The 283,809-nt window shown below is 38.4% G+C and overlaps 1 protein-coding gene across 9 annotated transcripts; it reads right to left on the bottom strand.

Moving 5' to 3' along the window:
* Nucleotides 1–172,038: 172,038 nt before the first annotated feature.
* LOC149231300 (signal recognition particle 19 kDa protein, putative / SRP19) lies at nt 172,039–275,371 on the bottom strand. 9 transcript variants are annotated; one of them, XM_089379168.1, is made up of 5 exons: nt 275,188–275,354; nt 274,166–274,244; nt 273,584–273,778; nt 252,689–252,791; nt 172,039–172,489 (listed from the first exon to the last, which is right to left on the bottom strand). In XM_089379168.1, the coding sequence occupies exons 3-5, from the start codon at nt 273,758–273,760 to the stop codon at nt 172,350–172,352; spliced, it is 420 nt and encodes a 139-aa protein (XP_089235294.1). In that variant the 5' UTR covers nt 273,761–273,778; nt 274,166–274,244; nt 275,188–275,354; the 3' UTR covers nt 172,039–172,349. The 9 variants fall into 9 exon arrangements, with proteins under 9 accessions (XP_089235294.1, XP_089235295.1, XP_089235287.1 ...); XM_089379169.1 differs by having other exon boundaries at nt 252,689–252,788; nt 275,188–275,346; XM_089379161.1 differs by lacking the exon at nt 172,039–172,489 and adding an exon at nt 172,692–172,879 and having other exon boundaries at nt 275,188–275,371.
* Between the last annotated feature and the right edge of the window lie 8,438 nt (nt 275,372–283,809).

Here is a 283,809-nt window from a genome sequence, read left to right as displayed (position 1 = left end):
TTATAAAAATATATGTTTTCTTTTACTTGAAATTATTATAATTAATTTTGTTTTTTTATAAAAATTATGTCTTCTTTTAATTGAAATTATTATAATTAATTTTGATATGTAATTTGTATATTGTTAATATTTGTTTATCATTTGATTTATCAAAATTTAATAAATATTTTTATAATTTTTTATTTTAAATAGAATTTTATATATTTCAATGATGTTTAGCAATTTTGTCTCACCTTAATATGTATAAAATGTATTAATTAATCAAAATCTTACATCTTAGACTTGTTTTATTTCTTTTTCTATCTTTTAATAATTTCCATTTAATAAATAAAGCTAAAATTAACCCATATCCATTGATGCTTAACATTTTGCTTCATTTAATTTAAGAGAGATAATGTTTCATTTTCCACATTCCAATGATTTGATGCATGTAACCTCTTCATGTTATGACCTTACCCACTTAAGTATGACCATGAAGCATGGCTCACCTTTAGTATCTCTTTGGGATTTGCTTGTACTCATACTATTTATGTTATGACCTTTTACGAGTATATTTGGGTTGAATGCATATATAATTAGGTTTAATGTATAGAGATAACTTTGACCTAAGAGAGCATACATTTGCATCTCCTATTAGGCCAATCACATTAGCATATATTTAGCCCTCATTGTATATACATTTAACCTCATATACCCTCCATAGGGTCATAATTCCCACTCCACTAGAGTTGTGTTGGATCATAGAAATTTTCATGGAAGGGGATGGTGCTAAGGCTATGACCATATCACTAGATTTTGGGGGAAGGTTGTATGTTTGGGCCATTGTTGTTGGGCTCAACCCATTCTTAACCATTCTACACATTGTCTTGAATTTTATTGTAGATATTTCTTCTCTATTAATTACCAACATAATGAATTATTATATTTAAATTTATTTCCATATATGCCAAGGCTATTAGAATCATAAAATACTTTTATGCTCGCATGTCCTATATTAAAAAAAATGTTTTCATAGTTCAAGTCTTAAATCCATAGAAAATTATCTTCTTCTAGAACTATCTTGTATGGTAAATTGAGACCAAGGTCCATAATAACACAAATTTAGGCACAAGAATAAATATCATTTTAAGTCAGACATAAGTATTATAACTTAAGAAATCTGCCCAGTGTGTTTCCACTTCTTTCCTATATGGATAAAATCCACATGTGTATGGATAGATTAAAGGAGCATGTCCATATTAGAATGGTTAGTGAGATAGTTACAATAGGAGGATTAAAACCTTGAAGTCATAATTTTATGAATAAGCTAACTTTTTCCAAAACTATATTACTCTTACAAAATAATTTTATGATCCTTAAGTTTTATAAATAAAACAAAAAAGAAATATTTTTTAAAAAGGCACTAAATAATCTAAAATCCATATGATGTTCACTCATTTAAGAAGATTAATTAGTAAAGGATAGAGTCTATTTTTTATTTGACAAATTAGGATTATATTGTATAACTAATGGTAAGAATATGGAGAATATATGGTATCTACATATGTAGTACTTAAATATATATCATGTGTCCATGATGAAATTGCAAGGTTGAGATAAATTTAGATCCAAATGGGAGATGTAGATTTATTTGAGCAACAACCTTAAAGGAACAAGGAAGCAAAACTTTTCCCTTTTCACCCTACTCAAGTAGTTAATTTGAAGAAGAAATTGTTATATGTAATAAAACCTCCTCACAAAAACAAAGTGCTAAGTATAGGGATAATGCTTACTCAATAGATAATCTTCCAAGGCATGATTATCTTCCAACTATTTGCTTAAGATAATCAACTTTTGTTAAGAAGGAAAAATCCCTTCCTTCTATTGGATTGAAAAGCAATTCCCTTGTGAACATGAATAGCAATGAAGAAATGCCACTTCACACTTAATATCATGTTATGTTAGACTAATATCCCTATCATGGGATGTTTAACAAAAATTTTAATATGAACCAATTATCTAATATCCATTTAAAATATTGATGTGATGGTTCTCTTAAGGCTATCAACAATGCTTTAGCATTTTTATCACCATGCCTCCAAAAAAATTCCTCTTTGGTTTCCAACGTCTACATCCAAATGTTTCCACATTATTTACATATTGGCATTTCCTTTTTATGATGTGAATTTTATTTACACCCAAAATATTAAATAGTTATATTATAAATTTAAAGACATTATCTAATTGTAGATATATCATTTAACATAATAGCATTGTATAGGTGTTAAGTTTGGGAGGTAAAACATATCACTCTACTTTTGTTTTCTCTTCTAATAAGTTTCTTTTTTATTTATATTAAAATGATGTAGTGAGAGATTGCAAATAAGGGTGATATAAAGCCATAATGTGTTTACATTACTATTGACAAGACTTCATGTATATTATTAATTGAGACAATTAATTTCATGGATTTAAGACTAGCCGAAAATTTTTCTTTTTGTCATCTCTAGTCATGTGGTCATATTGGTTTGACCAAACTAAGTGTAGAAATTAATGTGTAGATTCAATATTGCTCATGGAATTTACTAAATCACAAGACTTGAAGCTACTCTACTCTTTTATGGAAGTTAATTCACCATCTAAAACAAGAATCATAGACATGCAAAAGAAAATATCACACATGTATAGAGATTTATCTAAGCAATTGCTCAAAACCCCATACTATTTGTATTGAATTAATCAGAGAATAGACATGAAATACATATGCTTGCTCAAGCTTGAGCACACCTTGCAAGTGTATAGTCTATCCCTCTACCTGACTGACTGAACTTGGCCAATAGTTAGCCAATTTCAACCCTTCCCAAGCTGTTAATTCCTTGCATTGTTACCTTGGGAATTAGTCCCCTATTAATTAGGAAATTCCCTCATCTAGATTGCACAATTCCTTTAAGTAAATTCTTTGAAGGCATGCACCACCTGTACAACTTGGAATAGTTTACAATTGATAGTACATTGCCCTTGAACTCCAATCTCAACTGGATAAATCGAATTCTATGCATGCATGAGTTAATTTAGGATGATTTATTAGTTATATGGATGATCACTTAGTGTGGTTGAAGTTCCACTTCCACAACTTGACCTTCCACTAGTTCCTCCAACATTTAGAACTAGTTTAACTGACCATAACTCAATTTAACTGAATTAAATTTCTACAACTAAAATTAACTCAACTTAGGCTCCTATAATTTAGGAACCCACTACACAACTGAATTTCATGCCCCTAACTCAAATTAACTGAGCTAGAATCCTATTTTTTTAAGAATCAACTCAAGTAAAATAAACCTAAACTCATTAACTTGAATTGAGTGTTCTTAATTGAGTGACAAGTGCCTTCCTCGCTTTCCTTCCTATGTGGACACTTCATGGCATAGTTCCTAAATTCTTGATAGTGAAAAGCACTTGATTTTGGACAAGTCTTTCTGCTTGCCCTCTTGGATGGAATGAGCCTCACCTTGGGACTTCTTCCCCTTGGCCTTCTTTCCCTTGCTAACTAATGAAAATTCATCTTCCTCTTCTTTGGAATAGGTCACATCTCTGATATTCTGCTTTATTTCTTCCTGCACTGGATCAAACCATAACCACTCCCAACCCGGTATTTTATCTCTACCATTTACTAAATCTTGTTAGCTATGCCATGTCTTTGGAAGGCCAAAAAGGGCTAGAGCTACCAAGTCTTCTTCAAGGACATTAACACTGACCCCTCCAAGCTCATCACGACACTGTGTAAACCTTCTCAAGTACTGCAAAATTGTGTCATTCTTTTGCATCTTGATACTTCGAAGCTTGTCCTTGAGTGTCAACTTCCTATGGTCACTATTGTTTTTGGACAATTATGTCAGTGCTTTCCACATTGCAAACAAAGTATGTTTTCCATGGAGATTTGATACAATATGATCCCAAACTCCTTCCAATATGATTCTCCTCGCTTTGGCCACATCCTTCTTCCACTTAGCAATATTTTGGGCATTAGATGCTTGGTTTTTTTCTACATCTATCTTGATGTATTCTCACAGCCTATTATCATCCAATAATGCCTCCATGCAGATATTCCATGCAACAAAGTTTGAGGTGCCTTCCAAGGCATACTCAAGCTTGAGTCTATTGAAAGCCATATTCTCAGTCCTAAAGAAAACATGCAGCATTGATATTCAAATTTGAATCTCTTATAATGAAAACTTCGAAATCTTTTCTCTACATTGAGTCCAGCTTTGATACCATGTATAAATTAATGTGTAGATTAAATATTTCTCATGCAATTTACTAAATCACAAGACTTGAAGCTACATTACTCATCTGCAAAAGTTAATTCACCATCTAAAATAAGAATTATACACATGCAAAGGGAAATATCACACATGCACAAGGATTTATCTAGGGGAAAGAAACTTCTCAAAACCCCTTACTGTATGTATTGCATTAATCAAAGAATAGATATGAAATACATATGCTTGCTCAAGCCTGAGCACACCCTGCAAGTGTATAGCTTATCTCTCTGCCTGATTGACTGAACCTGGCCAATACTTAGCCAATTTCAAGCCTCCCTAAGCTCCTAATTCCTTTCATTTTTCCCTTGGGAATTAGGCCCATATTAATATGGAAATTCCCTCATCTGGATTGTGCAATTCCTTTAGGTCAATTCTCTTACTACATGCACCACCTATACAACTTGGAATAGTTTACAACTGATAGTACACTACCCTTGAACTCCAATCTCAACTGGGTAACTCAAATTATTTGCATGCATGAGTTAATTTAGGCTAATTTATTAGTTATCTGGATGATCACTCAGTGTGGTTGAAGTTCCACTTCCACAACTTGACCTTCCACTAGTTCCTCCAACAGTTAGAACTAGTTTAACTGACCATAACTCAATTTAACTAAATTAAATTTCTACAACTGAAATTAAATCAACCTAGGCTCCTAAAATTTAGGAACCCACTGCACACAACTGAACTTCATGCCCCTAACTCGAATTAACTGAGCTAGACTCCTATTTTTTAGGAATCAACACAAGTAAATTGAACCTCAACTCATTAACTCGAATTGAGTGTTCTTAACTGAGTGACAAGTGCCATGTCACCTTGGTTAACTCCTCCAAGTTGTCTGTTGATATGGAATTTCGAATTTCCTCAATTTAATTAAGGCAAAAATCAAATTGAAACTTTTCTTGTTTCATTTTCAACATTAAGCCTAATACAACTAGACTATTCCACTTCACTTAAATTCCACCTATAAATATGCTTTACGCTACAACAAGTTAGATGCACAACCAAGACTAACACAACATAGTTCATCTAACAAGAGGCATATATATCTAACCACAACTTTAAAACATCCCAATAGTACTTAGACAATTTTATAACGTATTCAACACATGAAATACAAGGAAGGATAATATTCAATAGTCATAAAGCATCCATAATACATAAATGTAGGTGACACCCAAGGTATTTCAACTTTATTATATGAAGTATGTTCCAATGTACAATATAGGAGCACAACCAGCTACCTATGGCTCATTTACAAACTACAATTACATAATGTAAAAAACCTACAAGAACTATAAATCCAACCCCTCAAGCAACTACAAGCATACTTCCTATAGGTCCTGCCTCCTTATATTTGTGACATTGCCATTACAATTTGTTCCACTATGCACAACCCTAAACTTGGCACAATTACAAAACTCCTTGAATGAATTCTTTCCTTTTTCTACTTATATCTTACCATGTTGAGGTGCCCTCTTTTTATATGATTCTTTTCATGCACTTGCAAGTCCTTCATTGTAATTTGGACCCATGTGCCATCCATCATTTGGATTCACTTTAGTAACTTGTCTACCAACCTTTTTTGGGTCATTCTAAGCCATGCTAGGTCTACATGGGTCATTCCAAGGTTTCCCAAGTCACTTAATTTGTTTGATCCATAAGTATAACTATGCCCATGTGATCCGCACTCTACCTATGTGTGACCCAACATGTTATGTGCATCTAATTGCTTCTCAACTTGTCTAAAGGAAACCCAATAAGTTATGGGATGATTCATCCCTTGGGTCCACACATCTGGCTCATGTACCCAATGTATCCCAATCCATAAAAATAAAACATGGAATGGTTCACCACTCCAACCATTTGATTCAAAAATAAATTCCTAGCATTACAACCTTTGACAACCCTCCATGCCCATCTCAACAATGTTGTTACTACTATCCATAGGTGGAGGTATCAAATTCTCCCCTTTTAATCTTATTGTCATATTGGAAACATATAACCAACACATATTTAAGTGATCTGAGCTTCTATTTATTGAATTATTAGATATTTTCTTCATATTGCAATGCCTCTTTCTTTTTCAAACTATTATCATCTTCAACTCTCACTTTCTAGATGACAAAGTACTTATGCCTTTAGTTTTTTGCCAAAGTAGTAGGTCTTGTGTATAATTATTTCCTCCACTTCCATCTCTATCCTATCTAATCAACATGGTTCCTCTAAATGGTGCAATCTTGTTAAGATCATCTTCATCAATCCTACAAGGCTTCAATTAATCGATGTGAAAAATCGAATGGTGAGCTCTCATATGGTTTAGTAACTCGAATCTATAAGTTTCATTGACAATGTTCTCAAGTACCTTGAATGACCTCCAAGCTACTATAAGAAAGATCTATACATGCCACTTAATGAATTGAAATACTCACTACCTAACTCAAGTAAGGATAAATCACGAACTTGGAATTTTTTCCCCTCCTATCATGGTCCACCCAATGCTACATCCTTTCTACCGCATTTGTTAATTGAATGTAAACCATATCCAATCTACCTTGCCATCCTTTCATGAACCCTAATGTTAATGGGTTGTCCCCATAGTAACCTTACAAAATTATGTGTGGTGTTAGTGTTTGTTTCCAATTTGCAAACCTAAATGGAATGTAGCCCATCATGGAAATCCTTTTCATGTTCTAATGGAATTGGGAAGAATCCAACAACTTTAGCTACTTTAATTGGTTTGCATTTACAAATTACCTTAGATAATCCTCCAAAAGGAAATTGATATTTTTTTATCTACCCTTAGGTATATGGATGCTAGCTTGAACTAATAGACAAATTGATATTAGCAAGCCTAAAAAAATCTTTTAAAACTACCCCGTGAACTTATTGATGACAAGAAAAATTCTTCCACCAATAATAGGGAAAATTGTCTAATGGAAAATCGCAATGAGAATTGTCCTCATTTGGTATGGAAATTTCCACTAGTATGTGGGCCTAGTTTCGACTTAAGGAATGAAATTGACTTAATGTTAGTCAAATCCATCTTATCTGTATTAAAATGTCTAAAGATATAACTAACTATATTCCTATACTCTTTATACTCTTATTAATAAATGCTAAATTTAATCAACCTAGCTATGGGTGAGTATGTTGAAATTAGACACAAGACTAAATAAATAAATATTTAACTTATTTAATTATATATTAGCCACATATACATATATTATTATATTAAGAATAAATAGCTATTCAAAAAATTCAACAAATGTACTCCTCTATCTAATAGATGGCCAATTTGAAGAATTTGAATGAAGTGTGAATATAGTTTCACATAAAACCATGAATGATAAACCTATCTAATTCACAAAAATGTAAAAAAAATAAAATCTTACATTCACTTGAATGGATTTCTCCAAAAGGATATAGGCTTCCACTATAGTACTAAAGTTGATAACAATATATGGGTTCAAAACAAATTTTTCCAACTCTCAAGTCTTCATTCTTTCATTTCACTAGATAAGACTATACAAGTAAAAGTATTGCATTTTATAAGTTCCATCTCTAAGCATGAATCTCGTTTTATAATAAACCCACATGGTTCCTTCATTCCTCTTTTTGTTACATGGTTACAACCAATTCTTTTCTTCAACTTAGGCATTCAATGCTTCTTCACCAAAATAGCTAGAGTAACCACCAAAACAAATAAAATATAATTTTAAACACTTTCTCAATCACATGTTTATTTATTTCTAACTTAAGGTCGTCTGCTTCATAACAAATTTCAAGTGTCATTGTCTGATTGATTGAAGATATAGACATAATCTTCTTTGCCTTTATTTAGTCTTGTATGTACACACTTCCCATAGTTTAGGATTAATTAATTTCCCAAAAAAACACACACACATATCAATGTTTTGTATTACTTGAATTAGTAAATATTTCTAATAAAATTATTCAACATAATAAAAAAATCCATTAAATTAGGATGCACCAAGTCAATCAACTAATCAGATTAATCCCCACATACTAATATTTTGAACAATATTTTCCCTACTTGATTTGGCTATTGCAGGATCAATATATATCTTATAATAATTAGTGCTACAATAATTGTTGATTTCATCTCAGGGTAGATTCTAGCTATTGATTCAAAAGTAATTTTATTCATCCCACATGCATTACAAGAATGCAATATGATGCCATTATATATTTTCTTTTTCCTTCAATTTTGTTGGTGTGTGAAGCTACAAGTGGTGTAAACTTTATGCATATAATAACTTTTAGGTACTTCCACCCCCCGTCAAAAATAATGGGATTCAATTTTGTGCCAAGAAAATGGCATTAAGTAGAAATGAAAACCCAAATTGAAATGCTACATAGGTTACGATACATCACCACCACATATTTTCCACATAGGACAACCTTATGTACCACATAGGATAATTCCATGCAAAAGAGCATGTAAGTTTGATGCAAAGGATTGCTATAATGTAAGTCAGTAGGGTCTCACATTCGAAAATTCAAAGAAAGGTAAATGAAGCCAAAACCTAGATCAAGATATCTAGATGCTACATAATGTCAAATTCGAAATAGGATGACAGAAGAGTTAATTGATAGGTGGTGCAAAGCTGGTTGGTGAGTGAGCGCAGGTCATGGACATTTGGGATCCAGAGTTTTAGAAAAAAGTGTAGTCAAAGAAAAACTAGATTAGCTAGATTTGAATGCTATGTGGGATGGGCACATAACCACCACATGGATGACATGTAGGAAAAACCCTAGACACCATGTAGGATCAATAGGTGATGCCACGTAACCTGATAGATTAGATATTGTGATAAATTGGATGGCATAGATGGCATATCATAGGCCATGTGTGATCCCATGTGTGAGAGGAAAAGTAAATGAGCTAGAGTTGAATGGGATTATCTATATATCTATAAAGTGGAAGAAAAAAATTGTAACAAGGAAAACTTGAATCTTGGATATTTGAATATCTAGTTTCCAAAGAAATATCTAGATTTTGGATATGCAGATGATAACACAAGTAAGACAACAAAGGATATTTGGATTCAGCTATAGGGATTAATGAACGGGTGTTTGGTGATGTAGAAAACCCTCAAGGATCTTCCCGGGATCCTCAACAGATAGTCAGATTAGCTACAATTGTCACAAAGATACATGCATATCTATGTTTAACAAACAAATATCAAAGCGAGAAGGAATTATTACCTCGATTCTTAGTGTGGTGTTGCTGGAGAGCACAATGCAACTAAGCATTTGACCCCTGAGTTGGCTCCAAATCAAAACCTACACATAGAAAAGACAAGCATAATATCACAACTTAAAACCTTGATAAACAAATGCATGAACATATAAAAGATATCTAGTTGCATATAACTAAGCCACTCATGCTAGAAGATATTAGATCAACATATAAACAAGTTATACTACCAACATCACGGAGTGGACAACACAACTGCAGTTCTATATTGATGTAGAAAGAGTGATTACAACCATCAGTTGCATCAGCCTTCCCTTACCCCTCCAGCTCCTCTCTCTCTCCCCCTTCTTAACCTCTTCTGATGCCTTAGTCTAAGACTCTGCTTGATAGTCAAATAGGAAATCCTTTCAAATGTTTTGACCTCTTTCACAATGGCCCAAGCCTTGCATATATAGCATGTAGGGTTAGGGTTTCCAAGTCCTTCATGAGTTCCATTAGGCAAAAGCAGTGATGTTTCCATGCTTTAGTTCTCTTTCCCGTTTGCATACTCCATTAGGAATTAGTAATTCCCCCAAACAAGTCGAGTTCTAATGTTTCCCTACTTTTATGAGCTGACATAGGAGAGAATCTAGGGATATTTTCTTAGTCAATTCAATCCTTTGACCCATAGAAACTGTTGTAGGGTCACTAACGTTGTTCCCGAGGTAGAATGTAGAGTTACCCTAGGCACTAACGCACCCTTAAGCTTGCTGAGAAGATTTATAAAGCAGGATGATAGTGTCTAGATAGCGTTAGCTTGACAACTGGGCCTGTAAACTTGGTCAGTCCTTCAATCATCATGTCTTTGTCCTCTGAGTTGATGAGGAGGTCATTTTCCTGTATAACAGATTCCCCCTAAATTGTGAGATCAAAGGTTGCGACGATGGACGAAATACTTTATATTTAACTATCCTTTTCTTTGGAAAAAAGAGAGAGTGGATAGGAGCTTCGGGCAGTATGGGAAACCTGATACAACACATATATATAAAACAACTAAAATCATGTCCTGGTTCGAGCATTCCCACGCTCAGTAGCTATGTCAGAGTGATTTTCTCATAAAAGGGATATGACGATGCTAGACGTTGATAAGCACAATGTGGAACCTGTGTTATAATAGGATCATTCTGATGAGCTGTCTCCAAAAAACAATAATTGTAACTTGGGAGAGGAAACAAGGCTGAGTGATACAAGACTTTACCCAAGGTCTTGATTTCCGCTTCACCGAACAGCATAGATCGATACATGTGAATATAGGCATTGATGTTGAACATGCATGAAATCGTCTAATTACCAGTCAATAATGAAGACCATTAACAGACGCAAGGATGGCCACCGATAATGGTGATGGTCTCCAAGATGCACAGTACAATCTAACGAGTGCGAAAAATGTTTTTGTCGTCGAACACTCGTAGAATCGTTTAACCAGGAGTCAATAATGAAAACCCCTGATCAAACACAAGGTGACTTGCCACTGATGTCTGCAAGTACCAAGACACTAATGTGTTTCTAGTTATTCTTCCTAGATAGAGTGTTGAACTCGATAAGAAGAGACCTATCGAAAGGTAGGCAATAAGGTGTCCTACATCAGTCGACATGAAACGGGACAAGAATGATTGTTTTTTGAGGAATCTTTTGAGCATTGGGTCAAAGCGACAGAGGGAATGATGGTAGGATATGCTTGATGGGTTGATGGAGGAAACAGAAGATAAAGGTTTTCCCTTAAACAATAGAAGGCACAAAAATGGTTTTAACCATGCAACACTAGACTCATGAAAACCAAAGAGTGTTAGGATACAGAGATGCAATAACATCGGGGTATATAGGCTAAACTCATAGGATGGTAAGATTCATATTGAGAGGCCGTCACAAGGAAGGTTTATCTGAGGGAGTGCCATGTTCAAGGGAGTGACTATTGCCAAAAAACTCTTTCAAAATACGGAACATAACGCAGTTGTATTGTCCACTTTCCCCATCTGATTAGTTTAGTGAGTCCAGATGGGTAAACTCATCGATCTTTTCATGTTTTAAGAGTCTGAAAAGGACCATAAAAAGAGCGACTCTATGCCCTATTTGATTAGTTTAATGAGTCCAAACAGGCAAACTCGTCGATCTTTTCATGTTTTAAGAGTCTAAAAAGGATCGTAAAAAGAGTGACTCTATACTTCATCTATGTAATTTAATGAGTCTAGATGAGATAACTTAGTGGTCTTTTCATATTTAGAGAGTCTGAAAAGATCGTAAAGAACGACTCTAGGGTGGTCCCTTTGTCATAGTTTTTAACCGGGTGCGACAAAAGTTTAATAGTATACCCAGAATAGTTCCTTTTCTGTGAGTTAATCTACTGAGTCTAGATAAAGAGAAACCTATTCTCAATAGATGTTTGCCTCATTTTGTTATGAGTATGAGGAGATGGAGTAAACTCGATATTCGTCGTGAAATTTTAATGAGTCACGCGATGACAAACTCAATACCTTCATTGAATTTTAACGAGTCAAATGAAGAAAACTCAGGGTATCTTTTTCAGTTTAGTGAGCGAGGAAAAAGAGGTAAAAGAACTTCTCATTCCTTCTTCATAGATTTAACGAGCCCGAAAAAGGGAAAAACTCAAGGATTTTTCGATTTAAGAGCAAGAAATAGTCCCAAAAAAGAAAGCGCTCATATCGTCGTCGTAAATGTTTAATGAGCCCAATGACAAAAACTTGGGGCTTTTTCGATTTAATGAGCAATAAAAGTTCCTAAAAAGAATGCTTGGAGCTTCTTCATAATTTTTTAATGAGCCTGAAGAAGGAACTCAAGGTTTTTTCAATTTTATGAGCGAGAAAAAGTCCCAAAGAAGAATGCTCAATTGATCTTTTTCAGTTTAATGAGCTAGAAAAAGAGTTGCTCGGACCATTGTTGTAAGTGTTTAACGAGTCTGACAATGAAAAACTCGAGGTTTTTTTATTTTAGAGTGAGAAAACATCCCATAAAAGAAAGCACTCATAGAGAATTGTACATGGTCATTTCTGTCGTTCAATCCTGAAAATTCTTTCATCAAAACATGAGCAATTTCTGTCGATATGGGGTCATGGCGCATGATAATTATCATTGGAAATGGACTACTTCTACTTTAATGACTTCAATTAAGATAATTCATGTCTCCAAAGTGACTATAAGGAAGTTTTTGAGCCTCCACTTTCACCATTTGCATCATTTGAGAGCTGTGAGAGTGTTTTGGAGCTAAATAGGATCAGATTTTCCACGGACAATTGTAGGAGATCCAAGAGACCATTTGACGCACCGTCAGTCCCAAGTAGGTGCCAAAACCTTGATATTACATTATTCAACCTTTTTTATCAGCTTTTGGGGTGATTTTTTGGAGAACTAGGGAGCCCTATTTTTTTAACTGCGCCTAACGCCCCCTAGCAGGCTTGTAGGGGACGTTAAACGCCCTTTACGACCTGTTGGAGGGCATTAATCCTCCTTGTATGTCACTAGGGGGGGCATTAGTGCATGAGGGCACACCCCAAAACCCTAGGCAGTGATTTTATAAGCAATTTTGTCCCGTTTGCATTGATTTTTGGGTTGATTTGTGTAGATTTTGAGCCATTATGACTAGTCTATGGAGAGAACGGACCCATGACCGACAAGAATTGCTAATGCGAAATGATCCTGCTTGCATACTTGCATTACGCCGCTATGGGTTGATGAAGTATGCTAAGTTGGACTTGATGAAAGGTCAAGAGGACCTTTTGAGCTGGATTATTCAGCGTTGGGATGAACACGAGTAGGTGTTCAGGATTGGAGATCATCAGTTGGCCATTGACCGAGATGATATATACTTTTTGATCGGTTTGTCGTGCAGAGGAGCATGAGCAAACCTAACCAGGGGTAGGCCTGATCCTCGATCCACCCTAGAGTTGGTTCAAGCTTACTGTATCCCTGAGAGTGGACTCGTCAACAACAGAGTCCCTATAGATGATCAGGTCCATATCTATGAGGGCCATTTTATGGTTGATTGTGCATTTGGTGAGGTAAAAGAGCCCCCACATTGCAACAAAGGCCTAATTGTTTCTTGCAGTTGACTGTGCCCATCCTCAAATGTTCAACTGGTGCGAAGCAGTGCTTCGCCAGTTGAAGGCAGAATTGACTGCATGCAAGACTCAAACCCAACAGAGTTTTGGGTATGGCACTCTCATTGTCTCATTCATACTTGAGAGGGTACTTGTTATGCGCCCACAGATGAGCTTAGGTCCCCTTGATCCGAGGGAGCCGAGACAGGGATGATGGGCATCACTTGATCCTCGCACAGGAGGAGGACCTATTCGACACTTTTTCGAAGAAGATTTCTTCAAATGGTTTAGTGGCTAGATTGTGATGATTGACAACTATGCCTATGAGGGCATGGACTTCACCGGTGACCCTGACTTGATTCTTCCTCCTCAGACCAACTAGGGGCCTCAAGGTAAGAATGATTTTGAGAGTACATAAAGTATTTTTAATCTTTTTAATATTTATGTTATGTTTTTGTTGATTTTATGGGTGAACAAGCACTGACATGAAGCTTTTTGCTTAACACAGATGTGGCACCGGTATGACCTGTAGGTAAACCTTGCCAAGTGAGGTGGGGAGGCCAACTACCTAATGGGAGGGGTGATTCTGATAGTCTTCGCAAGGTTCTGAGGAACTTGGAGGGCTTGAGCATGGGTGTGCCCCCCCTTACTATCAGGGAGATCCCCGCTCATATGTAGCGACACACAGCCGGTGTGCGTGAGTAGTTTCTGGTTCCTCTTTGGAGGATAGCTAGAGCAGTGTTATCATTTCATGGGCAGTAGGCTTTATTAGCAGGCACTTTGGTATAGCCAACAGGTGTTTATAGCTAGGCTTAGTAGCGATTTTGTACTTAAAACACCCAATTTTTGGAATATTTTGATGTAAAAGACTGGATTCGATATATATATATATATATATATATATATATATATATCTACAGATATTTTGGTATTTTATGATGTAAATGTTTTTTAAGTGTTTTTGTAAATTTTTAACTGTGTAAATATTTACTTTCATACATGTATCTATAGTGAATGAGACATATGCCAATCTAACACATAGTTTTCCAATGAATCAGCAATTGTATTGAATTCTCTAGGAATGTGTTCATATGTGATAACTTCAAATTGACATTCCAAGAGTCGTACCCTTAAATAATGACGTAACAAGATTATATTACGAATGTGATAATGACTTATCAATTGCATAACAACAAGCTGAGAGTCTAACCTGACCACCATATTGGAGATGTCCCTTGATGATGCTTCAATGAGAAGTGAAATTACGAACATGTACTCAGCAATATTGTCGGTGGCATTACCAAGAAATACTCCCCCGGAACAAAACGGTTCCGACTCAGGTGTGTAAATGACCCAAGAAACTGATGTAATGTGTCGCGTGTGACGACTGGCATCATCCGCATATCCTATGTATGTTAAGGGTAATGAAGGCATCTGCATTACGAGAAATATGTATGAGACAAATACTTCAATAAATACCAAAAAATCCGGTCACAGCAAAAAAGAAGCAAAACTTATAAATACATAAAATTACAAAGCACATGCCAAGTGCAATACTAGGCATAATACTTTTTTAGATAGAGCCCATTCCAGGGCTCAGTGAGCAGGACCCCTTCCCAGTCCTGAAGTTCATATGCCCCTTTTGAGAGGGCTTTCTTAATGACATATGGACTGAGCCATAAGGGTTGAAGTGTTCCTGCCCCCAAGAGGTCATGTTTTTTTATCATAGAGTAAAACAAGATCTCCCTCTTGCTAAGAACGAGGCTTGACCTTTTTGTCATATTGGGCTTTGACCCGATGCTTGTGGGCTTCGAGTGCCAATTCAGCATCTCGACGGTTTTCATCTAATTGATTTAGGTATAATAGGTGCTCTTCTTCGGTAGTAGTGTCCAACAAGAGTTCAATAGCGATTTGTAAGGAAGGAATTTGACACTCAATTGGTAAAACTACTTCCAGGCCATAAGCCAGTTGAAAAGGTGTGAAGCCTGTAGCAGTCTTAACTGAAGTTTGGTATGCCCATAGAGCAGGATATAACATTCTATGCCAGTGGGTTTTATGATTCCCTAATAACCTATGGATCATGGTTTTTAAGACGCCATTGACGGCCTCTACTTGACCATTATCTTGGGGGTAGTAGGAGGATGATTGATCCTAGCGAAAACCTAGCAGCGATGTTAAGTCAGACATCATATGATTCTGAAAATGAGACCCATGGTCTATAATGATCATGTGGGGCACACTGAAGAAACAGATGACCTGATTAAATAGGAATAGCGTCGCGATTTCTCCATCAGCTCGGAAGGTGGGAAGGGCTTCGGCCCATTTCATGAAATAGTCCACAGCTACAATAATATAGTTGTGTCCAGCAGAGGAAACAGGGTTGAAAGTTATGAAGTTTATCCCCCATTTGGCAAAGGGGCCGATGAAGATAATCGGGTGCAATAGGTCTGGAGGAGTGCGCATTTTCTTTGTAAATACTTGACAAGGATGGAATTTACGGATAGCCTTGATACAATCTTCGAACAAGGTTGGCCAGTAGTAGCTTGCGCGCAAAATTTTTTGAGCAGTAGATATGCCAAAAAGATGATCGCCACATGCCCCAGCATGGCATTCATTTAAAATGTGTTCCACCTCTTCATGAGTGAGGCAACGTCGAAGAACTATATCTGCACCACAACGATATAATGTATCATTAAGCACTAAATAGTGTCGCACTTGGTGGCGGATGCGACGACGGTCACTTGATGATAGCTCAGGGCGGAAACGTTGCGCTTGGAGGTAGACAAGAATGTCACCATACCAAGGGTCAGTAGTGTCGATAAGATAGACAACTTCATCCAGAAGAGGATCATGGGCTATCTCGTTAGGATCGACAATGGGAAGATCTGACAAAAGTTCGATGAAGACTAAGGAATTTTTCGCCTTGGTAGTAGTGAAAACCAAATCAAATTATTGGAGGATCACGATCCATTTTGAATATTTCCCTCCAATTACTTGATGAGACAAAATGTGTCTCATGGGATTCTCCAAGGCGATGATAGTAGTCTGTCGCAGCAGTATGTAATGTCGAAAGCGGTTGACAGCAAAGAAAACTGCCAAGGATAGCTTTTCCACATGTGAGTATCTGAGTTCGGGCCCAGCCCAACATTTTGACAGATAATATATCACATGTTCACTCCGGTCATCATGAGTTTGAACCAAGACCATTCCTAGAGAGGATGGTGAGGCTACCAGGTATAGAAGAAAGTCGCGCCCATAGTTGGGAGCCCTAATGAGTGGGGTTGATATAAGCGCCTTTATCAAGGCATCAAATGATCATTGACTTTGATCATCCCACGGATACAGCACTCCCTTATTAAGTAGGTGCATAAATCCTTTCGTCAACTCAGCATAGTTTATGATGAACTGTCATAAAAAGTTTGCTTTCCCTTGCAAACGTTGGAGCTACAGAATGGATTGTGGTTCAGGCAATTGAGTCATTGCCTTTACCTTATCAGGATCAACCCTAATCCTGTACTTGGAGACAATGAATCCAAGTAAGCGCCGAGATTCAACAAAGAAAACGCATTTATGTGGATTCAGACGTATGTTATAAAACCGGCACCTAAGAATGATAGCTCTTAAATGATCTAGGTGTTTCGCTCACTTATTGGAATGGGCTGGAAGGTCATCTAAGTAAGCTTGAGCGATATGTCTGATATCATGAAACGCGTAGTCCATGGCCCTTTGAAATGTTGCTCCAACGTTCTTTAAACCGAATGGGAGTTTTCAATAGGCAAATATTCCCCATGGGAAAATGAAGGCGGTTTTGTGCTAGTATTTAGGTTTTATAGCAATCTAGTTGTAACCTAAGAATCCATCCATGAATGAGAATGATTCACAACTGGTGCAATTGTCGATGATTTGGTCAATGAACAGTGTCAGATAATTATCCTTCAAACACACGGTGTTTAAGTCTCGATAGTTGACACATACGCAGATGGTTCTGTGTTTCTTATCGACAGGAACCAGATTGGAAACCCATTCTGTTAATGAAACGAGGTAGACAAAACTAGCACATAACAACATTTCCACCTCAATCTTGATGGCTACCATTTTGTGGGGGTAGACTGGTCAAAGCCTTTAGCAGACAAGTTTAGCATTGTCGTATATCTTAATCTCATGCTCGACAAGAGAAGGATCTATGCCGGGAATTTCCTCGTAAGACCAAGCAAATACATCGCAGAATTCCTTAAAAAGGCAGGTGAAGCTTGCAATTTCCTCAGGATTGCAATCTGCTCCAACTTGGATGTTTTCTACGATGCCTATCGTGACAGAAATATCGATGAGCAATGTCTTTGAAATATTGCCCATGTTTCCTTCCAAGTCCAAAGTTTGGATAGTCATATATGGTGAGAAAACAATTTCAGGTGCGTCAGATGACAGGATTTGAAGAGGCATCATGTCCGAATCAAATATCGAAACACGATGGTGCAAGTCCTCCCAAGGTCTCTCTTCTAAACTCATGATCTCTCTAATAGCTTCGTCCATAGGTAGGACTTGATTGAGGGGATCGAAAGAAGAAGCATTTATGGGAGGGGAAATGGTACCATTGGCCATGACCAAAGTGACCAGAGACTTGGATGCAGATTGAATGGCCTGGTAGGCCAATTCATCTCGTGACTGCGGCATTTGTTCTCCATAAGTGTCAATGTATGAAGAGGCCAGTAGGACCCAAGGATCGATCGGTTTGTGAGGAATGGATGAAACCATATTGAATTTCTGTGGAACTATTGGCGGCAGAAGAAGAAAACAACCCATCAAGGAAGAGCCCTTCAGTAGACCGGTACTGATACTAACGTAAGAGTCAAGCACACCACCCATTAAGGGTATACAGCCACTAGGTAATGGGGAATAATCAGGGGTGAAAAAGGACAGCTAGTCCACTGTGACTATCTTTCCATACAATGGAAATAGGATGATGTGAAAGACAGTAGACACAATGGCAGTCATGGCATAATTCCAACTACGACCCAACAAGAGATTATAGTCGAGCTTTCTATCTACAACTTCGATGTCCACCGTTATGGTTTTCCCATACAAGGTGATGGGTAGCTAGCTAGGTAACCTTTTGGGATGAAAGTGTGGCCATCGAAAGCTTTAAGGGAATTCGACGGTGGGGATAGGGTTGGAGAACCCAAAGCGAGCCAACATGAAGCCAACATTACACAGGTTGAAGCACCTTCATCAATGACAGTTCTATGTATTCCTTTTCCTTTCGAAAAAATTTGCACCTGAAATGCAAGCTGGTGTGAAAGGGGAGGTTTACATTTTTCCATGTCGAAAATTGCAAGCATGGAATCGTGAAATTTGATACCACCAATAACCAAAAGCAAAGCTTTCCTTTGTGTTGAATAGGTTTGTAATACTTCGAGCACCGACATAGCCGATGGCGCTTGCGCCAAATCTTCTACAATACTGTAGTTTTTGGCGGCACGTGTAGATGTATTGTGCATTGTGTGACGAAGTGCCCCTTTAGGGGGGTGAATCACAAGGTCAGCAACCGGCCTTTCGATATGAAGATCATTAGGTGGCGGTGGGTTTTGACTTGAGGAGGGTTCCTCTGCATGAGCAACTGGAGCTCCATAAGATTTGGCTCTGGTTTGTAGATATACCATTTCAAAGGTGTAAATGGTAAATGGTCCTTCACCAGCTGAACGATGTTGTGAACTGTCACTGCCCCCTTGCGGGGTTTGGGGTTGGTTTGCAATAAGGTGTTGCTACTTCTGAGCAGGGAAAGTATTATTCAGGACAGCAGGGGTCCTGCTAGTGTCCTTTTTAGCAATGAAATCTATGCATTCCTAAAGACGCAGACAGTGATAGGTCATGTGGTCTTTGGCACAGATTTTGCAAGGGAATCTAGCGGGTTTATCCTTTCCATCATCAGAGGGCACAGCAGCCTTCTGCTTTGGGTTTTGCTACTTTGTTGACTACTCTTCAGAAGGAGTGGTCTTTTTCTTATTCTTCTTATTCTTACCACTGGGTATTGTGTAGACTGCACAGAGTTTATCACGGTGGTAGGAAGAGCAGCCGATTTGGTAGAGGGGTCCACTGACATCTAGGCAATGTGACTACTGAGTTGTTTTACAATAGCCCCAGAGGTTGCACCGATAATCCCATCAGTGTGCGCTCCAGGTTGCTGAGTAGAGGGAGCATTGGAGTTGTGAGGGGTATTGGGAATTACATCGTATAGAGTGCCAGACTGCGAATATATCAGATCTAAGTGTTGGTTATGATGAATGGATTGGTCTTCTGTGACTGCACCACCTAAGGTGACATCCTTAGTGATTTTGGGGAGTAGAGACTTGCAAAACCAATCCGCTAATAGATAGTCTGGGAGGGGAGCTTTGACTAACCTTCGCCTATGTCTCCATTCATGTATATGATCAGAGATGTGGGTGGTGGTATCCTAACGTAATGAAGTGAGGAGTTCCGTCCCAGTTTCATAGTAGATGGGTAGCTGGAAGTGCTTTAAGAATTCCATCGCTAAAGCGCCAAAGGTATTGACTGACACACGTGGTAACTCGATGTACCACTTGGTTGCATTGCTAGTAAGGGTGCAAGTAAAGAGATGTAGCCAGATACTATCATCCACCATGGAGTTAGAAACACACCATAGATGATAGGTGGTGATGTCTGTACCTGGATCCTCCCTTTATTTCCCTTCGAATTTCGGGATGTCTGTCGGTATTTTATGCGGGATTGGTGGCCAAAGTAAGTTATGGTAGATGGGGTCATTTGTAAGTTTGTACAAGTCAGGGATATCAAAAGTTTCCAAGAAAGGAAAAGTTTTTGATGCCCCCAAATCGGACCAAGGCGATGACATATGACTTGAGGATCCTTGCGGTCCTCCCATTGTGTTGTTTCCAATATTATACATAGGTTGTGTGGTATAGTAAGTGCCTTGGGGTATGGTATTGTATTGTGGGTTTCCATAGGGATTGTTAGGTTGGGGGATAGAAGTGCCCCCAAGATAAGAAGTGCCCCCTTGACTCATTTGAGGTTGTGAGTAGGGTTCCCCTATGGATTGATTGGGACCTTGTTGAGGGTTCCCGCTCGCCACATAACTACATTTTAGGTACCTATACTACTAGTGTAACAACTTATCGCTGTTAGTACAACTCCCTTATTATATTGTTGTGCCCATGTAGTCCCAATATTGCTATTATTGTGCCCCATAGAAGCCCACTATTGTTATTATTGTTCCCTTACATTATTATTGTTATGTCGGCTCTGATTATATTATAGCCCCTTAGACTCCTATATATAGAAAGGAGGTCTTGTCATTTGTATCATCAAAGAATTGTTCATTTGTGTAACGTAAAGGACGTTTCCCCCTTGAAGAGGCTGAATTATAAGGTGGTTATCTTTCTTTTCTATCTTTTTGTGAGCTGGTTTCATAACATTTGGTACCAGAGCTTTGGATTCTAGGGTTTCGCTGCTCCAAATAGGTCATCGTGGCATTTTCACTATAAATTTTTTATTAAGAAGTTTCAGAAGAAAAAAAAACCATTGGAGAAGAAATCGCACTAAACCTCGGGTTTGAATTTCATATCTTTTCTCGCTATAGTTTTGGAGATATGATCTGAGGAAGTTAGGGTTTTTGTAAGCTCCAAAATTTCATCTAAAACAAGGCATCATGGAATTTTCACTATAACATTTTCACTACGAAGTTTTAGAAGATAAAACAAAAACCCATTTGAGAAGAAATCAGTCTGAACCTCAAGTCCAAATTTAAGATCTTGGCTCACTATAATTTTGTATATATGATCTGATGAAGTTAGGGTTTTTTCAGACTCCTGAATTACATCCTAAACAAGTGACCTTGGGAAAATCATCATAACTTTCTCTCTGAGTATCAGATTGCAATTTCATAAGAATTTATAGAAAGAGGACAGACTATATTTTGTTTGGGTATAATTTTCAGAACCTAAGGTTGAAACAGTGACATGTGGCATGTCGTACAAGTTCACTCTACTGAACTAGTCTATAATTAGGTCATCACGGGAGATTGGGAATAAATATTTCTTCGGGAATCCAATTGTGATCAGACTTGCAGAGTTAGAAAGAGGACTTAGAGAGCTATTACAGGCTAAAATTTCAAAACTTAAAGATTCGAAATTCCAGAGTTAAAGTTGTTTCAAGATCGAGCTTCTAAAATCAAGAAAAAGCAAGATGAGGAATTTTGATGGCAAGGATCCGGTAAATTGGATACTACATATGGAGAAATATTTTGATCTATATGGTGTACCACTTGTTAGAGTCGGTCTGGTCATCCCTCCATTAGAGATCATTTCTCTTATTGCATTTCATTTTTAGGTGTCTCATTCAGCTCTTCCATTTGTATTCCGCTAGGGGCATGCCATAATCTGACGGAAGGGTCTTGTCATTCATTACCCCTCATGCCTTATCCATGCTGGCTCAGGTCTATTCATCAAAATCAAGTTTTAAAGTCACTTACAGTCCTGTTTTAGTCTCTTGATCAGCAAGAGTCATTTCAGTCACTAGGTCTAGGGTTAGTTGATTTGGTCTTCAACAATGTCCAACAATGCCAGCAAACCCATGAGGGAGGTTCTTAATAAGTTTTCATTTCCAATATTTTCATCATCATATGCTCGACTATGACTTTTCTTCAAAACTCTGTTTTGAAGAAAATTCGTCATTTCGTTTTGTAATAAATTGCCATGTAATTGTCAAAAGTTTTTCAGTTGTTGAATTCTCTAGGCGTAGCCCTGGTCTTCCTTTGTCAAGACATGCCACTATCCCTGCAAAAATAGCCAAAAGATTCATCATTCAAGTCAGATAATCAAAGAGGAAACAAAAGAACAAGGTTTGTATTAAAGTGAAGAAATGCCAATTTTAAAACATTACAAAAGTGGGTATTTACAAAGACAAAATCAAAGCCATGTCTTTATAAAGATATCTCTATGTGTATCAATGTCATTTGCATTCAAGAGATCAAAGAAGGTCAAAGTTTAGTGGTGAGAGGGCGAAACTGTAATTTTCCAAGTCAAAACTGTGTTTAGAGTGAGCGCGGCGCACTGGGAGCAAACGCGCAGTGTATTTTTGCATGGGCACGGCACACTGGGAAGGCGCGGTGCATTGGGCGAGCTGCGCAGCGCACACATCAAAAGGCTCGAAACTACTCACAATTCCTCCAAATTGCCAAGAACTCGCACGGATTTTCCAGTTAGAGCCTCCATCTTGATGTTTCATCCAATTTTCTGATATGCTATGGTGGTTTATGGATGGTGATGGTCTAAACATGTAATCAAACCCTACCTTGTCAAAGCCCTCACATAGAAATGGCTGCCTAGGGTTTCAAAAACTGTTTTCCACCAAGTCTTTTCTCTTCCCATCATTTTCTTTTCTCCCTTATTCCATTTTTCCCCTGATTTCATTGTTCCCTACCCCCTATAACCACTAAACCCCTATCCCAAATTCCCTTTCCCAAATTTCTAAATGTAAAACCCTAAACCCTAATCCCATACATAAAATCCCAAACCCTCTCTCATATTTCCCTAACAAAATCTGTCCCAATAGTCCCTAATCCCTCACTATTTTCCTCACTCCTAACAATCCCCTGTTTCACTGTTTTCCCCTTGGTGGCAGAGGTTAAGCACATCACTAACAGCAATCCAATACAGTTTTCATACATCAGCAATCAGTTTTCTCCAAGGCATTTTGTACAGCAGTCATGTCATTTGGTCATTCATTTGATTATGGAATGGAAACCCAAAGTGACTCAACCATGGAGGAACATGCACCCAGGAGGCCTCATAGAGGTGGCAGACATATCAGAGAAGAACCAATCACCCTCACTGAATTACAGGCCTGCCCTCTAGCCATCTCCTATTTTCAGAATCAGTCATGTTATGATTTTTGTGAGAAGGTGGCTAATGTTCAATTTCATCATGAGTTGGCTCATCTATTTGTGTTGCATTTACATGGAGATCAGGCTACCTTAGCTGGTGTCACTTTCACACTAACACCAGAAACCATTTCATTGGCAACCGGCATACCCAACATTGGAGAACCATGGAACAAGAGGAAGAAGATTGACCGGCAGCATTATGAGCCATATATTAAAACTGGTTTCTTGAGGCAGCTCAAGAGAGTGTTTCCATTCAGATATCTTAAAGATGAATATGCTCCACTAATGAAATTAATCATGAAGTATTTCAGCTGTGAGGGACGGTTCTCTCGTTTATATGCTTATCACATAAGGTTGCTCATGCATTTCACCTGGGTACAGATGATGAACATTCCTTATTTCATATGCCGAAACATAGAGAGAATGACCACCCTTGTGCAGCACAAAACCCCTCAGCAGCAACTTAACAGTGTTTATCATTTTGCTCTCATCAAGATTTTGGTGGTTCATCAGCTTGGATTACAGGGCATCACTTGGGATGATTTCATCTCCCGAGATTTATTCAGAGCTTCACAGGGGCCTTCAGATGTTGGGCATGAGACAGGTGGACCTTCTCATCGGCATGAAGGCCATGATCCACACACTGCTACTATACCGGTTTTCATTACTTATCAGAAGGGTACCAGGCAATTGTTTGCGGCAGCTAAGCGAGTGTTATCTCCACCTGGTGTGGAAGGGGCCTCACTTCCGACATCAGCACCACAGGTACAGGACAAAGGCAAGAGGCCAATGCAGGGTGAGGGGACTTCTGGTGAACGAGAGATCGACTTCATTCTCATTCAGGATGACGATACAGACATGGGCTCACAAAGTTCCAACCTTAGAGATATCATCCAAGAGCAGCAGACAGAGATCAAAACCTTGTCCCTCAACTTGGAGAGGGCTAAGTGGAATATAAAATACTTGGAGCAAAGGAATAAACAGCTTAAAGATCAGCAGGCGATTATGGAATTACAAAACATCAGGGACAATTGTCAAGTTACCCAAAGGAGGAGGATTGAATTCACTTCGTTGGAGCAAGAGACTCATGATGATCGAGAGTCTTGGCTCGAGAGAGTCAACATCCACTTAGAGAGACTTCTGGACAAAGCCGATAGGGACAAAGAATTAGTGAGACATATGGCTTTCCACTACATGGCACTGAACAAGGGTTGCAAGGCACGAATAAGGAATCTAAAGGCAAAATTAAAGAAGGAAATAAGGAAGAAAAAGAGGCAAAAGGAGCTTGATCATATTCAGATATTGGCCGAAGCCTCTTTAGCCCAGCATGACACTTGATAGAGAAGGTCCAACCCAAATTTCAAGAAATTTGGAGCAATTTTTGACATTTTGAAATTTTTTGCACTAAAAAACAGGTTTTGTCTCCCTATGCGCTGCACCACGTGGAGCTCGCTTTTGCTAGAGGGCTCCAAGTCCAAAAAACTTTGCATTTTTGGATTTTTCATAATAAATTATGGTTGCTTGTGCATGGCCAAGAAATTTGAGCAAGTTTTGAGCCCTCAATAGGTCAAAAACACTCAAAAATGACCTCACTGCCCCTATTTTGACACACAGGAAGCAGTCTTGGGAGATTGAGGTTTTGAAAGGGAAAATGACATCCAAATTCAGAAATTCCACTTGGGTTGGAAAGTAGATAGGTAGGTATTTCCAACGAGCTATCTTGGGCTCAATTTGGACTTCAAGAAGTGCCTCAAAATCAACTCCAAAGTGGCGTGGCGCATAGAGAATCAAGCGGGGCGCATAGAGGATTTTTGCCTATTTTTCACTGTACAGCTCAGAAATTCGCCCAGTTTTGACCAGTTTTGCATTTTGATGTTACTCTTGATCTTTAATGATGTAATTTGATAACCATTATGTAATATTGGCACATTTTTACTTGTTCTAGAGGATTCATTCACTAAAAAGTGAAAATTAAATGAATGAATCAGTTTCCTAGAATATAGGGGTAAGTTGTTTGACTACCTAGATTTCAGTTCCTAGTTTAGAATTGGTTCAAAGAGCTCCTAGAATGATGAGCTCGACCCCTAGAGGCATGGGAAGGAGTTAGGCTTGTCTATATCATGTAATTTCTCAGTCATTTTCAGGGTTTGATACTTGGGATTGCTTGGCACTTCATTGTACATTTCATTTCTGCAATTTTGGCAAAGGAAAGACCAGGGTTTTGCAGCACTAGTTGGGATCCTTGTGGCTCTATGTTTTGATGGGGTTTTTCTTCATGTAATTGTAAGTTCATTGATGTTTTATGTATGCCATTTCCCTTCTCTTTGCTTCTGAATTAAACAAATTGAGTGACAAAGGTAGAATCCATGAGTTTGTTGTGCTCTGCCTTAAACTTTGTTTAGTTTTACATGTTTTCATATGTTTGGAGAGGATTCTTGCAGCCACTTTCCCTATTCAGCTCCTCAGCGGTCTTTTCCATCCATTCATTTAATCTAAAGCATCAAAACTACTACCTACCTCGCCCCAACCGGAACTCTGCAAAAAATTTGGCCTCATCCCTGGACCCAAATTTACCTTTCCCTTTTTTCCAACAAAACTCCCAAAAACTCAAATCAAATCCTTGCACTTCATACCTAGCCTAAAATTAGTTTGTTTTTTCAGTCATCTCCAGCCCCATTGATTATCTTTCGCTGAGATTTACCCGGAGAGAGCCCTCTCCTATCCTCGTAGGGCTAGCTACGAGGCTGAGTGTGGTTTGATGTGGACCTAGAACCTTGCCTTTTTAGCCTGAGGCAAATCTAGGCTCTAACATAGTGGCGACCATACTTGGGAAGAAAATGGTTTGCTTGTTGATGTCATTTGTTTTATAAGCTATAGACGGAGCCTGAAGTTATGCCAGGTAGCCTTCGAAACTCTTTTGCTTTGCATTAGCGCAAGTATAGAAACGTTGCTTCAGTCAATCTTCGGTCTAGCTTGTAATCATGACACTTGATTTGCAAATTACCCTAGTACATCTGAGAATTCTAAGCTTTTGGATGATAAGTTTAGAATTTGACAGGCTGAACAAGTTGTTTATGTCCCTTTGATTCTATAAATAATAACACACTGGCTTCCAGAAGACATACCAGAGAAAATATGGATCCTGATCCCCCTCCTATCTACGAAAATCCCAATCTGATTCCAAGAATCGTTCACCAAGGAAGTTCCATCATTCCCGTGTTCAAAGCTCAGTCCTGTCCTGTCAATTTTGAGTATCTTAAGGATCAAGAATTTGATGAGCAGTTTGAGTTGTCTCTATTTGAAACCAAATCTGAAAGTGCTATCGCTTCCACTGCCTTAAATCCTAAGTTTGTTCGAAATCTTGAAACTGAAAGGGCTAATAAATCCATTAATGATTACATTTTGAAACAGCTCCAGACTTCAATTACGGCTTCTAATATTGCTGATTTCTTAGAGACTGCTTCTGCAACCCTTGGGTCATCCACAATTGCGTCTAGTTCAAGAATTCCCACCGAACCTCCCTTCATTCCTACCCTTCCCCCGCAGCCTACTATTTCTGATCAAAAATCTGCAGTCGTATCGCCTCCATCTACTCCTTCTACTCCTAAAATACCCAAAATTGCTTCACCTCCGCATACTCCTCCTCACACACCTTACACATCAGCTGCACCCACTCCCCCAACTTCACCAAGATCGATTTCAAATCCACCAAGAGCAATGGCTGCTCATTTTGCACCTCTCGCGCTGCCTCAAGTTTTGAATGACATGCCCGCAGATTATCAGAGTAAAATTCCTTTGTTTGATGGCACTCCTCATGGTACCACAGCTCAGGAACATGTGGACAAAATGATGGATTTCTTTGAGCTTCATGAGATTGATGCAAAAAACGTGACCATGAGATTATTCGTGCAGACTTTCGGCGATGAGGTAAGAAAATGGTTCAAAGCTTTGGCGGCTAGAAGTATTCCCACATTAGAAGATCTTCAAAGACAGTTCTTGGATCGCTGGGAAGTAAAGAAAGATCCTCTTCAAATCACTTCTGAATATACCAAGATCAAGCGGAATGCTGGTGAGTCTGTGCAAGACTATTGTATTAGATTCAATGCGGTTTATAATGCAATTCCTGATGATTTAAGGCCATCTAGAAAGTCAGATTTGCTTAAGTTCCCAGATGGTTTTGATCCGGACATGGCTTATCAATTAAGAGAGAGAGATCCAGCTACCTTAGAAGAAATGCAGAAAATTGCCATTAGTGTTGAGGCAAATTTGAATGACAAGAGAGCTAGATTGAAAGCTGAGAAGAGAGTCTCAATAAAGGAAGAAGCTTCTACCTCAGATCAAGTGCTCCACAAGGTAGAGAAGATGATTGAAAGGTTAGCACTTAATAAGCCTGAACTGCAGATTCAGAATCCTAATTTCCATGGCCAGCAGCAACCTCAATTTAGGATCAAACAGCGTGAGCAGCGAGCACAAGAACCGGAATCACAACAGTAGCAAGTAAAGACACCTATTCAGCAGAATTTTGTTGGTCCCGAATCTGATGATGAATACAATGTAGTAGGAGAAGAGAATCACTTTTTTACTCCTTATGATATGCCCACCTTTATCACTGAAGATGATGAGTATGCAGAAAATTCAGCTGTATGGGAGGATGCAGATTTTATCTTGGCAAATGACATAGCTCTTGAAGAGGAGTCGGATGAGTATCAGAGAGGTTATATGCATACTTTGTCCGCCCAGCAATGTCAGTATTCACTAAGAAATAGAAATGTCCCCATCAATCCAATCCAGAAGAGAAAATAAGTTCCATCATCTAAGAATGAGCCACCTGTTGTACCAAATAAAGGAAAAGAAATTGCTGATCCTACTCCTAGTAAGTCTCCACCAGCAAATGAAAGAGTTAATCAGCCAATTGTATCAAAAGATAAAGCTGAAAGGAAAGATGTTCCAGCCAAAGAGGTAGAAAAGACTTCTACTTTTAGTTTAGAAAATGAAATCTCTAAATTGAAGGTATCCATTCGCTTGACTGAACTGATGAGGAACAGCAATTATAGAGGTCAAGTCTCTAAAATTTTGAATTTGGATCCAATGTCTCATATGGTGAGTGTCGAAGATGATCAACCTGAACTGATTTTTGGACCAGCATTAAATGGTGAGTCTCTAGACAGTGATGTGCCTCCTTTTTATATCAGTCTGAGAGTGCATGAGTTTGTGTTGCATAATGCTATGTTTGATTCCGGCGCTTCCCACAATCTTATGCCGAAGGCTATCATGGAGAAGTTGGGTTTGGACATCACTAGGAAATACCATGATCTTTATTCATTTGATTCTAGCAGGGTGAGATGTATTGGGCTCATTAAAGACTTGGTGGTCAGTTTGGATCAGATTCTGGCTAAAAATGTGTTGATGGATGTGGTGGTGGCAGATATACCTCCTAGATTTGGCATGCTTCTTTCCAGATCTTGGGGAGCAAAGATTAAAGGAACAATGCAACTTGATTTCTCCTATGCAACGATTCCTGTGTTTGGCCAAATGAGAAAACTTTATCGGGAACAAAAAATGAAATACATGATTACAAGCAAGGAGAAACCAATTAATCATCTGATTAATTATGTACATACAGATTTAGAGTCTTTTGTTTTGTATTCAGATAGTTTCAATGATATTGATAGTCAGTTAGTTGCAGCAGATGATATTCCAGAAATAGCAGAGAATTTCAGAGAAGTTTTGAAGAAAGAAATTCAAGAACAGGACAATACCATTCAGCGATCAGGAAAAGATAATGGACAGCAAGCAGAAAAAATACAGCAAATAGAGTTTTAGCACTTAGAAGAAGAGGAAGATGGTCTGTGGACCATGGATTTCGATGGAGCAGTGGGAAATGATGGTGCTAGAATTGGTATTTGGGTACGCAGTCCTCTTTCTGCTCTAAACAAAGTGCCTAGTAATGTGCGGGTATGTTCTTACAAGCTTGCTTTTGATTGCTCAAACAATGAGGCTGAGTACGAAGCTTTGATTGCTGGCCTAAAGATTCTAAGAAAGTTGAATGCTAAGAGGATTATTGTATATGGCGACTCCGAATTGGTGATTAAGCAAGTTAAAGGTGAATATCAAGCAAAGAATCCTCAGATGTGGGCATAATAGAATGTTGTTCTAGACATCTTGAAGCTGTTTTCAGATTATACCTTGACGTGTGTGCCTCGTATTCAAAATAGTATTGCAGATGCACTAGCTAAGGTAGCGAGTAATTTGAAGATTCCTATGAACTCAAGTAATAAATTTGAAATCCATGTGAAACATCGTCCGACTGTCTCGGACAATCAGAGATATTGGCAAGTTTTCCAAGATGATGAGGAAATTGATGATTTTCTGCAAAACAAAGGTAAGTTCAAAGATACCTCAATTGATGTAGAACATGATGATGGTAAAGATGATGTGCAGATCAATCAAATGGAAGTGTTGCAGATCAAGGATAATTTTATTCCTAAAGGCTTGATACCTTTAGAAGAACTCTTTGATCATGATGACGTAGCCCGCAAACCAACATTGCATCCAACAGAGAAGGGAGTTGAAGAGGTGAATATTGGAACAGTTGAACATCTGAAGATGGTAAAGCTGTCCAAAGCATTGCCACAAAAGGTAAAGGCCAAATATATCAGTTTTTTGTCATCCTTTGCTGATGTGTTTGCTTGGGACTATTCCGACTTGAAGACATATGATACCAATATAATTCAGCACACAATTCCTATTAAGCCTAATTAGAAACCTTTCAGACAGAAGTTAAGAAGGCTTAATCCAAAATTGCTACCATCAATTGAGAAGGAGGTAAATAGGTTGTAAAAATTAGGAATCATCGTTCACATCCGAGTTTCTAATTGGATATCTAATTTGGTGTCCGTACGAAAGAAGACAGGTGAGATTCGTTTGTGCATTGATTTTAGGAATCTCAATAAATTTTCATTGAAGAATAATTATCCACTGCCAAAAATGGATCACATACTTTAGCGAGTAGTTGGAGAAACTCGTATGTCACTACTCGATGGTTATTCTGGATATAACCAAATTTTAGTCCATGAAGATGACCGAGACAAAATAGCATTCACCATTCTGTGGGGGACTTTTCATTACGCTAAAATGCCTTTCGATTTGAAGAACGCAAGTGCCACATTTCAGCGGGCAATGGATATGGCTTTCGCAAATGAGAAGGATGTCTTCTTGGTTGTGTACCTTGATGATTTGACGGTGTTTTCCAATTCAGATGAAGAACACATGTATCATTTGAAAATTGTCTTTCAAAAGTGCAGAAAATATGGTGTGTCGCTAAATCCAAAAAAGAGCTTGTTCGCCATGGATGAAGGCAAACTACTTGGACACATCATATCAAAAGATGGCATTCATATTGATCCAGCACGTGTTGAGGCGATTCAGCAAATTGACCTTCCCCGGAACAAGAAAGAGATTCAATCTTTTAATGGTAAGATGAATTTTTTACGCCGCTTTGTGCCTAATCTTTTTGAACACCTAAGAGAGATTACAAACATGCTTAAGAAAGACAGCGAAGTGAAGTGGACCGAAGAGGCTATAAAATCTTTCAATTTATAAAATTGGCTCTCTCTTCAGCTCCGGTTCTAATCAGCCCAGATTACACTCAGGATTTTATATTGTTTTCATTTGCTTCGGAGCATACTATGTGTTGTGGGGAAAAATGCCTATGCAGGACGATCCTATCCACCTAAGGTGTGACAGTGCCTTAGCAACAAACAAAGCCAGCTATTCTGGTATTCTTCCTTTATGAAATGAGAATGAAGAGAGATAGATGGACTTACCGATGTCTTCCGTTTGTCCCTCGATCCAGTCTCTCTTCTCTTTGGGAGTTCACAGCTACTTGCCTTCTCGCTCGCCCAGCTTCAACAGGTTCCTGCAAGATCACAAGAGAAGAACACTACACAAAGACAGATATTCACATTCATAACTAGTTCAGGATTAGAAATAAACCAAATACACTAATGCAATCATACATCAAAGACACATCATTATATAGGAGAAACCAAGATAGCTTTATTGATGAATAACAAGGTTCAGGAGGAGATACAACCCAGAGAGGTCCAATCCAGCATCTCCTTCCCAGCAAATGAAATTCCTATCTTCACCTCCCTTCAAAGCATTAAACACCCAATGATTCCAGTCTCAAACCAACAGCAATTCTTTGAAATAACAAAATTCCAGCCTCTAGATCCCATGGAGAAGAGATCTATATATAGATGTTTGGAGTGAAGATGAGTCAGCTTGTGATCTGACTAGTGTCCTCTCTCTCTGTCAGTTCTTACTTCCACTTGGAGGCTAAGAGCCTCTTACTCATCACTTAGTCGAACTCATCAAGGCATGTGTCATGGAGGAAGATTCTGGAAGCTTCCACAGTCTTGACACCTTTCACAAGAACCCTGACATTTGTCATTTCCCGCTCAGCGCACCCTGGTAGTGCTTCTACCTGCGTTGCAATGCAACTGGCCAGTGTAACCTCTGCATTTCAACGCAGGCAGCTAGTGGAGCTTCTGAATTGATCCTGAATTGACTTGTTTTTTAGCAGTTTCTGGTGGAGAACTTCTGTGAATTGCTGTGGTTTGTTGGCCTTGTTCCTCTAGGGGTAGGAACAACATGTTTAGGGACTTTGGATCCCTTGGATTATGGAAATTTCATGCTTATTGCTGTAAGGCACAAAAATGTCTATAACAGTTGCCCCCTAAAGTATGAGGTTGTTTATTGGGTGAAATGCTTTATTAGGAGGATCCGAAGTTCATTCAATGCTGGGAGGAGACCTGTAATACAATACAATACAATACATTATTTTCATACTTTTTTCATGATCTAGCTGAAGTGGGCATTCCCATGCTTAGCTTTATAAATTCATTTTCATGTACATATAACAGACAATCGTCTGATGATAGACTGATGATTCTGAAAGAGCCATCATCCTTTTGGCAGGATGATTATCTCTACTGCCAAGTTGTACACTTCCATGTCTTTATTTTCTGAATATATATCGCATCCCGGATGGATGAAACTAGATCCGGGGTCTTCAATCTCGTCCGATCTTCACTCTAAGTACAAGTCGATCCATGTGAGAATTTTTCTGAAGTCGAACATGGAAAGACATCGCTTGATTACCAGTCAATGATGTAAACTGTTAACAAGCACGAGAGGAATCACCGATAATGATGATGACCCTCAAGGTACTGCAGTAAAATTCAAGTGGTGTGAATAAAGGACTTGGCGTCGAACACCACGCAAAATCTTTCGGTCGAAGGTCATTGATGTATACCTGTCGCCGGAAGTGAGAAACTTGCCATTGAGGCATGCAAGCTTCAAAGTACTGAGGGGGGTGTTCCTAGATCAACTTCTTGGATAATGAGCTGATGTCGACAAGAAGTGATCCGTCAAAGGAGGGCCTTAATGAATCCCACATCAATGACACGGAACGGAGCTAATGATTTTGATGGAGGTGAAAATGATCTGGTGATATATGATTCAGGGTGGCGGTCATGAAAGAGTATAATGTATGGCAGTGGATGGGACACAGGTGACTTCTCTGAACGACTTCTCTTGAACATATGGCGACACTGATGCGATGGATCGGTAGCATTACCCCAAATATGGATGGTATGGCGAGACCATGGTGATGTGACCGGTGAATGACACAACCCAACCCGATTGTGGTACAGAGGAAAAGTGTCATGTTCAAGAGTGACTTGCTACCATCAAAGTTTTCTTGAGTTTCTCCCAATTTTTCCCCAGTCATTGCTGACCAGTACCTCTTTAATTTTGTCAAGCTTGAGGAGGATAACATATGCTTGTTATATAACCTGCCCTTCGGGCAAGCCCATCGCTATGTTTTAACGAGCCTAGCGATAGGGAAACTCGTTCTCGTCTAAAGACAAGTTTGTCGCTATTTAATGCATTTAACGAGTCTAACGACAAGGATAACTCGGTCCTTTTCATTTTTAGAGAGTCTGAAAAGGTACATAAAGTTAACTCCAAAGGTCCTTTTTTGTCATCTAATCCCTTAAGTCCGAAAAAGTATAAAACAATACAGAAGGGATGAATTTTCGATCTTTTTAACGAGCCGAATAAAACAATCGCTCGATCTTTTTGTGTAATAATCCCTCAGGTCCAAAAAGATTAAAATCTCGAGGAGGGATAGCTCTTCCGGTCACTTTAACGAGCTGGAAGGCCAAAACTCGGCAATCTTTTCATATTTTACGAGTCAGATGAAAAGAGCTTAAAGAAGACTCGTCTTTTGAGGAACGAGTGATAAAAGGGGTAGCAGTTGATTCCAGGGAAGGATTGGAATTTCCAAATCACGGCAGTGTCACAAGGATGGCTAGTGAAATCACTCTTCGCAGTTGTTCCTCAAAATGGGTAAACAATCATATGGAGGTGAATGATCGGCCAATGGAAAAGTGGAGGTGTTGGGCAAACACAACCAAGGCTTTAATGGCTGATGTCGTTACATTCACAGTGGTTATTTACCGGAATAGTTCATTTTTTAACGAGCTTAAACGCGGGTGGAAACATTTGCTCGATCTTATGTTTATTTTTTAACGAGCATGAACTATGCGCTAAAACTGCTCGGTGATAAGTTTGCATGCCCCCGGCATAATAACGCAAATCGAGGTGCATGCCCCCCAAGCTTCATTACATTCAACTCGGTGGTTGGAATGAAGGTTTACCTTTGAGCTTTGAAAAGGGGATTTGTTTCATTTTTTAATGAGGTTGACACAGTAAAAGAACTATCCTCATGACTCCTTGTTTCATTTTTTAATGAGGTTGACACGAGATAAGAACCGTCCTCGGTGTCCAAATCCATTAGATATAGAAGGTTTCATATTCCACTGTGGCCACTTCCGCCGGATTACTCGGAGGCGGTAGGGCAAAAGTACCCATTAAGGCAGGGTCTTTTAGGAGACCTACTCCGATATTTTGGAGTGAATGATTGCTTCCATGGATCATTGGAATGCTTCCAGTAACTTGAGAACCATTGGGGAGGAAGTTTTGCTGATCGACGATTGTAATCCCTCCTTGAAAGGGAAATGAAATCTTCCTGAAGTAGGTCGACACAACTACGGCCATGGCATATATCCAGGGTCTTCCCAATAGGATGTTGTAATCAAGGTTTCCGTCGATTACTTCAACATCAATTTCTACTGTTTTCCCTCCTAGTTCAACTTTCAAGTTACTTAGGATACCATATGGTGTATATATCCTTCCGTCGAATGCTTTTAATGTCGTCGAAGATCGTGACAAGGTTGGAGATCCTAAAGTTTTCCAGCAACTCATTGACATAATGCATGTAGATGCCCCTTCATCAATAATTGTTCGATGAACAGTTTTGTTGAGGGCTTTCACTTGAATAAGGAAAGCTAGTTGAGTTGGTAACTGAGGGTCATATCCTTTATGATCAAAGGCCACAAGATTGGAATCCATTTGGTCAATCCCACCTATTGCTGATAATAAAGCTTGCTCTTGGGAGAGGCAATTTTGCGGTGCCTCAAGTGTCGACATAGCGGACGGTGATTGGGCCAGGTCCTCTATTATATTATAATTTTGTGCTATTTTCGCACGAGGATTAAATGTCGATTTGTGCACTACTCCCTTTGGCGACTTTATCATTTGTTCAGGAATGATGGGTGGCACAACTTTGGTCAAAGTTGTTGTCGAACTACTAGGTTGTTCATTAGCTTTGTTATTCGATACCTGTGGATTCCCGTAATCTTTATTCCTTGCCAAAGCATCATTTTGCTTCTTTGAGATAGACAACATAAGCACTTGGGATCGGGAAGCATTTTGACTAGCAACCAGTTTGGTTCCCGGGCTTGGAAACGGATCAGTCAATACTGCTGAGGTTTTTGAACTCTTAAAGAGTTTCTTAACTTCAGTTATATGTGGACAATCTCTCGTCCAATGATCCTCATCGCATATATGACACCCCGCAGGGGGTTTCCTTTTTCTCCCTTTCTTTTTCTTCTTGCCCCCTGGTTGCTTCAGTTGTTTTCCCTTGTCGTCCGACACGGCACTTACTTACGAGGCAAGAAGTTCCTCATTTGCATTTTGACCGGAAATCTTACGGGCCTTTTTAGATATAGCCTTTGTTGATTTCATGTCTGTTGCGCCAATCATGCCATCGCCGGCATGAGAGTCATTGTTTCATTTAGGAGGAGGAGGAATTGAGAATTCCGGTCTAGGGGCATCAGGTATTTTGTCGTAGAGCGTGCCGGACTGAGTGTAAACCAAGTCCAGATATTCCGCATGAGCGATGACTTGCTCTTCCGTTACGACTCCCCCCTTTGCCACATCTTCCGTGATGGCAGGAAGTAATGACTTGATAAACCATTCAGCTAATAGTTGATCGGAAACGTACGTTTTTACCATCCTACGACGACGTCGCCACTCATGTATATGATCAGATATGTGAGTGGCCGTTGTCTGTTTGAAGTTGGTTAAGATTTCCGTTCCCGTTTCATACCTTATTGGTAATTGAAAATGGGTTAAGAAAGTCGTGGCTAAGGTACTGAAGTTGTCGAACGAAGCTCTAGGCAATTCAATGTACCATTTTGCCGCTAGACCCATTAACGTCCTCTGAAAGAGGCGAAGTCTTATCGAATCATCATTCAGGGTGTTTGATGAACACCATAGATGGAATGTCATCACATGATTCGACGGATCTTCACCCGGATTTCCATTAAATTTAGGAATATCTGACGGAAGTTTATGCGGAATCGCTGGCCACCAAGGGGCATAAGCAATTGGATCATTCGTCAGCCAGTTTAGATCTGGTAATTCTAGAGTTGCTACAAAGGGCAACTGTTGATTCAGGTTAGGCGAAGCATACCCAGGATAAGATGGGATCGCCTGAGCAATGGGTCTTTGCAAACCAACATAATGCTGACAAGGTTGATGGGCATAACCATTATAGCATGGTTGCCCATTACTTACAAAGACTTGTTGCTCAGGTCCTTGATATGATTGCTGGAATGGCGGTTGTTGAGATTGAACTAGCTCTGGTTGTTGGACCATTTGCTGTTGTCCAATACTGGATGATTGACCAAGATGAGGAGTCATAGTACTTGTTTGAGCCTGAGTCGCTCCAAATAAGGAGGCACTAACCTGAGGTTGTGATTGAGTCGTTGAGACAATAGGCTGTTGTATTGCAACCTGAGGCTGTTGGGGTACAACAGGTAGCGCTTGTACTTGCGACGCAGTCACCATAGCAGGTATAGTGGGAATATTCAACACAGGTTGGACTGGTTGCATTGAATATACAACCCTTGGTCGCTGAGGCAGTATTGGTACCCAACCGTTGGATGTAATTCCAGATTGACCTGAACTTTGTTGTAAACTCCCATATGGTTGTTCTCCGGGAGGGAACAATGAAAAGGCATACTGCCCTCCATATGGTGGGAATCCAGTACTTAAAGGGTAGATTGGCCTTTGAAGACACATTGGATCAATTTGTTGAGTTCCAACATAAGAAATACCAGATGATAATCCGGATGAAGAAATAGGAACTAACCATGTCGTCGTCCCTGATTGGACTCCGGCTTGTTGTTGATAACTTGCCAGGACAGATGGTATACCAGCGTACATTGTTGGAGTAGCAGGCAGCAAGAGGTTCTGCTGCTGCTATGTCGGATGACGCAGTCCTAGATGTCGACGGTTGTTCAGACATATCTAGTCTATCCAAAAGATTTCTTAGCGATTCCACAAGAACTTGTGATGAAGGGAGACTAACTTCGAAGATCAACGAGGGAAAGGTGATGATTATTCCATTTAAAATAAATTTTACGACGCTTTAGACACAACTTGTTTTTTCATTTTTAAAGAGTCGAGAAAAAACAAAAGATGACTCTAGTCGCCTTCGATGTTTTAACGAGCCCGAAGTGACAAATGCTCGGATGGACTTTTTCTGTTATAGAGTCTGAAAAAGGCCAAAAGGAACTGCTCTGGAGATCTAGGTAGAGGGTGTGCCAAACCAATCACAAAACTGCAGAATACATTTTACGGTACGACAGTCAATCTTCCCGAATGCTGTGTTCGGTGCATTGCGATCAGTAGGGCGGTCGACACGGCTTCCTAAGGATAAAGGTTTTAAGCCTATAGGGGTCTCCCAATATATACGTGACGGTACGTGGGAGCACAATCCGTACTGGCACTTTTGGTCCCTCAGGAGGAATCACCCAACCATCAGCGAGGCCAACAGATACCAGGTTTTACGACACCAGAACACGTCTCTAGCCTAGACCTCTATGTTGTGCGTTATGTTACAAAGCATTATTAAGTTCATTCAGTTTATTTTATGTTGATCTTTCTTAGAAGTTTGCCTTTTGAGGTTCACCACCTGATGTAGATACAACTTCCTAAATGCAATCTAAAAGATGATAAGCAGATTTTATCTATTTTTTTAATCAATGAAAATCCTAGCTACAAAGGGAAAAGAAAGGCACCATCTTTTCTCAGAGAGCAATCAACACACTCTAAATGCACTTTTCCTAAATCAAGCATGCAAACTATCAAGATGCAAATGCACAATGCAAGTGTTTGTTTTCCGCTTTCTTAATATTGATGCCTAAAAAGAAAGCTTTTTGTACAACTTTGAATTTGCTTTTAAATGACTAACATAAACAAGTTTACTTTTTCGAAATCAGAAAGGGTAGAAGAGATTACAACACTTTACAACTTTCGAAATGAACACCTGTTTCGACACTTAAAAGAGACAAACTCAAACCAAAAGCAAAAATGAATGTATAATCAATCTGTAAACAGCCAATGAACTCTCTCCTAAGATCACAATCAACAGATCTGAATCAAGGGCTACAGGTCGACTATTTCACTCTTGCAGAGGGAGACTGTAAATGACGCCACAAACACATAAAAACACTCACAGTATTTTGTGCAAAAGGAGGCGGAATCAGAGCAGAGAAAAGGGGTTATCAGACAGGTACCTATGCTAGTTACAGGCTGCAAAAAACAGAGATCAAAACAAGGCAAAACAGAGCAGAGAACCCCAACTGCACAAGGCAAAACTGGATCAACGCACCTGTATAGAAGGGAAACTGAATTTCAGCGCATGTAGCCTTCACAGGAACTGCGTTGAAATGCAGAGTCTCTTCACAAATCCTGCGCTGAAGAAACGAGAGTTGTTTCTCTGGGTTCTGGGTCACGGTTTGCTGATTAATCTACGGTTTCAGGCCAAATCAAAGCAACAAACAAGGTACAATCAAAGGGATGCTTTGAGGAAGGGCTAAGATCTATCACAAAGGATCATCAAATCATTTGTGAGTCCATCATTCAGATCATAGACAAATCCAGTGATTGGATCAAAGCAGCAGCTGTCTACTTTGCATCTGAGACTAGCAGATGCAGTTCGATTGCTGCTCTTGAGTCTATGAAACAAACAATGATAGAAGCACAAATAAAATGACTAAACAGATCTCCCCAGTGGAGTCGCCAATTTGTTGTGGGGAAAAATGCCTATGCAGGACGATCCTATCCACCTAAGGTGTGACAGTGCCTTAGCAACAAACAAAGCCAGCTATTCTGGTATTCTTCCTTTATGAAATGAGAATGAAGAGAGATAGATGGACTTACCAGTGTCTTCCGTTTGTCCCTTGATCCAGTCTCTCTTCTCTTTGGGAGTTCACAGCTACTTGCCTTCTCGCTCGCCCAGCTTCAACAGGTTCCTGCAAGATCACAAGAGAAGAACACTACACAAAGACAGATATTCACATTCATAACTAGTTCAGGATTAGAAATAAACCAAATACACTAATGCAATCATACATCAAAGACACATCAGTATATAGGAGAAACCAAGATAGCTTTATTGATGAATAACAAGGTTCAAGAGGAGATACAACCCATAGAGGTCCAATCCAGCATCTCCTTCCCAGCAAATGAAATTCCTATCTTCACCTCCCTTCAAAGCATTAAACACCCAATGATTCCAGTCTCAAACCAACAGCAATTCTTTGCAATAACAAAATTCCAGCCTCTAGATCCCATGGAGAAGAGATCTATATATAGATGTTTGGAGTGAAGATGAGTCAGCTTGTGATCTAACTAGTGTCCTCTCTCTCTGTTAGTTCTTACTTCCACTTGGAGGCTAAGAGCCTCTTACTCATCACTTAGTCGAACTCATCAAGGCATGTGTCATGGAGGAAGATTCTGGAAGCTTCCACAGTCTTGACACCTTTCACAAGAACCCTGACATTTGTCATTTTCTGCTCAGCGCACCCTGGTAGTGCTTCTACCTGCGTTGCAATGCAACTGGCCAGTGTAACCTCTGCATTTCAACGTAGGCAGCTAGTGGAGCTTCTGAATTGATCCTGAATTGACTTGTTTTTTAGCAGTTTCTGGTGGAGAACTTCTGTGAATTGCTGTGGTTTGTTGGCCTTGTTCCTCTAGGGGTAGGAACAACATGTTTAGGGACTTTGGATCCCTTGGATTATGGACATTTCATGCTTATTGCTGTAAGGCACAAAAATGTCTATAACACTATGGCAGCTGTATTAATGCAGAAAAAAGATGAGCACGAAAGACCAATTGCTTTCTTCAGCCGAACTATAAGAGATGCAGCCTTGAAGTACAACATCATTGAAAAGCAAGCCCTTGCACTTGTAAAAGCATTGAAAGATTTTCGGGTATATATTCTGCATTCCCATATTTTGGCTTATGTTCCTAACGCTGCTGTCAAAGATATTTTGGTACAAACAGATCCAGAAGGAAGACGAGGCAAGTGGATTGCAGCTTTGCTGGAGTATGATGTGGAGATAAAGCCCACAAAGCTTGTTAAAGGACAGGGATTGGCAAAGTTAATGGCTGAATCAAATCTGCACGTCTTAGACATAAATCTGATTGTTGCTATGTCCGATGAAAATGAGGAAGGTCCGTCAATTCAGGTAGCTGAAATATTTGTTCTTTCTCCGTGGTATTCAGATATTATATATGTGCTTCAGAATTTGTCCTCACCACCTGGTATGGCTAGAAACAAAGCTAGAAATCTTAAGTTAAAGGCTACTAAGTTTTGTATTTTGAATTCTACACTTTATTGGAAAGATCTCGATGGTGTTTTGTTAAATTGTTTGGTGGAAGAAGAAGCAAAGCAGGTCAAGGAAGATTTCCATAAAGGAGATTGTGGCAGTCACCTTTTTTGGAACACAATGGCAAATAAAATTCTGCGAGCCGGATACTATTGGCCAACATTGTTTGTTGATGTGTTCAAGACTGTCAAGAGCTGTCATCACTGTCAGATTTTTGAAGGAAGGCAGAAATTACAGCCTTTGCCGCTTAAGCCCATCGAGGTGAGTGCCCCTTTTCAGCAGTGGGGGTTGGATTTCATTTGTGAAATTCATCCTGCTTATTCAGGTCAGCATAGATGGATCCTCACAGCAACAGATTATTTCACGAAGTGGATCGAAGAAATTCCCACCAGACAAGCTACGGATGCGGTAATAATTTCATTCCTTGAGAATAATATTTTGTCTTGTTTTGGTTGCCCGAATAATTTAATCATTGATAACGTTGCAGCTTTCAAATCAAAAAGGATGGTTGAGTTTGGTAATAAATATCACATTACTTTGGGGCACTCAACCGCTTATCATCCACAAGGAAATGGATTGGCGGAGTCTTCTAAAAAATCTTTGGTTAACATCATTAAAAAGTTGCTGGAAATAAACAAGAAGAGTTGGCATAAGAAGTTGGTCCATGCACTTTGGGCAGATCGAGTGAGTCAGAAGAAATCCATTGGTATGTCCCCCTTTGAGCTAGTTTATGGAGTTGATACAGTGTTTCCTACCTCTCTTGCAGCTCTAGTAGTCAAACTTCTTCAGGAGGCTGGTAGTGAAGATGATCCAATGCAGAGAAGACTAAATCAAATGATCCATTTGCAGCAGACACGAGAAGAAGTTTTTCAAAACACATTCAAGTTGCAGGAGAGAATTAAGAAAATTTATGACAGAAAAGCAAAGGCGGACAAATTTCAGTTGGATGATGTGGTGCTGAAGTGGGATGCAAGGAATGAGGAAAAGGGCAAGCACGGTAAGTTTGAAAATCTTTGGAAAGGTCCCTTTAAGATTGCAGCATATCGAGGTCAGAATGCCTTTCTTCTGAAGGAGATGAACGGGGAAGATTGTCCAGGAGGGCCGGTCAATGGTCGGCTGCTCAAGCGGTATCATTTCTGAGTTGTTTCTGTTGTTTACATTGTCACTGTAAATACCATTTTATTTCAGTTTCATTGCAAGTGTGTGTTGTGATATTTTCTTCAGTTTGGGGCCTGAAGTGAAGGCTATAATTCTGAAGAAAGATTTCAGTTTTGAGTTCAGTTTGTCGAGTCAGTTTTTTCAATCATGTTGGTTTCATAATTGAGTCGATTTGAGTCAAGTTTCAGTCAATAAATGAGTCAAAGTCTTGTGTTGTTTTTCGAAATAATGACTTCATAGCCCAATGGACGAAGGCACTATCTAGCTCTTCTAGAGATCTGTCGTTCTTGGCACCTCCTTGGAGCTACCATCCCCATTGGAGCCAATGTTAGAGTCGGTCTGGTCATCCCTCCGTCAGAGATCATTTCTCTTATTGCATTTCATTTTTAGGTGTCTCATTCAGCTCTTCCATTTGCATTCCGCTAGGGGCATGCCATAATCTGACGGAAGGGTCTTGTCATTCATTACCCCTCATGCCTTATCCATGCTGGCTCAGGTCTGTTCATCAAAATCAAGTTTTAAAGTCACTTACAGTCCTGTTTTAGTCTCTTGATCAGCAAGATTCATTTCAATCACTAGGTCTAGGGTTAGTTGATTTGGTCTTCAAAAATGTCCAACCATGCCAGCAGACCCATGAGGGAGGTTCTTAGTAAGTTTCATTTCCAATATTTTCATCATCATATGCTCGACTATGACTTTTCTTCAAAACTCTGTTTTGAAGAAAATTCGTCATTTCATTTTGTAATAAATTTCCATGCAATTGTCAAAAGTTTTTCAGTTGTTGAATTCTCCAGGCGCAACCCTAGTCTTCCTTTGTCAAGACATGCCACTATCCCTGCAAAAATAGCCAAAAGATTCATCATTCAAGTTATATAATCAAAGAGGAAACAAAAGAACAGGGTTTGTATTAAAGTGAAGAAATGCCAATTTTAAAACATTACAAAAGTGGGTCTTTACAAAGACAAAATCAAAGCCATGTCTTTATAAAGATATCTCTATGTGTATCAATGTCATTTGCATCCAAGAGATCAAAGAAGGTCGAAGTTTAGTGGTGAGAGGGTGAAACTGTAATTTTCCAAGCCAAAACTGTGTTTAGAGTGCACGTGGCGCACTGGGCAGAAGGCGCGGCGCACTGGGAGCAAACGCGCAGTGTATTTTTGCATGGGCACGGTGCACTGGGAAGGCACGGTGCATTGGGCGAGCTGCGCGGCGCACACAGCAAAAGGCTCGAAACTGCTCACAATTCCTCCAAATTGCCAAGAACTCGCACGGATTTGCCAGGTAGAGCCTCCATCTTGATGTTTCATCCAATTTTGTGATATGCTATGGTGGTTTATGGATGGTGATGGTCTAAACATATAATCAAACCCTACCTTGTCAAATCCCTCACATAGAAATGGCTGCCTAGGGTTTCAAAAACTGTTTGCCGCCAAATATTTTCTCTTCCCATCATTTTCTTTTCTCCCTTATTCCATTTTCCCCTGATTTCATTGTTCCCTACCCCCTAAAACCACTAAACCCCTATCCCAAATTCCCTTTCCCAAATTTCTAAATGTAAAACCCTAAACCCTAATCCCATACATAAAATCCCAAACCCTCTCTCATATTTCCCTAACAAAATCTGTCCCAATAGTCCCTAATCCCTCACTATTTTCCTAACTCCTAACAGTCCCCTGTTTCACTATTTTCCCCTTGGTGGCAGAGGTTAAGCACATCACTAAGAGCAGTCCAACACAGTTTTCATACATCAGCAATCAGTTTTCTCCAAGGCATTTTGTACAGCAGTCATGTCATCTGGTCATTCATCTGATTATGGAATGGAAACCCAAAGTGACTCACCCATGGAGGAACATGCACCCCGGAGGCCTCATAGAGGTGGCAGACATATCAGAGAAGAACCAATCACCCTCACTGAATTACAAGCCTGCCCTCTAGCCATCTCCTGTTTTCAGCATCAGTCATGTTATGAGTTTTGTGAGAAGGTGGCTAATGTTCAATTTCATCATGAGTTGGCTCGTCTATTTGTGCTGCATTTACATGGAGATCAGGCTACCTTAGCTGGTGTCACTTTCACACTAACACCAGAAACCATTTCATTGGCAACCGACATACCCAACATTGGAGAACCATGGAACAAGAGGAAGAAGATTGACCGGCAGCATTATGAGCCATATATTAATCCTGGTTTCTTGAGGTAGCTCAAAAGAGTGTTTCCTTTCAGATATCTTAAATATGAATATGCTCCACTAATGAAATTAATCATGAAGTATTTCAGCTGTGAGGGACGGTTCTCTCGTTTATATGCTTATCACATAAGGTTGCTCATGCATTTCACCCGGGTACGGATGATGAACATTCCTTATTTCATATGTCGGAACATCGAGAGAATGACCACCCTTGTGCCGCACAAAACCCCTCGGCAGCAACTTTAACAGTGTTTATCATTTTGCTCTCATCAAGATTTTGGTGGTTCATCAGCTTGGATTACAGGGCATCACTTGGGATGATTTCATCTCTCGAGATTTCTTCAGAGCTTCACAGGGGCCTTCAGAGGGTGGGCATGAGACAGGTGGACCTTCTCATCAGCATGAAGGCCATGATCCACACACTACTACTATACCGGTTTTCATTACTTATCAGAAGGGTACCAGGCAGTTGTTTGTGGCAGCTAAGCGAGTGTTATCTCCACCCGGTGTGGAAGGGGCCTCGCTTCCGACATCAGCACCACAGGTATAGGACAAAGGCAAGAGGCCAATGCAAGGTGAGGGGCCTTCAGGTGAATGAGAGATCAACTTCATTCTCATTCAGGATGACGATACAGACATGGGCTCGCAAAGTGCCAACCTTAGAGATATCATCCAGGAGTAGCAGACAGAGATCAAAGCCTTGTCCCTCGACTTGGAGAGGGCTAAGTGGAATATAAAATACTTGGAGCAAAGGAATAAGCAGCTTGAAGATTAGCAGGCAATTATGGAATTACAAAACATCAAGGAGAATCGTCAAGCTGCCCAAAGGAGGAGGATTGAATTCACTTCATTGGAGCAAGAGATTCATGATGATCGGGAGTCTTGGCTCGAGAGAGTCAACATCCACTTAGAGGGACTACTGGAAAAATATGATAGGGACAAAGCATTACTGAGACATATGGCTTTCCACTACATGGCACGGAACAAGGTTTGCAAGGCACAAATAAGGAATCTAAAGGCAAAATTAAAGAAGGCAATAAGGAAGCAAAAGAGGCAAAAGGAGCTTGATCGTCTTCAGATATTGGCTAAAGCCTCTTTAGCCCAGCATGACACTTGATAGAGAAGGTCCAGCCCAAATTTCAAGAAATTTGGAGCAATTTTTGACATTTTGAAATTTTTTGCACTAAAAAACAGGTTTTGTCTCCCTATGCGCCGCGCCACGTGGCGCTCGCTTTTGCTAGAGGGCTCCAAATCCAAAAAAAAATTCATTTTTGGATTTTGCATGATAAATTATGATTTCTTGTGCATGGCCAAGAAATTTGAGCAGGTTTTGAGCGCTCAAGAGGTCAAAAACACTCAAAAAATGACCTCACTACCCCTATTTTGACACACAGGAAGCAGTCTTGGGAGATTGAGGTTTTGGAAGGGCAAATAACATCCAAATTTAGAAATTCCACTTGGGTTGGAAATTAGATAGGAAGATATTTCCAACAAGCTATCTTGGGCTCAATTTGGACTTCAAGAAGTGCCTCAAAATCAGCTCCAAAGTGGCACGATGCATAGAAAATCAAGCGCGACGCATAGAGGATTTTTGCCTATTTTTCACTGTACAGCTCAGAAATTCGCCCAGTTTTGACCAGTTTTGCTTTTTGATGTTACTCTTGATCTTTAATGAAGTAATTTGATAAACATGATGTAATATTGGCACATTTTTACTTGTTCTAGAGGATTCATTCACTAAAAAGTGAAAATTAAATGAATGAATCAGTTTCCTAGCATATAGGGGTAAGTTGTTTGACTACCTAGATTTCAGTTCCTTCTTTAGAATTGGTTCAAACAGCTCCTAGAATGATGAGCTCGACCCCTAGAGGCATGGGAAGGAGTTAGGCTTGTCTATAGCATGTAATTTCTCAGTCATTTTCAGGGTTGAATACTTGGGATTTCTTGGCACTTCATTTTACATTTCATTTCTGCAATTTTGGCAAAGGAAAGACCAGGGTTTTGCAGCACTAGTTGGGATCCTTGTGGCTCTGTGTTTTGATGGGGCTTTTCTTCATGTAATTGTAAGTTCATTGATGTTTTATGTATGCCATTTCCCTTCTCTTTGCTTCTGAATTAAAAAAATTGAGTGACAAAGGTAGAATCCATGAGTTTGTTGTGCTCTACCTTAAACTTTGTTTAGTTTTACATGTTTTCATCTGTTTAGAGAGGATTCTTGCAGCCACTTGCCCTCTTCAGCTCCTCAACGGTCTTTTCCATCCATTCATTTAATCTAAAGCATCAAAACTACTGCCTACCTCGCCCCAACCAGAACTCTGCAAAAAATTTGGCCTCATCGCCGAACCCAAATTTGCCTTTCCATTTTTTCCAACAAAACTCCCAAAAACTCAAATCAAATCCTTGCACTTCATACCTAGCCTAAAATTAGTTTGTTTTTTCAGTCATCTCCAGCCCCATTGATTATCTTTCGCTGAGATTGACCTAGAGAGAGCCCTCTCCTGTCCTCGTAGGGCTAGCTACGAGGCTGAGTGTGGTTTGATATGGACCTTGAACCTTGCCTTTTCAGCCTGAGGAAAATCTAGGCTCTAACACCACTGTTACAAAAGGTACATATTGCGTCTAATTATTTAGAGCCGAATCAATTTTTATGGTACAAAGGGCTTTGTTCTCGTAAACCACTTGTCACGTGGTCAATTTTCATGGAGGAAATGATAGCACATTATGAGGATACCAAGAGCAACACCTTCTTTAGCCAATTGATAAATCTAAAACAAAAGGTTCAATGGCAAAGCACATTGAGTACTTTCAAAAATTTAATATAAGGGTAAATGATATTCTAGAGAAGCAAAAGATAAATAGTTTTATCTATGCCATGGAAGCCGATATCAATGGTATGAAAGCGCATTGGAAGAAAGGCATGGAAGATTTGAAGAAAGACATGGAAGGTTTGAAGGAAGGTGGGACAAAGCTGCTACAAGAAAGGCCTCCTAATGATGAAAAGGATCAAGAAACATCAAAATAAGAGGATATACACCAGGAACCAAACCTAGAGAAAGAACAAATGAATCTGACCATATCTTGTATTGCAATGGAAGGAATTACCACTCCTCAAATTCTCAAGATAGAAGGACATATCAAGAATAAGAAGGTTCAAGCAATAAAATATCAGGAAGAAAAGTATCAAGAAACATCAAAGGAAAAGGATACTCACCATGAACCAACCCCAGGGAAAGAATAAATGAATCCGAACATATCTTGTAATGCATTGGTCGGAATTACCACTCCTCAAATTATAAAGACAAAAGGACATATCAAGAAGAAAAAGGTAATAGTGTTGATTGATTCGAGTAGTACCCATAATTTTGTTCATTGTAAGATAGCCAAGGAATTGAATTGCTTCCTACATCCAGCACCAACATGTCAAGTGATGATTGTAAGTTGAGGAACCATAAATTGCTCTGGAAAGTGTCATAATATCAAGCTATCCATGGGAGAATATGTATTGAATAGCCCAATGCTTTCTGTTCCAATGGGTGGTATTGATGTTGTACTAGGAGTCCAATGGCTACAATCCTTGGGTACAATAGATTTTAATTTTCAAGAACTTTTCATGAAATTTTCTTCGGAAGGAAAGGAAGTTGAATTAAGGGGTATCACAGGGAAACTAGGAAAGATAATCAGCTCTAACGAAATGACAAAGCTTCTAAAGAAAGAACAATGAGGCGTAATTGCACAATTATGTTCGCTAATGGTTCCCACATCAAAATCATCTATTTCTCCATATCTCCAAAAATTCTTAGACAATCATTCCAAGGTATTTGAGACTCCCAAAGGTCTCCCACGTATTCATGATCATGATCATGTTATTCATTTGATTCCAGGAAGTGTTCCTCCAAACATCAGGCCTTATAGATATCCATATGCCCAAAAGAGTGAAATTGAACATTTGGTTGCAGAAATGGTAGAGGTTGGTATAATTATCCAACCAAATTTAATAAACAAAGTAAGGGATGAATGGAAGAATGGTGAAGCAGGGTGGGAACTCATTCAAAATTTTTCAAAGATCCCAGTTCCAACAATATTTCCATAACTTGACAAGGAAGGAAAAATCATATTGGAATCTAAAGCATTCACAAAGCCGAGAAGTCAACTGCTATGAAATCGATCAATTTCATAGTATCTCATCAAGTGGAAGAACTTACCCGTTGAAGATTCCACATGGAAGGATGAGAATTTTATACAAAAGCATCAAGAACTACTCAAGCGTTGAGGAAAACACTTTTTGAAGGAGAGGGGAATGTTAGGTTCCTATACTACTAGTGTAACCCTTTATTGTTATTAGTACAACCCCCTTATTATATTGTTGTACCCATGTAGTCCCCATATTGTTATTATTGTGCCCCATAGAAGCCCACTATTTGTAGGTTTTAACCCCATACAGAAATTACCTGCATACGAATTCTAAAACACAGAAAATAAATAATGCTAGAGCATAACACATAAAACAAATATACAAGAGATTTTCCCCTGGATTCCAAAACCGGGACTACCAGCTTGATTTTTCATTATTCCTTTCATTGTTACAATACATATTTATACATGCCGAAGCATCCAATACCATGGACCGAAAAACCATTGTGTCCAAAACCATGGACCGAAAACCATCACGTCCAAAACCATGTGTGAAAATCATGCACAAAACCATAGGTAGGTCCGCCCAACATAACATAGGGTCCAAAACCAAAATTTTCCGGGGCTCTGCCCCAAACCCCATAGAGTGGGGTTACCTACACCCCTCAAACCCCCGGTGACTCCCCCCGCTACGCAATCGGCACAACGAAGGGGGGGCTCCGCCGCCATTCTAACGCCACAGTTAACTACGTGGGCTAGTCATGGAAAGAATATAACACAACCCAACACTCTCCCACTTGTTGTTTTCTTTCCACAAGGGGCCACAAGAGAGCCTAGTCATTTATCCAACCCTGCAATGCCCATTGTTTCTCTACACCAAGAGAAATTCTCAGAGCTCACAGATTCTGTCAATGCATCTACAGTATTCTTCAAAGTGTCCACCTTTACCAGCAACACATTTGTCTTCTATCATATCCCTCACAAAGTGATAGTAAACGTCAATGTTCTTTGTCTTTGAATGATATGCAGGGTTCTTTGCCAAGAATATTTCACTTTGGCTGTCACAGTCTATCCTTATAGCTCCCTGTACTTACCCCATACTTGAACACAATCTCTGCAACCAAACTGCTTCCTTGCTTGCATGAGTGGCTGCCATGTATTCTGCCTCTCTAGTTGATAGTGCCACTACAGATTGTTTCTTACTCATCCAATTGACTGCAACTCCAAATAGGTTAAACACATACCCACTTGTATATCTTCTCTGATCCAGATCTTTAGCCCAGACTGCATCAACAAAGACATGAACATCCAACACTCTGTCCAATCCTGGTCTTCCTTGGTAGCACAAACCATAATCACTAGTGCCACGCAAATACCTGAAAACCTGCTTCACTGTTGTCCAGTGCTCCTTCCCTGGTTTTGACATAAACCTACTCAATACTCCCACTGCATGTGCAATGTCTAGTTTAGTACAGACCATCACATACATCAGGCTACCAACTGCACTTGCATATGGAACATGGGACATGTCCTCTTCCTCTTCTTGTGTCTTGGGACACTGATCAGCAGATAACTTTACACCTACAGGAATAGGTACCTTCACCGGTTTACTATCCTGCATATTAAACCTCTGCAATATTGTCTTGACATACTTCCTCTGGTTTAACCATAGCTTCCTCTTTGTCCAATCTCTTTTAATTTCCATGCCCAAAATAGAGTTTGCAGCACCAAGATCTTTCATGTCGAATTTGGAGGACAAATGGGTCTTCAAATCCTAGATAATTTCTTTGTCATTTCCAACCAGCAACATATCATCCGCATACAGGACTAGATAAATAACACGGTCACCAATTAATTTAAAATAAACACAATGATCTACTTTTCTTTTGGTGAAGCCAAGTCCCTGTATAAATGTATCAAATTTCTGATACCACATCCTTGGTGACTGTTTTAACCCATATAGAGACTTCTTTAACTTGCATACCACTTCTTTCTTACCCTCCATCGCAAAGCCTTCAGGTTGCTTCCTATATACCTCCTCTTCCAGATCCTCATGAAGAAATGGTGTCTTCACATCCATCTGTTCTACCTCAAAATCAAAAGAAGCAGTAACAAATAAAAGTAATCTAATAGAAGTTACCTTGGCAACAGGAGAAAAAATATCACCAAAATCAATTCCCGGCACCTGGGAATAACCTTTTGCTACCAACCAAGATTTGTATTTCTCCACCTTTCCTTCTGCATTTATCTTCTTCTTGAACACCCATTTGCTACCAATGGGTTTCCTTCCAGCCGGCAACTCCACCAAATCCCAAGCCTCATTTTTGTGCAAAGATGCCATTTCATCAACCATGGCCTCTTTCCAGAGTTTTCCATCCTCTAAATATCTTGCTTCCTTCACAGTTCTGGGATCATCATCAGTAATAGACAAAGAAAAATTTGAACAGAAAGTAGATGGACTATACCTTTCTGTCTGCCTTCTTTCTCGAACTGATCTTCTCACACCTGGAGTTTGTGGCTCTTCATCTTCTGATTCCTCCTCTTCTATAGAGTCATATTCTTCCTCCTTTAGCTCAAACTCTATCTTCTCAGGTTCCTTTGGTTGGACTTCATGTTTAATAACATCTTTCACCTCTCTAAACACCACATCTCGGCTATACACAACCTTCCTTGTTACTGGGTTCCAAAGCTTATAACCCTTTAAACCATCCTTATACCCAATAAATATGCACTTTTCAGATTTACTATCTAACTTTGTTCGTTTCTCCTTTGGAACATGTACATATGCATCACATCCAAATACCCTCAGATGTGAAAGAGAGCGTTTCTTACCAGTCCATACCTCTTGTGGAGTCTTATCCTCCAACACTGATGAAGGTGATCTATTGACCAGGTAACATGCTGTCTCCACTGCCTCTGCCTAGAATTCTTGTCCTAACCCGGCACCACTGAGCATTATTCTTGCCCTTTCCATCAACGTCTTGTTCATTCTTTCTGCAACTCCATTTTGCTGAGGTGTATATGGAGTAGTCTTCTTTCGTGCTATACCACACTTCTTACAGAATTCTTCAAATTCCTTATTGCAAAACTCTCCACCGTTATCTGTGCTCAGCACCTTTATCTTCTTCTCTGTCTGGTTTTCCACCAGAGCCTTAAATTCTTTAAACTTGTAAAAGACTTTAGATTTCTTCTTAAGGAAATATATCCATGTATTACTTGAGAAGTCATCTATAAATGATACATAGTACATAGACCTACCCAGTGATGGAACTTTCATAGGTCCAAACACATCATTGTGCACAAGCTCTAATATCTGTTTCGCCCTCTTACCACCAAAGGGGAAACTCACCTGATTCTGCTTCCCATATACACAATTTTCACTGAAATCAAAATCCAGAGAGCTATCACTCATACCTTCTACCATACCTTTAACATGAAGTATTAGAAGGCCCTTCTCTCCAATATGTCCAAGCCTTTGATGCCACAGCATGGTCTTCTCTCCAGAGACCGCTAGATTTTCTGCTCCACTTTCGGGAACCATGGAACTATTGCACCCATCAACAACAGTGCTACCTTGCAGCTTGTACAAATTTCCAATTCGAACTCCCTGCATCAATACCAGTGCCCCTCAAACCATCTTGCAGGTATCCTTCTCAAACACTGTTTTTACACCTGTATCATCCAGCTTGCTTACAGAAATTAGATTTCTGGCTAATGCAGGAATATGCAGAACACCCGGAAGTGTTCTAACCTTTCCACCTTGCAACTTCAAATTTACTTTTCCGTGAACAACGATTCTAGCCTTCCTGTCATCCTCCAAGAAGACATCACCACCATCATATTTCTCATACTCGCAGAACCACTCTTTATGGGGGGTAAAGTGAAAGGATGCACCTAAGTCAATCAACCATGCCTCATGATCTACATGTGTACTTGAAGAAGCCAAGTACACATCCCCACCTTCATCGAAGGTTGTTTTCACCTCTACAGAAGGAGCATCGTCAGATCCCTTTCCTTTGTCAGGAGTTTTAGATTTACAGTCCCTTTTGTAGTGCCCTTCTTTTCCGCATTTCCAGCACACCACCTTTACAGGTTTTCCTGGAGATTTAGATCTCCCTCTAGATTTATATGTTCCACTCGATGACTTATTTTTGTTTCTGTTCTAGGACCGTCCTTGTACAGACAAGGCATCACCGTTCTCGATCTCCATATTTTTCCGTCTCATTTCCTCCATCAACAAGGATGAGACTATTTCGTCAAACTGCAAGGCAGTTGCATTGCTACCTATTGCAATAACCAGACTATCCCACGAATCTAGTAGAGAACACAACAAACTGATGCACTTATCTTCATCTAAAATTTTAATATCAATAGATAATAATTGACTTACCACAATATTAAATGTGTTCAGATGCTCTATCACTGAGTCTCCATCTTTCATCCTCAAGTTATACAGCTTTTTTCACAAGAATAGTTTATTCACGAGAATCTTAGATTGGTGTCAAGTCCCTAACTTATCCCACAAAGCCTTAGCCGTAGCTTCCCTTGGTACATTCAGCAATATTGAACCTGAGACACACAATCATATTGTGCTCTTTGCCTTCCGATCTAACTTCTTGCATTCTTCATTGGACACTCTCGTTGGTTTAGTACCCGGATCTATCGCAATCCATTGATATTTATCCACCAATATATCCTCCATCTTGAGTTTCCACAACTCAAAACTCTGACCATTAAATTTTTCGATCTCTATCTTTCCACTGCTCACCATCTTCTTTCACCACCAGAATCGATCCCACAGATCTCCCACTGAACAGGGTCTACCACAGGCCCGAGCGAAACCCCTCAGCAACAAGGGCATCCCCTTGAAGCCAAAACAACTCTAATACCAAATGTAGGTTTTAACCCCATACAAAAATTACCTGCATACAAATTCTAAAACACAGAAAATAAGCAATGCAAGAACATAACACATAAAACACATATACACAAAGATTTTCCCCTGGATCCCAAAACCGGGACTACCAACCTGATTTTTCATTATATTCCTTTCAATGTTACAATACATATTTATACATGCTGAAGCATCCAATACCATGGACCGAAAAACCATCGCGTCCAAAACCATGGACCGAAAACCATCGCGTCCAAAACCATGTGTGAAAATCATGCACAAAACCATAGGTAGGTTCACCCAACCTAACATAGGGTCCAAAACCAAAATTTTCCGGGGCACTGCCCCGGACCCCATAGAGTGGGATTACCTGCACCCCTCAAACCCCCTGTGACCCCCCCCACTACACAATCAGCGCAACAAAGGGGGGGCTCCGCCCCCATTCTAACCCCCCGGTTAACTATGTGGGCTAGTCGTGGAAAGAATATGACACAACCCAACACTATTGTTATTATTGTGCCCTTACATTATTATTGTTATTTCGGCTCTAATTATATTATGACCCTTGGACTCCTATATATAGAAAGGAGGTCTTGTCATTTGTATCATCAAAGAATTGTTCATTTGTATAATTTAAAGGAGGTTTCCCCCTCAAAGAGGCTGAATTCTAAGGCGTTTATATTTCTTTTCTATCTTTTTTTGAGTTGGTTTCATAACAAGGGTTTCATAGGTCCTTGACTGACATAAGGAGGGTTCATTTCAATCAATGATTGACCATTCATACCTGAAAACGAAGGGGGAACTGTTACGCTCCCAGCTGATATATGCATATTGGGAACAGTGCCCCAGATACTTGAATCTGGGGGTTAGAACTATACAATGGATGCCAACCATATTGTTGGTTGAAGGGGCTCGTGCTAACTGTGCTATATTGAGCATTATAAGGAGCACTATATGTAGCACTTGTCGAAGGTCCAGGGGCTGACACAAAAGGGGTAGAACCTAGAAAGTATTGGTTTCCACTCGTGGAGGGTGTCACGATAGGGTTTGAACCTCAAACAAATTGGATAGCGGGGTTCGCCATTAGAGATGTGGTACTGACTGTCGACTAGGGAAGTGGTGGTGGACCAAAAGTATCCAAAAAATCCCATGACCCGTTAATCGTCGACAGGATGGGTGGAAATGTTCCAACTGAAGACAAAGGTGGTACAAATGCAACGGAAACCAAGAGTGGGCCCAAAAGATTCGTGATCGGAGGATTGTATGGAGGAAGAAATCCTTCAATAAATAAATCCTCTGGTAAGCTTGAATCATGGGATGTCCAAACTAATTCTGTGTGAGAACTCGGAAACTAGTTTCTCGAAGACGGGGAATCCGGTTCACTAGAGCTCGGTGGATCCTCCACAACGAGTGGGGGAAGTCCTGACAACCGTATAGGTTGATGACGAGGGCCGGATGTAGCCACGGTGGCTGATAATTTTTATCAGTAAATTTTGCAGTGATGTTTATTAAAGTCTCAGTGATAACACTCTAGCACCTAAAAAATAAAAAATACACTAAGGAAATCAATCAACAAGCATAGGTAAATGACCATGTCTGATAAGCACCGATCCCTGGAGATGAAACCCAGTATCACAATGAATAACAGAGAGAGCTGACCAAATGTATAGTTACGATTACTCTTGAGCTTCGCCCGAACCTCAAATTAAGGGGCCAAGTACTCTCGTGAAGACGAGCACCCTCCCAAAAACCGAAGACAAAGTAGGTTCATCTGTGTTAGGTACTAGGGTAGCCTGCCCCAGTCACCTTGTGTTCATCCCTAAAAGTATGGCCACTAAGGATACCTCAAATCACAGAAACTACTTGGGGGACATAGTCGCAGACAGTATGCTATGTGGATAGGATACCTGAGTCCCTGACTTAGCTCCGATATCCCCGAAGGGATCCCCGATACACAGAATACCCAAAGGAGATGTAAGCAAATTCGGGCTACCTTCACTTACAGTCCGATGGTGTCTCGTATTTAGCTTCGCTTTTACTGGAGTGGTCCCAGATAGTATGAGTGCAAAAGGATTTCTCTCTTTAATGACACTAGTTTCGATGTATGATCTTGGGTAGTTAACTCACACTGCTTATCCGAAGATCCTAACCTAAACTAAAGTGTTTTTTACTCTAAAAAGAGTTGTTGATTGATTTTATTAGGTATATTCTAAATGTACTTCATTAGAATCTTCAGTAGGGGTGTTGACGTATGAAATTATACGGGACTTTGACTTAAATCATGCAAAAACAATGCTTGTAAATTTTCACTTTCGATGAATAAGTTGCTTCTACAAAGGGTGAGTCATTCATATATCAATATTTATTCCATGCATCATATTCAGTACAACACTAGCATAACCGACAAAACTTCAATGCTCACTAACAACTATTGAAACCAAATAATGCAGAACTTAACCAGCTAAGCAGAAAACAGTAAAAAAAATTGTATTTTTTCTTTAATGAAAACAAAAAATTTAAGAAGTAAAGTTATTTTCTTAAAAAAAAAATTGTTCAGGACATAGATAAGTCAAACAAGTGCAGCTGCAGATCCTTGATCAGTTTACAAGCAGATTTCCCAACCCATGAGTTCACATGGTAAGTTGTTTATCAAGAAATCCCTGACTAATGCTCTGTACTAGAGGCTACAGAGAGTTAGTTTTATCACTAACATTCTGTTTGTGAGGGCACAGTGCTTTGTAACGCACTGTTTTCAATGGTACCCTGCATTAGTGAGGAAAAACACTCAAAAAAATAGGTTGTGGGGATCAGATCTAGGGCTGAGCACTGAGAGAAGGGTGTTGTATGGTCCTGAGTGGTCGGAAAGGGAATGAAGAAGTACAGGAAGGCTTGGAAGAAAGAGAGATCTAGGAACTTTCTGGGAAAAACCGGGAACTAAGTGTAGTCCCCAGTGGAGTCGCCAATTCTACTATAGGGATTAATGCATGGGTGTTTGGTGATGTAGAAAACCCTCAAGGATCTTCCCGGGATCCTTGGAAAACAGTCAGATTAGCTACAGTTGTCACAAAGATACATGCATATCTATTTTTAACAAACGAATATCAAAGCAAGAAGGAATTATTACCTCGAGTCTTAGTGTGGTGTTGTTGGAGAGCGCAATGTAGCTAGGCAGAAGACCCCTGAGCCGGCTCCAGATCAAAACCTGCACATAGCAAAGACAAGTATAATATCACAGCATAAAACCTTGATAAACAAATGCATGAACATATAAAAGATATCTAGTTGCATATAACTAAGCCACTCATGCTAGAAGATATTAGATCAACATATAAACAAGTTATACTACCAACATCACGGAGTGGACAACACAACTGTAGTTCTATATTGATGTAGAAAGAGTGATTACAACCATCAGTTGCATCAGCCTTCCCTTACCCCTCCATCTCCTCTCTCTCTCCCTTCTTAACCTCTTTTGATGCCTTAAACTAAGACTCTGCTTGATAGTCAAATAGGCAATCCTTTCAAATGTTTCGACCTCTTTCACAATGGCCCAAGCCTTGCATATATAGCATGTAGGGTTAGGGTTGCCAAGTCCTTCATGAGTTCCATTAGGCAAAAGCAGTGATGTTTCCATGCTTTAGTGCTCTTTCCCATTTGCATACTCCATTAGGAATTAGTAATTCTCCCAAACAGGTCAAGTTCTGATGTTTCCATGCTTTTATGAGCTGACATAGGAGAGAATCTGGGGATATTTTCTTAGTTAGTTTGCTCCTTTGACCCATAGAAACTGATGTAGGGTCACGAACATTGTTCCCGATGTAGAAAGTAGAGTTACCCTAGGCACTAATGCACCCTTAAGCTTACTAAGAAGCTTTATAAAGCGGGTTGATAGTGTCTAGACAATGTTAGCTTGACAGCTGGGCCTGTGAACTTGGTCAGTCCTTCAGTCATCATGTCTTTGTCCTCTGAGTTGATGAGGAGGTCATTTTCCTATATAACAGATTCCATGTAAGGTAATATAGGTCAAATTCCAAGTTAGCTACCACATTAGGAGGAGTGTAAGAGAGTTAACATATTGGTGCTAAGAGGAAATCCTCAAATATGGATGTTAAGTGGTAGGATATGGTTGGGCTAGGTAAAACAAGGGCATTAGCTTCAAGGTGGCAAGTGGAAAACTATGATTGAATTGTGCCATGTTGAAATTCCCACTACATAGCTCAAAGTTCCAAATTCATATACTAAATATTGGAGAAACATGAAGACTATTAAGGCTTCAAATTTAGATGCCACATTATCTAGGTATGTTAGCTTGAAAACAAAGGGGATATTGAAACCCAAGATAAAAAGTGGCACTCTATAATTGGAAAAAGTAAAATAAAGGTTCCAGTGATGAAGGTTGATGTTCCACATTTGACATCCAGGTGATTGGTTCAAATATAATAAAGTGAGACTTTTGAATGTCCAAATTTTAGATAGGTATAGTAAATGTTAATAGTAAGTAATCTGAATCTAGATGAGTAAGTTTACATAAAAGTTAAATGAAAATTTGTATCCAAATATCCAAAATTCATATATCTATTATTTTTAAAAACAGCATTTAAAATATTTTCTCTGATTTGGATTAGCATAATCCAAGTATATTCAGTGTTTTCCTCAAACAACTATCCATCATTCAAAATCTAGAATTTTGGAAAAATGATAAGTTAAATATTTTTCTAGATTCTGAATTTCCAAACATCGAGACTTCTAAAAAAAGGTTCCATCCATATTTTTAAGTTTCCTAGGTACCTCAACATCAGATTTTCATGGTTAAGGTTCCACTACACATTCAATGGATGAAAGGGTGATATTTAGATCCAGGTTTTAGTTAAAATCCTATAAAAGGAAAATTCTATATTTATGACCTCTGGATTGTCACTAAGTGATGGAATGGTCATTTATTTGTATATCCATTAAGTAAAAAAAAAATCATGAATTTTATATTGTGTGGTTACACTACAAGACACTACACGACAAGATTTTTTTGATGACCCAAAGTCAGAAATCTAATGTATAGGTGCAAAATCCAATGGGTTCTATCCAACAATGTGGCTTTAAATATTTGACGAATATGTACAAAATATGATGAGAGACATATAACCATTATGTGTTGGACATCTAACGGAGGGAAACCATATCCAACAATGTCGTTGTTTTTCTGGCGAGAGACGAGAGACGACTTACCATTATGCATTGAAAATATAACGAAGGGAAACCATATCAGCTAGTGTTGTTTACATCCGATGGATATGGAATTGGAAATCTGATGACCTTTGGAATATTAAAAAAAAAATCCACCAGCAAGCCTCAACATGTTTCCTCTCTTATCATCCTAGAAAAGTACCATAGTTTCACAATTGTTTGAAAATAGTACAGTTAATATTTCATACATAGCTACTGAAATCACACCCATTCACCTATACAGAAAGAATAATAGTGTTTAAAGGAAAAGAGGAAATATGATTCCAACAATGTCAAGACAAATTCTATGTTCTCAAGAGGAATTTGCTTCAGTGACTTCAACAAAGGATCTTCCCCTCAAATCAGATAACAAATTATATGGTGAAAGCTACAAAGCTTAATTTACTTAAACCAAGTTTCACCCTATCCCTCCTTAGAATTAAAAGGTAAGGAAAATATTGTGTCTCCATTTGGTCATTATAGTTGTCAACATATCAGAAGTCCAATGTTGGATAGCTCTCAATCTCATGAGCATAATGGATAACAAAGTTAATTTAAGAAGAAAAGTGTTCACCAAGGAATCTCTTCCAAGTCAGTGTCTATTCACATGAATGAAAACACAGATAAACAATGAACAGAAGGGAATGTGAAAAAAATTCCAAAACATCAACTTTGAGAAGCTAGAGGAATTATTGGGGGATTGGTTAGTAAATTTACACTTATAAATAAATTTGTAAGCGAGTATAAGAAAAGTAGAAAGGTCATTTTCGATAACATGTCAATATCATATCCTAACTCTAAAGCAGCTCCTTGCCACACAAGAGGGAAAATGTAGTTACAAAATTACCTTTACAACACTAAATTTGTAATTATGATAATAAATATTGTAGTATTTGAGTGTATGCATACCTGGATAACAAGATATTTTACTTTCCAAAATTATATATTGAAAAGACAAGAAAATAGTACAATATGGAAAGAGAATAGAAACATGATAGCATCCAGAGAATGGTGGCTCTTTATATGGTGCATGTGTGATAGATTCCACTAGAATAGTGTGAACACGAAAATAATACTTCAACAATGACTCCAAATAAGGTAGCATTCACATTAGAGACAAAGGTATCAAGCTTCCTTGTAAAGGGCATCTCCTCGGCAATGTCAATGTCCATACCAAGCCATTTTGGAAAGCTTAGAGCTATAATTTCACCACCAATTTCAAGACAAGCACTAATTAGTGCTTCCATGGAATCTACAACATTCTTAGTTGTCATCGTTCTATATTCCTTTATATGCATGTTTTCTAATATAAGGAATTTGTTTTGGAGATCCCTAGAGTACATAACTATGTAGGTTTTAACCCTGAACATAAATTACCTGCATATGAATTCTAAAACACAGAAAACAAATAATGCGAGAGCAGAACACATAAAACACATATACAGAGATATTTACCCCTGGATCCCAAAACCGGGACTACCAGCTTGATTTTTCATTATGTTCCTTTCAATGTTATAATACATATTTATACATGCTGAAGCATCCAATACCATGGATCGAAAACCATCGCATCCAATACCATGGACCGAAAACCATCGCGTCCAAAAAACGTGTGCGAAAATCATGCACAAAACCATAGGTGGGTCCGCCCAACCTAACATAGTGTCCAAAACCAAAATTTTCCAGGGTGCTGCCCCAGACCCCATAAAGTGGGGTTACGGGTACACCTCAAACCCCCTATGACCTTCCCCCCTCTAACCCCCGGTTAACTATGTGGGCTAGTCGTGGAAAGAATATAACACAACCCAACATTCTCCCACTTGTTGTTTTCTTTCCACAAGGGACCACAAGAGAGCTTAGTCATTTTTCTAGCCCTGAAATGCCCATTATCTCTCTACACCAAGAGAACTTCTCAAAGATCACAGATTTTGTCAATGCGTCTATAGAATTCTTCAAAGTGTCCACCTTTACCAGCAACACCTTTTTGTCTTCTATCATATCCCTCCCAAAATGATACTGAACATTAATGTGCTTTGTCTTTGAATGATATGCAGGGTTCTTTGCCAAGAAAATTGCACTTTGGCTGTCACAGTATATCCTTATAGCTTCCTGTACTAACCCCATACTTGAACACAATCTCTGCAACCAAACTGCTTCCTTACTTGCATGAGTGGCTACCATGTATTCTACCTCTGTAGTTGACAGTGCTACTACAAATTGTTTCTTACTCGTCCAACTGACTGCACCTCCAAATAGGTTAAACACATACCCACTTGTAGATCTTCTTTGATCCAGATCTCCAGCCCAATCTGCATCAACAAAGCCATGAATATCCAACACTCTGTCCAATCTTGGTCTTCCTTGGTAGCACAAACCATAATCACTAGTGCCATGCAAATACCTGAAAACCTGCTTCACTGTTGTCCAGTGCTCCTTCCCTGGTTTTGACATAAACCTGCTCAATACTCCCAATGCATGTGCAATGTCTGGTCTATTACAGACCATTGCATACATCAGGCTACTGACTACACTTGCATATGGAACACAGGACATGTCCTCTTCCTCTTCTTATGTCTTGGGACACTGTTCAGCAGATAACCTCACACCTACAAGAATAGGAACCTTCACCGGTTTATTGTCCTGCATATTAAACCTCTGCAATATTGTCTCGACATACTTACTCTAGTTTAACCAAAGCTTCCTCTTTTCCCAATCTCTTTTAATTTCCATGCCCAAAATATAGTTTGCGGCACTAATATCTTTCATGTCGAATTTGGAGGACAATTGGATCTTCAAATCCTGGATAGCTTCTTTGTCATTTCCAACCAACAACATATCATCCACATACAAGACCAGATAAATAACATGGTCACCAATTAATTTAAAATACACACAATGATCTACTTTGCTTCTGGTGAAGCCAAGTCCCCGTATAAATGTATCAAATTTCTAATACCACATCCTTGGTGACTGTTTTAACCCATATAGAGACTTCTTTAACTTGCATACTAGTTCTTTCTTACCCTTCACCGCAAAACCTTCAGGTTGCTTCATGTAGATCTCCTCTTCCAGATCCCCGTGAAGAAATTATGTCTTCACATCCATCTGTTCTATCTCAAAATCAAAAGTAGCAGCAATAGATAAAATTAATCTAATAGAAGTTACCTTGGCAACAGGAGAAAAAATATCACCAAAATCAATTCCCGGCACCTGGGAATAACCTTTTGCTACCAACCGAGCTTTGTATTTCTCCACTTTTCCTTCTGCATTTGTCTTCTTTTTGAATACCCATTTGCTGCCAATGGGTTTCCTTCCAGCCGGCAACTCCACCAGATCCCAAGCCTCATTTTTGTGCAAAGATTCCATTTCATCAACCATGGCCTCTTTCCAGAGTTTTCCATCATCTGAATCCACTACTTCCTTCACAGTTCTAGGATCATCATCAGTAATAGACAAAGCAAAATTTGAATAGAAAGTAGATGGACTATACCTTTCTGGCTGCCTTCTTTCTTCAACTGATCTTCTCACAGCCGTAGTTTGTGGCTCTTCATCTTCTGATTCCTCCTCTGCTGTAGAGTTTGATGCTTCCTTCTTTAGCTCAAACTCTATCTTCTCAGGTTCCTTTGGTTGGACTTCATGTTTAATAACATCTTTCACCTCTCTAAACACCATATCTCAGCTATACACAACCTTCCTTGTTACTGGGTTCCAAAGCTTATAACCCTTTAAACCATCCTTATACCCAATAAAGATGCACTTTTCAAATTTACTATCCAACTTTGTTCTTTTCTCCTTTGGAACATGTACATATGCATCACATCCAAATACCCTCAGATGTGAAAGAGACGGTTTCTTACCAGTCCATACCTCTTGTGGAGTCTTATCCTCCAACGCTGATGAAGGTGACCTGTTGACCAGGTAACATGCAGTATCCATCGCCTCTGCCCAGAATTCTTGTCCTAACCCGGCACCACTGAGCATGCTTCTTGCCCTTTCCATCAACGTCTTGTTCATTCTTTCTGCAACTCCATTTTGCTGAGGTGTATATGGAGTAGTCTTCTGCCATGCTATACCACACTTCTTGTAGAATTCTTCAAATTCCTTTCTGCAAAACTCTCCACCATTATCTGTCCTCAGCACCTTTATCTTCTTCTCTGTCTGGTTTTCCGCTAGAGCCTTAAATTCTTTAACCTATCAAAGACTTCAGATTTCTTCTTAAGGAAATATATCCATGTATTCCTTGAGAAGTCATCTATAAATGATACGTATTACACAGACTTACCCAGTGATGGAACCTTCATAGGTCCAAACACATCACTGTGCACAAGTTCTAATATCTGTTTCACCCTCTTACTACCAAAGGGGAAACTCACTCGATTCTACTTTCCATATACACAATTTTCACAGAAATCAAAATCCAGAGAGCTATTACTCATACCTTCTACCATACCTTTACCATGAAGTATTCGAAGGCCCTTCTCTCCAATATTTCCAAGCCTTTGATGCCACAACATGGTCTTCTCTGCAAAGACCACAAGATTTTCAACTCCACTTTCAGGAACCACAGAGCTGTTGCACCCATCAACAACAGTGCTACCTTGCAGCTTGTACAGAGTTCCAATCCGAACTCCTCGCATCAATCCCAGTGCTCCCCGGACCATCTTGCAGGTAGCCTTCTCGAACACTTTTTTTACACCTGCATCATCCAGCTTGCTTACAGAAATTAGATTTCTGGCTAATGCAAGAATATGTAGAACACCTGGAAGTGTTCTAACCCTTCCACCTTGCAACTTCAACTTTACCAAGAAGACATCACCACCATCATATTTCTCATACTCACAGAACCATTCTCTATGGGGAGTGAAGTGAAAGGATGCACCTGAGTTAATCAACCATGCCTCATGATCTACATGTGTACTTGAAGAAGCCAAGTACACATCCCCACCTTCATCTGAGGTGCTTTTCACCTCTGCAGAAGAAGCGTCATCAAATCCCTTTCCTTTTTCAGGAGTTTTAGATTTACAATCCCTTTTAAAGTGGCCTTCATTTCCGCATTTCCAGCACACCACCTTTACAGGTTTTCCTAGAGATTTAGATCTCCCTCTAGATTTATATCTCCCACTCGATGACTTATTTTTGTTTCTGTTCTGGGACCGTCCTCGGACAGACAAGGCATCACCATTTTGGCTCTCCATATTTTTCCGTCTCATCTCCTCCGTTAGCAAGGCTGAGACTATTTCATCAAACCGCAAGGCAGTTGCATTGCTACCTATTGCAATAACCAGACTATCCCACGAATCTGGTAGAGAACACAACAAACTGATGCACTTATATTCATCTAAAATTTTAATATCAACAGATGCTAACTAACATACCAGAGTATTAAATGCATTCAGATGCTCTGTCACTGAATCTCCATTTTTCATCCTCAAGTTATACAACTTTTTCCTGAGGAACAGTTTATTCACTAGAGACTTAGATTGGTACAAAGTCCCTAACTTGTCCCAGAAAGCCTTTGCTGTAGCTTCCCTTAATTCATTCAGTAATATTGAATCTGAGACACACAATCGTATTTTTCTCTTTGCCTTCCAATTCAACTTCTTCCATTCTTCATCGGACACTCCCGTTGGTTTAGTACCTAGATATACCGCAATCCACTAATCTTTATCCACCAATAGATCCTCCATATTGAGTTTCCACAACTCAAAACTCTGACCATTAAATTTCTCGATCTCTATCTTTCCATTGCTCGCCATCTTCTTTCACCACCAGAATCGATCTCGCAGATCTCCCACTGAACAGGGTCTACCACATGCCCAAACGAAACCCCTCAGCAACAAAGGCGTCCCCTTGAAGCCAAAAATTCTCTGATACCAAATGTAGGTTTTAACCCTGAACAGAAATTACCTGCATATGAATTCTAAAACACAGAAAATAAATAATGTGAGAGTAGAACACATAAAACACATATACACAGATATTTTCCCTTGGATCCCAAAACCGGGACTACCAGCTTGATTTTTCATTATGTTCCTTTCAATGTTATAATACATATTTATACATGCCGAAGCATCCAATAACATGGATCGAAAACCATCGCGTCCAATACCATGGACCGAAAACAATCATGTCCAAAAAACATGTGCGAAAATCATGCACAAAACCATAGGTGGGTCCACCCAACCTAACATAGTGTCCAAAACCAAAATTTTCCGGGGCGCTGCCCCAAACCTAATAAAGTGGGGTTACAGGTACACCTCAAACCCCCTGTGACCTCCCCCCCTCTAACCCCTGGTTAACTACGTGGGCTAGTCATGGAAAGAATATAACACAACCCAACAAACTAGGTGTTGAAAAGGTATGATCCGTTGTTGAACATCAAAACATTCATTATGGATATATTGTTGGCATTATGGCTAATGTGTTGTCCTTGATGTAGAATTTTTCTACAAATCAGCTAGCTCTGATACCATGTAGGAATTCCCACTTGTAGATCACCTAATAATGCAATATACTAAAGCAAAATACCTAATCTACTTCTACAACCAATTTAGCGGAAGCTTAATCGATCATGAGCAACATCAATAAGAACACATATAACTGAAATGTAGAATCAAACACACATAACACAGAAGATATAACTAGGGGAAAGCACCAGCCTAAAACTCCATCTTTGTATTATCATACAAGTGGAAATATAACCAGTATTACAAAAAGAAGCAGCTCAAAAGCTATCCTGCTCTCTCTGCAATACCTCTGCTGCTCATAGATAGTCAAAGGCCTCTATCCAACCTCTGGTCTGCCCTCCAAGCCTCCTATTTCTCTACGCAAATCTGATTGGGGTCCAGTGCAGCCTCTTGTGTGAATTAGCCTCTTCACACACTCACTAACCTCTGATCCAACTACGCAATCCTAAAGGAGATAAATCCTTCTCCATGGATGAGCTTCCTTTAAAAAAAAAAAAATCATCCAACTGATAGTACACTGTCCCTTCTTTGATCTAAATTGGGTCTCTGTCTGAACTGACATGCATGAGTTATTCATGATAGAATCTTCAGTTATCTGAAGTGCAGCAGTTATATGCAAGCATGCATTAACTAACTAAACTTACTTAATTTAAACAAACTTTTTAAATCAAATATAACTGGACTTAACTCAGTTAACTGAGCCAAATAATTACTACTCAATATAGAACTCATCCTTATCTCTTTAACTAATGGATAAATTCCTCAATTAATAGATAAACTGTTGCATGTCCTCACATAGACTTCATGTTTGAATTTTCTCAACTAATTAACTCATGGAGAATTAATTAATTTATTTTCAAACAACTGTTAAGTTCAAATTCGAATTTTACTTCCTATTTTAGTCCAGGGACTAACTAAAAATAGGAATCCATCCTGAACTGCTAAAAATAGAATGTTATTTTTAGCACTTCCATTTTTCATTCCCTGTTGCTCAATCCAGCACTGGTACCCAAACTGCTATTTATAGCAGTGCTATTTTTAGCACTTCTATTTTTAGCATTTCTTGTTGCTATTTTCAACACTCCCTCTCAACAAGAAAGGCTTCAACTCAAACCCGATCCTGTACCTTTGGAATGTTCTGCATGCAACACTTCTACCAAGTGTGGTTGCTCCAGCAACTCTAGAAACAAAAAAACTCCCCACTGACCTCTCTGTTGGGCTAGAAACATACTCTGATGTTGAAGCTCTACCTATTGCTGACAAGTGCTCCCTCTCTGACCTCTGAGCTGCTACAACACTCCATGCATCTCGCACCGTTGCACACCTCTCTGTGCCATCCTACACTAGTGCAACACTCCTGTGCCTCTTGCATTACTGCAGCCTGCTAGCTCTACACAGTCCTGGGACTCCTGCACTGTAGCTCTCTCTACCGCTCCATCTGCATCTATCTCTACCCACTCAGTCAGTCCTGCTACTCCTCATCGGGGCTCCCGTAGCAAAGTTGAATCAAAGAGGTTGGATACCTCAAGGATCCTGCCCCCATATCAGCCTCCATGGGACAATCACTCCACATCGCCCCACCTCCTACTTGGAGGTATGGCTACATGTGATCCCTCTACCCACCTGGCTGAAAGCTTCCCCCTACTGGAGGTCTCTGCATGAGTAGATGTCTCTACTCGATCTCCACTCAGCTTCCCCTCTTGTGGCTGCTCCAAAACCTCCTGAAGCTGCTGCACCAATCATGGCTCCTCCACAATCGTCTGAGACTTCTCTTGTGGTTGCATGTTGAGAGGTAATTTACTTTCCCTCTCAACCACCAAGTATCTAACCTTTGCCTTGCTCCTCAAGGCTTTTCATGCATCTTGTACCTCAAGTGCATACAGGATCTTGGCTAGCACACCAATCTATTTCATATTTCCCGCCGTCACGAAATTTTCTAGAAAAAGAGTTGATTTTAAATCAGTGATATCTCCCTCATCCGAACTCCGATTCAGCTGATTTTTTATTTTGATTCTGGGCATTTTTCCGCAAGGAATCCAAATCTGCTATTTGTTTCTGAAAATTTTATACAAAAATTTTCATATCTTCTCTGCAAACTCTCAGCCCAAAACTCAAAACTTTGAAATATCCTCTCAGTATATTGTTCTCTCCTTTGATCACCTTTGCTTTGATACCATGTAGAATTTTTCTACAAATCAGCTAGCTATGCTACCATGTAGAAATTCCCACTTGTAGATCACCTGATAATGCAATATACTAAAGAAAAATACTTGATCTACTTCTACAACCAATTTAGCGGAAGCTTAATCGAACATGAGCAACATCAATAAGAACACATATAATTGATATGTAGAAATCAAACACACATAACACAGAAGATATAACTAGGGGAAAGCACTAGCCTAAAACCCCATCTTTGTATTATCATACAAGAGGAAATATAACCAGTATTACAAAAAGAATCAGCTCAAAAGCTGTCATGCTCTCTCTGCAATACCTCTGATGCTCATAGACAGTCAAAGGACTCTATCCAACCTTTGGTCTGCCCTCCAAGCCTCCTATTTCTTTACGCAATTCTGATTGGGTTCTAGTGCATCCACTTGTGTGAATTAGCCTCTTCACACACTCACTAACCTCTGATCCAACTACGCAATCCTGAAGGAGATAAATCCTTCTCCATGGATGAGCTTCCTTTATAGAAAAAAAAAACATCCAACTAATAGTACATTGTCCCTTCTTTGATCTCAACTGGGTCTCTGTCTGAACTGACATGCATGAGTTATTCATGATAGAATCTTCAGTTATCTGAAGTGCAGCAGTTATATGCAAGTATGCATTAACTAACTGAACTTACTTAATTTAAACAAACTGTTTAAATCAAATATAACTGGACTTGACTCAGTTAACTGAGCCAACTAATTACTACTCAATATAGAACTCATCCTTATCTCTTTAACTGATGGATAAATTCCTCAATTAATAGATAAATTGTTGCATGTCCTCACATAGACTTCATGTTTGAATTTTCTCAACTAATTAACTCATGGAGAATTAATTAATTTATTTTCAAATAGCTATTAAGTTCAAATTCGAATTTTACTTCCTATTTTAGTCCAGGGACTGACTAAAAATAGGAATCCATCCTGAACTGCTAAAAATAGAATGCTATTTTTAGCACTTCCATTTTTCATTCCATGTTGCTCAATCCAGCACTGGTACCCAAACTGCTATTTATAGCAGTGCTATTTTTAGCACTTCTATTTTTAGCATTTCTTGTTGCTATTTTCAACACTTAATGGAAACCTGCTTGATAAATATGTACTTGATGTCAATAATGTGATAATATGATTTTGGAACTAAAGAAGATAACATGTACAAATGTTACAACTGATGTGGGAAGAGAAATGGTAGTTCAAGTACAAATGGAAGACAAATGCGAAGTTTGAGAAAGTATACATGGTTCCTATGAAAAATGGTAGCATACATATGCAGGTCTTGTGAGTAAAAGTCGCGTAAAGAATCTGAACCATGGAAATTTGGATACCAGGGGTCATTACCATGGTATTGGCCCATAGTAATTAGAGCGACAACAGTCATTTGATCCCGTCAGCAAATACTAACGACATTACCAAAGTATTTACCTAAGGTATTGGCTAAGGAAAAAACTATATAAGGAGATGGAGATCAAGGTGTTATGGGTGCAAGTAAATGGTTTATTCATGTGTAATCTAATCTGAAACAAGTGTGCATTGGGGAGCATGGAGGAGGCTCAGATTTGAGAGATCGAAAAGTGTTTTGAGTACTAATCGTTATATTTGACCAACTTATCCATGTTTAAGTATCTAATGACGCAACATCTGTTTGAATGAGTCTGAAGTGATCTATGATTTGACTGTAAGATATGCATAGTATGTGTTGTGTTTGCAGTGAAGGATTGATTCAGTGATTTAATATCTCTATGCGAGTTTTATTCAGTAATGTCGTGTACATATGTAGATCTTGTTCAACAATGTCATGTATAAATAGTGTGATGATTTAATCAGTATGTTGAAATATATATACATGAGTGTTATGCATGATAGTTGCGTACATACATTGATCTATTTTTTGGATATAGCATTAGACTTGGTATGCAGTGTTGCTTGATGATAATTGTTGATGATGTATGTTTTCTATATTCTGTCAATGATTTCTTGATAAGCATGATCTATATCTGGCAATGTTATTTGGGTTGATTGAGTTATGGATTTCTATATTAATTAGTTATGATGATTGGGTATGGTTCAATGATCTGTGATTAGTTCAGTACTTGATTCAGTGAGTGATTCAGTGTTACAATGATTTAGTTAGCCAAATGATTCAGTGTTCAATGATTTGAGATCTCTATGCGGGTTTTATGGAGAGGAAGTGCATATATATGATGTTTCTATTAAGAACAGTCACATACATATTCTGAAGTTCATTGGTTCTAGTCAGGCTCTGTATTTAGTATCTTGATGCCTCAGAGATTCAGTTGATTTACATAGATTCAGTGATTCAGATTTTTGTTTCTATACTTCAATTTGGATATTGGTTTGGGTTTATTTTTGTTATACGTCCAGTATGAAAATTTGATGAAAGGTGGCCTATAATTTTTTTGATGATTTTTTGACATGGATCTAGTGCAAAACATTTTGAAAATAGGTCCACAAGGAGCTGATGGTTGCAACCTTTAGAAAGGGGGTGTTAGGGTCCTATGATAATAGGATTCATAATTTTGAATTGGCTATGATTAGCCTTGTAATATTGTACATACTTTTGTTTTCTGCAAAATGTTTTCCATATGAAAAAAATAAAAAATATAAAGAGGGTATGTCCTAAAAGAATAATCAAAGGACAAAAAGAAAGAAAAAGTGAAAAATATGAACCCCAAAAAGAAATAAAAATAGATCATGAAAGTGTGAAAATTCAAATGCCACTACTTTTTACTTTATTATGCAAAATAAGGTTGTGTGCAGCCTGTCAAAAATGCCACAATCCATGATGGTCAAATAGTTTAATCTTGACTCATTCATGCTTTAAATTTCATGTTGATAGATAGAGAATAAATATCTAGCCAAACTGTTAGTCTTGGCAAATCATTAGTTAGGTAGAGAATAATAATGAGATCATCAATTTAATTTAAGCCATTGGAAGTTATAAGGTTAGAATTAGATAGTTTGCTTATCAAAAGAAAAGGAAATAAAGGGTCAGCAAGCTCAAATGCACCCATTGAAATGAAGAAAAAATGTTATGGTAAATAAAGGGTAGGTAGAAGAAGTTTTGCAAAGTGCACAAGGTTGCTAAGTCAAAAGCACATTTATCATGCTTAATCCTATGTTTCATGTGCAGGAGGAATTGAGAAAAAGAAAGGATATTCACCAAAGTTTGTTTACTAAATTTCCCCTCATTTCACTACACCCCCACATACTTGTTTTCTAATTTCCCCCATTATCCCTTTATTACTTATAAATACATTTCCCCCTCATTTTGACCTTTTACCCCTTGGTTTCACACATTTCCCTAGAAATTACCCTTCAAAAATCATCCTCCCTTCCCAAAACCCCTTTCCCTAGTGTGAAACCCATTCCCCATTACCAATATCACTTTTCCCCCTTATTAATTTCCCTTTTCCCCTTAAAAACCCACAAAACCCCTTTATCCTAAGTTTTTCCTATGCCCCCGCATTATGTAATTAACGTCTCCCACTTTATATTTCCCCGATACCCTTTTTAACCCACCAACCCTGGTGCAATTAAAAAAAAACCCGCCCACATAATGTTAGGTCCCTATAATACTATTGATTACCCCATTACTGTTGTAGTTGTATCCCTTATTGACATTGTTGTGAACCCATTGTCCCCATATTGTTATTATTGTACCCCATAAAATCCCTTTATTGTTATTTTTGTGCCTTTATATTATTATTGTTAGGTCGGCTAGGTTATATTGTGACTCCTTAGACTCCTATATATAGAAAGGAGGTTTTGTCATTTGAATCATCAAAGAATCATTCATTTGTGTAATGTAAAGGAGGTTTCCCCCTCGCAAAGGCTGAATTCTAAGGTGTTGATCTATCTTTTCTATCTTTTTGTGAGCTGGTTTCATAACATTTGGTATCAGAGCTTTGGATTCTAGGGTTTCGCTGCTCCAAATAGGTCATCATGGCATTTTCGCTATAACTTTTTTCTGTGACGTTTTAGATGCAAAAAAAAAAACCCATTTGAGATGAAATCACACTGAACCTTGGGTCCGAATTTCAGAGCTTTTCGCACTACATTTGCAGAGATATGATTTGAGGAAGTTTGTCTTTTTGCAGACTCCTGAATTACATTCCAAACAGGTGACCTGGGGAAAATCGTCATAACTTTCTCTCTGAGCATCGGATTGAAATTTCGTAAGAAGGTACAGAAAGAATACGGACTGTAGTTTCCTATATATATTTTTCAGAGCCAAAGGTCAAAATAGGGACACATGGTACGTCGTACAAGTTCGCCCTTCTGAACTAGTCTATAATCAGGGAACTGTGGGGGATTTGTCATAACTCTTCCTTGGAGAATCCAATTGGGATCAGACTGGTGGCATTGGAAAGAGGACATAGAGGGCTACTACAGGTTGCAATTTTCAAACTGGATGATCCGAAATTACAGAGATACACCAGAGGCAATATCGAGCTCCTACAAAGTGAAAAAAGGTGTGTAGATTTTTTTAAATTTTTGCTTAAGCTTGGTTTGAAAAATTATTTTGAAGGAATTCAAAGGGCATAGTAGAGCATTATTATTGGTAACCGATGCCCCCAAGAATGAAAATGCAAATACTTAGTAAGCAACCTGAAAGCTCTAGCATGACTCATGAAGAAGAGGAAGAAATGCTACATGATATATCAAAATTACAAGACCAAGTGCAACAAATTTCACTCTCAAAAAAGCTAACAGAAGCTAAGATAAATGGCATGGAATCTAAGATAAAGGGCATGGAAGCTAAGATTGACGATTTGAAGATAGATTTGAAGATAGATTTGACAAGTTTTCTACAATAAATACTTAATAATGGTGAAAGGGTAGTAAAGGAAACTCATGATGTGAACAAAAGAAATGTTATGATTTCATAGACTCTAATGTTGGATCGAAGACCCACCATATTCCAAAAATCGATATGAGGAAGTTTGATGGCAAGGATCCCGCAACATGGATATTACAGATGGAGCAATTTTTCGATCTCAATAATGTGCAAAACACACAAAAGGTACGTATTGCAACTTTATATTTGGAACCAAATCAGTTTGTATGGTATCAATGGCTTTGATCTCATAAACAAATTATCACTTGGGCAATTTTTATGGAAGAATTGACAGCACATTATGAGGATACAAAAAGAAACATTTTTTTTAGCCAATTGATAAGTCTCAAACAAAAGGGTTCAATAATGGAACACATTGAGGAGTTCCAAAAATTGAACATAACGGTAAAAAATATTCCAGAGGAGCATAGGATTGATGTGTTCATAGGCACTTTAAAGGATAATATCCAACATGATGTTCGCCTTTGGGAACCTGATTCATTAGAGAAGGCATTCAGGTTAGAAAGAAAAATGGAAAGCAAAATAATGGCAACCAGGAAGCATACCACTCACAACTATAAAGATGGAAGTGTTGTTGCCCCTAGTCTTCCACAACCTATAAGGTTGACACCACAACAATTGGAAGAAAAAAGAGCAAAAGGGCTTTGTTACAGTTGTGATAGAAAAGACACTAAAGGTCATAAGTGTGCTAAGAAGAAATTATTCTACATAGATTGTGAAGAGGAAGAAGAAAAGGAGCAAGAAAGGTCAAAAGAAGAGGATATACTCTAGGAACAAAGCCTAGATAAATAAGAAATGAATCCGGCCATACCTTGTAATGCATTGGCTGGAATTAACACTCCTCAAACCATCAAGATAGAAGAACAAATCAAGAAGAAAAAGGTAATAGTGTTGATTGATTCAGGAAGTACCCACAATTTTATTCATTGTAAGGTAGCAAAAGAATTGAATTGCTTCCTATATCCAGCACCAGAGTGTCAAGTGATGGTTGCAAATGGAGGAACAATAAATTGCTCTTGAAAGTGCCATAATATCAAGCTATCCATGGGAGAATATGTATTGACTAGCCCAATGCTTTCCATTCCAATGGGAGGTGCTGATGTTGTACTAGGAGTCCAATGGCTACAATCCTTGGGTACAATAGCTTTTAATTTTCAAGAACTTTTCATGAAATTTTTTGCGGAAGGAAAAGAAGTTGAATTAAGGGGTATTGTAGGGAATCCGAGAAAGATAATCAGCTCCAACAGTATGACAAAGCTTCTAAAAAAGGAACAAAGAGGTTTAATTGCACAATTATGTTTGCTAGATGTTTCCACATCAAAATCATCTATTTCTCCATATCTCCAAAAAGTCTTGGACAATCATTCCAAGGTATTTGAGACTCCCAAAGGTCTCCCACCTATTCTTGATCATGATCATGATATTCATCTGATTCCAGGAAGTGTTCCTCCAAACATCAAGCCGTACAGATATCCCTATGCCTAAAAGAGTGAAATTGAACGTATGGTTGCAGAAATGCTAGAGGCTGGTATAATTCAACCTAGTCAAAGTTCTTTTTCTGCTCCAGTAGTATTGGTGCACAAGAAGGATGGATCATGGCACATGTGTCCAGATTATAGGGAGCTCAACAAGCTCACTATTAAAGATAAGTTTCCCATTCCTGTCATTGATGAATTACTGGATGAATTGCATGGATCAATTTACTTCACCAAGTTGGATCTTCATTCAGGATATCATCAAATTAGAATGAAGACTAAAGGCATTCCGAAAACAGCATTTAGAACTCATGAGGGTCATTATGAATTTTTGGTCATGCCTTTTGGCCTTACCAATGCACCTTCTACATTTCAAGGTTTGATGAATTCCATTTTCAAACCCTTCCTAAGAAATTTTTTGTTAGTATTTTTTGATGATATACTAATCTACATCAAGTCTTGAAAGGATCATGTTGAACATGTTGATAGGGTGCTAGAACTATTGGAGGAGAAACAATTATATGCAAAAAGATCCAAATGTTTCTTTGGAGTACAAGAGGTGGAATATCTGGGTCATATCGTATCTCATGAAGGAGTTAAGGTAGACCCTAGCAAAATTAAAGCCATTAAGGAATGGAAAATCCCCACATCCATAAAGCATCTGCGAAGATTTCTCGGGTTGACAAGGTATTATCGCAAGTTTGTTAAGAATTATGGGAGAATAGCAGCACCTCTAACAACATTATTGAAGAAAGATGCATTTTCATGGACTCGAGAAGCAACAAAGGCCTTTGAACATCTTAAAAAGGAAATGTGCCAAGAACTGATCTTAGCTACACTGGATTTCACAAAAACCTTTATTGTGGAATGTGATGCTTCAGGAAATGGAATTGGTGTTGTTTTAATGCAAGATGAAATACCCATTTCTTTTGAAAGTCGTCCAATCAAGGGAATTTTTTTACACAAAGCTATTTATGAGAAGGAAATGTTGGCAATACTACATGCACTTAAGAAATGGAGACCCTACCTAATGGGAAGACACTTCAAGGTAAAAATGGATCATGATAGCCTTAAATACTTTTTAGAACAAAGATTATCCTCTAAAGAGCAAAAAAACTGGGTCACAAAGATGTTAGGTTATGACTTTGAAATCATCTACAAAAAAGGGAAGCAAAATGTGGTGGTAGATGCACTCTCAAGAAAGGATGAGGATGTGGAAGCATTGTTGTGTGCTATTTCTATTATCCAACCAGATTGGATAAACGAAGCAAGGAAGGAATGGAAGAATGATGAAGAAGTGTGGGCACTTATTTGAAAGTTACAACAAGATTCCAATACATTTGATACATTTAGCTGGAAAAATTATTCGTTATGGTACAAAGATCGCTTATACCTCTGTAAGAATTCCCAACTCAAACAAAATATTCTTATGGAATTGCACACTTCTCCCTTAGGAGGGCACTCGGGATTTTTAAAAACTTACCACAGGGTTAAGAAGGAATTTTTTTTTGATGGACTTAAATCGGATATTCAAAAGTTTGTGGCGGAATGTTTGGTTTGCCAACAAAATAAAGTTGAAACAATTAAGACCTCGGGTCTATACAACCTTTATCCATTCCAAGCCAACATTGGGAGGAGGTTTCAATGGATTTTATCACAGGTTTACTTGAGTCTGAGGGAAAGAGTGTCATCATGGTGGTAGTTGATATACTTACCAAGTATGCACACTTTTGTGCATTATCACATCCATTTAAATCCAGTACAGTTTCTACTGCATTTATGGAAACAATTCAAAAGCTACATGGAAACCCAAAGATTATTGTAAGTGATAGAGATCCCATTTTCACGGGAAATTTTTGGACAGAATTATTTTCTTGTCACAGTACTCAGTTAGCTCATAGTTCATCTTATCATCCTCAATCTGATGGGAAAACTGAGATAGTAAACAAATGTTTGGAAGGATATCTTCGTTGCTTTGTATCTGATAAACAGACACAATGGGTCAAATGGTTGCCTCTAGCTGAATGGTGGTATAACACTTCCTTCCATACAGCAAAAAAAATGACCCCATTTATGGCACTTTATGGATATCAACCACCATCCATCACATCATATTTAAGAGAAAATTCTAAGGTTCAAGCAGTGGAACATCACATCGAACATCAACAACAAATCCTCCAACTCTTAAAGGATAACCTCGTGTTGGCACAGAATAGAATGAGACAACAGGCAGATCAACATCACAGCAAAAGAAGTTTTGATGTAGGTGATTGGGTATTCCTACGGCTACAACCATATAAACAAATGTCCCTCAAGCAAGCTAAGAAGGATAATAAATTATCACCAAAGTATTATGGTCCGTACAAGGTGTTGCAAAAGATTGGTACTATGGCATACAAATTGGAGCTTCCTGCAGCTTCTCGAGTGCACCCAGTTTTCCATGTTTCATGTTTAAAGAAGGCTATAGGCGACAAGCTCCCAGTTCAAACAATATTGCCAGAACTTGACGAGGAAGGAAAAAATATATTGGAACCGGAAGCAGTCACAGAAACAGAACTCGACAATTATGAAATCGATCAATTTCGGAGTATCTCATCAAGTGGAAGAACTTATCCGCTGAATATTCCACATGGGAGGATGAGAATTTTATACAGAAGCATCCAAAACTACTCAAGCGTTGAGGACAACACTTTTTTGCAGGAGAGGGGCATGTTAGGTCCCTATAATACTAGTAATTACCCCATTACTATTGTAGTTGTATCCCTTATTAACATTGTTGTGCCCCTATTGTCCCCATATTGTTATTACTGTGCCCCATAGAATCCCTCTATTGTTATTTTTGTGCCTTTATATTATTATTGTTAGGTCAGCTGGGTTATATTGTGACTCCTTAGACTCCTATATATAGAAAGGAGGTTTTGTCATTTGAATCATCAAAGAATCATTCATTTGTGTAATGTAAAGGAGGTTGCCCCCTCAAAGAGGCTGAATTCTAAGGCGTTGATTGATGAGCCCCAAAAATGGATAATTATTTGGGCTCATTCAACCTCCTAATTCGAATTAATCCACCATTCTCATTAGTTTATTGCATGTTTTTTATTATATTTATGCTAATAGAGTGAATTGGGTTAGTCATTATGCCAACAAGTCTAATGTGTGCTTTGTGTAGTCTTTTTGGTCAATTTGGAGACAAGATTGAAGGTTTTAATGAGCACTTGGCAGCCAAATTCGTGGGAGAACAATGGAGAGGATTTGTAGGAAGGTGTCCCCTTCATTTATGGGCCCTTGTCTCGAATTCTCCACCATTAGCTTGGAGTTCAAGGGCCACCAAATCAATTAGCACAAGGGCGGCCAAGTAAGTCAAGTAGGACTGTTGTTAACTACAAGTTTTGGGCAACCGAGTCCCTAAAGTTTAGGAGGACTGTTGGGGTCCTCAATTTATATAAATAAGAGGGCTTAGGGACTCATTTCAGTTAGCCATTTTGTTTAGCCAGTAGTTAGTCATTTTGTATTCATTTTGTAGTCATTTTGTAGTTCGATTTTTAGGTAGTAGATTAGCTTTGCTTTCAGGACATTTTCAAGTTCTCCTTGTGGACAGTTTTTGGAATGTAACATTTCTTTTGATCAATAAAGATGAATCCAGCTTTGCACCAGCTCTAAATCTCTCTTAGGAGGCTGTAGCTCTTGGGGTTGGGCCCATCTCAAGCGCCCAGTACCTCCTTTGTTTACGTTCATGTGTCTTTGCTGCATTCTTAGTATAAAATCTGCTATTTAGATTTAAATATTGTGTTGTTATTTAGGTTGCTTTTGATGATTAAAAAGGTTATTCATGTTCATATTTACTTGATAGGTTAATCAAAGGGAATATATTCAGAAAAAAGGCTACCAACTACTTTGGATCTCACCTCCCCTTCAGTGGAATCATGAGCTGGGACCAATGTGACTTTGCTGCCAACAAAAATGTTGTTTTGCTTTGCCATGCAATTCTTAGTGTTGGAATCCTCTTTTGTAGATGTTGATATTAGTAGTGTTTAAATGCTTCAGTTGATGATTTCTTAGTGGCATAAGTTAGTTCATGCATTTCATTTCGAATAAATTGATGTTTGTTTCCTTTTGTTGTTACTTAGGTCAGAATAGAGTAAAGTAACTAGGTCATAGGTTTTATAAGTGTTTGTTTGTTCAGTTTGAAAAACCACTTGCAGAGTACCTATTACCCGTCCTTACCTGCACATACTCCATCCAACCTACCTGTTTCATCCTTCACTTAGAACCCTTACCTTACATTTGCCTCATTCGCTTACTTTGCCATGATTCTCATCTTCTTGTGCAACATCGTTTCATCCCTCCTTGAACAAATCTCACCATCTACGCCACTCCTCGACTCCATCCTCCAAGTCTTGAACTCCCCTACACCCCTATTTCACCTCCATACTCGTTCCTCCACCTTTTTCCCTCCATCCATTCTCCAAAATCCTCTTTTCAGAACATCCTGTAGAAAATTACAGAACATCCTGTAGGAATCTCTAAACATCCTGTAGAACCCCTGCAAACTTCCTGTAGAAGCTCACAAATGAGGTTTCTTGATAGCCAAACTTTGTGAAACTCTCCAGAAGGGTGTTAGGGACTCCTTAGACCCTCTCTGAACCTTCTAAACCTTTTCCAAGCATTTCTCCTCCTTGATCCACCTCTGCACAGTAAAAAAATAGTTAAAAGCACATGCATGATAATTCCAACAACTTAAACAAAAATACAGAAAGATGTTTCCTTTAGAAAAAGGTAGTCTAGACACATGTATTTCACCTTCATAGAAGTAATGGCATCTCTCTCAGTAGTTTGCATGCTCCCCTTTGCATCAGTAGGACTAGCTGGTAGAATTAGGGTTTGCGTTTCTTTTTGGCTTTCAGTTTCTTTCCGCAAGTAGATTAGCTTCCTTTGAGTTAGATTTCATCCATCAGTTAAAAAGCTTCTCCTAAGAGCTCATAGAATTTGGCTTAAGCCCCTAGCGGACTTGTGCCAGCTGACCAAGTGACAGTTGTGGCAAGAGCTAGTACTTGTGCATACAGCACCGTCGCTTCCAAGTTTGTTACGAACTACTGGGTTGATAAAATTAAAGAAGGGAGTTCCAGGAGTTGTAGCATTATTGCTGCAATACTGGAGCCCACCATCTTTTTGGCGCCGTTGCCGGGGAAGCGTCAGAGTATTGGTGACTGCTGCTTTTCTTCTATTTTCTACTACAACCTTCTGCTAAGTAGTTTATTTCATTTCCATTCTGCAATTTCATTTCCGCCAAAGTAGATTAGACATTTCCCACTTTAATAGATTAGCCTTTCAATTCTGCAAGCGTAAACTAGAATTTCAATTTTGCAAGCATAGCTTAGCATTTCATTCCTGCAATTTCATTTGAGCAAAATAGATTAGTCCTTTCCTACTTTTATTTCAATTCCGCATTTTCCTTTCAGCGAGATAGTTAGTTGCAGTTCAATCTATTTTAGTTTTGCAGGTACAAGAAGAAAAATACAAAAATCAACCAAAAAGATTTCCTTTCATGCCTGGTAGGAGTAGAGATAAGTTAGAAAAATGATTGCACAACACCCCCACTGCTTCACATAGCCAACCTTCTCTCTTCTTTGATGGTTGTGATTAAAGAACCCTTAGGTGGACAACCAGACATATTTGAAGAACCTCAAGGGAAGAAGAAGAAGAAAACATTCCTCTGGAGCAAATGGCTGCAAACAGAAATGTTGGGAGCAATACCTTGTCCAAGAACGAATTTGCAAATCAGATGGAAGATTTCAAGAGTGATATAAGGCAGTTTCTTTCCATGCAACTGGATACCTTGCCGATCCAAAGGAGGAAAGAGGAAGCCAAGAGGGCTTTGGTCATCTTTTGTCCTAGGTGCACTAGAAAGCATCCTAGGGACGAATGTCCAATGCACTCCCTAGAAGTGTGTTTCATCTGTGAAGAATACCATCCTACGAATCAGTGCCCTTCCTTACCCAGAATCAAAGTTGCATATTAGAGAGCCAAAGGAGCCACTGAATCACTCTATTATATGAGCCAAAGGAGGCCACATGGACCTAGATCTTACCAGCAGGAACTGCAAGGGACATCCGATACCTATTATGACCCCTATCAAGCCACTTTCATGCCTTCTTGGGGTCCCCCTGCTCATCCTTCTTGGTTCACACCTCCTCCTTGTTCCTTCACAGATCCATATTATGCCCAACCAGTTGCTCATTCGTTTCACTCTTATGCTCAGCCACAGCCTCAGTGGAATGCACCTCATCAGGGGTGGAGGCCCCAGTACAACTCTCCTCCCACTCATTTGCCTCCACCACCTGCCCAACCACAAACCCATCCACCTCCATCTCAAATATACACCCCCACTCACCTACCCATACCACCATTTCCAAACCCCCACATTGGAATAGCTCAACCCAATTGCAAAGTTGAGGCAAAACATGTGCAAATGACTCCTCTTGAGCTCAATGATCTTCACCAAAGCTCAGGAAGAGTGTTGCAAAGCAGAGATTATATTGACAACATTGAAGGACCAAAGGCAAAAGAAGATTCCAAACAGGAGATCAAAGCACCATGGGCTGCACTTGACGAAGAGAAGAGATCAGAGTCAGAGATCGAGAAAGCTTCCTCATGGTTACCATCAAACCCTCCATGTAGTCAAGAGAAAGATCAGCAAAAAGAGGAAGATGAGAAAGTCATGTTAGAAGGTGACATGAAACATGATCTAGATCAGCAAAAGGACCAAGGATATCAAAGCTATATTGAGATATGGTTCCAGACAGTCACTAAGTTGCAGCAGTACTCTCTTCCTCAGCTATGTTTGATCCCTTCAAAGTCATATCATTTGGTCTCTGAAATCCAGATACCTATCAGAGCATGCATTTCGAGCCTTCACATCATCTTGTCTCTAATCTCGATGTGCACATGGCTCCATTGGAAGTATTCTTACACTTGAAAATTATTTTGTTTTTCAAGTAGGGTAGGGTAGAAAAAAAACAAAAAAAAATGAAAATAAGAAGAAAATAAAAATCTAAGGTGAAAACCTCCTTGGAGGCGCCTTAGATTGGCTCATTGATTGAAAACCTCCATGAGGCAGTCAATGGGTTGGAAATAAGAGAAAATAAAAAGGGAATAAGATCCCTAGGTGAAAACCTCCCTTGGAGGCACCCAGGGCAGGCAATTAGGGTGAAAACCTCCATGAGGCGCCCTAGTTGTTTTTCAAAAAAAAGGAGAAAAAGAAAAAGAAAAATAAACCTAATTTCCATTGGATAATTGCAGGTTGTAAGAAGGACATTGCAGGTCAGGAGGATCACTCAAAGCAAAGACAAAGGAATTTTTGTGCCTTCTACAGGAAGTTCTGTATTTCTACAGGAAACATCCTGTAGAACCTTTGGACGAACCAAATTCAATGTTAAAAGGGAATTTGATGGTGGGAATCTATTGGTTAGGCCTGAAAGCACCCCTGTTTCCATCCCTTGCCTTTCTCCATCATTTTTTCCACTTCATTGTGCTTCTTTTATGAAAACTGTGTTTTCTACAGGAACTTCCTGTAGAAATTACAAGAAGTTAAAAATGGATTGCAAAAAAGTAGTTTGGCAAACATGGTAGCTTCCTCAAGGGTTCAAAAGTCCTCCTACAATTTTCAAACTCCTCCTCCATCATCTCCGTGCCTGCATCACAGCTCAAGCTCATTCTTTTTCACCATGCAAAAACTTGCAGAATGCTTTGAAGAAAAAATACATAGAACAGAATTTGTTTTTTCCCTAACTTGAAAACCATGCATCCATTTGAAAATCCGTTTTACAGGGAATCAAACAGGGATGATGGAAACATGCCCGAGTAGTTTCAGCCAATTATGGTGCACGGTTTCCAAGAAAATAACCTCCATCACCTTCAGCCATTTTTGCATTTTCTCCATATCCGTGCATCTGTTTCAAAACATGTTTCATGGGGAGATGCATATGGGTGATAGTAACCTACCCAAGTAGTTTCAGCCAATTCCGATTCACGGTTTCCGATAAATTGATCTTTGAAATCTTCAGCCATTTTCCATTTTTCTCGAAATCTGTGCATCCATTGATCGTGATTTTTCTATGGGAGGTGCATAATGATGATAGGAACATGCTCAGCAAGTTTTAGATCGATCCGGTTTACCGTTTGGGAGCAATGGCGAAAAAAAGTTTTGGTCCTATGGAAAATTCAACAGCAGCAGCCTGAGGGTGCAGATCTGAACGTGAAGCCAGCTCCTACAGCATGAATTCAGCCAGAGGGTACCTGCACAAGGAAAAAATAGCCATGAATTAGCAGCCAAGCCATCATGCAACCACCGAAACAAATGCATGCAGCAATGACAGGTCACAGCACCTCACGGCAGCCATTCAACTTCGAGGTATGTGACTGAAACTCGTTCCTCTATTGCATAAATCTAATTTAAAAACTGCATGAATGAATGGAATGGTGGGATTAAGCCACGAATATAGCAAGGTTAACCTGACATCCAGTTCTCTAGCGCTCAGGGAAAAATCACGCAGCATACGTGTATGGTCATTCACGTGAAATTTGAAAAACACAGGTAGTGGTAGATGTGTTGAACTCCAGTGCACAGGACGTCAAATAATTAACAGATAGAGGAGAACATACAGTTTATAACATCACTGTAGTTCGAATAAAGACAGCACACGTTTTTGCCACCTCACCACAAATCACGCAGTAATTAAAGAAATGCTCGGCTGAAGACTCACGTTAACTGTTGTTCATTTACACTTGCAAACCTCTTCGGCTGAATCCTCTGCCTATGAATTCTGTTAAACCGACGTCCTTCGCCAAGATTTTCGGCTTGTTCAAAATTCTCCCACATACCAAGATTGTTCAAAGGCACAGAGACATCCTACAAAAGCCGGCCAATGTTCTACAGGAAAGTATAGCAAAGCCTTCCAGAGCAGAAAAGCCTGAGTTTCTTCATCAAATTTGGAGCCTGAAGAGAGATATGTAGCACAAGGGAAGAAATTTTTGCAACCTCATCATTTATGAGGTGGACTAACAAAGGTACTGGGAGAGAATGATGAAATTCAAACGCTCAAAGATGGGCTATTTGAAGATGTGATAAAGTCCACACAGGAGGCCATCATTCTTCCACCATGGATTGTTCTTGCAGTACGGCCAAGGCCTGGTATGTGGGATTATGTCCGTGTCAATGTTGATGAACTTGCTATTGAACAGCTTTCTGTGGCTGAATATTTGGAATTTAAGGAGCACCTTGTGGATGAAAGTGTCAAGGATAAATATGACTTGGAGCTAGACCTTGAGCCCTTCAATGAATCTTTTCCTCGCCCAACACGACCATCTTCCATTGGTAGTGGAGTTCAATTTCTCAATCGGCATTTGTCCTCAAGATTATTCCATGATAGAGAAAGCATGCAGCCCTTGCTGGATTTCCTTGGAGCACACAGCTACAGAGGCCTGAAGCTGATGTTGAATGAGAGAATACAAAGGTTGTCGCAGCTACGCTCAGTCTTGGTAAAGGCAGAGGAACATCTTAAAAAGTTCCCCAATAATACACCATATACAGAGTTTGAATACAAATTACAAGAAATGGGATTGGAAAAAGGATGGGGAGACAATGCAGAACATTTCTTGGATATGATTCATTTGCTCTTGAGGACTCTGCAGGCCCCTGATCCATCAACTTTAGAAACGTTTCTAGGAAGGATTCCTATGGTCTGTAATGTTGTGATTCTTTCACCTCAGGGTTATTTTGGCCAAGAAAATGTTTTAGGAATGCCAGATACTGGTGGACAGGTTGTGTATATACTTGATCAAGTTCGTGCATTGGAGAATGAAATGTTGCTGAGAATAAAACATCAGGGATTGGACATCAAACCTGAAATTATTGTGGTGACTTGGTTGATTCTTGAGGCCTATGGTACAACATGCAATCAACGAATTGAAAAAGCCACAGGAAAAGCAAGAGGAAAAGCAAGAAAGAAAAAGAAGGAAGAAATAGAGAGGAAAAAAACAAGTTTAATCCCTGGAAATTGTTGCAGGTTGCAGGAACACAATGCAGAAAGGGGGCCTCCCAACACAAGCAGAAAGGTCCCTACTAGGTTCCCAGGCACCCTCACATCCATCCCCTCCATGAACACTCATTTTTTCAGGGTTCGGACACAATCTAGTCATGGTTCAACCTTCTACAGGAAGCTACAGGACTTTCTACAGGAAGTTCTGTATATCTACCAGAAACATCTTGTAAAGCCTTTGGGCAGGCCAGAATCGATTACAGAGAGGGATTTGAAACTTGAAATCCGTTGAGGAGGCATGCAACCACTCTTTTCTTCCATCCTCCACTTGTTCCATCTCCTCTCACCACCATTGCTACCATCTGGTTGAATATACCTGCACCGTCATACCAGAGCCCTATTTTCTCAGATAGGAATTTGTTTTTTTAAGTGAAAAATAAAGCATGCAGAGGCCCACACACCTTACCTGTCAAAGCACCCTCAGGACCCTTCATCTGTGAACGCAACTTTGTTTGTTTCAGCATGCACCCCAGAAAGAGAAACGACTACAGGATGTCCTACAGGAATCCTGTAGCAGCTGATCCGGCTGGAGCACATACCATGGAGACACCAGCAGCTCACATCAAACGAAGCCAGTGCATGCAGCATTCACCACTAGAGAGTCGGGTCTCAAGGTCTTGGAACCAGCATCAGCCAATGGAAGAAGAATACATCCCCAGCCATGCAAGCCAAATTAGGGAAAACTGTTTCTACAGGAAGACAGAAAACTGCTTCTACAGGAAGCAAGAAAACGACCACTACAGGACTTTCTACAGGAAGTCTGGGGAAAGGGCAGCAGAAGGAGAAATTGGCCGAGATTTTAGCTAGGGAGGCAACAGCTGTGCTGGCCACCCTAAGTACATCCCCCAAGCAGCAAGAGAAGTGAAATAGGGAGCCCTCCATGTATTTTAAGGCAAGAAGGAGCACACAGATCAAAGTGGGTAGACCCAAACCACAGACAAAGGAGAAAATTGTCATTAAGGACACAAAAGCTAAACAAAAGGAGGAGCCTCCTTCGAGGATGTCCATCACCTATGAATGAGGAAGCCAAAAACCTTTACTTGGAGAGAGAGAATTCAGATAATGGACTCAAAGACAGTTCTACAGGATGCTGAGACAGTTCTACAGGAAGTTGAGAATTCTCTAGGAAAAGAAGCACAGGAAGTGGGAAGGAGCAGAGAGAAAAGCATGGTTTCATGACCGAGAAGAGGACATCACTTCAGAAGCTTGGCATGATAGGGAGGCCACCAGGGCCATCAAAGATGAGGAGATAGATTGGTTGCTCAGAGGATGAGCAACACTTTCAGTAGGGGGTGATGATGAGCCCCAAAAATGGATAATTATTTGGGCTCATTCAACCTCCTAATTCGACTTAATCCACCATTCTCATTATTTTATTGCATGTTTTTGATTATATTTATGCTAATAGAGTGAATTGGGTTAGTCATTATGCCAACAAGTCTAATGTGTGCTTTGTGTAGTCTTTTTGGTCAATTTGGAGACAAGATTGAAGGTTTTAATGAGCACTTGGCAGCCAAATTCGTGGGAGAACAAGGGAGAGGATTTGTAGGAAGGTGTCCCCTTCATTTATGGGCCCTTGCCTCGAATTCTCCACCATCAGCTCAGAGTTCAAGGGCCACCAAATCAATTAGCACAAGGGCAACCAAGCAAGTTAAGTAGGACTGCTGTTAACTACAAGTTTTGGGCAACCGAGTCCTTAAACTTTAGGAGGACTGTCGGGGTCCTCAATTTGTATAAATAAGAGGGCTTAGGGCCTCATTTCAGTTAGTCATTTTGGTTAGCCAGTAGTTAGTCATTTTGTATTCATTTTGTAGTTTGATTTTTAGGCAGTAGATTAGCTTTGCTTTCAGCACATTTTCAAGTTCTTCTTGTGGACATTTTTTGGAATGTAACATTTCTTTTGATCAATAAAGATGAATCCAGCTTTGCACCAGCTCTAAATCTCTCTTAGGGGTTGGGCCCATCTCAAGCGCCCAGTACCTCCTTTTTTTACTTTCATGTGTCTTTGCTGCATTCTTAGAATAAAATCTACTATTTAGATTTAAATATTGTGTTGTTATTTAGGTTGTTTTTGATGATTAAAAAGGTTCTTCATGTTCAGATTTACTTGATAGGTTAATCAAAGGGAATATATTCAGAAAAAGGCTACCAACTACTTTGGATCTCACCTCCCCTTCAGTGGAATCATGAGCTGGGACCAATGTGACTTTGCTGCCAACAAAAACGTTGTTTTGCTTTGCCATGCAATTCTTAGTGTTGGAATCCTCTTTTGTAGATGCTGATATTAGTAGTGTTTAAATGCTTCAGTTGATGATTTCTTAGTGGCATAAGTTATTTCACGCATTTCATTTCGAATAAACTGTTGTTCATTTCCTTTTGTTGTTACTTAGGTCAGAATAGAGTAAAGTAACTAGGTCATAGGTTTTATAAGTGTTTGTTTGTTCAATTTGAAAAACCACTTGCAGAGTACCTATTACCCGTCCTTACCTGCACATACTCCATCCAACCTACCTGTTTCATCCTTCACTTAGAACCCTTACCTTACATTTGCCTCATTCGCTTACTTTGCCATGATTCTCATCTTCTTGTGCAACATCGTTTCATCCCTCCTTGAACAAATCTCACCATCTGTGCCACTCCTCGACTCCATCCTCCAAGTCTTGAACTCCCCTACACCCCTATTTCACCTCCATACTCGTTCCTCCACCTTTTTCCCTCCATCCATTCTCCAAAATCTTCTTTTCAGAACATCCTGTAGAAAATTACAAGAACATCCTGTAGGAATCTCTGAACATCCTGTAGAACCCCTGCAGACTTCCTGTAGAAGCTCACAAATGAGGTTTCTTGATAGCCAAACTTTGTGAAACTCTCTGGAAGGGTGTTAGGGACTCCTTAGACCCTCTCTGAACCTTCTCAACATTTTCCAAGCATTTCTCCTCCTTGATCCACCTCTGCACAGTAAAAAAATAGTTAAAAGCACATGCATGATAATTCCAACAACTTAAACAAAAATACAGAAAGATGTTTCCTTTAGAAAAAGGTAGTCTAGACACATGTATTTCACCTTCATAGAAGTAATGGCATCTCTCTCAGTAGTTTGCATGCTCCCCTTTGCATCAGTAGGACTAGCTGGTAGAATTAGGGTTTGCTAGGGTTTGCGTTTCTTTTTTGCTTTCAGTTTCTTTCCGCAAGTAGATTAGCTTCCTTTGAGTTAGCTTTCATCCATCAGTTAAAAATCTTCTTCTAAGAGCTCATAGAAGTTGGCTTAAGCCCCTAGCGGACTTGTGCCAGCTGACCAAGTGACAGCTGCGGCAAGAGCTAGTACTTGTGAATACAGCACCGTCGCTTCCAAGTTTGTTACAAACTACCGGGTTGATAAAATTAAAGAAGGGAGTTCCAGGAGTTGTAGCATTATTGCTGCAATACTGGAGCCCATCATTGATCTATATTTTCTATCTTTTTGTGAGCTGGTTTCATAACACATAACCCATGGTCCCACCTTTATTAGCCCGTTGATTATATTAAATCCTGACATTATTCATTAATTAATTACAATTCTTTGTAATTAAATCTCGGGCCCCGCCAACCACTTTCCCGACTTCATCCGTGCAACCCAACTGTGCGATATCCCTCCAATCTCCCACCCTCAGATCCAACGGTGTAAAGCCATATCACGCAGATTCATTGTCCGGAAGTTAACGGCCTGAGAGCACGTGAGATTCGTGGTTTTGGTCGAGCGTTGTTTAGCTACGTGGTAGCACCACATTATATCACGTGCTCATGAAAAATACCACCCGCCATCCAAAAGCAGTGAGATGTCACACAAAACCACCTCCCCGCCTAAAGGAAAAACTGCCCACTGTTCATTTAATAATATTCACGCCAAAATGTGACCGTTATCGGTTAAAAGGCTGAAAAATCCCCAATTTGCTCTTTTCGCTCGTTTTTCACTACAAACTGTTGTAAACCAATTGTGACACCCAGAACCTCTGAGCGACCAATTTAGCCACCAATTGCCACCTGAAGACGTTGCAGACACCAAATTGAAGCAGCAAATATCCAGTTCAAGCCTCAGTACCCTCTGTAGCTACCACAGAACCCCGTTTGCACACCAAATCGCCAATTTCTAAGTATTCTTGGAAAAACCAGAATGGCCCTGTGAATTTGAAAAATGCACAATAATTATTGAATGGTTAATTAATTAAATTAACTAAAAAACCTTCTTGAAGTTGAAGAGAAGCCTACTGTCCACCCAAAACCCTTTTTCACAAACTGTAATTACCCTCCCACTGTTCCAGAGCTTCTAAACCTCACTCCTAAAGTCACAAAAAGCATAATTTAGTTGAATTAACCCAATTATGGCTTCCCAAACTTCTCTGGATGTAAGACCTCTGCAAACCCCTCACCTGGATATTGACCACCTTACATTAGCCAATAGATACTTTCAAATTAAAGATACAGCTTCCCCTACCTACCTACTGAAACTCCACTGTTGGAGTAAAGACAAGTTTTTAAACTAGAATGATGACATTCACCTTTGGGAGTCAAATTTTCCCAAGTATTGTTTCCCACAGGTACACCCTTTCCCATAAATCATCCACTTCTACCAAGCTTGCTACATTCCCAGTCAAAGAGCCATAGTCACCCCTGTCCAGCAAGTTTTATTCACCATTATTGCAGAATCCATTAATCAAATGCTACAAATTCAGCCAAGCCAAAATGAGACCCCACTTTCAATTGAAAGCTTTCTTGATCTCTACACCAATCTAGACATACCCAAGAAAGCTCATATTATTCAATCTTTCATCATTAAAGAGTCTCACACTCCAACAGATAGTCCTCCTTATGCTACCACCATTTTTCTGAGAGAGGCAGACAAATTATTACCATGCTCTCTTGCATTTTAGGGTACACCACAGATGAACATGTGGATGAGGTTGCCTTGGCTTTCCTTTCTATCTTTTTCCCAAGGAAGCCTCCTGCTATAATGTATAACTATGCTCATTTCATAGCAAGACAGAATGCATGAATAATTCATCAAACTACCAAATGAGAGAGTTTTCAAGTACTCTTCAGTTTTGTTTCACATGTTCCTCTACTATTAGTCAGACAAGTTTCCAATCAACATTCAGAAGTTGGACACCAAAGGCAATCCAAGATCAGTCATCTATTGGACACCATTGATCCAAGAATACTCCACTGTTTTTTCCTACAAAGACTTCATTGATTCATTTGTGCATCCCGTTGTAAGCATGCTAACCAGTAGCTATTAGCCCAGGAATAGTCAGGAAATTAAAAGGGTTTAACAGTTGGCAAAGAACAGTAAAGTGGGCGACTGGTATTTATACTAGCACCATGCATAGATAAGGATATATGGATGCCAACTAGCTCCCTACAAACTGCCCAAATACCTCCCCATGAGATTATTTTCATTAGAGTACTTTAGCCAGATTATTAGCTTTGATGAAGTTAACTTCCTGGCAGCCAAGAAGAAGACTCAATTCAAAATGAAAAACTAATTGGTCCCCTTTATTTGTAATACTAGGGAAGTTTGAGCAGAGGCGGATACGATTCTATAGCAGATGAAATTCAAGAACAGTTTTATGTGGCAATATGAACCTCATGGAGTCATAAATAAACTAAGGCTCAAAGTCAAATTGGGTCCTTTCATACATCATCCCAGGTCAAACATTGAGATATTTGCCAACCAGTCTGAATGGTTGGAAAACACTTTGATAGACATGGACAGTACTGTAGTAGATGTGGAAAATAAATTGATAAATGTGGAAAATCAGATTGATACTAGTTCCTTTCTGCAGGTTCCAGACCTAGGAGAGCAGATGAATATTCCTCCTCTTTTACAGACTCTAGCAAATGAAGATAGGAATGTAAAAATAACCAGGGAAGAAGGTTCTAGTTCAGCAATGGACACTACAGAGGAACAATTTGAGATCAGTTACAGGAAGAGGCCCAAGCTTAATCCTGTAACTGAATAGGAAGACACCATTGACTCAGTGGAAATCACTGACACTGACACAATGGTGGGAAGGAGCAAAGGCCCAGTAGTTTCAGAAGAAACACATCAGCCTTCTACCTCAAACACCCAACTTATTGAGAGACAACTCAACATTGAGTTCTCTTCATTCACCAGGCCTGTGGATAAAGAGAAAGATATTAAGGAGAAGTATAAGAAAATTAAGTTGAGGAATGAGACATTGAAGGCTAAGACTTATGCCCAGTACTTCAAGTAGACACCTGCAAATCAAGATAGGTTCATGTCAGCCTCTGACATTAAGACTAGGAAGATGAAAATGATATTCATGCAACCTACAGTCCAGCAGCCAAGGTCATCAGCAGACTATAAGAAAATATATTTTGAATTTTTGGCCAGGGATGTTCACGCCATTGACCAAATTGAGTTCCATAAGCAGGCAGGTGAGATGATCTATTCCACCATGACAAATAAAGCTATGACTGTGCACAAACTTCAAGGTTCATTGGATAATATCACTACACAGTACAAGCTAGAAAAGGCCTCCTCACAGGCCAAGGACAACATAATCAAGTCACTAGAAGACTTGGTGATTGAGCTTGGACATGATCCCAATGATGTCAAGGTTGCTGAGAAATTGATAAAGAAAAAGAATGAGGATATTGTTGCTTTGAAGAAGCAACTGAAATTGCCTCATTCAGAGCATCCATAGACAAAATAGGTCTTAGAAATCCAAACATAGTAGGAGGAGATGATGGACCTGGTTCTACAACTTAATGACCAATTGAAAGAAATGGAGAAGGAGTTGGACAGTTTAATACAGCTGAAACATGCCAGCCTTGAGACTGCCACTGCCATTGTTATTCCAACAGTCACTACAACAGTACCATCCACCTTGGCAACTTCATTGGTTCCTACAGCTCCACTGGCTACAGCACTTCCAGCTGCAACAGCGTCTACATTAGCAACAGGTTCGACAACAACAGCAGCTCATCCAAGTGATGAGGCAAGCAAATTGGTCAAAGCAATAGAAGACATTTCCATTCAAACCACAGAAATAAATAAGCTTAAAGAAAAGATAACAAGTTTACAAAACGACAATAAGCTTGCATAGATTATGCACAAGGAGGAAGTTCAAAAGTGAACCAAGTTGACTGAAAGAATGAAGAGCTTAGAGAAAGAACTAACATTGAAGGAGCCACTTGGCCAAGCTAAAGAACGATTATGGCCCAATATCATTGACTTTGTCAATGATATTTGGCCATCTATACAAGTCATCTCTGATCAAAATGACTTAGTCAAAGAGGCTACAAAAGCAATACAAAGAGTTAAAGGTTAACCTTGGAGACATGCCAGAAGAAGCCACCAAAATAATCCATTTCCTTAACTCCAAAAACAAATATAAATTGCAGGGGTTGGACATAGCTGACAGGACAGGCATAATACTAGAAGTGAAAAAGGTCCTCACCAAGAGGAATTTAATGATGAACCTTGAGGACAAATGCCAAACCATGCAGCTATCTATAGACAGGTTCATGGTAAAGTTTGATGTTTTGAGGCAAAAATGTTTATCAAATCCCTTGCTGATAAATGACAAGTTGATGCCATAGGAAGACTACAACATAAGAATCAGAGAGGTGGCAAAGGATCAGGTAAGTAATTCTTCTATGAAGGGAATGCCTACTGGAAAGGTTGTATATCAGACATTTGAGAATCTATTTTACCTCCAGCATGAGGTAAAACACCTTTTTGTGAACAGACCCACTTTTTCCAAGTACACAGAAGCAGATGAAATTTATAGGAAAATGGTAAATATCAAATTACCAAATGTAGATATTTGGGAGAAGTTAAATGACTTACTGTAAAAATGCACAGAAAGAGTGAAAAATCACAGTAAAAGAAAAGAAACAGACCAGCCAGATGAAAGAGTATCAGGGTAAAGAGTATCAGTTGAAAGGGAAAAGTAAAAAGAACAGCTAGCGTGAAGACCAACAGCAAGGCAGAGAATAAACAGCAAAAGATCAAAAGCATAAAGACAACACAACCAAATAAACAAGGACAGCATACAGCAGTTGAACATCTGTCTCTATCTTCTTGCATGAAGATATTTCTTTTTCCTAGATTAATTCCCAAGACAGTTTGGGATATTTTGTAAACTATTTTTGTATAAATACTTCATAATTTGAAGTATTGAGTGTGGATTACTAGACATTTGTAGAGTTGTATTGATCTGAAACCTAAGGGTTCACTATATCATTTTTTCAAGTCAGTAGACTGGACTGAGTAATAAAGAGATTGCATTACAGGATTCATGTGTTGAGCTACTTCAGTGAAGTATTTTCTTTGTCAAATTGTTATTTTCTTATGTGTTTCACAAACTTGCATGTTATCTAAATTGAATGAATTAACTGGAAATTTATTTTAGAATTTGTTTAAGTACACTGTCTTGAACAGTTAATCATTTTAATGTTTTCTTCTGATATCCGAATTTGAGAATCCTTAATTTCTCTCCCATCCCGGTTGACCTCTTTCACTTCCTTCATAATCTGGTTTAAGGAATCCTTAATTTCTCCTTTGATCTGATTGAAACCACTTCACCATCCATACTTACGACTTGAAATTACTCAGCAACCTTGCCCTGTAAACACTATCTTTATAACTTGATCCAGTCCTATTTGCTTAACATTTGACTCCATAGCCCAATGGTAAAAGACATCCCTCTATCCATCTAAGTAAGTGATCCCACCACCAAATCAAAACCAAAACCCAAGTACAATCATAACTAGCCTAAAATCAATTAACAAAACAAAGTTAAATCATAAAGAGAGAGCCCTCTCTGAGCATTAGGAAGGCTAGATCCTAATCTCCAAAGTATGCTTGTGGTTACCTCTATCATTTCTTTCCTAACAACTCTAGGAGAAATTTTGGAGTGATAATGGGGGGTAGGAACTCCCTTCCAGTATGAATCGGTAAATGAGTTCATGGGGTTGTAGCTCCCTTCGAGTGGGTGCTGGAGAAAGGTTGCAGGTTGTAGCCTCCTACAGGTGGGTTCTTGTGTACTAGTAAGAGTCTACACTAGTACAAAATGTAACATAATAAGAAATAAGACAGATACAACATCAGCGGTGGTTTTCTCCCACATTGGGTTTCTACCTAAAATCCTAGTGTTTTATGTGTGTTGCTTATGTGTTGTTATTTATCTATTCTTTATTGCATTATGGACAGTGAATAAATCAATAATTCATTGGTTAAGTTAACTTTCTGATGAAAGATATGTCAAATTAATTTAACTAGATATATGTTGTTTTCGTTCACAAGACTTGCATACATACGTTGGTTGCATGAAGAACAATAGCGTACAGAATTCAGAATATGAAATTAAAGTTAAAAATATTGATTCACCCCTTCCCCTCGGTATTTTTCCTAACATATACCCTTGTAAAAAAAATAGACATCGGGAATCCAACAAGTTACAAATGGAATCAAATTCATTTTATAATAAGATAAAAGTTACAGAAGGGTTATTCAATGTGTTTTACTTTGAAACTTATGACATTATTTTGTTTTTTAGAGATAAAATAAATATTTAGTTTAGGCTTTGCCTTGGGAATGTGAAAAAGTCTCCCTTTTATGTTGAGGACAATGCTCCAAGGGTGTAATTCATAGAATCCATGCCTTCCCCACAAATATGTTTGTCCCAACAACACATTTCAAATCTCCAAAGGTGCAACATAAAAAATGACTTTTTCTTCCATGGATAGATGGTGTATTTAAATGTGCATTGGTATGTGATGTGTGGATCTTTCCCTAAATCGATCCATCCAATGTTGTAGATAATATACTATAATTTTCTTAATGTACAACAAATGACCAAAAGTAGGTCAATGGGACTTCTTAGTACGTAAGTGGAAATACATAGTGGAAGTGTGATGGCCACTCCTATAAAATTAAAAATTAAATCTAATATATAAGATACAAGCTCAACTATCTCAATGCCAACAAGGAATATAATGCTTTATAACGAAATAAAAGGAAAAGAACCTTGAGGCTCCAAGTGTCTACCATCAAATTAAGCATAGGGGGCCATTTCCTCCTCTAAAGTTGAATCTATAAATCTCCTTCCATTAAAGGCTGAAGGAATAATAACTTTATAGAAGTCTAGATGGAATAAATAAATCTAGTCCAAGTGGATCCTATTGTGGGGACTAATTTATTAGCTACAGAAAATGAACTGAACCAACAAGTACTTTGGTGCTTGTTTGCGGTACAATTTTTGGGAGGAATCATGGAATCAAATTGCCAAATTGAAGAATCTAGACAATATATAAGAAATACAAAACCATATGTTCAAGTAAGGGAATCTTAAAGTAGGCCACCACTAGATCCTCCAATGGAGCAATCAAAATAGAGAACATGGTTGTCAAAGGAGCAATGGAATCAAGTTGCTGGCAACATAACATGGGAATATTTTTTGAAATAACTTATAAATAGGATAATTAAAAATCAACAAGGGTCAAATAAGCTCATATGGGGATATAAACAATCTAGAAAATACAATATAAAAGAAGCTTACATCATAGAAACAAATGTTGCATCAATGATATATGATAACATATGGAGAAAGATTTGGAAATTGAATGTATGGCCAAAAGTTTATATTTTTGTCTAGCTTCTAGAACGCAATAATTTATAACTTGGTACAACATGCAATACAAAGGTTTTTAAGGAGCCCTTTTCCATATTTTCTCCTCAAATTATGAAATATGCAAAATATTTTCTTAATGTTCAATGTCCCTTCTTCTCCTTTCTTTGGGATAAAGGTGCCCTCATTTTGTGTTAGTCAAATAGATCAAGAAACAATGTCAAATCCTCCCTATCAGAGTAAATAGGTTTAGCATTTTCACACCCCATTATTAATAGGGTCGGGTAGATTCTTCCTATATTCATATCATGGGAAACTTAGAAGGAATAAAAAAGCCATATCTTCAAAAATATTTCATCCTTTGAAGAAATGGTATGGGAAAGAATTTCTAAGAGAATAAAAGAAACAATAATATCCTCAAACTTGTCTCCTCCATATTTGGTCTTCAACTCTCGAGAAGCTATTATTCTAAACTCTTTGGGAATCCCCCCTTTTCCTTTAATGTCCTTAGTCATAACTTGTAAACCTAAGTGTAACATTCCAAGAAAATGGATTCCTCCTCCCCTTAGTTTCATTAAACTCAACTTTTATGGAGCCTCAGAGGGGAATCCGAGACCTGCTAGTTATGGAGGAGCATTTAGAGATGACAAAGGAATTGACCTCAATATTTTTGCAAGCTCAATTGGAATAGATAGAAACAACTTGATGAAACTCTTTGTTTGGAGCATGGACTACAAGTAGCAATAAAAAATAGTTATATAAGCCTTTTTATATAAATGGATTCACAACTAAGCATATAAATAGTCAAAAAATGGCAACAAGGATCATCTACTTCTAAAGTTTAAAAATGTTAGAGATTGGAAGGGGGACTAGAGAGAATCCAATCGTTATTTTTGGAAATTCTAGAATCCACTCTATTACATGTGAGAAAAACAAGAAACAATATTGTCAATAGGTTAGAAAACAAAGGAATAATATATTATAGTACTTCTCTGGATTCAATATGGAATGATACAATTCTGGAGCCACTAGGAATGTAATTCCTGAATATTGCTTTGAATGATTATCCTCCCCTATTGTGGCTGCTTGATTATGAAAACATAAGCTATATTTAAGGGATGTGACTTCTAGGGGAAGTGGGGAATACATGATCCACCCACATGGCAGTCGTATAAAAGGTAGTCTCACGCACATGGAAGAATGGTGTTAATTGCATTGGTTTTAATTTGGAAGAAGAATTTGACAACCTGCACCATCAGAAATCATCATCATGCACATGAAAGATATGAAAATAGAGCTCTCATGGAAAGGAAAGGGGTGAGCATATGGACAGAGAACATAATTCAAAGTTTTTTGGTAAGTGATGTGTCCTGGTATTGCAACAAGAATTCTACAACTCCTAGGGCTACCAACTTTAATTTATGAATCTGAGGTTCGTAAAAACTTAAGAGGTCACAATGATATATGCACAGTAAGAAATATTTCTACCTAGGTTTCCTTAAGGCAATGAATCAAACCAAGATGTGCAGAGAATATTTTGCAAGCTTAAAGAAGGTAATCTACACCATTAGAAATCATCATCATGAACATGAGAGATATGACAACATAGTTCTCATGGAAAATAAATTGGTGAGCATATGGATAGAAAATGTAATTAAAATTTTTTTGGTAAGTGATCAATCCTAGTATTGTAACATGAATGTTGAAACTCCCAGGACTACCAACTTTAATTTATCAATTCAAGGTTCATATAAACTTAAGAGGTGACAGTGTTATATGCATAGTAAGCAAGATTTCTACCTAAGCTACTTTGAGGCAATGAATCAAACCGAGATGATACCATTCAACAAGCTTCAAGAAGGAAATCTATTGAATCTAACTTTGCAAGAAAGGAAATAATTGGAAAAATGTGTGTCCTGTTGCATAAAAGAAATCCTAGTCTATTTGCAAGGAAAGGAATGCTTGGAAAAGAAACCCTAATTTGTTGCAGAAAATAAATGACGGGAAAATAAACCTAATCTCGTTGCATGAAGTAAATACCATGAAATCAAATCTAAACTACTTAATTCAAAGAAAGGATTCTTCTAATTACATAATCTAACAAATTCTCAAGAAATATCAAAGTAAACTACTACTATGTTATTGAATTCATGATCAAACAACTAACCCTAATTGTAGAAATAAATTAACCCTAATTGCATAAATAAAACCACAGTGATGAAAACGAGGTTTCCAAAAGGTATTTGATCTCCCCAAACTTGTGTCCAAGGCCTAGAAGATGTAAATTGGGTTTAAGAAGCAATTTTGGACAAGTTCTGATGGATTATGTGAGGTGTTATAGGATGCTACAGGACTACTACAAGATGCTAGAGGATGCCTTGTATTACTACAAGATTACATCCGAGAGTGGTTTGAGGGTTCTATAAGTGACCTAAAGGTGGAAGAAGGTAGTAGGAGTGTGGGGAAGAGTGTGAAGGGTCTTTCCAAGCTTAAATCTCCTCATGAACCCATCTTGCACAAGGGGAAAAAGGAAAATTAACAGTCTCTAGCAAATCTGTAAAGAAATTTCCTATGTGCAGACAATTTAGAGAAACGAATCGGAATGGAAGGAGGTTATTAAGGAATATGGTGGGCATGCAATGGAAATGATGATTCTTTTCCCTGCAAGCCAATATATTTCACATGCACACAAAGGAGTTATTCAACTAGTTAAACATCATGATCTAAAGATTGCTAAAAAGACTAATTGTAGAAAATCAGGATGCAAAGGATAGGATGAGTTGAATTTAAACTAACATCTAACTATTGCTCAAAAAAAGACTACATTTTTGTGCTTGTCCATATAGAACCTACAAACAAAATTTTCCAGGGGAATGACTGAAAAATCTACAAAGGAAAAGCTTTTTCATGTAAACAGACTTTGCCAAAAGAGACACAACTAAGCTAAGTACATAAAAGGAAATTCATAACTGAAATATACAAGGAAGAGAGAGAGGCTTGAGTTCTTGGGTTGGGCCCTAACCCAAGGGAACTCAACTCTCTTAAAACACATTCAGATTGAAGGAAACAATATGCTTTTCATTCATCTCAGAAATTATTGAAGTACATAACATGGAAATGGAAATAAAAAGTAGCAAGATCTAGCTCTCACAATCACTATATTTCTCTAAAAAGTTGAATCCTACTAAGCTCTTAGGCTTCTTTATTTAAACAAAAATCGGTGATGGGACAGCCTCCTTGAAGGGAGGGTTTCTTCCCTCCAAAACCCCTATAAAATTCGATCTAGTCTCCTAAGTTTCTCTAGTCACTAAGTGCAGTAATTGCCCAATAGCCAGCCAAGTTGTAGGTGATTTAATGTAGGGAACGAGCCTCCTACATTTCCTCCAATTGGTCTCAAATGTACTCCTCCAAAATAAAATCTCCTTGCCTTACACATTCAATATGTTAGGCTATAGGATATGACAAATATTCCTTAAACTTCATAATGAACACATCATAGTTCAAAAAGATGCCATAAAATGCAAAGAGAGAGGTAAAAATATGTTGAAGGATGGCCAGATGGGCCTTGATTTGTACCCATTTTGGAGGCCCATCAGTAAGAAAGCATTTTCATTAGTAGTATTGCTCTTTAAGTACTTAGTTTTCCTATCTTTTTTATTTATGTTTTTTTCAAATGCTTAGAAGATAAGTCTCTTCTTGGTTAGTGGAGAGTTGATGCCTTGGTTCATAGAAGTGTTTTATTTCATGGGAAATATCTTGTGGTTTATGTCCCTGTGTGGGTTTTATTCTGAGTTTTGAATTTTTTTTGGATGGTGCAAGCTCCATTCTAGGTTCCTAGTAAATATTTATTTACCTTTCCCCTCCAATTTCTCTCTATGGGGTGGTCCTAGGTTTCTCTCTATGGTGTGTTCTTGGATTTCTCTTTTATGGCTTTGTTTCCTCTTTGTATCATTGTTTTGGTTTTTTATTCCTATAAGAGTTGGTTTGGCACCCTCTCGAAAAAAAATTGCTCCTTTCTTTTTTTTGTGGTTTTATTTTCAAGGGTGTCTTGGAGTTTGGTATCTTACAGTGGCTTTTGGCTTGTTTTTTATTCTCCGTGTGCATTTAGTGTTTTCTTATAATAGACTCTAAAATTCCATGACATGTTTTAAAGTTGATTTCATGTTTCATTTTCAACTTTCCCCATCATCACCTTTCAATATTCCTTAGTTTTCCACCCTTAATGGCGCAATATTACAAGTTGTTGGGTCTAGAGTTTGTCGAGAAAATAATGGAACTTGACATCCTTTGGGTTAAAGATCCCAATAAATAGAAGAAATATTAGCATCCACTTATATGCAAATGAAAGGAGAATAATTGTATAGGAAATCATCACATAGATCATGAGGATATTAGAAATCATTGTAGTGACAATCAATGAATGGAATTCAAAAGGTTAAAATGTTGTTAATATTTCGGAAAACTAGGGCACATTGAGAAGAATTTCCACAAGAACATCAAAGATTGTGAGAAGGTTAAATAGCTTGAAGGTAATCATAAACAACATCATCAAGAAGGAAATGGTACTTGTTCTTATTTTGTTAGCACTTCCTAAGAATTGTAATGATTAGAAATGAATCGTGGATAGCTAAGGATTCTTCTCTATTGTCTCTTTGAATAAGGCTAAGGAGATGGGCTAAGACTATTTGGATATGTCATACTCTACCACTTTATGGAGGGGTGAGGTGGTCAAGGATTTATACTAGATTGAAGGAAGTATGTCACTTTCAAAGCAAAAAATGACCTTTCTTCTGCTATGGATACTACGAGAATTTATGTTCATGTCAAACCCACCGAGCAGGATATAGGATTTCAATAAATAATAATTGTATGAGTCTTTGAGGGATACTGGGTTTTGGGGGAAAATGGTGGTAAAGGAAATAAAATCATGTAGAGTGTTGGGTAATTTAATTGATGGTTGAAATACTTCATTAATTGTCGACCATGGTTCATGTACTTATGAAGTGCATGTGCACAATATATTCTAGGAGTTCTATTTTTTATTTTAAATATGAAATTGAGATAAAATGTAAATATAACTAGATTAACTCATATCATTCCTATGCACATGTTCTTACCATCAAAAAATTTATTTCGAAAGAAAAACTAATATTTAGGGAAAAATCAATTGAGAGTTATAAACTATCATACTGAATTGAAACTTAATCTATCTTGGCAAGAATTAAAATTTACTCTATTTGAATTGAATTGAAAAGAATTATTCTAGTGAGTAGAATTGAAATCTTATTCTATTTGTATAAAATTGAAATGCTATTCTAAATACTTGGAAATCAAAATCTCTACTCTATTCAGTAGAAGAGAAAATTTTAATCTAAGTCCTTCAGAAACAGAACTTGAAAATCACAATCCATAATATAACTCTGAGGAACTACTAATGTGCATAGTTGTTATTAGAATCAATCTTTCCATTAACTCATGAATCTACAAAAAAACAATTGAAAGAAGTAGACTAAGAAAGGTAAATGTGAAAACTACTTAATGTTAGATCACAACAAGTATGAGATCAATTAAAAAAGTACCAATCGAAAACATCTAATTAGTTGTAGTGAAAAAGAAACTATTCATGAAATAAGTCAACAACTAACACAACCAATAAGTAAACTAACTTACAACTCTTTAGGGGGGCATCCTGTTGAATGTAACCATTAAATCAATCAACAAACTATTCACCCACACATTAATCACAGAAGGAACAGAGTAACTTATATTAAAAGAAAAAGTCTTCAATATCAAATGAATACAGACTTGAAGAGATTAAAGATGTCCATTTCTTCGCTCTAGAGATTTTTATCTTCCTCTGTTGAATAACAGTCTTAAGATTTATAAGCCTAGAAGCTAGTTTTTACTTGACAGCTAAGAGATTAAATTGAAATAGGAGTAATTTTTCTCATGATTTGCTATGGGGAGAGAAAATTATGAGAATATTTTGATTTGACATATCATAGCTTTTAATTCTAAACTCTTCTCGTAAAATTCCATGCTCGCTTGATGATGCCACGATCCTCCTTCAAATTTTTCACATGGTTGGAGTATTATAACCAGAGATTACTTCTATTTTGACCATTAGATCTCTTGAACCAAGTGAGTTGCCAGAATATTGTGATAGGTGTATGTCCATATGTCAAACATTTTCCATCTACCTATATCCCTTATTCCTCCTCAAACGCTTTGGAACCTATCTAACCATGGATGTAGCTGCAAAATCTTTGGTTAGCTACAGAATAAGTGAAATTCAGTAGCTATAGGAATGATTTGGTTAAATTTCATAAAGAAACAATAGACTATAAACCACAAATGAGTGATACATTTTATGATGTTTGAGCATACCTAAGGTGACCCTTCAACTTGAAAATGTAGCAAACTTATCATGAAAATGATGGAAAGGGAAGTAAAAAGGTTATAAAAAAGAAGACAATTCAAGACTTCAACATAGAGGTTCTTCAGATCCACCAATGAGAGCATTAGAAAACTATTTATGTCTAGTATTGATGACACAATGTAAGGAAGACATACTGGTGGTCTAAAGCCAAACTTAACAACACCCAAATCAGTGTATAGGTATCCTTATTTCTTAGCCCAATAATTGATATCTTTATCCAAGCCTGACTAATATGGACCTTGTCATCTTAGCTAGTGAAGGGAATGTAAACATAATGGACTTTGATAAACATATGTGAGAAGTGTCTCCACTACTTGAGTTTGTATTAATCCTTAGCGTAACTAGGTGGTAGATCCTAGTTTTCTATATTATCTAGTGCAGGCTGGAGATTAGACTTTTTTCAAAGGTAGAGGCTACCACAGAAGAATTTATATTGGACCTGGCATTAATTACAAAGGAATCAATATAAATATATGAGAGAATGGTAGTATCCATAGATGGATTTGAAATCCTTTATCCCAAAATTTCCACTTATTATGAATTGGTTGATTTGGAGAGTTGGAAAAGGAGATAAGGTCCAAATCAACCTAGACCAATGTACCTAGACCAAGTATACAACATTAAGTGGTGATTTGAGCACAAGGGGTTAGCTTAACTAATTGTTACCAATGTTGTTGGGAATTTGGTTAGTTCCATGCTAACAGGTGCCCGGTTTGAATGTCCTTGGGTTCAATACACTAGCCTATGTCGATAGGTTTACTAGGGATGCCATCCACAAATATGGGGAAACATTTATTGCATTTACCCATAAATTTTTCAATGGAAAAAAATAGTAAGCAGAAATTCAAAAACAATATACTAATTAAGTTGATTTGAAGATCATAATTGATATATGCAGAGTGATTCTAGACAAGTTAGATGACAAAATAGTAAAATTCTAACTTTATTTCTATAAAATACCTTAAATGCACTAGTAAAACTCCATCTCAATTGATTTGATATCAAACATGGGATGACAATAGATAAATTGAGAATAAAAATACCTGCAATTCACATAAATTGACTTAAAGGTAGATAATGAATCATCAAAAATAATAAAATAAACTAAGATTTTTTTTATTAATAAATATTAATTTAAAATACTCGAGTGTATGAATACCTGAGTGAGCTACTCTTTCTTTCGAGAATAATTTATCATAGTATTCTAATCTTGGGGCAAACGTTCGTCGATTTGATGAAAAAACAACGAAGTTAGCATTAACTTTGTTATTGCTTTGTTGAATCGTGGGAGATTTGCTCCAAGATTATCCAAATCCTAGTTTATTATATTCTGAACAAGGCCAACCACGTGAATCTGGAAGCACTTATGGCCCCTCCTGCCACCACCCCCCCCCACATCACTCTCAATTCCCCAGTACTCAATCTATCTACTATAAAATATTTGAAATCAACACATTAGGATTCATGCATAGACACTAACAAAATAAAAATCATAAAGAAACATATGTGGTTTTGTACATAAAGAAACATGTAGCAATGATTCATTAACATATAACATTCATTCATTCATTCATTTATCATAAACACAAAATACTTCACCTCAATAAATTTTATCATAAAAATATGTTTTCATGATATGGTACGTGATGTTTCTAATGATATAACTAGTGCAATCATTTCTTTTTCTTTTTATTTTTTTGAAAAGAATTCATAAATGACTTCATCAGTGGCTTCTTCCCCTTCGGTCCTTATGGCCTCTGTATCCCTCATTTATGTCTTAATCATGTACTCACAATGTCGTCAACACTACCATAAGAGGGGAATATCATCAGCTGCAACAAGAAAAGGTGAGGCTACCCATTGATTCAAATAACTCATTCAAAGGCAATATCATTGACTCTAGTTCATTAATACTAAAAATACCCTCGCAATGTAATTTTTACCTTGTGCACTAGTCGACACCAATGGAATGGTTGCCACCTGCTCCTCTTCCGGTAGAGGATCCTCATATACGACATGCTCTTCCATTTTGAAACCTAGCTCATGTTGTCCAGATGTTGTGGTGTCTCTACCAAATAATTCTATATATAAAAAACATGTTTTTTTTATTAGATAAAGTAAAAGTTGAAAACCAAACTTTCATAATTGAACTTATGACATAAAAAAATCCCTTTAAAATGTGGTTGTTTCTTGATATATCTGAATATCTTAGTTGAATATGTTGATCCTATCTTTAATCACATGAGTTTTATCTCTAATGTGAATCAAATGAACAATTTTTTGTTTGTTTTAACACAAGCTTATTGATTGTTATGATTGGGCTAGGATGAAAAACTCATCCTCATCAAACCAATCAGGATCACGATAGTCTACTCCTGCAGACTAATATTTCAACAAAAGAAATTTTATTTTGATTATTTAAATAAATATTCAGTTTCACGTTAAGTTATTTGAATTATTTAAAGAAATAATCTCCTACCTTATTTTCAACCCTTTCTAATGTTTCCAAAGTATATCTTTAACGAAAGAAAACATTTTGTTTTCTTGCCATAAACATTCTTGGAAGTAGTGAAATAAGGAAAACATTTTCTTTTCATGTCATAAACATTCCTAGAAGTAGTGAAATAAAATAAAATAAAATTGGTAAAACTGTAAAATTAATCAAATAATCAAGCCAAAGTATTTTTTATTTGAAATTAGGTAGGGTTATCTTTCCCTTAGGATGATCTTGAGTGGGAATACTTGGATTGATGAAATCTTTCCCATCTTCAAACCATACTTACCACTTTCTACTCATTATAAAGCTCCTCACACCCCAAAATTTGTGTCTAGTGCCCCCTTGGATTGGTTAGACCTTGAAGTCTTGATTGACCCTTGATCCATTTGGGCAAGGATCCATTGAAGAGGTTGATGCAAGAAATAAAGAAATGTCAAAATCCATTGTTTCCCCAAACTAAAAATAAAATCATCAAAAGGAAAAAGAGGGTGAGTACAACATGTATATGAATCCTTGTACCTTAGCATATAGGTTTCATTTTTCCCAAGCAAATTATCCCTAAATTCGGCCTTCCCTAGCTAATAATTTCACTTGAAAAGGGTTGATATTTATTGGCTAGTTTGAGATATTTGGCTAGCCCTAGGTTTGAAACCATAGTTTTAGCCCTAGGACTTTTAACAAGTCTCTTTCATTTTAGGGTTTGAAGAGAGTGATTTAAATAGGGTTCTTTTTAAGTTCATCCAAGAATTATCATTCATTGATTCCCTTCATCCTCTTTGACTTAGTGGTCCCCCTTGCATTGGGATTGTTTTGAGTCAATTTCCATAGTCTCCTTGCTTAGGGTTCACTAGGTCTTTATCAAGAATTCTTAATTTTCTTGACCTTGAGGATTTGTTTCTTGGCCTTGCATAAAATTTAGGGAAACCTCCCTAAAATTTCAACCAGAAAATTTAATCCTTATGATCATAATAAGCTAGCAATGTGGTCATGCCTATAATAAAGAGGAAATTAATCTTTTGAATGATAAATAAAATGGTCACTAATTTAGAATAAACGGTAAAATTTAAAAGATAGAAGAGCAAGTTGGGAGAAATATGCTAGAAATAGACAAATTCAAGGTGGAAATCAACCAAAGTCAGGGTGAATTAAATAAAAACATAAAACAAGAAATCAACCATATTCCAAATACATATATTGCTTGTCAATGCGAGCATAGGACCCAACCTAAATGTTATTTTTCCCAATTCACCCACAATTTCCATCTCAACCCTCTCACCACTATCATAGGCCATAATAACACACCAAGGTACATTAAATTATTAATCATGAAGGTATAATTGTTGATACTCAATGAAAATTAAAAATAGAGAGTGGAAAAGATAAATAAGGGAGAAGAATTTTATCATATATAACATTCAAAATGAAGAAGAAAAAATAAAATATCATCCATTCCCTTTAATAGCCTAACATAAAAATGGCACATGTGTTGGAAATCCTTAATGCCATATCTCATTAAATCTGAATATTTTTAGATATAATTTGTTTGAAAGATTCTATAGTATATAAGAAAAACATTTTTTTTCGAAAAATCTTACTATATTACAACCAAAATGAGACGTTGACTAATACATTCATGATCGAGAAACACTTATGACAATTAGAGTGCTTGAGCTATTATGAGATCAATTATAGATTGATTTCTTTGTGTTAAATCCCCACACTAGAGATGTGTGTTATTAAAACCATAAAAAAATATTTACATAAGGTGAAAAATGAAGGAAGTGAAATTAAGTCATACCAAAAATATCACAATGTTTGTTAAAGTCAAACATCCTCCCAAACCACACACCAAAATACCAAGATATCTTTCATACATCAATGAGAGGGGAGTAAACAAAGTTTGGAAGCTTAAAGACAAAAGTAGTAATTGCATGAAATATATAAATAAATGGGATCCAAGACATAGATTCAAGAAAGAAGATAGTAAAAAATATATATATATAAGGGTAGAAAAGAGGATGGGTTAAAAATTGAATTTGAAGAAAAAGGTTAGGAAGAAGACAAATCACTACATCATTGCCAAGTTTTAAATGGAAAGGAAACAGAAATATTATACTTAGAAAATAAAATCACCTGTGGATTGAAATTAGAATGTGATAGTGATAAATCCATTTCAAAAATATCATCAACCTCAACCTCCTAGCCCCAACAGAATATTAATGAAGAGTGATGCAAGAAAATCTATTACTCGAAAAGAAAAAACACAACCTAAATCATGTGAATTTCATTCCACGTCAATTGTTGAATATTCATAATGTTTAAGACAAAAGAAAAGGATGATGCAACCCTAGAGTTTCACTCGTAATTATGATTAAAAAAAACTAAAACCATAACCCTAAAACTTAGAGGAATTATAGGAAATAAGAGATAATGATACTATTTGGTTTTTGGAAGCAGTAATAACTATGTAGAAATCACCTTCATTAAGAATTTAAATAATTTTTGTGTGCCCAACCAAGGATGTAAAGGTTATTGTAACTAATGGAGAGGAGGTCAAGGAGACAAATATATGTGATCTAAGTTATATACAAATACAAAATTTGGAATTAAAGAAAGGGTTTTATGATTTACCATTATACATAATATATATTGAATGAATAATTGAATGGTTGTTTCATCTAAGTGGTATCACCACCAATATAAGTGAACATTTAATGGAATTTTATTGTCAAGTTGTAAAAAAATTAATTATATGGCCTTGGTAACCTACTATATAAGTATAGGCTTCATAATTAAAAGGAGAAGGTCAAGGATATAGACAATAGGGAAAGAAAAGAACATTGGAAAATCAACTCAATGATTCTAACCTTAAGGTAGTAAGAGTGTATTACATGAATGAACATCAAGCCCATACTACATTACTAGGTCAAAGAACTTCAAAGTATGGTGGACACATTATAAAGGAACCTTATTCGTTTTCAATATTTGATTAACAATAGGGTCAAACCCATGCAACATGATAAATATGATTCCTCAATAAGGCATGCTCAAATATAGAAAGTCACATTAACTATGTTTTGAGGATAAAACATCTTGAAAGGAGAGCCAATTTTTTGAATATAAAATAATATTTATAGACATAAAAACATAAAAATCAATTGTACTTAGATGATAAGAGTGATGTTATCATTCTGATGTGTCCAAGTAGAATCAAAGACAAAGACTAGTATAAATGAATAAGTTCTCTAGAACTATGGTCTATTCTAACTTACCCTTGGGTATTATATATATATATATATATATATATATATATATATATATATATATATATATATATATATATGGAAGTACATTAAGAAAATATTGTTTTAGGGAAAGTAAATATTAAAATTGAAACCATTACGTAATACCCATAATACAATCTCAGAAGAATGGTACACACGAAAATGATGTAGTAAGGACTTAAGGTACATAATTTTAATTTTATAGTAGTATCACATATGGTCTTTGTATAGTGAGACAGAGGCTAATACAACAACAATAATTATCAACAAAGCTTTTGTTTGCATATATGCCATGCAAAACCAAGCAAGGTTAATATAAATATATAGTCGGAGCAAACTGAGAAAAAAGTCTGAGACAAAAAATCAGGGGGTGGCCCCAATCAAATATTTGACTCAACTAATTCATTGTATTAACCATAAATCAATATACTGGAAATGAGGCTGAATTATCCATTTTGAGAAAAAGCAAATTAATGGCTTGAGTTGTGGCCTCGGTAACTATTTCCTCATGGCTACATTCTAACCAAGAAGCTATGAAAATAGAGATTTTTTTCAAGAAACTAGGGTTTTTACCATGCACATAATTTTTTCCCTCAATCTGTTGGTCTTGTTACTTCTTTTATACCATAAGGTGTGTGAGATATCCCCTACCTTAGTTTTATTTGTAAAATTTTATATGTCAAGTGTGATGACGTTGTGACTCTAAGACTTAAATGAAACTAATTTATCAGTAACATAAAGTATTTTCTTGTTGATAGATTACTTTATGTAAATATGTTTTATTAAGTTATTAATACAAAACTGGAAAATAATATTGAGGTTGCAAATGGATAAAGAGAAGCTATGGACTAGAAGCTAGTGGTTAGATTTATTTTCTCTTGGATGATGTAAGACCTCGGAATCTGATTTTAGGATTAGGTTATTAAATTACAGAAAATTTATTGATAAATAACTCTCCCAGAAGACAAGATGTTGTCTTAGGAAGTTGGGGAGAGTGGAGACCATTAATAAGAAAATTAATTACCTACAACCTAATGGATATGGGAGGAGGTATTTATTAACTGCCAACAAAATCTTGAAAAAGGGACTTTTTGTCCTATACTATAATTAGACTCACGAAGTGTAGAGATGAAGTAAGGAGTTATAGTAGTCAAAGGAAACAAAACAGATTTGGCTAGCTTTTGGTCCATTAATGAAGCTCGAGGGGACTCATACAGGTGGAAGAGTCAAGGATCGAAGGAGCATTGCAGCTCCAACATTATTTCCAGAAAGAATTTGGCAAGTTGGTACATTGAATAACAAGAATTTTTAGCTGCCATATGCTAGGTGTTTATCGTTGAAAATTGGTGCAACAGAACTGTTGTTATAGTTTACAAGTTTTCTAAATATGCATGTAAATGAAAATGAAAAATAGAATTTATATTCTTCAATTATTTTAAATGGTTCAATTATTTTGTATATACACAGAACAATAAAAGTTATGATACAAAAGTCTAAATATAACAGGTATTTTACTTTACTATATAATGATTTTCTGGAGTATCATGTGAGAAATATTTATCTTTGAATGTATAGACAATAATTTAATTTAAATTTTAATGTACATGTAAATATGTTAGAATAGAGAATGATATATCTTAGTAAGAATATGAGATAGCCTACATAGGGTATTCCAAAAGCATCCATTTCTTGTATATAATTTTAGTGAAGACAAGATATTAACTATAAAATAAAATGAAGAGCAGAGGTATGGTTGAACTGGCCTAATATATCAAAAAAGAATGAAATTTGACCCACGGCCTTAGGAAAAACATAATATTAACCATAATATATATATATATATATACAGTAAATGCATCTGACAAAAAAAACAACAAAACAAAAACAAAAAAACAAAACAAAAAAACCTTTAGAAAATGATAGAGTGCTCTACAGTTAATCTATGGAAAGTATAGTACAATAAAGCCAATGAGTAAATGAGGGGTTGTAGCCAACAAAGAAAGGAACCCATTAGTGGGTAAAAATTATTATATAACATTTATCTTATAATTTCACTAAAGCATGCAAATATTGAAAGTTAATAGGAGAATATACTGGTAAATTTTGAAACTACGGATGTAAAAAAAGAAACTATGGACTATGTAATAATCCATTTCGAATGATCAAACATAGACTCAACATCCAATATGGGTTTTAAGATAAATCATTTGTTAACAAGAATGGTTGAAAAGACCTATGTGACAAATGTAACAAAAATAGTACCCATTGACTGAAGGCTTTCAACCATGGTTATTTTAAAAAAATACAAACAAGGCACATTTTCTTTTAAATTTCCCCTCAGGGTAATGTTCTGTATAGCTTCCATGGTAATTAATTTAAAATAGAACCTTAGTGTATCTATCATCGAAAAGAGAATAAACCACACACATAAGAAGCGACTAGGGAGGTCAAGAGCATTCAACCTGTAACGGAGGAATTCGAACTCATTAAGGGACTGCAAGGGTTTTGCAATGAGTATAAAGAAAAACATTTGAAAAATGCCAAATAATGAATGTACTTGAGAATTTTTGATAGAAAAAGAATGTCAGATGTGAGTCAATAAATGAGAATATTGTTAAAGAGGAAACCAGAGGAAATTGTGGGAAAAATGAAATAAACTCTATTAAAATGGTTATAAAGGAATAAAAGGTTAACATATTCAAGTAGGGTCAAAACCCTAAAAATTAAATATAATTTTGTAAAATTTTCCCATGGCATGACCTGTCCATAAGTGGCCATGGCTAAACAATTGAAGTAAGATTCAACTGAAGTCAAACAGAACCATATCATTATGTCTAGGGTCTCAAAATTTAAACCATAACTCGTAAATCGACCAAGAAATAACAAAGAGTGAAAGAAAACACATTGAGGGTTTAACCCTTTTTCAAATATATATATATATATATATATATATATAGAGAGAGAGAGAGAGAGAGAGAGAGAGAGAGTTTATGTAGAGTGAACCTTTGCCAAGAGTCTACCTCTGTCGAGAGCAAACATCTGCCAAGAGAAGGTCGAGAGTAACAGTATAGCTCCTTTTGACGGTTTTGGATCCCGCCAACATATAGGGGGTCTCCCTGATATGAAGTCCCAATTAGACCTCACATCGTTTGGTATACGATCCCCATCTGGAAATGTGGCCTAGCTTCCATATACTTAAATATTTTCCTTGGCTACAGTTGTTAGCATGAAAGAGAAACTCACATGTGCTTTTGAATGAGCAAGTAAGTATGCCTTGTGAAATGTTCAATGACAAATGTATCAAGGTTATTTCACTGGAAGGGAACAAAAGTGAGTCTTTAGGAGAAAATTAGTGGTACTATTCTAATAAATACAGACATGCATACATATCAAAGAATCATTAATCAACTATCGAATTAGTTCACATAGAAGTAACGATCATTAAAACCATAACAACACACATTCAATTAGATGAGCAGCAAAGCCAATGAAATAGTTCAATTTATTTAGTACATAAGAATGCCAACATATACCACAAACATCCAAAGAATAGCCTTAAAAAATTCATGATATAAGCGTGAAAGTGTTTTGCCTCAATGAGATTTGTATACTAAGTGAAAGTTCCAAGATACGTTGATACAAAGAAACACCACCAGCTCCAATAGTGGAGCATTAAGCCACTACTCGCTCTCCAAAATAATTGTCTTCCTCTCTAATCCTTAGTTGGAGAAGCCAAGGTAAAATTCCTTTCTTTGCATAATGAGTCTCCATTTATAATAAGAGGAATTACTTTTAATATCCCCATGACTCTTGAACTCCCCTCATGACTCTTAGACTTCTAATGTGACCTTTGGACTTCTAGATGACTTTTGTACTTCAAAATGACTTTTGAAATTCTCCATGTGACTATTTTGTCCATATATGACTCTTGGACTTCCACATATTTACATTTACAATATTTCCAAAATTACATCATCATGTGACGACAACATGACAAGTCATAGACATGACTTAGACTCATAGTGAATTGTACATAGATCTCTTTGAGAAGTGATGACACTTCCACTATGTCTTTAACATAGTGACAGATCTTGCATTGTTTTTTCTTTCTACCCTCCAAAGGCTCTTGAGAAATCATGGATTCTTCATGGGTCACTTTGGTCATTCAAATCGAGTGTTCTTCGAACTGTCGCAACATGGTACCTTTGTACATTTTTATCTCCACCATGCTTCCTTGGGAAGCCCATTTCGACAGATATCCTCACACACCGTTTCCATGCTTTCTTGAAAACCTGCAAGTATATATTACTCATGACAAGTAAACATTAGCCCAAAAATCTCCTATCCTATCATGCTTCATGCAAATTCTCTTTTTGTGGGTCAATAGTGCACTAGGGGAAAATAGATAGGTCTTCTAGGAATAAGATAAAATTTCAAGAGATAAGAGGGTCTTCACTAATAACTGAGAGTGTTCATTGTGCTCTCTAGACAAGGATGAGGCTTGATGGAGGGTGTAGGGTACAGAAACAAGGCACAAGGCAGCATGATTTATTCACTGAGGATGCATTCTACACTTGGAAGGGGAACCAGGGCCACAAGGAGGGTGCAGGGCATAGGAACAAGGCACAAGGGAACTCATTACTACCCATTGAGTATGTGAAATGCACTCAATTTGGAGATAGAGAATAGGGTTAGTGCAGGGAATAGGAACAAGCAATAAGTAGGAGGGATTGTTGACTCGGAGTGTGTTATGCGATGGAGGGAGAGATAGGGTTTATCTTGGCATAGGGAATGGAAAAAAATGACAAGGAGGGTCTCCTACAAGCCTTAGGATTTCACAATACACTCTTCCTGCCCTAAAGGGTGGGCTTGCAAATTCAGAAAATTGTCTAAGTCTAGAAGGGTGGAACCTTGAAAAACACAATGAGTTAGGGGTAAAATCAAGCGTGACACATCTAAAATCAATAGTAAAACTTATACAGAACCCAAGAATAAAAAATATGCATCAAAAACCCAGTTCACAAACACTCACCAAGTACAACAGACCAAGTATGTGCAGTTGCGACCAAAAAGTGTTGTTTTGTGACTAGAAAGTGTACTATGACTTCAAAGTACATTATTGATTTTGTTAATGATCCAACGACACTTAGGAAGGAACGTAGAAACTTGAAACATGTGTAAGAACATAAAATGAAACTTGATGAAAAAATGAAACACTTCACATGACATAAGGTAGGCTCCAAAATTTGAAAATAGCAAAATTTTGGAGGGTGTTGTAGCAGCTGCAACACTTGGCAACACACTAGAAGCATTTCAGCTTCTTTGTCTAGGAATAGCTTTCATCAAAGGATTATCTCTTCTATAAGTATTGATTCATCAATGGGATTACTTTGGCTTTTCCACTTAACCCGATTATAGACATAATACCCATCATTCCCTTCCTTGGTTAAACTAATCAAAAGATTTTTCCATTTCACAATTGTTTTGATCTAGGAAAGGGTAATATGCAAATGAGAGTTAAAGATATTCAGAGTATTATTATTCATCTTTGGTGTTTCTCCACCCCCAACAGACCTGGATAATACTATAACAGAGTCAGTACAAGAACACAAGCATTTCTTTGTTGCCAATAAGCCTAAACAGTACCCCGACAAAGTTACTTGCTTCACCTCCCTGCGCATGAAGCCTTTCTCTTATTGCACCTTTTATTTATTTTATTTATAGAATTGTTCTTAGGAACTTATTATTTCATAGGGGCGGAAATGGGATCCTGACTTATTGAGAGAAAAATATGTTTCTCCTTCAGAGAAGTTTATATATACCTCTAATATTGATTTGCTAGCTATTGATTTTCCCCTTCCCCATCTCTACTTGATTGTATCAACATGTAAAACACCAAGTAAATTCAACACCAATTTAAGGAATTAGGATGCTAGAATAGATACAAGTATCATGGTTCCACTCAAAGGTTTCCTCTTGAATATATCGCATTTTCCTTCTAGACATTACTTGACTTAAGGCATTTCCCATACAAGGAAGGAGAACTAAGAGATAGCCAAGTATTGTGGTTTTCACAATCCCTATTCATTTTGCCACATAATCTTTCAAGCTATACATATACTTTCACATAAGGTCTTATTTATGTACATTGACCAAGACAAAGGGAAAAACAATAAGACTCGACAAGATAAAAAACATAAAATCAAGAAAGAAACTATATACAAGAAGGAATGCAGCCCAGGGCTGCTATTGAAAGTAATTTTTAAGATCTCAGCCATTCAAAGGAAGAGGATCAGTCATCCCATCTAAGGAAAGTAATGTTTAAGATCTTGGACATTTACGGTAAGAGGATTAGTTGTCCCATCTAAGTATTTCAACTTGTAAGAGGGGTGGCAAAGCTTCTCAATGATGGTATAAGGTCCAATCCATAGGGCTTAAAAATTGGTGTTCTTTTCTTTCTCTTCATGGGATTTATCCCACTTCAATACTAGGTCACCCACACCAAAATATTTATTCCCTGCAGACTTCTTATCAACCAATGCTTGATTCGATTATGGTGTACAACAAACTTCTCTTTCACTTAGATCCTTACTTCCTCAGGCTTAAGAAGAGTATCTATTCGATTTTGAACAAGGAGACATGGTTTGCCTTGAGATTCCTGAGAACGCTGCAAGGCAAGAACATATATATTCGATGGAAGGAAAACCTATTTTCCATAGAGAAGGAGGTATGGAAACGTTTTCAAAGATGGTTTGGGAGTGACACGAACAGCCCATAATGCATTCACCAAAGATTTATGCCAGTTATTTTGTTCAAAGAAGACGATTTTCTTGGTAATAAAGATTAAGTTCTTGTTTGTTGACTCAGTCAAATTGTTTCCCTGTGGGTAGTAGCTTGATGCATGCTTTAAGACAATACCATTTTCTAATCCAAACTCATAAAGCTTTAACAAAGAAAAATAAGTCGCATTATAAAAGACAAGCGATGTAGGAACATTGAACCTAGTTATGATATTATTCTTGAGAAATTGAATGACCTCCTAAACGTTAACTTGCCTTAATGGAACTACTTTGGTCCACCGAGTAAAATAATCAGTTGTAGTAAGAATGTGTCAGTGTCACTTCGATGAATGAGGAAATATTTCACCAATAACATCCAATCCCATTGTTGGAATGGTTCCTCAATTGCTACAGGTAGAAATGGGGTAGTTGACTTCTGATCACAACCAGCACATATTTGACACACTAGGCACTTTCAGGCATAGGCATGAGCATCTTTAAATAATGTGGGAAAATAGTAACTAGCCCTCATCACCTTATGTGTAGCGGTATCGCCCGTGAAGTGTGCATTTTTTGTTCCATTGTGCAGGTCTTTTAACACCCTTTTTGAATCTGTAGGCTCTAAACATCTAAGCAGGACACCATTGTGGTGGTTTCGGAAAGGTACACCATGTATAAGTTGGTAGGATAATGCTTTAAGGATGATTTCCCTCTTTTGTTTGTTCTATAAATGTGAAGGAAAAGTGTCGTTCTCTAAATATTGCCGTATGTATGAATGCCAAGGCGTGGTTGTACTTGTGGAAGGAACTTTCTCAATATCATACATTTCTATTACTTATTCCCACCCAGAAGGATCTTCTTTTAGTGAATCCATTTATTTGGCTGCGATTCAACAGAGACCATGGCCTTTGATGGTGTGAACTGGCATGAATTTAAGCTCATATTCTTGTAAGTACATCATCCAATTCACTCTCCTTTCACCCAACTCTTTTCGTTCAAAGAGTGTCCTAACAATTGGGTGAGGCACATAGATAATCGTGTGAGATTTCAGGAGGTAAGGCCTAAAGTTTTTAAACTCCCTATATATTGCGTACACTTGCTTGTCGATGGCAGGGTACTTCAGTTCTAATCCCTACAAACTAGCACTCATGAAAGATATAAGTCTTTCATTTCCTTGATTTTCTTTCTCTATTAAGACGACCACAATAGATGAGTTAGAAGCAAAAGTATACAACATGAAATCTTTGCCAAAATCCAACCTATATAAAGTTGGAGCATCAATGATAGCTTGTTTGATTTAGGCAAAAGCATATTTCTCTTTCTTATCCCATTTATATGTATAATATTTCTTTATCATCTCTTGTAATGGTCTAACAATATGTGCATAGTCATAGATGCAATTATGTAGGAAATTAATATTTCCCAAGAAATATTGAATTGCTTTCTTGTTGATGGGAAAAGGAATTTGAGCAATAAATTTGATCCTTTCTAGGTCAACCTTAATTCCACTCTTATAAATTATATTTCCTAAGAGATTACCTTCGGACACACCAAAGATGCTCATTTTGGGATTCAATGATATTCCATATTTATGACATCTCTTGGAAATTTTCTTTAAATGAAGAATATGATCAGATCTCTTCTTAGGAAACATTATCACGTCATCTAGATAAGCAACTACACTTTTTCCAATAAATACATGGAATTTTATATCCCTGTCTCATTGAAATGTAGTGTCGGCATTGATAATCCTAAATGGCATGCGCTTGAAAGAAAAATTCCCCCACTTCATCCTGAAATTGGTATTTAATCTATCAGGTTTTGCTAATGGCACCTAATTATATCTAGAGAACCCATCTAGTAGCGAGAACATATCTGACCCAGATATCATTTGTATTATCAACTCCATAAATGGCACGAGGTAATTTTCTTTGTTTAAAGCCCAGTTGAGGTAACGAAATTCAACACATAGGTGTATCTCGCCGAACATTTCCTAACAAGAATCAGGTTGGAAACACATGTAGAATGTCTAACTTTAAAAATGATTCGAGCATCTAAGAAATTCCTTAATTATTTCTAAATTAGGGGTTCAAGCATCAATTGAACTTTCATTATATTTTCATGAAATGGTTTCACCCCTTCATTAATAGGAATGACATGTTGTATGATACATGTATCATATGTCTTAAAACCATCATATGTCCATTTGAATACATCTCAATACTATTTGAAAAGATCAATAAAATCTTGTCGTTCTTTAGTAGAACAACATGTACCAAGGTTCACATATTTAAGATCATCCTTGGTGCCCAAATTGACTGGTTCATGTGATAAAATTGAGCTCTGAGTCTTCATATTAACTGGTCCACTGAAATGGTTTTGTAGGTCATATAATTTCTCTAGAGACACCACACATTTTGGCATTGGATTCCCCTTGGATGCTTTAATGCTTCCTGCAAAGCCTTCTCGTGCTCATCTTCTTCAATAGTCACATATTTGAACACATCTACATTGGCCATGAAGTGTAGTATCTACTAGTCATCATTAAATACGCAAAAGTTAGTGACATTGTTGGGAACAGAGGGCTTATAAATAATTTCAATAGAAAAACCATATTTTAATGGTGACATTCTAGCAAATGCATTGGTTAATGTATCTGCAAAAGCATTACAAACTCTAGGAACATAAGTAATATTAAATTCTTTAAAAGATGAAATAAATCACCATACCTCTTGTTGGTAGTTTTTCAATTTATGTGAAACATAGTGTATGGTATTCCTTACCTGATGGGACACAATCTCTGAATCACTAATTACCTTAAGTACCTCCACCTTGAGGTCTATGGATTTATTTAACCCCGAAATGAGTGCCTCATATTCAAAAGTGTTATTTGTTCACTCAAACTCCAAGCGGCATGACAAGATATACCATTTTTCCAAGGGTCTATAAGAATACAACCCACTCCAAAACCATCCTAAGTCTTCAAACCATCAAAGTATAAGGTCCAAATATCCTTAGTTATTGAGCTAGTCCCTGAACTAGTAGTATGTACATATTTATTCAAAGTTCATTAGCACTAATTAGACTGCAAGGAAGGATCTCCAACTGTGTATTTGATGGTATAGGTGAAGGCTACACTTGATAACGCCCATGATCAACTTCTAGAAAACAATTTCTAAAATTGATATTTGCAAAGCTGATTAGCTCATTGTGTCCATTAAGTGGTGTCACGGTGTAATTCATGTAAGGCTCACTTTCCACTCGAATATGATTGTTTCTTTCCTTGTAAGGAATCCATGAATGTGTCCAGTCGTTTGAAAATTACCCTTGTATTTGTTGGAAATAATACTGAGAGGGGGGTGAATCAGTATTATCAAGTCAAATATTCCTTTTTCAAAATCAAATGATATACGCTACTTCAGTTAATTAAACCCGCGTATATACGCAACTATGCAGAAGGAAACCCGCGTATATAATGCAAACTTTTAATTTACTTTATCTTTCTGATGTTGATTGTTAATCTGTGTTTCAGAAGCAAATAACCAGTAACCAAAAATAGTAAAATAGAGCATAAAGACAATCGCACACAAGAACACAAGATATAAGGTGGAAACCCAATGTGGGTGAAAACCACCTGCTGCAATTCGTCTCTATCTTCTCTTTAATTAGAAACTTCTTTTTACAATTGTACTGGTGCAGTCCTTTACCAATACGCAGGCTGCAACCTGCAGAGAGCTACAACCCTCTCTCGTTTTCGAGCTTCTTCTGGAAGGGAGCTACAACCCCTTGAGCTCTTGCACTAGCCAAGATACTAGTACGTAGGTGCTGTCCTACAGAAGGCTACAACCTTCTCTTTCTTTCAGGGACCACGTTTCATAAATTTTCAGACTGGATCCACAAATAACATCAAGAATTTCTGCATCAACCAATCACCTTTTCACCAATCAAAACTGAATCAACATAAACTTCTCTGACGACTGTACCCAGATCATAGTTACAGTAACCACACATCAAATCTGAACCCAGAACACTGCAGCAATAAACAGAGACAGCTAGATCACAACTCAAAAGATATACGTTGCTTTAATAACCTGAAACCTGCATGCATACGCTTCTGCGTATGGAACAAACTGCGTATATGCTCCTTCGCTTCACTGAACCAGCATGTATACGCGCCTTCGCTTCACTGAACCTGCGTACAGATCTATAAAGGATAATTCGCTCTTTCAGATATTCAAACACTAATTAACCCAGATTATCAGACTTATAGATCAAGCAAGCGCCACATATAGCAGATCAAAATCATACAAAGATACTATCATTCAAGCTTAAATATTATGACCCATCAATAGAACTTATCCTTCTCTTTGCGCTAAGGTTCCTCCTTCATTCAGATCCAGATCTGCACCATAACCCAATTACCAGTATTCCAAATCTAGCACTTTATCAAATATTCAATAATAATTCAGATGATATTTTGCCACATGATCTCCTTCCTCTTTTATAGTTTTAGGCCTTCCACAATACCATGGTCAAAAACCATAATAAACCAATACCACGGACCCAATACTTGGCATCAACACTTCTGACGAGGTACCATGGTCCAAAACCATAGGTTCAAATACCGAGGACTAACTACCACGGACCAAAAGTAAGTTCTCCAACATATACGCGCTTTTCCTTGCTTGAAAGTGCGTGTATACGCATACGCGCCTTTGAAACGTCTAACCCACGTGTATACGCGTCTTAGTCTAGATGAACCTGCGTATATGTCTTTTCCTTCATTCTAAAAGCCTGAACTGAGATCTGTTACCAAAGAGAGTTGCCATCAAGGACAACACCTGTGCCATAGCTCCAAACCTGTGCCATAACGCCAACAGTATTTTGTTGGACCAATCTCTATTGGGAAGCAAGTCATAGGCTTCTAGAATGTCCACAATACTTGTAAGGAAAAATATTGAGAGGGGAGCGCGGGTGGATCAGTATATTTAATTCACTTTCTCAATTTCATATTTAGAATTATGTGCACTACTGTTATTCAGACAACTCGCGTGTGTACGCGCCTTTAGTGAATTAAACTGCGTATGTGTAGATTGCTAATTTTTCACAAATTCCATCAGTGATTTAACTTAATTAGTGCATAATTATTCATTATCCATTCATTATTAACCATGAGAAGTAATATAAAATAAACCATCACACATAATCAACACATCAACATATAAGGACATTGATATTTTATGTGTAAACCCAATGTGGGAGAAAACCATCGTTGTTGTCGTCTCTACCTTCTTCTCCTATTATAATAAAAAATTATTACATTCTATTCTTGTACTGGCATAGAATATTTACAGTATGCAAGCACCCACCTGTAGGAGGCTACAACCTCACCTCATTCTCTAGCACCAAATGGAAAGGAGCTTGAACCGCTTAATTTCATTTTCCAATGCCTACCGGAAGGGAGCACCTACCCAATGAAAAATTTTACCAGCTACCACTGGAAGGAAGCTCCAACTCCCTTAATGAAGGCTCCAACCCTCAGCACCCTTCATGGACCATGTTTCATAATATTTCATATTGGAACCACCTATCTCAAACAACCATCAAAAACATGCAAGTCTTCTTTCATCAAATTTTCACACTGGACCCACACTCTGTAATAAGATCAAACAAATATACCAAACTGAATAATGAATCACATAATTTGAATACAATCATTGAATCACCATTGAATATCAATCACTAATAAATTGAATCACATATGTGACTGAATCAGTGAAAACTAAATCAACCCAAGTTACCAATTAACAAACAAATGATCAAATCAAGACCAATAAATCAATTAATACTATACTCTTCAACCAATCATGCTAATAACCAGTGTCATCAACACAAAACAAATAAGCAGTCATGACAAACCCTGATCAACTTCACCTCAAAATATATACACAACTATTCTGAAGCATATCCACATATATCTGCGCTTCCTATGCATAAGACCTATGTACAAATATCAAATCATTTAATACGGGACCATTGACTAATTAAATTATTGAGCTATTGAACCAACCACTATAGCACAAATCATAGAACTAATCACAGATCACTGAGCCAATCACAGGCCACTGAAAATACCAAAGCATACCCAGTCACACTTCTACACCATTATAACTAATCAATATAATAAGTCACAACCAAATAAATCCAATCCACACTATCAAATATAGGCCATTTTGATCAAGACATCAATGACGAACAACAACAAATAAAACAAACTTCATCATTTGTCATCACCATGTAGCAATTAAAACTCTAGAACATATATGTGACTTCCATTAACCAGGTCTGCTTATATACACATTTACCATGTATAACATCCACGTATAGATTTCAATGTATTGAATATGAAAACGTATCTCAGAATATATATGTGACTAATATGAAGAACATATGTGTATGTACACGAATATCTAGAAGAAATCTTGCATACCGATCTTAAATTACTGAATTAAATCTTCATTACACAACACATGTCAAACCCAGATATTTATGCACATACTATCAAAAGCTACATATCTCAACAAATATATATTCATATCATAGTTCCACCATAATCATAGATCCTACATTGTTAGCCACTTAAAACATTTTTCAACAAGAAAATCAATCAAGCATATCCTTCAACATTTCTTCATACCTTTCATATCCGAGTCTCCTCCTTACTCCCTGGTGCACATCTATTTCAAATCAAATCATACATGAATAATCTATTACATTGCACACTTAGCTCCTTGATCTCCTTCTCCTTATATAGTTTTTTCCTTGCCAATACCACAGGAAAATCCTTTGGTAATGTTGTTGATATTCATTTGACAAGATCAAATAGACATTGTCGACACAATACTATGGGAAATTACCATGGTAATAGCTCTTAGTTTCCTTCTTTTAATGGTTAGGATTATGTACATGACTTTTGTTCATAGAATATGTGTATGTACGCGACTCTTATTCATAGGGGTCATGCATAATTTTCAACCTTCATAGTTTTCAATATTTTCTGAAGTGAAGCCTGAATAAGGATTTAATACACTTCCTCATTTTTGAAATACTTTTACCAATAAAATTTCCATCTGCATTAGATCCATAATCATCAAGTTGACATCAAGGACATATTTTTCAAGCAGGTTGCCATCAAGGACAACACATTATCCATAATCCAAAAATCTCCCCATTTCAATTTCATGGCAACCTCTTTGGTGTTTGGAAACCACCTACAAACACCAAGTCATCTCTCCCCCTTTGAAATCAAGGGAAAAGGGATGAAATAGGCTAAATGAAGTTCTTCCCTTTTTAGAAATCACTACTGTAAGTTTGATCTGCGAATATGAATCATGAAATCTACACACTAACCATTCTCTCCCTGATCATATGTTGGGCCTTTTGGACATATGAAATATAAGTACAAGGCTTTATGACTCAAATACATGGCTATGACCTCTCCTATAATCAATGAAACTATGATCAATCACCCAAAAAAATGGGGTTACATATTAGACTCAAATTTTACATAAATCACCCAAACTAATGGGGTTACATACCTAACATGGCTTGATTCAAATATCCCATACATGATTGAATTTTACAATGATTACAACATGGGTATTTTCATGACCTTTGCATTAAGAGACATACATGACATCTATAACCAAGGATCTCAACAATGAAATACCTTTGTAGCACAACCACGATAATCATCAGCAACCACCATGCACCATATAGGCATCTGCAACATAATCATTTGGCAGAAGCAACATAAATGACATCACAACAACATGAACATCCTCATTATCAAGAAGAAATAAAGCAGATACGATAGTGTAGCATTATCATGAGGCCAAAAATGCAATATATCCAAGAAATACTTAATCAATTGTAGCAGCAGCATAAGATTTTTGCAATAAAGAAACTCATCACCTTGTCCTCCTGCCATTAAAGTCAACATACTCTCTCCATGCATCAACAACATATGTGAAACAAAGAGAACCTCTAACATTACAAGCCATCAACCAACATCAATATTGACTATAGCATATTTATCCTCCTCATTAAGTGCATCAAGATTTATACAACAATAGCAATCATAAGGCACCATCCATAACTTCGTCACATGAAATCCAATCATCATTGATAACCCATGACATAGTGACAACAACACATATTTTATAGTAGTGAGCAATGAAATAAGGCTGATGATAGTAGTAATAACCATGAACTCTTCATAGACAACATCATGCAATAAGGAGTACTTAAGAGATCATAATACCAACAATGAACCATTAGTAGCAAAGAAGATTCTCCCCCTAAACCTGTGCCAACTCTTCATCATCTAATCACATTATATCCTTCTCATCAACCAAAAACACACCAAAGAACTATACCAACAACAACAATAATATAAGATTTTGCAACAACGCATAAACTCATCATGAACCAACACCATTCCTAAGCAACATATGGGTATCATTAGAAAACTACAACAAATCAATGTTAAAAATAGAAATCCAATAATGGATTGACGGAAACATATGAGAAGCTCCCCCTGGATTTGTGCCACTTCTTCATAATTACATAGAAGCATACGCAATTGTCTAGGTCAAGAACCACGTACATACCTGATTTTCCTTCACAAGAAACATGTACAAAATATAAAATGATAACTTTGCATGGCCACAACTTCCCCTGAACATGCCATATTTAGTCTTGATTATAGTCACTTCATCAGATGCAACATTAGTAACATAAACATCTCCAAAAGAACAACATATGCAGTCATCATCAAGGTACACATGCATAGCTCCCCCTAAGATCATACGCCATTGATCTTGTGGACTTAATAGTCATTATCTGTTCTCCATGAGGCTATGTACCTCACATTTATTTTTGCAGTCTCTGTTAGAAGTATGCATTAAGTACAATAGACTACAGTAGGGGTTATCTACCCTATGTCTCTGACTATTGTACCTTTTTCTTCCAAATTTTCTTGTAATTTTTTATCATGTGTTCAAAATTGTGATGTTTAAATCATCTCATGTAGCCAGAATCTTGTGTGCTTCCATTCCATATGCTTGAACTGAAATTAGTGGCCTTATGGCCAAATGAGTTACAAATGAAATAATATCCATAAAACCATATTTTATACCTTCGAACTGATCTTGAAGAACTTGATACAGTTTTCTTTGATCTTGAAGATTTCAAATTTGGTGAGTTAATTGATTTAGTATTTTTGTGGGTCTTTGTCACTTTTTTGTGGATCTGAAGCTTTGTGGTTGTATTCAATGCTTGTCTTAATTAGGGGAGAGTGTTGTTCATTAATAATCTTCTCTAGTGATTCAGATGCCTTTACCCATTTGTTTGTTTTCTCATAATATTCCTTTAGAGACACAATTTCTAATTCTAAGTTTTCACAATGCCTTTCCTTTTCTTGAAGTTGTTTTGCTAAAACTTTTGTTCTTTTATTGGCTACTTATAATTGAGACTTTAGTAAGTTAATTTCCTTGACAATACTACTTTATTTTGTTTCCAGTTCTTTGTTTTCATTCCTGAGTCTATTAATTCCTTTCAATGCTTTAATTAAAACATCTTCTTCGCAACTATTTGATTCACTAGTTGATTGATCTTCAAGAGCCATAAGTATTTAGTAACTAGTGTTAGAATCTAAATTTGAATCTTCCTGATCATCAAATGAGCTTTGGCTATCTTGATTATAATAAAAACTTTTCTTGATAGAAAACTTTTTTTTTGGCATTTTTCTTGTCAACATCCTTTCCTTTTTCTTTCTTATCATGAATTTCTTTATATGGACATTTGGATGCATAGTGACCTACTCCTCCATAAGAAAAACATTTAAAGGGAAGCTTGCCTTTGAATTTACCAATTCCCACTTGAAACTTTCTCATGAAATTGGATTCTTCCTCATCTGAAATGTAGCTTGTATCTTTAGGCTTTTTTTTTCTTTCGCTTTGTATGTGACTTTAAAGGCTACTTCTCTAACACCTGATGTATCCCCTTTTCTCATCTCATAAGCTATAAAGATCCCATGGAGTTGATCAAGGGTAATAATCTTCAAATCCTGCATTTCTTTAATGGCAGAGACTTTGGCATTGAACTTTGGGGTTAGTGATCTCAAAATATTTTCAACAATAGCAAAATCCTCAATTTTGTCACCAAGGCCCCTCATTGTGTTAAAAATTTCATCTACTCTAAGGAAAAGGTGTGTAGTGCTCTCATTGTTAGGTCCCTATAATACTAGTGATTACCCCATTATTGTTGTAATTGTATCCCTTATTAATATTGTTGTGCCCCTATTGTGCCCCATAGAATCCCTCTATTGTTATTTTTGTGGCTTTATATTATTATTGTTAGGTCGGCTGGGTTATATTGTGACTCCTTAAACTCCTATATATAGAAAGGAGGTTTTGTCATTTGAATCATCCAAGAATTCTTCATTTGTGTAATGTAAATGAGGTTGCCCCCTCGAAGAGGCTGAATTCTAAGGCGTTCAACTATCTTTTCTATCTTTTTGTGAGCTGGTTTCATAACATTTGGTATCAGAGCTTTGGATTCTAGGGTTTCGCTGCTCCAAATAGGTCATCGTGGCATTTTCGCTATAACTTTTTTTCTGCGATGTTTCAGAAGCAAAAAAAAAAAAAAACCCATTTGAGAATAAATCGCACTGAACCTCGGATCCGAATTTCAGAGCTTTTCGCGCTATATTTGCGGAGATATGATCTGAGGAATTTGGTCTTTTTGCAGACTCCTGAATTACATTCCAAACAGGTGACCTAGGGAAAATCGTCATAACTTTCTCTCTGAGCATTGGATTGAAGTTTCGTAAGAAGCTACAGAAAGAGGACGGACTGTAGTTTCTTATATATATTTTTCAGAGCCAAAGGTTGAAACAGGGACACGTGGCATGTCGTACAAGTTCGCTCTACTAGAGTAGTCTATAATCAGGTCACTGTGGGAGATTTGGGATAACTCTTCCTTGGAGAATCCAATTTGGATCAAACTAGTGGCATTGGAAAGAGGACACAGAGGGCTACTTCAGGTCACAATTTCAGAACTAGATGATTTGAAATTATAGAGATACATCAGAGGCAATATCAAGCTCCTTCAAAGTGAAAAAAGGTCTGTAGATTTTTTTAAATTTTTTCTTAAGCTTGGTTTGAAAAATTATTTTCAAGAATTCAAAAGGCATAGTAGAGCATTATTATTAGTAACTGATGCCCCGAGGAAAGAAAATTCAAACACCTAGTAAGCAACCTGAAAGCGCTAGCATGACTCATGAAGAAGAGGAAGAAATGCTACATGATATATCAAAATTACAAGACCAAGTGCAACAAATGTCACTCTCACAAAAGCTAACAGAAGCTAAGATAAATGGCGTGGAATCTAAGATAAAGGGCGTGGAAGCTAAGATGAATGGCATGGAAGCTAGGATGGATGATTTGAAGACAGATTTGAATACAGACATGGAAGAATTGAAGATAAATATGAATAAGTTGCTACAAGAAATGGTTACTAATGGTGAAAGGGTAGTAAAGGAAACTCATGATGAGAACAAAAGAAATGTTAATCATGATTCCATAGACTCTAATGTTGGATCGAAGACCCACCATATTCCAAAAATCGATATGAGGAAGTTTGATGGCAAGGACCTCGCAACATGGATATTACAGATGGAGCAATTTTTCGATCTCAATAATGTGCAAAACACACAAAAGGTACGTATTGCAACTTTATATTTGGAACCAAATCAGTTTGTATGGTATCAATGGCTTTGCTCTCGTAAACAAATTATCACTTGGGCAATTTTTACGGAAGAATTGACAACACATTATGAGGACACAAAAAGAAACACTTTTTTTAGTCAATTGATAAGTCTCAAACAAAAGGGTTCAATAATGGAGCACATTGAGGAGTTCCAAAAATTGAACATAAGAGTAAAAAATATTCCAGAGGAGCATAGGGTTGATGTGTTCATAGGGACTTTAAAGGATAATATCCAACATGATGTTCGCCTTTGGGAACCTGATTCATTAGAGAAGGCATTCAGGTTAGCAAGAAAAATGGAAAGCAAAATTATGGCAACCAGGAAGCATACCAGTCACAACTATAAAGATGGAAGTGTTGTTACCCCTAGCCTTCCACAACCTATAAGGTTGACACCACAACAATTGGAAGAAAAAAGAGAAAAAGGCTTTGTTACAGTTGTGATAGCAAATACACTAAAGGTCATAAGTGTGCTGAGAAGAAATTATTTTACATAGATTGTGAAGAGGAAGAAGAAAAGGAGCAAGAAAGGTCAAAAGAAGAGGATATACTCCAGGAACAAAGCCTAGATAAAGAAGAAATGAATCCAACCATATCTTGTAATGCATTGGATGGAATTACCACTCCTCAAACCATCAAGATAGAAGGACAAATCAAGAAGAAAAAGGTAATAGTGTTGATTGATTCAGGAAGTACCCACAATTTTATTCATTGTAAGGTAGCAAAAGAATTGAATTGCTTCCTATATCCAGCACCAGAGTGTCAAGTGATGGTTGCAAATGGAGGAATGATAAATTGCTCTAGAAAGTGCCATAATATCAAGCTATCCATGGGAGAATATGTATTGACGAGCCCAATGCTTTCCATTCCAATGGGAGGTGCTGATGTTGTACTAGGAGTCCAATGGCTACAGTCCTTGGGTACAATAGCTTTTAATTTTCAAGAAATTTTCTGTGGAAGGAAAGGAAGTTGAATTAAGGGGTATTGCAGGGAAACCGGGAAAGATAATCAGCTCTAACAGTATGAAAAAGATTCTAAAAAAGGAACAAAGAGGTGTAATTGCAAAATTATGTTCGCTAGATGTTTCCACATTGGAATCATCTATTTCTCCAGATCTCCAAAAAGTCTTGGACAATCATTCCAAGGTATTTGAGACTCCCAAAGGTCTCCCACCTATTTGTGATCATGATCATGCTATTCATCTTATTCCAGGAAGTGTTCCTCCAAACATCAGGCCGTACAGATATCCCTATGCCCAAAAGAGTGAAATTGAACGTATGGTTGCAGAAATGCTAGAGGCTGGTATAATTCAACCAAGTCAAAGTTCTTTCTCTGCTCCAGTAGTATTAGTGCACAAGAAGGATGGATCATGGCGCATGTGTCTGGATTATAGGGAGCTCAACAAGCTCACTATTAAAGATAAGTTTCCCATTCCTGTCATTGATGAATTACTAGATGAATTGCATGGATCAATTTACTTCACCAAGTTGGATCTTTGTTCAGGATATCATCAAATCAGAATGAAGACTGAAGACATTTCAAAAACAGCATTTAGAACTCATGAGGGTCATTATGAATTTTTGGTCATGCCTTTTGGCCTTACCAATGCACCTTCTACATTTCAAGGTTTGATGAATTCCATTTTCAAACCCTTCCTTAGAAAATTTGTGTTAGTATTTTTTGATGATATACTAATCTACAGCAAGTCTTGGAAGGATCATGTTGAACATGTTGACAGGGTGTTACAACTATTGGAGGAGAAACAATTATATGCAAAAAGATCCAAATGTTTCTTTGGAGTACAAGAGGTGGAATATCTGGGTCATATTGTATCTCATGAAGGAGTTAAGGTAGACCCTAGCAAAATTAAAGCCATTAAGGAATGGAAAATCCCCACATCCATAAAGCATCTACGAGGATTTCTCGGGTTGACAGGGTATTATCGCAAGTTTGTTAAGAATTATGGGAGAATAGCAGCACCTCTAACAACATTATTGAAGAAAGATGCATTTTCATGGACTCCAGAAGCAACAAAGGCCTTTGAACATCTTAAAGAGGCAATGTGCCAAGCACCGGTCTTAGCTACACCGGACTTCACAAAAACCTTTATTGTGGAATGTGATGCTTCAGGAAATGGAATTGGTGTTGTTTTAATGCAAGATGAAAGACCCATTGCTTTTGAAAGTCGTCCAATCAAGGGAAAGTTTTTACACAAAGCTATTTATGAGAAGGAAATGTTGGCAATACTACATGCACTTAAGAAATGGCGACCCTGCCTAATGGAAAGACACTTCAAGTTAAAAACGGATCATGATAGCCTTAAATACTTTTTAGAACAAAGATTATCCTCTCAAGAGAAACAAAAGTGGGTCACAAAGATGTTGGGTTATGACTTTGAAATCATCTACAAAAAAGGGAAGCAAAATGTGGTGGCAGATGCACTCTCAAGAAAGGATGAGGATGTGGAAGCATTGTTGTGCGCCATTTCTATTATCCAACCAGATTGGATAAATGAAGCAAGGGAGGAATGGAAGAATGATGAAGAATTTTGGGCACTTATTCGAAAGTTACAACAAGATTCCAGTACATTTGATACATTTAGTTGGCAAAATGATTCGTTATGGTACAAAGATCGCTTATACCTTTGTAAGAATTCGCAACTCAAACAAAAGATTCTTATGGAATTGCACACTTCTTCCTTAGGAGGGCACTAAGGATTTTTAAAAACTTACCACAGGGTTAAGAAGGAATTTTTTTGGGATGGCCTTAAATTAGATATTCAAAAGTTTGTGGCGGAATGTTTGGTTTGCCAACAAAATAAAGTTGAAACAATTAAGACCCTGAGTCTATTAGAACCTTTATCCATTCCAAGCCAACTTTGGGTGGAGGTTTTAATGGATTTTATCACAGGTTTACCCAAGTCTAAGGGAAAGAGTGTCATCATGGTGGTAGTTGAAAAACTTACCAAGTATGCACACTTTTGTGCATTATCACATCCATTTAAAGCCAGTACAGTTTCTACTGCATTTATGGAAACAATTCAAAAGCTACATGGAAACCCAAAGATTATTGTAAGTGACAAAGATCCCATTTTCACTGGAAATTTTTGGACAAAATTATTTTCTTGTCGCGGTACTCAGTTAGCTCATAGCTCATCTTATCATCCTCAATCTGATGGGCAAACTGAGATAGTAAACAAATGTTTGGAAGGATATATTTGTTGCTTTGTATTGAATAAACAGACACAATGGGTCAAATGGTTGCCTCTGGCTGAATGGTAGTATAACACTTCCTTCCATACAGCAACAAAAATGACCCCATTTATGGCACTTTATGGATATCAGCCACCATCCATCACATCACATTTAAGAGAAAATTCTAAGGTTCAAGCAGTGGAACATCACATCGAACATCAACAACAAGTCCTCCAACTCTTAAAGGATAACCTCGTGTTGGCACAGAATAGAATGAAACAACAGGCAGATCAACATTGCAGCGAAAGAAGTTTTGATGTAGGTGATTGGGTATTCCTACGGCTACAACCATATAAACAAATGTCCCTCAAGCAAGCTAAGAAGGATAATAAATTATCACCAAAGTATTATGGTCCGTACAAGGTGTTGCAAAAGATTGGTACTATGGCATACAAATTGGAGCTTCCTGCAGCGTCTTGAGTGCACCCAGTTTTCCATGTTTCATGTTTAAAGAAGGTTATAGGCGACAAGCTCCCAGTTCAAACAATATTGCCAGAACTTAACGAGGAAGGAAAAATTATATTGGAACCGGAAGCAGTCACAGAAACAAGAACTTGACAGCTACAAAATCGATCAATTTCGGAGTATCTCATCAAGTGGAAGAACTTATTCGCTGAAGATTCCACATGGGAGGATGAGAATTTTATACAGAAGCATCCAGAACTACTCAAGCGTTGAGGACAACACTTTTTTGAAGGAGAGGGGCATGTTAGGTCCCTATAATACTAGTGATTACCCCATTACTGTTGTAGTTGTATCCCTTATTAATATTGTTGTGCCCCTATTGTCCCCATATTTTTATTATTGTGCCCCATAGAATCCCTCTATTGTTATTTTTGTGGCTTTATATTATTATTGTTAGGTCGGTTGGGTTATATTGTGACACCTTAGACTCCTATATATAGAAAGGAGGTTTTTTCATTTGAATCATCCAAGAATTGTTCATTTGTGTAATGTAAAAGAGGTTTCCCCCTCGAAGAGGCTAAATTCTAGGGCGTTCAACTATCTTTTCTATCTTTTTGTGAGCTGGTTTCATAACACTCATCATCATGCATTCTAAGATATTCATATTGTATTCTATATGACTGAAGTTTAGCACTTTTACCTTAGTGTCACCTTCATAGTTTTGGACAAGCTTGTCCCATACTTCCTTTGTGGTGCTCAATTGCATGACTTTCACAAACTCAAATTTTGTTAATCCTCCCAAGATAGCATGTACTACCTTTGAATTATTCTTGTATTACTTCTTTCCTGCATTATCTATGGGAATGGATGCTGGGTATTGATATCCACCTTCAACAATTTCCCATACATTAAATCCTAGTGACTAAAAATGTGTTATCATTCTGACCTTCAAAAACATAAAGTTAGTACCATCAAAAAAAGGTGGCTTTGTAGAAATCACTCCTTCCATTTGCTCCTATTAGATCTCCCTTTAGGCGATCAAGCTTCTTCTAAGGGACTTGCCCTAATTCCAATTGTTAGGAAAAATATTGGGCGGTGGGGGGCTGAATCAGTATTTTTAATTCAATTTAAATTTCAATTTCATATTCAGAATTTTGTATTCTATTGTTATTTAGACAACTCACGTGTGTATGCACCTCTAGTGAATTAAAATCGTGTATGTGCAGATTACTACTTTTTCAAAAATTCCACCAATGATTTAACTTAACTAGTGCATCATTATTCATTAGCCATTCATTATTAACCATGAGAAGTAAGAACAAATAAACCATCACACATAATCAACACATAAGGACATCGAGATTTTATGTGGAAACCCAATGTGGGAGAAAACCTGTAACAGCCTCGGGTTAAAAGTTCATGTAATAAAGTTAATAAAGGAAGAATAAGACCAAGGTCATGGGACATGTATTCCAAGCTTAATGTTGGGAAAAACATCCTAGTGGGTGTTCATTTGGTTTATTATGGCTAAGGGAAATTGGCAAAGGCATTGAAAAGGAAAAAAGGCATTAATTGGTATTTTATTTATGAAAATAAAGGAAAATAGGAGAAAAGGAAGGTGAAAGGTCACAAGATTGCATGTGAGGACAATTGAAGGAAAAATGAAGAAAATAGAGGCCTCAATGATAAAAAGTCTTATGAGGATCAGTTCATGGCTTTTCAACTAGTTAATCCTTTTGACAATTTTGGGTTGGAGCTCTCTCTCTATTCTCTCTCTCTCACTCTTACACACTTGGAGAATTCTTGGAGCACTCTAGCATTGGAGAAATAAATGCAAAGGAATGAAAATAAAGTAAGGGAAAGCAAAGATCAGGCAAGGAAGATTTGGATCAAGTGGCTATAGTGAAATTACTTGCAGGTATCAAGTTGCATGTATGATTTCTTTGCTAGTTTTGGCATGCATGGTACATGCATGTGTGTATTTGGTTCTCTTGTTGTCATTGGCATGGGTTTTGTGTGACAGTGGTTTCAGATTTTCCTTTCTACTTTCAGATAGCCATGGTGTGATGGGGTTCTTTCATTTGGTTGAGATTTGGATTGTCAGATGGTTTTGGAACCGGGTGAGGTGGTCCAAGGAAAATTCGCAAGGGCCTAGGAATCCCTTAACCGGTTTTGGTGGGGTTGTGGTAAAGCCTGAGGGTGGAGATGGTAAAAGTCCTTAATGTATTAGTGAAGAAATCTAGAGGCATCCAAGCTTATTTAGGGCTTAGTGATCTCTTGACCAGTTTTGGTGGGATTGCGGTAAAGCCTGGTAGTGTATGTTTTATGTTTGGGCCTAGGAATCCCTTGACCGCTAATGACGAGATTGCGGTAAAGCCTAGTCGTGTAGGTGCTTGTTTTGGGCCTAGGAGTCCCTTGACTGGTTTTAGTAGGATTGCGGTAAAGCCTAAGGAAGCCTTGGTTATTTTGTTTTGAGTCCCACATTCATGCTTGGAATATGGCACAAGGGTGATTGGCTGAAAGAAATATTTGGTTCAGCCCAATCTATGGTCGGGTGGTACATGGAAGTCCCTGACTTGGTTGTATTTTTCATATGTTAATAAGAGCTCTTTTCCTCTTGTATTTTATGAGTAAATGTACTTGTTATGATGTGGCTTTGATGGTTGTTCTATCATTGTTATTATTTTGGTTATATGTTGGTTATAAGAATGGTTTTATGACAAATTCTAACTATGGCTCTTATCATGTTTTGATTTGTAAATGAATGGTTATTGAATGCATAGCCTAATAGATGTTATTGTAGCTATTATGAGAGTGAATTAGAACTTCTTGATGATTTTCAGATAAGTATGAGACCCCTATGTTCATATATGTATTTATAACCTATAGATTACATGTTCACAAAGTGTTTTGTGAAATGTGTTTCATGGTTAGGCTTGGTTGTGTCAAGTTATTGACTAATTTTTTCATTAATGGATATTTCCTTGTGTCATTCATCATTCTAGAAAGTTCTATCAAGTTTTGGGCAGAGGTCTGGATACTAGCCCTGAAAAAGTGGCTCAGATTTCGAGGTCGCATGCTCAGAACTAGGAAATATAGACAACAATCATTGGGAGCTAGGGTTATCCATGCAACTGGAGGGTTACAATCATTGGATTTCCTTGTTATGCAAGTGACTAGGAGTCCAAATCACTGAAAATGAAAGTTAACTCAGGGTTTGAGCGCTTGGAGTGGTTGTTTAGCTCCTGTGGGTCCTGTAGCTCCTGAGGAAGGTCAGTAAGGTTTCCTTTTGTTGAATCCATTTCCTTAATGTGATCTAGTAGGTTGAGTCATTTCATATCATCCCTCAGCTCATGTTTACCCCAGAAGGCCGGTGAAAGTGGGTAGATATGGAGGGTTGGTTACAAATTGGTATCAGAACACGGTTCAATACTTGGACTAGATGGGCGAAAGTGTGTTTGTCATGCTTGCATGTTAGTTTTCTATGTGGTTATTATGCATGCATTGTCATGGTATCATTGCCATGCATGAGGTCATGGTATGCAATTGGTATTTTCATGCATGAGTTCGATATATTGATGTGATTGTGATTATACATGTATCATGCTAATATGGATTGATTTTGTAGATGAGATAGCCTCCCCTTAACTTCACTGATTTATGTTGATTATTTTTATATTTTAGTTTAGTTGACATGGTATACTTGTAGGAAGAAGAATATAAAAGATGACTAGAAAAATGGTGGATTACAGTTCACGAGACTCCCCTTACATATCAGGTGATAAACCAAGAGATGGGCACTTTTCGAACATAGAAAACATTTTAAGAAGTTTGAAGGAAGATATAAGAAATTGCAAAGCAGATAATGAAAGTATCATTCAGTCACAACAAAAACTTTCCATGGAACAGGAGAAATAAGCAAAGGTTAATGCAACCATCCTTTAGAGATTTTCATATTTGCAAATACATGGAAAGTCATGGACCAGTTATGGATAGGAGGACTAAACTAATGGAGCATATGGTAGTAGGTCTCATGGTGGGCATAGGTCAGACAGGGATGACATGGTTAGAGATGGAAGGTTCTTGGATACACCTGATAGGAGAGATAGTGGACATGGGTTCTAATCAAGTTCTGGTTTAGATGGGTATCATGGGCATCATCTCTATCATTCTTACAGGAGGAGTGAGAGGCGATATTTTTCGAATGAGCTCAAGAAAGCCAAGCCACCTACCTTTGATGGAGAATTGAAAAAATCAAAAGATGTAGAGGCATGGTTGCTTGGGATGAAGAAATTATTTGAGTTGCGTGATTACACAGAGAACGTGAAGGTCAAGATAGTTATTTTCAGCCTCAATGGGAAGGCACACATCTGGTGGGAATATTTGAAGTGGTTCAAAGGTATCAATACAGAGGAGTTGAGTTGGCATGAATTCAAGAGACTTTTCAAGAAGTACTTGTCAGAGAGGTATTGTGACAATAAATCGAAGGATTTATATGAGTTGAAGATGGGATCAATGATAGGTGAGGACCACATGACCAAGTTCCTATAGTTATTGAGGTATGTACCATATCTTAAGGATGAGAAGGCCAAATTTGTGAGATTTTTCAGTGGATTATCGTTGGCATTTAAGGATAAAATTGAGAATAATGAGCCTCGATTGCTGGAATATTTCATTGGGAAGTTGAAGCATTGTATGAGTAATCGAAGAGTAATATTGAGTCTAAGAAAGGTTGGAAAGGGAATGACAAGACTAAAGGTAAATGACCACCGAAGAAAACAATACCTAAAGATGTAGGTGAGAAAGAGAATGGTGTTCCTTACAAGAAGTTTAACACATTGGAGAAGGGACATGGGTCTCAGCTTGGAGAGCAACAAAACAAAGGTGATGGTAGGAGACAGTTGCAGTGTTGGATATGAGGAAAGGAGCATCTCAAGAATTATTTTTCGTCGTATCAAGGTGGTAGGTCTTAGATCTATAGTGCTTAGGAAGCGCAGACAGTTGGGGATGTTGGGAAAAGCATTCCTTGGATATATGTAGCATTGGATAACAAGAAAGTGGATCACCAGGCATCTATTATCAATATGGATGGTAATATTTGTGATCAAGTTATTTCTATTTTGATTGACCTTGGACCTAATTATAGTTATGTTAATCCTAACCTAGTTGATAATTATGGTTTGAGAAAATAAGTGCATGCAGAATCTTGGTTAATGCAGTTGGCTACAGGTACTAAGAAAAGAGTTCATTGGGTAAGAGATTCTGCATTTGAGTTGAACGGTATGCCTACATCAGCGCATCTGAATGTACTTCCATTTGGATCATATAGTATGTTTCTGGGTATGGATTGGTTTTATCTTCACAGGACTAAGGTGGATTGTTATGAAAAGGCTATTGAGTGCTTGGATGACAATGGAGAATAGAAAATATTATAGGGAATAAGAAAGAAACATCACTTAGAATGGTTACAATTATGCAGGAAAAGTGTACTCACAGGAAAGGATGTGTGTTATTTCCAGTTCATATCTTCAGTGATAAAGGTAAGGATGTTGAGGATGTAGAAGTCTTGAAGAGGTACCCAGTTTTGTAGCAGTTCTAGGATGTATTCCCAGTAGAGATTTCAAATTTTCCGCCTCACAGGGAAGTGAACATTTCTATTGAGTTGGTACCAAGAGCAACACCAACATCAAAGGCACCTTACAGGATGAGCATGCCAGAGCCAGTGGAATTGAAATTTTTGTTGAAGGAAATGATTGACAAGGGATACATTAGGCCAAGTATGTCATCTTGAAGTGCATCAATATTGTTTGTGAAGAAGAAGGATGGTGCTCTCAGGTTGTGCATTGATTACAGGAAGTTTAATAAGGTGTAAATTAAGAAAAAGTACCTTTTACCGAGGATTGATGACTTGTTTGACCAGTTGAAGGGAGCAGTGGTGTTCTCGAAGATTAATTTGAGATTAGGATATCATCAGGTACGCATCAAAGAAGAGGAAATTTACAAGACTTCATTTTGGAGCAGGTATGGGCATTATGAGTTTGTTGTAGTTCCTTTTGGTTTAACTAATGCTCCATCTACTTTCATGTGTTTGATGAATAGTGTGTTGCATCCTTATTTAGACAAGTTTGTGATTGTTTTTCATTGATGATATACTAATATATTCTAAGAATGATGAATAACATGTCAAACACTTAGTAGCAATGTTAATACTACTCAGAGAACATCAATTGTATGCTAAGCTTAGTAACTGCAGTTTCTTTTAGACAAAGGTACATTACTTGGGGCATGTGGTTTCTAATGAAGGCATAGCAGTGGATCCAAAAAATATAATAGTTATCATGGAATGGGTGGCTCCTAGGAATTTGGATGAGGTCAGATTGTTCATGGGGTTAGTAGGTTGCTACAAGAGGTTCATCAGGAAATTCTCATGGATTTTCTATTCTATTACATCATTGCAGAGGAAAGGAAAGAAATTTGAATGGATAGAGGAATATGCAACTAGTTTTGAGCAATTGAAGCAGTCGTTGACAAATGTTCCACTTCTCAAGATTGTAGATCCCGATAAAGAGTTCATGGTGTGTATAGATACTTGCAAGAGAGGAATTGGTGGAGTCCTTATGCAGGAGGGACAAGTGGTATGTTATGAATCAAGGAAACTGAATGAGCATGAGCATAATTATGTTACACATGATCTTGAGTTGAAAATGATCATTCATGCATTTAAGATATGGAGGCACTATCTTCTTAGCATGAGTTTTGTGTTTATGAGTGATCACAATGGGATGAGATACTTGTTTAACCAACCTAATTTGAATTCCAGGCAAGCTATATGGTTGTCCACGCTCAGTGAGTCTGACTTTGAGATCAGGTACATTAAGTGAAAAGAGAACAGGGTTGCAGATGCTCTTAGCAGAAGAGTACATGTAAATCACATAGCAACTATGACTTCATATGGGACATATTTATAGGATCGTATCTCATAGGCAAGACAACATGATGACAAGTATAGGGAGCTTAGGCATAGGTTACAGAAGCAGGGTACAAGTGATCAGGATGTGGATTATCATCTCATGGTAGATGGTTTGGTGAGATTTAGGGAAAGGATATATGTGTTGGAAAATAGTGAGCTCAAGAAGCTTATCTTGCGGGAATTTCATGTTAATCCATATTCAGGTCATTCGGGATATCAGAAGACATTGACAATGGTTAAGAATTTCTACTACTAGCTAAATTTGAAGAAAGGGGTAGATGAGTTCGTTGTGAGGTTTTTGGATTGTCAACAGGTAAAAGTAAAGTGTAAGAATTGATGTGGTTATTGTAGAAATTTCTACAAATCTATCTATGATACCGTGTAGAAATTCCTTGTAGATTCAAACTACAAATTGTAATATGCTAAAACAATTGACTTCAATCTACTCTACTCATAGGAGGAAACAATTAAACGATCGTGAAATCATGAAGCATACAAGAGAAAGAATTAAATCAATGTATTACACAATGATTTCTTGGGGAAAGCCATAGCTAAAAACCCCTGCTATCTGTATATTGCATTAATAATAAAATATGAGAATATTACAATGCTTTTCTCAAGCTCAAGCAACCTTTGCATTATCTCTATCTATCTCACTACTTCCTAGACAAGTTCAAGCTAATACTTAGCCAAATTCTTGCTTGCCCAAGTCACTATTTCCTTGTGTTGTTCCTTTGGGAATTATCTCCTATTTGACGGATAAATTACTCAATAATGAATTGTGCAATCCTCATAGGCCTTCCTCTGACTGCATGCACCATCAGTTTAATTTAGATGATTTTACAACTGATAGTACATTGTCCCTTAACTTCAATCCCAACTGGGTATTTCTCTGATCTGAAATGCATGAGTTAATTATGAGTGAATCTTCAATTTACTGGTTGATCATTGCAGGAAGCACCCCACTGTTCAATGGGTTACACCACACTACTGCAGGTTACACCCCACTACAGCAAGTTACACCCCACTACTACAGGTTACACCCCAATACTGCAAGTTACACCCGATTATTGCAGGTTACACCCCACTACTGCATGTTCCACCCCACTACAGTAGGTTACACCCTACTACTGGACCTCCCATTAATTCCTCCATCAATTGGAACTATTTTGACTGACTTTAACTCAGTTAGACTTAATTTAATAATTACAACTCAAAATAAAATCAACTAGTGCTCCTAATTATAGGAGACACTCTACATGACTCTACTGAGACCCTTAACTCGGATTAACTGGGCTAACTAAGTAAAATTAACTTAGTTAAATATTACAAGTTGTCATGAGATGTGGAATTACAATTTAATTCCCAATTTAATTCAAGGACAAATTAAATTAGGATTTTTCTTGATGTTATTTTTAACATTTCTTGTTGCTATTTTCAACACTCCCTCTCAACAAGAAAGGGATTCACATCCATCCCAATCCAATACCTTTGGAATATTTTGCATGCAACTCTTGTCATTATTTTTGTTGCTACTGCAACATCTGCAACCCAAAAAAGCATCCAAACAAAATAAATTGAATCAATTGTGTCTGCAACTGTCTACTGGGAAAAATTGTGTTGTTGTTGACTCTGCTACTGAGCCTCCTGATCTGCTATCAAATTTTCTCTGCACTCCTTAGTATCTGACTGACATTAATCCTTGTCTACTACGAAAATTGTGTTTCTACTAACTCTGCTACTAAGCCTCCTTCTCTGTTGTCAACTACTGCAATAATGAGTTTGATCTCCCCAGATCCTGAAGTACTAGCTTACATAGGGTTGCTCCCTATGAAGCTAGACTCCCTCTGAGTCTTGATCTCCTTATGGTAAAACTCTCTTCTCCCTCCTTGAAACTTGCATTATCCTCCTATACTAGAAACTGGACTACAAAGCTCAGCGCTAGAAATCTCCTAGATGGAATCGTACCTACATAATACAACTGGGCAATTCTCATTTCCTATGTCTACAAGGAAAACCTTGAATTCTTCTCTTCTATTGTGATTTTAGCTCGGATACCATGTAGAAATTTCTATAAATATATCCCCAATACCATGTAGAAATTCCTTGTAGATTCAAATTGCAAATTGTAATATGATAAAACAATTTACTTGAATCTACTCTACTCATCAACGGAAATAATTAAACAATTGCGAAATCATGAAGCATACAAGAGAAAGAATTCAATCAACACATTACACAATGATTTCCTGGGGAAAGACACAACTAAAAACCATTGTTATCTGTATATTGCATTAATCAGAAAATATGAGAATATTACAATGCTTTGCTCAAGCTCGAGCAACCTATGCACTATCTCTATCTATCTCACTACTTCCCATACAAGCTCAAGCCAATACTTAGCCAAGTTATTTCTTGCCCAAGTCCATATTTCCTTGCATTTTTCCCTTGGGAATTAGCTCCTATGTAAGGGATAAATTCCTCAATTATGAATTGTGCAATCCTCATAGGCCTTCCTTTGACTGAATGCACCATCGGTTTAATTTAGATGATTTTAAAACTGATAGTACACTATCCCTGAACTTCAATATCAATTGGGTCTTTCTCTGATCTGACATGCATGAGTTAATTATGAGTGAATCTTTATTTTACTAGTTGATCACTATAGGAAGCACCCCACTATTCGAAAAGTTACACCCCACTACAGCAGGCTACACCCTACTAATGGACCTCCCACTAATTCCTCCGTCAGTTGGAACTATCTAAACTCATTTTAACTCAATTAGACTGAATTTAATAATTACAACTCAAAATAAACTCAACTAATACTCCTAATTGTAGGAGACACTCTACATGACTCTAGTTAGACCCTCAACTCGAATTAACTGAGATAACTAAGTAAAATTAACTTATTTAACTATTACAAGTTGTCATGAGATGTGGAATTACAATTTAATTCAAGGACAAATGAAATTAGGATTTTTCTTGATGTTATTTTTAACATTTCTTGTTGCTATTTTCAACAGTTTACTACAGCCGATTCTAATTCTGGAATGGAAATGGGAGGTCATTTCTATGTTTTTCATTATAAGCTCACCGAGAACATATAGACAACATGATTCCATCATGGTTGTGGTTGACAGGTTGACAAAGGTAGCTCACTTCATAGTGGTTAAGTCTACTTATTCAGCTAGTGAGGTAGCACAGGTCTTCATCAAGTAGATAGTGAGGTTGCATGGTGTTCTGAAGAAGATTGTGTCAGACAGAGATGCCAAGTTCACTTCTAGGTTTTTCAAGGAGTTATTTACAAGTTTTGGTACAGAATTGGCCTTCAGTACAACTTATCATCCAAAGACAAATGGACAAATAGAGAAGGTCAACAGGATTTTGGAGAACATGTTGAGAATGTATATTATGCACCAACGGATGAGGTGGGAGGGGTATCTTCCACTAGTAGAGTTTGCTTACAACAATGGGTATCAGGAGTCACTGAGGATGAGTTTGTTTGAGGCACTTTATGGGTGGATTTTTAAAACTCCCATTAGCTAGAGTGATACAGTGAACAAGTTGTTGATAGGACCGGACATGTTGGCAGAAATGGAATAGGAAATGCAAGTTATCAATAAGAATCTAAAGGTAGCACTAGAAAAGTAGAAGGACTATGCAAATCAACACAAGGAATTTAAGGGGTTTCAGGTTGGGGAACATGTGTACTTGCACATCAAGCCCAAAAAGAGCTCCTTCAGGATTGGATCGTGTGCCAAGTTGGCACCTCGGTATTGCGGGCCTTTCAAGATCCTTGAGAGGATTGGACCAGTGGCCTACAGACTTGCACTGCTTCCGACAGTGAAAGTCCATCATGTTTTCCATGTGTCATTTCTTAAGAAATATGTTAAAGATGTTGATCATATGATTGATTGGTCTGTATTACAAGTGGATCCAAAAGAAGAATTCCAACCAGAACCTCAGTGCATTTTGTAAAGGAAACAACTCATTCTTCATAATCAAGCAATCAAGTAAGTTAAAGTGTAGTGGAAGCACTTTGGGCCCGATGAAGATACATGGGAGATGGTTAATCATATGTGGGCTATGTATATTTCATTATTTTTTGGTTGAGGAAAATGAGTTTTGGTATATGTACATATTTGTGTATGGTTGTCATCGTAAATAGCACAATGAGTTGTGTTATAAAGCTCCATTAAGCGGTATGGTTGTCATGTTGTTATGGTTGTCATGTTGGTTTTTCTTTTCAGTAGGTTTCTCATTGTAAATACTACATCAATCTAAGTTATAAAGTTCCATGGGAAGTATGTTTTGGTTATAGCATTTTTGTTGGTTATAAGCGTCATAGAATAATGAGAACGATGTTCCCCTAAGGGTGAGGGGTTTGTAATGCCTTGGGTTAAAAGTTCATGTAATAAAGTTAATAAAGGAAAAATAAGACCAAGGTCATGGGACATGTATTCCAAGATGAATGTTAGGAAAAACATCCTATTGGGTGTTCATTTGGTTTATTATGGCTAAGGGAAATTGGAAAGGGCATTGAAAATGAAACGAGGCATTAATTGGTATTTTATTTATGAAAATAAAGGAAAATAGAAGAAAAGGAAGGTGAAAGGTCACACGATTTCATGTGAGGAAAAATGAAGGAAAATGAAGAAAATAGAAAGCCTCAATGATAAAAAGGCTTCTGAGGATCAGTTCATGGCTTTTTGGCTAGTTAAGCCTATTAAAAATTTCGGGTTGGAGCTCTCTATCTATTCTCTCTCTCTCACTCTTGCACACTTAGAGCATCCTTGGAGCACTCTAGCATTGGAGAAAGGAAGGAAAAGGGAAGACAATAAAGCAAAGATCAAGCAAAGAAGATTTGGATCAAGCGGCTAGAGTGGAATTACTTGCAGGTATCGAGTTGCATATATGATTTCTTTGCTAGTTTTGGCATGCATGGTACATGCATGTGTGTATTTGTTTCTCTTGCCGTGATTAGCATGGATTTTTCTAGGTGTGACAGTGATTTCAACTTTTCCTTGCCATTTTCAGGTTGCCATGGTGTGATGGGGTTCTTTCATTTGGATGACCTTTGGATTGTCAAATGGTTTTGGAACTAGGTGCGGTGCTCTCAGGAAAATTCCCAAGGGTCTAGGAATCTCTTGACTAGTTTTGGTAGGATTGTGGTAAATCCTGAGGGTGGAGACAGGAAAATTTCTCAAGTTATTGGTGAAGAAATCTAGAGGCATCCAAGCTTGTTTAGAGCCTAGTGATCCCTTGACCGGTTTTGGCAGGATTGCAGTAAAGCCTGGTAGTGTATGTTTTATGTTTGGGCCTAGGAATCCTTGACCAGTAATGGAAGGATTGTGGTAAAGCCTAGTTGTGTAGGTGCTTCTTTCAGGCCTAGGAGTCCCTTGACCAGTTTTGGCAAGATTGTGGTAAATCTTGAGGAATCCCTAGTTGTTTTGTTGTGAGTCCCACATTCATGCTTGAATATGGCATAGGGGTGATTTGTTGAAAGAAATATTTGGTTTAGCGCAATCTATCGTCGGGTGGCACGTGGAAGTCCCTTACTTGGTTGTATTTTTCATATGTTAATAAGAGCTATTTTCTTCTTGTATTTTATGAGTAAATGTATTTGTTATAATGTGGCTTTGATGGTTATTCTATCATTGTTATTATTCTAGTTATATGCTAATTATAAGCATGGTTTTATGACAGATTCTAGTTATGGCTCTTATCATGTTTTGATTGGTAAATAAATGGTTATTGAATGCATGACCTAATAGATGCTATTGCATCTATTATGAGAGGGCATTAGACCTTCTTTATGATTTTCAAATAAGTATGAGACCCTTACGTTCATATTTTTATTTATAACCTCTAGATTACATGTTCATAGTGTGTTTGACAAAATGATGTCATGGTTAGACCTGGTTAGGTCAAGTTCTTGACTAAGTCTTACATTAATGGCTTTTTCCTTGTGCCATTCATCATTTTGTAAAGTTCTATCAAGTTCTGGGCAGAGGTCTAGATATCAACCCTGAAAAAGTGGCTCATATTTCGGGGTCGCATGCTCAGAACTGGTAAACCTAGACTACATTCGTTGGGAGGTAGGGTTATCCATGCAACAGGAGGGTTACATTCATTGGCTTTCCTTGTTATGCAAGTGACTGGGAGTCTAGATCACTGAAAAGAAAAGTAAACTCAGGGTTTGGGCACCTCAAGTGCTTGTTTAGATCTTGTGGGTATTGTAGCTCCTGAGGAAGGTCAATAAGGTTTCTTTTTCTTTACTCCATTTCCTTAATGTGATCTAGGAGGTCGAGTCATGTCATAGTAGCCCTCGACCCATGTTTACCCTGGTAGGCATGTGAAAGTGGGTATATATGGGAGGGTGGATTACATTTACTTCCTTTGCATTATTCTCATATTGCTTCTTTCCTTCATTATCTATGGGAATGGAGGTTGGTTATTAATATCCACCTTGAAAAGTTTCCCATACATCAAATCCTAGTCACAGAAAATATGCTCTCATTGTTACCTTCCAAAACATAAAGTTAGTACCATTAAATAAAGGTGGATTTGTAGAAAATACTGTTGGAAATAATACTGAGAGGGGGGGTGAATCAGTATTATCTATCAATTTAACAAATCTTCCTTATTTGATCTTTTGAATTATTCTTGCATATCAGTACCATAAAATAATGAGCATGAACAAAGAAAATAGACAGTCACACCAAAGAACACAAGATGTAAGGTGGAAACCCAATGTGGGAGAAAACCACCTGCTGCAATATGTCTCTATCTTCTTTCAAGAAATTCTTTTTACAATGATTTTGTACTGGTGCAGTCCTTTACCAGTACGCAGGCTGCAACCTGCAGAGAGCTACAACTCTCTCTCGTTTTCCAGTCTCTCCTGGAAGGGAGCTACAACCCCCTACTTCTTTTCATGAAGAATCAAATGATCAACAAGTATACAACAGATACAGTCCACTACAGATATCAGATCAGTAATCACAGGAACAACCCAGAACACCTTATGAACATAAATATACAATCAACAGATCATCTTAAGACAGGGACGCAATTTTTCTTTCTGTGGCCTGCGACTGGACGCAGTTTACCTTCTGCTGTTCTGCGTGCAGACGCACTGTTCCTTTAAGCTTCTCTGCGTACCGGCGCACCCAGTAACACTATCGCGCCGCGTCTTTCGCTTCAGAGACGCACCTGAGCCCGGTCTTCCCTGCGTCTCGGCGCACTTGTCCTTCACTGAACCTGCGTCCCTTCAGATATAAAAGATATGAGGACTTCAGAACTGACCCAACCACTCAGATCTACAGATCTGATCATGCGCCAAAGAGATCATAGTCCATTAGAAGATTCACCCTCATAGATCTGGACTAGATCTCACCAAAAGATATTCAACCAAGATGATGCTAAATCCAAATGAACTCCTTTGCTTTATATAGGCAAGCTCCTCCCTAAAACATGGAACAATACCACGAGCCGACACCATAGAAACACAAAAACCGTCGGCTAGATACCACACAAGAAACCCCCACGTGCTTTTCTCTGCCTTGAAATGTGTGCACTGGGTGGACGCACCTCCTGAACGGCTGACCTGCGTCCCTGGACGCGGGTTCTGCATGGTATACCTGCGGGGACGCACTTGCTGAACAGATTTCCTGCGTCCTTCTTAAAAATAGAGAGCTGATCATCAAGAATAGTGATCTATCACCTGAATGGGTTGCCATCAAGGACAACACCTGAATCATAATGCCAACAAATACTCCTTCCATTTTTCTCCTCCTGTTGGATCTCCATTTAAGTGATCAATATTCTTTTGAGGGATCTGCTTTGATTCCAATTGTTAGGAAAAATACTAGAATCAGTATTTTTAATTCACTTTAACTTTCAATTTCATGTTCATAATTTTGTATGTTATTGTTATTCAGACAACTCAAATGTGTATGCGCCTTCCATGAATTAAAACCGTGTATGTGCATATTACTAATTTTTCACAAATTCCATTAGTGATTTAACTTAACTAGTGAATCATTATTCATTAGCCATTCATTATTAACCATGAGAATTAAGATCAAATAAACCATCACACATAATCAACACATTAACACATAAGGACACTGGGATTTTATGTGGAAACCTAATCTGGTAAAAAAACCACCAGTGTTGTTGTCTCTATCTTCTTCTCTTATTATAATGAAAATCATTACATCATGGTCTTGCGTTAGGCCCCTATACTACTAGTGTAACCCCTTATTGTTATTAGTACAACCCACTTATTATATTGTTGTACCCATGTAGTCCCCATATTGTTACTATTGTGCCCCATAGAAGCCCACTATTGTTATTATTGTGCCCTTACATTATTATTGTTATATCGACTCTAATTATATTATGACCCTTAGACTCCTATATATAGAAAGGAGGTCTTGTCATTTGTATCATCCAAGAATTGTTCATTTGTGTAATGTAAAGGAGGTTTCCCCCTCGAAGAGACTTATTTCTAAGGTGTTCATCTATCTTTTCTATCTTTTTGTGAGCTCGTTTCCTAACATTTGGTATCAGAGCTTTGGATTCTAGGGTTTCGCTGCTCCAAACAAGTCATCGTGCAATTTTCGCTATAATTTTTTTCCTGCAACGTTTCAGGAGCTAAAAATAAAACCCATTTGAAACGAAATCCCACTAAACCTCGGGCCCAAATTTTAGAGCTTGTCTCGCTATATTTTTGGAGATATGATCTGATGAAATTATAGTTTTTGCAAGCTCCATAATTTCATCTAAAATAGGTCATAGTGGAATTTTCGCTATAACGCTTTCGCTACGAAGTTTCAGAAGCTAAAACCAAAACCCATTTCAGAATAAATCTGTCTGAACCTCGAGTCCAAATTTCAGATCTTGTCTCGCTATATTTTCGGATATATGATCTGAGGAAGTTAGGGTTTTTGCAGACTCTCAAATTACATCTTAAATAGGTGACCTTGGGGAAATAGTCATAACTTTCTCTTTGAGCATCAGATTGAAATTTCGTAAGAAGTTATAGAAAGAGGACGGACTGTGGTACTTTGTGTGTATTTTTCAGATCCGAAGGTCGAAACAGTGACACGTGGCATGTCATACAAGTTTGCTATTCTGAAAAGGTGTATAATCAGGTGATCTTGGGAGATTGTGCATAACTCTTTCTTGGAGAATCCAATTTCGATCAGACTGGTGGCATTAGAAAGAGGACGCAGAGGACTATTGTAGGTCACGATTTCAGAACTGGAACATCCGAAATTACAGAGTTACATTTGTTTCAAGATCAAGCTCCTAAAATCAAGAAAACGTGAGATGAGGAAGTTTGATGGCAAGGATCCAGTAAATTGGATACAACAAATGGAGAAATATTTTTATCTACATGGTGTACCACTATTACAAAAGGTATGTATGGCATCTAATTATTTAGAACTGAATCAATTTTTATGGTATAAAGGGCTTTGTTCTCGTAAACCACTTGTCACGTGGTCAATTTTCATGGAGGAAATGATAGCACATTATGAGGATACAAAGAGAAACACCTTCTTTAGCGAATTGATAAATCTCAAACGAAAGTGTTCAATGGCAGAGCACATTGAGGACTTTCAAAAATTGAATATAAGGGAAAATGATATTCCAGAGAATCAGAGGATTGGTGTCTCCATAGGGACTTTAAAGGATAATGTTCAACATGAAGTTCATCTTTGGGAACCTGATTCATTAGAGAAGCCATTCAAGTTGACAAGAAAAGTGGAAAGAAAAATTACGGAAACAAGGAATTCTACCCCTCACAACTATAAACATGGAAGTGTTGTTTCTCCTAGCCTTCCACAACCTACAAGGGTGACACCACAAAAATTGGAAGAAAAAAGAGAAAAATGGCTTTGTTACAATTGTGATAGAAAATGCACTAAAGGTCATAAGTGTGCTAAGAAGAAATTATTTTACATAGATTATGAAGAGGAGGAAGAAAAGGATCAAGAAATATCAAAAGAAGAGGATATACACCAGGAACCAACCCTAGAGAAAGAAGAAATGAATCCGACCATATCTTGTAAAGCATTGGCAAGAATTACCACCCCTCAAACTCTCAAGATAGAAGGACATATCAAGAAGAAAAAGGTTCAAGAAGTGAAAGATCATATCGAGAAAGAATAAATGAATCCAACCATATCTTGTAATGCATTGACCGGAATCACCACTCCTCAAACTATCAAGATAGAAGGACATATCAAGAAAAAAAATGTTCAAGAAGTGAAAGATCACATCGAGCATCAAGAAATGAATCTGACCATATCTTGTAAAGCATTGGAAGAAATTACCACTCCTCAAACTCTAAATATAGAAGGACATATCAAGAAGAAAAAGGTTCAAGCAGTGAAAGATCACATCGAGCATCAACAACAAGTTCTCCAACTTTTAAAGGATAACGCCACTTTGGTACAGAATTGAATGAAACAAGAAATAGATCAACATCGCAGTGAAAAATGTTTTTATGTAGGTGATTGGGTATTTTTATGGCTACATCTCAAGCAAGCTATTTATGAGAAGGAAATGTTGGCAATACTACATGCACTTAAGAAATGGTGACCTTACGCAATGGGAAGACACTTCAAGGTAAAAATGGATCATGATAGTCTTAAATACTTTCTAGAAAAAATATTATCTTTAGAAGAATAGAAAAAATGGGTCACAAATATGTTGGGTTATGACTTTGACATCATCTATAGAAAAGGGAAGCAAAATTTTGTTGCAGATGCACTCTCAAGAAAGGATGAGGATGTGGAAGCATTGTTTTGTGCTATTTCTATTATCCAACCATATTGGATAAATGAAGCAAGGGATGAATGGAAGAAGGACGAAGAAGTGTGGCCACTCATTCAAAAGTTGCAGAAGATCCCAATTCAAACAATATTGCGAGAACTTGAAGAGGAAGGAAAAATCATATTGGAACTTGGAGCAATCACAGAAACAAGAACCCGACAACTACGAAATCGATCAATTTCAGAGTATATCATCAAGTGGAAGAACTTACCCGCTGAATATTCCACATGGGAGGACAAGAAGTTTATACAGAAGCATCAAAAACTGCTCAAGCGTTGAGGACAACACTTTTGAAGGAGAGGGGCATGTTAGGCCCCTATACTACTAGTGTAACCCCTTATTGTTATTAGTACAACCCCCTTATTATATTGTTGTACCCATGTAGTCCCCATATTGTTACTATTGTGCCCCATAGAAGCCCACTATTTTTATTATTGTGCCCTTACATTATTATTGTTATGTCGGCTCTCATTATATTATGACCCCTTATACTCCTATATATAGAAAGGAGGTCTTGTCATTTGTATCATCCAATAATTGTTCATTTGTGTAATGTAAAGGAGGTTTCCCCCTCAAAGAGGCTTATTTCTAAGGCGTTCATCTATCTTTTCTATCTTTTTGTGAGCTGGTTTCATAACATCTTGAATTGGCACAGACTCTTTCCATCATGTAGGAACCCACCTACATGAGGCTACAACCTCCACTTGTTCTCCATCACCAACTGGAAGGGAGTTACAACCCCCTCATCTCATTTATCGGCTCTTACCGAAAGGGACACCTACCCCCTGAACAAGTTACTAGATACCACTGGAAGGAAGCTCCAAATACCTTACTGAAGGCTCCAACCTTCCTCACCCTTCGTGGACCATGTTTCATAATATTTCATACTGGATACACCTATCTCAAACAACCATAAAAAATATGCAAGCATCCTTTCATCAAATTTTCACACTGGACCCACACTCTCCAATAAGCTCAAACCAACATACCAAATCGAATACTAAATCACAGAATATGAATATAATCACTAAATCACCACTAAATACCAATCACCAATAAACTGAATCACTAATGCAACTGAATCACTGAAATTTGAATCAACCCAAATTATAGAATCTACCAACAATTTGATCAAATCAAGGCATAACAACCAATCAAGATTATACTCATCAACGAATCATGCTAATAACCACACTATCATTAACACATAAAAAAATTGTAGTCATTACAAATCCTGATCAACTTCACCTCAGAATATATATGTGATTGTTATGAAGCATATCTATGTATATGTGTGCTTCCTTTGCATAAAACCTGCATATAGATCTCAAATCACTGAATAATGAACCATTGACTAATTGAATCACTGTGTTATTGAACCAACCGCTGTATCATAAATCATAGAACCAATCACAGATCTATAACAGCCCTGGTGAAAATTCCATGTAATAAAAGTAAATAAAGGTAAAATAATAACCATAGATGATGGGACACTTATTCCAAGTTGAATGTTGGGGAAAATCCTAGTGGTGGAGATCACTTGTGATTGTTTATGGCTAAGGAAATTGCAAAAGAAATGGCTAAGGCTTTGGAAAGGAAAATGGCATTTTTGGCACATTTATTTATGAAATTAATGAAAATTAGGAGAAAAGGGAGGTGAAAGTTCACAGGTTGCATGTGAGAAGGAAAACGAAGGAAAATAATGGAAAATGAAGAAAATAGAGGCCGCATTCATAAAAAGACTTCAGAAGAGGTCGAATCATATCATAGTGGCCTCTCATCGTATGTTTACCCCGGTTGGACGGTTGCTTGGGAAGATGTGGGGGGATGGCATTATAGAGTGGTATCAAAGCATGGTTCACCCCTCAGACTAGATGGGCTATGTGTTGGTCATGCATGCATGTCAATTGCATGTGTGTCTCTCACCCTTGCATTCCATGTGCTTGTTGCATTTGCATGATGTTGTTCATGGTTGTAGTGATGTCATCATGTGAAATTTGAGGTGTGATTGTGGAATGCCTCATTGTGAGTGTATAAATGGTTACATGTATCATTGAAGTATGTTTGGTTACATGTATCGTTGCAGTATGTTTGGTTACATTCTTGTATGCTTGGTTGTGTGTATCATTCTTCCAGGTTTGATTTCAAGTATTGTTCATTCATGTTTGGTCATATGTGTTTATGCATATGTGTGGATGGTTATGCATCGCTTATGCATGTTCATGTTTGCATGTAGTTAAGTGCATAGTGATGTAACGATAGTGGTTATCATGCATGAGGTCATGGTGTGTGTTATTGTTGAGGTCATGCATTGATGACTGGACCATATCTAGATTGGCGGTTGCATGTTCATATGCTTATGTTTTATGTTCCTATATGTTGTCATGATTATGTTATACATGTATCACGCTGATTTTTCGATCTTGCAGATAAGGTATCCTCCCTGAACTATAATAAGGTATGTTGGTTTATTGTGATTTGGTTTAGCTAACATGATATACCTTGCAGGAAGAAATATCAAATGGCTAGCAATATGGTTGAGTACAAAGACTCTCCCTTTGAATTTGAAGAGCAGTATGCTATTGGGAATCCTTCTGATTTGGTAGTTACACTGAGAAGCTTAAAGGAAGAAATAAGGAGTTGTAAGGAAGATAATGACAGAATCATACAGGCACAAGAGAAACAAACAGAGGTAAATGCAGTAATACTTCAAAGTTTGTCATATTTGCAACAACAGGGACCACGTCGGATCAGCTATGAGAAGGAGGATAGAACTAATGGGGCATATGGTAGTCAGTCGCATGGTGGTCACAGATCATATAGAGATGACATAATTAGAGACGGTAGATTGTTGGATACTCAGGATAGGAGAGGGGATAGACACAGGTATGATTCTAGTTCTGATTCAGATAAGCACTATGATCGTCATCGGTATCATCCTTACAGGAGGAGTGACAGGGGATATTTTCCGGATGAATTTAAGAAAGAAAAGCCACCAACATTTGATGGAAAGATGAAGAAACCACAAGATGTAGAGGCATGGTTGCTTGGCATGAGGAAATTTTTCAGGTTGCGTGACCATTCAGAGAACATGAAAGCTAGAGTGGCTACATTCAGTCTCAAAGTTAAAGCAGGCATTTGGTGGGAAGATGTGAATAATGTCAGGTGTATTTATGAGGAATCTCTGACTTGGAGTGAGTTTGAGCAATTATTCAAGAAGTATTTTTCAAAAAGATACTTTGATGATAGGGCGAAGGAATTTTATGAGCTACATATGGGATCTATGACAAATGATGAGTACATTATCGTGTTCTTGGAGATAATGAGGTATGTGCCTTATCTCACAAAGGAAAAGGACAAGATTCAAAGGTTCATTAGTGGGTTACTGGTTGCATTTAAAGATAGAATTGAGTTCGATGAGCCTATATCATTGGAGGAGGCCATTCGGAAGCTAAGGCATTGCTATGAAAAATCGAAGCGCAGAACCAAGACTAAGCCAGACTGGAGAGGTAATGCAAAGAACAAAGGAAAATGGGGAAGAAAGAGAGCAAGGCCTTAGGATACAGGTAACAAGGAGAATGTCGCACCACCTAAGAGGTTCAATGCATCAGATAGAGGACAGGGACACCGATCTGAGGAACAGAATAAGGAGCCCGTGCGGTGTTGGACTTGTGGAGGAGATCATCGCAGGAGAGACTGTCCACAGTACTAGAGTGGTAGGACTAAGATATATAGTGTGCAGGAGGCACAGATTGTTCATGATGTTGGTTTGGGTATTCCACGTATCTATGTAGCATTGGAAAACAAATAGGAAGAGCTTCATGAATCTATCATTGAAAATGGACGGTAAGATTTGTGATCAAGTTATTTCTATTTTGATTGACCCTAGATCTTATTATAGCTATGTTAGCCCTGACTTGGTGGATAAGTGTGGTTTGAGTAAGGAATTACATGCAGAGTCTTTATTAGTGAATTTTGTTATAGGTATGAAGAAATGAGTTCATCATTGGGTAAGAGCTTGTGCATTTGACTTGAATGGTATGCCTACCGCAACACATTTGAATGTATTACGATTGGGTTCATACATTATGTTGTTGGGGACAATGGGGAACCAAGAGTCTTACAGGGTAAGAAGAAAGCCACATCAGTTGGGATGGTGACAGCTATGCAAGTAAAGTGTAGTCGTAGGAAAGAGTGTAAGTTATTCATAGTGCACATTTCTAGTGATAAGGGTAAGGAAGTTGAGGATATGGATGTGTTGAGTAGGTACCTAGTTTTACAGCAGTTCAAGGATGTATTTCCTGAGGATATTATAGATTTTCCACCTCACAAGGAGGTAGAATTTTCAATGAAGTTAGTGTCAGGGGTAGCTCCAGCATCAAAATCACATTACAAGATGAGCACACCTGAGTTGGTTGAGATAAATTTGAAGTTGAAGGAAACGTTGGACAAGGGATACATTAGGCCAAGTGTGTCACCATGGGGTGCACCAGTATTGTTCGTAAAGAAGAAATATGGAACACTCAGATTATGAATTGACTACAAGTAGTTGAACAAAGTGACCATCAAGAACAAGTACCCTTTACTGAGGATTGATGACTTGTTCGATCAGCTGAAGGGAGCAGCAGTGTTCTCGAAGATTGACTTGAGATCCAGATACCATCAGGTATGCATCAAAGAGGAGGAAATTTACAAGACTACGTTCAGGACCAGGTATGGGCATTATGAGTTTGTTGTTGTTCCATTTGGCTTAACTAATGCTCCAGCTACATTCATGTGTTTGATGAATAGTGTGTTGCATCCATATTTGGATAAGTTTGTTATTGTGTTCATTGATGATATACTGGTATATTCTAAAAATGAGGAAGAGCATGCCAAACATTTAGTAGCAGTGTTGAGGTTGTTGAGAGAGAATCAGTTGTATGCTAAGCTCAGCAAGTGTAGTTTATTTCAGACTGAGGTACACTACTTGGGGTATGTTGTCTCCAAGGAGGGCATTGCAGTAGATCCAAAAAAGATAAGATCCATCATGGAGTGGGTAGCTCCTAAGAATGTAGATGAGGTGAGATATTTCATGGGTTTGGCAAGCTACTATAGGAGGTTCATCAAGAACTTCTCACAGATTGCTTATCCTATCACATCATTGCAAAGGAAAGGTAAGAAGTTTGAATGGACTAAGGAGTGTGAGGCTAGCTTTGAGCAACTCAAGAAGTTGTTGACACATGCACCAGTGCTACAGATTGCAGATCCAGACAAAGAGTTTGTGGTATGCACAAATGCTTGCAAGAGAGGGCTTGGTGGAGTCCTTATGCAGGATGGACAAGTGGTATGTTATGAGTCCCAAAAACTAAATGAGCATGAGCAGAACTACCTGACACATGATTTGGAGTTAGCAGTGATCATACATGCATTGAATATGTGGAGACACTATCTTCTTGGCAGGATATTTGTACTTATGAATGATCACATTCGCTGAGGTATTGTTTTGACCAGCCGAATCTAAACACTAGGAAGGCTAGATGTTTGTCCACGATCAACGAGTTTGATTTCAAGATCAAGTACATCAAAGGTAAAGAGAACAGGGTGGCATATGCTCTCAGCAGACGGGTATAGGTAAATCACTTGGCAGCTATGAGCTCCTATGGGACAGACTTACAGGATAGGATCTTGTGGGCAGGTCAACAAGATGTCAGATATATGGATATTGGGCATAGGTTACAGCAGAGCACAGGTACAGGTACAAGTACAGGTGCAGGTGCACGGAGTATGGATTATTGTCTTACAGCATATGGGTTGGTCAAGTTCCGAGACAGGATATATTTACCAGATAACAATGAGCTCAAGAAGGTGATATTGAGGGATTTTCATGAGAAACCTTATTCAAGACACCCAAGTTATCATAAGACATTAACTCCCGTGAATAAATTTTATTATTGGTCGAACCTAAAGAGAGATGTAACAGAGTTCGTGGATAGATGTTTTGATTGTCAATGAGTGAAAGCATAATGTAAGCATCCAAGTCGACTGTTACAGCCGATCGTGATCCCAAGTGGAAATGGGAGGTCATTTCCATGGACTTCATCACAGGGTTGCCAAAGACAGTGAGATAGCCTGATTCCATTATGGTCATTGTGGACATATTGAAAAAGGTTGCACATTTCATTCCGGTGAAGTCTAAATTTGGGCATAGAGTTGGCCTTCAGCACAACTTATCATCCGCAAATAGATGGACAGACAGAGAGGGTCAACACGATATTGGAGGACATGTTGAGGATGTATGTGATGCACTAGCAGTGGAAGTGGGAAGAGTACCTCCCTTTGGTAGAGTTCACATACAACAACAGTTATCACGAGTCATTAAGGATGAGTCCTTTTGAAGAGTTGTATGGGCGGAGTTGTAACACTCCTATCAATTGGAGTGATCTAATTAGCAGGGTGTTGATTGGACTAGCAATGTTGGCATACATGGAATAGGAAATGTAGGTGATCACGAAGAATCTAAAGGCAGCACAGGATAGGCAGAAGAGTTATGCAGATAAGAACAGGTTGTTCAAGGAATTCCAGGTTGGGGAACAGGTGTACTTGTGCATCAAACCTAAGAAGAGCTCCTTGCGGATTGGATCATGTGCCAAGTTGGCACCACAGTTTTGCGGACCCTTTAGTATCATTGAGACAATTGGGCCAGTAGCCTATCAACTTGCACTACTGCCGAAAATGAAATTCCATGGTGTTTTCCATGTGTCATTGCTTAAGAAGTATGTTAAGGATGTTGATCATGTGATTGACTGGTCGTATTGCAGGTTGGACTAGATGGAGAATTCCAGCCAAAACCTCACTATATATTGCAAAAAAAGGTGCTCATGCTCTGAAACCGAGCAATCAAGCAAGTTAAAGTGCAATGGAAGCACTTTGGGACCGATAAAGCTATATGGGAGATGGTGGATCAGATGTGGGCTATGTATCCTTGCTTGTTTTTGGTTGAGGCAAATCAGCTTTAGCTTGGTGTTTTGGTGTGATTTTGGTATATGATTTGGTATATGTTTTGGTATATGTTTTGATCATGTTGGTTTATGTACATATGTATATGGATATAAATACTGCCATGAGCTATGTTATAAAGCTACACTATGCGGTATGTTGTTATGATGTCATGTTATTATGTTGTTATGTGGGTTGCTTCTCAGCAGGTTGATAATTGTAAATATCGCATTGGACTAAGTTATAAAGATCCATCGGCAGTATATTTTGCTTACAGCAATTTTGTGGTTATAGGTGTTGTTAAAAATTGAGGACGGTGTTCCCCCAAGGGGGAGGGTTCTGTAATAGCCCTAGTGAAAATTCCATGTAATAAAAGTAAATAAAGGAAAAATAATAACCATTGATGATGGGACACTTATTCGAAGCAGAATGTTGGGCAGAATCCTAGTGATGGGAATCACTAGTGATTGTTTATGGCTAACGAAATTGGAAAAGACAATGGCTAAGGATTTGGAAAGGAAAAATGGAACTTTTGGCACATTTATTTATGAAAATAATGGAAATTAGAAGAAAAGGGAGGTGAAAGGTCTCAGGTTTCATGTGAGGAGGAAAATGAAGGGAAATAATGGAAAATGAAGAAAATAGAGGCCTCATTCATAAAAAGGCTCCATAGAAAAGTTGGTAGCCTTTTGTCAATTCAGTATTGGAGCTCTCTTCTATTCTCTCTCTCATACTCTTGGAGACTTAGATATTTCTTGGAGCACTCTTGGACGGTGTGGCATACTTGGATTTTTGGAGCAAGAAAGCAAAGGAAGAACAAGAAAGCGTAAAAGGGCATCGGGATCAGAAGATACATCAGATATTCTTGCAGGTACCGAGTTGCATGTATGTTTCCTTCACTAGTTTTGGCATGCATGGCACATGCATGTGGTTTCATGGTTGTGATCTGTCATTGGCATGGAGGATTGCCTGGATTGATAGTGGATTACCTAGTCTTGCCATTTCCTGGATAGCTGTGGTGATTGTGGATTTACTTTCATTGTTTATTTTTAGTTGGTTCTCATGTTTCCTTAGCTTGGGTTGAGTTACTAATTCCTATAACCTTGGTTGGACAAATGCTCTGGAGCCCTGTAGCAGCTTGGGTTGAGTTACTAGTCCCATAGCCTTGGTTGGACAAATGCTCTAGAGCCCATGGTCGGTTGAGTTACTAGTCCTGGAGCCTTGGTTGGACAAACACTCCGAAGCCCGACAGAATTTGTGGGTTGAGTTATTAGTCTTGGAGCCTTGGTTGGTACAAACGCTCTAGAGCCCTGGATGGATGGGATGGAGACCGATCGGATGATGGTTTTGTGATGTCAAACCATGAGGTGGAATCATTGTTTGATGGGTTGAGGTGGATGGCCTCTGGAATCCCTAGATGAGTTTTCATTGATGTGTTCTATGAGATCCCACATTCATGCTTGGAATATGGCATGGGGGTGAATGGCTGAAGAGAAATTTGGCTCATCCATTCTATAGTCGGGTGGAACGTGGAAGTCCCATCCTGGGTTTGGATTTTGCATCATTAATGAAAGGTTATTTCTCCTTGTATTTCTATGAGCATTTTTATGGATTGTATGTGGTTTATATGGTCATACTTTCATGAGTATTTATGTCCCTATTATGTTGGCTATGTATGTGTTTTATGACATCAACCATGTATGTTTTTCCTCATGTTTTTACTTGTAATTGAATGATCAATGTATCTATGACCTAATGGATGGAATGGAAGTTGATGTGTTGAGGCATCAATGGTTCTTAGTGATTCTCAGCTAAGTATGAGACCCCTATGCTCAGAACTGTTAATTACACTAATAGATTACATATTTGTAGCATGTTTGACGAAATGCCTGTCATGGCTAGTAGAACAAGTATTTCCTTTAGTACTGTCATTTCCATGTTATTTTTCTGATCTGAAGAGATGGTTCAATTATGGGCAGTGACCTGGGCTCTGGGCCTGAAAAAATGGCTCAAATCCCAGACTCGCTAGCATAGCACTGACATTTTTGGTCTCTGGTCACTGGCAGGCAAGCTTGTGAGAGCGAATTTGAGTTGTTGGTCGCACTCATGCATATAGCATGGGAGCAACTAAGCCTTAAATTGTCCAAAATCTCAGTGGGACCCCAAGACAAGTTTTCTAAAGTATTGGATTGGTTCCTAAGGGTCCTATATCTTATAATTAATGTTTGTATGGTGTGTTTCTGTCAATTCCACTTCCTTAGCATGGCCTAGGAGGTAGAATCATATCATAGTGGTCTCTCGTTGCATGTTTACCCTGGCTGACCACTTGCTTGGGTAGATCTGGGAGGAGGGTTTTACAAGATCATTCAGCCAATCACTGGTCACTGAAAATACTAAACCATACCCAGTCACACTTTTGTAGCATTATCACTAATCAATATACTAAGTCACAACCAAATCAATCCAACCTACACTGTCAAATACAAGCCATTTTGATCAAGACATCATTGAAGAACAACAAAAAATAATACAGACTTCATCAGTTGTCATCACCAAGCAACAATTCAAACCCTAGAACATATACATGACTTCCATTAAATAGATATGCATACATATGCATTTACCATGTATAACATCTGTGTACATATTTCAATGTACTGAATACCAAAACATATCTCTGAATATATATGCAACTAATATGAAGAACATATGTGTATGTATGCGACTATCCAGAAGCAAACATGCGTATGGATCTTAAATTACTAAATTAAATCTTCGTTAAACAACACATGTCAAACCCAGATCTTTGTGCACATATTATCAAAAGCTACAAATCTCAACAAATATATATTCAGATCATAGTTCCACCATAATCACAGATCCTGCATTATTAGCCACTTAAAACATTTTGCAACAAGAAAAGCAATCAAACATATACTTCAACATTTCTTTAGACATTTCAAATATAAGTCTCCTCCTTTCTCGTAGGTGCACATCTATTTCAAATCAGAATGAATAATATACTACATTGCACACTTATCTCCTTGATCTCCTTCTCCTTATATATATTTTTTCTTTTCCAATACCACAAGAAAATCCTTTGGTAATATTGTTGGTATTCATTTGACAAGATCAAATAGGCGTTGTCGACATAATACTATGGGCAATTGCCATGGTAATAGCTCATGGTTTCCTTTTTTATGGTTTGAATTATGTATGTGACTTAAGTTCACAAAACCTATGTATGTACATGACTCTTCTTCATAGGGGTCACGTATATTTTTCACACTTCACAATTTTCAATATTTTGTCAAGTGAAACTTGAATAAGGATGCTAATACACTTCCTCATTTTTGCGATATATGTACCAATATTCCCGACATCTACATTAGATCCATAATCATCAGGTTTCCATCAAGGACATGTTTGTCAAGCAGGTTGCCATCAAGGACAACACATTATCCATAATGCCAATAATAACAATAATAATGCTTTTGTGAACTCTATGATCTGATGAAAAATGGATGATAACATTATTAAGTTCACAAATTTCTCAAACTAATGATCTATCTAGTTATATGATCCATGTATCGATCTTTTCCCATTTAGCACTAATTTTCTTAACAACAGATAATGGCATGACATTCGTAGATGAACCAGAATCCAAGAGACAATTATGGACATTATAATTAAATATTTCAAACGTTAAAAGAAAATGGGGGCAGAGAGTGTTAGTATTTAAATTAACAGCTTTAACTACAGACTCAAGAATACCACAAGACTTACCAGAGATAACTTGAGAAGCGGAAACTTCATTACCTGACAGAGTCGGTTGACACAAGTGCTTGGATAATTAGTTCACGTTGTCATGTTATCTTTGCAAGCTCAGATATTGAAATGTTGGCATGAGCTCTTTTCATATCCCCCACTACATTGTAATTAATACTTTCATTCTTAACTACAACGTTGATGTATCTAGCGGTGTAGCTTTATTTGAAACTTCAGGAGTGATGGACTTATTATTATTCTTCGTGGAAGCATTCTTAGGAGGATGAGCACTTCCTAACTTGTTCTGCAAACCCTAATAGGATTAGAAGGCAGTAGAATCCTTCTAAACAATTTATTTTTAAATTCTTGCTTAGAAATAGGTCGTTTTCTCCTCAAATTGTATTGTTTAGTTGTTGGCTAAGGAGTAGCTTCACTCACTGGTGGTTGAACAATATTTTTTTTATGTGTTATATATGATACTAGCGATATTAATTGAATGTCCATCACCTAAAATTTCCTCGGTCACGGTAGATTCATTTGATTCTTCAATTTGTTCAAATTGTTCTTTTGCTAATAAAATGTCTACAAAGTTATTCATCATAGCATTCATATTGTGATTCCACTATGGACATGTTTTCTATGAATGTCTCTCCTAATGGAAAGTACAAAAGTTGTCCATCCCCAAGCTTTCAACATTAAACACAACATTGGAACTTTGAGCAGATTTAGTTGGTTGACTATTGTTATTCTTCTTAAAGAAAGGTGGATTGAAATACTTACTATTGGTAGATACCTCATTTAAATTTCTCTTTAGTTCAAATACTTCATTAGCGAGCAAGTTCAAATATTTGGCCAAGCTTTACATGTCAAAACAATCTTTTTCCTTGACATTAGTGGAAGATGCATGATTTTTCTTACCATTTTCTTCAGAGTCTTTAAAATCCTCGTGATCTTCTAGGATCCAATAGAGTGTAAGTCCTTTTCAACAACGATTGCTTCAATAAAGTTTAAATCCAAACACGGAAATATCAGTAGGCAAGGAAATGTGTAATAATATGTAGTAATAGTATCATGTAATATGAACATCTGCAGGGAATTTATTCAATAAGCATGTGAACCTTTGCTTCAAATCCTTCACTTTTTCCTTTTCCCTCATCTTAATATTCTCGAGTTCTTTGAGCAACATGGAAAGAGTTTTATCATTAGAAAAATTATCGAAAAATAACTTCTTAAACTCCCTCCAACTATGGACTAAATTAGGTGGAAGATTGTGATACCAAATTGATGCTCTACCCTCTAGAGTGTACAAAAAAAATCTTCAAGCAGCGTCATTAAAACATACCTCAAGTTTTCGCAAATGCATGTAGAAGTCATCAATATGGTCCTCAACTTTCATCTTCTTATCAAGATCAAAGTTTGAAAGTATATTTTTGGATCTTTATGCATACAATGTAAATTTCCTAGAAGAGCAAGCAGCGCTTGGGCCATCCAATCATATTTTTCATCAGCTATGTCCTCTTCCTCCTCTTCTTCTCCCTGAGAATCTAAAGGGTCTTCTCTTTCACTTTTTAGGTCTTCAGGAATTTCTTCTCTCGACTATTCTTCATCAGAAATTTGAAAATCCTCCCCATATTCATCTGAATCCTCGTCAATAGGTGCAAGGTCCCCTTTTTGACGTGTTCTTTCAGTAGAATCAACTAACTCTTCAAGGGTTGCAATAACCAAATCTTGCACCAAAGAAACCAATACACCATTATGAGTTGTTTAATTCTTTATAGGCTTAAGAGAAAGGATAGTAGCAACATGAAGTAAACCAAAAGATCTTACAAAATAATGAGTAATAGGCTGGATTTTCTAGAGTTGATAGTAAGTAACTTCAAAGGAATGTTATGGACTACAGTAAGAGGACTCTCCTACCTTAGGAACTTGATTTGGAGTTGAACTTGGAATGTTACTTCCTTATATAAAAGTATCTTTATTTGGATGTGGTGAATTGTCATCCATATAAAGGTTTCCCTCTTACTAGTGCCATAATGTTTATGGTGTTGGATCCCACCAACATATAGGGGGTATCCCCGATATGAAGTCTTAATTAGACCTCACATTGTTTGGTATAAGAGCCCCATTTGGAAATTTGGCCCTGTTGTCATATATTTAAATATTTTCCTTGGTTGTAGTTGTTAGCATGAGAGAGAAATGCACATGTACTTTTGAATGAGAAAGTAAGTATGCCTTGTGAAATGTTCAATTGCAAATGTATCAAGGTTCTTTCACCAGAAGGGAACAAAAGTGAGTCTTTAGGAGAAAAGTAGTAGTACTATTATAATAAAGACACACATATATAAATATGAAAGAATCATTAATTAACTATTGAAGTAGCTCACATAGAAGTAACGATCATTAAAACCACAACAACACACATACAATTAGATGAGCACCAAAGCCAATGAAATAGTTCAATTTCTTTAGTACATAAGAACGCCAACATATACCGCCAACATCCAAAGAATAGCCTTAAAACATTCACGATATAAGCATGAAAGTGTGTTGGTTCAATGAGCTTCAGATATTAAGTGAAATTTCCAAGATACATTGATACAATGAAACACCATTAGCTCCTAGTGGAGTGTTAAGCCACTATTCGCTCTCCAAAAACACTATCTTCCTCTCTAATGCTTAGTTGGAGAAGCCAAGGTGAAAAGTCCTTTATTTGTGTAATGAGGCTCCTTTTATAATAAGAGGAATGATTTTTCATATCCCCATGACTTTTGAACTCCCCTCATGACTCTTGGATTTCTAATGTAACCTTTGGACTTCTACATGACTTTTGAACTTCTAAATGACTTTTGGACTTCTCCATGTGACTCTTTTGTCCATTTATGACTCTTGGACTTCCACATATTTACATTTACAATAATTACATGGGCCTAGTGTTGAGTCTTTATAATTACTGGGGTGGAATACATCTATCACATATGTGTAGAATTGTGCATCACGGGTGTAGCGTGTTTATAGCGTCCTGGTAGTATCCCAACTATTATTGCGAGGAACTGGGGTTTGAAGTTGATACACTTATATCTTCGAGGTCCCCATTTTCTCTCTACTTTTCAAGATTCCTATTCAATACGTAATATCTATATCATTCCCTTGAAATATTCCTATTCTATTTTGGGTTTATTCCTCGATGGAATACTACATGATCTCCATGGTCAGGAGGGGAAAAAATACATCAGCATTTCCACATCATCATGTGACGACAACATGACAAGTCATAGGCATTGATGACTTGGACTCATAGTGACTTATACATAGATCTCTTTGAGAAGTGATGACATTGCCACTATGTCTTCAATACATGTGACATTTCTTACATTGTTGTTGCTTTCTACCTTCCAAAGGGTCTTGAGAAATCATGGAGTCTTCATGGGTCACTTTGATCATTCGGATCGAGTTTTCTTCCAATTGTTGCAACATGGTACCTTTGTGCCTTTTATATTCATAACGCTTCCTTAGGAAGCCTCTTTTGACAGATCCCCTCACACACCTTTTTCATGCTTTTTTGAATGCTTGCAATTATAGATCACTCATGGCAAGCAAACATTAGCCCAAAAATCTCCTGTCCTAACATGCTTCATCCAAATTCTCTTTCTGTGGATCGACAATGCACTAGGGGAAAATAGAGAGGTCTTCTAGGCACATGGCACACTTTCAAGAGATAAGATGGGCTTCATTGATCAATGAGAGTATGCAGTGCGCTTTCTGGAGGAGGAAGAGGCTTGATGGAGGGCGCAGGGCACAAAAACAAGGCACATGGCAATATGACTTGTTCACTGACGACGCGTTGTGTGCATGGAAGGGGAACCAGGGCCACAAGGAGGGTGTAGGGTATAGGAAAAAGGCACAAGTGAAGGCATTATTGCCCACTGAGGATGTGAAATGTGCTCAATTGTGAGGCAGAGGCTAGGCATAGCGCAGGGCGCAGGAACAAGCAACAAGCAGGAGGGACTATTGAATGGGAGTGTGCTATATGTTGGAGGGAGAGAGGGCTCATTTGGGCATAGAAAACAAACAAAAAAATACGAGGGTCTACTCTAGGCCTTCGGAGTGCTTTGTGCACTCTTCCTAGCCTAGAGGGCAGGCTTGCAAAGTCAGAAAAATTTTTAAGTCTAGAAGGGTGGAACCTTGAAAAGCACACTATGTTAGGGGTAAATTCAAGTGAGACACATCTCAACTTGTTACTAAAACTTAGGCAGAACCCAAGACTAAGAAATATGCATCAAAATTCCAGTTCACAAACACTCACCAAGTACAACAGACCATGTATGTGCAATTGTGACCAAAAAGTGTCATTTTATGACTAGAAAGTGTATTATGACTTCAAAGTGCATTATTGCTTCTCTTGATGATCCAAAAATACTTAGGAAGGAATGTGAACACCTGAAACATGTGTAAGAACATAAAATGACACTTGATGACCAAAAGTCACACTTCACATGACATAAAGTAGGCTCTGAAATTTGAATATAGCAAAATTTTGGAGGGTATTGTAGCAACAACAACATCTCCACAACGAACTTGTATATAAAAAAATAAAAAGAGATTAATATAAACCCTTGTTGTTTAATAGACCAAAAGACACCATATACAGAGAAATGAAAAAAAAAACACCAATTCACCTAGAGAAAAAGGGAAAAGAAGAGAGTGCTTTACTAATCGGTTTAAAAAAAAATATGAGCCAAGTAATGAAGGACTTTGGTCATTGATATAGACCGAAAAGAGTCTCAGCATCGTTACGGAAACACTCCTTATGAAATATACAAGGAAAAAAGAAAAGAAAAAAGTTAAAATTAACAGTTACAAGTAGTTGACAATGTAGAAGAATATAAAGATAAACCATTAAATCAACCACATACCTTGATACATATTAGTTCATCCATATGGAGCCACTATGTGTTTCCTCCTAAGAAGAATGAATGAATTATGGAGAGAGGATGATGCTACAACTATTTCATAATAACAATGAGTGGAACATTGAAGACTAGTTACAGAGCAAAGTGACTCTTTTCTTGCAAACCAAATGAAAAATAACCAAACAAACCCAACAGAGGAAATACCATTACACACCAAAAAAAACCCTAACATTGGACACTGTCAATCTGTACCAAACAAAACCTTGCCTGTTGATACAAAGTTTTACATTTTACAACATAGAGCCATGTGAAGGAAGGTGAAAGCATCATTGTAAACCAATTTAATTTCTCTATATAATCAAGCATGGTCCACACGACAAATTTGTATGCCACTTCAAGTGTGGCTTGGAATATGACAAGGGCCCATGTGGCATGTTGGCTCTACATAGTGATATAAAGTTTGAATTGGATGAAGCCTAGGTTTGAATCACCATGGTGTAATAATTATAATACAACCTTATTTTTAGCCTTAAACCATATAGTACATTGAACATATACTAAGTGAATAATTAAACTATAGTGCACATTAAGCAAATGAATTATATATTCTTTGGTTATATATGTATATAAATTAAAGTGGGTTAAAATATTGTCTTAAAGAAACAAGGGAGAATGGGTAAAACCTCGTGGTGTTTTATCATAGCTTTTTTACAAAACAAACCTAAGATAAAGCCTTATGTAAAAGCCTTTAAGGAGTATATTTTGTGTAATCTCTTTAAAAGGACATAAACAAAAGTATAAGCTTAATTATAGATATATAATGCAATAGTTAAGTTGATAGATAATGGTGGTTAAAAGACCCCATTGTGAACTTGAGAGTAGTTGTATTTTAATAAGACATCAATCCAGACTAGACTAAAAAGTGTCTTACGAGAGATTAAGGACATCAAAAAATGTATGTATTATAACCCTGAGCTAACCTTATGTTAAAATTTCATTAGGGGAATTTTGAGATCTAAAATGGGCCTCCTAAGAAAATTATAAATTAATAGTGGAAATAATAAAATAAGATTACATTACATCATCAAATTTTAGAGGGAAAAATTAAAAAACTATTTTTTCAACTCGTATTTTCAACTTATCTCCCCATGGGTTTACTCAAATTTCGAGTGACAACACTCATTGCATGAAAACTTTGGTTCCTCATCCAACGAGTACCCATATAGCATACTTTCGATGGATCCTACTACACGAAAAATGAGAAATACATGAAAAACGTGATTGCATCACGTGTTTTCGAGAATTTCTCATTTTTCGTGTAGCAGGGTCCATCGAAAGTATGAAACATGGGTACTCCTTGGATGAGGAATTAAATTTTGCATCCAATGAGTACTCCCGCTCAAATAAAAACTTAGGGAGATAAGTTGAAAATATGAATTGAAAAAATAGTTATATTATTTTATTATTTTTTAATCTTTTTACATTTTTACTCCAAAAATGGTGAATCATCCCCCATGGTTGACATCATCATCTTGATTCCCCTAATGAGTGATCATAATGCGGTCTAAACATTTCAAAGAAAGATTTTGCCAATAAGAAATCAACTTGTATCCAAGTATTACAAAAGAAAAATTGATCAATAATCAAACCAATAACATGGCATTAAGTCATAGACTTGTGGAGTACCATTTGAGTATTAGAATTTAATAAACTAGAATATTTTATAGGGTGTATTTTGGGGGTTCATTACATGTGGTATCTAAGTTGTATGTTGCAACAATGGGATTTTATGGGTCCTAACTGAAAGTATTATTTTTTTGTGTATCATACAGAAAGAAAAATTAATACCATAAATAAAATTGATGAATGAATGAAGTTAATAATAGATATACTTTTGTAGGGTCACCTAAAGGGGATAGAGAGCATGATTCTAAGCAGGGAATGATGAGGGGAGAAACTGGAAACCAAAATATCCATGAATCTAAGATTTTACAAGTGGTTCATAGTCTAAAAGTAGATTTAGACAGTGTTAAAGATAATCATGAGAAACTGTCCAAGGCAAGGGATGAACACAAAGACATAAATGGGTACATACTTAAGAGGTTAGAAAAAAATAGAGGTAGTATGAAATTTGAAAGAACTCATAACAAAAAGGTTTAGAAGTGATCCTATAGAAAACACTGAACCTATAACTTCTAGTGAGATTCAAACACCCAAGTTTGATAATGACTTGGAAGAACAAAAGTCAGGGAGCAACGCTTTTGTGTCTAAGAAGAAAAGAATTGTAACCCAATTATAGGGTGAATTTAGAAAGATCATACCTCCAAATTTTGATGGATAATCTGAAGAAGGGGCAAAAGCTTGGCTTTTGAATATGTCAAAATGTTTTGAAGTCTATAATTACCCTAGTAACCTGAAAGCCATACTGGCAATATATCAGTTGACTAGCAAAGAAACTTTGGGGTGGGAAGAAAAAAAAAACAATAAAGAAAATTAAAGGCAAAACTTGACCTGTAAATTATTCAAGAAGGAATTCAAGACAAAGTAATTAGTAGAGAGGTATTGCGATGAGAAATCTAGGGAATTCCATGAATTAAGATTAGGTCAATTAACAATGGATGAATTTGTGAATAATTTATGAGTCTTTTGAGGTATGTTCCATATATTAAAGACAAAAAGGCAAAAATTCAAATGTTTATCAATTATTTACCTTTGTCCTACAAAGAGAGGACTGAATTTGATAACCCAAAAAAATGGATGAAAAAATAAGAAAAGAAAAACTATGCTACACCTAGAATAAGCATAAAAGTGATAACTCTAAGAACTTGTTGGAAAAGAATAATGAGAAAATTAATTCTAAAAAAGAAAAGATTTAAGAAACCTGTGTTTTCCAATACTTCTAAAAGTGTTCATGGGAAAACTAAAGTAGGAATGTGAATAAAAAAAGAAATTTAAATCAGGGAAGTGGGAAGGTAATAGGAATAGGGAACTGAAAGGTTGATGAATCTACTAGGCCACCAATCCAGTGTTAGGGTTGTAATGAAAATCATTTGTGGAGGAATTTTCCACAAAATCCTTTGAATAAGGAAAAAATGCATAATATATAGGAGGCATGTACAATAAATGATGTTGGTCCTAGCATTCTAAGGATTAATGTACCACTAGATGATAAATACACTGACCATCAATGCACCATGGTGGAGATTTAAGGTAAAATATTTGGAAAAAATATATTTGTGTTAATTGATCATGGCTCTAGTTTGAATTATATTTCCCCTTCTATGATTGAAAAATGTGGTCTTAAGAAAAAAAAACAAACTAAACCTTAGTTAGTGCAATTATCTACAAGAACCAAAAGAAGGGTTACTAATATTAGCAAATATTGTTCAATGGACTTTAATGGATTGCACACTAAACAATACTTTAATATTCTACCTTTAGGGTCATATGATATCCTATTGGCATGGATTGGCTAGAACAATATAGGGTAGTCTTGAACTGTTTGGAAAATTCTTTTATGTCTCAATGATGAAGGGGTAACCTATATAGTAAAAGGGATACCAAGGGCTATTTTAGTAAGGAAAATATATGCCTTACAGTTAAATAAATGCACCCAAAAGGGATGTAAACTGTATGTAGTTCAGATTGAAGATCATTCCAAAAGTAATCAGAAACCTTCCATATAAGATTACCCCATTCTAGAAAAGTATAGTCATTTTTCCTAAGGAAATCCCAAGATTACCTCCACGAAGGGACATATATTTCACTATAGACCTTATCCCTGAAGCAGTCCCAACATCTAAAGCTCCATACAGAATGAGTGTTCCAGAATTGATGGAACTAAAAATGCAGCTACAAGAGTTATTAGACAAGAAATATATTAGACCAAGTGTGTCACCTTGGGGTGTACCAGTCTTATTTGTGAAGAAGAAGGATGGAACCCTTAGACTTTGCATAGATTATTGACAACTTAACAAAATGAGAATCAGGAATAAGTATCCATTACCTAGGATTGATGACCTATTTGATTAGGGCAAAATCAAAGATGAAGACCTTCATAAGGCAACTTTCAAGAAACGGTATGGGCATTATGAGTTCGTTGCACTTCCTTTCAAACTCACTAATGCACCAACCACTTTTGTGTCTGATGAGTAGTGTACTTAGGCATTATTTAGATAAAATTATCATTGTGTTTATTGATGACATCTTAGTCTATTCTAAGAACAAAGAGGAACATGATCAACATTTGCAAATGGTTCTCCAAACACTTGAGAAAATGAATTGTATGCCAAGTTTAGAAAATGTGTGTTTTATCAAATACATATTCATTATTTGGGGCATGTGACATCTGAAGAGGGGATTATTGTGGATTTAGAGAAGAAAAGGGCCATTGTGAAATGGCTAGTGCCTAGGAATTAGGTTGATATCAAGTCCTTCATGGGAACCATGGGTTATTATAGGAGTTTCATAGAATGGTTTTAGATCAGCTTATCCAATCACTTCCTTACAAAAGAAGGCAAGTGAATTTGATTGGAATCATAAATGTTATGATAGTTCTGAAAAAATGAAGCAATTCTTCACTATTGCCCCAATTTTAAAGAAAGATGACCCCAACAAAGACTTTGTAGTTTGTATTGATGCTTGTAAAGAATTTTCGGGGGGTATTAATGCAAGAAGGTCATGTGGTGAGCTATGGCTCTCGAAAAATTAAATACCATGAGAAAAACTATACAACCCATGAACTAGACTTAGAGGTCATTATTCATTCCTTGAAAATGTGGAGGGACTACCTTATAGGGAGGAGATTTTAGCTAGAAATTGATTATATTAGCCTTAAATATCTCTTTAATCAGCGAAATTTAAACTCTAGCCAAGCCTAATGGTTGGTATTCCTTAGTGAGTATGATTTCAAAATAATATGCATTAAGGGATGAGAAAATATAATAGTATATGCTCTTAGCAGGAAACTAAATCAGATTTTTGTTATTTCTGCGAATAGTTGGCAAACATATTTGACTGAAAAAGTGAGGTCAGTGATGGATTTTGATGGGGAACATGTTAAAATAAAGGAAAAAATTCAAAAATCAAATCTTCAAGATGAGGAAGGAAATGATTTTTCAATTAATGAAGAGGGTTTGTTGATGTATAGAAACAGAATCTATATACCCAATGGTCAAAACGTAAAATTGTTTATCCTTGATGAATTACATAAAAATCCTATAGTTGGACATCCTAGCTATCATAAACTAATAACCATGTTAAGAAAGGAATTCTATTGGACTAATGTAAAGTTAGAAACCACAAAATATGTAGCAAAATGTTTAGAATGTTAGCAGGTTAAAGCTCCCCATCAACATCTGACTAGATTAGTACATCTTTTACCCATTCTAGAATGGAAATGGGAGGTAATATCAATGGATTTTATCACTAGTTTTCCAAAAACAAGAAAGCAACATGAATCTATAATGGCTTTGGTAGACAAACTTAGTAAGGCGGCACATTTCATACCTGTAAATTCCACTTTCAAATCCATTAATATAGCAAAGATATTCATGAGGGATATATTTATATTACATGGTATGCCTAAGACTGTAATTTCAGACCATGATGTAAAATTTACTTGTAATTTTTGGAAAGGTTTGTTTGAAGGCATTGGCACGAAGTTGAATTTCAGCACAACCTATCATCCCCAAATTGATGGTCAAACAGAAGGGACCAATCAAATCCTATAGGACATGATGTGAATGTATGTTATGGATGGGCCCACTAAGTGTGAAGATTATTTACACTTAGCATAATTTTCCTACAATAATGGTTATCATATTTTCCTAAAGATGGGTCATTTTGAAGTAATGTATGGGAGACGGTGTAAAGTGCCTTTAATTTGGGATCATCCTGAAAACATGTTGGTTTTAGGACCAGATATGCTGAAAGAAATGGAGGAAATAGTCAAACATGTGGAATAAAAATCTAAAACCAACTTAGGACTAGCATAAAAGCTACATAGACTTAAAGGGAGTTCACAAAGAGTTTAATGTTGAAGACCATGTTTGTCTGAAAGTGAAACCTAAGAAAAGTATTCTTAGACTTAGTAATTGTGCCAAGTTGTCACCCACATTTTGTGGACACTTTGATGTGTTAACAAGGATAGGTCTAGTTGCTTATCATCTTGCTTTGCCAACAAGCATAAAATTTCATGATTCGTTTCATGTGTCTTTATTAGAAAAGTATGTACATGATCCAACTCATATTATTGATTAGAATTTGGTATAGGTATAACCACAGGGAGAGTTCCTAGAAGAACCTCTATGCATACTAGAACACAGAGAAGTCATGCACCAGAATACAATCATAGGCCAAGTCAAAGTACAATGGAAACACTTCATCCTAGAGGAGGAAAATTGGGAATTAGAAGATGCTTTCAAAAAATTATATCCCTATTTATTCTAAGACTAGGTTGAAGTCCAAAGAAGACACTGAGACAGTGTCAAAATCAAGTGGAGGAGAATGTGATATCCACTTAGTTTTATTTGTAAATTTGTATATGTCAAGTGTGATGATGTTGTCACTTTAATATTTAAATGAAACTAATTTATTAGTAACATAAAATATTTTTTTGTTGATAGATTATTTTATGTAAATATGTTTTATTAAGTTATTAATAAAAAACTAGAAAATATCATTGAGACTACTACTAGCTAAAGAGAAGTTATGGATTGTAAAGTAGTGGTTGGATTTATTTTCTCTTAGATGATGTAGGACCTAGGAATTTATTCCGATGATTAGATTATTAAATTATGGAAAATTCATTAATCAATAACTCTCTCAAAAAGATAGGACATTGTCTTAGGTGGCTAGGGAGAGTGGAGCTCATTAATGAGAAAAATAAAAACATGCCACCTAATGGATAAGGGAGGGGGTAGTTACTAATTGCCAACAAAATCATGAAAAATGGACTTTTCTCCTATATTGTAGTTAGAACCATGAAGTGTATAATTGAAGTGAGGAGGTATAGTAGGAAAAAAAATGAAACATAACAAATTTGGCTAGTTTGTAGTCCATTAAAGCCCCGGGGGACTAATCTAGGAGGGAGAGTCAAGTTTGGGAGGAGCAATGCAGCACCAAAATTATTTTCCATAAAGAATTTGACAAGTTGGTACATTGAATAACTTTTACTTTTAGTTGCTATATGCTAGGTGTTTTCTTGTTGAAAATTGGTGTAGCAATATGTTGAAAATGGAAATAAGAAAATCTTGATTTAATTTTTCCATGAATTATAGGAGAAAATTGTAATTACACATCACAATACAACAAGAATGAGTTAATTAAGTTATTTTCACTTAGTTGGCTCAGTTAATTCGAGTTGAGGGTTTAACTTGACTCATGTAGAGTGGTTCCTAAATTTTAGGAGCCTAGATTGAGTTTAATTTGAGTTGTAATAGTTTAATCCAACTAAACTGAATTAATGTTAGTTAAACTAGTTCCAACTGTTGGAGGAACTGGTACGAAGTCTAGCAGTGGGGTGCAGCTTCATGTATTCAACCAGTTCACTGATAAATCATCCATAATTAACTCATGAATGCATAAATTTGAGTTACCCAGTTGAGATTGGAGTTCAAGGGCAGTGTACTATCAGTTGTTTAATTCTCTGTGTTGTACAAGTGGTGCATGCAAATAGAGAAGGGCCTACTTTCGGGGCTTCATCCTATACATACATGAATTCATTCTCTTTCAAACAGGTCATCAAATCAAATTCAGTTTTTCTCAAATTCAAATAGAGAAATATATTAATAAGCCCTTCCTCCCCTGCATGACCACGATTGATAGAGCTTGCCGGGATTGATTGAATTTACTGATCCCTTTACCTTGAGCTTGTCCCTTTACCTTGTATGAGCTTGCAATCCCGGTAACCCCACCCCTCTTTTCTATCTCTTTTCTCTGATTGTCCGTCTCTATAGAATAGCCCAATACCGCAGCTGCTCTCGTATAGTGGGCCATAGAATAGCCAAGAGGCTAGACTTAGAAATAGAAGCTAGACAAGGGAAGGAAGGAAAGGATCCTATCTCTCATGCCCGTTAATAGAAAGACTTAGAAAGAGAAATGCTCTCATGAGCTCATATTGATATATATATAGAGAGAAAATTAGTGTCTGCGTAGATGTGCAGTAGTCTCTGTAGTGTGGGTTACTAGCTCTAATAAAGACTGCTTTAAGCCGAACTAGCTAGCACTTGCCGACTTAAGTTCCATGCTCTAAATATTGAGATTACGACAAACAATTCAATAGAGCAATTGAAGTCATCCCAGCTATAATAGAGAAACTCCTAGATGCGATATCTCATATAGATACATATTTCTTTAAAGTATCACTTAGATATGCGACATCATATAGATATGTATTTCTTTATTGATCTTCTGACGGTATTTTCCTATTTATAGAGCTATTTCACGCAGTAAATGACCCTGCAGCATAACACTATGACTTGTTACTTGGACTTTACATGACTTGGTGCTCTCCACACATTCATTCATGAAATCACATAGGACAGACATGAACTCAATCAATCAATGAAAAAAAATCAAAGACAAACGGACCGGGCACTGCACTTTTCCATTCTCCACTACAACAATCTCCACTACTTAACTTTAAAGCCAGTAGAAACAGGAGCATTAACACTAGCATGAAATCGTATCACACAAATTCTCTTTATGAATGCAAGGATCAACATTACACTATTTTTTATACCGACGAGTGAACCTACTTTCGGGGCTTCATCCCATACATACATGAATTCATTCTCTTTCAAACAGGTCATCAACCAGCAAGATCATCTCTTAGCTTCAAACGGCAGCCAATACCATTCATCCATTACCGAAATGAACGAGGCATTACTAGTACCACCAGCAGCAGAGTAACTGATGCTGAGCCAAATCAAATCCAAGTTTTTCTAATAAAAATGATCAACAATGGAGTCTAAAGATGTTCTAAAATTTGGGGACAAAGTTCAATGTCTTTTCTTCCAGATTTATGTAAAAAATAGGCAACTAAAAATCCAGCAAACAGGTATTCTACTTGAACTGGATGAGAATTCGCAGAGCCATAATTCATTGATTGCCGGACTCTCTCCAATTGGTTCATGGTTTCTGTGGATGTTTGGATCCCACAAAGAGGCTCATCATGAAGACTGAGAATTAAAGGTCGAACTATTATCAGGACTTCGAGAATTCAAGGGTCAACGCATTGTTTGGACTTCAAGAATTCAAGGTCAATCCATCATTCGGACTCTGACAATTCGAGGTCGATTAAAGGTCAATGCATTGTTGGGACTATGAAAACTCAAGTTTAATGATGAAGGTTGCTTTATGGGCTCGAAACATCGACAGAACCATGAACCAAATTGTAGATACTCGAGCAAACAATGAGGTATTCTGCTGTAGCTATACTAGGATTTTCTGGAACTGAGGATTTTTATTAGCAACTTAACTAGCTTGACCCAAATAGAAACATAACAAAATTATCTCTAAGCTGCTACTTTAAGGTTTTGATTGCTCATCAATTTACGCCATTTGGGAATCTCCGCTTTAACTATTATTAAATGCATAGATGGTAATGAAAAATACTATCAATAATGTGTTTTTATGTTTCTTTTTTCTTTTCTAAAAGCTTTAAGAAACACACCCCAAGGCTACACCGCAAAGATTGAAATTCCCTCAGATTAGAATTTATAATGAAATTCCTTCCATTTAGAATAAATACTAGAAGATTAGTTGTGAGGGTCAGAATTGCTTGAGACAGAATTTGATTGGATGTTATTAGCCTTGACCTGCCACAAAAACACGTCAAGATGATCATTTTTGCAGGTTAGAATTGCTTGAAACTTCTCAACTAATTTGAAAAGTATTACAGTTTCATAATCGCCCAGAACTAATCACAAAACAGGCAGAGCATAAAATGAAAGGATTGTGTACCCAATCAGCATGTGGACCTGGCAGCATTACCGTTAGACACAAGCATTTTACTTTAATTTTTACGCGTACACTCTTTAGACCAGTCACATAAAAAAAAATATCCCGCTACTTGAAAGAACCAACAAAAAAATGTCCTCAATGGAATTCCTAAATAGGTTCAGCAGAAAATACAAATGAATGCCTGTAAAATTACATTTTAATTATTTATGTGGCCTGACCCAAAGAAGGAACAACAAAATCAGTTAAAAGGGTGAAATTTGTTGGTGAAAACTACTAAGAACAATATACCTAACCAAATCAAAGTACAGGCATTCAGAATTTTACAAAGGCCGCTAAATTTTTCATTTAAAACATGATGAAAAACAATGCCTTTGAAATAACATATTCCATCTCAGTTGAAGACAAAATTTGTTTCCCCAATGTTCTTGCATATTTTACTTTTTCTTCCTTCCACCCTTCCCCGACTTCCCAGATCCTGCATTTGAACTAGGTCCCGACGGTGTCTGCTCTTGCTTCTTTATCCTGCCATGATGTCGAGGAACCAACTCAGCTACGCGCAGCATTAACTCCTTCCCTGCAGCATTCGAAAATTGAATATATAACCAACGACATACAACCAGCAGACTGAAAATTGAAACGAGTATAGTTTATATGGCTCAATCAGAAGGTACAAATATTTAAGTGGTCATGATTCAAATTTCACAGATGTTACATTAAAAGTGACATTATATTTATAACTGAATAGCAAAAGAAGATGGAACTTAAATGGAAGTCATAAATCTCATGCCATTTTAAGGAGTGTTCCACAAGGAGGCGTCCCCCCACCTGGGAAACACGTTCCCGCGCTTCCTTGCGCTCTGGGGAAGTGGGGACGTCTGGGGTACATTTCTCCATGTCCCCAAAAAACAAAAACACGAGGAAACTCGAAGGGGGGCACGATTCCTCCCAAAAGAGGAAACATTTCCTGTGTTCAAAAAAAAATCGAGGTCAAATTCAGGCTCACATGCTATTTTGTTGCCAAGCAATTTAATGGGCAGATAAGGGCAAGGTATAGTACAAAATATTGTAATATAGGGTATACGGTCTGGAGTGTATGAAATATGAATTTGTACTTTGTGTCGAGAAAATGATGAGGTCCACTTGCAGAGGCGTGTTGAGCTTCTGACTGAAACTGATTTGTTCATGCAGCAGCTGGATGCAGAGACTAGTGGGGCATTACCTTGAGCAATTATGCTCATTTGTCATTTGATATGTTCGTATGTTATCTGCTTTTCTGTTTCAGACTTCAGTTGTAAACTTTAATTTGTTTTGAATCTTGATACATGATATATTAAACTTGACTCTATACAAATTTGAATCTTGATATATCAGACTTAACTTCTATTTCAACATTCAGTATTCACAGTTGGAACTTCAATATGGTTTACACTTTTATTTTCATTGTACAATGTTACAGTTACATGTATGATTGTATCATGCTTTTCATTTTAAATTTGTTTCAGTTATATGATTCATTGGTTTATCCTTCATAATATAAGTGTTATATAATGATAAAGACAGTTAAATTATAAAATTTCAATGATATATTTATTTATTTTAGTATCTTACTATTTCTGTCAGGGTTGCTTGTGTTAAAGACCCCGACATCCCCCCACATTTCCTAAAAATTGGTGGGGAGCTTTTGCATAGGCTGCTCTTGCGTTTCTTCGCTCCCCTGTCCCAGAAACTTGGTGGAACACTGAGATTAAGTGGTAATGATTTAAATTTCAAAGATGTTACATTAAACATGGCATTATATTTATAACTGAATAGCAAAAGAGCATGGAACTTGAATGGAAGTCATAAATAAATCTCATGCCAGAGCAAGAAATCTCATTTTCACCTTGTTAACATATTATGTTGAAAATATATAATACTCCTAGTTGCATGGGAACCGCTCCCAACATCTCCAAAACTCGTTCCCACGTTTTGGGGAGCTTGGGAACAGATACAAAGCACCCCAAAGTGATTGGGACATTCCAGGACCATAGGGTACTTTCTAAGAATGTTTTAATCTTTTTCTAGGTATTCCAGGAGCTAGTTTCCTGGTTCCCTGAGAAGCCAATTTGAATCACATTTAACTAGTGTGATTCCATGTCAATTCGAAGATAGTTGGAACGTGTAAACAAATCACATGGAATATAATTGGGCCATGTAACTGGATACCATAAGTAACCTGCCTGTGAATGTGATTGTTAGGTAAACAAAGATTGTCAACCTGAAAAGCTGAGTGTGTGATAAAAGAAAGCTATGAGAGAGAGTAGTGACTTGAACAGGTTGCAATCTCCATGAGTGCCAAACCACAACCCTGAAAGAGATATATCATATGTGATATTTCAATTGCTTGGGGTAAAGCCAAAGATCAGTTGCACTATCCGAATGGATGCAGCAGTGAAAGAAATCTTGAGTGGTGGCAGGAGCAACCAAGCAGTGGCAGTAGGGTAGTGTTAAGCCAATGATACAAAGGTCACATCCTTGATCAAGAAGATACAAAGGTCAATTTGTTATTTGTTATGTATTTAAGATTTATGGTTTGTGTTATTTTCTAGTTTTGGAATTTTTCATATAAGAAAGAAAGAAATTATTTTTAATGCCCACAAGGCTAAAGATAGTTTATGGGATAGATTGTTTCATCATCTGATTCTTGTATTCAGCCTTTTTCTTGTGAAACCTCACAATAAACGCTCCCAGCTTCTCGACACGCCCCTCGCTGAATAAATTATCCCAAGAGCTAGCTGCCAGAATATCTGCATAACTTTCTTTGTTGTCTTTGAAGGCCTCGCATTCTAAACTGAAATGTTTTTCTGTTTCCACTTTTCTGGAAGAGCAAAATATACATACTTTTTCTTCCCACGCTTCTTTTGGCCTTTTCCAGCGCCCTGTTTCAAAATGGAGTTGATGAGAATTAGTCCTTAACTGAGCAATAAGATTTTTGGCTCTCCAAGAAATTTTGGCCCCTATGTATGCTTTTTGTTTATGATTATGAGTGGGATTAAACTCTTCAATATAGTATTTTTTCTTTCTCTCTCGCACCTTATCCCAAGTACGCTTGTGGAACTTATCCATAACACAAGTTTTTATCTCTTTACTGTTTGTGGGACACATGTTCAAGCAAATACCCCATTTACTAAATCATTTGTTACTTTGCCGCATCCAAGTCTTCTTTATATAATAATTTCTGAAATGTGGGAACTTTAGGAGTATGGGTAGCTTTCACCTTGTTAACATATTAGGTTGAAAACACATAATACTCCTAGTTGCATGGGAACCGCTCCCAACATCTCCAAAACTCGTTCCCACGTTTTGGGGAGCTTGGGAACAGGTACAAAGCATCCCCAAAGTGATTGGAACATTCCAGGACCATAGGGTACTTTCTAAGAATGTTTTAATCCTTTTCTAGGTGTTCCAGGAGCTAGTTTCCTGGTTCCCTGAGAAGCCAATTTGAATCACATTTAACTAGTGTCATTCCATGTCAATTTTAAGATAGTTGGAACGTGTAAACAAATCACATGGAATATAATTGGGCCATGTAACTGGATACCATAAGTAACCTGCCTGTGAATGTGATTGTTAGGTAAAAAAAGATTGTCAGCCTGAAAACCTGAAAGCTATGAGAGAGAGTAGTGACTTGAACAGGTTGCAATCTCCATGAGTGCCAAACCACAACCCTGAAAGAGATATATCATATGTGATATTTCAATTGCTTGGGGTAAAGCCAAAGATCAGTTGCACTATCCGAATGGATGTAGCAGTGAAAGCAATCTTGAGTGGTGGCAGGAGCAACCAAGGAGTGGCAGTAGGGTAGTGTTAAGCCAATGATACAAAGGTCACATCCTTGATCAAGAAGATACAAAGGTCAATTTGTTATTTGTTAAGTATTTAAGATTTATGTTTTGTGTTATTTTCTAGTTTTGGAATTTTTCATATAAGAAAGAGAAATTATTTTTAATGCCCACGAGGCTAAGATAACCTATGGGACAGATTGTTTCGCCATCTGATTCTTGTATTCAGCCTTTTTATTGTCAAACCTCACAATAAATGCTCCCAGCTTCTCAACACGCCCCTCGCTGAATAAATTATCCCAAGAGCTAGCTGCCAGAATATCTGCGTAACTTTCTTTGTTGTCTTTGAAGGCCTCGCATTCTAAACTGAAATGTTTTTCTGTTTCCACTTTTCTGGAAGAGCAAAAAATACATACTCTTTCTTCCCACGCTTCTTTTGGCCTTTTCCAGCGCCCTGTTTCAAAGCGGAGTAGATAAGAATTAGTCCTTAACTGATTTGGCTCTCCAAGAAATTTTGGCCCCTATGTACGCTTTTTGTTCATGATTATGAGTGGGATTAAACTCTTCAATATAGTACTTTTTCTCTCTCTAGCGCCTTATCCCAAGTATGCTTGTGGAACTTATCCATAACACAAGTTTTTATTTCTTTACTGTTGGTGGGACACATGTTCAAGCAAATACCCATTTACTAAATCATTTGTTATTTTGTCACATCCAAGTCTTCTTTATATAATAATTTCTGAAATGTGGGAACTTTAGGAATAAGGGTAGCTTTCTGGATGTTCCAGATACTCACACCCACATTCCTGAAGTTCCCACATTTGAGAAACTTGTGCAACATAATACTCGATAGATAAAGATTAACGCTGAGGGTAAGGTTAGATAAAATCAAACAGAACATCCAACAATGTCAATTTTAACATATTATGTTGAAAAAATGTAATATTACAGAGTAAGGTCAAACATTTGTGCTCAAAAAAATCTACATCGAACTGAACACCCTTGATGCCAATGTTCCCGTAGTATCTAGAGGGAATGGTACACTTGCAACATGAGATTCCCATTCTACAATTATGTCCATGCAAAATTTGGACAAACACAAGTTCAATTCTATAGTCAAGTCCCTGCATGATATGGCTTCACTAGAAGTACAGGTATAGCCAAAATGGTAACAATTTAAACAAAAGTTGATGTATCTAAAGGGAAGACTTTTCATCATGCATAGCAAGCTCTGCCTTCAAGCAATTTTATCATTTTGTAATTAATAAAAACTTACAAAATTCACATTAGACACGTGCAACTGCAAAGGCATGAGGCTATATTTGTACAAATGGGGAGTGGTACAAATTTAAAGGTAGCATGTGTTTGGGAACCTATTTGAACCTCTTTGTGACTTACTAAGCCCTTGAGATTTAGCCATAGGGTACTTTGAACTTGTTCTCTTGAATTACATCTCATCTCACCCAAAGCCATGTTTATTGAACACTATCCTTGGATGATTTTATTAATAGAACCCTTAAAAAGGTATTTGGCCTAGGAGCACGTGGCTTATCTAATCTCTAAGATCTGCTGGGGAAGCCTCCCTTGTAGGGGTAATATCGAACCATAGAACAACAAGGGAACAGTTGCTAAGGTGTAAGTGGTGATTGATCCCATTGTTGCCCGTAATCTAGAGTTCTTAGTGACGCTTTGCACTATGGTACTAGAATTTGCAGTAACAATCCCTTCATGGAGTCACCACGTGAGAAAATATTCAACAATGCACTCTCATAAATGTCGATTTCGCAGGAGAATTGTCTTCTTCCCCAGTAACTATGGCAGAAAATGTTACCGGCCAAATTGTAGGTGCATGATAAAATCCCCAATCCAAAATGCACAATCAAAGGGGAACCTTTTAGGATACTCACCCATTGTCATCTCAACAATCGATCCTCTCACTTTAGGCCAACTCTCCTCACTCAAGGGGGGGGCCTACTAGGATCACTAAGGCTTAGTCAAAAGAACACAAGGTGATGTCAACAGTAGCCTCAATGAAATGGTTATTGGAGATATTTTTAGTGTTTTTTGAAAAAAGGTGATGGAGGATATGAAGATCAATGCCAATATCCTACTAAAGTTATGGGGTCAAGAGGAATCAAGTGGCAAGATGAGATCAAGACGAAAACCCCTTTAGGTTAGAACCTTATAAGTTAAATTAACCCCTTGGCTAATCAAGGAAAATCATGAAATCATAGCTCCACTAGAAGGGATCCCTCCAAGGGGAAATCCTTCAATCACAAGATCAATCATGGCATGAAATAGAATCAAAACCCTTATAAGGAACTTTAGAGTATGGACTCACAAGGAAGATTAAGAGCTACCCTAAGACAACAAAGGAGAGCGAGTGAGAAGAGCCTCTAGACATCCTCCTTCCAAGCGACAAAGTTGCCCTTCAAATGGATCAATCTTAGTAACCTTGTAGTAGTCTTGAATAATCCAATAAAGATATTTCCATTGAGCTCCAAGGAGAAGAGTGCTCTTACAATCTAACCATGAGTACAAATGATAAAGTTCTCCTATATTTATAGAGTGAGATCTAACTCTTTTTACGATAAAATAACATTATTTAATTTAATTCGTTAGATCTAGCTTAAGCAAACTAAATCTAACTAACTCCTAAAATCAAGTAAACTAACATAAAAAAATTCAAAATTTTCAATGCGATGGATCCAAAAGAAGAATCTCAACTAACATATTATTGAAATTAAAGTGGTCAAGCCACATGTACAATGAAAGATAAGTAAAACCCTCGAAGGGAGGGGTCAATCCACCAAAGAAAAGATAATGATGGACTAAATTGCCGTGTCTAGGCTCCAAATGGTCCAAAGTTGTTGAAGATGGTCAACATCCTCCATAAAAGATGATCCAATGCTTCAAGGTGTGGCAAAGTGACCTCCCAAGTCAACCAAGTTCCAATGTCCCCCCTCCTTTAGTGAAATGACCTCAAGAAAAAGGTGCATAATATTCCAATGATGGGACGACACTATGAAAATTGCTCCATAAATCATGTCAAATAATGCTCCAACACGCTCACATCATGTCTCAAATGAAGACCCATAGTCATACTTTGGGTCAAGGCATTCAATGAAGCGTGGGAGGTGCTCCTATAAGTCAAAATTTAGGCCATTAAACCCCAAGTAAACCAAGTGACGTCAATATGCAAAGAGTTTGACCTTCATTTGAGCTCATTCAATCTTCAAGTTATAGCCTCAAGATACATCCACTCCACATCATCGAGTCTCAATGGATTGATACCTCAACATAAGTGACTCATGTACATCATCCAAAAACCCTCCCAAGTAGTCAATGCACCCCCAAGTCTACCATAGCCCTCATAAGTGCAAATTGAACCTCAAAAGATGTCACAACCAGTTCGTAAAATGACCAACAAGGACAACATTCTCAATTCCTCCATGTAGTGTGCCAAGGAATGGCCTAGGTGTACCAAATAGCCAGAAAAGTGCCTTAGGAGGTGTGACCATGCCTCGATAATTGTTCATTGCCTCAGGAAATATGAAGATACCCACAATCTAAATGCAACTAGCCCATCAAGGAGGGTACTCCATGTCACCAATCTACCCTGCTCATCAAAATGCAAGTGATAATGCAAAAATTCTACTATGGGTACCCTCGCTAGAAGGAGGGGTAACATGTCCTACAATCATACATATTGCTAGTAGCTTCATCTCTCTTTATTCTATGCTTGAATGTCATTTTAAGTTAATGAAAATTAGTTTTTGTGGTGAGTGGCATAATTTTGCATTTAGCACAAGACATGAAGGGAGAGCCTATTAATTTTCTCTTGAAACTCTACAACTAGATGAATTACTAAAAACAAGGCAATTGAAAGCTAAAACCAAATTTACTTTCACCAAGATACAGAGTTTCCTAACAATTTATAAGCAGTGGAAAAACATCAGAGATAAAAACACAAGCACACAAAATTGACACACTTATTTTACCTATGAAACCCAAAAGGGAAAACTTGCTTTCTTTGTTGTGGTATTTTATTGATTGTTCTTTGAGCAATTGGATTTACTATAATTCACACTACTAGTAATCTGTCTCTGAGAACACAATCGTTCTCCTGTTGAATAGCCTTGACTTGCCCTAAGAATCCATGATCCCTGCTCCACAATCCTTGCACACTGGAGCCCCTATTTCTTTAAACACTTCCTCCTAATTCTTAGAGCACAATTAGGCTCCTATTTTCTAGTGCAAATCTCCTATTTCCTTGCACATGAAACTCCTCAATTTTCCGCTCTCAACACCGAAAGAATTGATCTCTCAAGAATTATTGATCTTGTGCCTTCGTCCTTCTCTTTATAGATAGAATTCGAGCATGCAAGGAGGCCTAGTCTTTAGTTGTGATTGCGAGTTAGCATAGAGTTCAACTTGTTCTCTCTCCAGTCAACACTGAAGTCTTAGCTCATTCTCTTTCCAATCAACACTGAAGACTTGACTCGATCTAACTGAACTTCTAACCACCACCTCGACCTGTAATCAAACTGAAGAAGACTCCACGTAACTAAAGATCTAAAACTACGCATGCAACCTTGATGACCATTCCAGTAAACTGGAAATCAACTCATCGTAATTGAAGTCTATCTCATCAACTCGCATCCATGCTAAAGAAAGACTAACTCGAGGTCTTCATTGGCTAAGGCACAAGCCAAAAGAACTTCCATGCTACATTTTCAACACTCCATCTTAGCGAGGAATGGATTCTATACAACTCCCAACTTATCTCTAAAATAAACGAAACTGCCTCTTGCCAATTCCTTGGTTAAGATATCTGATGTCTTCTCTGTTGGAATGTATAGTAGCTTCACTATCCCTTTCTGTATAAAATCCCTGAGATGATGATGCCTTACCTCAATATGCTTGGAGCAATCACGAAACATTAGATTCTTAGGGAAATTAATACAACTCCGATTGTCATAGTGTATCACAGTAGGCTCCATCCCCTGCCTAAAAAGTCCCACAAGCAACTTCCTCATCTAGATAGCTTCACACGCTGCCAACCTAGTAGCAATGTACTCGACCTATGCTGAATTGAGTGCAACTATTCTTTGCTTCCTATGAACTAGGAAACAACTGCTAACCCAATGTTGAAGACACAACTTGGAGTACTTTTCCGATCTGTTGAGCTCCCTTACCCATCTGCATCTGTGAAGCCCTCACTCCATCAACTTGTTTGTACCATAATCCATAATTTATCATGTCTGTGAGATATCTCAAAACATGCTTTGCAGCAACCCAGTGAACTATAGTAGAATCCATCATAAACTCACTCAATTGCTTCACTGCAAAACAAATGTCAAGTTGTGTGTTGACTAAGTACATCAATGACTAGATGAGTTTCCTGTACAATGTAGCATCTACTCGCTCTGCTCTGCTAGCATCCACCTTCCTCCATTTTGTGACTAGAGGCATTGGTCATGGGCCTGCAATCTTGCATATGAAACCTCCTGAGGATCTTTGTAGTGTACTTCCATTGCCCCAAGAAGATTTCCCCATCACCCTTCCACACTTCCAGCCTGAGGAAATAGTGCATAAGCCCCATATCCTTCATCTCAAACTCTCTTGCAAGATCTGCCTTACAATTTTGTGTCAAGTTGTCTGCTCCAATCAATATAAGATTGTCAACATAGAGCACTAGAATGAGCGAAATCCCTCCAAACATGATGTAGTACAGGTTGGCATCTTAGTAAAAGCACAATCCCTGAAGGTAGATATCAGTGCGAGTGTACCATGTTCTCGGAGCCTACTTGAGCCCATAAAGAGCTCTCTTCAACAAACAAACATAAGTGTCTCTATTGAAAGTCTCAAATCCCTCTAGTTGCTCCATATAAATCTCTTCCTGAATTGCCCCGTTGAGGAATGTTGTCTTCACGTCCATCTAGTGGATCTTCCACCTTATTTGGGTTGCAAGTGCCAAAATCATCCTAATGGATGAATAATGAGCTGCTAGGGAAAACGTCTCATCATAGTCGATGCCCTCAACATGTGAGAAGCTCTTGGCCACAAACCTAGCCTTGTACTCCACAATCCCATCTGCTCCACGCTTCACCTTATACACCCAGCGTGAGCCTACTACTGATTTTCCCTCAAGTCGTGGCACAAACTCCCAGACATCATTCTTCATGATGGATGAATATTCCTCCACCATGGCATCCTGCCAAACCTATTGAGAGGTTGTTGCCTCATAGCAAGAAGGATTTGTGTCCAACAACTCAGTCATTAGTGCCATGTATCCGTTGTATCTTTGTGGTTACTTGCTCTGCCTAAAAATAAAGCTAGGAGTCTCAACTTGCTCCTGAGCCACCTGAATCAACCTCTCAACCCACTTGGATCTCTTCCTCCCTGTGTTGGGAGTCACTAACTGAGTGGTTTGCCTCCACTCATCCTGGTCTCTCCTCGTCATCTAGTAATGACTCCTGGTCATCCTGCTGTGCGGCTCGCATGCCACTTGGTTGAGACTCAATCTGTGATATTGGCTAAGGCTCCTCCTTGGGAGCCAGTAACTCCAACTCAGGTACTCCAACCTACTCTCGCTCCAAGGATCCCCTCAAAGCTCTGCCCTCCTCAAACCTCACATCCCGCCTGATAATTATCTTCTTAAGTGATGGTATATACACATTGTACACTTGAGATGTCTCACTGCAACCAAAGAAAATTCCCTTTTCAATTGTGGGCTCCAGCTTCTTCTTGCTCTCCTTAGACACATGGCAATAAATTTTTGTCCCAAAGATGCGAAATTGAGAAACATCAGTCTTCTTTCCTGTTTAAGCCTCTTCCAGTGTAACTCATCCAAGCACTCTGTGTGGAATCCTGTTTTGCAGAAATACTACAGTGTTGCAAGCCTCTACCCACAAGAACATGGGCAACCCCCGGTCATGCAACATGGCCTTGGCTACTCCAACTATGCTACGGTTCTTCCTCTCAGCCACCACATCCGCTGAGTGTTCTGGGCTATTGTAAGCTCTCTCCTAATGCCCTCCTTGGCACACACATCCCTAAAGGCATTGGAGACATATTCCCTGCCATTATCACTCCTCAATGCTTTGATCTTTTTCCCAATCTAGTTTTCTACAAAGGCCTTAAACTCCATGAACTTGGAGAAGACCTCCTCCTTCTTCCTCATAAAGAAGATCCATGTATTCCGAGAATAGTCATCTATGAAAGTGACATAGTACCTATGTCTCATGAGTGATGGAGAAGAGAAGGGCCCACATACGTCTAAATACACCAGCTCCAAAATCCCTTTGGCTTTGTTGTCTTGGCCCTGAAAAGATGAATTGGCATAATTGCCAAATGTGCACCCGTTGCACACATCATGTTGGTTGAATGCTCATTGTGGTAGTCCTATGGCTATCTGTTGAAGGATCTTCAGCGCCCCATGATGCAAACGCCCCATGCATGATCTGAAAATGAGATCTTAGACTAATATTAAGGTATTACAAACTCATATACATGGATTTGCCTATATTACTTAGTGCAATGGATCGATAAGATTGTGAATAACATAGACAATGAAGCAGTTAAAGAAACATAATAGACAAACACACATAACACAGCAAGTTTAATATGGAGTTCACCCAAAACTCTTGGGCTACATCTCTTGGTCCAGCCTTCAGTGGTGACCTCTCTATTATGTCTTCAAGAGCAGAGTTTTACAAAATGTGAGCTCAAATTGAGTCTCAACACAACAGATACAAAACAGCAGGAGTTTGCTTGAATCCCTCAAGCCTCTCTGAGTACACAGACTCTTTCTCTCCTTCTCTGGCTCTGTTTTCTCTCTGTCTCAACACTACTTGCCTCTGTCTCTGTCATTTTGTGGCTTTTAAGCCAATCGGCACTGTCTGTTCATTTCCTCTTCTGGGCTCTCTAGCTTCCAGCCTCTGTCCGCTCAAATCCCCTCTGAGCGTTAAGCAATCATTGCTAAACGTCTTCAGGGATGGTGGCCACCTGTTCTGCAACGGAAGGGACCATCGGCGCTTTGGAAATCACTAAAACAGTCGTTCTCTATTTACACAGAGAATACACAAAAACACTGTAAAAATCCACCCAAACACCTTTTCTCGGACCTGAAATATTATTAATTCCGCCTTATAATCCTTTCGGATCTGTCTTCGGGCGCTATCGCGAGTGATCGTCGATCCAACGGTTATTATTGATTTCGGGTGGCTTATGCGCCCGGAGATTACCCGCCCGAAAAGGGTGGTTTTCTCTCTCTGGCGCCTAGCCACGTGGCAGCCAGTGTATGGGCTCGGGCGGAGCCCGGCCAATACCACTTACCGCCTACGGCCCGCCTGAAATCCCGCTCGTTTCGGAACTCAAAACATATATCGTTGTGTCTAAAAACCCTTTCGGGTCTATTATATCACCCAATTCGCATTTCCTTTGGTTTTCGTTTATTTAACGAAAACGCGAATTTACATTAAAAAACACCTTTTTACGAAACTCAAAATATATTAAATTTCATCCATAATCCTATCGGGTCCAGCTATCACAGTCGCATTTGTTATCGGCCCCGCTCCTTTGCATTGCTCCGATGCGATATTGCGATATCGCAATCGCACATCGCATAGTCCCCGGGCCTTTGTATAAGTGCTCCACTGTATTTTGCCGACGCGATATTGCGGGTTAACCTGGGTCGTCGATCTGCGCGCTTGATCGACGGTCCTCGTTGACTCGCGCTGATCGTTGTTGCAACATTCGCATGGTAGCCTCCGCCTGCCATCGCCGATTGCGATATGTCGATCGGATCTGGACCGTTGATCGGCCAGATCCGACGGCTCCTGTGCATCGCTCCTTTGACCTCCAATAACTCTGTTTTTCATTGTTTCTTCATGTTTTTCAGGCCCGATAGTGTAATCTGCCATTTTTATAAGTTCATCCTTTTGCGATAGTTTTTTGATTTTGAAGACTAAGAAGGTTTTTAGGATCCATTTTGGATCATGCCTTCCCACTAAAAAAGCTTTTGGACCACCAAAAATTGGTTTTTAAGCATCAATCAAGTGAGGATACAGCTTCCTCACTTGTCCAATCTCTATCCATCTTGCACTGCTTGGTTTTGAACCTTAGAGTCCGATTTTGAGGTACTCAACATCCCCTTTGCGCGTAGTTCTCACCTTCCTGTCCAGAACTGTCTTCCTACAACTCATTGAGATATTCAGGCAACAGATCATCAATAGAAGGCAACTGACTTTGCTCTTCGGGATCTTCAATCAATGAAGGTTCATATAGTCTCAAGTTCTCTGCATTAATGACTGAATAGATATGCATATAAGCTGGCAAATCAAGGCGAAAAATGTTTTCACCAATTTTCTCAAGTATCTTGAAAGGCCCATACCTTATTGGCTTCAGCTTCTTACCTTCACCTTGCATTCTGTCTTTGCTGATGTACAGCTAGACTTGATCACCAACTTGGAAGCTATGCTCAATTCGATGCTTATCATGCCTTGCCTTATACTTGGCCTAGCTTCTCTCCAGCTGTTCCTGCACTACCTGGTGAATTTCTTGGATCTGTTCAATGAACTTGGTTGCTTTGTCCACATCATTGTGTCCATCAACTGTTATGTCTTTACTAAAGACAAAATCCAAGGGAGACTTTGGTGTAAAACCAAAACAAGTCTCAAAAGGAGATCTCTGTGTAGAAGAGTGCTTGGCACGGTTGTAAGCATGTTGCACATAACACAAATGTTCATCCCAAACCTTGGGATGCTTGCTACAATAGCCCCTGAGCAACTGGATCACTGTCCTGTTGACCACCCCTGTTTGGCCATCTGTTTGTGGATGAAATGTTGTTCTCTTCTTCAATCTAGGGTCCATCAACTCCCATAGACTTGACCAAAACTTCCTAACAAATCAGGAATCTCGATCAGATACAATAGAAGTGGGTAACCCAAAATGAACCCATACACGCTGAAAGAACAACTTCGTTGTTTGTTCAGTTATAATCTGCTTGTTACAAGGTATTAAAATACACATTTTGTTGAACCTATCCACAATAACATATAAATAATCATGACCCTTTCTAGATTTTGGCAATCCCCCAACAAAGTCCATGGAAACACTTTCCCAAGGACGAGAAGGAACTGGAAGTGGGGTGTACAAGCCTAATTTTCTATTACTGGGCTTGCTTGTAGCACACATGGTACACCCTTTAATATATCTAGAAATTGTTTCATGCATTCTTTGCCAATAATAGAACCTTTGCAGCTGTGCAACTGTTTTACTTACACCAAAATGACCTAATATTAGAGAAGTACGTGCTTCTCGGATTATGTTAACTCTTTCAGTTTGAAGAATGCATAACTTTCCCAAATGATATAATAGTTGGTCCTTAACATGATAATCCAATTCTTCTACTTGTTTTCCATGACTTAAAGTTGCATATACATCCTTAAAATATACATCTTCAGCATATTGTTCAATGTAGCTTTCATGCAATACTGAGTTATGCTTAAGTATAGTAAATGCATTTATGATTGGTCTTGATAGCATATCTGCGACCTTATTGTGTATGTCCTTCTTATATCTGATGACAAGATGAAGCTGTTGTAGGAAACCCATCCACCTATAGTGTCTTGATTGCTGCAATTTAGTTTGTGAGTGCAAATATTGAAGTGGTTGATGATCGGTATGTATGATTGTTTCTTTGCCCATTAGGTAATGTTTCCACTTTTTCACACTTTGTACTAATGCATACAATTCTTTATCATATGTGGGATAATTAACTACTGCAAAAGTAAATGTCTCAGAATGATAACATATGGGTTTACCGTGTTGCATCAATACTGCTCCCATGGGATAGTCACTGGCATCTGTTTCAATCTCAAATGGTCGTTGAAGATCTGGCAATGCTAGTACTGGTGTTGTACTAATTTTTTCTTTCAAGGTGTCGAAGGCTTTTTGTTGTTTTCCTCCCCACTGAAACACCTTGTTCAATCCTGTTAAAGCATGTAAGGGAGCTGCAATCAAGGAAAAGTTAGCAATAAACTTTCTCCAATATTGTGCTGCTCCTAGGAAACTCCTAAATTTTGTAGCAGATTTGGGTTTAGGCCAGTTCACAATGACTTCAACCTTAGAGGGATCTATCTTCAATTCACCACCCCCTACAATATGACCCAAATAATTTAAAGATGTTTTGCCAAATTCACATTTTGATAGCTTCACATAGAGATTTTCTCTTTTCAAAACATCTAAAGTCTGTTTTACATGCTTCAAATGTTCTTCCCATGTTTTTCTGAAACAAGAATGTCATTTAAATATACAATTACAAAATCATCAATAAAAGGTCTAAGTACATCATTCATAACTCTCATGAAAGCGGCAGGGGCATTAGTTAAGCCAAAAGGCATAACTAGCCATTCATACAGCCCTTGCTTTGTTTTGAAAGCAGTCTTCCATGCATCTGGTTCTACAACTCTGACCTAATGATAGCCACTACGCAAGTCCAACTTGGAAAAGTAAACTGCTTCTTTCAACTGATCTAACAGATCATCTATGCGAGGAAGAGGATAATGATTCTTGATTGTTATTTTATTCAGTGCTCTGTAATCAATGCACATCCTCCACGAACCATCTGTCTTTCTCATCAGTACGATTGGAGATCTGCATGCTGATGTGCTTGGTCTTATGAACCCTTTATCGAGCAGCTCTTGTACCTGCTTCTTGATCTCTGCATTCTCTAAAGCGGATAACCTGTACATTCCAATGTTAGGCAATGGAGCATCTTGCTGCAAATGAATATCATGTACTATTTCCCTTTTGGGTGGCAGACCTTTAGGTTCTTGAAATAGGATATCATATTCTGAAACAACTTTATCTAAATCAGCTTTCTGTTTAGCATCACAGCCTTCGAATACATTGGTTTTATCAGGGGTCTTTTCCTTTACAACCATTAGTAAAAATTGCTTGCATGAATTTACAATTCTTTTCATCTGCCTTGAGTTTATGAGAGAGTAGTTATTTTTCAGTTTATGAGCTCTTACAATGTATTCTATTCCATCTTTAGTGAGTTGATACTTATTTTCAGTTCTATAGAAAAATGTTTTTTTATCATACAAGTAAGGACTTCCTAAAACAATACCACATATATCCAAGGGAACTATATCCAACTCAACCTCATCTACAAAAGTTAACCCAATAGCAAACCTAAGTTTACATTGTCTAGTCACTTGTAGCTTTGCTTTATCACATACCCAGCCTAATGGATATGGCTTCTTGTGAGGTGTTGTTAGTAAGCCCAACTTCTTTACAATTGTTTCAGAAATCAAGTTTACTTGTGAACCACTATCAAATAAAGTATCAATCTTTTGATGCTTGGAAATAACTCTAATATGAAAAAGCTCATGTCGTTTCCTCTCATTATCTTTATTATCAATAGATTGTGCAGAATTACTTGTAGATGCTTCAGAATTTTTACCTTTTATACCTGTGGCTGTGACTGTTGTTTCATCACCTAAGTCTGACCCCAAATCTTTTTGAATAGCAGCAACAGTCTTCTTCTTTTTACCACCGAACTTCTTGGGTTTCAGCTCTGGATGTAAAGACTAGCAGTGTTCATCATCGTGCCCATCCTTCTTGCAGTGAGTGCATGAAGGTTTGTCTTTCTATACAGCGTTTTCCTTCCTCTCTTTCCATTTCCGCTTCTTCTTTTCCTTGTTCTTTTTTGCAGAGGGTTTTGATGATCCCCCAATCTCTGGGTTCACATTCTTGCCTCTAGCCTCTAGATGTGTAGCCTGAACTGATACATCATCTAGGCTAGTGGAATTAAACATGAGAATGGTGTGCCTCAAATAGCTATGTAGACCACCTATATACTTCAGCAAAGTTTCAGGTGAGTCTAGAGAAATGCCTAGAGTTAAAGCTCTTTTTCTAAATTCCTGGGTATAGCTTTGTACACTTTGGCACTTTAATTGGCAAAGAGTTTGCCAACTCATCATTGCTTGCTACATATAAGCTAGTGGATAGAATTGTTTTTTAATGGCAGAAACAAATTCATTCTAGGTAGAAAGAATTTTACCACGCTTCTTCAAATCAGCTTGTGTCCTACTTTCCCACCACACTAGCGCAGTTCCTCCAAGGCGAAGGCTAGCCAGCTGAATCTTTCTCCTTTCTGAAACGATGTTCTGCACCCTGCAATATACATCAATATGTCTAATCCAATTATCTTTGGCACTTTAATTGGCAAAGAGTTTGCCAACTCATCATTGCTTGCTACATATAAGCTAGTGGATAGAATTGTTTTTTAATGGCAGAAACAAATACATTCCAGGTAGAAAGAATTTTACCACGCTTCTTCAAATCAGCTTGTGTCCTACTTTCCCACCACACTAGCGCAGTTCCTCCAAGGCGAAGGCTAGCCAGCTGAATCTTTCTCCTTTCTGAAACGATGTTCTGCACCCTGCAATATACATCAATATGTCTAATCCAATTATCTAGCTTTTTGCATTTAATTCTCCATCATAGATTGGCAAATCAAACTTTACATCTAATTTAATCAAAGATGCTTTCTTCTTTTTCTTCTCAGGGCTAGGAGATGAGGATGATGGAGGTGATGGTGGAGGAGATGATGGAGGAAGCTTTTCCCCTTTCCCTTTGCCCTCTAGGGCATCTAGAGAAGGTTCCTCTGCTCCTTTATCTTGTTTGGGTGTCGAAGTGCTTTCACCTCGACCCTTCTTGAATTCTCGATACATCTCTTCTACCATGGCTCTCATGGTCATGAAACTGTCCATGAATTGAGATTCTGATTCCAATGGGACTTGTTCTGCCATTTTCCTCCTAGGATAGACTCTTCCAATTTCTGGATTAGCCTCAACAAGTTCTCCTTCTCCTAGTTTGAGCTTTGACCTAGTTAGCATTCAACAATCCAGCACAAGCTTGTCTAACCTTAGCAAACCTAAAGCTCTGATACCACTTGATCTGAAAATGAGATCTTAGACTAATATTAAGGTATTACAGACTCATGTGCATGGATTTGCCTATATTACTTAGTGCAATGGATCAATAAGATTGTGAATAATATAGACAATGAAGTAGTTAAAGAAACATAATAGACAAACACACATAACATAGCAAGTTTAATATGGAGTTCACCCAAAACTCTTGGGCTACGTCTCCTGGTCCAGCCTTCAGTGGTGACCTCTCTATTATGTCTTCAAGAGCAGAGTTTTACAAAATGTGAGCTCAAATTGAGTCTCAACACAACAGATACAAAACAGCAGGAGTTTGCTTGAATCCCTCAAGCCTCTCTGAGTACACAAACTCTTTCTCTCCTTCTCTGGCTCTGTTTTCTCTCTGTCTCAGCACTACTTGCCTCTGTCTCTGTCATTCTATGGCTTTTAAGCCAATCGGCACTGTCTGTTCGTTTCCTCTTCTAGGCTCTTTGGCTTCCGGCCTCTGTCCGCTCAGATCCCCTCTGAGCGTTAAGCAATCATTGCTAAACGTCTTCAGGGATGGTGGCCACCTGTTCTGCAATGGAAGGGACCATCGATGCTTTGGAAATCACTAAAACAGTCGTTCTTTGTTTACACAGAGAATACACAAAAACACTATAAAAATCTGCCCAAACGCCTTTTCTCAGACCTGAAATATTATTAATTCTGCCTTATAATCCTTTCGGATCCGTCTTCGGGTGCTATCGCGAGTGATCGTCGATCCAACGGTTATTATTGATTTCGGGTGGCTTATGCGCCCGAAGATTACCCGCCCGAAAATGGTGGTTTTCTCTTTCTGGCACCTAGCCACGTGGCAGCCAGTGTATGGGCTCAAGCGGAGCCTGGCCAATACCACTTACCGCCTACGGCCCGCCCGAAATCCCGCTCATTTCGGAACTCAAAACATATATCATTGCGTCTAAAAACCCTTTCGGGTCCGTTATATCGCCCAATTCGCATTTCCTTTGGTTTTCGTTTATTTAACGAAAACGCGAATTTACATTAAAAACGCCTTTTTACGGAACTCAAAATATATTAAATTTCATCCATAATCCTATCGGGTCCGGCTATCGTAGTCGCATTTGTTATCGGCCCTACTCCTTTGCATTGCTCCGATGCGATATTGCGATATCGCAATCGCACATCGTATAGTCCCCGGGCCTTTGTATAAGTGCTCCACTGTATTTTGCCGACGCGATATTGTGGGTAAAACTGAGCCGTCGATCTGCGCACTTGATTGACGGTCCTCGTTGACTCGCGTTGATCGTTGTCGCAACATTCGCATGGTAGCCTCGATAGCCTCCGCCAATTGCGATATGCCGATCGGATCTGGACCATTGATTGGCCAGATCCAACGGCTCCTGTGCATCGCTCCTTTGACCTCCGATAACTCTATTTTTCATTGTTTCTTCATGTCTTTCAGGTTCGATAGTGTAATTCGCCATTTTTACAAGTTCATCCTTTTGTGATAGTTTTTTTTTTTGAAAACTAAGAGGGTTTTTAGGATCCATTTTGGATCAATGCATCTGTGCCAAAGTTCCCCCACGTCCCTACTTTGCGCATTTCTTGCCTTGCAGCTCAAGGCTGCACACGAATCAACCTGCAGCCTGTAAATATTCTTCATCCTCACACCAATCTGCTTCATGGATCTAGAAGCTACGTGCTTGAGGTAATCCTTACCTCTACCAAAGATGACATCATGAGTTTATAACCCTTGTCCTCTAGGGTAGCAACAAAACAAGGTTCTTCTTAAGGCCTAGAACATAGAGGACATCCCAGAGATGGAGAGAGCTACCAGACCCCCTCTCAAAACTGACAATACCTACTCCCCTCGTCATGTACTTGCCATCATCTCCAGGCTCAATGTGAAACTGCATTTCCTTCTCCTTCAGCTACCTGAAATTTTCCTTGTTTCCAGTCATGTGGAAGGATGCTCCAAAATCAATGTCCCATACACTGCTACCTACTGAGCTTTCCATGCAAGCTGTCAATGAGAAGTCTTTCTAGAACAAAGAAGAAAACACATCTACCTCAGCTGATGCAGCCACATGATCTTTACTGGACCCCTTCTTTCAATTAGGACACTTAGTGGCATAGCACCCGAACTGGTGGCGACGCAAGCATTTGATCTTGCTCAGATCTTTTTTCTTCTTCTTCTCGCCCTTCTGACTGGACTCGGCCTTTCCTTAGCCCTTCTTGCCCTTGGCTTTGCTACCTTTGAGATCGATTGTTGAAGAGAATTTCTTCACGGTGATTTCCAGTTTCTCAGTGATAGAAGGAGATTGAATTTTTCTGCAGAGGCCGAATTTCTCTAGGTGGAACAGAAGGAGGCCGATTTGCCAGAGAGAACGAATTTACCAAGAGGTCGATTTGCAGGAGTAAAAGATTGTTGGAAATACTGAAAGGGGTGCTGAATCAGTATTTCATTCAAATTTTTAATTAGTCGGTTAAGATTTTTTCTTTGATTAGAAACACAATATACCAGAACACAGAAAAAAATAATTTTATTAATAGAGGACTCCAACCCTCTTCAACCTGTACAAGAAAATCTTGGCAGAGCAATTGAGGCCAAATTACATGCTGCACTTTCTGTTGGGCTAGCGTACTCAATAACTTTTGTGCAAAGATTTGAACACTTGCTAGTTCCCAAATTCTGTTGATTGCTCTTCCTGTTGCATGAGTCCTTGTACAACATATAAGGATTGCCAGTTTCTTCCAAAATTGCATACCAGAGTTTCTAAGCTTGTACAACCTTTCTGGCCTATGCAGGTCTATTATGTTGCTGAAATATATCAGCAAATTGTCTTTATTCAATCTCTTAGCAACAGGAGTTTTCTTGTCCTTTAATTTCATGCATGTCTTCTATTATCTTTCAAAATCCACCTGATTTGGACTTTATTTTTGAATTGTATATCTGTCCTTCATCCTCAAGCCCATCTGAAGCCCTTACTCCTTGTGCATTGTCAGTCTCTTTAATCGAACTCAGTCCATGAAATAAGCACCACATCTTAATTGATAGAAAAAGGAGCACATCAATTTTCCAGTACCTCAAAAATCACCTCAAAACATGATTTGGACATAATAGCCACAACCTAATCTGATTGATCTAGCAGACATTGATGTACATGAAACAGTTATGCGACAACATAATCCCATTGATCTAGTAGATATGCATGAATATGAAACAATCTCTCAACCATAGATGAGCATCTTCAAAGCTATTCCTAAATGGCGATTTCCCCATCCATGCCTTACCTATAGCAGTATTGCCAAAAATAAACTAAAATGAAGAATGATTACCTTACACAGCAAAAGAATTCCACACAAATCATAGAGGAAAAATTCCTTTCTGTGGTTAGTTCCTTGAAACCCAAATCAGGAGATGTGGTGGGTGGGTTATTTCAGCAAGTGTTCAATCCAAACGCCCTTCTTCTTGGTGGCCAAAAGCTTCCTTAACAAGTATTTGGAGCATTCAAGGTAAGTTCATTTTCAGGTTCAACCTGCTTTCTTCTTCAAACTATTGTAGGTTGCATAGATAAATTGTGTTCTTTGATTTGCTTAGGAGCCAATTTTATGCCACTTCTTCACTCTCATGCTATATGTCCAAAATTGTTGCATTGATATAATTCTACATTGAACTTGCATAGCGAAGTAGCTGAACTGCGATAGCCATTGTAGATTCTGTCTTTTCTGCTTGTAAGCTCCCTTCTAGGGTTTTGATGATAACTTTTATAGTCATACTTAAAGTATGCTCTACAATTTCTAGCTTTATGACCGAAATTAGTGTGTGAATAACAATAGCCAGAAAATATGTTTAGATAACTAGATGATTAGCATTCTTTTGACGATCTACTTAAGTTGTTCTGCCTTAAGGAGGCTTATACTTTTGTTGATACTTATTGCTTCTCGCCTTAAGAGCATTTGCATAGCTTTTTGATGAATTAGTTCTTTCAAGTTCATCTTGATTTATTTTCTTGCTTTCACTAGGATTGGAGCTCTGAAGGATGTAACTTTCAGGTTTTACCTTGATTTTGCTTTTAGGTGACTTGGGGCTTTCATCATCTTTGCATGAAGTCTCACATGTATAGCCAAGACCTGATTTGTCAAATGGTGTCCTTTGGAAATTGAGAATGTTATCTAATACTCGTGTGCTTTTCAGATTCTTATATAGCTTGTCGACTTCATTTCTCAAAGAGACAATCTCTTCTTCAAGTTTCTCACACTATTCCTTTTCTTTAATCATTTGGACCTTCATTACTTCTTCTGCTCTCTTTACTTATTCTAGTTGAACTTTTAGGGAATTGACTTCTTCTTCATGTCTCCTTTCTTGTTGATGCAATGTTGGTTCACTTAGATGCATTAATGAATTATTGTACCTAATGGTGAGGAAGCGCATTGGATCTTATATGTAATTGGCAGGTGGTTTCATCATGGGTTGGGCAACTTGATTGGGGACCAAGTCCACCAGAGGATCATATTGACACCCCCAGGGGAAGCATTGAGAGCCATGGGACTCCCATCATGTGTAGAGCATCATTTTCATTCCAGGGACACCCTCAACACCTTTAACAATCTGCTCATTGCCCCGCTTTATTCACAAGATGATGCACTTGGACCAGTGTGCCCCAGCCAACTTAGTAGTGATCACATGGTTTGGCAGTTGATCTAAGGCTCAAAGGAGGTTTTCCTCATCCCTTGAGACATGGGACAACAAGCACCATCATTAGAGCCCTTAGTATTGGAGCAGTACATGCTATTATATCAATGGGAGACCCATGAGACCAGTTTTTGTGTCCCAAATGTTGAAAAATGTAACTAGTACCGTTCTTCGTAATTGTATTGAGTCATGATGTAATGTATTTATCAAAAATAAGAAAAATTATTTTTTATTATAAAAGAAATTGACTTATTAAAGCATAGGTTTCATGCTTGGGTCAATTGTTTATAGGTCAAAGCCTCCATTGCAGGCTTCTAATGTTTATGTCAAGTGTCCTAGTCCATGTCATGATGTAATAGACCCTTCATGTGCTTTGCCAATCAAGAAACAAATTTATTTTAATGTAAATTAGGTCTTCTAGGCCTCCTCCACCAAGTCGGCCTCAAACTAGATAAGTCGACCTAATTGAGGGGCAGAATCACCTATATAAAGGCAGCGACTCGACCTCATTTGGAGCACCCACTCATCAAGTTCAATCTGCAATTTTTGGGGACAAGAAAAGTGGGAAATTCAAGGAAGGAGGAAAGGACTAGCGAAAAAGGAGGTCTTTGTCAAGCACAAGAAGTTGAAATTTTCTCTCTTTCTCTCACACCTATGAAGTTGTTGAGTTGCTGGAAAGGTCGAAACTACAGTCTTGAAGTTAGGCCGAAATTTTGAAGTTGGGGGTCAAAGTTTTGTAGTTGGGGGACGAAATTTTGGGTTGAAGTTACATTTGAGAAGTTGGCACTTGGTGACTTTGGGAGAGATCATCTATTGTAAGGAAGGGTCGACTTGGTGGAGGAGGAAGGTCTTGGTCTATATTTTGGTCTAAGGTCTTGTATTATTTCAATTATAGATTTGTTGAAGATTAATAAAAGCCTCATCTGCAAAACTAGTTTTCCCCACCTTGGGGTTTTTCTGAGGACAATTTGTCCAAAAATATCGTTATCAATCTTATGTGATGTTTTCTCAGTTCCTCTAGCTTATTATTTGGTGAAATTTGCAGTTGTGTTTTTATTCAGTATTTGCAATAAATAATTTGATGGGACAAATAATCTAAAATATAGGTGAATAATTACAAGATTAACTACAATAGAATTTTCACATGGTATCAGAGAAAATCTAAGGGCAAAAAGAAGCTCAGCACAATGTACAGGAGAGAAGATCAAGGTTTAATAAAACCCAGATCAATTTCTTCATATTTATTTGAGGTTTATTTTCCGAAGATTACAAAAAAAAAAGTCTCAATTGAATTGAGAGATCAGGACAGATTGGATGGTGCATCTAACTTTGGTGTCTGGAAAGCCAAGATTTTATTGTTGCTAGAAGAGAATGGTCTCAGGGAATATGCGACTAGTGTTCTAGCTGTGTCGGCAGATGCAGCATAACTTCTTGCATACAAGAAGGAAGATGCCAAGGCGAGGCGGATAATCCTAGATGGGGTTAAGGATCATATTGTTCCACATATCACAGAGTTGGATACAGCCAAGAAGATGTGGGATGCCATCCTAAATTTGTTCCAGAATGCTACCGTGAACAAGAAGTTGATTCTCAGAGAGAAGTTGAGAAATACCCGGATGAGCAAAGGAGAAGACGTTGTTAGCTACCTCACCAGGCTCAGACTTGTCAAGGACGAGTTAGCAACTGTCAAAGAGAAACTAGAATATTCAAGCTCGTGAGAATAACTTTGAATGGGTTCTCAAAGCAATGGGATGTATTTGTTCAAGTGATTAATGGACGAAATACATTGCCGAGTTGGGACCGTTTGTGTAGGGATTTCACTCAAGAAGAGCTTAGACTGAGTCTTGTCAGCGACAGCAGTAGTAAGACCCAAAAAAGTGAGGGAGAACAGGAAAACATGGCTCTATCGGGAAAGGGAAAAGCAAAGAAGGGTTTTAGCAAAGGACCTAACCCCAAAGGAGACAAGACGAATAAGGAACTTTCAAAGGTCAAGTATTATGGCTTTCATGCGTTTGGCCACTATGTTAGCAATTGCGCGTAAGGAAGAAAGGTGAAAAGAAAGGCAAGAAGCAAACGACGGCTTCAACAAGTGCAAAAGAGCTTTCTAGTAGGATAGAGTAGGGGTTCACACTCATAGCTTGCTTGACTAGTTCAACCTCACAGGGTGTTTGGTATATAGACAGTGAAGCATCATTCCATATGACAAGAGTTAGGGATTGCTTCTCTAGCTACAAGGACAAGGACATTAGATCCCAAATTGAGATGGGGAACAAGTCCAAGTGCAATGCAGTTGGGAGAGGGATTGTTCTATTTCAAAGCGAGTCTGGCAAGCCGATTTCCATCCATGATGTGTTACATGTGTTGAGAATGTAGATGAACTTCATTTCCATGTCTATTCTTCCGGATAATGTGCTATTTAGAGGACAAAAGTTGTTGATTGTTGAATTTTTTTGCAACTAGGGAGAAATTTCCCTAGAAATCACTTTATGTGGTTAACCCCTTTCACCCTTGAAACGAATTATTTCTCAAAAGCAAATTATTTTTCATAAGAGCACAAGTTATTTCAAAAATATTTTATAAAGCAATTAGACATGTGCAAAATAAAATCACTTAAGTTATCTAATACGAATGGATCACTCTAGGAGCTTCCAAAACGCTTATATCGAGTAAGGGGTTTTGCCTCAAAAGATTTCTATATATTGAAGAGAAACCTTCATTTGCAACACATCGAGTTCTATTTCTCTCGCTTTGGTGTTCTAGCTCTTGCATTGATGATCAAGCCCTCGCATCAGTAATTTATCTCTCTTATTATCAGTAGCAGATCTATTGCATATTTGCAGATCTCTTATTATCATTGGCAGATCTCTTATTATCAGTAGCAGATCTATTGCAAATTTGCAGACCTATTATCATCATTGGCAGATCTCTTACTATCAGTAATAAATCTCTTATTATAAAGTAGCAAATCTATGGTAGATTTGCAGATCTCTTATCATTATTGGCAGATCTCTTATTATCAGTAGCAGATCTTTTATTATCAGTGGCAAATCCATTGTATATTTGCAGATATCTTATCATCATTGGCAGATCTATTGTTTGGAAAATCTATTATCTGGCATATCTATTGACAAATCTTAGAACTCTCGTTCAATGCTCGCACTAGTGGTTTCTGCTTTTGTTATTTGTTGTTGTTAATGCTCTCACTCCAAAGAAGTATTATTGCAGTTGGTATTGCTCTCACACCAGAAGTATTTAGCTCTTGTATTGATCTCGCTCCAGAGATATTATATTCTTGATATTGCTTTTGCACCAGAGTTTGATTGCTGGTATATTGCCCTTGCTTCAGTAGCATTCTGATCTTGCATTTGGAGAATATTGCTCTCAGTATTTAGCTCTCGTACTTGTGCACTTTGTTCACACACTTGTGTCTACTACTCTTGTTTTGGAAGCCTTTGGAGGCTTGTGGTGGTATTTTGAAGTTGTCATATTAAAAAGGGTTGTTACTACTATTATTTGTAAAAGGGGTTTTGTACTCTGATTATGTATCTTTGTTGAACATTTGAAGACAATCTAATAGAAGAGCATTTTAAAAAGGGTTTCCCCCATAGTGGGGTTTTTCCCTGGTCTTGGACCAAATCCTGTGTCTTGTTGTTCATTGACTATCTTCTATGGTTTATGATCTCAGAAATTAAATTTTAAATCTGCAAAATTTAACATGGTATTAGAGTTGTGGTGAAGATAAGCTCAAGAACAGTAAGCTCAAAATACAATAGTAGATCAGTTCAGATGGCTACATCCTTCTTCAAGGACAGCGAGAAATTGACAAGGACTTCAAATTATGTTGCTTGGAAACTCAGACTGGACACCAACTTGGATGGAGAAGGTGTTCTAGAGTATGTCCAAGGAGGTGTAACCCAACCTCCTGAAAATGCCCCTGTTGTTGCTAAATCAAGATATATGAAGGGTGAGATCAAAGCCTACAAAATTATCATAGATTCGTTGAAAGATCACCTTCTTACCTATATCTCCAAACTGAAATGTATGACAAGATTGTTGGCATGTTTGAAGTCCAAAATTTGAATCACGTCCTTGACCTGAAGAAACAACTCAAAGATATCAAATTGAATAAGGGAGAATCTATTCAGTCTTATTTTATAAGGATTATTGAACTCAAGGACCAAATTTTGTCTGTTGGCGAGCCCCTGTCTGATAGGGAATTGGTACACACAACCCTTGATGGACTTCCTACAGCTTGGGAAGTATTCATTACTACTATCAACAATAACAATGTTCTACCAACTATTGATGAATTGATCGGAAGATGCAAGCAAGAAGAATCAAGGATGATTTCAAGGGGCAGAATTCAGAGATATGAAGAAGGAGAACCATTTGCCTTCGTTGCACAAGTAAAGAAGAAGAAAGGAAAGGGAAAATCTTCTAAGCCAAAGTCCAAACCCAAGTTTTTCAAGAAGAGCATGAGGAATGTTGAATGCTTTAACTGTCACAAGCATGGGCACTATGCTCGAGATTGTCCAGAAAGAAGATCCTCTTATAATCAAAGGAGTAGCAGCAACTACAATAAGCAGTCTCCTGATAGAAAAAGGAGGAATTATGGGCGAAGAAGATAAGAAGGAAGAAGCAATGCTCGCAGTGATCGTGATCAAGAGCCTCGTCCTCAAATGAGACACAGAAATACAAGGTATGAAAATAATGTTGTTGCTTCTCAATCTGAGTACTTTCTGATTTCAGCGTTGTCTAATGCTTCTCCTCCAGATTCTTTAGATAGTTGGTTAGTGGATAGTGGTGCCTCTAGGCACTTCTCTGGTTATAAAGAAGTCCTCTCAAATTTGGTTGAGATGGAGACTGGTTTAAACATTATCCTTGGAAATAACACTACATACCCTGTAAAGGGTTTGGTTCAGCTTCTTTTCATTTGGATCTTGGAGAAACTATTCATCTTCAAGATATTTTATATGTACCTGGTCTAAAGAAAAATCTTATATCTATATTTGCTCTAGAAGATAAAAGAATCAAGGTGCCTTTTATAAAAGGAATGGTGTTAACCTGGCCAGCGAAAACAAACATGAAAAATGCTTTTACTCTTGGATCGAGAGTTGAAGGGCTTTACAAGGTCAATGGGAGACCTATTAAAGCTATGGCTCAAGAATGCAATTTCAATCAGATCGAGTTATGGCACTGCAGATTTGCTCATCTTCATTATAAGGCACTGCCCAAAGTAAAGAAGATGGTTTATGGAATGCCAGAAATCCAATCAAAACATGATAGTGTTTGCCCCAGTTGTGAAAGTGGAAAGAAAACGAGAGGGCCTTTTCCCTCTAGCAATACCAAATCTCATGACATCCTGCAGCTAATTCATTCAGATTTGTGTGGACCTATGCCAGTGACATCCATAGGTGGATATTTGTATTATATCACCTTTGTGGATGATTTCTCTAGACAACCGTGGATATACTTTCTAAAGAACAAACATGAAGCCTTTTATATGCTTAAAAATTTGAAAGCATTGATTGAAAACCAAATTGGAAAGAAAATCAAAGTCTTTAGATCAGATAATGGAGAAGAATTCATTTCAAATGAATTCATTGAGTTTTGCAGAGAAGCCAGTATCAAGAAAGAGACCATTGCACCATATAATCCTGAACAAAATGGTGTGGCAGAAAGAAAGAATAGAACTATCATGGAGGTTGCTCATGCCATGCTACATGATCAGAATGTGCCAAAGTTTCTATAGGGAGACGCTGCCAACATTGTCGTCTATGTACATAACAAGACTCCTCATTGAGCATTATATGACAAGACTCCTGAAAAAGTATTCACAGGCAAGAAACCTGATGTCAGTGATTTAAGGATCTTTGGGTTGTCCTGTTTATTTTCACGTACCAAAAGAAAAGAGGAACAAGCTTGAGGCTTCAGGTAAGAAAGGTATGTGTGTGGGCTATTGTGAAGATTCTAAAGCATTTAGAATTTATATACCTGGTCAAAGAACAATATACTTCAGCAGAGATGTAACATTTGATGAAGATGCAGTGTTGATTTTTAATGTACCTTGGACAAGTGGTTTCCCATGGGTTAGTCTCTGCCTAGGGAAAAGTGTCCAAATAATTATTTTCCTAAGTGTGACTTTATAAAGTGAAAGTGACTTTATAAGTGGTAAAGTCAATGTTAAATTATAAAGTGAAAAATGACTTTAGACATAAAGTACAATGTGGGTACTTTATTTAATGGGTGAGTTAAAAAATAGAAAGTGAGAATTAAATGCACATTTTTTCTCATCCCTTGATCTAAATGAATCTGAGCAATTAGATCTTAAGGTTGCCCAAAAGTCATCTAGGGAAACAAAAGGGAGAAAAGAAAAGAGAGACTGCATTCATTCTTCATGAGCAGATTGGAGAAAGGAAGCTGAGAGCTGGAGAAAAGTTCTGAAGGAGAAATTTGTTGCAGCAAGCTGAAGGAGTGATTTCTGTGCAAAGCTAGGCATCGAAATCAGTGTTTAGAAGACAGCAGAAGGTACAATACGAACAGCATTGAATATTATGAGTTGCACGTTGTTCGAGAGAAGTTTTTGAAAAAAAATGCGTACAACAGTATGGAAATCCATACAGTCTGTACAGCATATCCGTATAGTACATATTTTCAACTTCAAGTGGGCACAAAAATCAAGGCAAAATGGGCACGGTTTTCAAGGAGTTATGGGTTGAAGAGCTAAGTTGTATTTTGTTGTTTTGTTTTGTTTGCAAATGTATTTTCTCTGAACTTGAAAGATAAATAAAATTGAAGAGCTCTCTAACAAGTTTTCCCCGGAGAAGATTGAAGGGGTTTTGCCTGTGTCTAAGTTGACCCAAAATCTGTGTATTTTTATGTGTTCTGCTGGTCCGCTTATGTCCATATTTATTTTCAGCGTGTGTTGACAGTCCCATGTGTTTTAATCTGAAAATTCCATTTCCAAAATTATATATGTTGAATGTATGTTTATGGGAAAGGGCATTTAACAGAATGGGAGTGATAAGGTGAAATTAAAACCGGGTTGGGATTATTGGAAACCTTTTCGAGTCATCAAATTTCAACATGCGGCTCTTGAAAAAGTAAGAATTAGTCCTATCCAATCTCTTCTAAAGAAACAAATGATGATGTGGATCCCTCTACCCATGAACCTAATCATGAGGACCTAGATGAACTTGTTGAGCCTATGGATCCATTAGATCCTCCGCCATATAGGAAAAGGCCTCTATGGCTTTGTGATATTCTACAAGATGTTGAAAAACATGATGCTCCCAAGGGCACTTTTAGAGAAAGCAAGAAGCCTAGTCGATATCAAAACTATGTTGTTGCTATGAGTTCTATCATACAAAGTGAACCTCAATCATTTGAAGAAGCAGAAAAGCACCAAGTATTGAAGGATGCCATGACAGAAGGATATGAATCCATTATGCAAAATGATGTATGGGAAGTTGTTCCTAGACCTCAGGGAAAATCAATTGTGACTTCAAAGTGGTTGTTCAAAATAAAACATCGCATGGATGGCAGTATTCAAAAATATAAAGCAAAGTTTGTGGCTCAAGGATTCTCTCAGAAAGAGGGAATTGATTATGAAGACATATTTGCTCCTGTTGCTCCCTATACCACCATTCGCTCTATTATTGCTTTAGTTGCTAGTCAAGGATGGACTCCCCATCAGATGGATGTCAAGACAGCTTTTCTCCATGGTGCTCTTCAGGAGGAAGTATGTGTTGAACAACCTCAAGGCTTTGAGGTACATGACAAAAGAACCCATGTATGCAAATTGAAGAAAGCACTATATGGCTTAAGGCAAGCCCCCAAGGCTTGGTATTCTCGCAAAGACAACTACTTAGTAAAGTTGGGATTCACGAGGAGCAGTGTTGATCCAAACCTCTACTTCAAAGTTTTATAAGGTATGCCTTTGATTTTGGTATTATATGTTGACAATCTGTTTTTGATAGGTAATGAACTTCTGATGATTTAGTGTAAGAGGGAGCTTGCTTCTGAATTTGAAACGAAAGACCTTGGGATGATGCACTTCTTTTTGGGCCTGGAGGTCTCGCAGAGCCCTGGCGAAATTATTCTCTCCCAAGGGAAGTAGTATGTTGTAAAGCTATTGGAAAGATTTAGAATGATAGAGTGCAAATCCATGAGCACTCCCATGAAGATGAACTTCAAGAAACTTTGTGGTGATGAAAATGGACCTAATTTATTTGATCCGTCTAAGTATCACCAGTTGATTGGAGCATTGATGTTCCTAGTAAACACTCGTCATGATATTTGCTATGTTGTAAACACCTTGACTCAATTCATGACCAAGCCTTTACATAATCATTGGGTTGTTGCTAAGCATGTGCTTAGATATTTGCATGGGACAATTATTTTCAGTCTTTGATACACTGCTAGCAACATAAAGTTGCATGGTTATACTGATGTTGATTGGGCAGGCAACATTGTGGACAGAAAAAGCACTTCAAGATGTTGTTTCAATTTGGGATCTGACATGATCTCTTGGATGAGCAAGAAACAGAAATCAGTTGCTCTTAGTTCCGCAGAAGCTGAGTATATTGTTGCTAGCTTAGCTAGTTGTGAAGTTGTCTGGTTAAGAAAACTCTTTGGAGAGTTATTTGAGCAAGTCTTGGATACTACAGTGATATTCTATGATAATATGAGTGGGATCCGATTGTCTGAGAATCCCGTATTTCATGATAGATCCAAGCACATTGAAATCAGATATCATTTCATTTGAGACATGGTACAGAGAGGAGCAGTGAGACTCCACCATATTCAGACTGATGAGCATATTGTAGATACACTTACCAAAGCACTGCCGAAGAATAAATTTCTAGTCTTCTGAGATATGCTTGGATTAACGGATCTACCTCTTCCGAGTTCAGGACCCGACTAATCAAGAACACTAAGATGTGTGCTCTTCCCCCTAGTTGAGCTCCCATGGATGAGGAATTGAGCTAGTGAGCACATGGGGATGAGATACCTCCAATCAGGAGTATGCCCCAGTCATGCATCTTGTTTCCCACCCATCTGGCCAATGGGTGTCGTGTTAAAATTGGCAACTAGGGCCAAACTCCACATGGGTCATCTTATTTATGACAACTGATATTTTTCTTGGATTCCTCTCTTCGAGAGGTGTAGGATTGATCTAAAGATCATCTGATTCCGACATGTACAAATGAAGTTATGAATTTATTTTGATTATGGACAAATTGTCAAGGTCGGCCAGCAAACTTATGTAGGCTCAGAAGCCCAACAGTCACATCTATTCATCCTCAACGTACGACCACAGGGTGACTCACCCTCCCCTGGTGGTCCGCACTGGAACAAGATGATTCACTCTCTTGTGGGACAGGATGATTTGCTCTCCTATGTAGCAGGATGATTAGTTCTCCTGTGAGCCCTAGATTGATGTGTTCTCCATGGCGATTGTAACAAGATTGATGTGTTCTCCTGTGAGGCCTGGACTGATGTGTTCTCCATGGCGATTGTAGCAGGATTGATGTGTTCTCATGTGAGGCCTGGATTGATGTGTTCTCCATGGTGATTGTAGCAGGATTGATGTGTTTTCCTGTGAGTCCTGGATTGATGTGTTCTCCATGGCGATTGTAGCAGGATTGATGTGTTCTCCTGTGAGCACGGGATTGATTAAGTTCTCCTGTCGAGGCATCCTACCCATGCAGTCTGGGACTCATGGGAAGTACCTCTCATCTGATCAATGAGCAGGGAAATTAAGTTAGAGACCATAGTAGTACCAATGGACGCATCGTTGTATCTACCGTACTCCCTACGCTAGGATGACCTCCATTGATCTGGGATCAATGATACTGGTCTAGGACCAGTGCTAGGAGTTGTACCATACTATGACACTGACTTCGGGTCGGTTGAGACTGGTCTGGGACTAGTGGTACATACTCTGAGATTAAGTTCGTGTCAGTGCAGTACTAGTCTGGGACCAATGAAAGTGGTACATACTATAACGCTGACTCCGGGTCGGTTGAGACTGGTCTGGGACCAGTGGTACACTCTCTGAGACTACGATACTGGTCTAGGACCAGTGGTAGGAGTGGTACTTACTATGAAGCTGACTTTGAGTCAATTGAGACTGGTCTGGGACCAGTGGTACGCACTCTGAGACTAACTTTGAGTCAGTGGAGGATGATACTGGTCTGGGACCAGTGGAGTTGTACTCACTATGACGCTGACTTCGGGTTGGTTGACACTGGTCTGGGACCAGTGGTACATACTCTGAGACTGACTTTGAGTCAGTATGATACATCCTCGATCATTTCTTCTTCTTCATAATTCAGAGAAAAGCAGAGCAGAACAGAACAAAGCAGGGCAGCGCATAATAGAGCAACGCTGTATAGATCAGTACAGGGCAAAACAAGACAAAGCAGAACAGGCAGAATAGAGCAGAGCAGGGCAAGGGTCAGGCTGTACAAGGCAGTGCATTTGATGGATGAATAGTAACGACCGATAAACAAATTGCAGATGAAGTTCTCCCTAGTTGAGAGGGAGTGTTAAAATTGGCAACTAGGGCAAAACTTCATGTGGGTCATCTTATTCATGGCTGATAATATTTTTATTAGATTCCTCTCGTCGAGAGGTGTAAGATTGATATAAAGATCATCCAATTTTGATAAGGTGTAAGATTGATATAAAGATCATCCAATTCTGATAAGTATTCATGGAGATATGAATTTATTTTGATTATGGAATTATTATCAAGCCGACCTACAACTCATGTAGGCTCAGAAGCCCAACAGTCGCATCTATTCAAACACCAACATTGTGTATAAATACAGGAGGAATTTTCCTCATTTGGACTCACTCATCTCATCACATCTCTCTCTCTACTGCGCAGAAAAGAGTCTCTTCTCTACTACGCAGAAAAGGGTCTCTCCCTCACACATGTGAAGCTGGAAGCTGCTGAAACTGAAGCTGCAACTGCAGAAGTAAAGATTGACCTGCGTGGACTAGAATATCTCCTCATCTGAACTACATTGTAGGTTCATCTGAACCTCCTCTGAAAGCCGCAACTTTTGGTGGTGGAATCAAGTCAATCCGACAGACGGTTTGCAAGATATCGACTGCCCTAGTTTGAAGCTGAAAACTGCTAAAACTGAAGCTGCAACTGCAGAAGTAAAGATTGACCTGCGTGGACTACAAGATCTCCTCATCTGAACTACGTTGTAGGTTCATCTGAACCTCCTCTGGAAGCCACAACTTTTGGTGGTGGAATCAAGCCGATCCGACGATCGGTTTGTGAGATATCGTCTGCCCTAGTTTGGTGATGAAGCCGCTAATGCTGATGCTACTGATCTAGGGTTTGCTACTGCTGATTTGAATCAGAGTTATTGTACTATTTCTCTCTGCTAAATTATTGAAGATAAAAGAAGATTGATCAAAGGGTTTCCCCACACATTGTGGGGTTTGTCCCTGGCTAGCCGCCACATCTTGTGTCTCTTGTCTTGGCTTGTTTTTTGTCAATCGTTTAACGTTCTATCTGCACTTTACTTTATGTACATGTGATTGCTAATCTATGGAATATAATAAGGAAAAGAAGTAAACTGTTATAAGCATAGAACATACCATAACTTAACAATTGTGGACAAAAAAAGCACTTCAAGATGTTGTTTCAATTTGGGATCTGACATGATCTCTTGGATGAGCAGGAAACAGAAATCAGTTGCTCTTAGTTCCACAGAAGCTGAGTAAATTGTTGCTAGCTTAGCTAGTTGTGAAGTTGTCTGGTTAAGAAAACTCTTTGGAGAGATATTTGAGCAAGTCTTGGATACTACAGTGATATTCTATGATAATATGAGTGGGATCCGATTGTCTGAGAATCCCGTATTTCATGATAGATCCAAGCACATTGAAATTAGATATCGTTTCATTTGAGACATGGTACAGAGAGGAGTAGTGAGACTCCACCATATTCAGACTGATAAGCATATTGTAGATACACTTACAAAGCACTACCGAAGAAGAAATTTCTAGTCTTCTGAGATATGCTTGGATTAAGGGATCTACCTTTTCCAAGTTCGGGACCCAACTAATCAAGAGCACTGAGATGTGTGCTCTTCCCCCTGGTTGAACTCCCATGGATGAGGAATTGAGCTAGTGAGCACATGGGGATGAGATACCTCCAATCAGGTGTATGCCCCAGTCATGCATCTTGTTTCCCACCCATCTGGCCAATGGGTGTCGTGGTAAAATTGGCAACTAGGGCCAAACTCCACATGGGTCATCTTATTTATGACAACTGATATTTTTCTTGGATTCCTCTCTCCGAGAGGTGTAAGATTGATCTAAATATCATATGATTCCGACATGTACAAATGAAGTTATGAATTTATTTTGATTATGGACAAATTGTCAAGGTCGGCCAGCAAACTTATGTAGGCTCAGAAGCCCAACAGTCACGTCTATTCATCGTCAACTTTTGTTATAAATACATGATGCCTTAGCCTCAGTTGGACACACTCATCTTCACACTTCTCTCTCTCTCCCCTCATTGATTGGGTGCGGATTTCTGGGCCTCTCTCTCTCTCCACACATTCGAAATTTCAGGAGTGAAATTTCAGGAGGCCGAAATTTCAGGAGACCAAAATTTCAAGAGAGCGAAATTTCACGAGGCCGAAATTTCAGAACAGTTTGACCATGCGTTGACCAACAACATTGACTTGTTTGATTGCGTTTTTGGGTGAGATATTTCTGTTTGGGCAGGCCGCATTTCGGGGCACAAAAATCGATGTCAAACGTTGACTTTGGCCAGCGTTGACTGCAGTTAGGGCTGACCGCAGGGTTGGTTGTTTGACCAAGTTTGACTGGACTATTTTGGGTTGTTTTGAGGGTTGATTCATCTTGTTGTTTGGAGGCCGAAGTTGACTGAAGTTGACCAAATTGTTGAGGGTCAAATCTGCCTTGTTGACCAGCATTGACTTTTCTAGTTACAAAATATCAGATTTGTAAATTCTACTCCCTCTGCTGAACTATTGAAGACTATAAGAAGATTTGATCAAGGGTTTCCCCACATTGGGGTTTGTCCCTGGCTGGTGCCACATCTTGTGTCCTCTTGTCTTGGCTTGTCTTCTACTGTTTATATTTATGTTCTATCTGCATTTTACTATCATGTTGATGTGATTGCTAATATGAATATTGATACTGGGCTATTAAAGAAATTGAAGTAAAATTGCTCTAAAGCATAGAACATACCATTTTGCCTAAAATTAACATGGTATCGGAGCTGAGGTGAAGACAAAGCCCAAGCAAGAGTGAAAGAGAAATCACCAAAGACAATTGGACAAGGACAAAAGGCTCAATGGGTTCCTCATCCCACCTCCCGGCTAAAGACAAGCTCCATGATAAATCTGACTATCATAGATGGAAGATGTCTCTTGACTTGACCTTGGAAGAACAAAAAGGGATGGATTATGTGCAACGTAAAATCCTTGGGCCTCCTTCAAATGCACCGGCTGCTGCGAAGACCAAATACAATAGCGCTGGAGTCAAAGCAAAGAAGATTATCAGGGATTCCATTGACAAGCATTTGGTGGCCTACATCTCTGAATTGAAGACCTCCAATTAGATCTACGACAAGTTGATCAGCATGTTCAACGTTAGTAATGCTAATCAAATTCTATTTCTCAAGAATAAGTTGAAAGATATTAAGAAGGGCAAGGATGAGGATATTCAATCCTACTTCTTAAGGATCACTGAGATCAAGAATGATCTACATTCGATTGGAGAAGTCATTCCTGACAGGGAACTTACTATCACTACCCTTGGAGGACTCCCACCCGAGTGGTATATATTCAGAACCACTATTCTCAATAATGATTGAATTCCAGGGTTTGAAGAATTGATGTCGAGATGCATTCAAGAAGAAACAAGAATGGTGGAGCAAGAAATGCCTTCTAATAGAAGCAACCCCATTGCTTTCTCCGCTCATTCCAAAAGGAGAAATAATGCAGGATCTAAAGGTCATTTCAATGGAAACGCTGGATCTAAGGGAGGAAGGAAGGGCAGGTGCTTTGTTTGCAATAAGTTTGGCCACTATGCAAGGGAGTGTCCAAATAGAAGGGACACATCACATGATGATGATCACAATCATTCTAGGGGCAACTTCAACAACAACAATCAAAGGAATGGCAGGTACAATGGCAAAGGAAAAAGGAATGTGGGACATCAAGGAAATGGTCAACCCTCCAAGAAAGCAAGGAAATCCAGGTATGAAGAATCAAATGTTGTTAACAATAAGCAAAAGGAGTACTATCTTATATCGGCCCTCTCCACTACCTCTCCACCAAACTCTTTGGGGAATTGGCTAATTGATAGTGGTGCCTCAAGGTACTTCACCGGATACAAGGAAGCTCTCTCTAATCTGATAGAGAATGAGACAAACTTGGAGATTATCCTTGGAGACGATGCCACCTATCCCGTAAAGGGAGTAGGGAATGTTACCCTTCAATTGAATCAAGGTAACACTATTCATTTACAAGAAGTTTTATACATACCTGATCTCAAGAAGAACCTGGTGTCCATTTCGGCAATGGAAGACAAAGGATACAATGTGGCATTCATCGATGGAAAGGTATGTGTTTGGAAAAGTAATCTTAAAGATGTTTTTACTCTTGGGTTCAAGGTTGACACTTTATATCAAGTTCGAGGAAGTCCATTGGGAGCCATATCTTGCAACACATCTCTACAATCTGAACTATGGCACCAGAGGTTTTCCCATCTTCATTATAAGGCTCTTCCCAATGTGAGATAGATGATGACAGGTATGCCCGAGTTCAAACTAGAGCATGAAGGTGCATGTCTGGATGTGCCGAAGGAAAACTTACAAGGGGACCATTCCCCTCAAGTAATAGCAAGAACACAAATATATTGCAATTGATCCACTCTGACATATCTGGTATGATGCCCGTAAACACTTTGGGAGGATACTTATATTATCTCACCTTTACAGATGATTATTATCGCAAGACCTGGATCTACTTCTTGAAGAAGAAGGATGAAGTGTTCACTTGGTTCCGACACTTCAAAACCTTGATCGAAAACCAATCCAAGAAGAAAATCAAGAGATTGAGGATTGATAATGGGACCGAGTACGAATCCAATGACTTCCAAGATTATTGCAGAGAAGCTGGAATTAAGAGGGAGACTACAACGCCATACACTCCTGAGCAGAATGGTGTGGTTGAAAGGAAGAATCGCTCTATTGTAGAAGCAGTTCGTGCCATGCTTCATGATCAAGTCCTTCCGAAGTTCCTATGTGCTGAAGCTGCAAATACCGCCATGTTTGTTTAAAACTGGTGCCCTCATCAAGCATTGTACTCCAAGATTCCCGAAGAAATGTTCACTGGAATGAAACCCGATGTCTCTCATTTTAGAATTTTTGGAAGTCCCGTATATTTTCATGTGCCGAAAGAGAAAAGAGGCAAATTAGGTGCATCTAGGAAGAAAGGAATCTTTGTGGGCTACAATGAAAATCCTAAGGGATATAGAATTTATGTGGTTGGTCAAAAGGAAGTTGAGATAAGTCATGGTGTCACCTTCAACGAAGATATGGCCCTCAGGAAGATCAACAACCTTCCTATCCTAAGGAAGGACAAAGAAGCTGAAACCAGAAATCAGGGTGCAAAAGAAGATGAAACAATGCCAGATGTTGATGAACCTATGGATCCTACTGATCCTCCTCCTCCAAGAGGAGACCCTCATGGCTTAGGGAGACTCTTGAAGATGCCAAGAGACATATTGCACCAAGGAGGAATTTCCGTGAGAGCAAGAAGCCGAACAGGTATCAAGGACACTTGACCATCATGAGCACTATCATTCAAAATGAGCCTTCATTATTTGAAGAAGTCGTGAAGCAACAAGTATCAAAGGATGCTATGAATGAAGAATATGAGTCTATTATGAAGAATGATGTATGGGATGTGGTCCCTAGACCCCAGGACAAATCAGATGTCACCTCTAAGTGGCTCTACAAAATCAAGCATGGAGCTGATGGAAATGCAGAAAAGTTCAAGGCTCACTTTGTTGCTCGAGGCTTCTCTCAAAAGGAAAGTGTAGATTCTAATGAGATATTTGCACCTGTTGCCCTATACACCACCATCCGCTTGATCATATCCCTTGCTGCATCGCAAGGATGGAACCTACATCAAATGGAAGTCAAGACCGCTTTCTTGCATGGTTCGATTAAAGAGGAAGTCTATGTGGAACAACCCTAGGGGTTTGAGGTTCATGATCGGGAATCTCATGTATGCAGGTTGAAGAAAGCTCTCTATGGATTGAAGCAAGCACCCCGGGATTGGTATGAGAGGACCGATAGCTATCTGATGAAGCTGAGATTCACTAGAAGTGAAGCCGATCCGAACCTTTACTTTAAGGTTGAAAATGATAAACCTCTCATTCTGGTACTTTATGTGGACGACCTCTTTCTGACTGGTGTAGGCCCTCTCATTCACAAATGTAAGAGGGAGTTGGCTTTTGAATTTGAGATGAAGGGCCTGGGACCGATGCACTACTTCCTAGGGTTGGAGGTATGGCAAAAGCCAGGTGAAATTTTCCTATCTCAAGGAAAATATGTTGTGAAGATATTGGAAAGATTTGGGATGGTGTACTGCAAGCCTGTGACTACCCTGATGGAGCTTAACTTTAAGAAGTTATGTGGTAGTGTTGTCGGACCTGAATTGGGAAATGCTTTTGAGTATCGTCAACTCATAGGAGCGTTGATGTTCTTGGTGAACTCCCGTTAGGACATATGTTTTGCGGTTAACACATTGAGCCAATATATGGTCGAGCCTCGTCATATACATTGGATTGGTGCCAAGAATCTTCTGAGATATCTTCGTGGCACAATCACTCATGGATTGAGATACACTGCAGGAGATGTGAGGTTGCATGGTTATTTTGATGCTGATTGGGTTAGGAGTGTGGTGGATCGCAAGAGCACTTTTGGATGCTTTTTTCCTTTGGGTTCTGCTTCGATATCCTGGACGAGTAGGAAGCAAAAATCAGTTGCCTTCAGCACCGCTGAGGCCGAATACATAGCTGCTAGTATGGCCTCGTGAAGCTATCTAGTTGAGGAAGCTCTTCAGTGAGCTGTTCGGACATGTGTTGGATACCACCGTGATCCTCTGCGACAACCAAAGTGGGATCCGATTATCAGAGAATATTGTATTTCATGATCGCTCCAAGTACATAGATATCAGGTACCATTATATCCAAGATATGGTACAACGAGGTGCAATAAGGCTCCATCACATTGGGACTGATGAGCAAGTTGCCGATATTCTGACAAAGCCCCTGGGGAAGGTCAAGTTCTTAGCCTTCCGAGAACGACTTGGACTCATGCAGAGACCCTCTTCTGAGGATCCTATATGATATGGACATTGAGCTCTGCGAGCTCCGGGAGGCTTGGGGTACTTCTTGGAGCGATGAGCAACCATATAATCAGTGGTTCAGCCTTCCCCTAGTGGTTTGTTGTGCACAGGGTGAGTGGTTCAACCTTCCCCTGTGATACCCCTTGGCGACATGTAGGCAAGATGAGTGGTTCTTCCTTCTCTCGCTGAGACATCCTACCCATGCAGTCTAGGACTCATGGGAAGTACCTCTCATCTGGCCAATGAGTAGGGAAATGAGGATAGGGACCATAGTACTGCCAATGGACACATCATGTACTACCGTACTCCTTATGCTAGGATGACCGATATTCATCTGGGATCAATGGAACTGACATCGGGTCAATAAGAGTGATATGAGACACTCTCTTTTGATTAGTACTGACTTCGGGTCAGTAAGAGTGGTATGAGACACTCTCTTTTATCTAGGACTGACTTCAGATCAGTAGAGAATGGTACAATACATTCTCGATCACTTCTTCTTCTTCATAGTTCAGCAGAGCAGAGCAATGCAAAGCAGTGCATTGATGGCAGAGATAGTACCAACTGGCAGATGTATTAACAAACGGAGTTCACCCTAGTTGAGAGGGAGTGTTAAAATTGGCAACTAGGGCCAAACTCCACATGGGTCATATTATTTATGACAGCTGATATTTTTCATGGATTCCTCTATCCGAGAGGTGTAGGATTGATCTAGAGATCATCCGATTCTGACATGTACAAATGAAGTTATGAATTTATTTTGATTATGGACAAATTGTCAAGGTCGGCCAACAAACTTATGTAGGCTCAGAAGCCCAATAGTCACATCTATTCATCCTCAATGTTTGCTATAAATACATGATGCCTTAGCCTCATCTGGACACACTCATCTTCACGCTTCTCTCTCTCTCTCTCCTCATTGATTGGATGCGGATTTCTGGGCCTCTCTCTCTCCACACGTCCGAAATTTCAGGAGTGAAATTTTAGGAGACGGAAATTTCATGAGGCCGAAATTTCACGAGGCCGAAATTTCACGAGGCCAAAATTTCAAGACAGTTTGACAATGCATTAACCAGCGGCATTGACATGTTTGATTGCGTTTTTGGGTGAGATATTTCTATTTGGGCAGGCCGCATTTCTGGGCACAGAAATCGAGGTCAAATGTTGACTTTGACCAACATTGACTAGGTTAGGGCTGACCGTAGGGTTGCCTGTTTGACTGGACTGTTTTGGGTTGTTTGGAGGGCTGATTCATCTTGCTATTTGGAGGTCGATGTTGACTGAAGTTAACCATATTGTTGAGGGTCAAATCTGCCCTGTTGACCAGCATTGACTTTTTCGGTTAGGGCTCTTTTACTACTGTTACAAAATATCAGATTTGTAAATTGTACTATCTCTCTCTGCTGAACTATTGAAGACTATAAGAAGATTCGATCAAGGGTTTCCCCACATTGGGGTTTGTCCCTGGCTGGTGCCACATCTTGTGTCCTCTTGTCTTGGCTTGTCTTCTACTGTTTATATTTATGTTCTATCTACATTTTACTATCATGTTGATGTGATTGCTTATCTGAATATTGATATTGGGCTATTAAAGAAATTGAAGTAAAATTGCTCTAAAGCATAGAACATACCATTTTGCTTAAAATTAACATGTCAGCTACTTGAGATCGGGTGGTGATCCTTACCAGTCATGGTAAGTTGTATCTCACTCAAGTTCGAAGATGTTGGTGTTCTTGAACAACATAGATGCTGGTGTTCTTGAACAACGTGGATTCTTAGCCTTTGAGCTGAGCCATTGTGGATTCTTAGCCTTTGAGCTGAGCTATTGTGGATTCTTGGCCTATGCGCTGAGCTATTATGGTTTCTTAGTCTTTATTGACTGAGTGGATTCATTCTGGGTGGTAGCATGAGTCTCCCCAATGGTATTTGTTCCAAGTTGTAGCATGTGACTCCCCGATGTCGGGTGGAAGCATTTGGCTCCCCGATGATTATTTGGACCAAGTTGAAGCTTGAGACTCCCTGGTGAAGGTTTCTTAGCCTTTATTTGGCTGAGCTTGGATTCAGGGTGGTATCAGTAGCTCCCCTGCCATGAGTATTCTTCTTTAGATTCGAGAATGTTCAGCATGAGTCATCATGATTTGACAGATATAGCAGTTTTGGATTTATTGATGGAAATTCCTCCCTGGTTGAGAGGGAGTGTTGAATTTTTGAACAACTAGGGAGAAATTTGCCTCGAAATCACTTTATGTGGTTAACCCCTTTCACCCTTGAAGCGAATTATTTCTCAACAATTAATTATTTGTCATAAGAGCAAAAGTTATTTCAAAAATATTTTATGAAGCAATTAGACATGTGCAGAATAAAATCATTTAAGTGATTCAATTAGAAATGTGCAAAATAAAATCACTTATCTAATTTGAATGGATCACTCTAGGAACTTCCAAAACACTTAATTCGAGGAAGGGATTTTGCCTAAGATTTCTATAAGAGAAGCCTTGATTTGCAACACATCTAGTTCTCTCTCTCTCACTTTGGTGATCTAGCTCTCACATTGATGATCAAGCCCTCGCATCAGTGATTTATCTCTCTTATTATCAGTAGCAGATCTATTGCATATTTGCAGATCTCTTATCATCATTGGCAGATCCCTTATTATCAGTAGCAAATCTATTGCAGATTTGCAAATCTCTTATCAATGTTGGAAGATCTCCTATTATCAATAGCAGATCTCTTATTATTAGTAGCAGATCTATTGCAGATTTGCAAATCTCTTATCATCATTGGCAGATCTATTATTATAAGTAGCAAATCTCTTATTATCAGTAGCAAATCTATTGTAGATTTGCGGATCTGTTATCATCACTAGCAGATCTATTGTTTGGCAGATCTATCGTTTCGCAGATCTATTGACAGACCTCAGAACTCTCGTTCAGCTCTTGCACCAGTGGTTTCTTCTTTTGTTATTTGTTCTTGTTAATGTTCTCGCTCCAGAGAAGTATTATTGTAGTTGGTATTGCTCTCACACCAGAAGTATTTAGCTCTTGTATTGATCTCGCTCCAGAGAAATTCTATTCTTGATATTGCTTTCGCACCAGAGTTTGATTGCTGGTATATTGCCTTCGTTTCAGTAGCATTATGATCTTGCATTTGGAGAATATTGCTCTTAGTATTTATCTCTCGTACTTCTGCACTTTGTTCACTAACTTGTGTCTACTGCTCTTGTTTTGGAAGCCTTTGGAGGATTCTGGTGGTATTTTGAAGTTGTCATATTAAAAAGGGTTGTTACTATTGTTATTTGTAAAAGGGGTTTTGTACTCTGATTATGTATCTCTGCTGAACATTTGAAGACGATCTAATAGAAGAGCATTTTAAAAAGGGTTTTCCCCCATAGTGAGGTTTTTCCCTAGCCTTGGACCAAATCCTGTGTCTTGTTGTTCATTGACTATCTTCTATGGTTTATGATCTCATAAATTAAATTTTAAATCTGCAAAATTTCACATTGATAAAGTGCCAGGAGTGGAAATCACCCATAGTAATTGGATTCGGGAGCAACAGACTTTATAATTTACAAATGGATACTCCAAAGGAACGAGTGAGAAGCAGTGATTTGAGGGATCAGAGAGAGCTATGGCATAGGAGGATGGGCCATATCCCTCATGGGGCACTTAAGTTACTCTGAGAGACAATGATAGGTGTTCCAGGATTGAGCATGGAGCACGATGATGTATGCAAGGGATGTGTTAGGGGGAAGTTCGCCGAGGCATCTTTTCAAAGGAGTGACACCAAATGCAAAGGTTTCCTTGACTTAAGTCATTTTGATATATGTGGTTTGATGTCGACGCAGTCTCTCAAGGGGTACAAGTACTTCATAACCTTTATTAATGACTACTCCAAGAAGACCTGGATATACTTCTAGAAGACCAAGGATGAGGTCTTCATTCACTTCCAAGAGTTCAAATCTCTTGTAGAGAATTTGACAAGCATGAAGGTTGAGGTTCGTCAGTTAGATAATAGAGGCGAGTACACACGAAAAGCCTTTGACGCATTCTATACCAAGAAGGGGATCAAGAGAGATTGGATGGTTCCTTACAACCTGTAGCAAAATGGGGAAGTTTTAATTTCAAAGGTAGCAAGGGCCATATTGTATGACCAGGATATGCCACGATACTTATAGGTAGGCATGTAGTACAGTTGTATATATTCAAAACAGGGTCCCACATAAGGCATTGGGAAAGATGACACCATTGTTGAAAATGTAGCGAATAAAGGTCTTCTGACTTGTGACTTAGCCAGTGAGGAGCTCAACTGGTCTCTCTTAGTACGAGTGCGAGCTCATGAGTTAGACTTCAGTTAGGATGAGTTTATTTCCAATTTACTGGAAAAATCATCAAGATGGAAAACATAGAGTTGGAGCTTCAGTTTACTGGAAATAAAATCATCATGTAGAGTTGGAGCTTCAGTTTACTGGAAATAAAATCATCATGTAGAGTTGGAGCTTCAGTTAAGTGGAGTCTTCATCAGTTTGACTACAAATCGAGGTGATAGTTATAGGTTCAGTTAGAGTGAGTTAGTCTTCAGTCTTTATTGAGGGAAGAATGAGTTAAGACTCCGCATTAATTAGAGAAAGAGTGTCACTCTCAAAGCTAGTTAATCAAAACTTGAGTTCTAAAATTGAACTGCGCCTTCAGAGGAGGACATAGGCACAGGAAATCATAATTTTTGTTCACAAGGTTTGTGAGATCATCTTTGATTGTGGAGAGCACAGAAAGCTTGTGTCCTAAGGAATAGGAGATCACTAGTGCGCAAGTATTTAGGAGATTGTGCGCAGAGCTTATGTCCTAGGGTGCAGGAAGTCACAAGTGCACAAGAGAATAGGAGGAATTGTGCTACAAGATAGGAGCCAAATATACGCAAGGAAATAGGGGAAAATTTGTGTTGAGAAATCCAAAGGGTGGCAGTTAAACTATTTCTCTTATCTTGACATTAACTTGTGATGTTTTTCATTATTATTTTTGTTCTTTTCGAATTACCTTTTCTTATCATCAAGACCAATGCCAAACAAATAAAAGGAGAACACAAGATGTAGGCACATTTCCAAGGCAAAACCCCACTCTAGGGGATAACCGAGTCAAAATTCTTCCTTTAGTAGATTCAAGATGAGACGACCAAGACCCTTACAACCTAGACTAGAGACTCCCTCCATCAAGTCATCCTTGTTTGATATTCTTCAGTTTGTCACCCATGTCACTGTGTAAACATCAAGTCCTTGTCACTGAGAGAGTACCAAATTCTTGTCTTTGGGCAACATTGAAACCTTGTCACTGTAATATCATTAAGACCTTGTTCCTGTGGTAGCATCAAACCTATTTCACTGAGATAGCACCGAAATCTTTGTCATTACATTGAGATCTTGTCAATGTGCCGAGACCCTATCATTGTGGTAGCACCGAAACCATCTCTACAATATATAGCAAAGTGGTATCTTCATTAAATTGTGCCTTCATCGAAATGTTGTGCCTTCACTGAAATGCTTAGACTGTGCCTCCACCGAAATACTTAAACTGTGCCTCCACCGAAATACTAAGAACCCATTCTCTGGAAAGATCCAAACTGTCTCACTGTGTAGGTACCGAAAATCTCTCTCTGAAATCCGAACTTGTTATCTTTGTGTTGAGCGAAGTGCTTATGCTTGTATATATAGTTGTCTCCATGAGAAATAAGCCGACATGATAGCTTGAACAGTTGTGACTCCATTTTAGGTGAGGCCGACATGATTTCACTTGAATGTAGCCAACTAGATGATGATCTATTTGGAGTCGTCTTGAAGGAGAATTGATGGAGGAGTCTTTGACCAATAAGAAAATTGACTTTGACCCAAATAAATAATCCTAAAGCCTACAATGGAGGCTTGACCTATAACAATTAACCCAAGCATGAAACCCATGCTTTAACAAGTCAATTAATAATATATTACATTTTGACTTCAAGTACAATTATGAAGAACGATTCACCTAGTTACATTCTTCAACAATTTGCACTAGGATTTAAGGGCCTCATGTGTGCTAGGCAATAGGAACCTAGTGTGCAAGGGTTTAGGAGGCTTCTAGTGCACAAAGATCAAGGAGAAGAGAGCAAAGTTTGTAGAGCAAGTCAAGGAGGTGGCAGAGGAACAATTGTGTGCTAAAGGGCCGAGATCAAGCAGTGATCAAGGTAGACTGAGATCAATTGTATTAAGTTGAGATTGTGAGAAGTAGTACACTCTCTCAAGAGGCAGATTTCTTTGTAAAAGATCCAATTGCTCAAGAACAATCAATAAAATACCAAAACAAAGATATCAGGTTTTCCATGTTGGGTTTCCTAATAAAACAAGTGTCAATTTGTGTGCATGTATATTTTATCTCTGGTCTTTATTCCGCTCTTTATACATCGTTAAGAAACTCTATATCTTGGTGAAAGTAAACTAGATTCAATTTTTGGTTATTCATCCGAGTAGTTACAGAGTTTCATGGAAATTTAACATGGTATAAAAGCAAAGATCAGTATAAAGACTAGCACCAAATTGACCAGTCAGTGGACAGCGCAAATCAAGCAAAAGATTTGCACTAGAGTTTGAAGAGCAAATCAGTTCTTTGGGTAGCAAAATGGCGTTCCAAGGACAACGGTCAGATCATAGTTTAGAGGGAGCCTCAAACTTTAACTCATGGAAGGAGCATAAAGGGTGTTGGAAGATAATGAGGTGCTCGAGTTTGTGAAGTAGTCAATAGTGCCACCTCAAGATTCCCAACAATTGATCTAGTATAACAAGAATGACACCAAGGCAAGGAGGATCATTCTTTAGGGGATCAGAGACCATATTATTCCTCATCTCCATGAGAAGAAGATAGAATATGAGATGTTTAAAGCCATCTTAGATCTGTATCAGGGTAACAGTGATGTGAGGAAGCTTGATCTCAAGGAGAAGCTAAGAAGTATCTGGATAAGCAAAGGAGAGCCCATCATCACATATCTTTCAAAGTTCACTCAGTTTCGGGATGAACTAGGTGGAGTGGGCGTGACTATAGCAAACAGTGACCTTGTGAGTCTTATGGTTCAAACTTCAGGGAATTCATAAGCCTTGGGAGAATTTCCAGGATGCAGTCAGGGGCAGAGAGAATATTCCCAGTTGGGAAAGGCTTTGGAGTGATTGCGTTCAAGAAGACATTCGGCGAGGGATGAGCTGGGAGATCACCTCCGACAAAGGAGGAGGAGAACTTTGCCTTGGCAGGCAAAGGTAGCAAAGCCAAGGGCAAGAAGGGCCAAGGAGAGGATGACTCCAGTCAGAATGAAGAGAAGAAGAAGAAGGATCTGAGCAAGATCAAGTGCTTCCATTGCCATGAGTTCGGACACCATGCCACTAAGTGTCCTAATCAAAAGGAAGTGTCCAATAAGAATCATGTGGTTGAATCAGCTAAGGTAGATGAGATTTCTTCTCAATTCGAGAAAGATTTCTCATTGACAGCTTGCATAGCAAGCACAACAGACAACAATGTATGGTATATTGATTCAAGAGCATCCTTCCACATGACTAGGAACAAAGAGTATTTTAGCCACCTGAAGGAAAAGGACATGCAATTTCAAATTGCGCTGGGAGATGATGGCAAGTACATGATTAGGAGAGTTGGTACTGTCAATTTTGAGAGGGAGTCGGGTAGCTCTCTCCATCTCAGAGATGTCCTCTATGTTCCAGGTCTGAAGAAGAATCTTGTTTCAGTAGCTACCCTTGAGGACAAGGGTTATGATGTCATCTAAAACAAAAATAAGGCTTACCTCGAGCACTTATCTTCTAGATGTAAGAAGAAGATAGGTGTGAGGATGAAGAATTTGTACCTGCTTCAGGTTGAGACAGGCGCAGCCTTGAGTAGCAAGGCAAGAAGTGCGCAAAGTAGAGACATGAGGGTTGAGAAGAGCAGGGCTCTGAGGGCGTAAATAGAGCAAGAGCAAGTTAAAGATCCCAAGAAGGAGCCTCAACCAATATCACAATTTGAGTCTCGGGTAGTTGGCAAGTGGGTCGACCAGCAGGGTGATGAGGAGAAAAGACCAGGGCAAGTGGAGGCAGCCACTCATCAAATGAATGCCAATACAGGGAGAGTTCGAAATAGGTGGGCAGACAAGTTGTTTAGGGGGATCAGGAGAGTTGGACCTCTCAGTACCACTTTCAGGAGAAGTAACCAGCCACAGAGGCACACCGAGTATATGGCATTGATGACTGAGTTGATAGACTCAAAGCTAGAGGAAAAATCAATAATAGGCTCAAATGGGGTGTACAAGGTGGATCATAGTAGCATGGTTGGAAGGAACAGGTCTTCAGATCAGATTCTGCAGCAAGAAGCACGAAAGTCTTCTACTTCAGAAAGAGTAGCTGCAGCAGTGGACAACATGGTGGTGTTGGAGACAGATCCAGGTGGAAGAAGTTCTTCCATAAGTACCTTCCTTGCTAAGAGGGAGTGTTGAAAATATAGCGATTAAAGGTCTTTTGGCTTGTGCCTTAGCCAGTGAAGACCTCCATTTGTTTTTCTCTCAGTATGAGTGCAAGCTCATGAGTTAGACTTCAATTAGGATGATTTTATTTCCAATTTACTAGAATAATCATCAAGATGGCATTCATAGAGTTAAAGCTTCAGCTAAGTGGAATCTTCATTAGTTTAACTACAGAACGAGGTGGCAGTTACAAGTTCAATTAGAGTGAGTTAGCCTTTAATCTTCATTGAAGGAAGAACGACTTAAGACTCCAAGTGTTGATTGAAGAAGAAAGGGTATCACTCTCAATTAACTCATCAATCAAAACTTGAGGTCTAAAAGTGAACTACGCCTTTCTTGCATGCTCGAATTACGTCTATAAAGAGGAGGATGAAGGCACTGGAAATCATAAGTTTTGTTCACAAGGTTTGTGAGACAAGACAGTTCACAAGGTCTGTGAGATCATCTTTGATTGTGGACAACGCAGAGACCTTGTGTCCTCAGGAATAGGAGATCACAAGTGCACAAGTACTTAGGAGATTGTGCACAGAGCTTGTGTCCTAAGGAGTAGGAAGTCACAAGTGCACAAGAGAATAGGAGGAATTGTGCTACAAGATAGGAGCCAAATCTACACAACGAAATAGGGGCAGATTTGCACTAGGATTTGGGAGCCTCATGTGTGCTAGGAAATAGGGACCTAGTGCACAAGGATTTAGGAGGCTTCTAGTGTGCAAAGATCAAGGAGAAGAGAGCAGGGTTTGCAAAGCAAGTCAAGGAGGCGGCAGAGGAATAGTTGCATGCTAGATCAAGCAGTGATCAAGGCAGACCAACATCAATTGCATTAAACTGAGATTTGTGAGAAGCAGTCTCTCAAGAGACAGCTTGCATTGTACTAGATCCAATTGCTCAAGAAAAATCAATAAAATACAACAACGAAGATAGCAGGTTTTCCCAGTTCGGTTTCTTGAGAAAACAAGTGTCAGTTTGTGTGCATGTGTTTTTTATCTTTGGTGTTTATTCCATTGCTTATGAATTGTAGACTAGGTTCAGTTTTCAATTATTCATCTAAGTAGTTGCAAAGTTTCATGGAAATTTAACAACCGGAGGAAGCATTCATTGGGAGGAAGCCAAATGTGAACCACTTCAGGGTATTTGGTAGCTTAGCATATTTTCACGTTCTAGGAGATACATGTTCCAAGTTGGATCAAACTGCAAAGAAGGAGACTTTGTTGGGTACAGTGAAACTTTTAAAGCATACAGGATATTTATTACAGGGACTAGGAGGATTATTGTCAAGAGAGATGTTCGATTTATGGAGGACAATGCATATTGTAGGTCCAAGATTTTCCAACAGCAATTGATCAGAGTGAGCAGCCAGTTGAAGCTCCAAGGGTAGAACAAAAGGTTCAAGGACAGGAGAGTACAAGTACAGTTACTAGTATGAGCACAAGCTCAAGTGCAAGTGTTCCTGAGAGTTCGAGAAGTATGGAGCAAAATATTGGCAAGATGCATCAGGGGATGTGGAAGTTCAAATTCCACCATCTACAGTTGGCAACAGGAACCGAGAGGTTCAACACTTAGGGATGCTCAAGAGTTTGTGGGGACTCCTAGGACAGGCAAGAGAGAGAGGAGACAACTAAACAAGTACACTGGCTACATGGCATTAGTGAGTCAAATTGTGGATAGCGAGCCTTCCAGCTATCAAAAGCCAGCACAACAGCAAGTGTGGTGGGATGCTATGGTTGAGGAGTACACCTCGGTCATGCATAATGGTGTGTGGGAGGTGGTGCCTAGACCAATAGATAGGGCAGTGGCTGGATCACGCTGGATCTTCAAGATCAAGCACAGTGCAAGCGGTAGCATCAAGAAATAAAAGGCAAGGTTTGTGACTAGGGAGTTCTCTCAGAAGGAGCGAATTGACTATGAGGAGACATTCACTCCTATGGCCAAGTATACTTCTATCAAGGTCGTGATCTCACTAGCATCACAAATGGGATGGAAAATCCACCATATGGATGTCAAGACCACATTCCTTAATGGAGACTTGGAGGAGGTAGTGTACATTGAACAACCAAAGGGCTTTGTAGCACATAGTAGCGAGACCCACATATGTATACTGAAGAGAGATTTATACAGGCTCCCAACATGTGGTATGAGCGCATAGACAAATACTTGCAAGGGATGGGCTTCGTGAAAAGTGAGGCAAATGTTAACCTCTACTATTTGATGGTTGGGGGTGAGGTGCTCATTCTTGTCCTATATGTGGACAACTTGTTTTTGATAGGTTCAATAGGGCTCATAGAGGAGTGCAAGAGGAACCTAACAGTGGAGTTTGAGAAGAAAGACTTGGGGCTTATGCACTACTTTGTAGGCATGGAGGTGTGGCAAGCAAATGGGGATATTTTCCTTGGGCAAGGGAAATACTGCATCAAGATTCTAAGGAGGTTCGAGACGGAAGATTGCAAAGCCAAGTCTACACCCATGATAACCAATTGGAGGAAGGAGATACATCTAGGGAGAAAGATGTGGCCCCCACACTCTACAGAGAGTTGATTGGATCTCTTGTGTATTTGGTCAATACCAAACCAAATATATCATTTGTGATAAACTCTTTTAAGTTTTAGTCAATTCATGGTTGAACCAAAGAGGGTGCATTGGACAGCAACAAATCATGTGCTGCAATATTTGCAAGGTACAGTCAAGTATGGGACCAGATATACTCAAGGTGATGGTATCAGATTGATGGGCTATGTTGGGGGCAAGCAGTATAGTGGACAGGCAAAGCACTTCAAGTTATTGCTTCATCATGGGATCAAGAATTCTCTTGGTATGCAAAAAGCAAAAGTCCATGGCAATGAGCTCTACAAAAGCAGAGTACGTAGCAGCTAGCATGGCAACCTGTCAAGCCTTTTGGCTTCGGAAGTTGTTAGTAGCCTTGTTTGGTCAAAGGGTAGAGACGACTGTGATACACTACGACAATCAAAGTTGCATCAGGCTATCTGAGAATCTGATGTTTCATGACAAGTTGATAAATTTTTATAACAATGGTATGTTCTATGCTTGCAACAATTACTTCAATGTCCTTTTAGCCCAATGTCACTTTCACTTTAATTCTCCAATAGCAATCACATTAACAATAAAATGCAAAAGACAAGCCAAGACAAGAGAACACAAGAATTTTGGCCAGGCCAGGGAAAAACCCCAAAATGAGGAAAACCCTTGATCAATTCTTCTTATTAATCTATTATCAAATGTTCAGCAGAGAGAGAGAGAGTACAATAATACAAAGTCAAACTCAAAATTGACTTGCCAAATCACTGTCCAAAACAGCCCTGTCAAATCTGCAATTTTGTCCTTGGTCAACAACAGTTAAATGAGCCCTAACCAGAAAGTCAACTGTAGTCAAAGTCTAGTCAAATCACCTCTTCTTGAGCTTGATCAAAGGCCATCAAACTCGACCTTCCTTGCTGATCAAAGTCAGCCCAAAATAGTCATCCAAACAGCAGTCAAACTTGGTCGACCTAAAGTCCACTCTATGGTCAAACAAGCCTGCAGTCAACGCAGGTCAAAGTGCCTAGAAAATCTCAATTTTTTGTGCCAATGAATGCGACCTGATCAAACAGAAAATCTCCCACAAAAATCATAGACAAAAGGAGGTCAAATTAAAATACCTCTTGGTCAACACTGGTCAAACCCTGCAACAGATCTGATATTCGTCCTCCTCTCTGCCACATGTGTGAGAAGAAGAAATGCCCAATTAGGTGTACAAACCAATCAGATGAGAAGAGAGAAGAATGCGTTGAGTTGATGAGGTGCCAAATGAGGATGGAGGTCTCTCTTATTTATATGAGTCCATGTAGGTGAAAAGACATGTCTCTTGGCCTTCATGAGCCTACATGATGGTGTAGTCGACCTTGACAATTTGCACATGTGTGGGCTTTACTTCAAAAACACATTTCTCCTTGTCCAATTTGAGTGATCTTTAGGTCAATTTTGGTCCACTCGAAAAGAGGAATTCAATGCAATAATTATCTCCATCAAATGTGTTATCCAAAGTGGAATTTGACCTTAGTTGCACACTTTAACACTCCCTCTCAACTAGAGAGAATTCCACTTGCCAATATCTACCCATCGATCATCATCCATCTTGTCATCATGAACCATCTTTGCATCTCATTTCATCTCATCTCATCTCATCTCTGCTAAATATTAATATAGATAATAAGAAGAATTGATCGAGAGTGAGTCACAACACATTGCTACCCTCCATTGACGAAAGTCAGTCCACATAACCAGGGGTAGAACCCCAATCAGACTCAATCTTGAATGATCAAGTTGTTGAACATCGTGCATCCTAGACATAGGGAGTACAACAGTACAAGATGCATCCATCTGTAGCGTTATCGTCCCTATCCACTTTTCCCAACTCATTGGCCAGATGAGAGGTACTTCTCAAGAGTCCCAAACTGCAAGGGTAGGATGTATGTTAGGGCATATGCAGGAGAAGGTGAACCACTCATCTTGCTCATATGCCATAAGAGAAGGTGAACCATTCATTTGATGCATATATCATCAACTATAGGGGAAGGTGAACCACTCACCCTGTACACAGCATACTATAGGGGAAGGTAAACCACTCACCCTATGGTCGCACATGGCTCCAAGAAGTACCCCAGGCCCCCAGGAGCTCCTAGAGCTCAATGTCCAACTCAAGCGAGACCCTCATGGGAGGATCCTTCCACAACTCCAAGTCTCTCTCAGAAGGCTAAGAATTTGACCTTCCCTAAGGGCTTTGTGAGGATGTACACAACCTGTTCATCCGACCTGATCTGTTGGAGCCTTATTGCTCCCCATTGTACAATATCTCAAATAAAGTGGTACCTAATATCAATATGCTTGGAGCAGTCGTCGAGCACAAGATTCTCTAAAAGGTGAATCCCACTTTGATTATTGTAGTAGATCACGGTAGTATCCAGCACGTGCTCAAACAACTCACTGAAAAGCTTCCTCAACCAAATAGCTTCACAACAGGCCATACTAGATGCAATATATTCGACCTCGGTGGTGCTTAGAGCAACTGATTTTTGCTTCCTGCTCACCCAAGAAACTGAAGCAGATCCCAAAGAGAAGCAACATCCAGACGTGCTCTTCCTATCCACCACATTACCAGACCAGTCAGCATCAGAATATCCATGTAGCCTCAAATTCCTGGCAGTGTATTGAAGTCCATAGTTAATAGTGCCGCGAAGATAACGTAAGAGATTCTTTGCAACAACCCAATGTATGTGATGAGGCTCAACCATAAATTGACTCAAAGTATTTACAGCGAAGCATATGTCCAGTCGGGAGTTTACCAACAACATCAGGGCCCCCACAAGTTGTCTATATTCAGAAGGGTTTGCCAATTCGAGCCCAGCAGCACTGCTACATAGCTTTTTGAAGTTTAATTCCGTCAGAGTAGACATGGACTTGCATTCCACCATCCCACATCTTTCTAACAGCTTCACAATGTATTTCCCTTGAGAAAGGAAAATCTCGCCTGGCTTTGCCAGACCTCCAGGCCTAGGAAGTAATGCATCAGTCCTAGATCCTTCATCTCGAACTCGAAAGTCAACTCCCTCTTGCATTAATAAATGAGAGGGTTTGCACCTGTTAGAAAGAGATCATCAACATAAAGGACCAAAATAAGAGGCATGTCCTTTTCAACCTTGAAATATAGAGTTGGATCAACATCACTTCTAGTAAATCCCAACTTCACGAGATAATTGTCAATCCTCTTGTACCAAGCCCTAGGGCTTGCTCCAACCCATAGAGAGCTTTCTTTAGCCAACAGACATGTATCCTTCTATCTTGTACTTCTAACCCCTAAGGTTGTTCCAAGTAAACTTCCTCCTTATTGAGCCATGCAAGAAAGTAGTCTTAACGTCCATTTGATGTAGGCTCCATCCTTAATTTGCAGCTAGAGCAATAAAAGATCAGATAGTGGTATATCGAGCAATCAGTGCAAATATTTGATCATAGTCCACTCCTTCCTTTTGAGAGAAACCACGAGCTACGAACCTGGTCTTATATTTTCAGCACTTCCATTAGCTCCATGTTTTATCTTGTAAAGCCATTTTGAGGTGACCACAGACCTATCCTTAGGTCTAGGCACCATGTCCCAAACATCATTCTTCATGATTGACTCATACTCCTCACTCATCGCATCTTTCCATAATTGGTGCTTTACAGCTTCTTCGAATGTGGAAGGTTCAACTTGAACAATGGTACTCATGGCAACCAAGTACCCTTGACACCTATTAGGCTTTTTACTTTCACGAAATGTCCCTCTTGGAGTAGCATGTTTTTCAACATCTTCGAGAGTTCCTTTGAGCCATAGTGGTATTTTCCTTAAGGTAGAGGGGTCACCGGGAAGTGGATCAATAGGATCCATCGGCCCATCAACATTGTGTTGATTTGGGGTAGCATCGGATGTGCTCTAGCCACGAAATTTGGTGGAGAGGTCGGGGCACATGAGATCTCCAATACCCAGAAAGGGTTTGGGCAGATTCTAAACAGATCGGGAGATATTAAAATAATTAATATTTTTAATGGAGTCCCTAAGTCTAAACTTAAAGTCTAAACTTAGGGAAAATAAAATCTTAATGTGTATTAATATGAATTTGTGTTAGAATGGTCCAAAAGACATGGATCAAGCCAGATCTAATCTTAGCCGCTGATTAGGGACTTAATCTCGGTCGTTGATTTGTCAACAGAAAAAGTATAAGAGGAGACTTGAGGGGCACTTGGAGAACACACTGAGGGAGACCAGTGAGTTCAATTCCTGGAGCGGGGTTCGCTGAGAAATTGAACCAGTGGTCTGGAGAGCAGTCAGGAGGCAACAAGTACGAAACAGAGAGACGGGAAATCAGCACAGAAGAGGCAGACGCAGAGCCAGAGGAAGCCACACAAACACAGCAGAGACTACGCAGAGCTAGAAGGGCCTGTGTCATCCACACAGAGGCTGCAAGAATGACGTAGAAGCCCAGAGAGGTTCCGCAGAGCCTCAATGGGCTGACACAAAGGGTTTCAGGCTGACGCAGAGGGTTCCACGCTGTAGCAGAGGTCAGTAGGGCCTACGCTGGGTTTAGGAAAGTGCTGGAAGTTTGTCTATCTGTGGGTAAGCCAGTTTGGCACCCTGTTGTACAAGAAAATTGCTGAATAATAAAATACTCCCTTACTGCACCGGTTTTCCCACATTGGGTTTTTCCAGGGACATTAGTCCAAAATAACTATGTCAATGTGTGCATATTTTTGTTTCTGTATTACGATGTGAAATCTGCAGCGGTATTTATTTTAATGTTTTTTGAAGTAATTTCATGAATAACTTATGATGAAATAAGTAGGAAAAGTAAATCAGTTGCTGCAGTGGTAGAATTTTCACACATCGAGCATAGGCTCATCCATCGGAGGTTCCTTTTGTTTTTCGGCAACATCATCATCGTCGTTTCTTGAGATGGGGAGATCAATGACTTTCCCAAGGGCAATGTCTTCATCAAAGGTAACATCTCGGCTTACTTCCACATCTCTTTGACCAGGTACATAGATTCTATATGCCTTTGAATTTTCACTATAGCCGACAAATATACCTTTCTTCCCAAAAGCTTCCAACTTATTCCTCCTCTCTTTAGGCACATGAAAGTATATCGAACAACTAATAATTATAAAATGAGAAACATCAAGTTTCTTACCAATGAAAACTTCCTCGGGTGTCTTGAAATCCAAGGCTTGATGCGAGCTCCTATTTTGAACATATATGTCAGTATCGGCAGCTTCTCCCCATAGGAACTTTGGTAGACCTTGATCATAAATCATGGCACGGATGGCTTCCATGATTGTTCAATTCTTCATTTTAGCAACTCCATTCTGCTCAGGAGTGTATGGAACAGCTGCCTCCCTCTTAATGTCAACCTCTCTGCAAAAGTCATTGAATTCATTAGATTCGTATTCGGTTCCATTGTCAGTCCTCAATGTCTTGCTCTTCTTCCCTGTGTGATTCTCCACCAATGCTTTGAAATAATGAAACCATTTGAACACTTCATCCTTCCTCTTCAAGAAAATTGAAATACATCCATGTTTTGCATGAGAAGTCATCCACAAATATTGCATAATATGTGTATCCTCCCAATGAGGTTACAGGCAAGACACCAGATAGGTCAAAATGGACCAATTGAAGAATATCAGTTGTCTTGCTTTCACTAGAAGGGAATGGTCCCTTTGTATGTTTCCCAGTTGCACAACCTTGACAGACTCCTTCATGATTCATATTAAATTCGAACATCCCTGTGACCATCTTCCTTACCCCAGGTAAGGTTTTGTAACATAAGTGGGCAAATCTCCAGTGCCAAAGCTCACATTGAAGAGAAGTATCACTTGCCAAAGCTCCCAAACGACTTCCACCGACTTGATAGAGACCATCAACCCTAAATCCAAGGGTAAATGCATCATTCCATCAATGAATGCTACCTTGAAGCCTTTGTCTTCCATCGCAGAAATAAATACCAAGTTCTTCTTCAAATCAGACACATACAACCCTTCTTGTAGATGAATGGTTTGACCATGATTCAGGTGAAGAGTGATAGTTCCTATCCCTTTCACGGGGTTAAGTGGCATTATTTCCAGGTATAATCTTTAGATTAGTTTTCTTCTCAACTAAATTTGAGAGGGCATCCTTGTATCGAGTGAAGTGCCTTGAAGCTCCACTATCAATCAACCAATGATCCAAAGTATTCGAAGGAGAGGCAGTAGATAGAGCAAAAATAAGATAGAACTCATCTTTTTTTTCTACAAAATTACTTTCATCATGGCATTTCTTGTCCTTTTGGGACGTCGACCATTTCCATTTCGAGCAGCTAGAGCATTCCTCTTTCCTTTGTTGTTGAACCTGTTGTTCCTTTGATTGCCATTGTTCTTATAGTTGTTGTTGTTGTTATCATCCCTTGGAGGATTCTTCTTGTGGGGGCATTCATTAGCATAGTCGTCGAACCCATTACAATTGTAGCATCTTCCTTTGCCTCTTCCTTTGAATCCCTACTTAGATCCTTGACCCTGTCTCCTTGGACCAGCATCATTCTTCCTCTTTGCATGGGCAGAGAAAGTAGTAGGTTCATTTCCATTGTAGGACTTATCTCTCTTGAGTGCATCTAGCTAACAACTCATCAAAACCAGGTATCATGTCATTGTTGAGAATGGTGGTGACAAATACATCCCATGGTCTTGAAAGACCTCCAAGAGCAATGAGAGTGAGCTCCCTGTCGGCAATAACTTCTCAAATAGAGAGCAGGTCATTCTTGATTTGAGTTACTCTCATGAAGTATGATTGAATAGACTTGCCCTTATCCATCTTGATATCCTTCAACTTGTTTTTGAGGAAGAGGATTTGATTTGCATTGTTCACCTTGAACATCCCAACCAGCTTATTAGACATCTCCTTAGATGTTCCCAAATCATAAATATAAGCAACCAAATACTTTTGAATGGAGTCAATTATAATTCTCTTAGCTTTGACCTCACCTTTTATATACTTCATTTTAGCAGCAGCATGTGCATAGGCGCCACCACTTTTCCCTGCACATAGTCCAATACTTCATGCTCCTCCAAAGTCAAGTCCAAAGTCATCTTCCATGCATGATAGTCAGATTTGTCATTGAGTTTATCATCAGACTAAGTAGAATGTAGTGGCCATGGAGACTTATCCAATAATCTGTCCAACGATATCTTAGTGATTGCTTTTCTCTCTCTTGCTTGGGCTTGTCCTCACCTAGGCTCTCAAACAATGTTAATTTTTTATAACAATGGTATGTTCTATGCTTGCAACAATTACTTCAATGTCCTTTTATTAGCCTAATGTTAATTTCACTTTAATTCTCCAATAGCAATCACATCAACAATAAAATGCAGAAGACAACCCAAGGAAAAACCCCAAGATGGGGAAAACCCTTGATCAATTCTTCTTATTAATCTATTATCAAATGCTCAAAAATAGAGAGAGAGCACAATAATACAAATTCAAAGTCAAAATTGACTTGCCAAATCACTATCCAAAACAACCTTGTAAAATCTGCAATTTTGTCCTTGGTCAACTACATTCAAATCAGCCCTAACTAGAAAGTCAACAGCAGTCAAAGTCCGATCAAATCATCTCTTCTTGAGCTCAGTAAAAGGCAGCAAAACTCGGCATTCCTTGTTGGTCAACGTCAACCCAAAACAGTGATCCAAACAGTAGTCAAACTTGGTCAACCCGAAGTCAACATTGCGATCAATGCAGGTCAAAGTGCTCAAAAAATCTCGATTTTTTTGTGCCAATGAATGCAACCTGGTCAAACAAAAAATCTTCCACAAAAATCGCAATCAAAGGAGGTCAAATACCCTTTGGTCAACATTGGCCAAACCCTGCAACAGATCTGATATTCGTCCTCCCTTTTGGCACACGTGTGAGAAGAAGAGTTGCCTAATAAGGTGTATGAACCAATCAGATGAGGAGAGAGAAGAATGTGTTGAGTTGATGAGGTGCCAATTGAGGATGGAGGTCTCTCTTATTCATATGAATCCATGTGGGTGAAAATACATGTCTCCTGGGCTTCATCAGCCTACACGATGGTGTAGCCGACCTTAACAATTTGCACATGTGTGGGCTTTACTTCAAAAACACATTTCTCCTTGTCTGATTTGAGTATCTTTAGGTCAATTTTGGTCCTCTCAAAAAAAGGAATTCAATGCAATAATTATCTCCATCAAATGAGTTGTCCAAAGTGGAATTTGACCTTAGTTGCACATTTTAACACAAGTCTAAGCATATAGACATCAAGGATTGTGTACAGTGTAGGATAGTTCAGCAACAGTATATACATAGAGATCGGCAAGTAGCAAAAATTTTGGCAAAGCCTTTGGGGAAGGTGAGATTCATCTTTTTCAGAGACAAGATGGGTGTTGTGCAGAACACCTTCCTCGCTAAGAGGGAGTGTTAGTTTGTGTAGCTCAAAGAGGTGTTCTAATCTCAAGTGGTGTCAATGGGGCTAGGAACACAATTGGATTAATTTTCTCCAAGCCCGGTTATTTTATAAAGGGAAAATGTCTTAATTAAATTTATTAACCAGTTTTAATGATTTTCCTAAGTCTAACAAAGGGAAATGGGTTAATTAATCAATATTAATTGAGACTAGTCGATTTCTCTCTAATGACTTCTAGAAAAGTGATTTGATAGGGTCAAGATGATCTTAGCCATTGATTGACACTAGATCGTGGCCATTAACTCGTCAACGAAAGATTATACGAGGAAATAGATGGGGCTCTTGGAGAGACAATTCGAGTGAGCAAGAGATGCACAGTGATAACGTGGGAAAACTCTAGCAGAGGGTTCAACAGTGATTTTGATCAATTTGAAGAAGAGAATTTCTTCATAATGTTTTCCAGTTTTTCAGTGATAAAGGGGGATCGAATTATTCTGCAGAGGCCAAATTTCTCCAAGTGGTGCGAATTGACAGAAGGAGGTTGATTTGCCAAAGGGAGAGCAAATTTGCCAGGAGGTCGAATTGTAGGAGGAAAAGACAAGTTTGCCAGAGAGATCAATTTTCCAGTGGAAGCTGAATTATTCTGCCAGGTGTGAGTTGCCAGTTATTCTCTATGTTGCATGTGTGGGTTTGATTCTGGGCCATACAGGAGGGCCGAATAGCTTCCAGGAGATCGAAGTTGTTTGCAAAAATGAAGGAAATAATTTTTCGATGCTTTCCAAATTTAAAACAAGTAGTTTATGTATTATTTCAATGACAAATTTGTTGAGGATTAATAAAACCCTCATCTGCAGATCTAGTTTTCTCCACCTTGGGGGTTTTCTACGGATAATTTGTCCAAAACTATTGGTGTCCATTTTATGTGTGATGTTTTCTCAATTCTTGTGGTTTATTAATTGGTGAAATTTGCAATTGTGTATTTATTCAATATTTGCAATAAATAATTTATTGGAACAAATATCTAAGAGAGAGGTGAATAATTACGAGATTAACTACAATAGAATTTTCAAAAGAAGTTGGAGAGAAATGTTTGTACCTTTTCCCAAAGGTATACAAACTTGCACTTTTGATTAAGAGGTAGTGCACATCTTATGAAGCTCATTGTTGACCCTATGGAGCTCATTGTGATAAATGGATACTAAATGGACCTCTCTGTAAAATTGCGTCTTTCAACCTTAATATGTTCTCTAAAAGGAATCACACTTTAAACCTTCAAGGTTTTCTTAATAATTTATGACGTTAGGTCTTTTTTGGACCTTTTTTCCAATGAGATATTGTCAAATATGGAAAGTACTCTTTGCTTTTCTCCTAAGGGTAAAGTACAATTTAGAACTTCTTAAAATTTATGAAGTTCAAATTTGCTTATCAAATCTAAACAGTTTAGCGCTTCTTATTTAAGAATAAATTTATGGTGAGTACCGTATATTTGAGAAACAAAATAATACATGTAACAATAACACTTACAAGCTATGTCTAACAAGTATTTGTTTTTTCTACTTACAAGTATTCTTGCACCATATGCGTGCATAAGCTTCGTGTTACAGGAAATGTCTGACCCCCCTTGCATTTCAACCCCTGAAACGCTAGGAACACACATCCCAAATGTGCGGGAAAAGTGGGGAAGCATTTCACCTGGACTTTCACAGTTTGGAAATGTGAGGGGAAAAAGGCATAAGGCATTTCAAGTGTGTTTTGCCTCAAAAAACACATTTCAGCTAAGTAAATGAACTGTGGGAATCACCCAAACAACTATTTTGAGTTTTGTAGCTCGGAAGGTACTTATAGTCTTGTGTCTTGACTTGAAGGACCTTAATTTGCCTATTTAGGAACTTGCATGCGTCATGTTGAGTATGCAAGTGAGTTGCATGCATGTGAATGTGTTGCATGTGACATGCATGAGATCTGCATGTAAAGCAAGCTAAATTTATGACTTGTGATTGAGTTAAAGTAAAGAAAGCTAAAGGTAGGGAAGTTAACTAAAGTTAAGTCACTTATCTTCTGTTAACTTGACGATCTAAATTTGGCCATCAATATTAGCTTAGGAAAGTTATAAATTGAGCCTAAGTGTTGAGGCCAAGACACAACAGTAACACAAGAATGAGAGAGGCTTCTCAACGAGCATTTGTTGGGTCCGAGAGAGTGTAAAGAGGCTAGTGATCAATTTTGTATTTTCTCAATTGGGCCATTATCCTGGGACGGGAGCCCAAGTAAGTTTTGTGATTAATTTATTAATAAAGAATTGTTGATTGAGTAGAAATCTATTTATGTGTATGTGATTCAAATCGAGTAATTTTTCTTTTGCTAAATATTTTTGGCTAGGAACTTAGTTGTGTATTCGTTTAGTTAATAATTGTTGGGAACCAAATATTAGCTACTGGGTTCAAAAAATTCTAACATGGTATCAAAGCCCCAACTCTGAATCGATCTTGAATTACAGGGGCCGAGTTCGTGTCAAATCATCAAAGCCAAGTTAGCTGGGATCATATGAACAGTAAAAAAAAATTAAGGCGACAAGACTTTTTTTAGGTCAAGAATAGGTCAGACCAACACAGGGCTATAGTAGTCGTAGCACACAGGTGGAGTTGATTGTCAAGGACTCTGTAGTCGACTGAGGACAGCCGCTAAGTGGCCAGCCATCAAACTACAAGTTGACAAGGCGACACTAGTCATTGGGGTTTGAGATGACTACTAGGTTACATTACGAGGATAGGTTGGATGGGGCAGATAATTTTAGGTCGTGGAAGGAGCGGATTGTTTTGTTAACTGAGGAGCAGGAATTATGGCACATCATGGAGGAGGTCGTCCAAATTCCCACAAATCCTATTCAGTTGGTTGAGTTTAATAGAAGAACGAGAAGGCCAAGAGAATAATCTTGGGCTCTGTTAACCACCACCTGTGGGTGACCCCATAAGAGAAATTGTTCTCCTAGATTTGTCTTTAGACAGCAGCCAACAACCTCGACAACCACTAGTGTAGCCGATATTGTGTCAAATGATCTCTGCTCCCTAAGCTAGTCATATGCCCCTCACCCATCTGTCGAGAACGTATGTTTGAAGGTGGGCCATACAATTTTAAAGGTATGTCTTTCATTGTACAATCGGGTGCTTATGCTTGTTATTCCTTGGGCACACTTGGGTATGGATTATTAGGTGACTTGGAAGAAGGGTTTCGACTATAGTCTTGTTCCCTCACCTTAAATAGGGGGTTAATCCTCAACCCTAATCCCGTGGGATCTCCCCTACTGGCTTATACCTTCAGGATGGGCACTACTTGGAAAACCCCAATTTTGGTATCGCGGTCTCGTTTTCTTGTTCCACATTTTTCATTCCCCTCTGCACATTACATTCCCTATTTCATCATCTTCCTCTCTGGGTCCACATGACCATTGAGTCCACAAGGCTCTGGTGTCCTCCACCTCTTGTCCACATGTTTGGGTTGGACGTGGAACAATGCCTCGGAGGTTGATGCAACTAAAAAAAAGATAAAAGCATATCATGGCCACATACGAAAGGAAATAATACCACAAAATGCAAAAGATGGTGGGGACAATAAAAAATAGTGCGTGGGCAAAAGCCAAACATGAGCTCTACCCCTTATCATTACGACTGTCACCTCCATTCCTAGGGCCCACTTTAGTGCCCCATGCATCGTTAAGGAAGTCATGCATGTCCCAACCCTTGGTGGGCGATAAACTGACCCACCTTAAGGGGGTAATCATTGCCATATCATACACAGCATGCTCTCATCTCCTAGAGCCTCGAGCAATATAATAAAAGAAAAATCAATAAAAGGTAAAAGGCAAATAAAGAAGGGTGGAAAAACAAAGGTTGGGGTAACTCATATACCACGATTGCTCCATCCTGCAATCATACGCCCATATATTCCCACAGTTAGTTTTGCAGGAAAATTTGTGCCTTAGTTGTGTCTTTGGAAACCTACCTCGTGCAGCTTGGATAAGGTGGTCTTATTGAGGGTCATTTGCACATAGTATTCAAAGAATTAATCATTCTAGACCCTTTACCCTATCCTATCTTGACCTAGTGAGCACATTGGAGGAGCTCCTCCCACGATTATTCATAAACCCTAGGTCATGCATAGGCTCTTTCTAGGTCTCTCTATGTTGAGAAATCAATGTTCTTATAGATTAGGGTTGATTCCTCTTAGTTGATAATTATTTGTGAGTATTTGTTGGCTTTTATTGCTTAATTATATCTTCTTTATCAAGCAATTACCAAAACATAAAATACATGAAAATCACAGGAACACAAAGGACACAAGTTATAGGCTCCAAGACAAGGAAAAACCGAGTAAACTCTTCTCTTCTTATAGAATCAGATCAAATTGAGACATTTAAGACCCAAAGACCAAGACCAAGACCTCCTCAAGCCCCAAGTCACTCCTCCTTCAAAATCTTTCTCAAACATGTCAAAGCTCACAAAGTCAACGTTGGTCAAACTTCAACAAATCTGGTCCAATTCAAAATTTAGGCCCTGCAACTCGAATCTACAGTTCGGACCTGCAATTCGTAGGGAAAAACTTAGAACTTTCGTACGTGTGGGCAAAAAAAAAGAATTTCGGCCTTTTCTCTCTCCTTGGACTTTTTGCTCTTCCTTCTTTGACTTTCACTACAAATCTTAGCTTAGAGATCGAACTTGTGAGTGTGACTGTGAGTGTGCAAATGAGGACGAAGTCTCTTCCTTTTATAGCCTTTCATGTGGTCGAATTAGGCCTCTTGAAGGACGACTTCCCTTGGCAAGGCCGACTTGGTCTTGGGGATCAAAAAGACTCTTCTAATCTCAAAAATAATATTTTTCTTTTGATACAAATTGTCCAAATAGGACTTTGACACATGAAAAAATTTCTTCTTGACTCAAATAAACCCTAGAAGCATGAAGAACATGCTTGACTAGAAAAATAATAATAATAATAATTTTTCTTTTTCTTCTTTTACCTTTTTTATGAAATATACATTGATACAAGTACAAAGATAATTATGAAGACCGAACCTAGTTACATTTTTTAACACTCCCTCTTAACTAGGGAGGTATTCATAATTCCACAACAAGGTACAAGGATACTCAAATTGAAATATTCTCATAAGAAGAGTCAGATTAATAAGCCATCATTAAACATCAACATCATAACTAGCATTGTCAAATTCTAAAATAGCAAGGCCTTGACTTGACAAGAGGCATACATATGGACACCAACACCACAGCCTCTTCAAGGCAAATACCCCATCCGGAAGTGCATGTAGGTGCGTGTTCAACTTAGGCACATACCCCCTCTGGATGTTCACCAGGTATGTCCTTCCAAGATTATTATTATCTTGGATTCCCAATCCTCAAATAATATCGGTCATCTTTGACTACTCCTATCTTGGATGCCCTACCTCATCCTCAAAGAGTATTGGTCCAGGAGACTACTATCTTGGATTCCCAAACCTCAAGAAGTATCGATCCCAGATGCTTCTCCAATCCTTCATTCTCCCTCCCAATGCCTTCACTAGACTTACGGCTGTTACTCCGGCCTAGTACATGACACATGGAAAATATGGTGTAGCTCATCACTCCCTCTCAACTAGGGAGGAGATATCTACAAGCCCAAGCTTTTCTCACAAATACTCAAGCTTCTTATTCGGAAGAGACTTCATCAATATATCAGCGACTTGTTCATCCGTGGAGATGTACTGTAGCTTCACGACCCCATCCAGAACTAAACTTCAAATATAGTGATAATTATTATTGATATGTTTTGTCCTAACATGAAAAACTAGGTCCTCAGTCAATCTTATACTACTCTGATTATCACAACATATAATGGTAGGGTACAACGGTCCTTCAAACAAATCTGATAGCAACTTTCTAAGCCAAACAGCTTCTCTACCAGCTTCACTTGCTGCAATATACTCGACATCAGCACTACTCAATGTTGAGATGTGTAGCTTGGGAGGTACTCCAAACCCTAGGCTAGAGGGTTGTGGGGGATTTCGCACAAAAATATTTTGTGCGCTTGAAACCCAAGCTTGGGGTTTTGTACCCATCGACGTTGGGGCCAAAACCACGGACAAAATTTGGCATGTGATGGACAGAGATGATAAAGGATGTCGAGACACACCGAATGCATCGAAATCCGAGGTCTACAAGTGAAGATATTAATTTTTATATGTTATGGTGGGCAAAGAGGGACATCAAGGCAGGGCGACCTTGTGTTAGAGGTGCCCTTTGGAGGGTTGTTCGATCCTCTCATGAAACATATAAATAGAATACCTTGTAAGACCTCATAGAAATATCCAAGCAAGCAAATCAAGAGTATACATTTGTTTTGGGTCGCAAATTGGAGGCAAATCCAAGCGAAGGAAAAGAGAGCTCGTATGGCATGTTTGTGACTGTTTGTTGGAGCTGAGTTAATCTGTAGCAGAGTCGAAGAATTTGGAGCAAGGTTGGGTTGTTTTGATGATGGTTTTGGCATGGTTTGATGATGCTTTTGGCAAGCGAGAAGAAGGAAGAGCGAAGGTGTTTTGGGTCTGTTTTAGGGTTGTTCGTATGTCACGCTTGTGAAAAAGAGAGGGATCATCTGCTGCAGGAAAGGCCGAGAAAATTACAGTCATCTAAGGTAATTGAATTGGGAGAAGGACAAGTCAAAGGGAAGTCGAATCAAGCAAGAATGAGTCTCTATCCTCAGCAAAGGAGTCAAAGGCACTACATAGAAAGTGACACTTACCAAGCACTACAACTAGGGTTTCTGAATTAGGGTCAAGAAGTTGCAGGTCTAAAGCAAACAAAAAGGAAGCCGAGATCTAAGAGGTAAACGAGGCAGAAGGAAGAAGCAGGGAGTTTGACTTTTGTTGACTCAAGGAATAAAGAGGAAGCTTTGTGTCTTGGTCTTGGAGTGGCAAATAGGTCAAGGGTCTTGGTCTTGGTATTCATCAATTGAAGTCTCTATAAGAAGAAGAATACTTTTGGGTTTTCTTCTCAAGTGGGAGAGGTTTTGGCCCTGGCTGATAGCCTATATGCTGTGTCTCTTGTCTCTTTATGGTTTATGCATTGGTACCTGTTTGATGAAGAAGAACATTATAATAACATAAGTAAAATAAGATCCTAATCTAAGAAATAAAAATCATTCACAAGCAGTTATCTATCATAGAGAAATCACTTAATTGTTATGCCCTAGATTTCTCAACAGATTGGTGGTAATCCTGGTGAAAAACAATTTGTTGTAGGGCAGGTTGTTGATCATGGACTTCCTATGACTTGTCATGGAAGGTTGGGACAGCTCGAGGATTGCTTTGGCATGGACGAGATCAGTATGATCGAGATTTCTTCATGTGATGGACTGCAGATTGGCAGGCTAGTTTCTTCATTGGATCGTGATGTTGCATATAAGAGATTGGAGGGATTTGCATGTGTGGTATTGATCCAGGAGGATGAGTGCTTGCAGGATTGGGTTGTGGGGATGATGTTCCGTGTTCGACCGCAACTCGGTTGACCTTGTAGGACACGAGATTAGTGACTAGTCTAGCCAGTGGAGATCGTGTAGACTCAGAGGGAGTCTAGCTTCAGAGGGAGCAGCCCTATGGAGGTTTGGGATGTTCAGGTTCATATGTGATGAGGCAGAGGAACTACCGAGATTGCAAGGTTCATTCTATAGAGTATGTTACAATGATGAACGCCAGGCTAGTATCATCGGGGATGTTGATGGAGACTTCCCAGTGTTGGAAGTACCTCCTTTGTGGGCTTGAAACCCAAGCTTGGGGTTTTGTACCCATTGATGTTGGGGCCAAAATCATGGAGAAAATTTGACATGTGATGGATGGAGATGATAGAAGATATCGAGACAAACCGGATGCATCGAAAATCATCGAAATCTGAGGTCTACAAGTGAAGATATTAATTTTTATATGTTATGGTGGGCAAAGAGGGACATGAAGGCAGGTCGGCCTTGTGTTAGAGATGCCCTTTGGAGGGTTGTTTGATCCCCTCATGAAACATATAAATAGAATACCTTGTGAGACCTCAAAGAAATATCCAAGCAAACAAATCAAGAGTATACTTCTGTTTTTGGGCCGCAGATTAGAGGCAGATCCAAGTGAAGGAAAAGAGAGCTCGTATGGCATCTTTATGGCTATTTCTTGGAGCCGAGTTAATCTGTAGTAGGGACGAAGAGTTTGGAGCAAGGTTGGGCTATTTTCATGGTGATTTTGGCATGGTTTATCTTTGCTGAGGAGGCCATAAGGCTCGGTAGCTAGGCCGCATGGATTAGAGGAATGTTTGATGTCCTTTTGTGTGTATTGCAAGCCTGATTAGTTGCAGAAGGGCAGTCGCTTTGTTAAAAGGAATTATGGGCAAGTTATGGTGGCATTTATGTGTGGACAGCCCTTAGAAAAGGAAGTCACAGGCTTGTATAGGTTGTTGGAGCAGAACTGAACCCTATACCTCAGGAAGAGGGGTCATAAGGCTAGTTTGGGGCTAGTACTAGATCAGAATAGTGAGCTTATAGGAGCAGTGACCTTGTGGAGGGAAGCCGCAACTGAGATAAGGGTCTTGATACTTGGAGGAAGGGTTAACGTGGACTGTTAGATGCCCTAACCAGCAGCAGAACCCTACAATAGTGTCACATCAGCCTAGAGGTATGTTTGATGATGTATTGAGATGATTTGTTTTGCTAGATGGATGTGAGTCCAGGTTGGACTAGTTGTGGGAAAATATTAGCAGCCAAGAGGAAGGGCATTCCTAGTGGTTGGATGTGGGTCCAGGTTGGACTAGTTGTGGGAAAATATTAGTAGCCAAGAGGAAGGGCATTCCTAGTGGTTGGATGTCCTAACTAGAGTGCAGATGCTACAGCAAGAATTGGTCACTCATGGTTTGTTGGAGGGCGGCGTAAGAGTGGACAAAGCGTGGATAGTGGTTTAAGCATTTATGGTTTGTTGGAGGCCAGCATGATAATGCCCAAGTTGGAGCCCAATGTGCACCATCGTGAAGGACTAAGGTGGTTGCTAGAGTGGCAGAAGAAGAGCTCAAGGGTCTGATCAACCAGGAGTAGTTTGAGTAGCCCAAGACTTGCCTTGTGGAGAAGGACATCTACAACAGAAGATGGGTAGTCCTCCTAACCCGTGTTCATTGTGGGAGAAGGACATCTTGCAGTCATAGGTGGTGTTCATCACTTTGTGTCAACTACCCTATAGCAGTACACATTTTTGCAAAGGAATTCCATCATGTTCGAGTAGTGAAATATCTAGGATTCATAATCATCATTCGTCAGTCTATCAGAGCTGTAAACCCAAATTCTGCAAGTTTAATGTAAATGATTCTAGTATGACCATTTAATTATATAACACCTAGGTAAGCCTCTGATTTTAGCAAAGGATTTCATCCCAAGGAGTTTTTTAACCTCACCGAATTATGTGTGTTTCTAAACACGGATAATCGGTAGAGTTTTTCTTCTAGCTTAAACCCCAAAGCTAGGGTGGAATTCATTGACAAGGTCTTAGGTGAGTACTAGTGTTATATCGAGTCTTTTGTAAAAGTGTGTTTGGGAATAATTTAAGCACATTTGGCTAAGTTATTTATTACAAACAAACTTGATCTATACTAGATCATATTGTGTCACAGAATTGGGTAAATTATTAAAGGTCTATGTCTAAAGGTGTTTTCCCCTTTCAAGGGTTGAATTAATTATAATATCTTGATGTAAAAATATTTTGGTGCATGGTCCCTCATATTTAGACATTGTAGCTAAAATATTTAAGGGTGGAAAAAATTATTAATACCCTTTAGTGTCAATTAATTAATTTTAAATTAAAACACTAAGCGAGAAAATTATTTAATTTTGAGTCAAAAAATAATTATTTTTATTTTTGGTTTTCTAGCAAAAAGCAGCAAAAATATTATAGCCATAAAATGGTCAAAAAATTCAAATTGAGAGAAAATAAAATTCTCTCCAAGTGGAAAAACGAATTTTGGAGAAAGTCGTCATTTCCAAGGAAGAATTAAATTTACAAACCTAATTCCAAGGCAAAAAAAAATCACAAAAAATTCTTTGGGACCAGAAAATAATGATATTTTTCAAGAAATTTATATTTTCGGGGTCCAGTTAATTAAAGAAAATTCGTGGGTCCAAAAGAAGTCCAATTTCCAAGGTCCTTTATCAAGGAAAAAATCATTTTTTTAACAAAAATTGAGCTTATGGACCAAGGTGATTAAGTCAAAAATGAATTTTTGAGGGAAAAAAAAATCAAAATAATATTTTTTGGACCATGAAAAAAGGGAATTATTATGGAATTCGAATTTCTTCATCAAGATCAAGGGACGAGATTTATTTTTGGCATGGATCAATGTTAAAATTGGCAACTAGGGCCAAACTCCATGTGGGTCATCTCATTTATGGCAGCTGATATTTTTCTTGGATCCCTCTCATTGAGAGGTGTAGGATTGATCTAAAGATCATCCGATTCCGATAAGTATTCATGGAGTTATGAATTTATTTGTGTTATAAGACAATTCGTCAAGGTCGGCGAGCAACCAAATAAACCCCACATGTGCTCAACATTTTAGTACAAAAGGAGATGACTTGAAAGTCATTTCACACACACTTCTCACTTGATTTCTCTCCACTTGTCTTCGGTTTTAGTGTGAGAGAAATCTAGGAGGAAGAAGCCCTAGACGTTGGAGGAAAGGAGGCTGCCCTAGCCACAGCAAAGATGACAAGCCATCGAAGCCATGGAAGGAACCTTTACGCTAACCTAAAGCTGCCCTAACGAAGTCCTAAGGAAGCCCTAGTCGCAGTCCTAAGGATGCCCTAGCCGCAGTCCTAAGGATGCCCTAGTGCAATGCATACCTTGCAGAAAGCTTGTTGAAGGAGGACAAGCCGCAGCAAGAAGAGGCCAAGGTAATGAGGGATGTTCAACAATTCCTTACGTTGTCCTAACAGCAAAGCCTAGCCGCAATTAAGAAGGCCGAGGAGATTCTGGACAGCGTGATGTGGAGGAGATTAAGGAGGCCGAGGGAGGCCTTAGCAAGCCCTAGCCAAAGTCCTAGCAAGAGCAAGAAGAGGCCAAGACAGCGAGGAGATCAGGGATTGTTTTAAGGGCTAAAACAAGGCACCGAGCTGCTGGAAGGAGGCTGAGGTTACTTGTTGGGTAGGCCGAGTTGGAGAAGGTGAATTGAGGGCTCAAATATGCCCAGAACAGTAGCGTGCTAGGGGAGGTATGTTGCAATCCTTGAGGGTTGTTTGTGGACTGATATATGGGTGTGTAAGGGCTGCCAGATGCCCTAACCAGTCACAATATAAGCAACAGTGAAGGCAGACTTGGAACAGCAGTGTTGAAGGGACAGCAATGCTAGTAAATGGGACAGCTAGGCAATGGAGCTTGGTGGAGCCATGATACATGGGACAGCAAGGTGACTAGTGCAGCAAGATACATGGAACAACTGGGATACATAGTGCTGCAAAGATACATGGGACAGTTGGGCTACATAGTGCTGCAAAGATGCATGGGACAGCAAGGTCACATGGTGGATAATATTGATGAAGCATTATGGTTGGCTACAACAGTTGATGCAACATGTTAGTGTTGCATAATGATCGAGTGCAGCCCGGTGATGGGAGCATGTGATGAAGAGCAGCTTAATGACAGTGGTGCAGCGTGATGATACTTTGCAGTATACATTGATCATAGTGATGGGTACAACCATGACTAGTGAAGCATGATGAGATGCAGCATAGTGATGATGGGTGCAACACAGTGAGGTGCAACATGATGATGAGGAGCAGCACAATGACAGGTGCAACAAGGCGATGGAGAATCAGTTGAAGCAGTATGTCTTCAACTGAGTTCAGCGACCTCGTGTATCATCTTCTTATAGATGATCTATGCTCTTATTTAGATAAGTCAAAGTGTTGACTTATGTTGTAAATGTACTCTCTCTCTCTCTCTCTCTCTCATACATAGCATTTGGGGTTTGTTTAATTCTTGCAGATCTGAAGAGGAGGATTGAATTTTATTTAGGGATTTCTGTAATAAAATTTTGCAGGTGGATCTGATCCATTGTTCCCTGAAGTATTCTAGTTGTAAAGGGATCAATTTTGTAAGCTTGAGGAGAGAATTGTATCTAAAATTCCTAGTCATTGTAATATCTCTTTAAGTTTTGAGGAGTCCTTCCTTCTTGTCTCAAAGGGCTTCTTTCCCATGTAATTCTGATAATAAAAGATATTTTTTTCTCTTGGGGAGCTTGGGACTTAGATCCCTTGGCATCCTCCATCTCCTTATTTCAAAAGGAGAACTAACATACTAACTTACTTCTGCCTACTAACTTGCATTTGCATTCTAACTCCATTTGCATTGCATAGTTTAATCTTTTTGTTGCATTTCATCATTTTGAAAATCACTATTAGCAATCTCTTTGTCTTTTAGTTATTTGTGTTGATATCATTAAATTTCACTTGCTCCTATTCTCTATATCTCATAAGTGAAGAACGCTCTAATAAATGCTATAACTAAAGACTTTTGAAATTGTTATCGTTAACATTGTTTCATTAAGAGATCTTAAGTTTGCTTCATTGAGTTGTTATTGGAAATCTTGTAGCCTTGTGAGCTAAGTTGATATCTCAATAAAGTTTGGTTATAAGTGGTTTACATCTTTACATTGAAGCATATTGTCATTATCTCATCTCTTTGAAGCTATCTAACTTGGTCATCATCTTACATTTGCATCCTAGTTTAGATTGCATCCTTAAAATTTACCTCCAAGCCTAAGCTTGGTTGAAAGAAAGTTAGGACCTCCTTTCTTTTGTCGCTTGCGAAGGATAGACCCTCCTTGGTGGTTAACACGGTGACCTTGCGATCGTCAGAGCCACAGTGTCTGCAGCGCCGGAGGCACCAGGTGGTTAGATCTCAAGGGGAAGGATCGTTAACCAAGCCATAACTTGCTTCCCCTTGCTTTCTCTCCACAACTTACTCTAGAGACTAACCTCAAAACAGCTAGGAGGAAGGATTCATCTAGATTAGGCATCTTAATTAGAATCAACCAAGATCTTACATTTCACATTAGCTTGGATCTTGCATTCATTCCTTGTTAATCATTGGTGATTGGAAATGTTGGCTAAATTTATAATTTGCAAGTTTATTGTATCTGGAAATATCATATTTTATTGCAATTATCTTTATTCAATGTTCATTGCTCATATATCTGATTATCTTGGTCTTTAAATTTTTGTGCTAACTCTTCTTGCAACATTGTTATTATTGTAACTTTGAACATTTATTTACTTGCAAGTATCTAAATTTCCATTGAGCATTGTAAAGGCACTAGTTTGTTACATTTATATTTTGTATCTACCTTATTGATCCCAATTGCATTTATCTCAATATACATCGCTCATAAACTCTCACACTTGCTTTAATTAATCATTGCAAGTTACACTATTAATAATTGTCTTGCCCTTAATCTCCTAGACTTGTTGTTCCAACAAGTTTTCCTTCATTATAATCCTTAGGGACTACCCCACTTGACTTACCTTGGAGAGAGTCTAAACGGAGTGAATAGGGATTTAGAGTGACAACCCATGTTCTGAGCGTTGCGCCTTAGGTGTACACTTCAGACGACAACAGGTGGCAACCCTCTGAGCTCTATGTTAAGCTTCATTGGAGCAGCGCAAGGAGACTATAGTGGGCAAAAGTCCCCAAGAGCTAAGGAGAAACAGTGGGTGCGAAGTCTCAATGTGTTGTGCCCTTGATGGACTAAGGCACAACTAGTGAGCAGATTGGATAGCCGAGGTTCAGTGGCCAAATGGACTTGGATCATTGATAGAGGCAGATGTTGCAGATTAGGAGCCTAAGGACCCAACAAGTACAGGGTACGACCGAGAGGAGCTGAGAGAGCATGCTACATCAGCCAAATGGTCAGAGTCTCTTGTTGAGGGTAGATTGGTTGTCAATGGACTAACACCACGCCCCAGTTTTGTATTCTTGTACTAGTGGATATTTGAGGGCCATTATCCTTGGTACAGGAGCCCTAGATTGTTGTATTATTCAGGTTGATTAATATAACGAAGTTGGGTTATTGTACAAAAATGTGTAAAAAGTTGTGTATATTTTGTGCACTAGTAGATTTACTGTTGTTCATATTCCGTTGTGCAAGGTAGCTTCATTGTGATACTTGGTTTGGTAGCGTCGATGATTTAAGATTCTATCCTAGACACCAATATCATGGAAAAGCAACACTCAGAGCCACTGAATCTGCTCATCCATGAGATCATAGAGGATCCCAAGCTAAAACATCCACCAATAGTGCTTCTTCCATCGGTCTCACTGCCTCCCCAATCTGAATCTATATAGCCCAATAATTGTATCTCATTACCAACATATCTTAGGAAGTGATGTACAGTCCCACAAAGATGTTTCACTGATATCCAATGATCATGCCTTGGCTCCATCTGGAATTGACTGAGAACATTTACTGCAAAGCATATGTCAAGCCGAGTATTCACAAAGTACATCAAGGAGCCAACCAATTGTCGATATGATGTTGGATCAACAAGAATTGAATCTAACTTCCTTAACTTCTTCAAATTAGTGATCATTGGAGTTGTCATTGGTTTATTGTCCATCATACCAAACTTCTACAAGATCTTTGATCACATATTTCCCTTGACCAAGATAGATCTCACCAGGTTTCTACCATACTTCCAATCCCAAGTAGTAGTGCATAAGCCCAAGATCCTTCATATCAAATTATGTTGTCAACAGCCTCTTGCATTCTTAAATACAATGCTCTACACCTGTAACAAGTAAGTCATCCACATATAGTAGTATAATCACAGGTTCATTTTTAACTACCTTAATGTAGAGATTAGGATCTGCAGAACTCTTGACAAAACCAAGTCTTAATAGATATGCATCCATCGTAGTGTACCAAACTCTAGGTGCTTGCTTCAAGCCATATAGAGCCTTCTTCAATCTACAAATGTGTGTCTCCTTATCATGGACTTCAAATCCCTGAGGCTACTCAATATAAACTTCTTCATCAATTGTTCCATTCAAGAAGGTTGTTTTAACATCCATTTGATGAATGTTCCATCCCATAGTAGCAGCTAGAGAGACAAGTGATCTAATGGTGGCATACCTAGATGTTGGAGCAAAAGTTTCTTCAAAATCAATTTTTTGCTTTTGAGAAAATCCTCTTGCCACAAATCTTGCTTTATACTTGTCAATGCTTCCATCAACTGCATGTTTGATCTTATATACCCAATTGGAAGTGACAATTGATTTGTTACTAGGTCTAGGAACAATTTATCAGACATCATTCTTCATTATAGATTGGTATTATTCCTACATTGCCTTTCTCCATTCTTGATGTTCGACTGCCTTCTCATAAGATGTAGGTTCTGCTTCAAAAAGCTTAGTCATATAAGCTGCATAACCTGAATATCTTTTAGGCTTCTTCCTTTCTCTGAAATTTCCCTTTGTTGTTGCATGTCCTTCGGCTTCTTGTAGAGTTGCCCTTAACCAAGCTAGCCTCTTACGAGTTTCTGGAATGATGACTTGTTGCACGGGTTCACTTGGTCCTTCAACTTCTTCATGATTAGTAGTAGGTTCTAGAATGTTATCATGCCTTGAAACTTCTTCAAAGATGGGTGCCTCTTCCTCATCAAAATCAATAGGAATGTCTTTGGACTTCTTGTATGCAATGCTTTCATCAAAGATAACATCTCTACTTACTTCAATTCTTTGATATTCCTTGATGTCAACTCTATAAGCTTTTGATGAAGTACTATATTCAACAAAGATGCCTTGTATACCTATAGGGTCCAATTTCATTCTTTTGTCTTTGGTAATGTGAATATATACAAGGCATCCAAATATACAGAGATGATCAACACTTGGTTTCTTTCATGTGAAAGCTTCTTTTGGGGTCATGTCATTGAGAATTCTATGAGGGCTTTGATTTTGTATATATATTGTTGTTAAAGTTGCTTCTCCCCATAGGAACTTGGGTAAGTCTTGGTCATGTAGCATAGCTTTAACACATTCTTCAACTAATCGGTTATTCCATTCAGCCACACCATTTTGTAGCTCCCTCTTAATTCCTGCTTCCTTGCAAAAAGCCACAAGTTCTTTGGAAGTGTATTCTCCACCATTATTTGATCTTAGGGTTTTGAACTTTCTTTCTATTAAATTTTCTATTTCTGCCTTGAACTCTCGAAATTTCTCAAACACTTCATCTTTAGACTTGAGGAGATATATCCATGTCTTTCTAGAGTGATCATCAATGAATGTCACATGGTATTGATGACCTCCAAGAGATTTCTCTACCATTGGTCCACAAACATTGGAATGTATGAGATCCAAAATTTCCTTGGATCTTGTATCACTGCTTGCAAAAGGTTTCTTCACATTCTTGCCCAGAGCACATTGCTTACAAACTCCTCCATGCTCTTCTTTCAGTTCAGAGATACCAGTAACCATATAATTCAATGATGGCAATATACTATAATGAAGGTGACAATACCTTCTATGTCATGGCTCACAGGGTTAATATCTAAATGCACTAGAGCTTGAAGAAGAGGTGTTCGAAGCCTATACAACCTCCCCTCACAAATCCCAATAGTCTTAGCATCTTCAATACTATATCTCTTACCCCACAATAAACATGCCATCAACAAATACAACCTTATCACCTTTATCTTCTAAACAAGAAATAGAAAGCAAGCTTTTTTTCAAATCTGGAACATAGAGTATATTAGTGAGATAAATGTTTCCTTTGTTTTCCAACTCCAAAGAAGTAGATCTAATTCGTTTCACTAAGTAGCTCTTCTTGTTTCCGAGTTCCACTGAATGAGAAGAGATTCCTTTTGATAGGGTTTGGAGTTTACCACATTCCCCTATCATATTTCTTGAGGCTCCATTGTCGATTAGCCATATACTATCATCTTCAAAAGTACCTGTAAGTGCAGAAAAGAGACTTCCATCCATGACTTCTTTAGATAGCTTGGAGATGAACTTGATGATGCAACCTTTAATAGTTTCAAAGAGACTTCTAAGAGTCTTGAGGCCTTTCTTCATATAGCTTCCCATTGAAAAGGGAGAGAAGGAATAGAAAACTGCTTTAATAGAGTCTTCTAACAAGAGTGTGATCTTCAGACTTCCTTCCTTCACCTTGGCTCTGATTCCATGTTGAGAAATGTTCTTATAGATTAGGGTTGATTTCTCTTACTTGATAGTTGCTTGTGAGTATTTGTTGGTTTTTATTACTTAATTATATGTTCTTCATCAAGCAACTATCAAAACATAAAATACATGAAGATCATAAGAACACAAGATATAGGCTCCAAGCCAAGGCAAAACCCCACAAGGGGGAAAACCTAGTAAACTCTTCTCTTCTTATAAAATCATATCAAAGTGAGACACCCAAGACCCAAAGACCAAGACCAAGACCAAGATCAAGACCTTCTAGAGCCCCAAGTCAGCCTTCCTTCAAAACCTATCTCAAACAAGTCAAAGCTCACAAAGTCAACGCTAATCAAACTTCACCAAATCCTGTCCAATTCAGAATTTCGGCCCTACAACTTGGATCTGCAGTTTGTACTTGCAACTTTCGCCATGCAATTCACAGAAAAAACCTTAGAACTTTTGCACGTGAGAGCAGAAAACAAGAAATTTCGGCCTTTTCTCTCTCCTTGGACTTTTTGCTCTTCCTTCTTTGACTTTCACTACAAATCTTCTTCTTCTAACTCAAAGATCGAACTTGTGACTGTCAGTGTGCAAATGAGGACAAAGTCTCTTTCTTTTATAGCATTTCATGTGGTCGAATTAGGCCTCTTCTAGACTGACTTCTCCTGGCAAGATCGACCTGGTCTTAGGGGTCAAAAAGACTCTTCTGGACTCAAAAACAATATTTTTCTTTTGAAACAAATTGTCCATAGGACTTTGACACATGACAAAATTTCTTCTTGACTCAAATAAACCCTAGAATCATGAAGAACATGCTTGGATAGAAAAATAATAATAATAATAATTTATCCTTTTCTTCTTTTTGCTTTTTTATGCAATATATATTAATACAGGTACAAAGATAATTATGAAGACCAAACCTAGTTACATTTTTCAACACTCCAGTGAATCGAAAACCCCTTTTAAGTGACAAATCACCTTGCAAAGCTTCTAGAGAGGTCCTATATCACATTGGAAGTCTTGACCTTAGGCATACTCATCATAATTAGATATCTCTAACCCTCAATCTAGATCTTCCTCCTAGGTCTTTCTTATAGGGCCTTTAGCTTATTTGAAGCGTTGGGCCCTAATTAAGTCTCTCCTTGAATGGGCCTTGGGAATCACTTCATGCCTTATCATTGATCCCACCGTTACAAGTGATTTCCTTCATATCAGAACTCCTCCCATCGATGAAAGCCTATAAAGAGCAAGGGAACACTAACTGAGGTGACAGTGGGTCTTTGTCCCGTTGTTGTCATTTGGTCTAATAGTTGTCCCATAGGTTCCCCTCCTAGGGCCCCTGCTAGATTGTGTGGAAACAGACTACATTAAAGACCATATTATATCTCATGTGATAGGGAAGAAAAATGGCTTTGAGATGTGGGCATCCTTAACCATGTTATGATATAGTACAAACCAAAACAGAAAGATGGTTTTGAAAGAGAAACTGAGAAACTCCAAGATGCCTAACACTGACACAATTGCATCATACCTAACTAGAATCACTCAATTTAGAGATGACCTGGCAGCAGTGGGGGAAACTATTGATAGTGAAGAGTTGGTCAAATCAGCCTTGAGTGGTTTTTCTCCAAAATGGGATGTCTTTGTTGATGGGATCATCGAACGAGAAAATTTGCCCAGTTGGGATAGATTGTGGGATGATTTCGTACAGGAAGAGACAAGGAGACGTTCCAAAACTGCAAGCCAACATGATGGTAAGGATGACGAGGAGAATTTTGTTCTTACTGTAAAGGGAAAAAGTAAAGTAAAGGGAAGTGGGGGATCTCCTTCCATGAAGGACATGAGCAAAGTGAAGTGTTTTGTGTGTCACGAGACTGGTCACTATGCAAACCAGTGTCCATACAAGAAGGAAGAGGAGGATCGAGTGGTTGCATCGACATCAACTAAGATTGATGACTTTACATAGAATTTTGAGAACGAATTTTCTCTTGTTCCCTATACTTTGGACAGTAGTATTGTTGTGTATGAGGACAGTGGGTTATGGCTAGTTGGCAATAGAGCATCTCGTCACATGACGGGGATGAGATCAGTGTTTCGTAGTGTTTCAGAGAAAAATTTAGAATGCTATGTGAGTTGTGCAGCTACCACCATGCATGCAATGAAGGGGGTTGGATGTGTCAGATTCTAGCTAGAGTCGGGAGGATTTCTAGAGGTGACAGAGATGTTGTTTGTTCCAAGATTGATGGTACACATGCTCTCAGTATCAACCTTGGAGGATGCTAGACATAGAGTTTTGTTTCAAGATGGACATATGCTTTTACATTCAGAGGGAGCGACCTTGGATGAAGTTGTAGTGCTTGGCATCAGACAGGGGCATTCATACAGGTTGTTGGGACAGCCTGTGGATATATCCAAAGGGATCGTATATACGAGTATAGTGTCAGTTACTGAAAGGGACCAGGTGGCAAGGAAGAGTGATTCTTCAAGCACTGCCAGGAATCTCAGCGTGTATGATATGACATTGTTAAACGCTCAAGAGCAGGATCCTAGGAGTATGGTTGAAAGGAACAGGTCTTCAAATCATATTTTGAAGCAGGTAGCAATGAAGTCTTCTAGTTCAAAGGGAGCAGCTACAACATCAGATAACGTGGTGGCGTTGGAGACAAATCCAAGTGGAGGAGGTTCTTCTAGAAGTACCTCCCTCGTTGAGATGGAGTGTTGAGTTTTGTAGCTCGAAAGGTACTTCTACTCTTGTGCCTTCACTTGAAGGACCTTGATTTGCCTCTTTAGAAGCTTGCATGCAACATGCAGAGTGTGCATGTGAGTTGCAAACACGTTAATGGGTTGCATGTGACATGCATGAGATGTGCATATAAAGCAAACTAAATTTATTACTTGTACTTAAGTTAAAGTAAAAAAAAAAAAGCTAAAAATAGGGAAGTTAACTAAAGTCACCTATCTTCAATTAACTTGAGCCAATTTTGGCTGTCAATCTTAGCTTAGGAAAGTTATAAATTGAGCCTAAGTGTTGAGGCTAAAACACAACAACAGCACAAGATTGAAAAAGACTTCTAAGATTGAAAGAGACTTCTCAGTGAGTGTGTGCTGGGTCCAAAAGAGTGCAAAGAGGCTGGTGACCAGTTTTGTATTTTCCCAGATGAGCCATTATCCCAGGACAAGAGCCCAAGTTTTGTGATTCATTTATTAATGAAGAATTGTTGATTGGGCAGAAATATGTTTATGTGTATGTGATTCAGATCAAGTAATTTTGCTTCCGCCAAATATTTTTGGTTAGGAACTTAGATGTGTATTCGTTCAGTTAATAATTGTTGGGAACCGAATGCGCGGTGTTGTGTTCGAGAAATTCTAACACTCTAAACTTGCTATTAAACTTTTGATAATGATGCTTACACACTAATTTGACTTTAATGACAATAGAAAAAAAAAAAAAAACAAAACTTCCAAAAAATTTATTCTTTTTTTCAGAATACTGTGATATTTATAAAAAAATCTAATTTTTAAGATATTTTTTTTTTTTAATCTTTTTATACCATCTTTCTCAGTATCCCAAATTCTGGGAGGTTGTGTTTCCAACACATACCCAATTCATAAACTCATACCCATTTCCTTATATTATGCAACTTAGTATAAGGCCCATATAAATGAAATGTTACCCAATTCATAACTCATACCCATTTCCCCGTTTATGCAACTTAGTATAAGGCCCATATAAATGAAATGTCAGGCAAGCAACCTTTAGATTTCCTTATTGCAGTGCTACTGCCAGCTAATTTCTAATAACCCAGCTTTGCTCATATTTATTTACCACATTGTTGAGAGTCTTTTATTTCTCTGATGTCGATAACTACAAAGAATATATAGTTTCCCTAGATCTAACGTACTGCCACCTAATTTCTAATAACCCAGCTTTGCTCATATTTATTTGACACGTTGTTGATAGTCTTCTATTTCTCTGATGTCAATAACTACAAAGCATATATCGTTTCCCTAGATCTAACATTGACATGGCTTATTGGTCTTGAGGATCACAATCATCAAAGGAAAACGGTTCTTGATTAGAACAACACTCTTCTAGATCATTTACATCTTTTATATTTCATAAGTTGATAGTCAGAGAAGACAAAAAACTGTTCAGAATATATTTACTTGAAGGTATTGCCGGATTTACAAGACTTCCATCTTCCCTTTTCAGCTGAACTCTTACTCTGCCTCTTTGCATAAAATCTCGAGGATATGCCTTGTCAGCCTGCTGGAAAAGAACTTTACTAAGAAATCTTCACTGTTTAAATAATAAGAAAAATGTTAACGATAAAAGCCTGTGATATCATAAAATTTATTTTCCCTTAAAAATTCAACTTCCGCTAATACACAAGCATAGAATAAATAAAAATGCTGCCAAATACTAGGAACATAAAATTATGCAATGATGAGTATGACAAACACAGTTTAATAGAAACCACAAACAAAGGGGAAGGCGCTGTGACAGACCAAATAGGACACAAAATAATCACTAAGAGAATCACTAATGCCCAAGTATGAAGAAGAGAATTTTGACTAAACATAGACATGCCATGCTGTGTATTTTCAGAAGAAGAACCCTGACAATAGCTTTGACATACAGATGAGTGAACAGGAGGGCAGAGGAAAGGTGCCTTCCTCCCTCTGGACAACAAATCTCTTGACTCAAAACCTAGTAGGGTAATACCAACATGTAGGGGAAAGCCTGATGGTGGCACATAAGAGTGGGAGAGACCAGCCTCAGTGCCTCTGGCTCATTTCATGGAAATTATTTTTCAAAGACAGATGCATGGCAGACGCAATTTTCTTAGACAGGAGCTCGTTTGTAATGGTAGCTGATTACCTGTGCAGGCTTCTTGTGGGACAAAAAGTTTTTACAGTTGGGAGTTGTTGTTCTTAGATATACACAGCTCTACCAGGAGGAAAGATCCTAGCAGATCGGGCAGAGCCTCGGGTCGGGGTTTGTTGGAAACAGAAGACGACATGGAGGACTACTGAGATGAGGGTTTGCTCGCAACATGGCCAAAGGCAGCTTGTGTGTAGCATCACAGTTGTCAACTCACACAAATTGACCGGAGGCCAGCCATGGCAACATTACTGCAGAATATGATGTTTTTTAAATTGTAGATGGCCAATTGAAGGGGGGGGTCACAGCAGCACCCTCAACAGCAGTCTGTTGGCGATGCACTCTTTCTCACAGGATCTGGTTTAGTGGCTGTAGCCACCTGTGAATCAACTTAGCCATAGCTACTGCATTTTTTGAAAAGGGTGTCATGCTCCTACCCTGGATGACAACTTCAGTTTTGCAAAGGAAGACAGTTCCCACCTGTTATAGTTTAATTTTGAGGCCATGATTTCTCCTTAGTTTTGGCCTTGTTGTTTCTTAAGGGTTAGTTTCGTAGTAGTCTGGTAAAAGTAGCTTCAGCCATTATGTTGACTGGGTTAAAGTTTCAGGCTTTGGCTGGAACAGGGATTTGTTAAATTACTCTGGATTTAACTGTTCCATTAATCTAAATTTAGAAGCATAAATGAAGATGAAAAAAAACAGTCGCAAATACAAGATTGAACACACTATAAACAATATAAAGCAAACATAGGAAATTAAGCCCAACCTTGGGGTCTGTATGTATATGTCAAATGGTTCCGCCAGGGTTCAATTTCCGCATATGAGAGCCCCTCAAGGAACGAAACATGTATATTCCTCCTATGAAATATTGAGATATTTCTTCAAAAGAAAAAATAATTAGATATATATTTATCAATTTGTAGCAGGTGCCTTGTTCAAATACAGTGGGTTAGTCAACCACAGAAGCACACTAATCTACACCAACAGGTTTACTAGGAATGCAATCACAAATGTGACGAAAAATCCCTTGGTTTTCCTTGTAAAAATAAATTATATTATTTTTCCTAATTTTAAGGTCACAACTAAGCCAGACACCAAGTTGGTGCATGAGACCCCCTTGTAAGTTGTTTGTGGAACAAGGAACCTGACTCCATGCAGCGATTTGACTACTAAAGTCTATGGAAGTGTACATACCCTACCCTCTCTATATTTGAACATGTGACCTCTTACAAAAAATAATATATACTAATTCTGGTACAGATTGGGTACGGTCAAAGGAAATTATAAGTTATCTGATGAAGTGTTAGAAGTTTTACATGATGTTCGTAGCTCAAGCAAGTACTTCTACAAAGGCCCTGTATCTAGGCATGCAAAAGTTGCCCATAGAGTCCTTAGGTACTTGCTCTCGTGTGAGCAAGATTGCTAATGTAACTTAGACTAAACTTTTAACTTAGGAAAAGCAAATATTATTATGTTGGCTTGTTCAGCTAAAATAAACATTGGAAAAGTAAATAATTTAATGATTATGTTTTATTTTTAGTTTTAATCTTAGTCATTAATCTCGAGTGAGGCGAGACCAAATCTCGTATGTTAATTATTTTGGAGATTAGGTTTAGGGTTAGGGATTTGGTTCAATGTAAAGTTATAAAAGAAAATCTAAGGAGAGGAGAAAGACACTACAACAGAAAAATATTGAGAGAAGCATCTCAGTGAGCAATGTGATAGGTCCGAGGGGGTGGAGGGAGGATGGAGATCTAGATCTGTAAAGAAGATCGAGGACCGATCTAAGAGAGATTTGTTGGGTCATATCTAGGTTTATTTTGTATTTTGTATTTTCTCAATTGGGCAATTATCCCAAGACAGGAGCCCAAGTAAGTTTGGATTATAAATGAAAAACTTTGTTGGGCAAAATTTGTGTGTCATTTTATGAGATTGGTTATTTTGTTTTTGCTTCCACTGAATGTTAAGAACTTAGTTGTGTAAGTTATTTAGTAGATCTTGCTTCTTCTGGCTTGATAATTTGTCATTGCTAGGTTTAACGGAAATTACTTTGAACCAATCTCGAAACCACAAGTGCCATGTTCATATTGGATAATTAGGGGGCCCAAGTGTGGCCACAATCATACGAAGGGGAAAACCAAAAAAAAAAAAGTGGCCAAAGGCACTGGTCGTACGGCCCAACAAGGAATTTTTTTTAAAAGGAAGAGGTTGATTCTTTACTAAGTAAAGTTTTTCAAACTAAAAATTAAAAAATTAAAAAGAAAATGGGAAAGTGCAGATCGAACTGACTGCATGAACAACAAAACTAATGTCCCACCAAGCTGCCACACTAGCTACTGGCAAGAATTCAACTGCACAAAGTTGCCAGCCAAAGAAGATGTGGGTCACAACATTAACCAAGCCGCCATCAGCACGTAAGTAGAGCCATCAGGGGTAGTAAGGAGAGGCAGCCGCCAACCACAGGGTACAAGAACCCAACGAGAACAGTGTAGAGAAGCTGACAGCAAAAGATCAGGACAGTCAACTGAAGCCATGCACATGGCGATGGCGGGAAAGGCAGAGGTTGTGGGTCTAGTTACTAGTAGCGAAGGCATGCAGTCACAACACCAATTGCAGAGACGTGAGCTAGTTGGTAGCAATCACGGGGTGGTCAAGGTCACAACAGAGGATAGTGCTACAAGTCATGCAGTAACCACCACCGTTATACAGCAGCCCAAGCCACTATGTGCAAGGTTCCAATTGTACAAACAATTCGACAAGCAAACACGACAAGTTGTAGGGCTAAGCAGGTCGACAAGGGATTCTGGGTGCAAGTTAGGCCACAAAAGGTGCAGTCAATAACCAGTCGAGGATTGGGTTGGTGTAGAGGCAACAAGAGCCAGGCAGATTCAGCGGCCTGCACCTGTGCAGACAAGGGGCATCAAGCAAACAGATGAGTAGCCACATGACTGTTGAAGAATGTGTAACTAGGTTTGATCTTCATAAAAATGAAATGTATTCTTGTAAATAATAAAATGAAAAAAAATTATTATTGGAGCATGGGTTTCATGCTCAAGTTCTTTTATTTTATAGATCAAGCACCCATTGAGTGCTTCTAGGGTTTGTCCTAGGTTAAAGAGTCATTGTCATATATTGAAGACCCTATGGGCACATTGTATCTTGTAAAGAAAAAATTATTTTGTCTTTAAAGTGTCGAAATACCTCAAGATCAAGTCTGCCTAAGGAGTTGTCAAGTCTGCCTATATGAAGAGCCACGTTGTTAAAATTGGCAACTAGGGCCAAACTCCATGTGGGTCATTTTATTTATGGAAGCTGATATTTTTCCTTGGTTCCCCTCGTCGAGAGGTGTAGGATTGATCTAACGATCATCCCATTCCGACAAGTATTTATGGAGATATGAATTTATTTATAATTACTTGACAAATTGTCAAGGTCGGCCAGCAGCTAAATGTGTGGCACACATGTTCAACATCTCATATAAATACAAGATAGGTGGAGGCATTATTTCACCATCTCATCTCACTCATTCTTCTCTCTCTCTCCTTAGCATTGGGTTAACAAGGAGTAGCCAACGTGGGAGAAGAAGGACGCGGCAAGGAGGCAAGGAAGACGCAGAAACAGAAGGTCATCTCTTTCACCAGCGTTGACCAACGTGGGCAATTCAGGGTTGCGGTTTTGGTGTGGCTGCCTCTCCTAGGCAGGCCGCAAATTCTGGCACAAAAATCGAGGCATTCTGACCTATAGTTTGACCAGGGTTGACTGCCCTAGTTTGGGGCAGCTGGCTGATTACAGTTGACTGTTGTTTGACTGTGTTTTTGGGGCTGTTTGAGGGCTGCTTCTTCTTGCTGTTGGAGGACAAGATGACCAGGAAATTGACCAAATATATTGAAGGTCAATTTCACATTGTTTGACCATATTTGACTTTGTTGGTTAGGGTTTACTGCTGCTGTCATAAAATTACAAATTTCTGAATTTGTAATATTTCTCTCTGCTGAACTATTGAAGATTAAAGAAGAATTGATCAAAGGGTTTCCCCGCATTGGGGTTTGTCCCTGGCTAGCCGCCACATCTTATGTCTTTTGTCTTGGCTTGTTTTCTGTCGATCTATTAAGATTCTATCTGCACTTTACTTTATGTTTATGTGATTGCTAAACAGTGGCTAATAAGAAGAATTGAAGTAAACTACTCTAAGCATAAAACATACCATAAATTAACATGGTATCAGAGCTGAGATGAAGACGAAGCCCAAGCAAGAGCAAGAGCAAGAGCAATCACCCAAGGCTGTTGAAGCAATCTCAAAGACTTCATGGGGTCCTCATCACATTTCCCAGCTGAAGACAAGCTCCGTGAGAAGTCTGACTATCACGGATGGAAGATATCTCTCGATCTGACATTAGAAGAGCAGAAGTGTTGGACCATGTGAGAGGCAGAATCATTGAGCCTCCATCAAATGCATCTGCTGCTACTAGGAACAAGTGGACCAGGGGAGAAGTCAAAGCAAAGAAGATCATCCGGGACTCTATCGACAAATGCCTGGTGGCCTACATTTCCGAGCTGACCACCTCCAAGGAAATCTACAATAAACTGGTAAGCTTATTTAAAGTCAATGATGCAAATCAAGTTTTGTTCCTTAGAAATAAGCTGTAGGAAATTAAGAAGGGCAAAGATGAGAGTATGCAAGCATATTTCTTAAGGATCACCGAGATCAAGAATGATCTCGTATCAATTGGGGAAGTTGTTCCTGACAGGGAAATGACTATCACAACTCTCGGAGGGCTCCCATCTGAATGGTATATATTCATAACCACTCTTCTCAACAATAATTTAATCCCAGGATTTGAGGAACTAATGGTGAAATGAATTCAAGAAGAAACAAGGATGGAAGAGTAGGAAATGCCTACACTCAAAGGCAATCCTGCTGCATTCTCCTCTCATGCTAAAAGGAGAAACAAATCCGGGGCTAAATCTAAGGGAAGGGCCAAACCGAAAGATGGAAGAAAAGGAAGATGTTACAATTGCAACAAAATGGGCCACTATGCAAGGGAGTGCCCTGATAAAAAGGACTCACATCAGGACGATGATCAAAATCACTCCCGAGGCAATCAAAAGAATGGCAGGTTCAATGGCAAAAGGAATGTCGGAAATCAAGGGAGTGGTCAACCCTCCAAGAAGGCAAGAAACTCCAGGTATGAATCTAACGTTGTTAACAATAAGCAAGATGAATATTATCTACCAGCGGCCCTCTCTACTACTGCTCCCCCGGACTTGTTGGGAAATTGGCTTATTGATAGTGGTGCCTCAAGGCATTTCACTGGTCACAAAGAAGCTCTCTCTAATCTAATAGAGAAGGAGACCAACCTGGAAATTGTTCTTGGGGGCAACTCAAAATATCCCGTGAAAGGCGTAGGGAATGTCACTCTTCAATTGAATCAGGGTAATACAATTCATTTGCAAGAAGTCCTATCTGTACCTGATCTCAAAAAGAACCTAGTGTCCATTTCGGCAATGGAAGACAAAGGCTACAAGGTGGCCTTCATCGATGGCAAGGTACGTGTATGGAAAAAGGATTTTAAAGATGCTTTCACTCTTGGGTTTCGAGTTGATCCATTATATCATGTCGGAGGAAGTCCGCTGGGTGTCATGTCTTGTGACACATCTCTTCAGTCCGAACTATGGCATCGAAGGTTTGTTCACCTTCATTATAAAGCTCTACCTGATGTGAGACAAATGGTGACACGGATGCCCGAGTTCAAAGTAGAGCAAGAAGGTGTATGTCCAGGATATGCCGAAGGAAAGCTCAAGAAGGGACCATTCCCCTCAAGCCATAGCAAGACCTCTGATATATTGCAGTTGGTTCACTCAAACATATCTAGTATGATGCCTATGAACTCCTTGGGAGGATATTTATATTACCTCACTTTTACAGATGACTATTCTCGCAAGACTTGGATATACTTCTTGAAAAAGAAGGATGAAGTGTTCTCCTGGTTTCATCGCTTCAAAGCCTTGATCGAGAATCAAACCGAAAAGAATATCAAGATCTTAAGGACTGATAATGGGACTGAGTATGAATCCAATGAGTTCCATGACTTTTGCAAAGAGGTTGGCATTAAGAGGGAGACTACAACACCATATACTCCTGAGCAGAATAGTGTGGCGGAAAGGAAGAATCGTACGATTGTGGAAGCTATTCGTGCTATGCTCCATGATCAAAGGCTTCTGAAGTTTCTATGGGTTGACGCTACGAATACCGTCGTATATGTGCAAAACCGATGCCCTCATCAAGCATTGGGTTCCAAGACTCTCGAAGAAATGTTCACTGGTAAGAACCCTGACGTATCTCATTTTAGAATTTTTGGAAGTCCTGTATACTTTCATGTGCCAAAAGAGAAAAGGAATAAATTGGGTGCATCTGGAAAGAAAGGAATCTTCGTGGGCTATAGCGAAAATACTAAGGGCTATAGAATCTATGTGGTTGGTCAAAGGGAAGTCGAGATTAGTCATGATGTCACCTTTGACGAAGATATGGCTCTTAGCAAAGTTGACAATCTTCCTACTCTAAGGGAGTCTAAAGAAGCTGACACCGGGAAACCGCAGGAAAAGGAAGATGAGACGATGCTCGATGTGCAAGAACCTATGGATCCTACTGATCCCCCTCCGCAGGAGCCTTCCTCTTCTAAGAAGAGGCCTTCATGGCTCAGGGGGACACTTGATGATGCTAAAGGACACATTGCACCCAGAGGGACTTTCCGTGAAAGTAAGAAGTCGGACAGGTATCAAGGATACTTGACCATCATGAGCACGATCATTCAAAATGAGCCTTCGTCATTTGCAGAAGCTGTCAAGCATCAAGTATGGAAGGATGCTATGACTGAGGATTATGAGTCCATCATGAAGAACGATGTCTGGGATGTGGTCCCCAGACCCAGGACAAAGCAGTTGTCACTTCGAAATGGCTTTATAAGATAAAGCATGGAGCTGATGGAAGTGCTGAAAAGTATAAGGCTCGTTTTGTCCCTCGAGGCTTCTCCCAGAAGGAAGGCGTAGACTATGACGAGATATTTGCACCTGTTGCTCGATATACCACCATCCGCTCAATCATAGCCCTTGTTGCTTCGCAAGAATGGAAACTACATCAGATGGATGTCAAAACCGCATTCTTGCATGGTTCGATCAAAGAGGAAGTTTATGTGGAACAAGCTGAAGGATTTGAGATTCATGATTGGGAATCTCATGTGTGCAGGTTGAAGAAAGCCCTCTATGGGCTAAAGCAAGCACCCCGAGCGTGGTATGAGAGGATCGATAGCTACTTGATGAAGTTGGGATTCACTAAGAGTGAAGCTGACCCTAACCTTTACTTTAAGGTTGAAGATAATACTGGTGTTGTACGTTGACGACCTCTTTCTGGCAGGTGCAGACCCTCTCATTCAAAATTGTAAGATGGAGTTAGCTTCCGAGTTTGAGATGAAGGACCTAGGACTGATGCACTATTTCCTAGGACTGGAAGTCTAGCAGAAGCCAAGGGAGATTTTCCTATCTCAGGAAAAATATGTGGTGAAGATATTGGAGAGATTCGGTATGGTGGACTACAAGCCCATGACTACCCCGATGGAGCTTGACTTTAAGAAGTTAAGCAGTAGTGTTGTCGGACCTGTTTTACAAAATGCTACCGAGTATCGTCAACTCATCGGAGCAATGATGTTCTTGGTGAACTCCCGTCCGGATATATGTTTTGTTGTCAACACGTTGAGTCAACATATGGTTGAGCCTCACCACACACATTGGATTGGTGCCAAGAATCTGTTAAGATACCTTCGTGGCACAATCACTCATGGGTTGAGATACGCTGCTAGAGATGTGAGATTACATGGATATACCAATGTTGATTGGGCAAGCAATGTGGTGGACCGAAAGAGCACTTCCGGGTGTAGTTTCTCTTTAGGATCTGCCTCGATATCCTAGATGAGCAGGAAGCAGAAGTCAGTGGCTTTGAGCACCGTCGAGGCAGAGTACATTGCTGCGAGTATGGCCTCTTGTGAGGCGGTCTGGTTGCGGAAGATCTTCAGTGAGCTGTTTGGATTTACATTAGATACTACCGTGATCCTGTGTGACAACGAAAGCGAGATTCGTTTATCAGAGAATCTCGTATTTCATGATCGCTCCAAGCATATCGATATCAGGTACCACTATATCCGGGATATGGTGCAGCGAGGAGCAATAAGGCTCCAACATATCCGTACAGACGAGCAAGTCGCCGACATTTTGACGAAGCCCCTAGGGAAGGTCAAATTCTTGACTTTCCGAGAACAACTTGGTGTCGTTGAGAGACCCTCTTATGAGGGTCATGTATGATGCATACATTGAGCTCTGGGAGCTCCAGGGGGCGCAAGGTACTTCTTGAAGCGACATACGACCACAGGGCAACTCACCCTCCCCTGGTGGTGCGCTATGTACAAGGTGAAAAGTTTAACCTTCCCCTGTGATATCCCGTGGCGACTATGGGACAGGATGATTAGTTCTCCTGTTGAGGCATCCTACCCATGCAGTCTGGGACTCATGGGAAGTACCTCTCATTTGATCAATGAGTATGGAAATGGGGTTAGGGACCATTAGTAGTACTATCAATGGACGCACCGTTGTATCCACTGTACTCCCTATGCTAGAATGACCTCCATTGAACTGGGATCAATGATACTGATCTGGGATCAGTGAGAGTGGTATGACACACTCTAAGACTGACTTCGGGTCAGTGGAAGATGGTATGATACATCCTCGATCATTTCTTCTTCTTCATAGTTCAGCAGCGCTGAGCTGAGCAGTGCAAGGCAGTGCATTTGATGGTTGAGATAGTACCAATGGTCAAACGGATTAGAAAATGGAGTTCTCCCTAGTTGAGAGGGAGTGTTAAAATTGGCAACTAGGGCCAAACTCCATGTGGGTCATCTTATTTATGGCAGCTGATATTTTTCCTTGATTCCTCTCGTCGAGAAGTGTATGATTGATCTAACGATCATCCCATTCCAACCAGTATTTATGGAGATATGAATTTATTTGTAATTACTTGACAAATTGTCAAGGTCGGCCAGCAGCTAAATGTGTGGCACACATGTTCAACGTCTCATATAAATACAAGATAGGTGGAGGCATTATTTCACCATCTCATCTCACTCATTCTTCTCTCTCTCTCTCCTTAGCATTGGGTTAACAAGGAGCATCCAACGTGGGAGAAGAAGGACGCAGCAAGGAGGCAAGGAAGACGCAAAAGCAGGAGATCATCTTTTTGACCAGCGTTGAACAGCGTGGGCAATTCAAGGCTGCGATTTTGGTGTGGCTGCCTCTCCTAGGCAGGCCGCAAATTCTGGCACAAAACCAAGGCATTCTGACCTACAGTTTGACCAGGATTGACTGCCCTAGTTTGGGGCAGCAAGTTGATTACAGTTCACTGTTGTTTGACTGTGTTTTTGGGGTTGTTTAAGGGCTGCTTCTTCTTGTTGTTGGAGGACTAGATGACCAAGAAATTGACCAAATATATTGAAGGTCAATTTCACATTGTTTGACCAGATTTGACTTTGTTGGTTAGGGTTTACTGCTGCTGTCATAAAATTACAGATTTATGAATTTGTACTATTTCTCTCTGCTGAACTATTGAAGATTAAAGAAGAATTGATCAAAGGGTTTCCCCGCATTGGGGTTTGTCCCTAGCTAGCCGCCACATCTTGTGTCTCTTGTCTTGGCTTGTTTTCTGTCGATCTATTAATGTTCTATCTGCACTTTACTTTATGTTTATGTGATTGCTAAACAGTGGCTAATAAGAAGAATTGAAGTAAACTGCTCTAAGCATAGAACATACCATAAATTAACACACGTCTACCCCTTGGAAGAGCCTATATGTAGAGAGGAACTCGTCCTCCATTAGACACGTTCACTCATCTCATTCTATGTGAAGAAGAGGAAGAGAAGAAGTCGAAGAAGAGAAAGTCGAAGAGTCGAAGTGCTTGGGCTAGATCTCTCTCTCTTGAGAAGGTCGAAGTTAGGGATTATGTGTTGGGACTATCTTGTGGTTCGATCTTGGAAGAAGAAGAGAAGCAAAGGCAAACGAAGGTCTCTTAGGGTGTCTCATTAGCCCTAAGACTCAAGCAAAGGCAAGCGAAGGAAGGAGAAGGCTATTCAAGGGAGATCGAAGTCTCCAAGAGAAGCAGCAGCAGTTGCTGTGAGCCAGAATTTCGGATCTACAGTGGGAGGTCGAAGTCACTATAGCAGGAGGCTGAGTTGATCTTGATCTTGGAGGGTATTTGTCTGAGTCACTAGGTCATGGTATTCGTCAATTGAAGAATCTATAAGAAGAGAAGAGATTTACGGGTTTTCCCCTCAAGAGGAGGGGTTTTGGCCCTGGCTTGCAGCCTATATACTATGTCACTGTTCTTATTGTTTTGGTAGTTGTTTGATGTATCGCACACTATAATAATAAGGAACAAAGCTAATAAGTAAAAAGGTAACACAAACAGTTATCAAGTTAAGAGAATTAACCTACTTACTGCCCTATTGAATTCTCAACATGGTATCAGAGCTAAGGTCATCTAAGGGCATCATGAAGATCTCCTCTACAGTGAAGAAGTTCATCAAGAAGATTGCAAGCCATCTCAAGAAAGGCATTAAGGAAGCATGGAATTTCTTATTCTCTACAAAGAAGGTATCAATCAAAGAAAGGGATGAAGGTCTCTTCTCGGCTCTCTCTGGTACATTTCAAGATGAAGATGTTTGGGTAATTGATAGTGGTGCATCAAGACACATGACTGGCCACCCCAACCAATTGAAGACCTTATCAAAAGGAAAATTCGCTTATTCAGTGGAACTTGGAGATAACAAGAGCTATCTCATAAAAGGCATTGGATCAACCTCCATAAAGCTAGAAGATGGAAGCAACATACACCTCAACAACATTTTATTTGTTCCAGGTTTGCATAAGAATTTACTTTCTATTTCAAGTCTAGAAGATAAGGGTGATAGAATAGCCTTCATTGATGGAAAGGTTGTTGTTTGGGGAAAAGACTCAAATATAAATCAAGCCAAGGTCATTGGCATCTGAGAAGGAAGACTCTACAGATTAATATCTCCTATGGCCCAAGCCCTAGTTCACATTGAAATTAGCCCATGTGAACTTTGGCATTGAAGATTTGGTCATCTACATTTCAAAATCCTTCCAACTCTAAGCTCCATAGTAGATGGAATTCCTAATTTGAAGGAAGATCATGAAGGTGTCTGCAAGGGATGTGCATTAAGTAGGAATACCTGGAGACCATTTGGAAGTAATGCTTCGCGGTCAAAAGAAATCTTGGATCTCATTCATTCCAATGTATGTGGTCCTATGACTCCTAAATCTCTTGGAGGACATCTATATTATGTCACATTTATAGATGACCATTCAAGAAAGACCTGGGTTTACTTAATGAAAACCAAGGACGAAGTATTTACAAAATTTCAAGAATTCAAAGCTGAAGTGGAGAACCTTACAGAAAGGAGAATCAAGATACTAAGATCTGATAATGGAGGAGAATATACATCCAAAGAGATTATAGCATTCTGTAAGGAATCTGGGATTAAGAGGGAGTTGATAGTCCCATATAATCCCGAACAAAATGGAGTTGCAGAAAGAAAGAATAGATCCATTGAAGAAAGTGTAAAGGCAATGTTACACGATCAGGATCTACCTAAGTTTTTGTGGGGAGAAGCCACGAAGACAGCTGTCTACATTCAAAATCGAAGTCCCCACAGATCTCTAGACAACAAAACTCTGGAAGAAGTGTTCACTAGAAAGAAGCCATTTGTAGATCATCTCTGGATCTTCAGGTGTCCTATATATATCCATATTCCAAAGGACAAAAGAAAGAAGTTGGATCCTTCCTATATGAAGAGTACATTTGTGGGGTATAGAAACTCATCAAAAGCGTGTAGGATCTACATGAAAGATGGGCATCACATAGAAGTCAGTCGTGATGTCATATTTGATGAGAGCATAGCATTCAAGAAATCAAAGGAACTTTCCATAGACTCTGATGATGAAGAACTTCCGATATTTGAGGAAGAAGCTGACCAAGGGAAAGAAGAATCACACCATGAAGAAGAAGGTCCCAGTGAACCTATTCAATCTGTGGTCATTCCTGAAACAAGGAAAAGACCTAATTGGTTGAGATCTACACTACTTGATGCAGAAGGTCATGGAGCAATGACAGGCTCATTCAGAGAAAGCAAGAAACCAAAGAGATATTTTGGGTATGTTGCATACATGACAAAGCTAATAGAAGCAAAACCATCCTCCTTTGAAGAGGCTATAAATCATCGAGAATGGAAGGATGCCATGAATGAAGAATATCAATCTATAATGAAGAATGGAGTCTGGGAGATCGTACCTAGGCCCGAAGACAAATCTGTGGTTACTTCCAAATGGATCTACAAGATCAAACATGCAGCCGATGGAAGTATAGATAAGTATAAAGCAAGATTTGTGGCTAGAGGCTTCTCTCAACTTGAAGGCATTGACTATGAAGAGACATTTTCTCCAATAGCAAGATATATAAAAATTCGATCATTAGTCTCTCTGGCAGCATCGATGGGATGGAACATCCACCAAATGGATGTCAAGACTGCGTTTCTGAATGGCAAAATAGATGAAGAAGTCTACATAGAGCAACCCTTGGGATTCGAAGTTAAAAACAGAAAAGCATATGTTTGCAGATTGAAGAAAGCATTATATGGCCTCAAGCAAGCACCAAGGGCATGGTATGTTAGAATGGATGCATACCTATAAAGAATAGGCTTCACAAAAAGTTTTGTTGATTCGAACCTCTATATCAAGTTTGTATATGGAGAACCTGTAATTATTCTTCGATATGTAGATGATCTTCTCTTGACAGATGTAGAAGGTTGAATTGAAGAATGTAAGAAGCTACTGGCAGCAAAATTGACATGAAAGATCTCGAGCTAATGCATTATTACTTGGGACTAGAAGTTTGGCAAGGACCTAATGAAGTTTACTTGGGTCAAGGAAAGTATGTGACCGAGATACTGAAAAGATTTGACATGATGGAATGCAAACCTATGACTACTCCGATGATCACTAACTTGAAGAGACTAAGAAGTTTCGAATCAAGCCCTGTGGATCCTTCCAAGTATAGGCAACTCATTGGCTCACTGATGTACTTGGTGAACACTCGACCAGACATATGCTTTGCAATAAATGTTCTCAGTCAATTTTAAGTGAAGTCAAAGCATGATCATTGGGTGGCAACACAACATATTCTAAGATATCTGCAAGGAACCATCCACCATTGTCTGAAGTATGACCAAAGAAATGATGTCCAACTGATTGAATATACAAATTACGATTGGGGAGGCAGTGAGCAAGATGGAAGGAGCATTACAAGAGGATGTTTCAGTTTGGGATCCTCCATGGTCTCATGGATGAGTGGAAAGCAAGACACAGTTGCTTTGAGTAGTGTTGAAGCTGAATAAATTGCAGCCTGTGCAGTAAGCAGAGAAGCAGTATGGTTAAAGAAGCTGATATCCGACTTGTTTCAAGGACTGATGAACCCTACAGTGATACTTTGTGATAACACCAATTGTATACGTTTGTCTGAAGATCCAGTGTTTCATGGAAATAGAAAGCATATAAACAACAAGTATCACTATATTCAAGAGCTAGTACAAAATGGTGTGTTGCAACTACAATATATCTCCACTGATGAGCAGGTAGCTAACATATTGACGAAATCACTTCCGAACAAGAAGCTTGTATACTTAAGAGACAAGCTTGGTTTGGTTGATATATCCTCCCTAATTGAGAGGGAGAGATAGACACTACATTCTTGTCTTCACTTGGGAAGAAAAAATGGAGGATTGGGTAACCATCTGGCATTCGATACTTTTTGAGAATGTGGTAGGGCATTCAAGACAAGAGTAGTCGTGGACCGATATTCTTTGAGGATTAGCTACCCAATATAAGAATAGTTCAATGGAAGGTCATACTCTATGAACACCTGGGTGGAGTATGTACCTTGAGAGACAATGATTTTGGTGTCTATGAATTATTGGTTTCGTCAGCATTGTGCTCTAATCATGTGGATAGAGTTGTTAGTCAAGGCCTTGCTATATAACAATGCTAATGAATATGATGCTAAACAGATGGGTTACCAATCCGACTCTTTTTGTGAGATCTCTTCAGATTGAGAATGACCATGTACCTCATATGAACACCTCCCTAGTTAAGAGGGAGTGTTGAAGAATGTGTAACTAGATTCGATCTTCATAAGTATGAAATGTATTCTTGTAAATAATAATATGAAAAGAAAACATTATTGGAACATGGGTTTCATGCTCAAGTTCTTTTATTTTATAGGTCAAGCACCTATTAAGTGCTTCTAGGGTTTGTCCTAGGTTAAAGAGACATTAACATATATTGAAGACCCTATGGGCACATTGTATCTTGTAAAGAAAAATTTATTTTGTCTTTAAAGTGTCGAAATACCTCCAAGATCAAGTCGGCCTACATGAAGAGCCACATCGACCTGTTGGAAGAGCCTATATATAGAGAGGAACCCATCCTCCATTAGACACATTCACTCATCTCATTCTATGTGAAGAAGAGGAAGAGAAGAAGTCGAAGAAGAGGGTACGAAGAAGAGGAAGTGGAAGAAGTCAAAGTGCTTGGGCTAGATCTCTCTCTCTTGAGAAGGTCGAAGTTAGGGTTTCTGCGCTGGGACTATCTTGTGGTTCGATCTTGGAAGAAGAAGAGAAGGAAAGGCAAGCGAAGGTCTCTTAGGGTGTCTCATTAGCCCTAAGACTCAAGGAAAGGCAAGCAAAGGGAGGAGAAGGCTATTCAAGGGAGATCGAAGTCTCCAAGAGAAGCAACAGCAGTTGCCGTGAGCCAGAATTTCAGATCTACAATGGGAGGTCGAAGTCACTACAGCAGGAGGCCGAGTTGATCTTGATCTTGGAGGGTATTTGTCTAAGTCACTAGGTCATGGTATTCGTCAATTGAAGAATCTATAAGAAGAGGATATTTACGGGTTTTCCCCTCAAGAGGAGGGGTTTTGGCCTTGGCTCACAACCTATATACTATGTCACTATTATTACTATTTTGGTAGTTGTTTGATGTTTCTCACACTATAATAATAAGGAACAAAGCTAATAAGTAAAAAGGTAACACAAACAGTTATCAAGTTAAGAGAGTTAACCTACTTACTACTATTGAATTCTCAACAATGACCATGACAAGCATTGGGTGCAAGCGGTGTTGAAAAAATAGTAGTTGTGGTCGGTATTTTCACTGGCAAAAACAAACGAGAAATTATGTATTTTCCAATTGTCCAAGTCAGCCTCAACTGGACAAGACAGCCCCACCACTTGAAGGGGTTTGACCCTAAGGTGAAAACCCACCTTTTGACTCATGGATCACATTTGGCATCACATCACACACATCCATTCGACCAATCACAGGGAGTTTTGTTCACACGTCTGAAGGAGAAAGAAGACAAAAGTTTCCAGTGAAGTTTGATCTCTCTTATCTCTGATTTGACTACCGTTGACTTGGATCTTCTTGTTGTTGTTTGACTGAGTTTTTTTATTGGACTTAGAGGCCGAATATTCTCTGATTTGTTGATTGTTCATTGACCGAGATTTTGTTCTTGTTCTAGGTCGTTGACCTCAAGTCAAACCCTGCACTTTGATCAAACTTTTACTGAGGCATTTTAGACCGAATTTCGGCCCTTTGACCGAGCTACTGCAAGCTAAAATTCATCCCTTTGACCAAACTTGATAAGCAAAAGTGCAAAATTTCTCTCTCCTTTGACTTTGTTTGACTTGGAAATTAATGTGGTCAATGGTTGACCTTTGACTAGAATATTCTGATGTACATTTTGATGAATTGAACTCTCTCTCTCATAAGGAAAGATTATCGGGTTTTCCCCCCTTGTGGGGTTTTGTCCCAAGAAATTTTGGTGTCTCTTGTTTCATTGTCTAATTGTGATCTCTATTGCTCTACTAAAGTTAATGGTTGAAATTTTCAAGTATAACTGCTTAATGATTGAAATGCTCTAAAGGAGTCAAATTGTATCATTGGAAGTAGTTATTAGTTTGAAAATTGCTCTAGACTTGTTTGCTACTAGAAAATAAACATACACCACACACATAGGAAGCTAAAGGTGCACGTACGAGAGTTGTAGAAGGGTCGTACAAGTCGTACAACCATATATAGCTAACTCAAGGGTTAAATGCACGAACAGCAGAAAAACGACATAAATAATAATAATAAAAATATTCAAAAATTCTTCGACAAGATTTGGCAAAACGGATAGAGTGGGTCTTCGGTACAAAGACAAATTAGATAGAGATTCAAACTTCCTACCTTGGACAGCTAGGGTCACCTTGGTACTCAAGGAAAAACGATCTCTAGGAGATTGTTGAGACCAAGACCCTGGAGCTGTCAAATCCTCAAGAGAAAGCCCTTCTAACAAAGAAGGAAATCAAGGCACAGAGGGCACTTATGGATGTTGTGAAGGATCATTTGATCCCTCACTTAACTTGGAAGAATACAACCAAGGAGATGTTTGAAGCATTAGTAGAATTATTTATACTAGAGCAAAACAATAAACAAGAAGATGATATTGAAAGATATGCTTTGGACTACGCAAATGACCAAATCTAACTAAGTGATAAGTTATCTGATGAAGATCACACAGATTTGTGATCAACTTGCAACAGTTGGAGAAAACATAGAAGACTCAGAACTAGTAAATGTGGCAATGAGTCGACTCTTAGAGGCATGGGATCTGTTCATCAAAGGAGTCTATGCTAGAGATAAACTACCAACATTTGATAGGCTCAAGGATGACAGCATATAAGAGGAAATCAGGTTACAGTAAAAGGGCAAGATCAACAAGAAGCAAATGACGAGAATGTGGCTTTGATTACAAAAGGCAAAGGAAAGAGCTCAAGCAGGAGTTAGGAGTCAGCCTCACAGCCAAAGAAGAAGAAGGACTTGACTAAGGTGAAGTGTTTCCCTTGTCATAAGACAAGACACTATGCTTCACAACGTCCAAAGAGGAAGAAGGGGGAAATGGCACACAACCAGTTGTAGCTACATCGACAAAAGCTTAGAAGGAGTTCGCCAGGAAGTTCAAGATGGAATTTGCACTTGTTTCCTACCTTACTTCGAACACATTACTAGTGAGTGCATGGTTGCTAGATAGTAGAGCCAAAAGACATATGAAAGAAGAACAAGAGCAGTTCACCACCGTAACCGAGTGGGACTCAGAATTGGATGTGAAGTTAGGAATTAATACAAAGCATGCAAAAAGAGGGGTTGGAACAGTGTTATTCCAACTTGAGTCTAGACTCTAGAGGCGGGATGGAAGTGAAGGATGTGCTATGGGCGTCGGAAATCAAGTGGAGATTGCTCTTATAGTCTCAATGATCGAGAAGAAGGGGTTTCGTATAGCATTCCAGGATGGACAACTACTAATCAGACCCAGCGATCTAGCTCAAACAGTGGCCACGTCTTTGGAGTTAGAAAGAGCAACCTGTATAGGCTAAAGGGACAGCCTATTCAAGCAATGGCAGGAAGCAGAGTCGTGACAAAGAACAAGTAGCAGGCAGCTCTGAAGGCTAAGCAACATAGAGGGAGTCAGCCTTCAAGTTCAGGAAGGGAGGAGTAATCTGCAGATTCCTCCCAATCTGTTAAAAAGGCCTCTTGGTACAAGATGACCGTACAAGATGTTCAAGAGCAGGAGGCTTCTAGGAACAAGTTCATAGATTGCAAATCTTCGAGGATGATGGTGGGATAGTCTTCCAATTCAAAGGGAGCAGCGATGGCAGCGGATACAAGTCCAAGATTGGAGTCAGTTCTAGGTGGCAAAAGTACCTCCCTTGCTAAGAGGGAGTGTTGATGTTTGTAGCTCGGGTAGATACTTTTGCACAAGCCTTATGTCTAGGAGTGCAGAAGTCACCCATAGTCTCCTTAGATAATTGCTGTAGTGTGAGCAAGATTGCTAATGTAACTTAGCCTAAGTTTTTAACTTAGGAAAAGTACATGCCACCTATTAAAATGTTGGCTTATTGAACTCAAGTAAACTTAGGAAAAGTAAATAATTTACATTAATGATTATGTTTTAATCTTAGTTGTTGATCTCAAATGAGGCGAGATCTAATCTTGGTCGTTAATCACTTTGGAAATTTGGGTTAGGATTAAGGATTTAGCTCAATAAGTAATAAATCGAAGGCTAAGAGAAGCCCAAGACACACTACAACAGCACAACATTGAGAGAGGAATATCAGTGAGCAGTGTGCTAGGTCTGTGGGGGTGCCGGAAGGCTGGAGATCCAGATCTGCAGAAAAGATTGAGCACCAATATAGGGCAAATCTAATGGATCAGATCCAGGTTTATTTTGTATTCTGTATTTTTTCAGTTGGGCCATTATCCCAGTACTAGAGCCCAAGTTTGTAATATTGTATTATTAATGAAAAACTTTTTTGGGCAGAGTCTGTGTGTTGTCTTATGACATTGATTATTTTATTTTTGCTTCCGCTGAATGTTAAGAAACTAGTTGTGTAAGTTATTTAGTAGATCTCACTTCTGCTAGGTTAATAATTCATTGGTGCTAGGTTTAACAGAAACTTAACATGATAAGGGGTATTATTATTTAAGAGAAGCCACATCATTGGAGGCAAGGAATGCCTGATCACAATGCATAACAGTAGAGACTTTCAACTTGTAGCGTGGCCTGGCAGCAAAATGGGAACAGTATGTAAACCTTCTTCACCACGGTGAACTTAAACTGGCAGAGAAAGATGACACAATTAAGTGATCAAGGAGTCTGGGGCCATTAAGCTGGGTTATGCTGCAAAGGTTAAGGGGGGTTTGGTAGTGGAAAGAATCTGGTGGTGGAGATACGTGTGGAAATTGTCCTGTCCATTAAAAACAAAATTTCTATTGTGGCTGGCATTCGTAATTAAAATTCTAACACGAGACAATGGGCAAAAAGGGGGATGAGTGGGTCAAGGAAGACATGTTGTGTAAAAGCAATGTAGAAACAGCTGATCATTTACTGTTGCCATGCCCCTTCTCCAGATCTGTATGGAATGAGATTATTAAAGCAACAGTGAACAGACCTAAATCGGATAAATTAACCTTTATAGACTATCTATTGGACTGGTCAACTGACAAAGCTGCAGCAGCTTACCAAGTATTACCTTGTTTGTTTATTTATGGGATATGGCGAGCAAGAAACCAAATGACTATTCATGATAAGAATTTCTCCCCTGTTCTAATTCATCATGTCAGATTGGCTATGGAAAGCAACAAAAAGAAACCCAAAGATAAAAGAACCAGAATTACATTGATGCCAAGCATTGACCATACAAAGTCATGAGGGTTTTTTGATGGAGTATGTCAGGGTGTTCCAGGTATTTGTGGGGCTGGGGCAGTTCCAACTCTGCAAGGAACAAATAACTGAGCAGAAATTTATCCTTTGTGGCTTCTGTTTAAAGGAACAGCAGGCAGGGGGTTTAAATCCCCACAAGTCTTTGGAGATTCAATGCTTCTGGTAGATTGGGCAAGTAAACAATGCATAATTGGAAATCTAGGTGCACAGCTTATCATAACCCAAGAAGATAATTATTATGTTTGAAAATATTTCTTTTCAGCACATACATCGAGAGTTCAACTCCAAAAGAGATGATCTTTCTAAAGAAGCTTTGCTTTTGCAGGAGGGCACCTTGACTGAAATCAGAGGGGACTGTCTCTATCAGCTTCTGCGTTATATCTGTATTAAGAATACTACTGTGTATATGAGAAATAATTCCTTCAGCTTCTAGGGATAACTGCCTGATAGTCTTGAACAGTCGGGCAGAGTAATGATGAAGGTCTGCAATCCTTACTGTTAGTCACTAGAATCTTACAACATATAGAAGAAAGACTGTATTAAATAGGCTTAGCCTTTTAAGACTGTTTTTTGACTGGGCAAAAACAGTTTGAATCCTTTTTCAGTCCTCATGGTACGGTATAATATAGACTTTGATTTCAACCTCTAAAATTTCAAGTATCGAATTAATGACTTTTTCCTTTCGAAAAAAAATATACAATAATTTTCTGTGTCCATTCAACAATAAGGGTACGGAAACCAAACCTCTATAACACATGAAAGCTTCAGATATATACAAGAATCCGCAATCTCAACACAAGTTGGGTTCTCACAAGCTTTCTTTGCCCTGATACGCCGACCCTCTGCGAGAGTTTTTTTCGAATTTATATAAACAGGATAAATTACAATCCATCTTTTTATGCTTGGTTGAACCTCCTCCATAATTGTATCAGATATTCCCTGTAAAGAAAATGCACGGGGTTGCCAATAAAATCAGAGATTTATTTCTAGCTCGATGGAGGTGTTTCTCATTGAACAGATTAAATGAAACAGTTCCCATCCGTCCAGCACAAAACCTAACAAACACGGGAATGAAAGGAAGAATCAATGGAAATCAATATCCAGAAGATCTCAAGGGTATTTGCAGCCAGAGAAGAAATGTGCATTCTACAGTCCCGCTGGGGGATCTGTCAACTCTTCGTGTTTGTAGATGTTACAGGGCATTGAATTTACATATTACATTCAGGTGAACTGAATATGAAAACCAACACTGACATTCGATGATCCATTCTACATATTCTATTACTAACGTTTAGAAAACAAAAAACAAAACTAAGCATTTCTCACCTGGTTGAAATGCGGCAAGAAAGCCTGTAATTGCTTGGACTCCAAAGCAGAAATAGCTGCCCTTTAGCAAACAGTAAACCTGTCAGCAGAATATGCAATGTTATGCCGTGTTCTCATTCTGTAAATATTAGGAACAATTGTTTCAAGGATATCCCTACTTTCTTCTTTCAAATTATTCCATATCGGAAAGAACTGAGTCTCCATGGTCAAAATGGATGTTTAAAACAACAAATCTAAATCTAATTTGATGGAGTCAATATAACATTACATTATACAAAATTTTACGATATTGCTAGCGTATTTAACTGTAAAGCTAAAAACATCGCTGACATACTGGACTGTAAAGCCACACAACACGAATTTACAAATTAGGGTAACACATTTACAAATTAGGGTAATAATAACCATATGAGCGCCTCTCCCCACAAAGAGGCAAATTTGCAAATTGCTTAAATAATTATTCGATAGATTAAATAGCTTTTCCTCTCCGACACCATGTATAGTTGCATCTCTAATAACTAGTTTGGAGATATCTTCTTCTTTTATGACAGTCCTAAGGAAGCTGAGCTTAGGCTTTAAATTTCGTTCGGATTTAAGAAAAAGAAGCTTCGGGTTACGAAGGACCACCCTTCGAACCTGGGCAGGGGTGGTCAAACCACAACCATTTAACAACTCCATAATTTCTTCCAAATTTTGGGTCGATGTTATACGAAGTAGGTGATTGTGATGTCTAAAAAGCTTTCGTGATTTCTTCCTCTGTTAGACCACATTTGCTGATGAGAAAATCACTTACAACACCGCGCTCTAGTGGAGCCGTGGACGGTATTACGATTTGGTTACAGAAATTGGCGAATTTTATGCATGACCTGGAATCGCGATCGAGGGGCAGTGGCCTAATAAAGGGAATGGGTTGGTGATCAATCGTTTCCATATTTTCAACTGAAAAGGCATCATCCTCCATGAAATAAAAATGAATACAGTGAAGGATTGAAAATGAATACCGTGAAGGATAATTAATTTACCTAGAGGGGACGAGCGGAATCGATGACTAAACACCCATAAGCTCAAACCTGGGCGCTGGTTGGAAGGAACAGTATTGTGTGAGAGAATCGCTAAGTAGGGTCTAATGAGTCAGAAGGTTGGCCCTTGCTCTCTGCTCTCTGATTTGTTTGGTTCAAAGCTTATTAGCGTTGAAATTTGTAAAAACAGTTTTATAATGTTTTAGCAATTTGTAAAATTCTAGGAAATGTTTAAAACAGACCTGTTGAGTTAAATTGATTTGTTTGGTTTAAAGTTGATTACGGTTGAAATCATTAAAAATATTTTTTAATGTTTTAGTAAAAATATTTCTGTAATGTTAAAATTTTGGGAAATGTTTAAATTAAAAATTTATTTGTGAAACATTTTGGAATTAGTAAATTTGTTAGGAATTTTTAGTAAAAAAATTCAGAATGTTGGAGTGTTTGAATGGTTGAAATGGATTTAGCACCATCAAGAACTTTTGGGACACCCAAAACAAGTATAACCCAGATTTTGTCATAATCTTGTTATAATTCCCATTATTTTCCGGGTTAATTTGTAGGCTCTTTAGACTAAACACTCGTGGAAAAGTTTTGTTATGATTTCACTAGTCTTGTTCAGTGTTGTGAATTGGTTGGATATTCTTTTTGCAGACTATTCAAGAGATTAGTTTTCAGCTTTTCCGGTAGTTATCAGTTTTTAACAAACTCTATTGTTGTCATTTGCATTTTCATTTTCTTGTATGCCACAGTTTAAGATAATCTTTGTGTAGATATAACATATGCGAAATAACTACTTCAAGGATCTGAGGACGGGACGAAGAATTTTCAGGGGTTAGAACTGATGGCGGCCATGGCAAACAACACCAGCCCTGCGACAGTCTGCATTGGACGCAGGAAATCTGTTATCGGCTCCAATACATCGTCGTCAGGCCGATTTGAGTTGGCTGGATTACGGCGCCCGGAATACGTGTTTAACAAGGGTACCAGACATTGCTTTTTCGCCCAAGTGCAGAGGAATACTCAAGCCTTTGGCAATGGCTGTCGAGGGCTTGATACGAAGGCAGGCACTGCGAAGTTCTCTGACGGACGCAACTGGAAACGTAATGGTACACAGGATTCCATTACAAAGCATGTTACTGAATTGAACAATACAAAACCTGAAGATGAGGTTAGTTTCCCCACCGGATCCAGCGCTAAAACCAACAGAGGCTGGTTGCATGTAGCGGATCTGCCCCCTCCTGCTGAGATCAGATACAAACAGACCAGATCTGGACTGGATCTACCCAACAAACAAAGGAAACGACAAGATCCAAATGTCCAGGAACTCTGGCCTGCGAAACGCTATCCGATCCGGGATGCGGAAAACCCAACACACTGTGCATTCAAGAAACCTGTTTCGGTAGCGGGGAAGGGTCCTGAACAGGTACTCTTCACCAATCTGATCCCCCAGATTTCAGAAGGGGCTATACGGCAGGATGATAGCCTGAATACAGAAATGAGGAGAATAGTTCCCACATTTTCCATAGCGGCAACCTCACCAGATCCACGTTTCCAAATCTTTATAAAGCCCCCCTCTGGGAAATCAACCCTCATCTGGGTTCAAGCTTCCGACAGTGTCTCAAATCTGAAGAAAAACATTGCCAATCACATTGGCCTCGCGGAAGGATATCAACATCTGCTCTCTGCAGGCAGATCATTACAAGATCACAGAGCAATTGACTACTACAACATCAAGCCAGGATCCAACATTATCGTCAACATGAGGCTTCGGGGAGGTGCAACAGCCAGTGGCCCACAAAAACATACAGAAAGGGGCAGTGGATCTAAAGCAAAACACAGCCCAGATCCACACCAGCAACACAAAAGCGAAGGAGCATCTTACAAGCATATCTTACAAGGGGGAAAATCTCCTTCCACAGCCCCACAGCAGGCCGGAAAGGACCCAGTGCATATATCGTGGAGCAACTGAACTATACACCTGAACTAACAATAGATACAGCAGAAGCAGAGGAGGTACGTAACATTTACGAAAGACAAGCCCTCATCTGTCGTTTCAACGGTATTTGGCCAAAACCCATGGATTTTTTTCACTGGATTTTCACAAAATGGTCTCTTAATTGTGATGTCATGCTCTGCTCCAAAGGTTTTTTTATAGTCAAACTTCCATCAGAAGAGGTCAGGGCCCTGGTTATACAGGAGGGACCGTGGTTTTGGGGTTCTTCAGGACTCTTCATCACACCTTGGACCCCAGATTTTGATGCAAACACCTACATCGTTTCCAGGGTGCCAGTGTGGGTACGACTACATAACCTCCCTGTACATTTTTGGGACCAAAAGACACTTGCATGCATTGGAAACTCTTTTGGCAGATACATTAAAATGGACACTCAGCGAGTGGAAGATGGAATCTACACTTTCGCACGAATCTGTGTGGAAGTTGATCTCAGTAAAGGATTACCGGATCGCATAATACTGAAGCATAAAGAACACAGCTGGATGCAAACAATAGATTATGAAAATACAGCATTCCGATGCAGAACATGCCGGCAGACAGGGCACCTACAAAATACTTGCCCAGAATTAAAAAAAGACAGCCAAAGAAGGAGGAAATCCGGGAAAAAGAAAGGGTGGGCATTCCCCCCACCAGACCCTGAGGAAGAGGAAGAAGATGAGGAGGAAGCACCCATCCCAAATGAGAACAGCAAAGCAGAACCACAAGAACAACCCCCACAAGCGCCCATGGAACGGCAACCAGAAAAGGCCCCCGACACAAAGGAACTCAGTGGAACCAAAAGGCAACATAAATCAGACACCTCGGACTCTGACAAGGAAATCCCTCGACCTGGTGAGGAAAACCCATTACAACTCATTCCCATGCATCCGGCTCAAGGCGAGTGGCGCAAGGTAGAGAAGAAAAAGGGGAGGAAAACTTGACTTTCCCCCTATCAGGCATCTCAGTGCTCCACATAGTTTAGTTCTCATCAGTCTATTTTTTTCTTCTTCTTGTACTTGACACTTGTGTCAACCATTTTTTGTCAGGCTTCACAGCTTTGTCTCAACAATGCTTCGGCATCTACAAAATGTAATTTTCAAAATTAATGGAAATTACGATTTTTTCCAAGTGAAAAAAAAGAAAGATAATCTCTTTGTTTTCATTGGAGAAAATGTATACAGAATTACCTTTTGAAAAATACTTTTATGGCCTTTATATGCCTTTTTTCATCCAAAACTTAACCTTCACTACAAAATTTCATTATTTTGTATTTTAATTTGAATTATATATGAAATTAAAATATACCACTTATCATTTATATGTAATTTAAAATACATTGTAAATAAATTTTATAAAAATATATATATATATTAATTAATAATATAATTTAGACTACATATTTTATAATCCAATCATTTTAATTAAATTTAAATGGTTGTTCCAATCACCATTATTTTCTATTTTTATCATTATTCTCTATTTTTAATATTTTGTTAAAAGTATATCACATTAGTGTTTTCAATTATATATATAAAAAATAAAAATCCATAAAACTAAAATATCATTTTTTATAATATTTATATAAAATTTAAATTTGTCAATATGGTATATAACATATATATTTACAAATGTGTTCTATATGATTTTTCCAATTTAAAAAACTTATCAGCGTTTTTAAGAAATTGTTAATTTTAATGATATTTGACAAACAAATCATCCAAACAATTTAACCATCAAATTCCATTCCAAAATAAAACTATTAAACACTAATCATGAATTCCAAATCTTCCAAACCCCAACCCTAACCCTAACCCTATGACATTATGGCTCCTTCCAACCAAGTGGGGTTTATTTCTATTTTCTAGTTCGTCTATGTGATTTGGCTAGCATTATTCGATGGATTAAATAATTTGTAAATTTGCTTTCTTGTTATATGGTTATTATTACTTTAATTTGTAAATTTGTGTTACCCTAATTTGTAAATTCGCCTTGTGTGGTTTTTTTTTTCAGAGGAAAAAAACCATCATAAATTTATATTAAGAAAATATAAAGGTCTGCATTACATAACAAGATTTGGGGGCAAGAGAAGCCCAGATGTTGATACTAAATAAAGGCTAGATTTCGAGGATCTTCCAAAACTTATGACAGAAACATATACAATACCTGTATTATCCGAAGATGATCTATCGCAAAAGAAGCAAAAACAGCGAAAGATTGCATGATGATACACCATTCATAGAGAAAGTGCGGCCCTTGCATGGATGAGAGTCACATTCCGTTTATGCTGAAATCCTGTACGAGGAAAGAGCAACCATCCAACATGACTGATAATGAGCACAGACCAGGTTGCATGCTGAAACCAGTTTCATGTTTTTAGCTTTGTGTAGCTTTATAGTCTAATATGCCAGCCATGTTTTTAGCTTTACAATGAATTATGCTAACAATATTGTAAAAATTTGTGTAATGTACTCTTACGTTGACTTGATCCGATTAAATTTATTGCTATTTTAAAATTTTGAACATCCATTTTGAAATTATAATAATTTAATTTAGAATTAACATTTGTAATATAAATATGGCTAATAAATTTGTAAGTCTCAAAGTCAATAAAGTCACATGGTAGTAGTTATAAGGATATAATTTAGTATACCCGTAGGTTTTTTTCTCATTGTAACGGACCAGGCTGGTGAGCGGTGAAGGTTTATTGACCAAGTGGAATAAGAGATCTAAATGGAATTTCATTAGTTAAGATTTTCCCAAACAAACTCTATATTTGTATTTTTATTATGTTACTAATACCATTTTTGTTACATCAATTTGTGAAAATAATGAATAAGCAATCAATATTACTCACAGATTTCAGTCGCACCAAAAAATAATCCGCAGCAGCAGCGTCCTCTTCTATTAAAGTCGGTCCTTTGCACAGGGTAGAGAAGAGAAACAGATTTTTAATCAAACTCGCTGCCCTCTGCAGATAGCAAATGTGAGAAATGTATATTAAATCGATTTTAATCCCAGAGTAGATATATACTTTAACACTCCTGGATTCAATAGGAATATATAGCAAAGTAGATATATACTTTAACACTCCTGGATTCATTCTTTTACCCTCCTGGAATGATAAGATAAGAAATGATTATCCAAAAAAAAATTTAAATTTTAAATTCAACATAGTGTTTCAAATAATGTGGGTAGGAATCATTGGTTTATGAGTTAAGTGTCGATTTGTTTCTTCTTTATTTTATTTTGAGAGGGGTTTTTGGCGAAAATCACATCATCATTTATTTGTTGACGCATTTCAAACTAACAAGTGTGATTCATTGTCAGTACAAGTTGAAGAACCAGATCAGCATGTTAAATAGAGAGAGCAAATCATCCAACAGCATTAATGTGATATCAATTTTATGTGTGTGCGGCTATGAGGGATAGATCAATTGGTTTATGTGGGGTTTAGTCTCCATTAAGTTTTAGGTTGGGGTTTAGTCCTCGTTAAGTATTAGATTCAAATTTTATGGGGATGTGTTGAAGAAGACAACGACAACAAAAACAAAGCAGCAACATGAAGAAGGAGGTGTGAAGAAGGAGGTGATGGTTACAGTACAAAGTTCGGGATACTGGAGGATTCAAAAACATAATGAAACGTGACCATGAAGTCATGAACTTTTTCTACCCTGTGAGCATTAGAGTTTCCAAGTAATGTGAGCATTAGAGCTTCCAAGTAATTAAATCATCGATGAGAAAATATTAAAAAAGGGGCCTTAATTTTTTAGAAGAATTTGTATTCTTCTATGTAAATAAATTGTATTTTCCAAGTTGGTATATTTTATGGGTTTTAGTTTTAGAAAAGTTATGGATAGGTGAGATTTTGTCCATAAGGCAAAAGCAAATCTACCTTCAAAAGCATTAGAGATTATATGGATGATTTATGTAGTGATTTTAGGATTTACGAAAATTTGATTTATGGAGTGATTCTAGGATTTAGAAAAAGCTATTGCATTTTTTAATTCTACTTATTATAAACCTATAGGCAATGAGAGAATGGTCAAATGAGTGTAGAATAAGGCCATACGTGAATGAAAAGAAACAAGTGTTTTGAGTATTTTGTATGTATAGGTTTTGTTAATTAAATGAAATTTCATATCTTATGTGTATGAAGTGTCTATGTGCAGGATCATTGAATTACTAAAATCTGGAATTGGTAGAATTAAGTGCCTATGTGAGTGAATTGGGCAAAGAAATATTATTGAAGATTTAGTGAAATTAAATTCACTACATGTATTGAATGGTGGAGACCAAGAATCATTGGTCAATTTCTAATGGGAGATGTTAGCAAATGAAGGTGTGCCTCATAACTATTCATGCAAATGTTGCAAGAACTTTAATGGAGAAGTTGAAGACGCAAGAAAAGTGGATTTTGTTCAAACTCTTCATCACTGTGCATCTTTTCCAAGATGTTTAAGACACTTGAATGTCTTCTCCCTTGCTGCTCCACAAATGATAGAGTATTGCCTTCTTCAAAAATGATCAATTTTGACTTCATCTTCATTATTGTCTTCAAATAAAATTATTTGGTTTATATCTTCAAAATTCTTACTCTTTTCTTCATTTGATGCCTTAAGCACTCCTTCCATGCCTGCAACTTTCATGCAGTATTATCCACCAATCCTTAGATTGATCATCCATTCTTCCAACATCCTTAGCTCTTTTTCAAAATTTGTCAGCATTAAGTCTCAATGTTGTTCTTCCTCTTTACGCTTCCTTTTACTATCTCCGTGAGCCAATTCTTCTTTGTCCTCTGCAACAACATGTTTCTTTAATTGTCTATCAGCAATCTCTTTGTTCATTAATGTATGGTTTTCATCATGGTTTTCCTCATGAGAGAATGTTCTACCTCATCTTCTATCATAATGAAATTATGAGTTTGTCTTCCTTCTATGCCCTAAGCAGACATTTCTTTTTCTTCCTTCACCGTCGTGACAATTCTAGGTGACAGTCCATCACCATCCACAAAATAATCTACAACCATACATAAAATATTAGTTTAAAAAATATTTGGATTTTCAACCTCTTTTATCTCCTCTATCAACACATATACATGTCGATATGAACTATCCAAGTAGTCCATGAGACTTTTAGAAATTCCCTCGTCTTCATTCTCACCAAGCAATGGTCCTTGTTCTGATTCAAAAATTCACACATTCTTCTCAAATGCCTTAAGCTCTTCACTCCTTTGTTGACTACTTAACCTATGTTTCAACTTCACCTATAACTTGTTCCACTTCACCTTTTTCTGTAGCACCCATCCACATCTCTAGTCTTCAACATCTTGTTGTAGTATTTACATAAGCACATTTAACCATGCCTTCATCTCAGTCATCTCTTTCTCAAATTCCTTATCCCTTATCTTCCTCATGCCAACTGCTTTGGCATTTTCTTTCATTTGATTGTGACTTCTCATTGAACTGTTAACATGACTATTAGTAGTCATTGCCACTTCCTTATTTCATGGACTCTCCTTGTCCACTTGTGAGTTGTAATGTAACCAACACCTCACCAAACTATCTCTTTTAAACATGGCCATTGGTTCACTTCACTTGAACCTTCTTTCTGAGCGCTCCTTGCTCTCTTGCCTATTGCATATACATTACTCAGTTACTGAGAACTTTCCCTTTGTCATAACTTTATTGATGTAATGGAAGCTACCTACACATTAATTAATTGTCAAAAGAACACAAGACAAATAACGTGCCAGATCTCAATACATTTGCTCTTCCATTCTTTGCATAAGCTTTTATGTGTTATGTTCATGTAAAAAACATTCTCAGTCATCTCTATGTTTCTCAAAGAGCATATTGTGCTCTGATACCACTGTGAAAAGCTACTTAGCGTATAAAATCTTATGCAAAGGATAGAAGAGCAGATCTATCAAGATCTGACAAGTTATTAGTTTTTGTGTTTTTTCTTGTAATTAATTAATGTGTAGGTAGTAGCCATTATAATAGTGAAGTTGTGATAGAGGGAGAAGGAGCATACAAATCTCTCAGATGAAAAAAATTTGTGACGAAACCCTAACAGCAAATTAACATTGATGAAGAGGAAGAGGATAAGTGGAAGTTCTCAGTAAGTGAGTAAGGTAAATGCAACAACCAAGAGAGCAAGGAGTGCTTAGAGAGAAGGTTCAAGTGAAGTGAACCATTCGCCAAGTTTAGAGGAGATGGCTTGGTGAGGTGTTCGCTAGAGTGCAATGCACAAGTGAACAGGGAGAGTTCGCGAAAGAAGGAAGTGACAATGACTAAAGATAGTTATGTCAAGGGCTCAAGGAGAAGTCACAAGTAGATGAAAGAGAATGCCAAAGTAGTTGCCATGAGAAAGATGAAGGATGAGGAATTTGAGAAAGACATGACTGGGATGAAGGCATAGTTGAATGTGCTTATGGAGTACTAGAACAAGAAGATGAAGATCAGAGATGCAGGTGGGTGCTATGGAAGAAAGTGAAATGGCACAAGTTGCAGGTGAAGTTGAATCACGGGTTGAGCATTCAACAGAGGGAAGAAGAGCACAGGGTGGTAGAGATGGAGGTTTACATTTGTGAACCGGAACAAGGACCAATTCTTAGTGAAGATGAAGAT

The sequence above is a fragment of the Pinus tabuliformis genome, chromosome J (assembly GCF_031772625.1).
Source record: "Pinus tabuliformis cultivar Carrire ecotype Pingquan chromosome J, CPIR1, whole genome shotgun sequence".
Lineage (NCBI taxonomy): Eukaryota > Viridiplantae > Streptophyta > Pinopsida > Pinales > Pinaceae > Pinus > Pinus tabuliformis.
This window is presented reverse-complemented; position numbering and strand designations above follow the sequence as displayed.

Coding starts and splice junctions, on each gene's coding strand:
- LOC149231300 (XM_089379161.1), bottom strand. CDS start 273,760: ATGGAGGAGGTTCAACCAAGCATAAAAAGATGGATTGTAATTTATCCT. Junction 252,792..273,583: donor AGCTTTCATGTGTTATAGAG/GTTTGGTTTCCG, acceptor GTTCTTTTCCAG/CAGGCTGACAAGGCATATCC. Junction 172,880..252,688: donor AAATCCGGCAATACCTTCAA/GTAAATATATTC, acceptor TTTTGAACACAG/GAAATGTTTCCTCTTTTGGG.